Source organism: Staurois parvus, unplaced genomic scaffold (genome assembly GCF_062004578.1).
Source record: "Staurois parvus isolate SC_StPar_1 unplaced genomic scaffold, SC_StPar_1.0 ptg000017l, whole genome shotgun sequence".
Taxonomy (NCBI): Eukaryota; Metazoa; Chordata; class Amphibia; order Anura; family Ranidae; genus Staurois; species Staurois parvus.
Window position 1 is genome coordinate 21,721,047 of NW_028317813.1, and position 282,553 is coordinate 22,003,599.

A 282,553-nucleotide genomic window follows, 5' to 3' on the forward strand; every position below is an offset into this window, starting at 1 on the left:
ACCAAGCCAGACTCCATGATCCCTCTGAGAAGTGTCCATGGATTCCAATTGATCTGGGTCCGCGAAATCCTCCCAAGCTGGGCTCTGGATTCCTCCTGAGTTGGACCTGTCGGCTTCCACCTAGCTGGACCCCTGGACTAATACTAAGCTGGGCCCTTTGCATGCTGTCAAGCTAGTCCCCTGGATTGAAACCATACTGGGCTCCTAATCCCCCAAACAGGTCCCCTGTACTGATCCTAAGCAGGTCCTTTGCCTGCCATTGAGTGGGGCACCTTGCCTGTTGCTGACCTGGGCCTTTGAACTGCAACTGAGCCAGATCCTGGACTTCAATTGATCCAGGCCCCTGGGCTCATTTTGAATCAGGACACTTGCCTACCACTGAATTGTACCCCTTGCTTGGCACTAAGCCAAACCTCTGGACTGCACCCAAGCTGGGCCCCTGGACTCACCCTAAGCCATACCTCATACCCATCACTGAGCTGAGCCCCTTGTCTACCACAGAACCAGGACCCAGGACTCCTCCCAAGTCAATTGACTGAATCCTGAACATAAAGTAGAACTGTAGGCAAAACATTTTTTTTTTATTTTGGATAGAGTAAGTCAGGGTAATAACCCCTGGCAGTTTATTTTTTGCCATCTGTGTCCCATTGGACATTTACCTTTACTTCCTGTCCCATAGCCAAAATAGGAAGTGAGAAAATCTTTGAAAATTAAGGGAATTCTTTGGGGACACCCAGGTCACCAAAACTAGTGTTCCCATTGGAAAATTTCTTTGTATTACTTTTCCATTGACAACCCAAAATATGGGGTTTCTTTTACTTTCACTTTCAACCATAATAGTAAACAGAACAAAGAGAGGATGAATCTCCCTAACAAAGGGCACAGACAGCAATACAAATCTGACAGGTGTTCTAATTCCTCTCCACTCTATCCAAAACTAAAATTAAAACAAGTTTTGCATTTAGTTATACTGTAAGTAATTGGCAACAACAACTGAACTTTTAATATGGAGTGGAGTGTTGTGGGTTAAGAACCCTCTCACCCGGTCCCTCAAAGTAGCAGTGCGAAGCGATGGTCTTGCTGTTGGGGGGCCCCCATTCTCACTGTCCTCCTGGGAAGGTAGTGGTGCCATAGGTGATGTCCCATTCTGCTTGCCTGCAAGATCAATTATCCTGTCCCTCTCAGTGTGATAAATGATCTGGAAATTCCTTTCTCTGCCTTCAGGTACAGTCTGACCCAATCTGAGGCCTCCTGGATTGGCCCTTAGCTCTCACACGTGTCCTGCCTTTCTTTCAGTCTTTCTCTCCACTATCGGGCTCCCAGGGTTTTTTTTTTATGTGGTCCTACCCCTTTGCTCACTCACTTGGGATATGTAATTGTATGTCAGCTAACTGAGGAAATCCTGCTTTCAGCATACAAGTCCCAGCATTCTTAGAATTGCTGCATGACTTCCAGTGTCAACTGGACTGCAGAGCACTGCCATCTTGCGGCCATCTCACAATTTTCAATCAGTAACAATGCAGTGTGTTATATAGGTCTATCACGAACCTTGCAAATCTGTTCCAGGTGACTGCCTAGGATTTAAGACACACAGGTTAAAAAAACACTGTAAACCTGTTTCATAGGCTTTCCTAAGTGAGAGGAAGATATAATTCACACACAGGTGCAGACCTTGTCAGTTCTAACCCCACACTGACATTAGCAGTTACATACACTATATTGCCAAAAGCATTGGGACGCCTGCCTTTACACACTCATGAAATTTAATGGCATCCCAGTCTTGGTCCGTAGGGTTCAATATTGAGCTTCAACTATTCTGGGAAGGCTGTCCACAAGGTTTAGGAGTGTGTCTATGGGAATGTTTGGCCATTCTTCCAGTAGGGCATTTGTGAGGTCAGGCACTGATGTCGGATGAGAAGGCCTGACTCGCATTCTCCGCTCAAATTCAACCCAAAGTTGTTCTATTGGGTTGAGGTCCGGATTCTGTGCAGGCCAGTTAGGTTTCTCCACCCCAAACTCATCCATGTCTTTATGGACCTTGATTTGTGCACTAGTGTGCAGTGATGTTTAAACAGGAAAGGGCCATCCCAAACTGTTCCCAAAGTTGGGAGCATGAAATTGTCCAATGCTGATGCCATAATAGTTCCCTTCACTGGAACTAAGGGTCCAAGCCCAACCTCTGAAAAACATCCTCACACCATAATCCCCCCTTTCACCAAACTTTACACTTGGCACAATGCAGTTAGGCAAGTACCCTTCTCCTGGCAACTGCCAAACCCAGACACATCCATTGGATTGCCAGATGGAGGAGCGTGTTTCATCATTTCAGAGAACACGTCTCCACTGCTCTAGAGCCCAGTGACAGCGTGCTTTACACCACTGCATCCAACGGTTTGCATTGTGATGTAAGGCTTGGATGCAGCTGCTCGGCCATGGAAACTCATTCCATGAAGCTCTCTACACACTGTTGTTGTGCTAATCTGAAGGCTACATGAAGTTTGGAGGTCTTTAGCTATTGACTCAGCAGACAGTTGGCGACTTCTGCACACTGTGCGCTTCACCATGCGCTAGCCCTGCTCTTTCATTTTACATGGCCTACCACTTTGTGGACGAGCTGCTGTTGTTCCCAGTTCCTTCCAATTTATTATAATACCACTAACATATTTTTATTCAATATTCTTTTTCTCTTTCTTTATTTCTCTTTTTATTCCACTTTGCTTTTCTTTTTTCTTTTCTTCCTTCCTTGTTGTTCTCTGATATCACTGTTTTTGATACAATGGTTTTATAGGTTTTGTTACAATGTACTATTATTATTATACAGGATTTATATAGCACCAACAGTTTGTGCAGCGCTTTACAATATAAGGGAGACAGTACAATTACAATACATTTCAGTACAGAAGGAATGTGAGGGCCCTGCTCGTGGAGCTTACAATCTAAAGGAAGGGGGAGATGATACAAAAGGTGATAGCTGCGGGGGATGATCTGGTGGAGGTGATTCAAGTACAGTTCTTAGGTGGAGGTAGGGTAGCTTCCCTGAAGAAGTGCGCTTTCAAAGATTGCCTAAAGGCAGACAGGGTGGGGGCTGACCGGACATGCTGTGGTAGGGAGTTCCAGAGGATGGGAGAGGCTCTGGAGAAGTCCTGGAGGTGAGCGTGGGAGCTAGAGAGGAAGGTATCATGGGAGGAACGGAGTGGGCAATTTGGACGATATCTGTGGATGAGGTCGATGATGTAGCTAGGGGCAGTGTTGTGGATGGCTTTGTAAGCTGTGGTTAGTATTTTGAATTTTATACATTGGGTTATTGGAAGCCAGTGAAGGGACTGGCAGAGAGGAGCAGCAGATGCTGATCGGTTGGTAAGGTGTATGAGTCTAGCAGAAGCATTCATAATAGACTGAAGGGGGGATAGCCTGTGTAACAGTAGACCAGGGAGGAGGGAGTTGCATTAATCGAGGCGGGATATAACCAAGGCATGAATAAGTTGTTTTGTGGTGTCACTGGTCAGGAAGGGGCGGATTTTGGAAATGTTCCGGAGGTTGAGGTGGCAGGATTTAACCAGTGAGTGGATGTGGGGCCCAAAGGAGAGGTCAGAGTCTAGGATTACGCCTAGCACCCTGGCATGAGGGGAAGGACCAATGGTTATGCTGTTGATCTTAATGGTAAAGTCGTGAGTGGGGAATCAGGGAGGAGGAAATATTACAAGCTCAGTTTTTGAAAGATTGAGTTTGAGGTAGTGATGTGACATCCATGCTGATATGTCGCTTAGTAGATTTGTGATACATGAGGAGATTGAGGGGGTGAGCTGGGGAGTGGAGAGATAGATTTGGGTGTCATCAGCATAGAGGTGGTATTGGGAGCCATGGGAGGTTATCAGTTGGCCCAGGGAGGAGGTATAGAGAGAGAAAAGGAGGCGCCCAAGAACAGAACCTTGGGGTACCCCAACAGAAAGGGGAAGAGGAGCGGAGGAGGAGGAGTTGTATGTGACACTGATATGCACTGAGAAAGGTAAGAGGAGAACCAGGAGAGAGTCACGCAGGCCGATGGAGTGGAGTTTACTGAGGAGGAGCGGGTGGTCGACTGTGTCAAAGGCAACCGAAAGGTCAAGGAGTATGAGTATGGAGTAATGGCTGTTGGTTTTAGCAGTTAGCAGGTCATTAGTGAGTTTTAGTAGGAAAGTTTCTGTGGAATGTTGTGGGCAGAAGCCAGACTGTCGGGGATCAAGAAGGTTGTTGTTGGTGAGGTAGCAGTTCATACGGCTGTGAACAAGGCACTCGAGAAGCTTGGAGGCAAACGGGAGCAGGGAGATGGGTCTTAAGTTATTCAAACAGGTGGGGTCCAGCGAGGGTTTTTTGAGAATGGGGGTAACCAGTGCATGTTTGAGTGGGGAGGGAAAGGTGCCCATGGAGAGTGAGAGGTTGAAGATGTGGGTTAGAGAGTTTAGGATAGAGCAGGAAGGAGGCTGCAACAGTCATGCGGGGACAGGATCCAGGGGACAGGTGGTGGAGTGGGCCTTGGAAAGGAGATCAGTAACTTGCTTGGAGGTAACAGGGTCGAAGGAGGAGAGTGTTAAGTTTGGTGTTGGACCTGGTATGTTGGTTAGAGGAGGAAGCTTGACACTGGAGATCTCATCACGAATTGTGTCGATCTTCTTCTTGAAGTGACTGGCAATCTCCTGTGCAGTAAGTAAGTTGGTGGGTGGAGGCAGTGGGGGGTGGAGTAAGGAATTAAGGGTAAAGAAGAGTTGCCGAGGATTGGATGAGAGGGTCTTGATGAGAGTGTTATAGTAGGTTTGCTTAGCAGCGTGGAGGCTGGAGTTATATTTAAGAAGAGCGGATTTGTAGAGGGTAAAGTCTTTCAGGGATTTAGTTTTACGCCATGCTCGCTCAAGAGTGCGGCTGCATCTCTTGAGACTTCTGGTGTCATCTGTTTGCCAGGGTTGAGTCAGGCGAGGCATGGTTCTGCATGTAGAAAGAGGAGCAAGAGTGTCCAGGGAGGATGATAGATAGTTGTTGTAGGCAGATGTGGCCAGCTCTGGGCAGGACAGGGGTGCAATTTCATCATAGAGGTGCTCAGTAGCGGAGTGAAGAAGGTCAGGGCTGAGGTAGTGGACATTTCAACATGTGACGGTTTGCTGGTTCGAGGCATGGGAGGTAGGAGTCAGGGAGAGTGTGAAGCTAATAAAGTTGTGGTCAGAGAGAGGAAAAGGGGTGTTAGAGAGGTTACAGGGAGTGCATAGGTGGGTGAATACAAGGTCACCGGTGTTGCCATTGCAGTGGGTGGTGGATTGTGACCATTGTGTTAGGTTAAAAGAGGAAGTTAGGTTGAGTAATTGAGAGGTGGCAGGGGTGTGAGCATTGACTGGGATATTAAAGTCACCGAGGATGATGGCAGGCACCTCAGAGGAGAGAAAGTACTAGTAGGCTTATCCTCAGGATTCAGGAGTGCTGATTAGGACAGGTGTTCTTTATTAATTAACACCTATATAAGACAGCACGTTTGTTGTTTTCTTTGTTGTGATTAAGCACGAGATTTTGTGAAACACGTTAACAGTCCTGTATTCATGTCCTGGTGTTTTGTGTGTCCTATGGATCAATAAATATACACTATATTCATCAATCCTCTGGTGTGCGGCTGACCCTTCTTATTATTATCTCACATGCATAGTACCAGATAGTCTGTGCTACTGTATGTATGTAGTGGTCACCTTCCAGTATATTAGTAGGTGAACCTGTTTAGTGCAATAGAGTTTATATGCAGTTCCTGTTATTTTAGTTAACCCTGTCCCTTCTGGTCTGGTATTCTATAACTAGTTTTAGTCTAGGGTTCAATACCAAGCATAGGCTAGAGCTAGGTTAGGCATTTGATGGCCACTTCTGGTAGCTAGTAGTTAGGTTGCATGTCAGATTAGAAACTACTGTGGAGGGATTAAGATGCAAAGTGGATTGGCTGACTTCGAGTTCCAGTGCCACATCAAAGTTTCCCTATGTGAAAAGCTGCATTCCAAGCTGGTTGGACAACAGTTGGAGGCTCTCCCAATGACTGCTGATCTTGTCTTTGGCTGTCTGACACAAATATTTGACACCACATCACAATTATCCTCAGGAACCCTGCAACTGAACTTTTCTGCAACATTCATCTGGGGGTATCTCTATTAATAATCATATATACCCACGTACATGTGTACTGTTCCATTTGCTGATAATACCTGTTTGTACATTGGACGTATGTATTGTTATTAATCTCTTCTTATATAAAGCTTGTATCATTTCTGTTGTGGTGTACATCTATATACTAATGGTTAAAGGTATATGCTGGTTGCAGTTTTACTTTTGCTCCCAATTACTTTGATTAGATTACTGGTTTATTTTCCAGGAAGGGAATCCCCTCTGTTCACAGAGGCCTTGTACTGGGTGGAGGCACTGCCAACTTTATTATCATACCCATTCTCCTATTTACCTACAGGTTTAGCACACTATGCTTTTTGGGGACGGTCTTTTCTCATAACCCCCTCAAAAGAGGACTCCACAGGTTTACAGACACATTGCCCTATACAATATATAACAATTTGTAGTGTAGGGAGTCTGCCTTAGGCTGCAGTGTCCCTAGCCAATCAAGCTGTAAATATGTCATGAAACTGTTAAATATATAAATCTTGTTTAATAGTAATAATTTAAAAAAGTACAAAAATCATAAACAGATTGGGTTCCTTATGTATCAGGAAAGCTCAGAAGAAAGCATAGTAGCCAATTTTAACATGTCATTACACACAGTAACAAATGCAGTCACACATAAAAATAGCCTAAACATTACTCATAGCAAAGAAATCTGAAACACTTTATAAAGATGCTCGCTTTGGTAAGTGCTTGTTCTCCAGTCATGCATGGAGGCTGAATACAATGAGAATGTGAACACTAGCTAAGGCTTTCCCTAAAATATGGAAGAGGATTTTACTGTAGGCTTAGTCACTTTCTCATTTGTGTAATAATAATATTTAATTTAGTTTACATTACACAGAATACATTTACACAGAATGAGACACACTTTATACGGGTTCCAAACATCTGCATAAAAGAGTCATGCTGAGGGTGATTTACCAAAGGAGGAGAGAATGTTCACTTTGGAAAGATAACTCTTGTTCACTTCAGTTATCTAACACATGAAAAGCAAATTCCTGTTTATATATTTCAATATCTTTAGGAAATCGGTCCCATAGAATGTATTTTTTCTCCAGTAGTATGTTGCAAAGTCATGTTCTTCTATCTCATCCACACCTAAGCTTACATTCACAATTAAGCATCGGCATCTTTGGGTGTTTTTCATGCTTTCTGCGATTGTGCACACAAGGCTCACATCTTCAGGCTTGAGCAATTTTGTTTTAGTCAATGGAAAGGAGGGTTTGAAGCAGTCCCACTGAAGTCTATTGGGGTCAAAACATGTGATCATGCTCCAAATATACTCCTATACTTTTTAATAACATGAAATCTCATGGAAGTCCAACCTTCACTTCAAAATGCTTGTGTGAATGAGAGCTAAAATCAAACCCTCAGACCCACCTTCCCCTGAATCTGTTGCATTGCACTGCATCAGTTTAATATTGCATTGTAGACACTACAAAAAGAACAAACAGGAGGGTGCAAACACCTAGTGCATTACCAACGATTTATTGTTCAAAAAACATAAATGCCAAATGGTTACCCACAGAAGTGGAAAGTAGAATCGCATAAAAACCACAAGATGCTATGGCAAGGGGAATCTTGTGTGTTTATGTAACCCAGCTGGATTGGCTAGCTGATGCGTTTCAGAGGTACAAATTTCTGAGGAGCAACACAGTCAGGATAGGCTGAAAGTTAGGGCTAATGGCAGACAAACACAGTTGTGGACAAGCCAATGGTCATGTCAAGCAGGAAGTAAAGGTAGAAACTGAAGACAGAAAAAGTCCCAATAGGAAACAGATCCAAAAACATGAAAGCTGACAGGCAGACATTAAACACACCTGAATGTTCTTTTGAATGTTATTTCTAACCCTACGCCTAACAACCTTGAAGTTTGTAAACTTACTTAAAGGTTCCATACATTTACTTCCTTATATTCTGTTACATACAGTATATACTGTGCATACTATGCCCTGTGAGTAGGCACTGCCGTGTCACACATTTCACAGAGCCTGCCTTCTGAACTGCTGAGGTGCTGAGAGGAGGAGTTTCAGGAGGTGGAGTCAGTAAAGGAATCACTGCTTGCTGGCAGCAAGGTACCATGGGATATGTAGTTCTTAGAAATTGAAAGGAAACAGCAGAGGAGAAGCTGCAATGCTTGTAGGGAATGCAGGAAGTTTTGGAAAGAGACCAGCAGAGGAGGCAAAACTTACAACTTGAAAGGAGTTTGGGCCACTTCACACATATGCGAATTGCATTTTGAACCGCATCTAATTTTCATGACATGACATGCAGCCGGAGTGCGGATTCAGTGCAAATTGAAAAAGAGTCCTGTCAGTTTACTAAACTGTGCAATTCGGTACAGGTGCATATTCAGGCTCATTGACTTCTGTTGGAACGCTGCTGAATCTCACACAGGGCCAATGCTTCCACTAGGCAAACTAGGCGGCCTCCTAGAGTGCGCTGCCACCTAGGGGCGCCTGGGTGCAGGACAGGCCGGCACTCTCTCTGTGGAAAGCCGCTACCTCATGAATGATCCTTCAGCTGAGAGGTCGGGGCGGCAGAGGGGAGGAAGAAAGAACAGAGGAAGATGCCAGGTTTCTGAGGCCAGTGTAACAGCTGAGCTTCTTCCAGTGTTCCTCTCAGACTCAGTCCCTTACTGCAAGCCAACTGGTGGCTGCTGATCACCGTGGTTCCAGCCCTTCTCCTCCCATTCATCAGCAGAGGCAGAGCTGCGCCTGCGGAGGAAGGTAATGTCTGATTCTGATCTCTGTCTCATGTCTGTGTGAGTGTGACCCGGCAGGCCGGACATCCATCACATGTGCATTGTGTCAGTGAGTGATGACATCATCATGATCCCACAGCCTGTCTTCTAGTGCCTGCTGGATCTGCTGATCTTTGTCATTGTTGGTGGTGGTGTGTTGTGTCGGATCTGTCACGGTGTGGGATCGCTCAGTTCAGCTGCCTGCTGTCAAAGCATTTTATCTCCCCCCATTGCCTGGGGAATTCCAGCCTGGGATTTGAGTGTGAATCCATCATCCTCCATTCACAGCAACTGTCACCCTGCCTCTGCCAGCCACAGATACAGTCCTGATTTTATCTTTAATATTGGTGCTGGTGGCATTTTGGGCACTTATTTTTGCAAATTAAAAGACATTTAGAAGTTTCATGTTTTGCTGATTTAATATTTTCTGTTTTTTTAATTTTTCTTTGTAGGGGGTACAAGTAGCTGGTGTTGCCTAGGGTGCAAAATAGTCTAGCAGCGGCCCTGATCGCACATGTTATCAGTTGTGAACAGGCTTTCAGTTTCAGTATAGTTCCTCACCCCCTCCTCTTCCCTTCATCAGAGCACCTAGCAAAGTATCCTGCCTGCCTCGCATCCAAAACATAGCCAAACCAAAATGCTGAAACGCTGAACAACAAAATTTACAATGTTCTATTCACTGAACTATACTAAAGAAAAAAGAAGAAATATTGAAAAAACGGATTGCCTTATCACTATAATAGTGTTGCTGTCTAAACCATAATCAGACAGAATACAAAACCGTCGCATACAGTTGGTAAAGCTCACTCCATGTGACAAGTGGTTAATACGACAGCAAACAAGAATTGTATCAACATTTGTAGTTTTTAAAAATATATTATTTGTTCATGGCAACAATTTGCAATGCATAAAAATGATAGTGGCACACATTGCTCAATGGCCACAACACATACATGAACATACAAACAAATTAAGAACAATGTGAAAATTGAAGACGTCCGGACGTCAAATATACTGTATGTATGTATCCCCTGCTGAGCGCTTATCACAAGAGTATGTGTATGTAAATCATCTAATAGTTGTGAGGTCAGCACTGCAGGGTCATACATACATACATGCCCCAGGACATATTAGCAATAGATGGTTTCAGTACTGAAGTTACCCTAGGAGGGAAGTTAGTCTCTAGATGGTAGTATTACACTGGGACTATTCAGGGACAAACCCACATTCACCAACGACAGTCTCGGGATGAAAAACTGGTGGGATCAAAATATAACCCATAGTTTGAATAGGTGCAAAAATAATGCTTAACAAATGAAAATTGGTTGTCCCAATCCAAGTAATTAAAAAAATAAAAAAAATAAATCAGTATATGACTAGTGGGTATGTGCACACAATTACATGGCTAATTGGAGCAGATCAGCAGACACTGGGGTACCGGATGGCCCATATATTATATCAGTGAATATCCAAATGCAGCAATAAATGACACAGAACCCCCGCCTCAATGTACATCCAAAGGTGGAACAAGACCCATGGAAGAATGTAAGGTTTTCAAGCTCATCCCAAAGAGCTGAAACAATCATAGTCCACCTGGTCGGTAGTGAGCAGGTCTGTGCAGTGTTGAAAGTATTGACCATGACAGTCCTTCTGCTAATCAGGGCAATAGGATACAATCTTACCACTCCACAGCCATCTCTAGTACGTTGCCTTGTATGGCCAGGGTCTGCTGCTGTGCAGTACAATTTCAAAGCTGCAAATTGCCTGTCGTTTCTCCCTTCGCAAGGTCCATCGCCATCATGGCTTGGCTTGGGGGCGTGAGGATGTGACATCCCTTTATGTCTGGTGACATCAACGCATTTCGCTTACGTACAAGCGTAGCTTCATCAGGACAATGTGCGGATCACATAACTGCTCCTTTGATATCATGGCTTATTCTACCCCTATCCCCACAAAGTGATTTTCTTAAGGAGACATTGTATTATTTGTACCTGACCAGTTGGAAGGTATCATTTGTCAGTTAGCTAAATCCATAACATAGAATAACACATAACATTAATTTAGCCCAATTGTAGTTTCCAAACATAGATAATCACTGCCCCATCAATTGACATCATAGTAGTTAGTATTATATCTAGACACCGGAAATAGATGAGAATGAAAGAAAAAAGGAAAGAAAGAGAAGAAAAAAAGAAGAAGAAAAAAGTAGAAGAAAAGTATTTTTTTCTTTCAGTGATGCCTTTTGTATTTGTTCTACTCACTGGACTGCATATGGTGTGAACCAGCCCTCAAACAGGACCTTCCAATCTGCACCGTACCTGTGTGAATCCAACTTTCAAGTAAGTTTACACTGGATTGCAAAAAGCAACAATTGTTTTTATTAAGTGTTCTTGCATGGCAAGACCACTTACTGTTATCTCACATATATATTCTTATTATTATAGCCAAATTTACCACCCTAACTCCTCCCACAGTTTTTAAACTACATAGACAGTAATATACTGAAACATGTGGATTGTTCCCGATTGGTGTGCTATTACTTTGTGGAACGTTTCGCCGAATGGTTCACAAAATATCAGCATTTTTGTGGTGAAATTGGTCCCATAGGAATGAATGGCGGAATATTCAAAACTAGAGTAGGAGCTGACAAAAGCTAGAGTGTGAGCTGAAAAATCAGGATATGATTTCTAAACTGCCATCACTCCCTCATTTTCAAGCCCACCTACACAAATCTTATATCAAAAACGTTCAGCTATCCCTGCTGCCACTAAAAATGTCCAGGGCTAAGCCATAGTACTGATAGTTTTCACAATATGACCATTTGTTTGCAACTCACGCCGCCCATTGACATTCATTGAAACTCCACTCTAGCCACCTCACATTTGAAGGGCAATTTCTAAACTGCGACTGTGCCTTCATTTTTAATATTTCAGAGACATACTATGCATCAAAATGTAGGTCTGGGTTTTGTGATTCTCACAATATAAAGCTCTTCGGTGTAGGATTTAGAATTTTTAAACTACAGCCGTTTGAAGATGGCAACCGCCAGTGAAGTGAGCAAGTTGGAGCAGTTTGTTTTTAACCGCTCTTCTCTGCCCTTGCTGTATATTGAGTTGCCATAGGAACCCAGGTGTGTAAGCAGGCAGCAGTGACAAGCCACTCCACCCAGTTACTCTGCCCACTCCAGTTGTGGACTACTGGTGGAGGCAAGAACACTTCAAACAATTTCCCCAGGACTGGTAGCTTTTCTAGTTGCAATTACAATGCTGATGTTACAAAATGAAAGTGTGTGCTGTGACTACACAGCAGTACTGAGATTCATCCAGTAGATGGCGGAGGTTGCTTGCAAATCATTACATCTTTATTTTTCCAGTTCAGTTAAGCCGACACCTATATCTTTCAGCAATTGTTCGAAGAAGTACTGTACATCTGCAGTAGCACATTAGAATTGCATGTGTTAGAGCAGGGGTGTCCAACCTTTTGACTTTCCTGGACCAGACTGGAAGAAGAGGAATTTTCTTGGGCCACACATAAAATACTCTAACAACAAGGATAGCTAATCAGCAGAAAAAATCGGGCAGATCAAAAGTTAACGATGATTGATATAGACAATGTATCTGAGTAATAAAAATTTTTTTGCAATATATTTTATTATAAAAGTAAAAGTGGGCAACATAAAACTAGTGCAATATTTGACACTGTTTTCTATATACTAACACATCAATATCAGATTCGATGGATGTAGTAGCAATTCTCAATGAATTCTCAAGGTGCTCATCAGATATTTTGGTTCTAATTTTGCCCTTTGTTTTCTTCATCCTTAAAAATAGTTGCTCACAAATATAGGTGCTGCTGAAAACTGATGATATGAATAAGTGTAAATATGAAGAATGGGATATTTTTCTCTGGGAAGATAAAACTTATAAAAGTCCAGTAAAGAGACACTGTCAAATTGTTCTTTGGCCGCATGTGTTTGTTACGTGTAAACGCATTTATACAAAAAAGTCCACCCAAAAAAGCAACATTTTTAAGTATGTTTATGATTTTGTGTTTGGGCCTCATTCATAGCTGTCTTGGGCCACATGTGGCCCTTAGGTCATGGCCTGGAAAAGCCTGTGTTAGAACCAAAGACCCTGATATAATAGTCAAATGAGGTATCCCCTGTAATTATGCTCCCTTAAAGATCCAGTCCATTTATCTTTATTGTGTTAGGAGAAGTGACAAATCATTTAAAAGACTTATTAGCATTTACAGGGGATAACGATAGCACACTGATGCCACATTTACGGTAGTTATCTCATGCCAGTTGAGCATCATAATGCAAGCTCTGGCACATACTTAGCATTCCTGCCTGGGCCATTGGTGCAGCTAACTAAAACTAGTCTTGGATAGACTTGTCTAAGAATGGCCTACATTTTGACTGGCTAAGTCATTTCATTAGTCCCTGCATTGTAACTTGAAACTCCAGTTTAAATATCAAGATAATTAAATTTATGTTTATGGGGGCTGAGGAGGAGCTGACATTAGAAGGTTTTTTACCCTAATGCCAAGGATGTATGAACTAGTTCCCAACCGTCCAATAGCTAAAGAATGGCTACACTGCAGTTGTCTAGTTTTGGGACGACGTCCAAGCACGTCATTCCAGAACTTGTCTCCTACAGTACACACACAGCTGATCATGTGATACAGTAAACAGTCAATCACGGCAGCCTTTTACCATGTGATCAGCTGTGTCCAATGACACAGCAGTTCACTGCTAAATACAGTTGCTGGTTATCAGCTGCACTTTTCCCCAGTGCGAAGGGATCGGCACTGATTATCAGTGCCCTGATGATCAGTGTCCAGCTGTTCCGCCCACCTGTGCCACCCACCTCTGCCCATCAGTGCTGCCCACCTGTGCCCATCAGTGCCACCCACCTGTACCCTGCAGTGCCACCCACCTGTGCCCAGCAGTACCACCCATCATTGGTGCCCAGCAGTGCCGCCCATCAGTGCTGTCCAGCAGTGCCGCCTATCAGTGCAGCATCATCAGTGCCAGCTCATCAATGCCGCCTATCATTGCCCATCAGTGCTGCCTATCCATGCCACCTCATCAGTGCCCCTCAGTGCTGCCTATCAGTGCAGCCTCATCAACATACATCAGTGAAGGAGAAAAATTACCTGTTTGCAAAATTTTATAATTAAAATTTTTTTTCAAATGTTTGCTGTTTTTTTGTTTATAGCGCAAAAAATAAAACACCCGGTGGCAAGTAAATACCACCAAAAGAAAGCTCTATTTGTGTGGGAAAAATTATAAAAAATTTCATATGGGTACAGTGTATCATGACCGAACTATTGTCATTCAAAGTGCAACAATGCTGAAAGCTGAAAATTCGCCTAGACAGGAAGGGGGTATAAGTGCCCAGTAGGCAAGTGGTTAAAGTTGTTGTAAACCTCAGACATGAACTATGAACAAAGCATATCCCTGGCACTGATGATGCTGCACTGATAGGCAGCACTGATGGGTGGTACTGCTGGGCAGCACTGCTGGGCGGCACTGATGGGTGGCACTGCTGGGCACAGGTGGGTGGCACTGATGGGTACAGGTGGGCGGCGTGGCTGGGCACTGATCGTCAGGGCACTGACGATCAGTGTCCTGACGATCAGTGCCGATCACTTCTCTGACAATTGCCAGTTGTTGGCAATACTTTCCTCATGCTGTGACAGCATGAGGAAAGTGCAGCCAATAACTGGCAACTGTATTTACCTGGTGATCTGCTGTGTCATTAGACACAGCTGATCACGTGGTAAAAGGTTGCTGTGATGGCCGTTTACCGTATCACGTGATCAGTTGTGTCCATAGGACACAGCGATCACCGGCAGCGCCGGGTGCGCGCTTCTGGGGGCACGCAGGGGGCGTGTTCTGGAATGACACCCATATACATCGTCCCAGAACTAGACAACTATGCTGTAGCCATTTTTCAGGTATAGTGCAGCAGGGAAGAGGTTAAAGCATTATTAAAGCCAAAGCAAAGTTTTATTATATTACAGCTTGCCAATACTTAGATGTGACGGTTGCAGTTGTTTCCTTTTTTAGGCCTTTTCTTCCATTTCATGAGGTGATCCAGCCAGTAAATAGGTTGTTTTTCAAAAGAACATGCTTTCCAGCAGAATGTATCAGTAACAGAGCTGAAACAAACCATTTAACACTGAAAGGAGTGCTTACAATGATCAGCTTTTATTTATTTATTTTTTTTGTAATACCTTTATCCCAAAAGGAAAAAAAACTGCAACTGATTATAAAGTGTGAACTGGAGTTTGGCTTCAATTTGTTAGTACATCCAAATCTGCCGGTACATCTAACACTCCCTTCCCCCCAAGACTGACATTGCTGCTGTCCAAAGGTGCCCCCTGTGCTCAGTCATGCAGAGTGGGGGTAAAGGAGGTGTGTTACGGGCCAGATCACAGGTGAAAACAGAGGGGGGGAAGCCTAAAAAAAGAAAACTAATGCAGCCACTGCATCTAAAGATTGGTAAGCTGCAATATATTACATATTTGGTTTGTGGTTTAATGCTACTTTAAGCAATGACTTAGGTTAAATCCATATACTACAGTGTGTACTAATGGAAGTGCATTCTGCATTTTTTTTTTTTTTTTTTTGTAATGTTTTGATCATATCATATTTTCCATAGTTTCAAGAAATCATAGTAACTATTATAGTTGAATACAAACTTTCTTGCACAACAATCTTGACTAACTTCCATATAAGTGGCTTAACACTTTGTGCCCTTCTATATTATATCACATGACAGGTTTGCTAAATCAACCCAACTCATGTTCCATTGACTCATCAACTTCAATAAAGCCACAAAGAAGTATTTGAATATTTTTGTAAAGAATAAAAAACTGGTTCAATGTGAGATAGACAGATGATTTGGATATATGTTTTCCAAGAAACATGTCTTTCCATACCTGCATTGTGTTCTTATTAATGATAGTTACTTGTCGCACGAATGTAGTTTGACTTTTGGAAACCTGAGCCCATGGAAAAGGTTTGAAAAGCATGTCTCCCTAACAAATTTGTGTCCACCATGCCATACCATTGAGTGCTTACAAATATTTCTTGTTGAGGGCTTATACGTTATTCTTGAAAAAAGTGCATAAAATATACACAGTGCTAATTTAGGTTTGTACATAATATTCCACAATTTTTAGGAAACATTCTAGTATTCAGGCAAGCAGAAGCATCAAAAGACCCTGCTTACCTGATCACTATACCACTGACTGCCAAACTAAATAGACACTAACCACCAATGCAATGGGGAACTTCACCACTCTCTATCCATGTAAGGGGACACTTCACCGCTGACAATCCATGTACTAGTGGCACTACACCACTGACCATCAATGTGAAGGTGCACATCACCACTGATCAGCAATGTAAAGGTGACACTATACCACTGACCATCGATGTAAAGGTGGCACTACACCACTGACCATCAATGTAAAGGTGGCACTACACCACTGACCATCAATGTAAATGTAGTACTACACCACTGACCATCAATGTAAATGTAGTACTACACCACTGACCATCAATGTAAAGGTGGCACTACACCACTGACCATCAATGTAAATGTAGCACTACTCCACTGACCATCATTGTAAAGGTGCGCATCACCACTGACCATCAATGTAAAGGTGCGCATCACCACTGACCATAAATGTAAAGATGCGCATCACCACTGACCATCAATGTAAAGGTACACTTTGCCACTGGCCTTCAATGTAAAGGTGCACTTCACCACTGACTATCAATGTAAAGGTTTACTTCACCACTAACATTCAATGTAAAGGTGAACAACACCACTGATCATCAATGTGAAGATGCGCATCACCACTGACCATCAATTTAAAGGTGCGCATCACCACTGACCATCAATGTAAAGATGCGCATCACCACTGACCATCAATGTAAAGGTACACTTTGCCACTGGCCTTAAATGTACAGGTTTACTTCACCACTAACATTCAATGTAAAGGTGCACATCACCACTGATCATCAATGTAAAGGTAAACTTTACCACTGACCTTCAATATAAAGGTGCACTTCACTGACCATCAATGTAAATGTGCATGTCACCACTGACCATCAATGTAAAGGTACACGTCACCAGTGACCATCAATGTAAAGGTGCACATCACCACTAACCATCAATGTAAAGGTTTACTTCACTGCTAACATTCAATGTAAAGGTGAACAACACCACTGATCATCAATGTAAAGGTGCATTTCACTGACCATTAATGTAAAGGTGCACTTTATCACTGACCATCAATGTACAGCTTTACTTCACCACTAACCTTCAATGTAAAGGTGCACTTTACCACTGACCAACAATTTTATGGTGCACATCACCACTAGAAACAAGGAAATAGTCTGAACAGTCGCATTCCCAAGGCAGGACAAAATCCAGTGGGGAAGAGAAAGGTTGATGTGTTTCACGCGTATAGCGCTTATTCATAAACAGGTTGAGGTTATGAACAAGTGCTAAAAGCATGAAATCAACCTCTCTCTGCCCCACTGAATTTTGTCCTGCCTTGGATTTTACTATCAATTTTCAATAAAATGAATCATTTGAGGCTCTTTAAAAATGGCAGCAACTTTTTTTTCCCTGAGCTTGTAGCATGGTCTTGTCCATGTATAGTTTTAGGGAATTTTTTTTTACATAGCCTTCATATGCATTTTTTTGTATAGCTTCCATAGGCAGCATTATTAGTATGTAAGCTTAACATTTTATATATAATTTTTTTTCAGGTTTAGACAAATTAGGGTTATGTTGCTATATTAGGGTTCTGTTGTTTTTTTTTTTTTTTTTGTTCCATAAGTTTTATTAAGTTTTACAAGCAATAACAAAATAGGAAAAGTGTACAAGGAGGTTACACAGCAATACAAGACATGCTCAAGGACTTACGTAACAATGTAAACACTTCAAGCCGTACACAATAATCCAGGCAAAACAAAAAAAGGGAGGGACTGGAGGCGAGAACCATAAAACCAAATAAAAAAAAAAAATTAGGCGGGGTAACCCAATCGCGTAGTAGGGTGGGGAGGAGAGCCTGTCAGCTCAGGATCGACAGCTCCCACATACCATAGCAAAACCAATTCCAAAATTGAACACATTTCACCTGATCACTTACTATCTGATATTTCTTCATCTCTTTGTTTCTTTGCATGTATGCATGTTCGTGTATATGCAGGTATTTTTTGATGCACATACACTATATTGCCAAAAGTATTGGGATGCCTGCCTTTACACACACATGAACTTTAATGGCATCCCAGTCTTAGCCCGTAGGGTTCAATATTGAGTTGACCCACCATCTGCAGCTATAACAGCTTCAACTCTTCTGGGAAGGCTGTCAACAAGATTTAGAAGTGTGTCTATGGGAATGTTTGACAATTCTTCCAGAAGCACATTTATGAGGTCAGGTACTGATGTCAGACGAGAAGGCCTGGGCTCACAGTCTCCGCTCTAATTTATCCCAAAGGTGTTCTATCGGGTTGAGGTCAGGACTCTGTGCAGGCCAGTCACCCCAAACTCACTCATCCATGTCTTTATGGACCTTGCTTTGTGCACTGGTGCAGTCATGTTGGAACAGGAAGGGGTCATCCCCAAACTGTTCACACAAAGTCGAGAGCATGAAATTGTCCAAAGTGTCTTGGTATGCTGATGCCTTAAGAGTTCCCTTCACTGGAACTAAGGGACCAAGCCCAACCCCTGAAAAACAGCCCCACACCATAATCCCCCCTCCACCAAACATTACACTTGGCACAATTCAGCCAGGCAACTGCCAAACCCAAACACGTCCATCGGATTTTCAGACAGAGAAGCATGGTTTGTCACTCCAGAGAATACAGCTCCACTGCTCTAGAGTCCAGCGGTGGCTTTACACTACTGAACCCAACACTTTGCATTGCACTTGGTGATGTAAAGCATGGATGCAGTTGCTCGGCCATAGAAACCCATTCCTTGATGGTCTCTACCCACTGTTGTTGTGCTAATCTGAAGGCCATACAAAGTTTGTAGGTCTTTAGCTATTGACTCTGCCGACAGTTGATGACTTCTGCGCACTGTGCGTTTCAGAATGCTCTGACCCCGCTCTGTCATTTTACTTGGCCTACCACTTCATGGCTGAGTTGCTGTTGTTCCCAGTCACTTCCACTTTGTTATAATACCACTAACAGTCGACCTTGGAATATTTAGTAGCAAGGAAATTTCACAAATGGACTTATTGCACAGGTGGCAACCTATCACGGTACCAAGCTTAAATTCACTGAGCTCCTGAGAGCGACCCATTCTTTCACAAATGTTTGTAGAGGCAGTCTTTCATGCCTAGATGCTTGATTTTATACACCTGTGGCTATGTAGGTGGTTGGAACACCTGAATCCAATGATTTGGACACACATGTATATGTATGTCATCCATCATGTTTTATGATTATTAGGCTCATGATTTTATCAATCACAATTATATTTACATTCTATTATTATGTTTTGTTGTAGCCCTGATGAAGGGGGAGTTCCTTTGACCCCTGAAACACATTGGCTGACTTTTAACACAAGATCAATAAATTAATTTGGACTCTTATTTTTCAGCCTGATCCTCTTTCCATTTATGCACGTTGTGTTCTGGTTTAAATGTAAGGGGGGCACTGAACCCCTAACCACCATCATAAGGGCCACTAGCTTGACCACCAATATAAGGTATACTTATATATACTTATTTTCTGACCATCATTACAAGGAGGCATTTCTCCACTGACCACCATTCCAAATGGGGCATTTCTCCACTAACCACCAAAGTATGGGGCTAATACACTTACCTGATGACCAGCAGCCTAAGAGGACACTACACCACTATCAACATGAGGAGGCACTACACCCCTGACCACCATCAGAGGGACCACTAACCTGGTAACCAATATAAAGCGGTACCTTTTTAGTGATTATCAGTGCAAGGGGGCATTTCTCCACTGACCACCATTCCATTGGGCCACTTCTCCACTAACCACCAAAGTAAGGGGCTAATACACCTACCTGTCTGTGCAGTGAATACCCCGGACACACTCTTGGCTGCTGCACTCTGTATACTAAGTTGTAGATTATATATTTGTGACTTCTGCACTCTGTTTCCTGTGCTGTAGACAACATATTTCTGAGCAGTGTTAATTTTTTTTAAGATATAGATGCTAATTTTTATGAACTTTTTGAAACATGCAAGCTATTGCACAAAGCAGAATGGGCTTCTCTGTTGTGTTTTCTACATTTCAATTTCATATAAATAATCCCTGTCACAGAGTAACAGCTAAGGTAACCACAGTTTCCATATACCAAGCTAATCCCTAAAAGCCCAGAGTATGCAGTGCAAAGACTGCTGTTTTTCACATATGAATTTCTTCCAGGGTATGTAAAAATCCAGTGACATCATTGTTGTTTTATCATCAGGGAAAAAACTAAAGATCTTTGTTCTTATGTCAAAGGCTGTAACATAAAAAACAGAGAACAAGCACCCCAGCATGATGCAGTATATTATTGCAGAGAAACATGCCCATAAAAGAAGGACCAGAAGGGGCTCACAGAGCTGCTATTCAGGCAATCACGTAGAAAGTGTACAATAGCCACCTGGTCTGTCCAGTGGTGAACGTCCTTGCTTCTAAGTCCTTTTAGGTGCGCTACCTGCCAGAGTGGGAGGGATTTTATTTATTTATTACAGGTACTTATATAGCACCATCAATTTACTCAGCACTTTTACATATATATATTGTACATTCACATCAGTCCCTAACCCTCAAGGAATGTACAATCTAAGGTCCCTAACTCACATTCATACGTACACATACTAGGGCCAATTTAGACAGGAGCCATTTAACCTACCCGCATGTCTTTGGAGTGTGGGAGGAAACCAGAGTACCCAGAGAAAACCCACACAGGAACAGGGAGAACATGCAAACTCCAGGCAGGTGGTGCCGTGGTTGGGATTTGAACCAACCAAAGGAAAATCTTCCCCAAATGATCCTTCTCCTCTTATAGGCTTCTATATTTCCAGTTATGCGAGTGCAATATATACCCTTTATCAATAAATCCTGATATACTACACTGTGCTAGGGCGTTTGTTCTTGTCTTTTTATATATGCAAGGGGGCTGATTTACTAAATCTTATGCGTGTACACCACCACCTTAATCACATTCAGGCAACCACATCCTATCCTTTCACTATTTACTATTCTACTGTAGTACTCTTGGCTCCACATGCACAGGCTACCATGTAGCTGCAGTGAATATATGTAGTAGTGTGGTTTGCTATGGAGTGTACATAGCAGCTTCTAAATGAACAATGGGTAAGTGGTGGTATGTCCAAAGTAAAAATATGAATTTCTCTAAGATTTTTGAGACTGTTTAACTGCTATTAGCTATTTACATACAGTATGCATCTCATAGAGACACAGTCCTGTGTGAAATGCATACTGATATACGGTAAGTACAAGCAACTGTGAAAAAATGCTAAAAATAAAAAATGATAATGCACACCTTGCGGAAGGTATTAAAATGCACTGTGCAGATATGCCCAATGTGGCCATGGCAAAAGCAGAAACACAATTTAATACACTGTTGTCACCTGTACTGAGTTCCAATAAAAATACCTGTACACATGCCACCTTTATTCCTTCAACAGCATACAGAACTTTTTAACCTGCTATCATTATTTACATATGTTAATGCCATTCCTTCGGTAGAAATCTTGGCGCTTGTCACATCATAGTATTTTTTGTATGTTAGTGTTTTTCCTTTAGCACACCTTACCACAATAAAAGGCACAGAACTAGCATATTTTGGATGTTCAATGTGCACTGTAATCTAGATTTTCTCACACGTTAAAGAAATAATTTTAGGCATGAAGATTAGTTAAAACCCACAAAACAATTTGTAGTTGTGCTCAAAAGTTTGCATACCCTGGCAGAAATCATCAAATTTTTCCATTGATATTGAAAATATGACTGATCATGCCAAAAAACTATTTTTTATTTAAGGATAGTGTATATATGAAGCCATTTACAGTATCACATAGTTGTTTGGCCCCTTTTTAAATCATAATGATATCAGAAATCACCCAAATAGTCCTTATCAAAAGTTCACATACCCTGGAATGTTTGGCCTTGGTACAGACACACAAGGTGAAACTCACAGGTTATAATGGCAATTAAAAGGTTAAATTGCCACATCTGTGGCTTTTTAAATTGCAATCAATGTCAGTGTATAAATAGTCAATGAGTTTGTTAGCTCTTGTGTGGATGCACTGTGCAGGCTAGATACTGAGCCATGGGGAGCAGAATAGAACTGTCAAAAGACCTGCGTAACAAGGTAATTGAACTTTATAAAAATGGAAAAGGAAGTAAAAAGATATCCAAAGCCTTGAATATGCCAGTCATCATTTATTAAGAAGTGGAAAATTTGAGGATCTCTTGATACCAAGCCAAGTTCAGGTAGACCAAGTTCTCATAGACAACCATTACAAAAGACTGAACACTGTCATTGATGTTAAAGGGGCAGTACACATTATTAAGAACCAAGAGTATGCAGACTTTTGAACAGGGGTCATTTAATTTACTTGTTGCCATGTTTTGTTTTATGATTGTGCAATTCTGTTATGACCTACAGTTGATTATGACTCCCATAAGAAATAAAAGAAATGTGTTTTGCCTGCTCACCCATGTTTTCTTTAAAAATGGTACAGTACATACTGTACCAATTATCCAAGGTTATGCAAAATTTTGAACACAACTGTATATTTTCAGAAAACAGAGACCCTGGAGAATAAAATGGTGGTACTTCCAATGTTACACATTATTAGTGCAACAATTTATCAAATTTTCAGCCAAAAGAAAAAATACCAGAATTATTTTAGCGCACTTAAATGCAATATAATAACCATTTTTTTCTCAAATAATAAATATGGAGTTGTGCCTAGTAAATAGATACCCAAAATGTCAAGCCTTTAAAATTGTGCCTGCCCATGTAACAACGAAAAACTTTTTTAACGCACATTTTTGATAGATGATGCTTTAAAAGCATCAATTCAGAGTTCACTGTGAATAATGGCCCTGGAATTATTGCAGCTACCCTGATGTATGAAGTGATACATTTTTGTATGTAGGCACCTCCGACATGTGTGTTTACATGCATGTTCATACTTGAGGAGGAAGGCTAAAAAAATTTGTTTTGTGGGATTTTTTAAATGCTTTGGTGTAACTTTAATTTTGTTTTACTCTTTTTTCACTAAAACTTTGGGAGTGCAGAATGTGCCTCATTAGCTTCTCTCCCAGCCACAGCATCCAAAGAAAGTAAAAGTAGAAATGTGACACTTTGTGTCACTTCTGGTATCTTATTAGATAAGGAAGATTGGAGAATGCACATTTGCTGATCTCCCTGTCCTCTACACACTAACACTCTCCATGCAGGTCTCCAGACCACAGGTGGAACAATAGAGCCTTGGTTGCATGGCGGAGGGGATCATGCTCTTGTGGGGTGCTCTTCTAAGGATCAATAAGCAGTCAACTTGTGAGATGTACACATGGGAGTATGTGTGTAAACCCCCCCCCCCCCACTTCCATACATCGGTGGCAGCAAAAAAGTTAAAGGAGCAAAATCTAAATGAAGGAAAAGGTGATCTGAGAGGCATAAAAGTTGTTCATACTTCCCACGTGACTTCTGCATTTAGAAAAGCTAGACACAGGAGTGCCAGAATGAATGAAGCCTTAAAATTCAGCGTAAAATATCCTATAGAGTCACTCACACTCTGCCCAGACCAGCCATATGTCACTCTGTCACTGCTTTCTCACTAGCTATCACATACCAAAGGGGTCAGGAGAGCCCAAGGTATTGTCAGCATACATTTTAGGTAATCTCAGTGTTTCCTAAAAAAAAGTCTCAAAGACTCCACAGTTGCTACAATTTCAATTACCCCGATTTGTGATCTGTTTACTTTAGTAATTCCGAGACTATTAAAACACATCAGTGCCTTTGTTATGTTTACTAAATTTAAATTGCATGGAATGTTTATTATGAGATAAACTCATAGTAAGATAAGATGGATAAGAAGTGCTCACCCCTTCAAGGCATCATCATCTACTGCAGGTCCTTCCTTTAAAGCGGAGTTCCAATTAAAAGTGGAAGCTTCACTTATTTGCTTCCTCCACCCCTCCACTGCCATATTTGGCACCTTTTGGGTTGGAGGGGGGAGTGGGTATCTGGTTTTGACAGGTACTCGCTCTCACTTCTGGCTCAGTTCGCTGCGGCAAAGTGAGCCAGAAGTTTGCCCACCTCCTCCCTCCTGCAGTCTCCTGGGAACTTTCACAGCCTGCTCCAAGCTGTCACAGCCTGGCGCCCACAGTGAGATGCCAGCACCATGGAGGAGAGAAGGGAAGAAGGGACAGTGCAGGTGAGCACATTGCTGGACTCTGGGACAGGTAAGTGTGTACTTACTAAAGACAGCAGCTACAGTTTTTGTAGCTGCTGACTTTTAGTATACACAAAAATGGCTGGAACTCCTCTTTAATGTCAGATTATCCACCTCCAAGCCCACCTTCTCAGAATCCTTTTTTCACACTAATGATTCAAAGAGGGTTGATTTATTAAACTGGACAGTGCAAAATCTGGTGCAGCCCTGCACAGAAACCAGTCAGTTTCCAGGTTTTTCTGTCAAAGCTTAGCTGAACAAGCTGAAGTTAGAAGCTGATTGGCTACCATGCAAAGCTTCACCAGACTGTGCACTCTCCAGAACCATCTCCTCTCCTTTTATAAAAAATTACAAGGGCGTTCCAAATCCTACACAAGGACCCTAGTCAGTTCAGGGATGCATGTCTCATCATGCCCTTAAAACATATCCATATTACAGCAGTGGTTGGGCTCCTGCGAGGTCCTTTATAATTCTGACACTACTGCTCTACTATCTACTGCAATAAGTAGACTTCTCCATGCTCCCCTTTAGACCTGCCAATATTTTCCAAATTCACTGAGATTTTTTTTACCTTTAATAGCAAGTACTAAGCGGGATGGGTTGGGGGGGGCACTCTATCTATATACACATTAAGGTAGCTCAAACATTGCTGAAAAAAATCATCACCTTCTGTGATGCTATTTTATTAAACCCTTCATCACACCATGAACATTCATTTACCACCCTCTTAGGTAGGTGTTAGGAGGTAGATAGTATGTTTAGCATATTATGGTCTGCTTAACAGAAGATTCTTAGTCTCTCTCTTTTTCTCTCTCTGCTTAAAAGGAGAACTATAATTGTTTAGCTAGTTCATCCTGTGTGACTTACAGTGCTGCTGCATCTGGGTGCTAGGATGTAGACAGTTAAGTTTAGCAAAGTATGGTCTTCTGCTTAACAGAAGATTGTTAGGCAAATGTAGTGTCTTTTTCTCTGCTTAAAAGGAGAGCTATAATTGTTTAGATAGTTCATCCCTTTGTGACTCTGTGACAGTGCTGATGCGTTTGGGTGAAGGTATATCTCTATCTAACCAAGGAAGGTTCTGAGTGGACAGTGTGAGCCATGCAGATGAGCAGTTTTCATATGGATGCACCTCCAGCCAATTTCAGGGAGTGATCCTGTTTGGTATCATGGAGGAAGGTGACCTGCAGCAAGGACCTTATAAGTACAGACCGTTCAAAAGGGATTCCAGGACTTGTGCTGTTATACCCCTAGGGATCTATATACTGTAGTCAGCTGCTGGGTGTAAGCTAGAGGGGACATCGGCTGGTGTCCAGAAGAGCAACAATCCATTTTGTTCTGCATTACTAAAGAAGGACTTTGCTCCATTGTTTGTACATCTGCTACACAGTTCTACTAAGGAAACCCATAGATCCACTTAAAGAAAGCTGTCTTCATGTGTGAATAGTTCAACTCGGAGAATCTCACTATGTCGCTTCCCTATCCCAGTTCTAAAACAAAAAAAAACTACAACCCCTAGATTAATCACCGGAGTAACAAGTGGAAGTTGTGTGCACCTGGCTATAGGAAATACTGTGTGCTTGGCTGGGAGTGAAGATTCAGGGGAAGGTCTGGGCAAAATACCAGCGGCTCCTATGGGGATAGTGCTACATTCATATGACATTTGACTGGCACCTCTTCATGAGAATTTCTCTCAGTTTATGCTGGTGGACTCTTGAGACAGAGCATGCTTTTTTTTCTCCACAAAGAGTCGCTGGAACACTCCTACTCCCTACATGTGAAGTTTAGCTCCACTACCTAGAGCCTCTTTTACATCTTATTACTGTAATTCATATCTTCCTGGCTTACAACCCTCAGACTCTGCCCTGAGCTCTGATATGTCCTTCCCTTATCAGGGTTTTGATCTGCAAGTAGCTCAGCACTTGCTTGTATCTACAATTTACTTTGCAGAGTTTTCGAGATTTCAGTAATCTCATGGCATCTTTTATTCACTGATATCACCAGTTAGGTGTATCCCAACATCTAGGTTATTTTATATCCTCTTGCTAACACTTTTGCTCTTGCGCTTGCTGTGCACTTTTTTGGGTTTTTCCCTTAAAGATCCCTTGTACTAATAGGGTCTTATATCTCTGTTTCTCCTGGCAGTCATAGTTCTGTCTTACTTCTTGGGAGGCCCCTCCATTTCCTAAGTTACATGGGGATGAAATATCCTGGATGCCAGTTTTTCTTTTTTACCTGATGCTGTTCTTCATCACTTCTGTAGAATCCATCCCCATGTCCAGCCTGAAGGCATGTCAAACATTTTAAGATTTACCTTATGGATGGGGTCAGGACTATTATCTATGTCAACCTGACACAACTTCTCTTTCCCTAGCGGGTGATACTCCATGTATCATCTTCCACCCAGTTGAGTAGTCCTTTTACCTTTTTTCTAGGGCTTCTGCCCTCATGGAATGGGTTCTTCCTTCCCTGCCAGAGCCTGTTTTCCCAGAGATGTGTAGGTTCTTGAGCTTATCACAATATTTAGCATTTGTCCCACTCAAATGTTGCAGGCCCTCACCTGATCCTCTGCCCACTTTTTCAAAACTGCTGTCACTGTTCCAGTGTATTGACCCTCCATGTTTTTTTCTGTGGGCTTGTTGTTGCTGTTATAGCTATTTTGTTGTTTACTCTTTGAGGTATTTCTTGGGAACTTCCCAGTGTCTATCAATTTCTGTGTCCTTTACTGCTTGATAAAGATAATTTGAATTTTGATGTACCTCTATTCCATATCTTAAATTACAGTACAGGACACAGTTCCCTTCCCTATTTTTTTTTGTAAACTGCATATTGCTTGATAAAAACTAAAGCTTTATGGAGTGGGTGGGGTTATATAGATATAATGGGTGGCCGTCCAAGGTAAGCTTTTGCCTGTGTCAAATAATCTGAAGGATATAGAATTTACAGGTACTAATAGATCTGGTAGAGTGCACCTTAACAGGGAAAGGTTAACCATATCTTTCAGACTACTGGATAGAGCTCTTAACTCAGAGACCCACCTCACAGAGGTGATAGCAAAAAATAAAAAAGCCACCTTGCAAGTTGGTGGGATAAGGAAATATCACTAATGGGTGTGAAGGGAGGCCTTTAAAGGGCCAAATGTTCCCACAGTGTCACTGAGGAAGGAACAGGGGGATCAATGGATGACCCTATATTAAAGCCTTAAATAGGGAAAAAGAGGCCAACAGTCTCTGAAATGGCAAGGTGAGTATCTAGACAAGCAAAATACTGGCTACTCACTGATGGAACTCAGGGCCCACACAAAAGGTACCCTGGGGGCACCCTTTTTTCCTTGGGCCACAAGTTGGACACCAGCATTCTAGAACATTTGAAAAAGCAAAATGTAAAAAATAGGGTAACTTTACAGGATGCTCTTGCGTGTGCTGTAAAAGTGCTGGATCTGGATTCTGAAAAAAAGAAATTTTTTGTGCAGAAATTATGTCAAAGAGGATGAAAGCAGTGATTAAGACAAATGGCTGACAGACCAAATACAGAATGCTAAACAATCTTCTGGGCATATACTTTATATACAGCGAGGAACAGAAGTATTTGAACACCCTGCGATTTTGAAAGTTCTCCCACTTAGAAATCATGGAGGGGTCTGAAATTCACATAGTACGTGCATTCCCACTCTGAGAGACAGAATTAAAAAAAAATTCAGAAAATCACATTGTATGATTTTTAAAGAGTTTATTTGTCTTGCGCTGCTGAACATAAGTATTTGAACACCTGAGAAAATCAGTGTTAATATTTGGTACAGAAGCCTTTGTTTGCAATTACAGAGGTCAAACATTTCCTGTAGTTCTTGCCCAGGTTTGCACACCGCAACAGGGATTTTGGCCCACTCCTCCACACAGATCTCCTATAGATCTGTCAGGTTTCGGGGCTGTTGCTGAGCAACACAGAGTTTCAGCTCCCTCCAAAGATGTTCTATTGGATTTAGGTCTGGAGACTGGCTAGGCCACTCCAGAACCTTGATATGCTTCTTACGGAGCCACTCCTTGGTTATCCTGGCTGTGTGCTTCGGGTCGTTGTCATGTTGGAAGACCCAGCCACGACCCATCTTCAATGCTCTGACTGAGGGAAGGAGGTTGTTGCTCAAATCTCACAATAAATGGCCCCATTCATCCTCTCCTTAATACAGTGCAGTCGTCCTGTCCCCTTCGCAGAAAAGCACCCCCAAAGCATGATGTTACCACCCCCATGCTTCACAGTAGGGATGGTGTTCTTGGGATGCAACTCATCCTTTTTCCTCCAAACACGACGAGTGAAGTTTAAGCCAGAAAGTTCTACTTTTGTCTCATCTGACCACATGACTTTCTCCCATGCCTCCTCTGGATCATCCAGATGGTCATTGGCAAACTTCAGAAGGGCCTGGACATGTGATGACTTGAGCAGGGGAACCTTCCGTGCAATGCATGATTTGAAACCATGACGGCGTAGTGTTCTACCAACAGTGACCTTTGAAACTCTGGTCCCAGCTCTCTTCATGTCATTGACCAGCTCCTCCCTTGTAGTTCTGGGCTGATTCCTCACCTTTCTTATCATCAGTGATACCCCACGAGGTGAGATCTTGCATGGAGCCCCAGTCCGAGGGAGACTGACAGTCGTCTTTAGCCTCTTCCATTTTCTAACAATTGCTCCAACAGTTGATCTATTTTCACCAAGCTGCTTGGCAATTGCCCCGTAGCCCTTTCCAGCCTTGTGGAGGTCCACAATTTTGTCTCTGGTGTCTTTTTACAGCTCTTTGGTCTTGCCCATGGTAGTAGTTGGTGTCTGACTGACTGTGGGGTGGACAGGTGTCTTTAAAGAGCTCAGACAGGTGCTACTAAGTTAGATTAATGAGTGGAGTAGAGGTGGACTTTTTAAAGGCACAGTAACAGGTCTTTGAGAGCCAGAATTCTTGCTGTTTCTTAGGTGTTCAAATACTTATGTTCAGCAGTGCAAGACAAATAAATTCTTTAAAAATCATACAATGTGATTTCCTGAATTTTTTATTAAATTCTGTCTCTCAGAGTGGGAATGCACCTACAATGTGAATTTCAGACCCTCCATGACTTCTAAGTGGGAGAACTTGCAAAAAAGGTACCTACGTTTACCCCATCCCCCAAAATGGATGTCTATATAGAGAAAAAAAAGGATATATTTTTTTTAAACAGCAAAATGAGTGAAAATAGGAGCTTACGCTTTGGCAAAATAGTAATTTGTCAGCAAAATCAATATTGTTGAAATTTCTCTACTCATTTCTATCTATGACTGGACCTATAAACTCCAGTTGTTGGTTTTATCTATAACTTTTTTCCTGGACTCAGTAGTGAAATGTCGATGTTATCTTATTATCTGGCCAATGATAAACCTACCATAGAAGAGACTTGCACTCACCCATGAAGGCTGCAGTCTGCCAGTTGTCATTCTCTGTACTTTTAGAAAATATATATATGGAATGGGGAGTTCTTTACACAGCTGTTCTTTCCTGCAGTAAAGTTAGTTCAATGTGCTAGTTTTCAGATGCTGAGGTCATTTGACGCCTGTACTTTCTTTTGAAGATTACTTTTTTCAGAAAACTATGTTATTCTCCTTTAGAAACTTCTCACTTAGATCTAATTTGGATCTAAGATAGCTTTTTGGCACACAGTAGAAAGATTTAGCTTTACACCACTTCAATAAACTGTTTTGACATCATTACAAAGAACTGAAATACATTATTTTCAGTAATACTTAATGGGTCATATTAGTATATTAGTTAGGTAACTTATCATTATTAGCTGTTAATAGATCATCTCACTTCATACTGTCTATCGGGAGCATGCACCTATTACCATGTACAATAATTGTGTCTGTTTGGGACATTTGAAACAACAAAGTCCAACTGCAGCCAAAACTTTCTTTTCTAGTTTTGAACACTTTTATTATGACAGGAAAAAAAGCTATTAGATCAAATAAAGTAGGTATTTTTAAAAATGATTTGTAATGTTATTTATGATAATATTAACACAGTAAGAATCCCAGGGAGGTAGGTAATTGACCACCAGATGTCACCAAATATTTTGGCTAAATAACAGAGGTTAGTGGTTAAGCTGCAGTTAGTTAATTGACCACTAGGTGTCACCAGCTAGATTTCAGTGCACAGACAGCTCCTAATGTCAGGACTGACAAATGGCTTTTGCACTGTGACATCATCACAATTGATTTGGAGTTTTCAGTGTTGGGAAAGCACTTTGTAATGTAATAGACTGTTATTTGGCTGTATCAGATCTGCATCTTTTCCAACAATATTTTTGACTTTTTGCTATTAAACATGTCCAGTAAAAAAATGGAAAAAAAATATATTCTGCTACATGTCTTTGTTTAAAAAAAAAAATCCCAATACGTGTAAATTAATTGGTTTACGTGACAGTCATAGAGTTTGCAAATGGCGGTATAGATTCTGGAATTTTTTTTCTTTCTACTAGTAATGGCAGTGATCAGTGACTTATAGCCTGACTGCAGCAGACATTCTGACACTCTCCAGGTCTAGTAAATCAACCCCCATGTGTCTGAATTCTAGACTTTCCATAACTTGATCATTGGTGTGGAGCTTACACTCTAGGAACCACTATGCTGTCACAAATTAACTAAAGCTGAGACTTCCAAGACACAGCAGGGTAGCTAAGTAGTGTGGCAAAAATCCAATTAATTTAACCATCAGATTCCCAACACCACAACGGTGTTTGTCCCCACATTTCCTCAAATGCAGGACCTCCTTACAAGATAATATTTCCCTAAAATAAATTATGCCCAGACTGGAGGCACTTTTTTGGACAAGTTAATGTTTACCGAACTTGATGTATCAGATCTGCATCTTTTCCAACAATATTTGTGACTTTTTGCTATTAACCACTTGCCTACAGGGCACTTATACCCCCTTCCTGCCCAGGCCAGTTTCCAGCTTACAACGCTGTCACACTTTGAATGACAATTGTGCGGTGATGCAAAACTGTACCTATATGAAATGTTTATCATTTTTTTGAGACAGATAGATCTTTCTTTTGGTGGTATTTAATCACTTCTGAGATTTTTATTTTTTCGTAAACAAACCAAAAACCACTGAAAATTTTGAAAAAAAAATGTTTTCGAGCTGTCAGCATGACAGCTCGAGAGGAGAGAAATGCTGATAACCGGCATTTCCGTGTTTACATGTGATCAGCTGTGATTGGACACAGCTGATCACATGACCGAGCTGACATCTTTGGCTCTTTCCGTGATCCGCTGTGTCCGAGGGACACAGCGCACTGCCGATCGCCGCGCTGCTCGCTCCCTGAGCCGCGCATGCGCGGTGAGAATGGAAGGACATCATATGACGTCCTATCAGAACAAGAGAACCACCTTGCGCCCGTCATTGTACTATATGGCGGGCGGAAGGTGGTTAAACATGTCCAGTAAAAAAATTTAAAAAATAAAATTTCATCATAAATTTAGGCCAAAATGTATTCTGCGACATGTCTTTGCTAAAAAAAAAAACCCAATACGTGTAAATTAATTGGTTTATGTGAAAGTTATAGCGTTTACAAATGGCGGTATAGATACTGGAATTTTTTACTAGTAATGGTAGCGATCAGCGAGCCATACAAAGCAGTGGGCTGGAGCTGACAGGGGAGAGAACTGTATTGTTTACAACAGTTCTCTCCCCCGTAGGTAATATTCGGCGATCACCGGGTGCCGGCAAGTAATCACCCTGTGATTGATAGCCAAGGCCGCAAACAGCAGCATGGGTAGGGCGCATGCCCCCTACCCGGAAATTCAAAATCACGTATATATACGTGATTTTGCACACCCCTGTTGCCCTGTAGCAGTATTTCTGCTATAGAACAGCGGGAAAGCGGTTAAATGCATGTTAGGGAGATGCTTATAAGCTGTATGTTGTGTTACAGAACAAAATTATTTTCATAGACCATGTCAGTAACACTGTACTCCGGCATCACCTATTTTGGATGCCTTGAAGAGGGCTTACTTGCTCTGCTAACCTTTTAAAACAGTAAAAATGTAAAAACTCAGTTCAGGACTGTCAAAGATCTTGGGGTTGATTTACTAACACTGTAGAGTGCAAAATGTGGTGCAGCTCTGCATAGAAACCAATCAGCTTTCAGGTTTTATTGTAAACGCCTAATTGAAGAAGCTGAAGTTAGAAGCTGATTGGCTACCATGCACAGCTGCACCAGATTTTGCACTCTCCAGGTCTAGTAAATCTGTGTCTGAATTCTAGACTTTCCATAACTTGATCATTGGTTGGAGCTTACACTCTAGGACCCACTATGTGGTCACAAATTAACTAAAGCCGAGACCCTCAAGACACCGCAGGGTAGCTAAGCAGTGTGGCGAAAATCCAATTAATTTAACCATCAGATTCCCAACACCACAACAGTGTTTGTCCCCACATTTCCTCAAATGCAGGATCTCCTTACAAGATAATATTCCCTAAAATAAATGATGCCCAGACTGGAGGCACTTTCTTGAACAAGTTCATTATTACTGAATTTTATGTATCAGATCTGCATCTTTTCTGATATACAGGTTATCAACATTCATTGCTGTTCCTTTACAGGCAAAGTATCTTCACAACAGCTCCATAGGAGATATTCAGTGCCCACTGCTACTTGTGACAACAAAGTCTATTATTCTTTTTGCTCCATCTTGTCAAACTATAACTGGTCTCAGTAGAGCAAATACAATGCAATGCAACCTGCATGCTACCTTTAAAAAAATAAGTCCTAGGCCTAAACACCACCTTGTCACTATGCAAAAATAAGAAAGGCTGTCCACTTGTTCACAATGCGAGGGAAGGGGGAAGCAATAGCAAATGGATGGGGGGAATTGTACAGGCAAGGGGAAGGGCAGGCAGCAGAAACAAGTTACATGTAGAATCCTACAGCCATAGGCTGCCTTTCCTCCTGGTCAAGGCAGGCAGTCTAGATCATGACAGTAGCTGTCACAGACTGGAGGTTGTGTTCTGTTTGTGGCAATTACACCTGTATTTTTCACATTTTATTTACATTTATACACATTTTTTATTTAAATGTTTATTTTTTTTCCTTGTAAGGTTGTTCATGTACTGTAACTAAAACACTTATAAGAGATCATACCCATGGACTGTTGGGTGGATGTGAAGGATGTACCACTGGCTCGAGGTGGCCCTATATATTCCTGATGTACTAGCTTGCTCTTTTGCACATGCTTAGTCAGACTAGGCCTTCACCATAGCAGGGGGATTTGTAACCGAGTATCTGAATTTAATAATCTGGGGTGAGGGTGTGTGGTGTTTTGGTCACAGTGAGGTGCTTCAACAAAAAAGGCAGTTCTTCAATAGACTCAATAACTCCTTCACTGGGGGAGACCCCCCACCCACCCACCCAAAAGGGAGCACCCTTACAGTTATAACTCACATGATGATGCAGCAGGTGTCTCTTCTCCCAAAACTGGAGAAGTGCCTGGATTTGATGGTTCTAGACTCCTGATGGTTTATATCATTAAATCCTGCATTTTTAATCCAGCATTTAGTTTCCTGGTTGCTCTTTCCATTTGTCTGGCTTTCCAGGAGCAGTTGAGATTGGAAAATGGTTACCTGCAAGTAATATCAAAGGAGATTGTGAATGTCTTACTGTCATTTTGGTATCTGCAAATAATGTAATGCATCAGGTCAGCATACACACAAAAAATGAAAATCCATATAAATACAATTTTTTCTAGTTTTGTTGAATAAATGTGTCTTTACAAGGTATTTTGATTTTAGTTTCATACAACAACTAACCAGGGGCGGACGGGGCAGTGCCCGAGTGCCTAAATGGTCAGTCCACCCCTGCAACTAACACGTTTGCTTTTAGTAACTTCTAAAGTAAAATATTTTTTAAATATATATATTTTTTTACATTTGAATATTATCTGTATACAATAGTACATCATGTATTAACAGCTTGGTTACATAGAAACCCACCAACATTAATGACAACGTTGAATAATAATATTGCCTATAAAACTGTAACAGTTGATTATTACGCCCTCCAAGAAAGAGAAATGTACAGAACACCCACATAGCTTGTTACAAAAAAAAAATGTAAACACTTACAAAATTGTAATAACAAGGTTTAAGCTTGCTATTTGGCACCTCATTCAGTGCCCTGGGCAAAGAACAAGGTGTGGCAGGATTTTGTGAGTCCTTATACTCCAATTTATTCACTTTACCTTTTGTTTCCCATTGTGCGTTTTCCTGGGCAATGCTGATAATTAGTAAGCATTCCATTAGTGAGAGCAGGACATCTCTGCCTCATAATAAGACAATGACTAACAGCAGAGAAACATATAATTTTCTATTATAAGTGTGTATGAGGTTCATTAATTGCCTGTTACCCTTTCATTTAATCATGAGCTTCCATCTTGTAAACTTAAATAGGTTTCTATACATAATCAGAATAAATGATATCTAAGGCAACTACTGCTGGTAAAGGGAAAAAGAAATGATTCTTATATAAGGCTTTACAACAGAACAACCACTGGTAAACAATTAAAGAGGCATTGTAGATGTTTAAAGATTCATATATGCATATTCAAAATAATTGAGACAATAAATGGACAAATAGAGCATTTTCATTAGGTCCACCAACACAGCAGATATTCTAAGAGCATTGCACATAATAGGAGTTGAGTTGGGAGGCTGTAACATTGTACATGGCATCCTGCAGACATCATTAGCACAGGTTCCTTTTATAGATAGTCGCTCATCCATGTCATTGGACCTTGCTTTGTGCCCTCATGCGCAGTCATGTTGGAACATGAAGGGGCCAACCCAAACTGTTCCCACAAAGTTGGGAGCATGAAATTGTCCAATATGTCTTGGTATGCTGACACCTTAAGAATTCCCTTCACTGGAACTAAGAGGCCAAGTCCAACCCCTGAAAAACAACCCCACACCATAATCTCCCCTCCACCAAACTTTATACTTGGCACAATGCAGTCAGGCAAGTTCCCTTCTCCTGGCAACTGCCAAGCCCAAACATATCCATGGATTGCCAGACAGAGAAGTGTGATTTGTCACTCCAGACAACACGTCTCCACTGCTCTAGAGTCCAGTGGCGTCGTGCTTTAAACCACTGCATCCGACGCTTTGCATTGCACTTGATGATGTAAGGCTGCAGCTGCTCGACCATGGAAACCCATTCCATTAACCTCTCTACGCACTGTTGTTGTGCTAATCTGAAATCCACATGAAGTTTGGAGGTCTTTAGCTATTGACTCTGCAGACAGTTGGCAACTTCTGTGCACTGTGCACTCCAGCATGCGCTGACCCCGCTCTGTCATTTTGAAGGTCTTTAGCTATTGACTCTGCATTAGATTGTGTGATGGCTGTGAGTGGACACATCCATCACATGATCAGGAAGGCTGATCAGAGTGCTCATGTTTCAATCTGTGATGTGCTGTATCCAAGGGACATAGTGGTCACAGAAAGCTCCAAATGCATTTTGAGGCACATTTCTTGGATGATGTCCAGGGACACTCTCCCAGAACTGGACAGCTGCACTGTAGCCAAATATCGACTATAGTGAATTTTTAAAGATATGGTACTGTAACCATCTCTTGCCAATAGCAGAAGCAGTTCTGGGTATACGTACATGTTAACCCGTGCTTATATTTAGTGGTTTGTTTAAGTTAGGTTAATGCTATTAATGCTATATATGTTGTCCTACTAACGGTTAGCTGACAGCTAGCTAACAAATTGACAGAAGCAGCGTTGTTTCATTCCAAAACTGAATTTACGCCTGTGAATATTTCTGTAAAACTGCAATACAGTCACATAAATGTTGCTTTGGTCTGGTCTTTGAAGTTTGATGTGGAATGCCCATACTTCTATCTGGATCCATGATGTATGATTTAAAGTGGAGCATAGTCCCAAGTACAGTTTTCATTAGGACTGTTTCAATTGTAAATGAAGCTTATCTTCGCCTGTATACTTATGTCTTTTTACTGTGAAGCTTCTCTATCTTCACCTGTATACAGATGCCTTTTAACTACAGGTGAAACTCGAAAAATTAGAATATCATGCAAAAGTTCATTTATTTCAGTAATGCAATTTAAAAGGTGAAACTAGTATATGAGATAGACTCATTACATGCAAAGCAAGATAGTTCAAGCCGTGATTTGTCATAATTGTGGTGATTATGGCTTACAGCTTATGAAAACCCCAAATCCACAGTCTCAGAAAATTAGAATATTACATGCAATCAATAAAACAAGGATTGTACATAGAACAATATCAGACCTCTGAAAAGTATAAGCATGCATATGTACTCAGTACTTGGTATGGGTCCCTTTTGCAACAATTACTGCCTCAATGCGGAGTGGCATGGAAGCTATCAGCCTGTGGCACTGCTGAGGTGTTATTGAAGCATCCTGGTCTTCCCTAGCGGCCTTCAGCTCTTCTCCATTGTTCGGTCTCATTTCTCTCATCTTTCTCTTGGCAATGCCCCATAGATTCTCTATGGGGTTCAGGTCAGGCGAGTTTGCTGGCCAATCAAGCACAGTAATCCCACAGTCATTGAACCAGGTTTTGGTGCTTTTGGCAGTGTGGGCAGGTGCCAAGTCCTGCTGGAAAATGAAGTCAGCATCCCCATAAAGCTCATCTGCGGAAGGAAGCAGGAAGTGCTCCAAAATCTCCTGGTAGACGGCTGCGTTGACCCTGGACTTAATGAAGCACAGTGGACCAACACCAGCAGATGACATGGCTCCCCACACTGGACTTTCTTTCTCCATACTCTGGGTCCTTGGTTTCCAAATGAGATGCACAAGTTGCTCTCATCAGAAAAGAGGACTTTGGACCACTGAGCAACAGACCAAGTCTGTTTTTCATTAGCCCAGGTAAGACGCTTCTGACGTTGTTTGTTGTTCAGGAGCGGCTTGACAAGAGGAATACGATATTTGAAGCCCATGTCCAGGATCTGTCTGTGTGTGGTGGCTCTTGATGCACTGACTCCAGCCTCAGTCCACTCCTTGTGAAAGTCCCCAACACTTTTGAATGGCCTTTTCCTGACAATCCTGCTGCTTGTGCACCTTTTTCTTCCACACTTTTCCCTTCCTCATAACTTTCTATTAATGTGCTTTGAAACAGCACTTTGGGAACATCCAATTTCCTTTGCAATTACCTTTTGAGGCTTTTCCTCCTTATGGAGGGTGTCAATGATGGTTTTCTGCACAACTGTCAGGTCAGCAGTCTTTCCCATGATTGTGATTCCTACTGAACCAGACTGAGAGACCATTTAAAGGCTCCGGAACCCTTTGAAGGTGTTATGGCTTAATTAGCTGATTAGAGTGGGACACTTTGAGCCTAGAACATTGCACCTTTTCACAATATTCTAATTTTCTGAGATTGTAAATTTGGGGTTTTCATGAGCTATAAGCCATAATCATCACAATTATGACAAATCACGGCTTGAACTATCTTGCTTTGCATGTAATGAGTCTATCTCATATATTAGTTTCACCTTTTAAGTTGCATTACTGAAATAAATGAACTTTTGCACGATATTCTAATTTTTCAAGTTTCACCTGTATGTCCTACTAACGGTTAGCTGACAGCTAGCTACCAAAACTGACAGAAGCAGCATTGTGTTTCATTCCAAAACTGAATTGAATTCTGTGAATAGTTCTGTAAAACTCTAAAACAATCACATAAACTGAAGTTACAATATGCTTGTAAACATGTCTCTTACAAATGCATACAATGAACTCATTCCTTACCCAGCTACCTACAAATCACAATAAATATATTGAAATGTGAGCTACATATATATATGCACTGTATATGACTTTGACAAACACAATAAAATAACTTACAGGCATTTGTGTGTCAAAGGGAGAAGGGAAGCCTTCACTGGTGTGTTCTTCAGGAAGCTAAGGTGGAACTGGACTAATGTGTGAGTGAAACTTCCTGTTTCCTGTTTCAGAAAAGAATAGACTGCAATTACAGTGAATGCCCAATAGATGGCTCCCTACTCAACACAATGATGAGAATACAGAACACTCCCCACCTGGTATAAATATATACCATTACTATATACAGTCATGGCCAAAAATATCGGCACTCCTGCATTTCTGTCAGATTATTCACGACTTCGCTCAGAAGATTGTTGCAATTACAAATGTTTAGGCATTCTCGTGTGTATTTGTTTGTATTGGTTTTACACAAAAAAATGGAGAGAAAAAAGCTAAATCTGACACATTCCATGCAAAACCCTCAATTTGGTAGCACATTGTAAAAAATAACTGAAATCAATCGCTTTCTGTAACCATCAATGAGTTTCTTACACCTCTCTACTGGAATTTTGGACCACTCCTCTTTCACCAACTGCTTCCTTTTCCCAACTACTGTTTTGAGATCTCTCCACAGGTCTGCTATGGGATTGAGATCTGGACTCATTGCTGGCCAGTTCAGTACTCTCCAGCACTTTGTCTTAAACCATTTCTGGGTGTTTTTTGATGTGTGCTTTGGATAATTGTCCTACTATAAGACCCATGACCTCTGACAGAGACCAAACATTTTTACACTGGGCCCTACATTGCACCCCAGAATTCTTTGATAGTCTTCAGATTTCATAATGCCATGCACACGGTGCAGACATCCAGTGCCTGAAGCAGCAAAGCAACCCTAAAATATCAGTGAGACTCCACCATGTTTGATTGTAGGAACTGTATACTTTTCTTTAAAGGCCTCATTGCTTTTTCTAAAAAACAATAGAATGATAAGCTTTACCAAAAAGATGTAATTTTGTTTCATCTGTCCACAGCACATTCTCCAAAAATGATTTAGGCTTCCTCGTGTAAGTTTTGGCAAACTTCAAACTGTTTTTTTTATGTTTTGTGTCAGTATTGGGGTCATCCTGGGTCTCCTACCATTGTGTCCCTTTTCATTCAGACGGCGACGTATAGTGCGAGCTGACACCGTTGTACCCAGTGCCTGAAGGTCAGCTTGAATTTGCCTGGAAGTTGATCGAGGTTCTTAATCCACCATTCTAACAATCCTTTGTTGCAATCTTTGATCAATTTTTCTCTTTTATTACAAATTATAGGAGCATCATAAACTTGGAATGCAATTATTTCTTACACTTTTTTTGTGTCATACCAATACAAACAAAAGAAGTAAACATGAGAATGCCTAAACATTTGTAGTTGCAACAATTTTCTGGGTGAAGTGGTGTGGTTATCTGACAGAAATGCAGGGGTGCCAATATTTTGGCCATGATAGTATATCTTTGAATTACTGTAACATTTAACTAGGTAGCTGTTTATTCTGGAAAAGGACTATTAAAAAGGACAGGTTGGAGGTATACTTTAGCAGTCCCCTGGTTGATGATTTTAACCTTCAATAAAGACTTTATCTCTCCTAAAAACATCTCTTGTTGTAAACAATTGATAATGACCATTTCTGCTTGCAAGAAATCTGATGGGCAGCATAACTCATTGGAAAAAAGGTCAACCTTTACATATATCTTTTTGAGTGCTGCTGGATAAGGATTTTTTTATGTGAATAAGTGTTGTTATACCTCTCACCAAAGACTTCCAGCTTGAGAATCTGAGAAATCTATGTGAGGCTAACTGGTGTTCATGCACTTTAGCTGCCAAGGCTGTCACTTTAGGTCTGACCTCACTGTCAGAATTTAGTTCAGTAAGGTCAAATACCTCAGCTTCAGGTGGCTCTCTTGTATCTACATGAAGTAAAAAATCTGGGCCTGTGAACCAGTTGGTGTGTTTCAGGTCAGATGCTTGAATTAGTCTGGTACCATGATCTGCTGGGTTCTGACTAGTGGTAACATAATGCTACTGATGTGCCTCAATGGATTTCCTAATGCAGATTACCCTGTTTGAGACATACACATAAAATTGTCTCTATTCATGAAACAGTAAAGCTTTTGCTGCACATCATTAGTAACTGCAGCTTGCTCTTTGCGGAAACATAAAAGGACACCTAGCAGTATCATATTCAAATCAGGGCTGCTAAGAAGTATGTCATTCAATGAGATGCCATCATACTGAGCACTAGAATCAAAAAACTACTCTGACCTGCCCTGGTATTTGAGGGTGATGGAAGCCAAAAATTGGTAGGAACCAATTCTTTTCACCTGGTTTCAGTTGTGGGGCAGTTTCTGCCTGGTCATGGTCTGCATAAAGTTAACAAAATGTTCTTTCATTTCAGATTTTCTTGCAAAGGAGCTCTGTAGAACAAGTAGTCTCTTCTGTGCTTGCTCTCTGTTGTTTGGTAGTCTAGGGTATGGTGAGCGACATGGTAGGGGTGCTACCCAATGGTTTGCTTCCTCCACAAACATCTCCTTTTCAACTACATCAAGGAACATATGATCTCTGATGGACATAGCAGGTCTTTCATCATTTGGAGTTCTAGTGAATATGTTGTCACCTAAACTGACCACCCTATGGTTCCTGAATGGCATAATGAGGGAGTGTATGGCTGTAGTTTTGTCAGAGCTGCGCTCCTGCTACTTAAGCAGCTCTTTTCTTTCAGTGCTCAGAAGCTGCTCAGCTGTCGGTTAATTACCAGCCACTCAACTCCACATTGTCACAGCTGGATACCAATATCTGCCTCATTAGTCCAACCTACAGCCAGCCCTTTTTGCTGTTTTAGCAGCTTAGCGCATTTCCTCCTTGCCCTTGCATGGTCTATGGTCTCCAGTGTGTTCCTGCCTGTGTTCCTGCCTGTGTTCCTGTGTACAACTCGGTCTGGCGGACTTCTCTTCTGATTCCTGTTCCTGATTTTTGCTCCTGACTACACTGACTTCTGAATTCCTGACCCTGGCTTGTCTGATTACCTGCTCTGGCATCCAAACCCTGCCTTCTGTTTTTGACTACGCACCTGAACTGTTATTTTTGCTATTTCATTAAAGGTGTGATTTTATCTGCACTTTCTGTCTCCAGGTGGTTTATGATTCCTGACAAGTTCGCAAGCATATAAGGTTTCTTTTACTCTCATATAGCTGGTGCATGGGCTGAATAGAGAAGGGCACCCAATAGGCTTCAAGTTTGTCCTAAATTAGTTCACGTCTGCTGGTGTGTGAGCCCCACCTAAGCATACTTCAACTATGACCCAACCTAAATCTAAACATTGTGCATAAGGAGCATTATGAGGTCTGTTAATCTGCTCATGCACCTTGTGCACCCTGAGAATATCTCTCCATAGCAAGAGAAGTATTTGGGCTTTAGGGTCAATTGTGGGAATCTTATCTGTTAAGGAATTCAAATGAGGGAAATGCTGTGTAATTGTAACAGACCACCTGACAGCACCTCTATCAGTCCCCTGATAGAGCCTCCCCAGAGTGCGGAGTCTAAGTACCGGAGCACTTGTTCACCAGGGCCCCTGATGGTGGGGATGGACTTGGAGCGCTCCGGGACCAGGTCGCAGCTGCTGGGTATCTCTACCAGAGGTAGAGGAGTCTGCCAGAGGCTCCTGCAGGTTAAGAGTCTGATGTGAGGGAGCCCGGGGATCCCTGAGGGATGGATGGATGAGCAGAATCAGAGTCAAACAGGCCGTGTCGGTAACTAACGGGTCGGTGCGGTACAAGACAGTAGGCAAGGGATGGTCGGGTCACACGCAGGGTCAATAATGGAAGATCAGATCTAAAAGGGAATATCCAGGAGCAGAGTCAGACAAGCCAAGGGGTCAGGATAGGAGAAGGCAGCTAGGTCAGATAATCCAGATCAGAGTACTCACAACAGGCAACAGGATACGCAAGCCAATTCGGCAACAAGTGACAGCACTGGGCACTTTAAATATCGCGCCCCGCACTGTCATTGGTGCCAATCGTGCGCTCACGCCCACCAGTGCGCATGCGCGATCTCCGATGCCGCGGTGGATTGAGCCCTAGCGCCCGGATCCCCGCGCGAGGTGGTCTACTGCGCATGCGCCGGGACCAGCGCCGCGGCGATCCCTGACAGTAATCTCAGGGATTGGCATTTCTGACTTGTCATCAGGCATCACGTCACATTCAATGAGAGTCCCAGTATGGCCCAGTATAAATCTGCCCTCCAAAAATACAATTCCGGCCTCTACTTTGCCCAACAGACCTATTTTATCACTTTCATTAACACCCTCTAACGCAGTCCCCATCAACTCTTTTCTACCTTTAACTTTTTACATTCATTGTCACTGCCTCCACTAACTCACTCACTGCCCAGGGCATCAATAATCACTTCAAAAATAAGATTTATATGATTTGTGATGTGATCGCCTCTATACAGATGTCTCCCCCACCTAATATTCCTTGTCCACTCAATACTTTCCTCATTTAACACTTCTGCTATAGTGGAAATCACTAAACGTCTTTCTAATGTCCACCTAATCACCTGCCCCCTGGACACTGTTCCCTCACAAATACTACAATCACTCTCATGCTCTATCCTACAATCTCACATCTTCAATCTCTCCCACTCTACTGAGATCTTCACTAACCCTCTAAAACAGGCATTGGTCACCCCCATGCTTAAAAATCCCTTGACAACCCAAAACCCCTCTTAAAAACCCAAGACCCATATCCTTGCTGTCTTTTTCCCTTGCTTCCTTTTTTTTAAATGCTTCTGCCAGACTCATCCACCTTACAAACTGTTCAGTGTCTGCTATCCCTCTGTTCTGATCCCTCCAATAATGTCCACTCAGCCAACAAATAAAATACAAAATACTAACAACAACTCACATGCCCATGTGTCAGGGTCCTGTCCATGGCAGAAGTTCTGGAAGATCTGGCATTTCTGCCAGTACCCTGCATGGCCGCAGAAGCACACACCAGCCTCAGTTTGGTGCCAAACGGCCTTTATAAGGAGGCTTATCACTTCCTCAAGTTGCTGGATGATCTCTAGCTCCCCGTACCTTGTTCCTGTTTCCTGCGTTATTGCGACTTGTAACTTCCTGATACCGATTCGGCTTGCTCTTGGACCTGTCTACTCTGCTTTACCCCTGATCTGACCTCGGCTTGACTAATGGATACTTTCTGTCTCTCGCTCCTCTGTGTATGACCTCGGTTATCCCATCTGACTATGTCTGCTCTGATTCCCACCTGGTACCTGAACTTGGCTTAAACCTGCTATCCAGTAATCCTCTATTCCCGGAAGGGCTTGCATACCTTGCACAGGTGCCATCTGTCTGCAGACCTCATCTCCATGCATCTGCTGTGCTCCTGGGTGGACCACCAACAAGCACTCCTACAGGCGACCTGTGCCACTTTGGGCCTGACTCCCGCTGTCCCGCTCTCAGGGGAGTCTGGAACTTAGCCACAAGGGAAGCCCTCTCTCCATTGGCCTCCATCACCAGGTACCTGATAGTATCATCCAGCCAGTATGTCTGAGGCCGAGAGAGGTGCTTCCGCACTAGAAGCCCTGTGCCAACAGATGATGGCGCTTACTCAAGCAGTGAAAGATCTACAGCAAGGATACTTTTAGCTGGAAGTGTTGCTTCACTCCCTCACTACTTCTGCGAACCAGGTTCCTTCCGTCAGTTCTAACCCTATAGCCGCACCTGCCAGTCCGTCTCCTGCTACCACTCCTGCTATGGTGTTACCACCTCCAGAACCCAGGGTCCCTACTCCTGAACATTTCCTCAGGGATCGACGTAAGTTCAGAGCTTTCACAAATGCCTGTGAACTGTATTTTGCTCTACCACCCAGAACCTTTTCACTGGAAGCGGTCAAGGTCGGGTTCATCATCTCCCTCTTGTCTGAAGAACCTTAGTCTTGGGCCTATAGTCTACTGGAACAAAAAAAAACAGCACTCAACTCTGTGAGTGAGTTTTTTGAAGCCATGGCTGCCCTTTACGATGATCCCCAGAGTACCTCCACTGCTGAGTCCGCCCTCCATGCTCTACTACAAGGTCGGCAGCCTGTGGAGGACTACATAGTGGAGTTTCACAAATGGTCAGCAGATACCGGTTGGAACAACGCAGCTGTCACGGTCTGGGTCAGGTTCAGAGACCAATTGCTACAGCAGTGTAAGGCTTACCTGAAACCAGCAGGGTTGGTACACCAGCAGATCACCCTGGGAATGACGCAGGCTCACCTGAGGTGCAGGGTCTAAGTATTAATCGGTTTTCCCCAGAGCTCCTAATGGTGGAGATGGATTTGGCTGCGTGCTAATACCAGTTTGCAGATCTCAGGATCACCCCTCCGGGGAATGAGCAAGCTGGAAACCAAAAGCAGATCAAACAGATTAGGGATCAAACAGAAGCGGAGTAAGTCACAAGCCAAGGGTTGGTCACAAATGGTAGTAGATAGGATGAGGCAGAATCGTAGTCAGTAGCAAGCCAAAGGTCGGTAATGAAGATGTAGACAGCAGCAGGAACAGTAAGCGGGATAATGGCTGGGAAGGCACAATAATCTGGCAAGGAGGACGTGCATGGACATGGCTTTTATAAGGAAGTTCATGGGAGGAGCAAGGAGTTCAAGGTTCAAGAGAAATCAAGGCACAAGGCAGGATTATCCAATCTATCATGCAGAGTGTTGTCCAGCATCCCAGGTAGCTCAGTGAGAAGAAACATTACCTCTCACCGCAGAAGGCCCAGGTTCGATCCCAGGCTCTGACAGCAGCATTAAAGTACCAGTTCCGTCTAGGCCTGTCCGAATCACTCAAGGACGAGTTAGCTAGGGTGGAAGCTCCCTCCTCCTTGGTGAACCTTATTCTGCTCTCTACCCAGTTGGATCGGCATCTACGGGAAAGATGTGCTGAATGTACTCAGACCTTTCGACCCACATGGGTTCTGCCAAAGGTTCCGGGACCAATGGCTCCTGCCCCTACTTCACAACCCATCGGCATTTCTGAGGTAGAACCAATGCAAATTGACCTTCTCCGACCTGCCCTAACTATGGAAGAAACGCTACGCAGACAAGGCAATGTATGTCTCCACTGTGGGTCCACGGGCCATTTCTTCTGTAACTGCCCAGTGAGACCAAGTAAGTCCAGCCAGCCCCATCCTTCATACCTTCAGTTATCCGGAACTTTAACCGCCCATATCATTCTCCCCATATCATTGCAGGTGGCTGGAAGGGACGTCAAGTTATGGGCAGTCATTGACTCAGGAGCCTGTAGCTGTTTCTTGGATAACAAACTTGCCAAGGACTTACATATCCCTCTTCTGCCTAAGAAACAGAGACTTGACGTATTACTAGCGGACGGCACTACTCCAAGCTCAGGACCTGTTACCCAGGAAACCATTCCTATTCTAGCAACAACTGACTCCAGCCATCAGGAGTTCATTCGTTTGGACGTCATAAGATCCCCCATGTTTCCAGCCATCCTAGGAATACTCTGGTTGCAAGCCCACAATCCACAGATCAATTGGCCCAAGAAAGAAATCATCTTTTCATCAGATTATTGTCTGCAGCACTGTTGTGCCCCTACTCTCACCAATTCTTCCATATGTCTCTCAGTCCAACCTTCACCAGAGGCCAGTCAATCAGTTCCCTCTACCTACCATGACCTCCTTGATGTGTTTGATAAAAAGAAGGCTGACACATTGCCTTCTCATCGGTCTTATGATTGCCCTTTTGAGTTACTTCCAGGGGCAGAAATACCATTTGGGCAAATTTTCCCGTTGTCCGAGCTTGAAATGGAAGCCCTCCGGCATTACTTAGATGAGAACCTCACTAAGGGATTCATCCGCCCCTCTTCCTTTCCTGTCGGGGCTGGTATTTTCTTTGTTGAAAAGAAAGATCGGTCTCTCAGACCTTGCATTGACTACAGAGAGCTTAACAAAATTACCATTAAGAATCAGTCTCCTCTTCCTCTTGTGCCCGAGTTGTTTCAGAGGTTTCAAACAGCCCGAGTGTTCACTAAATTGGACTTAGGGGGGCCTACAACTTAGTCCGCATAAGAGAAGGTGATGAGTGGAAGACCGCCTTCAGAACACGCTTTGGACATTTCGAGTACCTGGTGATGCCGTTTGGGCTATGTAATGCCCCTGCTATGTTTCAACACTTTGTAAAGGACATCTTTAGAGAATACCTTGATCTCTTCTTAATTTTCTACCTGCATGATATCCTAATTCTCTCTACCTCACTGGAACTCCATCGAGATCATGTTAGGAAAGTGCTAAACACTCTAAGGATGCATGGCTTGTACGCAAAGGCGGAGAAGTGCAAGTTCGAAAAGCAGTCCATCCAGTTTCTGGGGCTTGAAATCTCCACTGAGGGAATCTCCATGGACCCTCAGAAAGTATCTGCTATTCTGGAATGGCCTGCACCTTCAGACAGGAAAGAGGTCCAAAGATTTGTAGGCTTCGCCAATTTCTATTGGAAATTTATTAAGTGCTTTTCAACCATCATTGCCCCTATTACTCAACTCACTCACCAGCATACATGTTTCTGCTGTAGCCAGGAAGCTCAAATAACGTTTGAGCAATTAAAAAATCAGTTCACTTCTGTGACGGACGCAAGATCGCTGCCACCAATATGTGACGATCTCACGATCGCTGCCACCAATATGTGACGAACACAGCGTCAGACCCCAGCCCTTCTCACCAAACTCGTGACCAAAGGACTAGCCAACCTAAAAACGCAATGTCACATGCGTAACAATGCCACACCCAGCTGCACCCTGCACAATGATTTTCCAGCTAATTGGACCACAATCTATGTACCGGCAGCCTGAGCGAATGTTACTGGGTCAGGTTAATTACGCAATTAACCCTTCACACTGCAACCACCTCCTTTTTGTACAGAGAAAGAGGAAACTCAGCAATATCAGCTCTAACACTATAATGGTTGAGATAATCGTCTGTCACCGCAAACCACACCGCAAACAAACACAGTAGCGCTCTTTTTAGAGGCAGGAATTCGTAAATTGCAATTAAGAGCTATAGAAACAGTTCAACACTTTCAGAAGGAAAGATTTATTACTAAAAGGTCAAAAAGGGTGCAATAAAAATATTTACAGAAAAAAGATGTAACCAACATATATATAAATATACAGAGAACAACAGCACAGCAAAGAGGTAACAGAAGGAGGTTAAAGGGTTAAAGTACTTGCCAATCAGCCTTGGGTTTGCAGATCAAGTTTCAGAGCGAAAGGGTACGGGTCTCCCCAGGTGGTTCTGATGTTAAAATGGGAGACTTCTTCAACTTACTCTTCTTAGGCCTGACACCCAATTTTGTAGTTCCCCAGCAGGGGGTGTCTCTGAAGTCAAAGACCAATACCCCATTTAAGGCGGGAAGGTCTGGGCATCGACCTAAACTAGAGCCAAAATCTCATGTAGTTTATATTTTGGCCCACAACTCTTCATATGCACAAGTGACACTCCATCCGCTTGTAGATTATTATGCAGACACACCTGAGGATTGATTAGATATGAATTATTAAATTCTACACTGAATGGTTCACGAGATCTACTTTTCTGCTTTCCTATGTATTCAAGACAAGGAGAGTGACCTATCAAACTGTTCGTCTCCTCTTGGCCAATCTGACGATATGCCTGATTTTTATGTAAGTCTCTCATATTCCAAGATATGAGACATAGGGGAAAAATGGATTTTTAAAAAGGTTATCTGGTCGTGCTTCTTTGGAATGTCTTTTGAACTCCTGGGAAGGCTGTGTTATCTTTTTACAAGGTGTTAAATTGCACAGGTTCTTTGGACATCGAGGCCCCAGCTCCCTTGGGGATTTTATAGCTCCTAAGCTCCTAGCCCCCTGCTGGGCTCTGGCCTCCTGTGACACTCCTAACACACACACACACTGGCCAAATATCACTGTGCCTCTCAGAGAGGGAGGGGGTGAGAATGAGGGGAGAACATGGAGAACTCTTAACAAAATGGAGGGCCATGCCTGCCTCTGGTGCGCACGTTATTACATTACATTACATTACACTGAGTTTATATAGCGCCAAAGGGTTTGCTCAGCGCTGTACAATAGAGGGGGGGACAATACATGAAACATTACAGCAGCTACGAACAGCACACGAGGGGTAAGAGGGCCCTACTCTTTCGAGCTTACAATCTGGGAGGGAGGGGGTAGTGGTACAGGAGGAAGTGGCTGTGGGGGATGGAGTGGTAGGAGGAATGAAGGAGAGCAGCAGTTAGGTGAGGGTGGGGTAGGCTTCCCTGAAGAGGTGGGTTTTCAGGGAGCGCCTGAAGGTGAGGAGGGAAGGTGACAGTCTGATGGATTGGGGTAGTGAGTTCCAGAGGATGGGGGAGGACCTGGAGAAGTCTTGCAGACGTGCGTGTGAGGAGGAGACCAGGGAGCAAGATAGAAGGAGGTCCTGTTAAGAGCGAAGGGTACGGGTAGGGTGGTACTTGGGAATCAGGTCGGTGAGGTAGTTAGGGGCAGTGTTGTGAATGGCTTTGTAGGTCAGAGTGAGTAGTTTGAATTTGATGCGTTGGGCGATAGGGAGCCAGTGGAGGGAGAGGCAGAGGGGGGTGGCAGAGGTGGAGCGGCTGGTGAGGTGGATGAGTCTGGCAGCTGAGTTCAGGATGGTCTGAAGCGGGGAGAGTTTGCACTGGGGTAGGCCGGTGAGGAGGGAGTTGCAGTAGTCAAGGCGTGAGATAATCAGGGAGTGCACAAGTAGTTTAGCGGTGTCTGGGGTAAGGAAGGTGCGTATTTTGGCGATATTGCGGAGGTGGAGCCTGCATGTGTTTGTCAGTGATTTGACATGAGGTTGGAAGGAGAGGTTAGAGTCCAGAATGACCCCAAGGACTTTGGCTTGCGGGGCGGGATTGATGGTGGTGATGTTAGTAGTGATGGATAGGATGGGGGGGGGGGCGCGGGCAGGAGGGAAGACGAGAAGCTCGGTTTTGGAGAGGTTGAGTTTGAGGAAATGGAGCGACATCCAGTCAGAGATGTCGTTTAGGAGGTGAGTGATGCGGGCGGAGAAAGTGGAGGTGAGGTGAGGGGTGGAGAGGTAAATTTGAGTGTCATCAGCATAGAGATGGTAGTTGAAGCCGTGGGAGTGTATGAGTTTGCCAAGGGAGGAGGTGTAGATGGAGAAGAGAAGGGGTCCAAGGACAGAGCCCTGGGGGACCCCAACAGAGAGGGGGAGGGAAGGGGAGGTGGCACCATTGTAGGAAACGCTGAAGGAGCGTCGGGATAGGTAAGAGGAGAACCAGGAGAGAGCGGTGTCTCTGACGCCAAGGGAGAATAGTTTATTAAGGAGGAGGGGGTGGTCAACTGTGTCGAAGGCCGCGGAGAGGTCCAGGAGGAGGAGGACAGAGTAGTCGCCTTTGGCTTTGGCGGTAAGTAGGTCGTTGGTGATTTTGAGGAGGGCGGTTTCGGTGGAGTGTAGGGGACGGAAGCCGGACTGTAGTGGATCAAGGAGGTTGTTGTCAGTTAGGTGGGCGCTTAGGCGGTTGTAGACTAAGCGCTCCAGGAGTTTGGAAGTGAGTGGCAGCAGGGAGATGGGTCTGAGGTTGTTTGGGTCAGAGGGGTCCAGGGAGGGCTTTTTGAGTATGGGGGTGATGTGCGCATGCTTTAGGGGGGAGGGGAATACGCCGGTAGAGAGGGAGAGATTGAAGATGTGGGTGAGGGAGCAGATGAGGGAAGAGGGGGGTGACTGGAGGAGTCGAGAGGGGATAGGGTCTAGGGGGCAGGTAGTGAGGCGGGCTTCAGAGAAGACCCTGGTGACTTCCTCAGTGGTAGCGGGGCTGAAGGAGTGCAGAGCTGGTGGGGTTACGGTAAGCGGGGTCTTGGGTGTGGAGGGGGGCAGTGCGGTTGCGAGGTCAGAGGAGGGAAGAGATGAGGGGGAGATAGGGGGGGGGAGGCTAGGTGGGGAGGTAGATTGCGAGTTGACTATGTCCTGACGGATAGCATCAATTTTATTGTGGAAATGAGTGGCAATCTCGTGGGCGGTGAGTGAGGTACTGAGTGGAGGAGGGGGGGGAGAGAGCAGGGAGTTGAAGGTGGAGAAGAGTCGGCGAGGGCAGGAGGAGAGGGTGTTAATCAGGTTTACGAAGTAAGCCTGCTTGGCGGCGTGGAGGGAGGAGGTGTAAGTGAGGAAGGCAGATTTGTAGAGGGAGAATGAACGGGGGGACCTGGTTTTGCGACAACTTCCGCTCCTGTGTTACAACATCCAGAACCAACACTTCCCTTCATCCTGGAGGTGGATGCATCTGAAGTGGCTACAGGAGCCGTACTCTCTCAGCACCAGGGCCAAAAGGCTCTGTTTCACCCAATAGCCTTTTGTTCGAGGAAACTGAGTCACGCTGAAAGGAACTACGATATGGGTGATAGGGAACTTCTAGCAATCAAGATAGCCTTCGAAGAATGGAGATACAGCTTGGAAGGAGCTAGTCACCCAATTATGATTTTCACAGATCATAAAAATCTGGAATATTTAAGATCCGCCAAGCGCCTAAGACCTCGGCAGGCTAGATGTGCTTTATATTTCTCCAGGTTTAATTTCCACAGAACCTACCACCCAGGATCCAAGAACGGTAAGGCAGATGCTCTTTCCCGTATGTTCCCAGACCCAGAGGAGCCTTCTCTCCCCAACACCATCTTGTCGGCCCATTTTTTTTTGCTGATTCAACCCAGCTTGATCAAGCAAGCCTCTGCACTATGTTCTGAACCCGAACAAGACTCATTAAGAAGGCAGGATGGTCTTCTTTGGCACAAGGATAAGATCTTTTTACCCCAAGAAGTAAGAATCTTTTTCAGGACCTTCCATGATCATCAACTGGCTGGACACCTTGGAGCCCGTAAAACAATGGAACTGATCCAGCAATCCTTTTGCTGGCCCAACTTGAATCAAGACTGTAGAGCCTATGTGAAATCTTGCACAGTGTGTCTGCGTAGCAAGGGAGACAAAACCAAGGTTTGGGGGTTACTGAGGCCCCTGCCCGTTCCTGATCATCCCTGGGAGATGGTCGCAATGGACTTCATTGTGGACTTGCCGCCCTCTGAGGGGTTTACTACCATTCTAGTAGTAGTGGATCGGCTATCCAAGATGGCCCACTTTACCAATGGTGGGTATTCCATCTGTGCCAGAGACTGCACTTACCTTTATCAAAGAGATCGTTAGGTTACATGGTCTGCCCAGTAATATTGTCTCAGACCGAGGGGTGCAGTTTACTTCCAGGTTCTGGAGAGCCCTCTGCAAGGCCCTGAAGGTGGAACTCTGCCTATCGTCTGCCTACCATCGTCAGAGTAACGAGCAAATGGAGTGAACGAACCGTACTTTAGAGCAATACTTACGGTGCTTCTCTGCTTTTTCCCAGGATGATTGGGCATCCCTACTCCCATTGGCGGAGTTTGCCTACAACAACTCAGTCCATTCAGCCACAGACCAGTCACCATTTTGGGCCAATTATGGATTCCACCCTTCCTGCATACAGGACACCCATTCCTGAAGCTTCAGTACCCGCAGTACAGGACAGACTCTCCATGATACAGAACAACTGTAGAGTTCTCAAAGAGTCTATACAGAAATCCCAGGCTGATTATAAGAAGCACTATGATAGGAAACGGAGAGGAAACCCTCCTCTGAAGATCAGAGACAAAATTTGGCTGTCAACTGCCAACCTAAAACTCCCTTGCCCATAACGAAAGTTGGGACCAAGGTACATTGGCCCTTTCCGGATCAAGAGGGAAATTAATCCAGTGGCGTATGAGCTGAATCATACAAGATTCATCCAGTTTTCCACATCTTACTCAAGCCAGCTGTTCCTGTTCCATTTCCAGGGAGAGTAGAACCACCTCTTCCGCTGATAACAGTTAGGGAGGAGGCGGAATATGAGGTTGAAGCAATTCTGGACTGCAGAAGGTGGGGAAGACAAATTCAGTACTTGGTCAGATGGAAGGGGTACCCACCTGAAGAAAGTTCCTGGGAACCAAAGGGCAATGTACATGCCCCCCGGGTTCTCCAAGAATTGTGTTCCAAGTATCCTGAAAAGATGGCCCAGGTGGGCATCCAGAGGCTGCCCTTTAGGGGGGTGGAGGTACTGTCAGGGTCCTGTCCACGGCAGAAATTCTGGAAGAACTGGCATTTCTGCCAGTGCCCTGCATTGCCGCAGATGCATGCATCAGCCTCAGTTTGGTGCCAGACGGCCTTTATAAGGAGGCTCATCACTTCCTCAAGTTGCTGGATGATCTCTAGCTCCCTTTACCTTGTTCCTGGTTCCTGTTTCCTGTGTTATTGCGACTTGTGACTTCCTGATACCGACTCGGCTTGCTCTTGGACCTGTCTACTCTGCTTTACACCTGATCTGACCTCTGCTTGGCTAACGGATACTCTCTGTCTCGCTCCTCTGTGTATGACTTCAGCTATCCCATCTGACTACGTCTGCTCTGATTCCCACCTGGTACCTGACCTTGGCTTGAACTGGCTATCCAGTAATCCTCTATTCCCGGAAGGGCTTGCATACCTCGCACAGGCTCCATCTGTCTGCAGACCTCATCTCCGTGCATCTGCTGTGCTCCTGAGTGGACCAACAACAGGTACTCCTACAGGCGACCTGTGCCACTTTGGGCCTGACTGCCGCTGTCCCACTCTCAGGGGAGTCTGGAACTTAGCCGCAAGGGAAGCCCTCTCTCCATTGGCCTCCATCACCAGGTACCTGATACCATGCTTGCCTCCATGACTTCACCAGAGCATCTCCCATCCTTTGGAACACCTTACATCAATCTGTCTAACTGTTTCCTACTCTATCTACCATTAGGCAATGCCTGAAAACCCACCTCCTTAGAGAAGCTATCCTACCTCCACCTAACAACTAAACTTTTATATTCTTCTTCAGCTCATCTCCCAGTTATTACATTTTGTATCGCTTGACCCTCCCCCTTAGATTGTAAGCTCTAATGAGCAGGACCCTCTGATTCCTCTTGTATTGAATTGTATTGTAACTGTTCTGTCTGCCTTCATTTTGAAAAGTGCTGCACAAACTTTTGGCACTACATAAATCCTGTATAATAATATAATAATAATTAAAAAAAAGGTTTTGACCTAGATTTAAAACATATTACTGAAAGTGAGTGTACAGGAGAAAATAATAATCCCTCCTCACTCCAGCCTCTGACTGGAGAAAAGGGTGGTATTTCACTGGAAAGCAGTTTTAAGTAGAGCTACAGTAAAACCAGGCTATGGACTGTCACATTTTTACATATTTTATGGGAAGCAGTAAATCTGTATGCCTTCATGAACCTCTGTAGCTGCAGACAATAATTACCTCCTCAAGAAAATCTGGATTCCAAATGATTGTGAATTATAGCCTTTTAGTGCTCCCCACTCTGCAAGGGTTAAATACCTAAAGATGTTAATACTCACCTGCCCAGTGGTCTCTAACTGGCAATGACATCTTCTTCTGAGTGTAGATCTTTGGACCTCTTCGTTGGCTGGTGCAGGATGATGTCACACCTGCACATGCACAGGATTCAGTTATCCTGGCACCCAGAGACTGGCATAGCATGGTAAGCTGAGCTGCGCATGCACAGTTCCGCACCAGAGAAGACAGCGAGCAGGCAGGTAGGGACATTTTATTGCAGAAGAGACATTGCAAGTCTCTTCTGCAATAAAAGTCTACCGGCTTGCTGTTTTTTACAGCAGAACATTAGTTCCACTTTAAATGCTGGTTTACTCTAGGAGATAAGGAATAAGGTGAAATACTTACCATATTCCTTGCTTCCACAGCCTTGCTTCTCTCTGTATGACTGGTCCCCAGAATAACCTCCTCTTTACGCATGACTAGTTACAGCAGTCCTGTGATGTACATGAGGACACTGGGGCCCAACCACATCCTGGGAGGGTCCAAGAACAAAGGAAAATACTGACTGTTTGGGGAACAAGGAATAGGTTAAGTATTGTGCTTATTTACTACTCCTCTAGATGAGAATTTAACCTAGTCAGTGTGGGTGGAAAAGGGAGTACTGAAAGGTGAAATTTCACAGTAGCCAGGATTTCAGCTTGAAGTTATCACTCTGCTCTCTACCCCCTTCAAGAGAACCTGTTCAATGTTTGCATATGTGATTAGATAACTAGAAAGTTGCCATGCCACTGCTAGCAAGGAAGGGGAGCCAAACAAATTTCTGAGAGATAATGAAAGTCAGCGAGGGCTCATTACTGTATAAAGCTTATTTGTAGCTTGTTAGGAATATGGCCACAGTTCCATACTTACATAATTAACTGAAATACAATATTAGTTACCATCTATGGTGAATTATGTAATTCATGATATTATTCTGATTGGACAATCCTCTCATTCTGCAGAGATCATTTGGTCACATACTTAATCTTCATATGACCAACAGTAAGAGCATGAAAATGTGTTTGGCTGGAAAGGAAAGTGGAAAGGAGAGTTCTGCCTCAAGAATTGCTGCTGTGCTGAGCCTCCACCATGTATGGGACCTTCTCCTTTCACAAATCTGTACTCAGAAAATTCTGCACTCTACCCCTGTACCAGCATTTTTCCCTTTTCAGTCATGGGCTCTGCTGTCTGCTTGCTGGGTCCCACAGCAGCTGCACTGGTTGCTATAGCTATAGGTATACTCTTTATTTTAACCCTTCTGTTAACCACTATTCATCCAATCCACCAGGACTGTTTGTTCACCTTGGGTCTATAATACAAGCATTTATAAAATATGACAGAATAACTGTTTTGTGTGTTTCTATACAGGAATAGCAAGCACATTTTGCTGGTATAATTAGTAAAGTAAAGATATATATGCAAGCTAAAGTTTTATTTATACAACTATAGTAAATGTTGGAATACAATGTTCATGTATCTTGTGTGCAACAACTACATTACTGTCAGTGTTCAGTAGAAATATTTTCCCCAGCCAGTAGATGGTGTTTATAGGTTTGTAGCTGCATCTATGACTATTATGTCTTCTTCCGGAATAAAGTTCCTTTTTTCCTGTTTGCACATAAGCAGTAGATAAACACAAGTGGACTGTGCACTGTCTGTACGGTAGGGCTGTATACAGAATCTACAACAGTAAACATAACTCTAAGTGGCTGCTCATTGGTTACTTTGCTTTACACAAAGTTTTTCGATTATGTACTGATTTACTGAATAAGCCCAGTAGCTTATGGCTCAGGCCTTAGCTGGTAACATGCCAGTCCTGCCATTTCCCAGAATGGTTCATGTGTCAGAAAGTATGTATAGGTTAGTCAGAGTTCAGCCCAAACACCCTATATTCATACAAGAGCAAAATGTACTACTTCCTACAAAACATTTTTACTTTGATGCGCATTTATCATTTTTGCCCATGTGGGTATAAATGTTGGGGTATTTTTACAACACTCATTACAACTGAGGAAGCCATTTGGTTAAGTACAAAGCCATCAATATTTCTAAACAAGTACAGTTGACTGTGAGTTAGTGCTATACCAGTCTCAATATATGGTATCCTGAACAATAAGAATGAACAATACTAGCAAATAATCCAATCACCTGAGCCAGGAACAGCATGGTTCATCTTGTAAAGCAAAATGTAATAGAAAATGCGCACATATGTATGTATTAACCAGAGTGGAAGGGGCAATGGGATACATAAACCATTAGCAAATATTCTACCTGCACACTCTACAACTGGCCACCAGGCTGAACAAAAAAAATATACCGGTATATAATAGATTTCTCTGTCCAAACAAATGAGGTAGATGGAGGAATCCCCACTGCCAGAACATTGTATTCTGACAGTAGCACCCATAGTTCCAACTCTTTTTGCTCCACCCCATGACCATGTCTTTAAAGTGATTCTACATTTTTTTTTAAATAATAAATATGTCCTACTTACCTGCTCTGTGCAATAGTTTTGCACAGAGCAGCCCCAATGCTCTTCTCGGGTCCCTCACCAGCACTCCTGGCTCCTCTCCCTTGATCAGTGCCCCCAATAGCAAGCTGATTGTTATGGGAGCATTGGTGCGTGCTGGTTCTATAAGACACATAGAGCAAAGGCTCGGCCCTATCCCCCACTCTCTCCTCATTGGCTCACTGGCTGTGATTGACAACAGTGGGAGCCAATGGCTCCTGCTGCTGTGTCTCAGCCAATGAGGAGAGAGAAAGACTAGGGACATGCAAATCGCTGGATTGAGAGGGGGCTCAGGTGAGTAATATAGGGGCTGTGCAGGGAGAAGCACACAAGGTTTTTTACCTTCATGCATTCTTTGAAAACCTTCAGTCTTTACAACCACTTTAACAGACTGGCTTCAGACAGGCGTAGTTTCCACTCCAAAATCCAGGAAGTAGGAATTTGTCCAAATTCTTCTGTGGCCCATAGGTCTGTGGGACCCCAAAGAGTATGGCCTTACATAACATGTTAGGGTAAGCAGCCTTCCAAGAAGTGTACTATATGGTTGTATTTCCTGACCATTCCAGACCATTTCAGCTAATTAATGCATCAATTTTCTTTGTTACTAATGAGGTAATTCTCTCAGCAATTTTATTAGGGTGCAATAGAACATTACATATGCTCCATTGCCTTGTACATGGTATGGGTAACTGTGCAACTTCTTAATGACTCATGAATAGCACCATTGTTGAAAGAACTTGCTTTTGAAACAGGGTTCCTGGTCTGTGGACAGCTATAAGGAAGACATATCTACTTCAACACCACCTGGGCGATCATGTTGCAGATTGGTACTGCTACAGCACATTGGTAAAATGGTCCACCATAACTAGATTGTAATGGTATCCATCTTCTGAGGTGTGAAGTGTCAATGGTCAGTACTTCCAATAGTGCAGATGTGTACCAAGGCAAAGGTAGAATCCAGACCTCTGTCCCCTTTAACAGTGTACAGTGTGTTGGCAGACTTGTTCAATCAGCTGTAACAGACCAATAAATATGGCTTGTCTCTTGAACTGGGTGAATTTTTTTATGTGGATTATCTCTACCACACACCACAGGCATGGGCATTTCACAGTACAACCTACCCGGTCACTGACAAGTTATGGGGAAACATTGTTCCAGTATACCATTTGTCAGGACAAGATGAGACCACTAACTCACCCTTGTCTTTGTTTCCAGTAGTAGCTTCTGTCTCTCTCTCTGGGACTGGGTTGCTGCCATAACCATATAAACTCTATTAGTTGGGCAACCACAGGATCCTGTCTTCTGGAGAAGCTGCATTCTATTAGGCTGTGGCCCAGCTGTCCGCTCGCAGGTTCTGACAGTGGACGGCCTCTTATCTGTCTGCAAATCACTTACCCAGCTACTTCTGCATCGTCATGTGTATCTTCTCCAAGCTGCTAAGTGAGGGAAGCTGAGGAACTTATCTTCTTTGGGAATGTCTTGTAAACCAGGTAGTGCACCTGCATCTGAGCATGGTAAGTCAACAGTAATGTTAATCTCTTCAGATATTCTCCTCCTACATGTAAAAATCAGCTTTTTTGCTATAAAACTACTTAGAAACCCCCAAATGTTATATATATATATATATATATATATATATATATATATATATATATACAGTATATATATATATATATACAGTATATAATGTTTGATTTATTTAAAAAAATGTTAGCAGAGACCCTAGAGAATAAAATGGTGGGTGTTGCAAATTTTTATGTCACACAATATTTGCGCAGCAGTTTTTTAAAAACACAATTGTCTTGGAAAAAATACACCTTTATGAATTTTAATGCACAAAAACACAATATAATACTAATTATTTGGTAAAATATAAACGATGATGTTATGCTGAGTAAATAGCTACCTAACATGTCATGATTTAAAAATGCATACGCCCATGGTCTGATCAGATGGGAGAGCCTGTAAAGGCAGCAGTGGTAGGTGGGGGCCCCCTTCTGCCGCCCATAAAAGTGATCCAGTGGCTCAATCACCACTTGGATCACTTTTACCATGTACAAAATCAACGGCTGTGAAAAATTATACCAGGATCATGGTTGTAGCCTCAACCGTGATCCTGGTATAACCATTTTAACCTTAGGCCATTTATAAATAGCCTAAGGGACAGGAATTGGTTAATAATAGTGCATAGTGAGTGTGTAATAGTAACAGACAGATCATTTACAATAACTATTCTAATATCCCTTTAGTGGATTTTTTCCTGGCCAAAGCAAAATTACAAAACAATGAATGTATGTTAAAATTCCATTGCTGGTGTAGCTGAGACAGACAGAATTTTACTATAGCTATTACAATATTCCTAATTTTATTTATTTATTTTTTTTAATGTGGGTGGTTTTCTTGGCAAAATAAAATTGCATAACAGCAATAATAACAGCAACAACAAAATAATAAAAATAACATTATTATTATTATTATTATTATTATTATTAATAATAATAATAATAATAATAATAATAATACCTGTTAGTATAGTATGAAGTTATAATACCATTTTTGAATAATAAATACATTTATATTAAACAAATTTAAATTCTGGTGATGGTGTTTGGTTACACAGCAAATTTTATAATTGTTGTATTTCTAACTTTAAAAAATGAAAATTATCAGTGGGATTTTTGCTGGCCAAAGAAAATTACATAATAGCAATAATTACAACAACAACAACTTCCATTTTGCTTGAGGTGATTGTAGCTGCATTATTGCATTTGCGGCAGAAACAATTGAATACTGTCTGTGATACTTTTTTTATTTGCACTAACAAACAATTTTATTTTATTTTAACAAACAAACAAATTTTAAAATAACAAACAATCTCTGTTCTCTTCTTTTTTTTCCCATCCCCTACATCTCTTCTTACATTCTGCTATACCTTTGTGATCAGTACTGCTTTGACCTGAAGAAGGGGACACTCCCCGAAAGCTTGTCCTCAAAATTGTTTGTTAGTGCATATAAAAGAAGTATCATGGACAGTACTCAATTGTTTCAACAACAAAATAATAATAATAATTGTAGTAGTATCAATATTCCTGAAATGTGTTGGAGTTTCTACAAGGACAACAAAGAAAAATAATAATCATCATCATAATAATAAAATAATAAAATATAAGAAGTGTAATTGTTGTATGTTTATGTTCTAGTCATGGTGTAATTGTGACATAGAGAATATTACAATAAAAACTGTTGCACTATTGAAAATCATGTTAATGGGTTTTTCCCTAGTCAGAGAAAAATGAGAAAAAGTAAAGATGAATGTGAATATTATCATGTATGCAGTCTTAATGCTCCTGTGCCTTGCCTTTTCTCTGTGCTTTTCCCATTGGAATGTGGCTCAATGAATGTGCTTCCTCCTCCCCCTCACTTTGGTGCATTCCAATCCGCATCCTACATATTATCCACTCCACATCTTCTTTCCAGCCCAAGTAACCACAGACAGCATGCTGAGAACTGAGAATCCTCTGGGTCTCCCCATCCCAACCACACACAGTGCCTAGTCTGACTGCTCAGCCTTTAACGTATTCCCAAAAAATCAGAGCAAAAGACACCAAAAGCAGGAGAATTGCTACAACTTTTTTACTGCTAAGAGACAGCAGTAGCCTGGAAGTACAGGAAAAGTTACTGCTGTAATTCCAGAGCCCAAGGAGGAGGCAGAATTCAGAGATCAGCTCACTCCTCTCCTGCTTCAGGGTGGTCCTCCTGTGAGAATGAAATATTTATAACTGCAACCAGAGGACAAAACAAGCACAAACTTTGCTGAAAACTCTCTGCATCTTAAAGGGTTAACACTGAGGGAACAAACACGATGCAAAAGTAAACATTTATTTTTTACAGTTTATTGCAGTTTTTTTCAATTTTATTTACATGCTCATGCTGGATGTTTCATTCATTTAAACTTGCACAAAAAGTGGATTTTAAAGGATCATTGGACTTCATATGAATTGGAGGAAAATCAGAGTGACACTGGAGTGAAAAATTGGAAGCCACTCTACTTCTGCAAGGTAAGATAACTTGGCAATAATTGTGCAGGACAGGGAAGAAGGGCTTTATTCTCACATGGGTTGTGTTGTTGTTTTGCAAACTGATAAGATGGGACTTTTTTGAGTTAGTAGGACACCTTCTTTTTGTTGAGATGTTCAAACTTTTATTGCTGTGAACAATGAGGTCCTAAATGTTTAATTATGAAGTCATACTGCTGGTCAGGAAGACGTGTAAACACACACACATTTGCACGTGGGTGTACACTTTATTTTGGTGCAGCGAAGTTGTTTGCACAGTGCTAAATGTGCTTAGCATTAATATAGTCTGTGTGTGTGCCACCAGCATAGTTAGTAACAGAGATTCTAAAGATAAAGGTAGTGACTACATATCTTACCAGGATATGTGAAAACATAATCAGTGTGGAGAAGAAGTTAAGTTGGCCATATCCTTTTCACATCTTTAGATGATTACGACAAGGGATCTGAGGACGCTACGTCATAATAATCACTGGAAAGGCAGTGGGGCCTATCTACAAAAACTGGGGGACAGAAAACCGCAGCATAAGCGGAGCAGTTGACCACAGTAACCAATTAGACTTCATCTTTTATTCTTTGGGTAGACAAATGAGGAAATCAGATTGGTTGCTGGTGGTGACAACACCACTTTTCTTAGCACTTTCTTTTTTCTTCTTTCCTGTTTTTATAACTCTGTCCCACTGAGTTTTGCTTAATCACAAGCAATTATTTTATTTTCTCATAATTTCCACCTTAACTTCATGCCAGTATGAAAGATTTGTTTCAGCAAGCTGGATAATTTAACAATCAATTAAAGCAATTTTTATCACTTCTGTGCTATTGTTATCATTTGTTTGTTGACTCATGCAATATCCAAATGGGGAAATTGTTGGATTGTTTGCAAAAGTCTGTTTGTTTGTCCATCCATCAATGCTGCCTTTAAAATAAGTAGGTGCCTTCATTTAGGGGTCTATATATTATTATTATTATTATTATTATTATTGTTTTTACATAATATTCACGCAACCTTCACTCAAGATTCATACATTTTGTAATCAATTGTGGGTGAAAGTTGTGTGACTCTTGTGAAAAATATTATATGTGGACATTGTATTGTGTGATTACATATATACAGTATGGTTTTATGGCTTGTCTTTAGATACTTGTGTTGTATAGTGTCCAATGCTTTTTATAACGTGGGGTGAGGTGTTCCAAAATACATTTTGTGCTAGACTAGCAAAACTGTATTTCTGAAGGAAGAAATAGAGGTTTCACTTTAACCTGATTGAGGGTTTGAATAAAAAACAGCATAACTGCACTTAAGTAAAATTTATAGGTGCTCCTTAGTAAACCATCTCTTTTTTGCTAAAGTTTATTAAACTCATCCCAGTAGTATAAACTGTTACATAGACCAACATCTGCAACAATCTTACAGTGACAGTATGTCTTCTAGGTTCTAGAAAGTGAGTATCAGATAGTCATTCTTAGTAATTGTAAAACTTCACCTGTTGTCTTTCAGGGGGGTCTGCTATGTATTATTACAGGCCTAATGATATAATCCCCTGGCCTGCTTAGCAAAGCTGTCAGAATGAATAGCGCATATGGTCAATAATCTACAGTCTCCAACAGTACTTGAAGCCCACCAAGAAATCTTTCACTTTTACAGTTTGAAGACTAGGACATTACAGTCAATGGAATGTGTTTGTGAAGGATACATACATGTGTCAGATAAACCACAGGCATTACTCTGCATCCAGAGTGTTGAGTTTTTTTGTCTTCACTAGAAAATTAAGTTTTGTCGCTTGGTTTTGGAACTTTGACTTGCTTTTATTGCTAGTTGGAATTCAATCTTAATGTTGTTTTGGTTCTGTGATATTTAAAATTCGTACTGAGGTTATGGAAATCAGCAGTGTGAAGGTTCAGTGACTGGTAAACCAGAGATGTTTAATATGCTTTCCCTTCTAAGTGCGTCACTATTATGCGAGATGTTGGAAGAGGATAAGGACCACTTGGCCAGCCTCTTTATCAGTCTATCATTCAGATTTATAGTGATACTACAGCCTTCTAGACTCTCCACTTCTCTGTTTTTAAGCTGTTTTTGCTGACTTACAAAGCCCCTTTTTAAAACAGATCCAAGGTGCCATACTGAATAGACAGTGAAGCAAAGGAGTGAAAAGGGTGCACTTCCATAAAACAAATAGAAATAACACGTTCTGCATTAAACAAGTGTCTCTGTGGTGGCTCTCGAAACAAGCTACTCACTCCTTACTCAAGACTGAAGTTGTTTAAGAGGTCTGACCTATGATTGTTTCATAAAATTAGCATGTAATGCTGATTACACCAATGTTCTACCATTCAAAACAAAAAATGGTTTTCATAGATTTGTTATTATGGTTTTTCTTCTACTACCTGTTGATAGCATGATTCTGCAATGAGTAGAACATGTGCTAATATTTGCAATTATCTCTCTATTAGTGTAATGAGATAGCTCCAACTTATTAGCAGTCAATTATTGGAACACAAATTCTGCATTTGCAAGGGATTATCTACCTATTATATAAGTACACTAAAGAAGAAGAAGCTCAGGTTTAAATGTTTTTTTATCTCGCCTGAAGATAAATCAAATTTGTAATGAAAACAAAAGATATGGTGAATATTTTGATATACCTATTTTATATATATATATATATATATATATATATATATATATATATATATCACAGGCAACTTTTACAACAAGCGTAGAATCTTTTTCATCAGTCCCTCCCCCAGAAGGAACTTACATTCTAATGAACCTACTAGAGTTATACACCCACATACACTTGGGCTAGGTAGCCTACTAGTATGTGTTTGGATTGTGGCAGGACTTCAGAGTACTGGAAGAAATCAACATGGGGTGAAATAGCATCCCTGGAGTAGATTGAACCCAAGATCCCAATGCTGAAAAGCCATGATTTTAATCAGCAAGCCAGTAAAGAAAATATACTTGCTTTCCCAGTGTGGTAGGATAACCCAGTCTTCACCCTTTAATTCTGATTTTTTTTTTACTTTCTCTTCTCTTACGACTTCCTTTTATAGAGTTATTTGCTTTGATAAGCATGCTACCCCCACTGCAGTGCTGTTTCCTTGTGTTTATAGTATGGAAATGAGAATAAACAAAGCAGGCACTGGATAAATAGAGCAACTGCATTAGTAAAATAAAGTATGAAGTCAAATGACATTTATTAACTGTGAGGTTGTAACAGTTACATGTTGCACTAATATTATAGATAGGTTGAAACAACTTGTTAGTCACTGGGTTTCTGACTTATAATACCTTCACTGGATTCAAATAGCTTGTTGTGTCATGCACTCCCGTTGCAGTCTACCGTCTATCAGCATACAATAAAAGGTTACGCTTGCCAACAAGAAGAAAATAGATTGATATGTCAATAAATAATATAGTAAAATTAGAAGACATTTATTAGCAACGTATTAGTATTTTATATATACCTGTATTTCCATGTCTACCCTTTAACTGCATTGAAAACTGTATGGATGTTCCATGACCATGTTAGAACTCAAGTCCATAGGCCAAGGGTTTCAGTTGTGGCCGCAGAGCTCCGAGGTGACCCATGTGCAGTTGTTTGCTACAATATTATTATTATTATTATACAGGATTTATATAGCGCCAACAGTTTGCGCAGCGCTTTATAAAATGAAGTACTAATTTCCAGTCAGTACTAAGTTTATGACCGCAAAATGTATCTATTATTTCTGGTACTTATATAGCACCGTCAATTTATGCAGCACTTTACATATATATTATACATGCACATGTCTAACCCTCAAGGGGTGTACAATCTAAGGTCCCTAACTTACATTCATACACGGGCCAATTTAGACAGGATCCAATTAACCTACCAGCATGTCTTTGGGAGGAAACTGGAGTACCCAGAGAAAACCCACACAGGCAGTTTCTAACCCTCAAGGGGTATACAATCTAAGGTCCCTAATGTACATTCATACATACACATACTAGGGCCAATTTAGACATCCAATTAACCTACCAGCATGTATTTGGGGTGTGGGAGGAAACTGGCATACCCAAAGAAGACCCACACAGGCAGAACATGCAAACTCCAGGGCGGTGGTGCTGTGGTTGGGATTTGAACCAACAACCCTAGTACTGCCAGGCAGAAGTGCTAACCATTTAGCCATGTGCTGCCCATATGATTGGGAATGACTGGGGAAGGGGAGTGGGGAGTCTACTTTTTAACATACATGGCTTCAAGGTCTTGAACATACTGCAGATTTGACATAACTTAGTTCATATCCAATTAGCTATTTAAAAATACCAGAGTATTTTAAATTTCATGGAGCTTTGGATTTTCAGCAATAATGGTACACTCTTAAAAAGGAAATGTGTTTGTCATTTTCAATGTGCCTTTGATTTAAAGCAGTGTGACACAACATTTGATGGCCTATCTTTTAAAGAACAGTCAGATGATTGCCTTTTACCCAGCATTACCCTATTTTGATGCAATATTTTATTCCATTTTTTTAAAAGTACAGCAGTAAAAGTTGAACGGTTAAAGTTAAGTGAAAAGGTGATAAACTGGTGAAATAAAAAATAAGAAATGATTAAGTTGCTTTGCGGAATGTTCCCTCTCCTCTTCCCTTCTGCATGAGGGGGTGTACATATTTTGACAGTAGTGATAAACAGGGAAAATTAGGGAAAAATAGCCCATAGCTGTCTTACAGACTGGTAGACAGAAAACAAGATTTCCAATGAAACAGCTACTCTGTTAAATAAGCCTCTTGATCTTGGGCAATGCCTATCTCATTTTTTGATGTACTCCTTCCTCCTTTGATTTTAAAACATAGTTAAATACAAGGTTCAAGAATCAGAAGTCATATCTGTGCTACCCTACCAGACTGCAAAAAAAGATTAAATCTTTGTTTAAGTACTAGTGGGTGAACATGCATAGTCACTGTGGCCAACTGTGTACACAGAATAGGTTTACACAGATAACCAAATATAGTGAGTCAAATATTCAGCTTGCATACAGCTGTTTTGAGTTATAAGGACTCCTCAGTACATGAAATGGAACAATAGCTTCTTTGGTGTAAAGCTTCCAGACAGTGCACCCACTCAAAACTGCCATTAAAGGGAACCTGCCACCAAGGAAGATATCTGCATTAAATAGCATGATTGAATCAATCATTCCCAGTTGCTCTATACTAATTCCAGTCCAGTCACTGCCCCTAAACTTACTGTAATCTTTAATGAAGAAATAATGGCTTATCTCATAGCTTTATATTTTGGCTCAAACAGAATCTGTTTATTTTTTACAGCAGGGCCAGTGCTAGACTATTTTGCACCATAAGCAAAACCACCTACTTGTGCCACCCACCCCCCCCCCCCCAAAAAAAATGTTAAAAACAGTAGAAATATTAACTCAATAAAACATGAAATTGCTACATTTCTTTTAATTTGCAAAAATAAGTGCCATAAGATGCCACCAGCACCAATATTAAAGACAAAATCAGTGTCATGGATGGTCTCTATCTGTGTCTGGCAGTGGCAGGGTGACAGTTGCAGTGAATGGAAGATGATAGATCCACACTCTGACAGATCCCAGGATGGAATTCCCCAGGCAATGGGGGAAGATAAAATGCTGTGATAGCAGGCAGCCCAGCCCACACACACACACACAGAGAACACCTGAACTGAGTGATCCCACACAGTGACAGAGCCTACACAACACACCACCAACACTGACACAGATCAGCAGGCCCAGCAGGCACTAGAAGAGCAGGCTGTGGGATCATGACGATGTCATCACCAGGGGCAGACTGACAACTCATGGGGCCCCCGGGAAATAGGGGATCATGGGGCCCCTGTGTCCTTGCCCACACTCAAATCACACCCAAAAAAGCCTACGAAAGGTACCAGGGACATCTCATGGGGCCCCCTACTGACCCCGGGCCCTCGGGCAGTGCCTGATTTCCCCAATGGTCAGTCCACCCCTAGTCATCACTCACTGGCACATTGCATGTGATGAATGGATGGCCGGCCGGGTCACACTCACACAGACAGCAGACATTACTTTCCTCCATATACGCAGCTCTGCCTCCACTGATGAATGGGAAGTGAAGGCCTGGAACTCCACAGTGATCAGCAGCTGCCAACTGGCTTGCACTAAGGGACTGCGTCTGACAAGAACACTGGAAGGAGTGGCAGCTCATCTGCTACACTGGCCCCAGACACCCGGCATCTTTCTCTGTCCATTCTTCCTCAACTCTGCTGCCCCTCCCCTCAACTGAATAATCATTTGTGATGTGGCGGCATCCCACACAGGGAAAGTGCTGGCCTGTGTTGTGCCCAGGTGCCCCTAGGTGGCAATGTGCCCTAGGCGGCTGCCTAGTTTTCCTAGTGCAGGGGTGTCAAACTGGCGGCCCTCCAGCTGTTGCAAAACTACAAGCCCCATCATGCCTCTGCCTTTGGGAGGCATGCTTGTAACTGTCAATCTTGCAATGCCTCATGGGACTTGTAGTTTGGCAACAGCTGGAGGGCTACCAGTTTGAAACACATGACCTAGTGGAAGCACAAGCCTTGTTTTACAGGTACTTATATAGCGCTGTCAATTTACACAGCACTTTACATACAGTATATTTTTTACATTGGCACCAGTCCCTAATCCTCAAGGAGAGTACAATCTAAGGTCCTTAACTCACATTCATACACATACTAGGGCCAATTCACCTACCAGCGTGTCTTTGGAGTGGGGGAGGAAACTGGAGTACCTAGAGGAAACCCACACAAGCACAGGAAGAACATGCAAACTCCAGGCAGGTAGTGCCACGGTTGAGATTAAAACCGATGACCCTAGTGCTGCCAGGTGGAAATGCTAACCATTTACCACTGTGCATTTGCAAGGGATCTGCAACATTGCCCCGACTTGGCTATGACTGCCTACAACAATGCGCTGTCAACAGCCCTTGACTCACTAGCACCTTTAACCACACACAACCTCAGACCCCGACCACTCCAGCCCTGGCAGACTGATCACACCAAAACCCTCAAACGACACAGTCGTGCCCTGGAGCGACTATGGCGCAAAACCAAATCCCTTCACCCGCTACAAATCTGCCTTCCACACCTACACCTCCTCCCTCCACGCAGCCAAACAAGCCTACTTCCTGACCCTCATCAAGGCCCTGTCCTCCAATACTCGCCGACTCTTCTCCACCTTCAACTCTCTACTCTCGCCACCCCCACCTCCACCCAGCACCTCACTCACCGCCCTTGAGATTGCAAATCACCTCAAAAACAAGATTGACACAATTCGCAAGGACATCGCCGCAACTCACACGCCCTCTCAACCCGTCCCCTCTCACACACCTCACCACCTCAGTCTCCGCCCGAATCACACACCTACTGAGCGACATATCAGACTGGATGTCGCTCCACTTCCTTAACTGAACCTCTCCAAAACCGAGTTTCTTGTCTTCCCCCCAGCCCGGACACCACCCCCCATTGACTTCTCCATCACATCCAACAATGCCACCATCAAACCCGCCCCGCAGGCCAGAGTATTTGGTGTCATTCTGGACTCCAACCTATCCTTCCAGTCCCAAGTCCAATCTTTAACAAGCTCGTGCAGACTCCACATCCGCAACATCGCCAAAATACGCACATTCCTAACTCCAGAAACCAATAAACAGCTCATCCACTCCCTCATCATATCACGACTTGATTACTGCAACTCCCTCCTTACTGGCCTGCCTGGCCACAGGCTATCCCCGCTTCAGTCGATCCTGAATACGGCTGCCAGACTCATTCACCTTTCCAACTGCTCCATTTCTACCACCCTCCTCTGCCAATCCATCCACTGGCTCCTGATTGCGCAACGGATCAAATTCAAAATCCTAACACTGACGTACAAAGCCGTCCACCATACTTCCCCGAACTACATCACTGACCTAATATCCAAGTACCACCCAGCACGCACACTCCGCTCCTCACAAGACCTCCTTTTCTCTAGTTCCCTGGTCTCCTCCTCCCATGCCCGCCTCCAGGACTTCTCCAGGGTGTCACCCATCCTCTGGAACTCCCTGCCCCAACCCATCAGATTATCACCTACTCTCCTCTCCTTTAGGCGCACCCTGAAAACCCACCTCTTCAGGGAAGCCTACCCCACCCCCTGCTAATTTGCCAACCTCCTCCACTCTTCCTACCAACCCATCCCCCACAGCTATCTCCTCCTGTGCCACAATTCCCTCCCCATTCCTATAATAATAATAATAAAAAAAAATTGTTTTCTTATACATGCATGTGAAGTTTGCAATATATACAATATATAACATCTCTATACATAGTCAGCAAGAAGAGTATAAAAGTATGAAGGAATAAACATCCAGAGGCTGCAGTACCAACATGAAAATACATGCTTGCATGTTGGATCAACACATTATTACATTAGTGCTGCAACCTCTGTATATATATATATATATATATATATATATATATATATATATATATATACACACATATATATATATATACACATATATATATATATATATATATGTATATGTATATATATATATATATATATATATATAATGATTATTATTATACAGGATTTATATAGCGCCAACAGTTTACGCAGCGCTTTACAACATAAGGGCAGACAGTACAATTACAATACAAATTAATACAGGAGGATTCAGAGGGCCCTGCTCATTTTTATATATATATATATATATATATATATATATATATATATTTATTAATATTGTAAGTGGTTTCATTGCACATATTGTAATAGGTTCCCACTTATTTTCCCTATGTCGATTTTTTTAGTATTTGTCATCTGAATAATAACATCTCAGATTAGTTCCCTTAAAAATTTGCAGTCAAACTGTCAGATGGTTAAAATCCACATTTATTTTTAGTGACACAGAGAGTTTTTTATCTATTGAAAAAATGTTAATAAAGTAAATATTAGCAGGTTTCTGGACAATGCTGTTTGTTCTGTCAACATTTACGTGGAGTGTGTTTGTAAGACACTTATAGTATGCTGTATGTAAATACTTGAACAGGAAACAGTAGATAAAAGCATTGATCTAAAGCAGATAGCTGACACTTCATCTAATACTGATCACCAATCATTCCTGCTTCTGTTTATTGAGGATATAAAAGCTGTGCATCGGAGAGCCCCTACAATGACAACAATTTAGTTTATAAATTCAACTTTCAGAAATACGTATGCTGTATGAGACAAAAAAGCACTTGTCACCATTTAAATGAGTTAGTAACAGCATATAGAAGTGTCCACTATTGCCTTCTCTGCAGTAGCTCTGAGACCCCACAGCTCACAGATACAACTTATGTTGTATCAGTAAAATCATTTATTTAAGTTATTTTGGTTCAAAATGTTACATATGAAGCTTCAAAAGAGTCATAAGCATTTGCATCTATTCACTCAGTAATACACATCTGTGCACATAGCAGAAGGGCATACGTTTGAAGTATTTTTGCCTTTTATTTCAATACTGAATTGGATTTACCTGCAGACATGTAAATAGCTGTACTTTGCATTCAGCTACTACAACCAATCAGAATCATGCTTTCATTAACTCACTTGTGATAGACAGAGAAATGCTATTTGGTGATTGGTTACACATTAGAGCAACACATCTGTTCACTCCTGCATTTTATGATTGTTACAGTTGCCGAACATTTTTCTTTTCTGTATGTGTTGTTCAGCTTTAAATAATCCTGTTCTTGCCAACAGCACAGGGTTAAAGCCGAACCTTTCTTTTTTACCATTGCAGGAAATATGCCTAAATTCCAAGCATAAACAAACACAAACTGCGTCACGCTGAGTGCACGCGGCTGGCGTGGAATTAATTCTAGAAGGAAAATGGCAGCAGCTTTAAAGGAGTAGGCTTGGTGGCCTTGTGGTTAGACCGTTCACTTGTGAAGTGGTAGATTCTGAGCTCTGTTACACCACAACCAATGTCATTTCATTTTTGTAAACCCCGTCTGGACTTAAAAATGTGCCCATAGCATTTGTTGGAGAACACCATCTCTTAGTGATATATTAACCATACATATAAGTAGCAGTTTAAGCAATGTGCCAGAGACTGCACAGAGAGAGCTTGCAAAGCATTTACTTTAAATTATCTATACAATTATTATGGAAATAGGAAAATATGGAACATGACTTTTTGACTGCACATATTGAAATGAGTTGAATGGATATATATATATATATATATATATACAAAGTATATTTAAGTGAAAGGAATGTTTGTTTTAGTTTAACATTTGCTTGCTTAACTAAAAATGATGTGCATTATTATTATTAGTATACAGGATTTATATAACGCCAACAGTTTGCTCAGCGCTTTACAATATAAAGGGAGACAATACAGCAACAATACAGTTCAATACAAGAGGAATAGGAGGGCCCTGCTCCTTGGAGCTTACAATCTAAGAGGGAGGGGCTGGTTGAACAAAAGGTAATAACTGTGGGGGATGAACTAATAGAAGATTCCGTTATTAGCTGAAGGCAGGATAGGCTTCCCTGAAGAGATAGGTTTTCAGAGATCGCCTAAAAGTGGGCAGATAGTCAGATAGATTGGGGTAGAGAGTTCCAGAGGATGGGGGAGGCTCTGGAGAAGTCCTGGAGAAAATCATGGGAGGAGTCGACAAGGGAGCTAGAGAGCAGGAGGTCATGGGAGGAGCAGAAAGGACGGTTTGGGTGATATTTGGAGACAAGATTGGTCATTGGTGATGTAATTTGGAGCAGAGTTTAAAATGGCTTTATATGTTATTGTTAATGTTTTGAATTTTATTCGTTGGGCAATAGGAAGCCAGTGGAGGGATTGGCAGAGAGGGGTGGCAGTAAAATTATACCGGATTTATAAAGCGCCAACAGTTTGCGCAGCACTATACAATATAAAGGGATATAGTACAGCTACAAAACAATCAAAACAAGAGGATTAACAGGGCCCTACTCATAAGAGCTTACAATCTAATAGGGTGGGGCAAGTGGTACAAAAAGGTTATAATTGTGGGGGATGAGCAGATGGAAGTGATAAATGTCTATTCGGAGGCGTGATAGGCTTCCCTGAAGAAAAATAAAAATTACTTTTTTTTTTTAATTTGCAAATAATGAACTAGTGTTAATGCAAAAAATGCTCTGTTCCTTAATTTATGCACAGGTACCACTAGAGCTTACATGGTTAAGGAAAATGGTGCAGCCCTTAAATAGACTGTTGCCTGTGTGGCTTCTTCATAAGTATGGTCCTAATGATTCCAAGCCATTCTAAAATAGGGAAACACCTTGTTTTTTTTTTTTACTTGTTATACTGGTAAAGTTGAAATAAATGTGTTTTTAAATGCAGACAGTGTATGTACCTGAATGGTGCCTGATATCAGCCTCTTGCAGTCCCTGTATAACAGAGGAAGACATGAGCTGAAAAAGCAGAACAAGGAGCCAATCAATTCATGTGCTGACAAGAAGCATGCTGACAGGAAGGGGGAGCAGAGTGACAGAGAGATGGACTAATTTTTGTGCTGTTTTTCCTTTCACTTCACTGTCCAGTCACATACTAGACAGGTCCAATACAACCTAGTCTTCGTGGAAGTGGGTTGAATGATGCTGGCCATCAAACTGTAAACTTTTTTGTTTTTGTTGTTCTTTTATATTCTTAAGCTTATTTCATGATAGAAGATGAAAGCCGCAATCCTGATAAATTATTACACTAATTCTAAACAAAACAATAAGTAATTTTAGGATGTAGGTTTCTCTAGGACTGATCTAGTAGTCTAGAAACTTAGGCATTTGTCAAAAGGCTGATATTCATGACTACAGGGTACTTAGCTGTAATAAATTCTGCTGTAATACTGAACAAACATTATCTGTAACCCATATCCTTTTTAAAATTGGTGTCTAATAGTGTATATTGTGTTGGGCATAAAAAATAGTAGTAATAATAATAAATGCTTAATTATGTTTAATAATCTTTGAACATGTACAGAAATGTAGGCTGTTGCATTTGTTTTAACCAAAACTACAGTTTAGGTGTCCGTTTGTGAACCAGAGAATAGCTGCGATTCAACGGATCTCAGCTATTCTCTGGTCATTCACAGTTTATAACACTCAGGAGATCCTGTCAGCCCTTCTCTGGAGATCTGTGTTCTCCGTCCAGATTCTCCAGCCCAGAGCTGGAGAATCAGAGGGACCGCAAACTAAGCAGAGATAATTTACCTCTGCTTAGTAAACTGGATTTTACTATAATCTGGAGAGATTATAGTAAAATGAGCCGTTTTTCACAGTTTGTAGACCGTTATCCAGCGTTTGGAAACCGTTCTCCCTTCGTTCGGAGAACTGCTTCATAAACTGCATTCACAGGAGAACTTTGTTCTCCGAGAATGCCGGAGAACTGAGCAGCGATCTATTACCTCTGGTTCACAAACGGACACCTTAGTCCCCAACAAAACAATGGAGAATTATAAAGTGACTAGTTTGTCAAAACTAAGCGTATCCCCCATCTACCTTTTAAAACTCTCTCTCCCCCATGAACTCAACCTAAAGCTGACCATACAATATTCAATTTTCTTATTTAATTTCCTTTAGATTTACATTCAACTATGTAGTGCAAGGGCCTGCCTGACTGCATACAAATTGAAAGTGTTTATGTTTGACCTCATGTTATATGGTCTTGGTAAATCTAAAGGAAAATTGTATAATGTATGGCCAGCCTTACTCAGGTGTTGCACATAAGACCAGCACAAGAATATAGGCACAAAGATCCCTGAACTACCAGTATCTCTAAGCATAAACTAGGTAACACTTTCACCCAATTTTGAAGTATAGGTTTATTTGAAATTTACGATGCACCCAGTGAGATACAGACATTCAGATGCTCTGATTTAGCCACAAGAGTTTTGTTTGAACTCAATATCTCATGCTAAATGTAATTGACAGTGACATATGTTAAGTTTATACTGTACCATTTCTACTTGCCCACCCTCCTTTTATTTCTTCATTCTGGATCCTTGAATCATATGAAAAGTCTTCAGTAAACTCAGATTGAATAAAAATGGCTTAATTCTGCCCATATGAGATACTGAAGAACGAGAGGGGATGAAGATAGCTGATGGGCATGCTTCAACAATGGAGGGGCAATCGAGAAAAATTTAAGTTTGTATTATGACTTATATTAAATGTTAAATTATTTTTTGTCTTCTGCCTGAAAATGGATACCTTTAGGTTGTGTGCTTTTGTAAAAGTTGTTCATCAGGTCTGTGCCTGAAAATGCTGAACGTGCTAAGCACATCCAGATGTTTATATATCACTATGGGAGAAAATATCTAGAGATACAGACAAGACCGCCTCCAAATCCACCATACTTGGCTAATGGTATGGGAAGACATCTAAGCGTCCATAAACTGCTAACATGTTTCGAGGATCAAATCCACTTCTTCAGAGACAATTAATTGTACCCTGTTCCAAAAAAAAAATTGTAACATTGCTCATCATGTATGTGCCACACCCTATCAACCTGTTGGCCAATTCTGGCTGAATATTGTGGTGGGTTATGGCTGCTCCTGATAAAACATGTACTTGTATATATTATATCATACTTGGATAGGCAGACCTGCTCTAATGTTCTAAATGGTACCATGTACTATTAAAGTTTCACAGTTTTTTCTGGTAAGACGTTCATTGGTTTCAGAAATTTTCCCACAAGCTTCAAAGTCTCTGAAAGTGATAGCAAACACTGCTGTTCTTTAAGAATGCTTCTTATTGCTCAGATGCTTAAATAGATCACATCATTTGACAAAAAAGTGGATGCTGTAGAAGAGTAGGGCACTGGGGAAAGTGTAATTTAGAACTTAAAGATGGTAAAACCAACAAAGTTTTGAAAAATCATAATGTCACAATGGAAAGTCATGGGCTATCATCATACCACAGTTTTCTAGCAGAGCCAGATTTAGTTACAGTGTTCTAACCTATATGCATCACTAGACCTTTCCACTGGGAAGGAGGCACAGAAATTGGAGAAGGTGTGTGTTTGGGGAAGGGGGGGGGGGTTACTTGGTTACTTTCATGTTAACATTAACACAAGCTTCCCATTTATTGACAATAAGTTTTTCCTACTCCTGTTGCAGATCTACTGTTTCCCAAACTTTGGGAATTCCCTAAGGTAACCCTATTGGTAAGAGAAACCAATTTCAGTTTCACAATTGGAACACAGACCTATATATTTCTATAGGAGTCTGTTACATAAAAGATGAAAATAATAGTTTAACGTAAACATATACAGAAAAATATTGTCACCCACTCCAGTTATTAAAATGTCTGTTGCGTGTCCAACATATATTAATTTTTTTTCTCACATTGTACAGGAAAATCTGTAGTTGTACATTTTTCAATTTGGTGATTTTTTTTCTCATTGTTACTGCTATTATTTGTTGCAGCAATGGACATGTCATGTGTGAATTGGACAATTTAGGTCATAGGTTAAATGAAGGCCAGTATTTATGCAAAGATTAGGGTGTTTATTGTCACATTAGACATTCCACACCTAAGCTAAAATATTCAGCACCCAACCTAATCTGTTTAATAACCAATCTACCTGGCACAGCCTGGAGAATCAATGAAGTAATCTTATTTAAAGACATCATCATGCATTGCCTCATGCCATGTCATTTTTATGTAAAAAATGAAATGGCCCCAATATTATTCCTACATGTGGCTAGCTTTTTAATGATCGATATTGAACACGGAACCTTGAAAGCTTCTCTCATGAATTAAAATTACATGCTTATACCCCAAATTCGCAGAAACACTGACCTGAAACTGAACCCTTTTTTGCCTATTTATCATCAAATAACTTCACAAGAGTGCACTGCCAAGATGCTCAGTTATTCACTTCTTATTGCTGTGTAATTTAATTCATCATGTTAAATTGGTTTACATGTATCAAATGATCATGGATAAGTTGCACCACACTGGAAATAACCCATGTAGCCTAGCATTTTAACATTATCCAGCCCATAGTTACAGCAATAAAATGTAGCTTGAACACCTGATCTGTCATCATCAATCTTTGTTTTAAGAAAATACATACTATGTCTAGGATCAAGCTATCATGAATTGAAGTAACTTCCCAAATTGTATTGGTGAATTCGGAAAGGAAGTAGGGGTTAGTTTACAAATCTGTTGGGTATTTGCATGTGACTTTCTCCCTATTCCACATATTTAGGAAGTCGGCATTAAAACTTTAAATCTTATGTGTACTGGCCAGGCACTCCATGTTGCTCCACACCTGGAGTCATTTGTACACCTATTGACATGCAATGAATGTCTTGCCTTAGGGGTCTATTGTGTTCTAATGTCCATCAGTTGTATGACAAAAGACTACATTAGGAAGCTTGCTGCTGTAAATTAATGACTATCCCTCCCACCACATTCCAGCATTAAAACCATTTTTGTACCACTTGCATGTTATCCCTTCAGAGAAGTTGTCAAGGAATTAATTGAGATGAAAAGTCATTGTAGTAAGTGATGGGAGGTAGCAGAATATGGATAGACATCATGGATAGCATTAGACAGGATGGCCTCTGCCCAGGGGAGCACCAGGAATTCCTAAGATGGCTAGACTATGCTGGGAAAGGTTGGGGCAAGGTCACTTACAGGTTACTAAGTGTTCAGGAAATGACCTACATGGGGATAAAATTAGAGACATGTATTAGTGGTGAAAAAGGTCTTCATTTTTAACGGACAACATTCAAACTCATCATATTGACTTGTACTGTTCAGGCTAAGCTACAAGGTGTACATTTTATACTTTAAAACTTTTACCTCACCTTTAGCTGATCACAGTTAAAAGATAATGTAGCTGCATCATACTAAACACTTGGAGTTTATATGTTCTCCTGTTATTTTATTTATTTATTACAGGTACTTATATAGCTCCGTAAATTTACATATATATTGTACAATCACGTTGCTCCCTGCCCTCAAGGAGCTTACAATCTAAGGTCCCTAACTCATATTCATACACATACTAGGACCAATTTAGACAGGAGCCAATTAGCCTACCAGCATGCCTTTGGAGTGTGGGAGGAAACCAGAGTACCCAGAGGAAACTTACACAGGCAGGACATGCAAACTCTAGGCAGATAGTGTATTGGTTGGGAATGGGATTCAAACCAATGACCCTAGTGGTGTTAGGCAGAAGTGCTAACCACTTAGCAACTGTGCTGCTCAGTTGGAGTATGTATTGCAATCCAAAAACCTATGTGAGTACTAGTTTGACAGGTGAAAAGCTATATTCTTTTTTAAAATAAACATGTATAGGAATTGCTCAAATTACCCTGCAACCTGTAATGCATATTAGTATGGCACGCAATAAACATGTTGTAAATGCATTGCTAACTGTACAGAACATAAAATTAAACAAAAGAAAAAGCGGCATTGATCATAGAGCTTAGGTTGGTAGGCAAATGTTGTGGTTTTTGTTGGTGCTTAGAATGTGAATACTCACCTTGTAATGGTTGTAAAAAGTACTCAAGTATATATTATATGCATTTCACAATTTTCAGACTGTTAAATCTTTATAATACCTTCCCATTTTTTTTAAACAATCCTGATGTCAGGTAACAATTTTGTTACATCGCTATAAAGCTTAGAACACACAATATGCCAAACAGGTGCCAAAAGTGACAGTGTCAGGGGTTGTGAGAAAAGATTAAACAGCAAAGGTGCATGAGCAGTTGCAGCAAACACTAAAAAAATTAAAATAAGCCATGAGTATAAAGTTAACTGTTTTACGGACTCCATGGAAGCATTTGCTTGACAACTTTACTCCCCTGTAGAGCATATGGAGACCCCCTAAAACCTTTAATTATTGACTAAACCTTCTTGGTGCTGGTTCTAATTTGCCCCTCTTATATATATGTCTGTCTATTGGTTAATAGGAATACCCATCATAGCGAAGAACAAAAAAAAAACAAAATACACTGCTCAAACAAATTTAAGGAACACTTTTTAATCAGAGTATAGCATCAAGTCAATTAAACTCCTGGGATATTGATCTGGTCAGTTAAGTAGCAGAGGAGGTTGTTAATCAGTTTCAGCTGCTTTGGTGGTAATGAAATTAAGAACAGGTGCACTAGATGGGCAACAATAAGATGACCCCCAAAACAGGAATGGTTTTACAGGTGAAAACCACTGACATTTTTTCTCTACTCATATTTTCTGACTGTTTTTCACTAGTTTTGCATTTGGCTAGGGTTAGTACCACTACTGGTAGCATGAGGAGATACCTGGACCCTACAGAGGTTGCACAGGCAGTCCAACTCCTCCAGGATGGCACATCAATACGTGCCATTGCCAGAAGGTTTGCTGTGTCTCCCAGTCTCAGTTACATATTGAAAAAAGATAAACGTCCATCCAGTTCAACCATTAAAAGAAAAAAAAAAGTTATAATCCTACACCCACAGTTGATCCAGAGCAAGGCCAAAAAAAACCCAGCAAAGCATGATCCAATTTGTTCCTCCAGGGGAAAAAATTCCTTCCTGATCCCCCGTAAGGCAATCGGATATTTCATTTATCAACTTTACCTGTAAATGTTAGTATCTAGTTATATTCTGTGCATCCAAGAAAGAATCCAGGCCTTTTTTAAAGTAGTCCACTGAGCTGGCCAGAACCAACTCTCGAGGGAGTCCATTCTACATTTTCACAGCTCTAACTATGAAGAAACCTTCCCGTGTTTGGAGATTACATTTCTTTTCCTCCAGATGTAAAGAGTGCCCCCTTGTCCTCTGTGATGACATCAGGGTGAATAACACTACACCAAGTTCACTATATGAGCCACTGATGTATTTATACATGTTCATCATATCCACCCCTTAATCTCCGCTTTTCAAGAAAGAATAAATTCAGTTTCTCTAATCTTTCATCATAGCTGAGCTCCTCCATGCCTCTTATCAGTTTGGTTGCCCTTCTCTGTACTTTCTCCAGTTCCCCAATGTTCTTTTTGTGAATTGGTGCCCAAAACTGAACTGCATGTTCCAGATGAGGTCTTACTAATGATTTGTACAGGGGTAAAATGATATCTCTCTATGGAGTCTATACCTCTTTTAATACAAGAGAGGATTTTGCTCGCTTTAGAAACAGCAGCTTGGCATTGCATGCCATTATTAGGCTTGTGATCTACCAGAACTCCCAGATCCTTCTCCACCATTGATTCCCCCAGTTGTATCCCCCCTAGTATGTATGATGCATGCATATTCTTACCCCCAAGTGCACAACATTACATTTATTAACATTAAACCTCATTTGCCACATAGTTGCCCAATTAAACAGTGCATTGAGGTCAGCTTGTAAATTGGAGACATCCTGTAAGGACGTTATTCCACTGCACAGCTTGGTGTCATCTGTAAAGACTGAAATGGGATTTATAATCCCAGACCCTATATCATTTATAAATATATTAAAAAGTAAAGGTCCCAGCACTGAACCTTGGGGTACACCACTGACAACCCTAGACCATTCAGAGTATGAATCATTAACCACTACGCTCTGAATATGATCTTTTAGCCAGTTTTCTTTTAGCCTTGATATAAACTATTGAGGACCATTTTGAGTTGTTGCAATGAAGTTTCAGCAAAGTGGACTAGCCTGCTGCATCATTTTTTCACTTTGATTTCCAGGGTGTCTTTGAATTCAGTCCTCTGTAGGCTGACAAATTTCATTTCCATTAAACAATGGGTATATACAGTATATATGAGGTAGAAAGGAGTGGGATCAGCATCAAGCAAACATCATTGTTAATTATAGAACACCTGGATTTAGGGGTCCCTGGGCACATTTTAGGGATACAGAGGTTGTGTGCAGGCAACCGGTGGTACCGGCTATTTACAGTAAGTGCCAATTTAGACACTCTCTCTCCAAGACTGAATACTTCTATTTTTTCATACACCCAGCCATGAGAAGAATGTATCCTATAGGAACACAAGAGTTGTGTGACCATGCAAAATGAATAAATATAGTAAATAGGCCTCAGGCAGATTGCTTAAATATTACCACTTGCCTACTGGCCACTTTTACCCCCTTCCTGCCCAGGCCAATTTTCAGCTTTAAGTGCTGTCGCACTTTTAATGACAATTGCGCGGTCATGCAACACTGTACCCATATGAACTTGGGCAGCACTGACTGGCAGCACTGATGGGCACAGATTGGCAGCACTGATGGGCACTTTTGGGGCTGCACTGATAATCAGGGCACTGATAATAAGTGCCATGATTATCAGTGTAGATGTTATTTGACACAGCTGATCACATGGTAAAAGGCTGCTGTGATTGCTCCTTTACTGTGTCATTTTATCAGCTATGTCCAAAGGACACGGCAATCACAGGCACGGTTGGGGGCATATGACACCCTCCCAGAACTGTACGACTGCGCTGTAGCCATTATTCAGCTATAGCGTGGTCGGGAAGTGGTTAAATACCATGGAACTCAGAGCTTTATTAGTACTAACAAAATTTAGCTCTGTGTTTCTGGGGTGATTCTACACTCTGCTCCTAAGGTACAGCTTACAGGTCTTGTTTTCTCTGCTTCCAGATGGGAGCACAGGTGTATTTATACAGTAATTATTCACAGTTTAATGAACACCCAGTCATTATTTCCTTATTAGTCTGTGACATTCCCAACCTGCTGTTTTTTTTTTCTTTGTCACACCAGTTTTTTCTATGCTATATTTTTTACTTAGTGACTCCTATACTGATATAAACTGTGCAATGCAACTTTTTTTTACCAGCTGCTAATGATTAGAAATAATGATAATACCCAAAGGAGGCAAACAATATACAGTGTGTACTCAGCTGTTGCTTAGTACTCAATTGTTTCTTAGTATATGACACTGAGAGAAGAATCCCCCTATACAAGTGTGTGGGATCTCTCCATCTTCCTATTATGTTAATGAGGTGTATTGTTCTTAAGTGATTCTGCCTTCCTCCCAGTAAAGTAATGCATTGTCCTTTCTCTCCTTTCTCACCTACCCCTACAAATTCCCATCACAAGTGGAAGCAGGTCGGGTTCCTCTAATCTATCCATGGGAAGATACAGTAGCTTCATTTGTAGGCTTCTTAAACACTGTTTGCAGTGAGCACCTTGCCTTTCTTTTAATGAAGTGTCAATGAAGGGTGGCAGGGTGGGACATCATTATTTATTTGCAGATAGATAAATAGATATTGATTTAGTGGTACAGAGATATTGAAGTTGTAATGTAGGTATATGACAAGCATTGCTCAGTAGATCTTTTTTTTCTTAACACATGTATTCCATATTATTTAAAAGCTTATGAGCTTAATATGTGTAATGACCAGTAGCACAGATACATGAAGATTCTTTTCTTAAGCCAGGTACATACATTCGGACCATGTGGACAGTTGTACGTCTAACAGAAGCAGGTCATATACTGTAAATTGCAGTTTACCAGTTCTCAGATGTAATGGCTGCAATACCTTTTTCTTTTTCAGTCTTTTTTGCTTTTTTACCTGTTAATACTGCAATTAACATACTTTATGTCCTAGAGAAACAACACTCCTATCTATGATACAGTATATATATACCTGTGGAACAGTAGTGTTGTCACCCTAGAACAAGAAATATGTTGGAAATTTAGAACAAGATGGACTATAGAGGATTGTTAACACTGCTAAGTGATAGCAGTCAGGAAGCAGTGTAGTGAGTGATCTAATCACAAGATTTTTTGCAGTATTCAATAGGTATTTTATTGCACTTATTGCACAGATGTAGCAAAACAAAGTTAGGCGAAAAGGAGAAGTTCATTGTTAGGGTTTACATACACTTTAATCAGTTATTTAATTCAGGATTTAAAAAACAAACAAACATCCATACTCACCTGGGCCTGATCCATGCTGCATCTGTCCCTAGCCTCCTCCAAGACCGCTGATCGCTCATTTCTCTGTCTTGATTCTGATCATTGGCTCTCTGCTCTGCCCCTTCAGCACTCACTGGAGTGCCAGGCTGTGCAAGGGGCGAGAGCAGCTGGCTTAGTCTCTCAAGAGGCTGAGCCAGCTGCCAGTTAGGCTTCTGGGCAGATCCCAACAATATGGTTGGGATCCTTGCAGAACCTGGACTCACTTTGTGACATCAGCCAATAGCAGGCTTTAGCTCACTGTCAGCTGAAAACAGGTCATAGGACTTCAGAACTAAGTGTGATCCATTGGATTTAAAGTAAGCAAGCATACTTTCCTTTCAGAGATTTAACACATAAGATCCATTATCACGTACATGAAAATATAAAGATATTTTAGTCAACTGTCAACTTCAATGTATTATTCTAATAACTGAACAGTATTTATGGTAAGACTAAACTGTGTCTGTGAAAATATGTAAAACAGGCAATCAGTGAAGTTATGCAACACAAAACAAAAAAAAATATTTTATGTGTGATGATTGCTACTAAATCATCACCCAGTGCTTTCCACCACACCTCTGAAATCATAAAGTATACATATAGATGCAGATCAATCAAAATAAAAACATGGAATGAATAAACTAAATCAAATAAACAGTCCCATCATTATAATATTGTCTCAAATGTCCATAAAACTCTTCCACCAGTATATAAATCCCATCCAGGTGAAGGATACATGTATCCACTATGCTCACCTTCTTTCATGGACTTGAATGTGAAACAAGGTCTCATCACACTTGTTGCCCCACCTTGGGCTATTTGGCATCTGCTACAGCAGGCCATATATCTTCTATTCTATTTTTAACTTATACTCTCCATTGGCTCTCCTCCACCTCAGGAAGACATGCATGCAAACATAGAATGGGGCCACAAATAGAGCTCTCTGTATAGTAATAATTTATTAAAACACCCCAACAAAAAAAAAAACACAAAAAAGCACCCAAAGGTTTACTAAACCTGGTTAACTCAGAATCTGGTGCACCTGTGCATTATAGCCAATCGACTTCTAACCTCAGCTTGTTCTAGTAAGCGTTGGCAATAAATCTTGGAATCTGGAATTTCTCTGCAGAAGTGCACCTGATTTTGCACTCTCCAGCTTTAGTAAATAAACCCCAATGTGCTATGTAAAACAGCATATAAAGACATTGGTCTTGGCATCCACAGCAAGTACAGCTCACCTGCACCGCTCCTGATCCTATATGCATTATGCTCACAAGAGCTTCATCAGTAGGCTTGTGTCTCAGAAACGCCATAATGAATATTGATCTTAGAGATTGGGTATGTTGGACTGTTCACCTCTATGAGTTTAAAGATACACATGGCACCATATATTCATAAGGTATTTTGTCTTTAATCAGATTATTTAAACACATGATTGAAACTTGCCATGTGTCTACTTTTAGCTCTGTTGCAAATAAAACTCTTGATAACCGTTATCTGAAACAAGCAGGTAAATAAATAATACCTTGTTGACAAAGTCCGGAAGTGACGAAACGCGTCCAGGGCACATGACGTATTGATGTTCCCGAAGTGCCGTGGCGGCCATTTTGGATTCTGGAGCGCTTGTGTTTGGCGTTCCTGGGACTCGCGGTGTACTCCTGGCGCTCCCCCAGAGCTGAAGTGACAGTGGTGGGCAGGAGTGTGATGGTGTGACTCCCTGGAGATCATTTGATATCACAATGGTGGTACTCAGTTGTCGCTAGGAGCAGGAAGCCGGTTTTACTAGATTTTAATGTAAGTGGCTACAATAAAAATTTATATATCATTTTTTCATATACTGATTCCTGGTCTGTTTGTGAGGTCCAAAGGAACAAGAGGATGCCAGCTTGGGAAATTTTCCATGCACACTGGTTGATCACATGCTGATATTTTTTTGAGTTAGGATTTTTTTGAGGTATATGAAGAACGTCTGAGTTTTATCTTCATCTTCATTTTGGAGTAATGAGCACTTATCCATCAAGATTTGGATATCACGTTGGACTTTTTTTGAGTTTTTATGTGAAATTTTGTACTTTTTATTTTTGGGACTTTAAGTTTGTTTATTTAAGTCGGTTGATATATTGTATACTGGTACTTCAGGGGAAGGATAATGATACGACTTTAAGGGATATTATTTGTTATGTGTTTGTGTGTGCTGACTTACAGTTATTTCATTTAAATAAATAATACTGTTTTGTAAAAACATTAATAGGGCTAAGTCAAAGGAGACATTTTCAATCTACACTTTTTTAAATTGAAAATTCACCTCTTGGCTGATGAATGCTCCATCATTTCATTGAGGAAGTTGGTAAGAAAAACTTATTGATCCTGTTAGACATGCATCTTGTTTTGGGAGAAGACCTTCCAGGATCTCATTGGATTTTAAGCATGAAATCGTAGGAGTAGAAGCAATCATGTAACTTTAGCCAATTATAGTCTAAGCTGGGCAGACTCATGAATGCTAATTCCTGACTGGTTGCTATTGTTTACTACATACATTTGATATTTATTTGCTGTTAATTAGTAAGTCCAGCTTTCACGACATGACGTTTTGTAAAGAAAATTATACTCCAGCTCCATGTATTGTAGATGTCTTTTAAAATATCCGCTCTTCCTCTTTGTGCCCTCAGCTGTAGTCTTCACAGCAGAAGACTCGTGTGAGAGGTTATTTTAGAGGAAACTTTCACTTCTATGAGTGCTGTGTTTGTGTTTGTATTGCAAGCACTAAGAGCTAAGTCCTTCAACAAACACTCAGTACCAACAAGGGAAGCAGCTTTCTCTTCTGCTCTTTGTTGACCTGCTTTCTTATATACTTTTGCAGTAAAGTTATCGCTTTTTAAAGGCAAGTGATTAAGTGGCACTTTGCCAGAGTTCCTCTCTGCTGACCTGTGTGCAGAGGAACTCATCCTTTTCTTATATACAGTGACATTCCATTATGACAGTCATCTTACTTTTAACGAGACTGTACAATTTTACCAAAAAGTTACTTGGTATATTTACTGATACAATTTGAGCATTTCTTTTCCCGTATGCCACTAACAGAAAAATTTATTGAAATGAGCAAATCATATTAAAATATATTTTTAAAAAGTTATTTAATGAGAAAAAGAGAGTTGAAGATGGCAGAATAAATAATATATATCACTGTCTAAAATAAAGTGAGTTGCTTTTCCTTTAGAGCCTTTTAATATTAGAGGCCCATTGATATGTATAAATTAGAAACCAGAAGATTTGTAGTCCAGAATGTTTTGTCATTTTGCCTTGCACATTTACGTCCTCTAGCACCTTTATGCATTTTGCCTTAAAACTAGAAGTCTTCATATAACATACATTGAGCTTATGCTTGTGTGTCAAATTGCACCTAAAAATCAGCAATGTGCCTCCCATCTTTGATGATATTCCTGTTGTGATATTGTGCTCAAGCATGGACCCCTCTCTTTCTCCCACATTGTTTTCCTGCCTATATCTTTCTCATGTGTCTCTTCCTACCACTTTTTTACTAGATTCCATTGATTTATATTTTAAAGGACTTTGTGAGGCTCCAACATGACTCCTAGTGCTCATGTTTATTTCAGGTACTTATATAGTGCTATCAATTTACGCAGCACTTTACAAACATATTGTACATTCACAAAAGTCCTTAACCCTCAAGGGGGGTACAGTCTAAGGTCCCTAACTTACATTCACACATACACATTCTAGGGTCAATTTAGACAGGATCCAATTAACCTACCAGCATGTCTTTGGAGTGTGGGAGGAAACCCACGCAGGCACAGGGGGAACATTCAAACTCCAGACAGGTGGTGCAGTGGCTGGGATTCAAACCAACGACCCTAGCACTGCCAGGTGGAAGTGCTAACTATTTAGCCACTGTGCTGTTCATGCTTTAGCAATATATCTTTCTCTAAGACAGATGATGGGAGTTCCCTCTCTTTTCTTCTGGTCTCAAGACTTCAGTTGTGTGTTAAATAACTGCTTTGTTACTTTTACTATCACCATCCTGATCAGTTCAGCTGTATACCATATTGCTTATGACTATGTGAGCCTTCTACTTGTCTATAAACATATTATGTTCCACCTATTTTTTCCAATAAAAATATATTCAACTTTAAAAATCAGGAATTGGCCCATTGTTTTTCATTCTTTTAATTAAATAACCTGGTGGATGAAATTGGAATTGTTCAATTTTTTGCAAAAGTTGACACAAAATTGGGCTGAATTATTTCAGTTCATGTGGTGGTGACATATTACAGAAATATCTTGAAAAAATAGTAACATGCACAGTTAAAGTTGTAGATAAAATCTGAACTCAATGAACCTAGGCCTTTGCAATAGTATTTCCCATGTATAAAACAATACAGTTGGGAAAACAAAATATTTGGGAGTGCTGGCTAAGCAGCAATTCTCAGTGTCAAGCAACTCCCTCAAATGCAAGCCAAAACCAATGTATAAATGGGGGTTAAAACATGTAATGTATGTTCTCCTTTGACATAAAGTCTGATTCTTTAAAGCTAGTAGAGCAAATATAATGTGATCTGTTTGGTTGTTATCTGACAGCACAGGTAGGTCCTTCTTCTGCCACTTTCATACACTTGGCCAACAAGATTGGCCTTGGTTGTCAAAAAGAGTACAAAAAGTGTAGTATGCCACACTGAATGCATCCTAAGGCCTGGTGTAGACAAAATGTATTGAGTTGATTTGCAGTTTGCCTGAGTATTCAGCTTCACTTTAACTCTGTGGTATTAAAATAAACACAAAGAGCATCAGCTGTTGGTTCCAATACTACATTCCTCTTTCATTTGCATTGTTCCCAAGGAATGAACCTTTTCCCATAAACTCAGTGTTTGAAGGCAGCACCACCATTTTCATCCTGGTGCTAAATGTGCTTCTACATCCAGCATCGCAGTGTAAATAGCCCAAGTTTGGTCAAGTGTGTTATAGGAGTCCAAACAAGTTTAAAGCTCACCAGAGAACTCTGGTAGGTTTAATAGCCAGCCGATGATGAGAAACAATGGCTGTTCTTGTCATATTTAGCTTGAAATACCTGTGATGAGTGGTTCTGTTCTTTATATAACCTTGTACAGAGATCATATACCTACCCTAATAGCTGTATGCACATTAGTTCTTTGCCTTTCTTGATGTTTTTATTTGTATATTCTTTTGGGTCTGTAGATTGTCTGTAAACAGCCTGGAGCAGAGCTCATTCATCAGGCTCCACCGTTATGACATGTGAGTTTCCACAGCTCATTGAGAATTCTTTGCTCACAACTTCCAGTCTTTGAACAAGCAGGAAACATGTTTTTTTCAGCTATGGAACTAACATGATATTGTAAAGAATATGTCCACCTCCCACACCTGAAAAAAACACAACCACTAAGATTCATGTAAGACTATAAAACATTCTAATGTCCAGACAACACAATCTACTCTTTGGCATTCACTGCATTCACCATGCTATTCAGATTTGGGCAACTATGAAGTATATTATTATTATTATTCAGGACTTATATAGCACCAACAGTTTGTGCAGCACTTTACAATATAAAGGGAGATGGTACAGCTACAATACAATCAAAACAAGAGGATTAAGAGGGCCCTACTGATAAGAGTTTACATCTAATAGAGTATAGCATTCCTTTCAGCATTTCTTTCCGATCATCAAAAGTATTTATATGTCATTACCATTATAAGAAAACATGTTTTATTCAACATTTACTTTCTATATACTGTATCCTTGTGGCCAAGTGGCCATCCAGGATTACTGGTTTATAGCAGAGATCTAGCATAATATACAGGGCCAGTCTGATCATACCACAGTAATGTGATTATCATCAACATGTCCTGAAAAGCCAGTGCCTTCAAGTGGATGCCCTAAATTTTGTCCTCCCTTGTTGAACTACTGGTTACAATTTCTATTAAGAAAAAAATTATATTTCAGTTACCTAAGTGGAACTGCACTGCATCTGAGCACCACAAACCAAAATGCTGTTTAATCCATTTTTAATATTCAAAGCAAACTCACCCATCCATACCTCCATGCTTTATTTAGCTGAGAAATCATTTTGAAAAACACCCCCTGGTATTCCTGGCAGTGGCCATCTTGAGTAAGGGCAGATGATTCATGTATCCTTTACTTCCTGGAATCCATCTGCGCTTAGCTCAGGCATAGGCTGAGCTGAGAACCCTCCCTCCCCTCCTGACGACTGGTGGGATGTATAAAATCATTTGCCTAGGCATGGAAACCATAAAGAAATTTAAAAAAAAAAGTTTAAAACAAGTAAATAGGGTATACTTTCTAATCTTTTTACTAATGCCAGCAGCATAAGGATTAGGAATAGTTCATATTGGACGATATAGTTTTTCTGTTACATATATATTCTCTAGCCTTCCTAATAGTGTTCAATAATACATGGATACCATTGGTCGTTGCCATTCCATGTATTATTGTAAAGTCATGATGTGTCCACAGTGCTTGCCATCTTATAGTTTGTTTTTTTCTGAAGGTGATCGCTGCTAATTTTCTTTCCTGAAAATAGGACACAGAGCATTGTTGTTGTTTGGTCATATAATTTCACAAGTAAACCAATTTGTCCTGTAAACTGGCCTAAAATATGAAGTTTAGCAGATTATGCCAGTTTTCAAACCAACTTGCTGATTCTTAGTTAGGGCCCATTCACAGCAGCGGTTGCATCCTACCATGACAATGGCATGTCATTAATTTTATTAATAACAGAGCATTGCAATGTGGGTGAAGCGTGTGGCAACACCCTGCGGTGAAAAACAGTAATGTGTCTTGCGCCTTTCAGTGCACAGCCTAGTAAGGTAGGAATTTAAACTTAACACATTGGACACAAGGAAATTTGCCTTATCTATGCATTAGGACTGCACTGTGCAAGGCTGCCCAGCGCACCCTAATGAATATTGCATGAATGGGCCAAAACAAGCACAATATGTTTTTGAAAATTAACCTATGCAGTTAATATACTACATAAAGTTAGAATTTAGTATATTAATCATTTCTTTTCCAACTATAACATTGTCATTCTTTGCAATTACCATTTATTCACAATGTTAAAATCTTATATTAAAACTAATTGCTGCAACTGATCAAGCACCCCTGGCAGTGTTATAGTTTGTCCCACCCTTGTCACTTTTATTGAACAACCAGGTCTTCATGTAAATGTGGGGAAAAATTAAATAAAGGAATATAAAATGTCATGCACTACATATTAGTGTTAAAATGCAGTCACCCCTTATGGTTTCAGAATGCAATATTTAATTTTTTTTTATACAAGTAAATAAAGAATTTGCAACATTGCTTCAGAGAAACCAGTCAGATTCATGCTTAATTTCTTTAGCTGTTATTTTACAGTACTCAATTGAATCTGCTTGGTTGCTGAGAGACAATAAAGACAGTTTTTGTTGTTTTCCATAAAGAGTTTATTGACAGAAAATTCAGTACAGTCATAACAGAATACATTCAAACATCATTTGTATACAGATACCCTGACACAAGGATATTTAGGTGAATATGCCATACACAAAAGAATGTTCAAAAACCTACAACTTGTTGATAGGAAAATGGTAATAACTGGAGATGAGATACCAGAACAGCTACACTGTGATCGATGTCCCAACAGAGCCCTGCTTAAACCATCGCTAATACTTGGGTGTATCTCTGGGCCACTGGTAGGACAAAGGCCTGACATCAGAACACTTGTGGAGTAAAGAGAAAAAACAGAGAAAAAGAGAAGGAAAGTGGGGACAAAAAAGAAAGTTATAAGTGGGGAGTAGAGGCTGTAGAAACAAGGATTCTCCTATCCTTTGTAGGTATGGGCGGAAAATAATAGAGAAGAAAACTCTATGAGGCATTGCGAGATGCGTCTGGAGGCAGAAGAAGACAGTTTTTTTTAATTTGTCAATTAAGACCCTATTAGGTCCTAAAGTGCTAATAACCCATTCACTTCTATTTACTTAAGCAAGTGCCCACAGTAGATACAACTTTTTCTGTTTTTAACAATAGGCCTTTATTTTGTCTAAATGTTAGAATGAGTGTATTCAATAATCCTGAACAATCCTAGTAATAAAGTAATACTAGGCTAGCAGTGTTCTGCAGGACTAGAACTGGACCCCCTGAAAAGATTCTTAGGCAAGAATCCCTTAGAAAATCTAAATGATCCCTCACCAATGAGCTGTATACACCTAGATAAGTAATTGTGTGGCACACACCTTCCAAACTGATCTGGATGGAAACCCTCTATTATAAACTCTTAAATCCTTTTGTCAACTTATTAGAGAAGGCGTGAACAACTGGTGTGATCCTGCCCTTCCCTGAGGAAGTTATGGAGTTGCTGTGTGGTTTATAACGGGAGGCTAATTTGATGGGAAGTGAACTCTCAGGTTGCAGCTCAGCTAGCTGTTATAATGATGTTACATTTGCACTAGATAGAAAGCCAATTTGTAAAACCACATTGTTAACATTTGCTTGTCTGAAAGCTGATCAGGGTTATATGTTACATAGGTTCCTTGGCTTATTACATCTTGTCAGTGCCTTATGTGTGTCTAATCAACCACAGAACTTTAAAAAAACACTCTTTATCTAGCTATGTTTGACATTAGACAACTACAGTATGTGTATTTTAAATATTGTTACAAAGTTTACAATGTAGCACATAGACGGGTGTAACGTATTTGTGGCTTTACCCAGAGCAGCAGGTGAAGCACCAAAACACAAAATTAAAAAGTACTGTTGTCACTTATTTTACAATTTACAGACACACATGTGGCTAATAAGGACAAGAATCTCATGGGGAGTCATAAGATTCAAGTAGTTGTGCAACCATTTTGTCATGTTCTCTGCATGTTAAGCAGATTGAATGTCACCTTCACTTCAAATTGCTAGGGGCGAAGACCTGTATATTACAGTTCTAGATAAGACTTTCATGTTCTACACAGTTATTTTCACTCTCCCCATAAATAAATTGTAGAATTAGCTTTTAGCTCTATGGGATAGGCACTGTGATGGCTTGGTGCACAGGCTCCTGGTACAAGAAAAGGCAACTATGTGAGTGCATCAATGCATCATCCTTTCCTCCACTCCACAGGCTCACCCAAACCAAAGATAAAGAAGAAAATCCCTGAAGAATATCTACCTTCAACTCTCTATTCTACTTCGCCCTCCACTTCCTCCACTCACTACCTCAAACATTGACCATGACATTGACAATCACTTCAAAAATAAGATTGATACAATTTGTGATGAAATCTCCACTGTACAGATATCTCCTCCACTTATACTCCATGTCCACAGGTACAGGCATTACTTCCCTCATTCAAGTCCTCTAGACAAGGTTGCTAGACATTTTTCTAACACCCACTTAACCACCTGCCATTGAGCGTCTAGTCTACAACCACCTGAGCAACTATGTCACTGAAAATAACCTTCACTCTGCATTTTGCTGTCCACACTCCACAGAACCTGCTTTCCTAAAACTCACAAATGATCTACTAGTGGCTAAATCCAATAGACACTATTCAGTATTCCTACTCCACCCCCTCCTCCTCAAAAAACGTCACTCCTTTGATCTCCGTGACTGTACTCTTCACTGGTTCTCATCCTACTTATCCCACCTCATCTTCAGCATTAATTACAGTTTTACTATCTGCTCTCTTATTCCTTTCTCTGTCAAGGTCCTCCAAGGTACTGTTCTAGGACCTCTTCTCTTCTTGTTCTACACCTCCTCCCTGGGTCAGTTGATAGCCTTCCATGGCTTCCAATACCATTTCTATGCTGATGACACACCCCCCAGCTCACTCCATCAGTCTCCACACACATCACTAAATTTACCAACAAACATATTAACCTGGATGTCACACCTCTTCCTCAAACTCCATCTTTGTAAAACAAACCTCATAATATTTGCTACCCCACATGCCTCTTCCTCTGACTTCGCTGTCAGACGGTGCTCGGTGTAATTCTGGACTCTGAACTATCCTTTCAGTCCTACATCCAATCACTGTTAAAATCTTGCTGCCTCAACCTACGCAACATCTCCAAAACAGTGGCTAAATGGTTAGCACTTTCACCTGGCAGTACTAGGGTTATTGGTTTGAATCCCAACCACGGCCCTACCTGCCTGGACTTTGCAAGTTCTCCCTTGCGTGGGTTTCCTCTGGGTACTGTTTTTTCTTTCCACACTCCAAAGACATGCTGGTAGGTTAATTGGATCCTGTCTAAATTGGCCCTAGTATGTGTATGTATGAATGTGAGTTAGGGACTTTAGATTGTACACTCCTTGAGGGTTAGGGACTGACGTGAATGTACAATATTTATTTAAAGTGCTGCATAAATTGATGCACTTTATAAGTACCTGTAATAAATAATATAGAAATAAATATGCCACTTCCTAACCAATGACACCACAAAGCTTCTATTTCACTCCCTGGTCATCTCCCACCTTGACTAGTGCAACTCCATCCTCATTGGCTTACCTCTACATAGACTATCTCCTCTTCAGTCCATCATGAATGCTGCTGCCAGACTCATCCTCCTTTCCAACCATTCGGTGTCTGCTACTCCTCTCTGCCAGTCCCTCCACAGGCTTATATTCACCCAACAAATTAAATTCAAAATGCTAACAACAACTTACAAAGCCATCCACAACTCATCCCCCAGCTACATCACTAACCTGGTCTCAAAATACCAATCAAATCGTTCTCTTCGTTCCCCCCAAGATCTCCTACTCTCTAGCTCCTTTGTCACTTCCTCCCATGCTCGCCTCAGGGCTTTTCCCAAATCTCTCCCAACCTATGGAATTCCCTACCCCAATCTCTCCGACTATCTCCTACTGTGTCCACTTTTAGACGATCCCTGAAAATCCAACTCTTAAGAGAAGCCTATCCTGCCCCCACCTAATAACTATACTTTTTTTTCTCCATCAGCTCATCCCCCACAGTTATTATCTTTTGTATCACTTGACGTTCCATTTTAAATTGTAAGCTCTAACGAGCAGGGCCCTCTGATTCCTCCTGTATTGTATTGTAACTGTACTGTTTGCCCTCACGTTGTAAAGCACTGTGAAAACTGTTGGCACTATATAAATCCTGCATAATAATAACAATAGTGTAATTTCAGAAAACCACCTCTTTAATGAAAAATAAAAAGCCACTCACAAGTGACAAAGAATGATCAGCACGTCAGAAATTCCCATCCATATAGTAATTGTGTTGTATGCCCATTACCCCGGGTCTGATGGATGAATGATGGATTGATTCACTTGGATAACAGCAGATCTACCAATAGTTACAAGCGCTACATGCCAATAATGTGAATGAGAGGCAAAGAGTTTCCAGTGAGTCCCAGTCTATAGAGAGAGGTGTATTACTAAAACACGTGGTGACAACACTATTGTTTTGTTGGTGCACAGTAACCAAAAGCTATGTGGATTTTTGCATCACAGTTTTTGGACTATATATAATTTCTGTGGACTTTATTTCAGTTTTTTACAGATAGACTCTTGTGTGTCAAATCACATCTCTACTTTAAAATTTGGGTGTCTGTTTCTTCATCTAATTTGTATTGATAGTTCATATTTAGCTGACAAAAAAATAAAAAGTATCGAAGGATTAGGGTGAGGGTTAAGGGTTAAGTGTTGAGGGAGGGCTTATGGGTTTATTTTAGAGACTTGGTTAGGTGCTATGTCATTGGGTAGTAGGAGGGATAAGTGTTACAGACATTTACATGTTAAGTGACACTTCGAGAAGCTTGGTGACTTTACGTCAGCCTGATGCAGAAATCTAGTATTGTCAGGCTCCCAACGCTGAAAACTAACTTACTAAAGTTGTATCCCTGTCTGTAAACATAAGAAATAATACATGGGGCCATCTGCCTTATTAGTAACACAAACTTTATGTTTTCAATCTTCCTGTATTAAATAAGTGCCTTGCTGAAAGATGAGACTGAAAGACATCTATGTGTGTGATTTGAGGTTACCTTGATGTGGTGTATAAGCTTATCATTCGCTGCGAAAACTATGTAAACGAAACCTCATGTTAAACTAAATGCTATGTTGTGTACAGTACACTGTCTATATGAATTAACAGATGACAATGTGCAAAAACCCTGATTTCAATTTTGCAATGCTAATCCTGTTTTTTATGGAAGGAATAGAGTGACTACTGTTAGCTGATACGTCTGAACGTCTACTGTTATCAGATGCTGTAAATCTTTAGATGAACATTGATCAGCATCCATACAATTACTTTTAAAATAAAAAAAAACATACACTCATATACAGTTCTCATACTGCATGCTTAAGCATAACATATCGAGAGGCAGATATATACATGCATAACCTTCCCTGTTTTCTTCTGCATTTTTTTCTCTCTTTGGACCACCCTGAATACTCGCTGGCTCTGTGCCCCTTTACTCTACAGGATCAAATTCCTTACAGACTCCCTGAACCATACACAATCTGCTTTCAGGCAGCTGTCCATCCTGCAGAGATTAGTAGCTCAGGAGAGCTCTTATGAGGGGCACAGAGGAAAAAAAAATGGTGAGGGTAGGTCATCTTCCAAACTTCCAGGAAAGTTCACAAGGCAGCTTGTGTTTTGACAGGAAAAGAGATAAAAAATTGGAATCATCAGAGACAAATGCATTGTCATTCCCAGCCATGCATGACGTACCAACTGAATACCTGCAAAGAGAATTTCCAAAGTTATTTAATAACAAATTGGAAAATGTTACATCATGCTTTGTGAGTGGCAATGTCTCAAATCGTGGTAGTTTTTTGTTGAATTTTTGTAGGCTTCTTGCATGTGGCTGAAAAAAGACATTTGTAGCCATGTAGCCTTTCTTTTTTTTTTTTATTGGCACGACAATGCCCACAGCTGCATAAAGATGTCAACAGCTTTGAGGCTAGAAGAGGATGAAAAAGCATTTTAAGCATGTATATGCATATGTACATTTACGCACCTATACAAATGTATATGCAAGGTCTTTAAGGACCATAACTTGTGTTTTTTACTCAGGATCTCAGCTAGCGAGATCCTGCAAGATCTACATGTATGAACTTTGTATGCATAATACTTGAAAGGTTGAGGCTACATGATTCTTGTGCCTCTTCTTTTCAATAATAGGTATTAGAGAATATCTGATTTCAGATGTACAGCCACCCTAAATTCGACGAATTGGACCTAAAGAAACATGTTTTTATAAAGCAACTAGTCAAGTCAAACCCACATTTTGCCAACTGTTACATGCTGTACAGGGGCGGGCTGAGCAGGGGGGCAAAGGCTGCACCTCTTCTGCTGCATATATGTCTAAAGGCTTCCTGGTGAAGAGGAGTAAAAGGTCCCCACCGGTATCCTGCCGAGTGCGAGATGAGTACGAGGACAGAGCGCAGGCCCCTCCCTCCGGCATGGATGGGCAGAGTCTGGCTCCGTGCCTCACCAGAGGCTCTCCTCCCCTGGCCAGCCCCGACTGAGCCACCCCGGCTCACCCCTTGAACCAACCGGCAGCCTTCTTCTGGCCAGTTTAGGAACCCAGAGTCAGTGCAGCAGGCGCTGTCCAGCCCGACCCACCTGCTAAGCAGAGAGTACCTGGAGCAGAGCTTCAGCTTGGATGGGGGTTAGGAGGAGGAAGGGAAAATGGAGAGCGGAAAGTGGGGCCGAGTCTCTGCACCATGGGCCACTGGGTTGTACTTGCCCCCTGGGACAAAAGTTGCCAGTCAGCCCCTGATGCTGTATAATTTTCATTACTGAACCTATGTTTTATATTTCTGTTTCATTATATTAGGTTTTATTCACAAAGCTAGGGCAAGGCTCTTTAATTTAACCACGTGTTATTTTCTAAGGTTATTGGACTCAGCTTTTTAACATAAGTACTAATATTCTGGTGTGTTAGCTTTGTGAATTGATCCTATTGCATTTAAATAGTATGATATCCAACTGTTCTTTTTTATAGTGATTTCCTACATTGAGAAAGGTAGACACAGTGTAGAGATTTTCAGTCTTTCAGTCCTTATATTAGCAGCATTATAATGTCACTAGTCAACTAACCCAGTCATGCTGGACTGATAACAGGCCATGGAAATAGGGCAATGTTATTCCTAGGACACCTAAGGTCAAATCAATCAGACTTGACCTCAAGGGGTTTGTTAGAATAGCAGAGGTCATGGCTAGAATCTGTCTGTTTGGGGGAAGCAGGGCAGTATAACTGGTTGGACCTTTTATAAGGCCTGAACTAGGCAACACAAAAGACCCTGCTAGTAAAATAGTTTGTAGCTAAACCAAACATTTAGTATTGGGGTTATTAAGATTTTTACTCAAGCACAATAAACATCTATAAATAGTTAAAAAGTAAATAAAAACAATTGGAAATTGTTAATCACTTCAAAAATAAGATTGATACAATTTGTGATGTCTACTCCACTGTACAGATATCTCCCTCACCCTACACTCCTTGTCCACCTGCACAATCAATACTTCCCTTGTTTAACCCAGCTACTATAGAGGAAGTTGGTAAACGTTTTTCTAAAGCCCACCTAGCCACCTGTCCCCTGGACCCTGTTCCCTTGCAAATACTAAGGTCATCCTCTGGCTCTATCCTTCACTCTAACTGATATCTTCAATCTATCCATTTCTACTGGCATCTTCCCCAACCCTCTAAACCATGCGCTAATCACCCTCATACTTAAAAAGGCCTCACTTGACCCCACCAATCTTAGCAACCTAAGACCCATCTCCTTACTCCCTTTTGCCTCCAAACTCCTTGAATGTCTAGTCTACAACCGGCTGAGCTGCCACCTCATTGAGAATAACCTTCTCAATCCCCTTCAGTCTTGATTTCTCCTTCAACACTCCACAGAAACTGCTCTCCTAAACCTTACAAACAACTTACTAACAGCTAAAACCAATGGTCACTATTCTGTACTCTTGCTCTTGGACCTCTCTGCTGCTTTTGACACAGTTGACCACCCCCTCCTCCTCAAAAAACTATATTTACTTGGCCTCCATGACTGTACTCTCCGTTGAATCTTACCTATCTCACGGCACCTTCATTGTTACTTACCTTCTCTCCTATTCCTCCTAATGTCGGGGTCCCCCAAGTTTCTGTCTTTGGACCTCTCCTATTCTCCATCTACACTTCTTCCTTGGGTCAGCTGTTAGCTTCCCATGGTTTCCAATTCCATTTTTATGCTGATGATACACAAAGCTATCTCTCTACTCCTCAGCTCACCCCATCAGTTTCCTCACGTATCACTGTTTTACTAACATACATATCAGAATGGATGTCACACCACTTCCTAAAACTCAATCTGTTCAAAACTGAGCTCATAATATTTCCTATCCCACATGCCTCTTCCCCTGATTTATCGGTCAAGATCAATAGCACAACTATCAACCCATCCCCGCATGCCAGGGTGCTAGGGGTAACCCTGGATTCTGAACTATCCTTTCAGGCCCACATCCAATCCCTGTCCTAATCATGCCACCTCAACCTCTGCAACATCTCCAGAATACAACCTTTTTTAACCAATGATACCACAAAGCTTCTAATTCACTCCCTGGTTATCTTTCGCCTCGACTACTTCAGCTCCCTCCTTATTGGCTTATCTTTACATAGTATATCCCTCTTGAGTCCATTATGAATGCTGCTGCCAGGCTCATCCACCTTACCAACCATTCAGTGTCTAGTACCCCTTTCTGCCAATCCCTCCACTGGCTTCAACTGAAATTCAAAATACTGACAACAACTTACTAAGCTATCCACAACTCTGCCCCCAGCTACATCACCTATCTGGTCTTGAAATATCAACCAAACCACTCTCTGCGATCCTCCCAAGACCTTCTGCTCTCTAGTTCGCATGCCCCCTCCTCCCATGCTTGCCTCCAGGACTTCTCCCGAGCTTCTCCCATCCTATGGAACTCCCCACCCCAATCTGTGAAACTATCTCCTAATCTATCAACCTTTAGACGATCCCTGAAAACCCTTCTCTTTATAGAAGCCTATCCCGTTTATAACTAGTAGTAAATTGATTTTTACTTCCTCCATCAGCTCATCCCCCACAGATATTACCTTTTGTATCACTCAACCCTTCCTCTTAGATTGTAAGCTCTAATGAGCAGGACCCTCTGTTTCCTCTTGTACCAAATTGTATTGTAACTGTAATGTCTACCTTCATTTTGTAAAACTGTTGGCGCTATATAAATCCTGTATTAGAATAATAATAAAAAATAAATAAATTGACATTCATGATGAAAGAAGGCAAAATTACTGTAGAAAAAACACCTTTCCGTCTTATGCTGTTGGACAGTGGTTGCCAGTGGGTTCATGGCCAGCAAACAATCTTAGAAGTACCCAAAACTTGTGCTGGATAGACTGGGGAAGGGTTGAAGTCCCTGTACGTTTTTTATTACTATCCAGTCCCCGTAGGGAAGATATTGTATCTTCGCTTTGAGTTCAGGTCCACTTTAAATGTCATGGCTGACCGCTACATAGCCAACTTGGCATTTAACCTCTCAAACTCATTTTAACATGCTAACATTTTGGCATTAACTGGGACTATGGAATAGTGAAAAAAAGGTAAATTCCCCATAACATTTAATCAAACTTCAGCCACTTGAAACAATGAACTGAACTGAATTTCACTGACTCATCAGTGGTTAGTTAATAAAATAAAGCAATATTTTTCAGCACAAGCCTGAACTGAGCACCTGACATTTAGCTGCTGACTTTCAATGACACGCCAGTGCTAAGCAGTTGCTTTGTCACTCTACCGCAAAACCTCTGATCTTTTGCTCAGCCTTCTTATCATTTTAGCTTGTAGGAGACAATACACACCATACAGTAGATACTTGGCACCTTGATCCATCATTGACCTATACTGGATATAAAGTGTTCACTAAGAAATAGTTACAGCCAAGCTATGGGATTTGTAAATATAATATATACAGTAAGTAAAGACAAGTGTTTAATTTGCATTCATTTTATAAGAAACTTGTAATGTGGAAGTACAGTGGCTAACACAGCAGACTGTCTACCTGAAAATAGATGTTCTTTGGCCCTCATGTCGATCCAATGGCTTCAGTATGTTCTGTTGTATGTCCTTGACTGAGGATTAGGAGTTTTGACTTTACTCTGACTTTTCTGTTCTGGATGTTTGTTGTAGGTAAATGTCTCAAAGAATGAAAACCAGAGAAATCTAGACACCTGGAAGTAGGGAGACAATTATATTTTTATCAGTACAGGTTTCCTTTAACTCTCAAAAAAAACTGAAACATAAAGTTGTTGATTATTTAGTCTACTTCCACAGTGTTGGGTAATAGGTAATATGATAAACTGTATTACATTTTTGAACAGCTTAGGTCCCACTGAATACTGCAGGGAGCCCCTTATGACATCATCCAAGGTGGTGTTGCCTAGCACCTGGTCCCTGTAAAGGAGAGACACTGAGGGTGATTTACTAAAACTGGTGCACACCAAATCTTGTGCAGCTGTGCTTAGTAACCAATCAGTTTCTAACCCCAACTTGTTCAATTAAGCTCTGACAATAAAACCTAGAAGCTGATTGCTACTATGTATTATTATTATTATTATTATACAGTATTTATAAAGCGCCAATAGTTCGCTCAGCGCTGTACATTACAAAGGGGGACAGAACATGTGACAGAACAATACCAATACAATGCAAAACATGAGGGGATCGAGGGCCCTGCTCTTTCAAGCTTACAATCTAGGAGGGAGGGGATGGTGGCACAGGAGGAGATAGCTGTGGGGGATGGAGTGGTAGGAAGAGTGGAGGAGGTCGGCAAGTTAACAGGGGGCGGGGTAGGCTTCCCTGAAGAGATGGGTTTTCAGGGTGCGCCTAAAGGAGAGGAGAGTAGGTGATAATCTGATGGGTTGGGGCAGGGAGTTCCAGAGGATGGGTGACACCCTGGAGAAGTCCTGGAGGCGGGCATGGGAGGAGGAGACCAGGGAACTAGAGAGAAGGAGGTCTTGTGAGGAGCGGAGTGTGCGTGCTGGGCGGTACTTGGATATTAGGTCAGTGATGTAGTTCGGGGCAGTATGGTGGACAGCTTTGTACGTCAGCGTTAGGATTTTGAATTTGATCCGTTGCGCAATCGGAAGTGGAGGGATTGGCAGAGGGGGGTGGCGGAAACGGAGCGGTTGGAAAGGGGAATGAGTCTGGCAGCTGTATTCAGGATGGACTGAAGCGGGGATAGCCAGCGGCGAGGCAGGCCAGTGAGGAGGGAGTTGCAGTAGTCGAGTCGCGATATGATGAGGGAGTGGATGAGCTGTTTAGTGGTTTCTGGAGTTAGGAACGTGCGGATTTTGGCGATGTTGCGGAGGTGGAGTCTGCACAAGTTTGTTAAAGAGTGGACTTGGGGCTGGAAGGATAGGTTGGAGTCCAAAATGACACCAAGTACTCTGGCCTGCGGGGCGGGTTTGATGGTGGCGTTGTTGGACATGATGGAGAAGTCAATGGGGGGTGGTGTCCGGGCTGGAGGGAAGACAAGAAACTCGGTTTTGGAGAGGTTCAGTTTAAGGAAGTGGAGCGACATCCAGTCTGATATGTCGCTCAACAGGTGTGTGATTCGGGCGGAGACCGAGGGGGTGAGGTGGGGGGTTGAGAGATAGATTTGTGTGTCGTCGGCATAGAGGTGGTAGTTGAAGCCGTGAGAGTGTATGAGTTGGCCAAGGGAGGAGGTGTAGATGGAGAAGAGAAGGGGCCCGAGGACAGAGCCTTGAGGGACCCCAACAGAGAGGGGGAGTGAGAGGGAGGTGGTGGCATTATAGGTAACGCTGAAAGAGCGTTGTGACAGGTAGGATGAGAGCCAGGAGAGAGCAGAATCTCTGAGGCCGAGGGAGTGTAGTTTTTTGAGGAGGAGGGGGTGGTCGACTGTGTCAAAGGCCGCAGAGAGGTCAAGGAGTAGGAGCACTGAATAGTGGCCATTAGCTTTGGCGGTTAGCAGGTCGTTGGAGAGTTTGAGTAAGGCAGTTTCGGTGGAGTGTAGGGGACGGAAGCCGGACTGTAGGGGATCGAGGAGGTTGTTGTCGTTGAGGTGAGAGCATAGGCGGGCGTAGACTAGGCGCTTGAGGAGTTTAGATGTAAATGGGAGCAGGGAGATGGGTCTGAGGTTGTTCGGGTCATTGGGGTCCAGGGAGGGCTTTTTAAGTATGGGGGTGATGTGTGCATGTTTCAGAGGGGAAGGGAAAGTGCCGGAGGAGAGGGAGAGATTGAAGATGTGGGTGAGGGAGCATAGGATGGAGGGGGAGGGAGGTTGTAGGAGTTGTGTGGGGATAGGGTCAAGGGGGCAGGTGGTGAGGCGGGCATCAGAGAGGATCTTGGAGACTTCTTCGATGGTAGTAAGGTCAAAGGTGCGGAGTGTTGGGGGAGCTTCAGTATGAGGAATGTAGGGTGGGGTGGGAGAGGAGGTCAGAGCAGTGGTGGGGCTGTGGGAGAGGGGTGTAGAGGGGGTAGCTGAGTGAGGGGGAAGGGGGTTGGAGGGAGTTTGAGCAGCGACGAAGTCCCTGTGGGTTATGTCGAGGGGGAGGGGGGATGAGGGGGTAGCTGTGTGAGAGGGGACGGGTTGAGAAGGCGTGTGAGTTGCGGCAATGTCCTTGCGAATTGTGTCAATCTTGTTTTTGAAGTGATTGGCAATCTCAAGGGCAGTGAGTGAGGTGCTGGGTGGAGGTGGGGGTGGCGAGAGTAGAGAGTTGAAGGTGGAGAAGAGTCGGCGAGGATTGGAGGAGAGGGCCTTGATGAGGGTCAGGAAGTAGGCTTGTTTGGCAGTATGGAGGGAGGAGGTGTAGGTGTGGAAGGCAGATTTGTATCGGGTGAAGGCTTGTTGGGATTTGGTTTTGCGCCATAGGCGCTCCAGGGCACGACTGTGTTGTTTGAGGGTTTTGGTGTGATCAGTCTGCCAGGGCTGGAGCGGTCGGGGTCTGATGTTGCGTGTGGTTAAAGGCGCTAGTGAGTCAAGGGCGGTTGACAGCGCATTGTTGTAGGCGGTCATAGCCAAGTCGGGGCAGGACAGGGGGAGGATGCGGTCATGGAGTTGATCAACTGCGGAGTGGAGGGAGGCAGGGTTAAGGTTGCGGAGGTTACGGCTGGTAATAGTGTGACATTTGGAAGGGTAGGCGTTGGAGGAAGAGGAGATAGAGAAAGTAATCAGGTTGTGGTCAGAGAGAGGGAAGGGGGTGTTAGTGAGGTTGTGGGGAGCGCAGCGGTTGGAGAAGACAAGATCAAGGATATTCCCGTCGGAGTGGGTGGTGGATTGTATGCACTGTGCAAGTGCAAAGGAGGAGGTTAAGTGGAGGAGACGGGCTGTGTCCGGGTTGTCGAGGTTGACAGGGATGTTGAAATCCCCAAGGATGATAGTGGGTAGCTCAGAGGAGAGGAAGAAGGGTAGCCAGGAGGAGAAGTCTTCCAGGAAGCGGGGTATGGATCCAGGAGGCCGGTATATCACAGCAATCTTCAGGAGGGTTGGGGAGAATAGTCGGACGCAGTGGGCCTCGAAGGAGGAGAAGGATAGGGAGGGGGGGTTTGGGAGGACTCGGAAGGTGCTCAGCGGTGACAGGAGCAGGCCAACCCCACCACCTTTACGACCGTTGGGCCTGGGTGAGTGGGTCCAGGTGAGACCGCCGTAGGAGAGTGCAGCAGGGGAGGTAGAGTCAGTGGGCTGGATCCAGGTTTCCGTAATCGCCAGGAGGTTGAGGGAGCGGGAAACAAAGAGGTCGTGGATGGCGGTAAGCTTGTTGCACACTGATCGGGCGTTCAGGAGTGCACATGAAACCGGGGGGGAGATTTTAGGGAGCAGGGGGACAGATACTAAGTTGCGGGGGTTGCGGCAGGACGTGGAGGCGGGAGGGTTTTGTGCGGGTGGTGGAGGGCCAGGATTCGGGGAGATGTCCCCCGCGGTTATGAGGAGGAGAAGGGTGAGAAAGGTGGCATGGGAGTGGGATGTGCAGGAGCGTGAGAAACTACTAGTGGAGGTGTTGGGGTCAGTTGGAGAGTGGAGTAATAGGAGGAGGTGGTGGGTGCCATAGAGGGGTGAGGGAAGCAGTGAGGGCACAATATACAAATGTTTGGGAGGAGCAGAGGGATATAGTGAATGGATTTTGGGAACAGAGGAGAGGAAAATGAGAAGGAGGAGTGGAAGAGGCATTTTGGGGAGGTGATGAAAGCAATAGTAGGGAGATGATAGCAATGAGGGGGAGATGTACAAGTTTTGGGGTGGAGCAGAGGGGTAAAGAAATGAGATTTGTGAACAGAGGATAGTAATATGAAGAGCAGAAGAGGGGTGTATTATATAAAAAGGTACACGGAGTGGGACTCAGGTATGTAAGAGATGTTTCCCAGGGTGTTTCCTTGCAGTCTGTCCAGCATGCAGTAGAGTTTCTTGCTGTTGATGTGTCTTCCTGCTGCTTAAGTTCTCCTGCTTTAGTTCAACTGCTGTGTTTAACTGCTCTGCACTCATTCAAAGCCGCACTCTGCTGTGTTTAACTGCTCTGCACTCATTCAAAGCCGCACTCTGCTGTGTTTAACTGCTCTGCACTCATTCAAAGCCGCACTCTGCTGTGTTTAACTGCTCTGCACTCATTCAAAGCCGCACTCTGCTGTGTTTAACTGCTCTGCACTCATTCAAAGCCGCACTCTGCTGTGTTTAACTGCTCTGCACTCATTCAAAGCAGCACCCCCATCAGAGACTGTGCCCCCCATCAGAGATCTCCCCCATGAGCTGAACTAAATTTATAGGGAGATGCTCAAATGAGCATTCAACTCCGCCCCAATTAGAAGCTGATAAGGCTCACATGAATAGGGGGGGATGATTCTTAGGAACCAGGCCACAGTCATAAACCTGAGTGCGCCTAGAGGTGAGGACAAGTCAACAGATACACAGATATAATTACAACATTTGGTGAGAATTTAACAGGAGTCAATGCGTTTGTCTGGTTAAGAGTGGAGGTAGCAGATAAATGCAGTTACCCAGAGAAGAACAGCAGGAGTCAATGCGTTTGTCTGGTTAAGAGTGGAGGTAGCAGATAAATGCAGTTACCCAGAGAAGAACAGCAGGAGTCAATGCGTTTGTCTGGTTAAGAGTGGAGGTAGCAGATAAATGCAGTTACCCAGAGAAGAACAGCAGGAGTCAATGCGTTTGTCTGGTTAAGAGTGGAGGTAGCAGATAAATGCAGTTACCCAGAGAAGAACAGCAGGAGTCAATGCGTTTGTCTGGTTAAGAGTGGAGGTAGCAGATAAATGCAGTTACCTGTGAAAGTAGAGAAGGCATAATTAAGCTGCTGTGTTTAACTGCTCTGCACTCATTCAAAGCCGCACTCCATCATAAGCAGCACCCCCATCAGAGACTGTGCCCCCCACACTGTACCAGATTCTGTGTGCGCCGGTTTTAGTAAATCACCCCCACTTGTCAGCTATAATGCTACATTGTGCTTTTAAATTTTATTTTTAAATGGTCTTTGTGCCTTTTCTTTTTAATATTATTATTTTTTTATAAATATATGTGAATCGCATCTGCTTAAACCAACACATGCTTCCTAGTTAGTAATACAGCAGTGGTTGTTTTTTTCTGTTCTTGTTTCTTTATGAATGTCATTTATTCTGTTCATGCACTCTAATACACCCTCTAAGTGGCTTGGTCAGTAAATTTTTATCTCAGGACTTTGTCAGAAAGGGTAGTCACATCTAAAGGTGGCTATACAATACATGTAGCTAATTTTGTCTAGTTCCTGATGAACCAGCCACAATTTGAGTTGTGGATGGCTGTGAGAAAGCCTCCCATCTGACCATTGAAGGAGTTGGGCAGAAAATTGTTGGAGGAACAGCAGCTGCATCCAGTCAGTTCCAGCCAAATTTCAGGTCTTGACAGATGTGGGTTACCAGCTGTCAGGATACAACCAACGGTAGAGCAGATTCTTCCCTCTATGTTGCCAGGCCCATTCACATCATAAGAAGATTAGGAAAAGCGGTGTTTTGTGAGCATTTTCCGCACCATGTTCAATATGCATTGGGTGAGAGATCCACTTTGGGTGTCAATGTAATCTTACCAACTACTTTTGGTGCAATCCACTGCGAGGAAAGAACCCTCGCACAGATGTATCCTTTAAGAGGTAGTAAAGTCCACTTTTTTGTTTATACCTACAGGTAAGCCTGTGTACCATTAGGAGATATTTACTTTGGTAGCAGCTGGTGATGTCACAAGTGCATGTGCACTGCACTCTCAATGGAGAGCCAATCATTGAGAGAGCTGTGCGCTGGCAATGCACAGGATTGACGTCATTGCATCTCAACCATTCAAATGGCCAGAGCGTGTGAACCCGGAAGGAAGACTAGGTGAAGATGGAAGCCCTGTTATTGGAGACAGATTGCCACTGGATGGGTTCGTTTTAAGGTAAGGTATGTGATGCATGCTAGCACATTATGACATTATTCTGCAGGGGCCCAGTTTTTTCTTTTTTTAAGTACACCTGTGTGAACAAGGCCTAACAACTTGCAATTTATTCTCACTGAAAAAAAACACTCCAGCTTACCGTTAAGATTTTTGGGTCATAATAAATAGTGTTCTACTCTCGTACTCTCGTCAGGCCACACATGTAGAGACAACTGTATGATCTCACTCAATGTGATCATATCACAAATGGAAAACATTCATTCTTATGCAGGTAACTTTATATTCTGTCAATAGACTATGATAACATTTGCCCACATACCAATGAAGACCAATGCAGGTGCTTTCACTTTGTATCTAGTAACATGCTGCCAGGACCTATAGGCTGATCCCCGATATATCTGACTGCCATGGCAATTTGTGAAGGTACATTCTTACATTCTTCTCTTAACACTAAAAGAATGATTCATTCGCCGTGTGTGGAAAAAAAAAATCTTTTCTTTCTCATCCTGGGAAAGCTCTATGAACAATGCTGTTATGGGTTTGGGTAATATTTTTAATCATTTATCAGATCCAAAGCTGCCAGCTCCTTTCAAGGAAAAAAAATAAAAAAATTGTTGATTACTGAGCAACATGGCACATGAAAATTTGAAACATAGAAGAGGTTTATATGCTAATTCTACAATACTGCGATCTAGTTGTGTGATTTATTTGAATTGAAATTACTAATGCTAAAAAAGAGCATATGTTAAAAATGTGTGTTTTAAATATATATATATATATATATATATATAAATAAACATACACACACCCATTTCCATTTGCAAGCAGCGTAGCAAAGGCAAGGCTGTAACTTGTACATTCTCAGCTTTTGACTTCATGTTGCAGAGCAGGCCACACAAGTTGAAAGCCTATGGGCATAAATCTAAGAGCAGTTCTGAGGCCTTCAGATGCAAGCAAGCTCTTCCCCTGCCTGTTCCCCAGCCAAGAATCCAAAATGAGACACACTCTCTCCTCAGCTTGCCTGCCAAGAAGGGGGATGTACCTCCACCTCCAGGAATACCAGGCTATGAGCAGTAAGGGAGGACAGGCAGACTGACAGACAAAAACAAAATATACTTATGGAGTTTGTGCCAGCATTGGTTTTTTTAAGTATGTGAGTAGTTTGTGGTTTATCATACAGATTGGTTCAACGAAGCCCTTCACTGAACAGTGCTGAAACTTTCTATTGTCGTGATCATTTTTATACACTAGTGTGGTCAAAGTACGATGAAAAAATCTAAGGAGTCTATTTTTACTCTATTTCCTCAAACGTCACTATTGGAGTTTTGTAAGCCAGATGTTTTCTGCTACACTTATAAAGGATCAAATATCTATCTGACTTAATGAAAAAGGTAGTGTAGATAATTTTGAGAAAAGTATCACGTTTAGGGAAAAAAGTGCAGTACTTTTGGTTTAATAAAGGGGCACAAACACTTGCTGAACAGGAACAACCTTGCTGAAATTAGAGGATGTGGGAGAGGCTGTAAGTAAGTAATTATGTCCACCCTTGTCATAATGCCCTACTAAACCCAGGGAAATTCAGTAAAGCATTTGCGCACTTTTGGCAGTTTTCTGGCAGTAGGTCCCTTTAAAACTACCTGTGCCTAGTTAAGGCAAGCATTTGCAACTGTTTCGGTAACAGTAGCGACATATGCAACTAATTCAGATGGTTGTTTAGACTGTGTGTGAAGCTTAATGGCGCCGCTCTGAAGCCAGATTCAAGGAAAAGAATCACCCCACCAGCATAAGAATAAAGGGAGCAGCGTCCTTGATCCATTCCAGTGTCTAGAGTGAGGTGAGGGAGAGTGGACGCTGCTCAGAACCAAACCCAGGAGTCTGGTGTGTTAGGTGTATGGAGTGGCCTCAGCACCATGCTAGCCATGCCCTCTGATGTATTTTGCCCTTCCCATCTGGACTTGGTCAAACGGCTCTGTGACCAAGCCCCGATGGATGGGGGGAAACGCGCCAGTGAACGTGGATAGCGTGGTGCTGAGGCCACTCCATACACGTAACATGCCGGACTCCTGGGTTTGGTTCTGAGTGGTGTCCACTCTCCCTTACCTCACTCTAGACACTGGAACGGACCAAGGACACTGCTCCCTTTATTCCTGTGCCAGTGGGGTGATTATTTTCCTTGAATCCGGCTTCAGAGCAGCGCCATTAAGCTCCACACACAGTCTACACTATCTGAATTAGTTGGAAGGAGCTCAGAAATTCTGACCTGCACTTAGGATTGAGTTTCTGGTATGAACATTTTGAAATATCAAAAATCAGGGAAAAGGGAATTGGGAAACGCTAGGGAATCCATGCACAGTATCTGAAAGTGGAGGTGCCACCAGAATATCTGGAAGGGTGCTACCTAATCAATAGTCAAAAACAAAAAAGGGGGAGGTAAAAAGGCTGTACACCTAAAAGGCTATCCTCAAAGTAATTTTATTATGCATCATGGACAATAATAAGACATCGGAGATATGACAGTCCTATATGACAGAGGACTCTACCCCCCCCCAGTGAGAATCAAGAGTGGACCCTCAAGAATGGACCAAGGATGAAAAAGGTCCACTGGGGCTTCCCTAACCCAACACTCCAACACCCAACCCCATACAAAACCCACCCCACCAGCCCTATCACCCCCCAATACCCCCACAGGGACCTACAAGACACCCCTCCCCTAGATGGAGAACCCACCCATCGCACCACCCCCCTCACAAGGGAGAGAGAGGAGTTGAGGGAGATATTACCAACCCACTGTCACCCCCAACACCAACTAGATGTAATACGAGCCTGCTACATACACGGGAGGCTACTGGATGTACCAACCACACAAATATTAGACACAACTAAACGGCAGACATATATGCATAAACATATGGCATTAGTATGTATAGCAATAAACAGAGACCAGTATGGCCATGGCCACTGGCCAGAGAGGATAACAAGGTATAAAGTCACTGTACAGGGCAAAAGCCTCAAAGTCCATTCAAGACGTGGTATAAATGACGTCTTATATGGCCAGAGCCAGATGGATGAAGGCAATAATATGGGTGAGGCAATGAAACGCAATTTATGCAAAAGCTGTGAGAAAGTAGATTACACTGGTGCAGCCTGCTGAAATCAATCATCTGATAGCCAGAGAAGGTATGACAACCATGGAGCGAGGATGGCCAGCTGGTAACTACAAGTCCAGTACTGTAGCACAAGGTAGCCAGCCTGTGTGATGGGAGATGCTGAAGGAGTAAATCACCGACATAAACATGTATGACCAGTCCAGCCTGTGACCTGCACAGCTGATATGACTAAGGTAGCATCACAAAATCGCTAGTACTCACAGTCCGATGGGACCCCTGGGTCCTGTAATGATAAAGGCTGAAATATCAGTGGGACCTCCAAGGCCAGCAAAGAATCTGCCTACACTCCCATGGAAGGCTGCCAATCCTCAGATTCAAGCCTAGCAAATGGCCCAAAGATGGATGTATGGCTGTGAAAGTTAAGTTTAGGACCTAAAATTTTCTTTAGCCTATCATCCAACAATAATATATGCCAATGTCTCTTCAATAGAGATCACAACCGCTCTCAATGGGTTCCATATGTGGTAACTATACCAATTTTTTTCTACATCTTTCTGTATAGATTTTGAGCATGCACCTTGCTTATTCAGGATATCCTCCTTACTTCGATGCCATGCCTTATATTTACTTTCCTAATCACAGAGTTAGGGTACCCTTTAGCTTTGAATCTCTTACTGAGATGGATGGCTTCCTCATGAAATTCCCTAGGACTCGAGCAATTCCTCCTAATCCTAAGGAACGGTCCCATGGGAATCCCTCTAATCAAATTCCAGGGGTGATGACTGGTGGCATGAAGAAGGGTATTGCCCAGTGTGGGCTTTCTAAAGCTTTGTCGTAGTCAAAGTAGATGTGGATTTGCTAATTAGCAAGTCCAAAAACTCAATCTGGTATGGATCTACTTTGTATGTAAGGAAGATATTTCTTTCATTCCTATGAGTTCAAGAATAAAATTCTCAAACTGTTCCACAGTACCCATCCATACCACTAACACATCATCGATGTACCGAACCCATAACTGTACATGTAGACCAAAGGTTGCTTTAGTATAGACATCCTCTCTCTCCTACCATCCTAAATGTAGACATGCGTATGATGGTGCACATGCGGCCCCCATTGCGACACCTCTAATTTGACGGAAATACCTCTTATCAAAAGTAAAAAAAGTTGTTAGTAAGTATCAATTCAAGTAATTCAACAAGAAACTCATTATGCAGACCAGCTAATGGGTGGCAAATATCAAGACACTGTGTCAGGGCTCCGGGTATGACCAGAGGTGTGTGGACCGACACAGGGAAACACAGACTTCAGGTATAGCGTGTAAAACAATATAATTTATTAAGGGCAACACAAACATAAACGCAGTGCAACAAACCAAACCCAAAACTAACACAAATACGTACAACAAGGTGCAACAAACCCAAACCTTAACTGAGTCAGGATCAGGCAGGAAGCAGACAGGATGCAGGTACAGGGGCTCATGGGAACAATACACCAAGGCCCTGACTGCAGGCCTGGCCATTCCTTAAATACACCTCCTGCAATCAGCCTCAGGTGATGGCTTGATTGCAGGAGTGAGCTTCTGGCTGCTGAGAGCACCCTCTGGAAGCCCTGGTACTGCAGCCCACAAGGCAGGTGAGTCCCACCACCATTGGCGAGTCCATTCCTGACACACTGGGTAACCGCATGTATCCCAGTCGCATGGGGGATGGATGAATAGAGGGGTTCAACATCCACTCCAGCCAGAATACAGTCCTCAGGAATAGATAAATCAGAAAGTCTACATAAAATATCAGTCGAGTCAAGGACAAAGGAAGGGAGTTCCTTAACAAGATGTTTAATTCGCTGATCAACATATTTACCTAATCATTTCAAGGGGCTACCCACCCCAGAAACGATCGGTCTTCCCGGCGGTTTGTTGATGTTCTTATGTACTTTAGGGGTAACATAGAAGGTAGGGATATTATATTCCTCCACATGGTCATTTGAAATACAATAAAAGAAAAGCGGGCACTAATTAAACTCAAAATCTACAGGGTGTCCCAGAAGTCTCCATACATAGGAAAAATGAACAATCTCATGTTATGAGTGGGGGAGAAAGCTTTGTGTGTGTGTAGAAGGAAGCTACCAATGCAAAGGGAATATTTTGCAAATATTTTTTAAAATTGTGTGATGAATATTTTTTAAATAAAGGTACATCTAGCTACCATTTCCTATTTTCCCTATGTATGGCAACTATTGGGACACCCTGTATTTAAGGTACCACTTCCTAAACAATCAATTACACATAAACTTGCTATCCGAAAAAACGTACAGGACTTTTTAGGTACCAAACCATCCATTAATCTCTTTTAAAAATCACAGTTTTTATTTCTCATTTTGCAACTTAATAAAAATAAAATAAATATAAAAAAATATATATTATCTTCATTATTTAAATATGTTAAATATACATCAGTTTTACATCTCCAATCTCCCAATACATATACAGATCATTCTATACATATTTCCATAATAGATGCATATCAGGAAATCAAACTTCAATGCATTCTTGGGTCAATTACCACTTCTCCAGGAAGTAGGAGAATTAATGTTTCAAGAGCAACAATCACATATTCAATACACAATTAAAAAAACAGGATGGTGTTCCTGACCAGTAGCAACATCCAGCTCTGCAGTATACTGACCATGAGGAAATGGCTCCATATGCCAGTCAGTCAGGGGGTGAGATCAACCGGGTCAACCAATCCCACATATGGATACCATCTCATTAAGTCTGATGTTACCACAAAGCCATCAAAGGAGGAAAAGTAAATCCATCTTTTGGTGAGTTTTTGGTAACAGCAGACTTGATGTTTCATCAGAGGAAACTGGAGTACCCAGAGAAAACCCACACAGGCACAGGGAGAACATGTGAATTCCAGGCAGGGGGTACTGTGGATGGGATTTGAACCAACAACCCAAGTACTGCCAGGTGGAAGTGCTGACCATTTAGCCACTGTGCTGGACACATATTTGTCAGGGTGTCACATTCTTAGCTGCATATTAGCTTTTCTCCAAGCAATGGCTGGATTTCTAGAAATCTCTAACAAATTAAAAACAAGGTTTTGATGAACACATACCGATTACCGTTTAGATACAAAGCTGACCTACAGCAGTCTAATACAAGTAGTAAGTTGCACAAATCCATCCGTGAACAAGATGACTCAGCTCATAATAATGTTTCCAGAGTTTAGGAGGAAACACAAAGTCCCAGGCTTTATTGTTTTTGTTTTTTTTTCTATTTGACTCTTACACCTCAAAGAGAAGGCAAAGGCAAGCTGTCAATCACAGCCCATATGTCAAAGACACCTCTGCCCTTCCCCTGACAGTCGTGAGTCACTATTGCAAGCAGTAGGCATATGTTTGTAGCCAGGTGGCCTAGTTACAGATGGAGAAGAGGCTTAGCTATTGACTTTTGACAAAAGTATAAATAGTTTTGTTAAGTGTACTTTATGGAAAAAGAAGGAGGAACTCTCAGTTCATGTGCTGACAAAGAGCATGTTGATAGAGGAAGAGAGCAGAGTGACAGAGAGACAGAGATTAGCTCATCACTTTACTGCTTCTTCTTTCATTTTAAAGAAACAGGCTGGGGCATGGCCAGGATAACCTTGGCCCAGAGGATGCAAGTTGAATGATGCTGGATGTCAGACTGAAGACATCTAGTGATAGAAAAGGAAGGGGAGCTTTGGATTGCAGGTGAATTTGGCAAGAAAAAGTTTTTTTAATTTATCTTTTAATGGGTTATTAATTTAATTTTGGTTGAAGTTAACCATGTGAATAAAATGTGAGTGGTGCAGTGTAGCCATGCCCAGTTTTTGCTGACACGGGTGTCCTGGAGTTTTGTCCTGGAGTACCTACACCACTTTTCTGACAATAAAGCCATATCTATATACAGGTGAAACTTGAAAAATTAGAATATCGTACAAAAGTTCATTTATTTCAATAATGCAACTTAAAAGGTGAAACTAATATATGAGATAGACTCATGTTTGTTATAAAAAAATAATAGGTTTATAATCACTTTAAGTCTAAAGAAATTAATGCCACATGTGGACGTACTATATCTCTTATTTACATCTGCAATTTTATGGCACTCTCCCTTCTGCTGTTCATTCATAGTTACATACAGGTAAAACTCGAAAAATTAGAATATCGTGCAAAAGTTCATTTATTTCAGTAATGCAACTTAAAAGGTGAAACTAATATATGAGATGGACTCATTACATGCAAAGCAAGATAGTTCAAGCCGTGATTTGTCATAATTGTGATGATTATGGCTTACAGCTCATGAAAACCCCAAATCCACAATCTCAGAAAATTAGAATATTACATGCAAGCAATAAAACAAGGATTGTACATAGAACAATATCGGACCTCTGAAAAGTATTAGCATGCATATGTACTCAGTACTTGGTTTGGGCCCCTTTTGCAGCAATTACTGCCTCAATGCGGCGTGGCATGGAAGCTATCAGCCTGTGGTACTGCTGAGGTGTTATGGAAGACCAGGATGCTTCAATAGCGGCCTTCAGCTCTTCGTCATTGTTCGGTCTCATGTCTCTCATCTTTCTCTTGGCAATGCCCCATAGTTTCTGTATGGGGTTCAGGTCAGGCGAGTTTGCTGGCCAATCAAACACAGTAATCCCACGATCATTGAACCAGGTTTTGGTGCTTTTGGCAGTGTGGGCAGGTGCCAAGTCCTGCTGGAAAATGAAGTCAGCATCCCCATAAAGCTCGTCTGCGGAAGGAAGTATGAAGTGCACCAAAATCTCCTGGTAGACGGCTGCGTTGACCCTGGACTTAATGAAGCGCAGTGGACCAACACCAGCAGACGACATGGCTCCCCAAATCAACACAGACTGTGGAAACTTCACACTGGACTTCAAGCATCTTGCAGTGTGTGCCTCTCCATTCTTCCTCCATACTCTGGGTCCTTGGTTTCCAAATGAGATGCAAAAGTTGCTCTCATCAGAAAAGAGGACTTTGGACCACTGAGCAACAGACCAGGTCTGTTTTTCTTTAGCCCAGGTAAGACCCTTCTGACGTTGTTTGTTGTTCAGGAACGGCTTGTCAAGAGGAATACGACATTTGAAACCCATGTACAGCCTCAGTCCACTCCTTGTGAAAGTCCCCAACACTTTTGAATGGCCTTTTCCTGACAATCCTCTCCAGGCTGCAGTCATCCCTGCTGCTTGTGCACCTTTTTCTTCCACACTTTTCCCTTCCACATACCTTTCTATTAATGTGCTTTGATACAGCACTTTGGGAACATCAAACTTCTTTTGCAATTACCTTTTGAGGCTTTCCCTCCTTATGGAGGGTGTCAATGATGGTTTTCTGCACAACTGTCAGGTCAGCAGCCTTTCCCATGATTGTGATTCCTACTGAACCAGACTTAGAGACCATTTAAAGGCTCAGGAATCCTTTGCAGGTGTTATGGCTTAATTAGCTGATTAGAGTGGGACACTGAGCCTAGAATATTGCACCTTTTCACAATATTCTAATTTTCTGAGATTGTGGATTTGGGGTTTTCATGAGCTGTAACCCATAATCATCACAATTATGACAAATCACAACTTGAACTATCTTGCTTTGCATGTCATGAGTCTATCTCATATATTAGTTTCACCTTTTAAGTTGCATTACTGAAATAAATGAACTTTTGCACGATATTCTAATTTTTCGAGTTTCAGCTGTATATACAAAACCTCATTAAAGCTACACTATATGACTACTCTTCTTTTTTTCTTCATATCCACCTTTAGTTATTATTATCATATAGGATTTATATAGCACCAACATTTTGCTCAGACCTTTACAATATGACGGGAGACAATACAGCAACAATACAGTTCAATACAAGAGGGTTAGGGGGGCCCTGCTCCTTGGGCCCTGCTCCTTACAATCTAAGAATTACAAAACAAAGAAAATACTCCAGTGTTCCATTAAAACCATTGAAGTAGAATGAATGCTACAAATAAACATGATTGTTAAGAGGTTATATCAATATTATATATTTATTTTACATTACAGCAGAAGGAACAACTGCTAGGAGTTTACGGTATAAAGCACGAGTTACCCTGTTACAGACCCCAGCTATACAGGAATATAACATATTTACCATAGCCTGCTTTCAGTCTAAACATTGCTGTCCACAGATGTCCTCTGGGGCCTTTATCCTAACAACGTGGTTTCACCCTTTCCCTTCAAAAGGTTTTCATTACAAGTTTTTCTGTGCCACATGAGACTCCGCAAATCATTGTTATTTGTCCTTTCCTCATAAGATCACTAGGAACCAATAAAAAATAGTACCTTTATAATAAAGGGGCAGAATGGCATTTGTGCCAAACCTACAAAGAGGGCTATAAGGATATGTGTTAAAATCCAATTAAAAATCTCCCTAAGAGTTCCCTATCTCTTATCTTCATCTCAAATCTTCATCTCAAAAACAAATGCTCTAGTGATAGAGAATATTAATTACTTTCTTAGAAATTATTTAGAGATTACTAAAAATCAAATGTATTTGCTAAATGCTAATACAACCTACATACAATATTGTGACAGCTTTTGTGCTTCTTAGCCTTTAAATGGTCTGCTATGCATTAAGATTTGTCATTGACCACAAGAATAGGGGTCCCACCGAGAGATTGCCAATATTAATATTTGTGCTCTGGGATTTTAAATTACCTTATATTTCATTGTTATGGTGCCATAGGTTGGTAGTGGAGGAATGCAGTATTCAAAAGAGACCAACGCAATTCTAAATATACTCACCAGCCAATTTATTATTATTATAATAATAAAACAGGATTTATATAGCGCCAACAGTTTGCTCAGCACTTTACAATATAAAGGGAGACAATACAGCAATGATACAGTTCAATACAAGAGGGATAGGAGGGCCCTGCTCCTTGGAGCTTACAATCTAAGAGATGTTATTAGGTACACTTGTTCAATTGTTTGGTAACACAAATTGCCAAATCACATGGAAGCAACTCAATGCATTTAGCCACCTAGATGTGGTGAAGACGACTTGCTAAAGTTCAAACTGAGCATTAGAATGGGGAAGAAAGGGGATATAAGTGACTTTGAGCATGGCATGGTTGTTGGTGCCAGATGGGCTGGTCTGAATATTTCAAAAATTGATGATCTACTGGGATTTTCACATGCAACCATCTCTAGAATTTACAGATAATGGTCCAAAAAAGAGAAGATATCCAGTGAGTGGTAGTTGTGTGAATGAAAATGCCTTGTTGATGTCAGAGGTCAGCGGAGAATGGGCAGACTGGTTTGAGATGATAGAAAGGCAACAATAACTCGCATCAATCCTGACCAAAATCTATAAGGAAAGTTTCCAACACCTTGTTGAACCTGTACCACGAAGAATTAAGGCAGTTATGAGGAAAAAGGGGGTCCAACCCTGTACTAGCAAGGTGTTCCTAACAAAGTGGCCGGTGAGTGTATATTCTTGGTTCAAATAAATATACAGTATATCCATGATAAATGTTTAGCCCCAATCTGTTTAGATCTTCTCATTAATCCAAACAACTTCTAGCATGTTAATATGTCCAAAAGGAGTCCTCCAAAAGGATGGAAACTATTAGATATCCTTATTAGGTGGCATTTGTTTTACATGCAAAAGAGAAATCCTTCATTGCAAAGGCAACAATGGCCTTCAAGAGTAGTCTTTAGGAAGGGTCATTTTACAGTATGTCTTAATAAACATCTAAAGCCAACCTTTTTCCACTTTGAGTAGAGCAACCATTCTCAACCTAGGGTTCCTACAGAGGTTGCTAGGAGTTTCTTAAGCTATGGCTTATTAACCTCCCATTTGGTGGTGCCTGCATATTTTTGGGGCCAGCGCCACTTGGCAGAGCCAGCAACATGACACCAATGATCTGTCTGTCTATAAGGGGGCATTCTGACTGTAAGTTGTAAAGGGTGGGAGTGTCTTCCCGCTAGCCACCAAATAAGGGACATTTTTTCCCACTGACTACCAGTGAACTGGTTTCAGCAAGGGTTCCCCAGGGTCTAAACATTATTTGCAAGAGTTCCTCTAGGGTAAAAACTATGAGAAAGGCTGGAGTAGAGATTAGCTGAAACCCCAGCATTTGTCCTGTTCAAGAATTTTTCCTTTGCTTCTTCTTCTGGAACAGAAAGTGAGGAAATTGGCTCTTAGACAGATGTCACTGCAACAAGTGAACAAGTGTCTCCATTAAAAAATGTCCCCTTCATTTCTGTTACAGTGCTCACTCAAATTTTAAATTTCCTCTGAAGGCTGGTACACGCTGGCCAAATATCGGCCGGTTCAACAGAAACTGGCTGACATTCGGCTAGTGTGTACAGTAACCTGTTTGACAGAAGTCAGCCTAATGTCCAGCTTCTGTCGAACAGGCATGCTAGAAAACAAGCAGCCCACCGGCATACAATCAGAGCTCACAGTCAATGGCTGTCATAGCACAATAGCTCAGCGGGGGAGATTGCTGTACTAATATAACATTAACAATAACATTTAAAGCCATTTGTAACTCTTCCCCAAATTACATCACCAATCTTGTCTCCAAATAACACCCAAATCGTCCTCTCCACTTCTCACATGACCTCCTGCTCTCTAGCTCCTTGTCTCCTCCTCCCATGCTCGTCTCCAGGACTTCTCCAGAGCCCCCCCCCCCCATCCTCTGGAACGCTCTATCCCAATCTATCCGACTATCACCGACGCTGCCCACTTTTAGGCGATCTCTGAAAACCTATCTCTTCAGGGAAGCTTATCCCGCCTTCAGCGAATAACCGAATCTTCTATTCCTCCTACCAGTCCATCCCCCACAGTTTTTACCTCTTGTACCACCAGCCCCTCCCTCTTAGGTTGTAAGCTTCAAGGAGCAGGGCCCTCCTAACCCTCTTGTATTGAACTGTATTGTTGCTGTATTGTCTCCCTTTATATTGTAAAGCGCTGAGCAAACTGTTGGCGCTATATAAATCCTGTAAAATAATAATATCACTTGTTAGTACAGCGATCTGTCAGTTTCTTTTAAAACTTATAGAGCATACCCTGCATTATTTGCAGTACTAGAGACAATAAGGCCTAGCATGGGCAAAGACAGCAAAGTAAAACCTAACTGGTGATTGAATCCGTTACCGCTCTGTCCAAAACCAAAAATAAAGTTTTGCGTTCAGTTAAAGTTTCCTTTGTTTTCAGTAGAACATGGAGGGATTGGATGGGGAAGACCAGCTCTACTGACTTGTATTTGGTGCTAAAGCCAAGTGGACATGCAGCTGCACACCACATAGAGATGGTTAGATGGCAATACAGACAACCTTTAGCATGACATTGTAGAGTTTAAACTCCGTTGTCTAAGGCAAGAGAATTTTTATTGAATTTTTGAGTTAATGTGAGAGGCATTGTATTATGTTATTTTTACATGCACTGCGTGAAGACTTATTCTAATTAAGTCATAAAATTTGCACAATACTGTTTTGTATGCATTGAACTTCATGTATGTACTTTGAAATGTGTCAAATATTTTTTCAGTGCTCCTGTTTTCTTAACACATTTCTAAATATAAAACATTAACCAACTGATGTGAATTTGGTCATGTTCATATTTTTGAAAAATTAAAATCTATCTCATATCTAAACAAGGACTAATAGCACTGTGGAGCTATTCATACCTGTAAATTGGCTGCAAAGCAAAGGCAACTAGCACAAGATTTACCAAGTAAAGGAACGCAAGAAGACTTACTGAGAGAGTAATGCATTCAGTGCATTTTATTTGCACTAGTGTTTGCCCTGGGCTACTGCCAATGAATACCCATAAATGAACCTAGAGGCACAAAGCAAGGTCTGTCGTATGTTTACAAATGTTTCCCACTTCCAAATATCTGCCGTGAAATACATTTTGCCTGTCATTTTTTTCATAGTGTCCAAGATTTGTTTTATTCTGTAACGTGATTAAAGGTGTTCATATTTATGACGTACAAAACAGTGTGCTTACAGTGTGTTTACAGTATAAAGCACACACACAGCACATAGTAAAACAGTACACAGCACACAGTTAACCCTTTGATCGGCATACATGTTAACCCCTTCCTGCCCAGTGCCATTAGTGCAGTGTCAGTGCTTTTTATTAGCATTGATCACTGTATTGGTGTCACTGGGAATGTCAGTGACACCAAATCACTTCCCCAAAGTGTCAGAATGCCCGCCACTGTCCCATAGTCCCACTATAAGTTGCTGATTACTATTAAAAAAAAAATTCCAGTATATATACCGCCATTTGTAATCGCTATAAACTTCACGTAAACCAATTATTTTACACATATTGGGATTTTTTTTTAGCAAAGACATGTAGCAGAATATATTTTTCTTTAAATTTATGATGAAATTAGATTTTTTTTATATTTTTACTGAACGTGTTTAATAGCAAAAAAGAGGCGATCAGATAGCACCAAAAGAAAATTCTATTCGTGGGGAAAGAAAGTAATTACATTTCATTTGGGTGCAGCGTTGCATGACTGCGCAATTCTCAGTTAAAGTAACGCAGCGCCATATTGCAAAAAAATTGCCTGGTCAGGAAGGGGGGTAAATCCTCTGGAGGGCAAGTGGTTAAACAGATGTTTTATAATTATATATATAATATTTTTTAGTAAATTATTAATATAACTATGTTATAATTATTAATATGTAGTATTTAATTTTTTGCCCAACTAGACATAAAGAAAAATACTTGTTACATTATTTGTTTAGTCTTAACCATAAGAAAAAAATAAAGAAGGAACATTGTTTAGTCTCGCTAGTAGATGGTAAAGGCTCATATGCTTGTACGTTGAACGTTACTGCAGTTCTAGGCAACTTACCCATTCTATGTGTAGTGCGTTGCGGTGACATAATTATTATACAGGATTTATGTAGCGCCAACAGTTTGCGGAGTGCTTTACAATATTAAGGGAGACAGTACAATTGCAATACAATTCAGTACAGAAGGAATAGGAGGGCCCTGCTCATAGAACTTACAATATAAAGGAAGGGGGAGGTGGTACAAAAGGTAATAGCTACAGGGGATGATCTGACGGAGGTGACTCAAGTACATTCATTGTGAATAGCACCCCAACTCACTGTACAAATCCACCATTACAGTATAAGTTAAATTACACTAAATTGTTTATCACTAAAAATAAAAGTTGTGGATTACACTTAGTAACATTACTCTTTTTTTGTTATAAAATAAGTTCACCCTTATCATGGAGCAGAAAGAAGAGGCCAGACAGAGGTAAATGTCTTTTTTTCACCTACGGTATCAGTCAAGACAAGCCTTACATATAAAACCCTGTGGTTAGTAATACATCTGTTGCAGGTCTCTTCTTATTGCAGAAACAGCATCAGACATTGTTGAAATCTTTATGTTGAAAAGTCATAAATACGAATTGTATACCATATTGGCTGCACAGGTTTGTTAGGGCACATTGTTACCAGCAGACATCTTCATTGACATTTTGATTTCACTATCCATACCCAGTTTAGGAATGATAGTACCTTCTTTTGCTCTCAGCCTCTTTGAAATCCCCCAGATTCCTTTTTTGTTTGTTTCTGTGACCCAACTTCCTGTTAGATAATGGCTATGTTCATTCTCTATGACCCCACTGTATATAGGAATGTAACCACTCTCGCTTGCTCACTCCCAAGATGAACAATGACTATAGCAGTGGTCTCAAAACTGTGGACCAGGTGCCAGATGTGGTCCTTTACTTGCCTCTATCTGACCCTTGGGACACTATTCTTCCAACTGAAACCAATGCTGAGGAACCATACCTCCAACTGGCACCATTAATGGGGCATTCTTCTTCCCACTGACACCATTGATGGGGCACTATTCCACCATTCCTCTTGCTAAGACCAATGATGGGGCGCTTTTTCTCCCACTGTCACCATTGATGGGGCACTATGCTTCCCATTGATAACAACCATGGTTCACTATTCCTCCTGCTAAAACCAACAATGGGACACTATTCCTCCTGTTAATACCAACAATGGGACATTATTCCTCCTGTTAAAAACAATGGTGGGGCAGTGTTTACTCCCACTGATGCTGGGACACAGTCCGCCCCCTCCCCCTAAAGTCTGAAGGATAGTAAACTGGCCCCTTGTTTAAAAATTTTGGAGACCCCTAGACTATAGGATTTGTAGTGTGTTTAGAGCAGTGCACATGACCACAAATAATGAGTACTGCTCATTCCAAACAAACAAGGAGATGTTTGGAAACTAACAGAGGATATTACAAGGAGGCAGAACAACACAGTTAGAAACAATTTCATGAAAAATAGATTAAAGAGCCATTATGTAGTGGATGCTTATGGATTATTTTTGAAGAGTAAGATTATTTAGTGTCACTTTAAAGGTGCAAACTTCCAGGATGACTCAAATCCCTTCATCAGGCTTTATATATTTTTTTATATGTACATTCCGAAATAAAAAAGCATGATGAACTCAAGATGGCCAGTTAAGGGCATCACTCAATCTCCAAACTTTCAGCATTGCCCCTAGAATCCTGTTCTTCATTTCTTTTGTAAACCTTGCAGTAGAGAGAAAAGGTTGTATCTGATTGGTTGTTGAAACAACAGACACTTTCCTTTTAAATTTTCATTCCGATCAACAGCATGTGGTCAGATTTATAGGTGGAAAGGTAACATATGTCCATTTTGAGCAGACTCTTGCACTTGCCTCAAGTTTCATTGTCCTGTACAGAGGACAGCGGCTGTTTAGCAGCCCATCTCTCACCTGGGAGATTTAAAGGATGGTGACAAAACACACAGAAACCCAGCCGCCACCTGGCCTGTTAGATGTCAGGGAGGTGATCCACACATACGTGAACAGGTGGGGCTAGCTTTTGTCCTAGTCAAAATAACAAGAGACATAGCCTGTGTACATGTGAACATCCCTTGCTCCTCTCACTCCTTTGATTTTTTTTTTCTGTTAATGTTTTACACATATAACAGTGTTAATAAGGCTAAATCAAAGAATGCAGATGCCAAAAACCTGTTACAATTTATATTTCTAATGTTATTTATTAAAAGAAGCATTTACTCATTTATTGATCATATGTACAAGAAATGCATGTGGATGCATATACCAAAGAAAGGTCTGCTTGTCAGATTACTATATATGGTTGTTTGCCATCAGATTAGTGTAATTAAGGCACTTAACGAGGTTCTTTAGAAATAGTAGAGATTTGCTTGCTATTTCGTGTGACTCACTGGCCCAACATTATGTACTTACTGATTATACTGGAGGTTAATTTGTGCTATCTTACTTTTTTTTGTTAGCTTTGTTTACTTAGGAAAACCATGTGTTCCCTTTTGGCCTCCTCTTAAGAGCCTTTAGTCTCTCTATGTATGTCTCTCTCTCTCTTTTCCTTCTCTAGGCACACGGGACTGATAACACTCCATCTCTGTTTCCATCTTTTTAATCTCCCACCATATTTTGTTTATATTTATGATGATGATCATTATTATTATAAGACTTCCCATTTAAATGCAGCATCATATCTGCTTTATATAAAGAGCAAATGTTGAACTAAACAACCCTCCAGTCAAGAACATAGACAAAGAAGACATAGGAAGCACAGTGGCTAAATGGTTAGCACTTCCGCCTGGTTAGAATCTCAACTATGGCACCACTTGCTTGGCGTTTGCATGTTGTGCCTGTGTGGGTTTCCTCTGGATACTCCGGTTTCTTCCTACACTCCAAAGACATGCTGGTAGGTTAATAGGATCCTGTCTAAATTGGCCCATGTATGTATGAATGTAAGTTAGGGACCTTAGATTGTATGCCCTTCGAGGGTTAAGGACTGATGTGAATGTACAATATATATGTAAAGCGCTGCGTAAATTGACAGTGCTATATAAGTACCTGAAATAAAATATTCACATGTAACTTGAGCTATTAGGAGTCTTGTGTCTCTGTACAACATACCTTTCTTCCACTGGAATTTAGATGTATATAGGCAGTCCTCGGGTTGCGAACAAGGTTCTGTAGGTTTGTTCTTAAGTTGAATTTATATGTGAGCTGGAACAGGTATATTTTTTAAGTGTAATTCCAGCCAAAAAAATATTTTTAAGTTTCAGATAGCATGGAGAAGGGTTAACTGGCCATGAAGTGATGTGGGATTGTTGACAGGTGCTGACAGTCACTGGCAGCATGCAGTGAGCAGCAAGATGGTGCCTGGCGGTTTCTGGGACTAGTTGTATGTAAGTCAGATGTTTGTAACTTGTGGACTGGCTGCATTTAAAAACAAAAAAAATAGTCTAAAATACACTTTTGTGGTACCTTGCATATGTAACATCAGGTATTGAATCATATACAGTATGTTGATGCCATACTGTATATACAATGCACCTCAACAGTAACATTTAGGTTATTATTTTCTGTGCATGGCAACTTACAAGGGACACTAGTACCTCCCCTTCCCAGATATCAAAATGTTTGTACTAATAAAAACAAAACATAAAATATTAAGTAAATGTTGTTCTTTGATACTGCCCTTTTTACCCAATTTCTTTGGCACATTTCTCAAACAATTCCATTGCCTGTCCTTAAGCTGGCCATAGTTGGACCGAAATTTAGTCTGTTCAGCAGGGACTGACCAAATTTTGATCTACGGTATCTATGGCAGTTCCTGTTTGAGAGCAATCGATCTAAGAACTAAATGCTCCTAAACAGGCATATTGGATAATGGCTGCAGCACTGACCAGTGTATTCTGACAGTGGAAGGAGTCCTGCAGTACTGTCAGAATACAATGACACAAAGGGGAGGATTCCCCCATCCCCACATTTTGACTGATCAAAAAAAAACTGATACGTGTATGGCCAGTTTTAACAATATAACAATAACAATTGAAAGGCCCGACTTTGTGTTTTATATTTTGTTATTATAATAGAGTGGTGAAAACTTGCGCAATAGCACCAAAAGCCCAACCATATTGCTATGGTAGCCTTAAAAGGAATCCATCAGGACAAGAATACGGGAGCTGGAATTTCTACCTTGTTTTGAAAATGCTATTGCAAGGTGAAAGTGCTTATTCTTCCGTCATTATTTAGTAAATGAATGGATTGTAATGGACACTTAATTGGCTCATGCTGGATCGGGTCAGTAAAGTATCCAAGCTAGGATCGCCATGACAGCCCTGGAATTTCCATCTTCAAAGAGATACAGTATAATATAATTATTAGCAAAGTGCTTCTTCTGCTAGTCTCTCAAAATAAATCTAAAAGAGATTCTGCATTGCCTGAGCTGCTGGTGCTTACCCATCAACTTCCAGGACAAATACAAGACTGGGAAACTTGAAAATAAAGATAAAGCACAAAAGCTGTGAGGTGCAGCTACATCTTTTAAAACTCAACTCCAGTCAAAACATTTTGTTTTAGATAGGACAGAGAAGGGTCGAAACTTATGACTAAAGCCATGTAGGCTGAAACGCATCAACTTATTGTATTAACAATTTGTACACTGTGGTTTCTACAAAAAAAAATCAAGATTTTAAAGAGTAGCAACAGTGGCGCAGATCACTTCTCTGGAAAATTGTCTACAGCTGAGCGAATGCAGATTGAGCACCCATGAGCTCTGCTAATGCTGATTTGGATGGGTCGTAGCACTATTTTTTCTTGATTTCAGAAAAGGGTCGAGATCCACTGTCATATTTGAACTGCTAACTGTTTACTTATTGTTGAGATTTCCCCTCACTTCCTGTCAGAGCACGAAATAATGGGTAAAATCTCCAATGGAGACACAGGCAGAAAAAAATTCATTTTCAGTAGAGTGAGGGAAAGGTTAGAACCTCTGACAATCATTTATTGCTGTCTGTACCTTCCTGTTCCAGTGACAACTGCTTCCTTATTTCTTCTTCATGTGCCATGTCACAGGAAGTAAGGGAAAATCTCCCCCAAAAACTCTAGCATTAAGCACCAATTGGCAAGACCTTTGGAAGGTAATTGGATAAACTAGAAAACCTTTTAATAAGGTACTCAGCAAAGTGCAAAGCTTAGTAAGCCATTGTTTGTGATGGTTTTAGGAAGTACACACAACCCATGTTTCTGCAGTCATCAAAACATAACAGCAAGTAGCAGCAACAAATTCAACAGAAATACACCACTTACAAATCTATCAAAACCATCAATCAATCACTCAATCATTTAATCAAATGAAGTCTAATTTTCTGCTGTGCCTTACTAGATATTCGTAATATTTGCATGCCATCTCTAATCCAGAAAGTGAATTCAGGGGTTCTTCTCTCTTTTCTATTGTATTTTGTTTGATTCAGCCAGGCTGTAAATGGCTCTGCCCACACAAGCGTGCTATCCAAGTATCATCTGCCTCCACTACAGAGGGACACGTAGTTCTCAAATTGCACAAGTGTGGTGATGTTACCGCACTCTCAGTCCACTGATTACTTCCTGCAGCTTCATATCTCAAGGTCCATACCTACATATGGATCTGGTGCTGGAAGAATAGTCTTCAGGAACCTCTGCAATACACCTACAGTGCATTGACCATGGTTGCAATTTTTGCCAAAAGGTAATAAATGCACGATTTTTCTTTAGCAATATGGCTGCATTTATTTTTTTATTTTTTATGGCATGGAATATGCCTTTAAGTAACACTTTTTTTGTAGCTAACATGATGCAGGCACTGGCTCCAAAACACACACGTAGCAGAGAAACTTTCAAGTAAATTAATCCCTGATTATTGTATTGTAATAGTGCTAAAGCACACAGACTTTATCAGTGATTTCTCCTCAGTGCTAAAAGGCTACCTTCTGTCCTCTACTTATGTGCCATAGCAAAGAAAAATGGACAGAAGGTGTGGTCTAAAAGATTAACATTTCTCCCAGCCATTTAAAATGCTCTAAGTCGAAGATCAAAGACGATAATGCTGAGACCCTTCCTTGTAGTGAACAATTCCTCAGCGGCCTCGTCCATTCACTGGCTACCCCAGGCTTAGCAGTATTATATTCTACTCCATCATACATTACGGCAACCTGCTTCTCCCCATGGTTAGCCTATTCTTCCACATGCTAAATCTTTTCATATGGGTTTAATCAAACCAGAGGAAAGTATAATTCCCTGGCTCTAATGAAAAATCCACTTGAAGATAAAACTTTTCATTGAAATTACACTTCACCTTCTGTTTTTGTATTATGTCTGTATATACTGTACTCACTGTAGTCAGTTTTAAAACAAGGGCTTTGTGCTATTGCTTATGCTGCAGCTTTTTTCACCAATATATTTCTCTGGGGATTCAATCAAATTACACCTTCAATGCACACAACTTGCTGTTTAGAGAAACTCACAAATTAATTATAATCTTAAATTGTCCTTGAAATTATTATTACATAGTATATTCAATAAAAAAAGTAAAAAATACATTAAAAAAATTAAAATATCTTCATAAATTTAAATTTATTCTGCTATAAATTTTGGGAAAAAAAATCTCAATAAGTGTATATTGTGTGCCCCCTACCGGGAAGAGCTGGATCACGTACTAGGTCTGTGATCATGCATCGGAGATGCACCTTGCCACCACACATGTAAGTGATGCGGTCGGCAAGCCAATATACACTTTAGGCGTGCAGTTCATACTGAGTCTACAGTAGTCCTGACAGTAGCTTCCCAGGATGGGTAATTCCACCAACATGAAATGTAAAACCTTGCTCTGGGAGTTAGCTGTGTGCGCACAATCACAACTTTGCTTGTGCACACACAAGCACTGCTTGCCCTATTTTCCTAGAGATACTTTAGGTATTTAAGGGTCTGTTCACAACCAGCAAGCCATACTGAAAGTGGAACTGCTGATGTAGACTGGAAGGAACAGCACCAATAGGCCAATCCCAGTCCTTTACACTGTTTACTTTTTATGTTCAAGCTCTATTGAAATTTTACAAAATTACAATTAAGTGTTACTAAATCCACAACAGTAAAAACAGTCTGTATATGCAGTAAAGCATGCTTGTCATACTCACTGTGGAACCTAAGGGGTTAATCCTTTGCATTGTGTAAAAACACTGTTTGATCCTGACTTCTCCTGAATTTCCCTTCTATCAGTGTCCCCCTCTTATTTCCTGTTTAGACATATCGTTTGGAGTCACTCTGTGCATGCTCAGTTTGGTGTGTATTGCTAGAGAGGATTTTTTTTTTCCTTGGAGAGTGCATGTGGTCAGCACAGAGCCAATCAGCACTGTCACACAGAAAGAGGTCAGGGTTCCTGCATCCTCCTAAATCAGAATGGAAACTCCTCCTATAAATTTAACCAGTGCTCTGCTTGACACTGATAGAAGTCACAAGATCGCTCTAACTGCTGATGAGAAAAGGTATTTAACAGTTTATATTTACTAAAATAATTGCATTTCCATGTTCTGTGTACTGTGGGAGACCAGATATAGTGAATGCCGGGTCTGGGGTCTAGTACCACTTTAAGTTCTATTGGCCGCAGTGGAATATGTTGCACCACACTGTGCTGACAAAAAGTGCTGACATGTATGACGTAACTATATTTTTAATGAGAAAAAACATTCTGTGCGGTACAATTAGCCTTTTTTAGTTGTAATAAGAGGTTTAGAAAAGCTTGAAAAATTCGGAGATAGTACAGGCGCTTGCTAAAGTGATATTAAAGATTTTTTTTTTTCTTGCTCTTTCTACTGTTGGTGTGAACACTATTCTCTGCTGCTTCTCAATGTTCACTTCACAGGTTTCCTTGAATCACTGGTACCCAGAGCACTGTCTTCACTTTCTGGTATAAGGGTGGCTCCTTGGCTTGCAGGGTTCTGTGGAGCCAGTTGTTCCTGGCGCTCCTGTGAGAAACTATAGGGTGTAAGATGGCGTAAGGGCTGTACCTGGATAGACAGGCCTGACAGCCTGAGAGCATTAGATACATAAAACTTAAAACCTCAAAATTAAGTGATTGAAAAAAGCTTGCAAGCACTCCCCATACACAATGGTGCTATGAATTATGAGACATGTCCCGAGGAAGGGGATCAGGTGGTTGTTACTTAAGTAATAATTGCGCACTCCCCAACAGGATGTTCAGGGAAGCTGCGCACAGTAGCTTAAGGCTGCAGCTGTAATAAAATATAAAAGTAAGTGTTTTGTAGACCCTTTACAAAATAATCTATAGTGGGTGACTGGGGACAAAGAGAAGGCAAATTTATTAAATACCTTCTTCAGCTGTGTGTATACAAAGGAGCATGGGGGAGCTCTTGTCCATAATGGGCATGGTATTGACACAGCTCCAGATGATCCAAATTGGCTCACAATTGATATGATCCAGAAATATTTAGACAGAATAAAGGTGAATAAAGCATCTGGATTGGATGGCATACACCCACGGGTCCTTAAAGAATTGAGCTCTGTCATTTCAAAGTCATTGTTTCTAGTTTTTAGGGACTCTTTAATGACTGGCATAGTACCACTGGATTGGGGAAAAGCCAATGTGGTGCAATATTTAAAATGGGGTCAAAATCTTTACCAAGTAATTATAGACATGTTAGTTTAACTTCTATAGTTGGGAAGATACTGGAGAGTTTAATAAAAGACCACATAGATGAGTTCTTGCTGGAAAAAAATATTTTAAGCAACAGACAGCATGGATTCATGAAAGACAGAAGTTGTCAAACAAATCTGATTTTTTTATGAGGAAGTAAGCAAACCTTGGACAGAGGGGTGGCAGTGTACGTGGTATACTTGGATTTTGCAAAAGCGTTTGACACAGTTTCCCACACATGGCTAATATGTAAGGTAAAGTCTACAGGCTTGGAAAAATCTGTATGTAAATGGATAGAAAACTGGCTAAAGGATCGTATTCAGAGAGTAGTGGTTAATGATTCATACACTGAATGGTCTAGGGTTGTCAGTGGTGTATGCCAGGGTTCAGTGTTGGGACCCTTACTTTGTAATATATTTGTAAACGATTTAGGGTCTGAGAGTATAAATACCAGTTTAGTCTTTGCAGATGACACCAAGCTGTGCAGTGGAATAACGTCCTTACAGGATGTCTTCAATTTACAAGCCAACCTCAAATGCACTTTTTAATTGGGCACCTATGTGGCAAATGAGGTTTAATGTTAATAAATGTAAGGTTCTGCACTTGGGAGCTAAGAATATGCATGCATCATACATACTAGGGGGGGTACAACTGGGGAATCAATGGTGGAGAAGGATCTGGGAGTTCTGGTAGATCACAAGCTTAATAATGGCATGCAATGCAAAGCTGCAGTTTCTACAGCAAGCAAAATCCTCTCTTGTATTAAAAGAGGTATAGACTCCAGAGAGAGAGAGATATCATATTACCCCTGTACAAATCATTAGTAAGACCTCATCTGGAATATGCAGTTCAGTTTTGGGCACCAATTCACAAAAAGAACATTGAGGAACTTGAGAAAGTACAGAGAAGGGCAACCAAACTGATAAGAGGCATGGAGGAGCTCAGCTATGAGGAAAGATTAGAGGAACTAAATTTATTCTCTCTTGAGAAGAGGAGATTAAGGGGGGATATGATCAACATGTATAAATACATCAGTGGTTCATATAGTGAGCTTTTACCCCTGCAGAAGCAAATTGGATCATTATTTGCTGTTTTTTTTTTTATGGTTGAACTAGATGGACTTTTGTCTTTTTTCAGCCAGTCTTATTATGTAACTATGTGTTTAACCTTCAACAAATAGCAAAAGAGCAAGAGGCACCATAAGTTTATTGTATCGCTGAACATATATCATCTGCCAAGTAACCAAAAACCAAGCATTCCAAAAATTATGCTTTATTCCAAAATTTGCATATATAGATAATTGTCTATATATGCAAATTTTGGAATAAAGCATAATTTTTGGAACTTTTTGGGCATCGCTTTCTGTTCATGATGTAACCGCTTTTCTTGTAAATCCCTTTTCACATCCCCCCTTATTTTGATACGTGTTTAACCTCCCTGGGTAGCTCGGGGTTAATTAACAGTACCAAAAGCGGTAACCCCAAACTGCACTTGGGATTACCCTGCAGCGTTGCTCTGGGATTCCCAGTTTCACTTACTTTGTCCTGCGCTCCCGCGATGTGTCCTTCAGCATCCCTGGCCATCTCCTCCAGCCGATGCCGGCATCCGTCTTCCGGTCCCTGTGAGCGTTGGGGCGTACGGCGAGAAATTAAAAAATTTTTCAAAGTGACATTCACAAAATACACAAAAATCACATAGTAAAACATTACTGTTTCAAAGCATTTCACATACATTTTGTCCCTAGTGCTTTGTCCTGTGCCCTGCCTGCATTTTTACTGTTCTTTCTGTCTTGAAACTGAGAAAAGTCCATGGCGTCCAAAAAGCCACCAAAAACCACTTGCAGAATTGAGTGATAATGATTCGTAGGGAAATTCATCAGCAGACACTGAAAATAATTTTGTGACTAAGCTCAGTGATGTGCGAACTTATATTTACACTATATTTCAAATTTCAGTGTTTTTGGTTTGATTATATTATTATAATATTTATTATTATTATAATGTTTATTATTATTATATTATTATTTTTTATGATTATTTATTATATTATAATTTATGATTTCATGTTTCAAATTGTGAATTATTCCTAAAAATTACAGGCCTACAATAAAAAAACAACATATTTCCATGCAAAAAAAGTACTGCTTTGAGCACAGAAATACTGACATAATCATACCGCTAGGGAGGTTAAGGATTTGTTTTTATCAAAACATGTCTTGTGTTGTGTTGAGTTTTTAGTACTACTTTAACCGCTTCCCGTCCACCCTATAGCAGAAGTACTGCTACAGGGTGGCACGGGTGCGCAAAATCATATATATATATATATATATATATATATATATACATGATTTTGCGTTTCCGGGTGTGTGCAGGGCGTCCCAGCTTGTGATTACTCACTGGCGCCTGATGATTGCTGAGCATGTCTGATGAGGGGGGGAGAACTGTTTGTAAACAAAACAGTTCTCTCTTCTGTCAGCTCCTTCACACTGCTTTGCATGGCTCTGCATAGCACAGCCATGCCAAACAGTGTAAGTGAAGCACACACACAGCCCCACAGTAAAATACACACAGCACAGTTAACCCTTTCATTGCTCAACATGTTAACACCTTCCTGCCCAGTGCCATTAGTACAGTATCAGTGCTTTTTGTTAGCACTGATCACTGTATTGGTATCACTGGGGATGTCAGTGACACCACGTCAGTTCCCCCCAGTGTCTGAATGCCCGCCGCAGTCCCGCAGTCACCGCCATTACTAGTAAAAATAAAATAAAACATCCTAGTATATATACCGCCATTTGTAATCGCTATAAATTTAATGTAAACCAATTAATTTACATGTATTGGGATTTTTCTTAGCAAAGACATGGAGCAGAATATATTTTGGCCTAAATTTATGAAGAACTTTTTTTTTTTTTTTTTTTTTAATGGACATGTTTAATAGCAAAAATTCAAAAAAATTGTCAGTCTTTTTTTTTTTTAATAGCTAAAAAAATAAAAACCACACAGGCGATCACATACTACCAAAAGAAAGCTCTATTCGTGGGGAAAAAAGGACGTAAATTTCATTTGGGTGCAGTGTTGCATAACCGTGCAATTGTCAGTTAAAGTAATGCAGTGCCATAACGCAAAAAATGGCCTAGTCATGAAGGGGGGTAAATCCTCAGGAGGGCAAGTGGTTAAATATGGAATTGGTTGCATTGCTTGTTAGAAATTCCTGCCTCACCATAAATTTGGTATAGCATCCATCTGCTTAAGGGATACATGTGGTACTAATTTGGAGAGGACACACAGTAAGGGTCATGAACCCATGGCTCCTAAAATTTTACTGTTGTCTGGTGTTTAGATATTTCACATCCATACTATTTTAGAGATGAGCCATACTGATGGATCATCAAGAAAGGATGTCTGGCAGTTTCTATTTTTTCCCTCTTCTAAAATTCACATAACTCATAGTATTGACTTTGGTGGCCAAATGATATCTCCCGAGTCAAAAATTATTTTCTGACCTTCTGTAAAGTACATGTATAGCCCAGCCTTTTTTCTAGGGATGGACCAAACGCCGGTCACCTTTTTAGTGCTGGCTAGGTAGATTCACCCCCTGGTGACTATCATCCCTGAGACAGAAAGTGACAGCAAAGACACTATTTTACATTTGTCACCAGAGGGCACAGTGGGCCCCCTGTTCTTGTAACAACTATTTTACAGGGAAATTTATTTCACTTTGTTTAGACTTCCTCTAACTTTCTATTACATCTCTGCAACAAAACGTGAAGTAAAATGTCCCTAATCGCACAAAAATGGCAAAAAATAAACTTACATTACCAAAACTAAAAAAAAAGTTTGGGTTATACACACACTTTAAAGTGGTTGTAAAGCCACTTATTGCAAAATCCTCTGAGAGACAGGGTTTTTATAACAGAAAAGGCCCTAGAGGTCTCTTCTGTCATAAATGCCCTTCTGGCAGCGGTTAATGTGATCTGAGCCGCACATGTGCAGCTCAGACCACCTTTACGGCCTGCTCTGTGTGCCGCGGCAATGTAACTCCCGTGCGCACGCGCAGCAGTGGCGTCACCGCGGTCCAACTACTCAAGCAGCATAAGATAGGTAAACCAGAAGGAAGACCGGAGGAGAGGATGGAAGCCTCAGGGAAAGCTGTGACAGCGTAGCCCTGGAGGGATCAGTTTGTAGGTAAGCCTGTCATAATGTACTAATATACAGTGCATACCAGTACATTATGACATAAACCTGCCAGGGGACCCATTTTTTCCCATTACAGAAAAGACTTTACCACCACTTTAAGTGACCTATAGGAAATATGAAGCATTAATGTATAAGTAAATGCAAAATATTTTGTGTAGTTTTGGATAAAATATTTGAACCTGCTGTAAATTGCACGCATTACCGCACCTGCAGGCACCCACAGCTAAAACGTGCTTCCCTTTGGCAGACACACGGGGGTCAGGGGCGGCCTGACAACTCATGGGGCCCCCCCCCGGGCAATAGGGGATCATGGGGCCCCTGTGTCCTTGCCTAAACTCAAAAAAGCCTATGAAAAAGGTACCAGGGACATCTCATAGGGCCCCCTACTGACCCCGGGCCCTCGGGCAGCGCCTGAGTTTCCAAATGGTCAGTCCGCCCCTGGCGGGGGTGCTATTCATTCTCAATGGCACCCCCACACATCTGAAAGTTCTCTGCAGTTGTGCTGCAGGTGTGTTTTGAAGAAAGGTTTGGGAACCTTTTTCCTGCATTTCCAGTAGGTACAGCAGTTCATTCAAATGAATAAGCTGCTGTACCTGTGCAAATGCACCCACACATAGCCATGATAGTGTGAACCTAGCCAAAGTCAGGATACATTTTGCTAAAAGGGGTAACAGCTTTTTTTTTTCTTTTTTTTTAGCAGAGTGGGGTAATGCCGGAAACTCCAGTTTTTATTGCTATCTCCCTATTGGAGGTTTAAAAAAGCTAAGCACTATTTACATCTAAACTGACAAAACAATATACTGTAACTTGAGAAAAATCATCCTTTTTGTGAAAAAACATGCTGTTTCTTCAAGCGATTCCTATGCCTCATACAGTGGAAGAATGTAAAAAATGAGGCTGTGTGTGGCCATTCTGTCTCGTCAGCTGTCAGAGGTAGGGGAGGGCCACAGACATTTCACGTCACCCACTGACTCACAATGATCTTAAACCGGAACATGCACAGGCAGCATATTATTCTGCCTGTCTGGTGTAGGGGATCAGTAGATTTGCATATTAGATACCCTCCATGTTTCAGAAATAGGAACAAAATTGCTAATGGGTTATATTTAGAGATCTAAACCATTAGAAACTATAGAAAAGTTTTTGTTTAGGCTCTAGTCTGTAACTACTGTCTGGATAGACTTCTCAGTCCTATTAACAGTGTGTGGAAGCAATCAGCTTCCACTGGTATCAAAACAATTCAAGCTGGGGCACTTAATGACATTGTGGCGTGTCTTTAAAGAAGACTTATGTTTTCCATATGCTGGCAGGTCATTTGCTCTATATATAACGTAAGATCAAATATTTTTTTCCATTATAAAAAATCTTTTGTTTTCCAGATAGACATATTTTCAATCTTCTCTGTTTTTATTTAACTGCAAATAAGTGTTCTGTAGCTTGCTGCCGAAAGCCTCAAGCATCTTGTAAATGTATGCTACCCAAGAGTCTGGGAGTCCAAGAATACTGATAATCCACATACAGTGGAGTCATTGAGATGATATTTTCTAACAATTAATTAAAAGGAAACAATAATGTGAAAAATACAAAGACTGCCATTGCTGACCTCCTACTGAAGATGTTAGAGAAGTATGACATTTGTAACTAATGTCCATGGTGGAGAGCCTGGAGGCACTTACTTCTTATGTCGTACTGTTGGCTAGTGAAAGAAACCTTTACAAATGGGCTAGCTTACCGAAATCCATTATTATGCTATATAAAAAACAATACTGACTCATTTAGTACATACCTTGGAAGTTTCCATACACAAGTTGATAACAAAAGTCATCCCAGCACATTCACGCATCAATCTAGTTGTGATAATGAACATTTTCAAGCATCTAAAGCAGGGGTGTCAAACTGATGGCCCTCCAGCTGTTGCCAAACTACAAGTCCCATGAGGCATTGCAAGGTTGACAGTTACAAACATGACACCCAAAGGCAGAGGCATGATGGGACTTGTAGTTTTGCAACAGCTGGAGGACCCCCAGTTTGACACACCTGATCTAAAGCCTCATTGTGCCCAATTTACTAAATGCAAACAGGTTGTTGACTTGGAAAGGGAATTTTCACATTACTAAGGGAATTTTATCTTAGATTAATAAATGTGGTGAAAATTCACCTTGAAAATACTACACAAATATACGCACTTGGCACATTTTACGTAATTTTACATCTCCATCATTTTGCATTATATTGGTTGAATTCATAGTGTTGCAATCTCTTATCACATATGCTATTTGAAGGTTACAGGTTCCTTTTTGGTACAATTTTGCTGCTGTACGATTTTTAAGCGCTCGCTGATCTTTTTTACATATGCAAGGGAAAAAAAAGACACTAATTTTGCTTACATATAACTGGATGATAAAAGTCAACAGGTCTTCACCTGTCTCACTAAGTTGAGGGAAATTTCCTTGAAAAGTGAAACCTCTATTTGCCTTTGGTAAATCAACCCAAACAGAGGTTTCCAATGTGGGAGATATTGTTCTTAACCTAGTGAACATGGCACAAGTGTTAAAAAGCTTCCAATGAGTATAGGAATACTGAAATGCTGGGTAGATCTCTCACCAACCATTGTTCTAAGGCGGTGATCTGCCTGTCCCTGGCCTTTCTCATTATCTTACACACAGTTTTCTAAAATGTTGGAACCTCTGTAATCACTCAGCGATTGGTCTTATGTGTAAAGACTATGTAAACCCAACATTTCATATTCCTGATATGTTCTTGCCGTACCATGTACTTGTATGAAAAAGTACCCTGTTCTCTTTGTATTGCTTCCTTTGTGTGAAATCCCTGGTGTGCCTGCCAGTCCCTCTGCTTTTCTATTAAAAACTGACCACATTATTATTATTATTATTATTATTATAATACAGGATTTATATAGCACCAACAGTTTGCTCAGCACTTTACAATATAACAGGAAACAATTGGGTGGCACAGTGGCTTAGTGGTTAGCATGTCTGCCTTGCAAAAATGGGTCATGGGTTCAATTCCAAACCATGGCACCTCCTGCATGGAGTTTACATGTTCTCCCTGTGCTTGTGTGGGTTTCCTCCAGGTGCTCCAGTTTCCTCCCACACTCCAAAGACATGCTGGTAGGTTAATTGGATCTTGTCTAAATTGGCCCTAATATATGTATGAATGTGAGTTAGGGACCTTAGATTGTACACCCCTTGAGGGTTAGGGACTGATGTGAATGTTCTATATATATGTGTAAAGTGCTGTGTAAACTGACAGTGCTATATAAGTACCTGAAATAAATAAATACAATACAGTTCAATATAAGAGGGTTAGGAGGGCCCTGCTCCTTGGAGCTTACAATCTAGGAGGTACAAAAGCACAGTGTGGTCAGGTCCCTAGGTGTGCTGAGAACTCTGCCCACTCTAATGATGATGCTTGTCCCTACACCCCCTGGCACAGCTTTTCACTGGGAAGATCAGTGTGCTGCTTTTACTCCTCCAGCCCTTATGCAGCTGAGAACAGAGGGAATGTGAATACTTATAAAAAAGGGGAAAACAGGTATTTATAATGTTTTTTATATCTGTATGCAAATGTTTTGCCTTTCATTTCTGTTTTGAATAGAATGGGTTGGTTTACAAGGTGAGGGTTTACAATCACTTTAAAGCCAAATTAAAGTCTCTTCTGTAATAACATAAACCTACCTGCAGTCTTCTTTGGAATGCAAACTAAGTTACAGAAGCACAGCTCAGTTTACATTCTGGCTCAGACTTGCACGCATAGGAGTGATGTCATCTTGCGCTGGCCAATGAAGCTGCCCACAGCTTGGCATCCAGAAGAAGCAAGGTAGAAGATACCAGATTTTATTGATGTCTGCATCAACACTAGCAAGGTTCACCCTCTCTGTAGGGTTAATTTACTGAGGCAAATAGGTTGTCCATTTTATTTTTTATTTTATTACAGCTACTTATATAGCACCGTCAATTTACGCAGCGCTTTACATATATATTGTACATTCATATCAGTCCCTAACCCTCAAGGGGCATACAATCCGTAACTTACATTCATACATACATATACTAGGGCCAATTTAGACAGGAGCCAATTCACCTACTAGCATGTCTTTGGAGTGTGGGAGGAAACTGGAGAACCTGGAGGAAACCCACACAGGCACAGGGAGAACATGTAAACTGCAGGCAGGTAGTGTCGTGATCACAATTCAAACCAACAACCCAAGTCCTGCAATTTTGCAAGGGAAGTTGCACTTAGTATGGGAACTTTCCCCGAGCATAGTGAATGTGGTCACATTTTACATTGCAAACAATACCCACAGAAAGCATTAAAAAAATGAATTTTTGCTTGCACATGATTGGATGAGACAGTCATCAGAGCTTCACCTCATTCACTAAGCTCTGGGAAAAATTCCTTTGCAAAGTGAAGTTTCCTTTTAGTAAATCAACTCCTATTTATCTAGATGTCTAAAGTAATAGCAAATCTAAAATCTTTCCATAGGGACACCTGTTCTGGTGACAACTGTCTAAAAGGGGATTTCCTCTTACTTTGGAGTGATTTCCTATGGTGTCTCCTGAGAGAGGTTTTCATTTTCATCTCCTCTATCTAAGACTTAAAAAAGACTTTGGGAAATACTTCAGAATTGTTTTCCAGTGATCATCACACTTTAAAGTGTAGCTAAATTCAAAACCAAAAATGTAATATATTGCAGCTTACTGGTCCTTGGTGTGGTGGATACATTTGTTTTCTTTTCTAAGCTTCTTTTGATTTATTTTCTCATGGTAATCCTGCAAATAACACACTTCCTGTCCCTGGGTGGCTACATCGCTCTATGGAGGGAGCCATGGTTGTCACTCTGGGCTGCTCTCCTGATGTGGACTACAAACATGTCTGTATCTCTTCACCTCTATTACATTGGAACAAGGCAATTGGCGGTTTACAGATGATAGCTAGGAAGGAAGATATTCTTCAGGGCAGCTCACAGGAAGTGTCAAGAACACTGCATTATTGGCAGGATCAACAGACTTTTTCTGTATTTGCTAAAAAAAAAAAAAAAAGTTCTTAGCTTGAAAAATAAAGGGAAAACAAATTCAGCCACCACATCAAAGGACTGTAAGCTGCAACATATTACATTATTGCTCTTGGGTTCAGCCATCCTTTAACATCTCAAATTCAGACCTGCTGAATGCTTCTGTAACAGTAAGTAAGCTTGTAAAAAAATTCAGGAAATATCTTCTGCATCTGTTTATTCAGACATCCTGACTGCGCTTCTTAAATGAAAACAGTGTGTACATGGTAAAGTAGATGCAGCTGCCTGAAATAAAGTTACTCACTTAAAAATAAACAAGCGTATTTTGTCACGGGCATACGGGATTTTAGTAAATATGGTGGTGTTGCTGTGAGGCCAATTAACGTTTTATTAAAAAAAAAAAAAATGACTGTGACTTTTAAAGCACCAAACGAGTTAAGAATTACTAGTACCTCATAAAGAGAGAGGGGGGAAAAAAAAACAGCTTCCAATGGTCTGGAAGAGAAATGTCACCACCTGGAATAACACAGCAAACCACCCTGAATGTATGGCACAGCAACAGGCAGAACAGCTAGCCTACCTCTGCAAACAAATGAAACCACCCTTCATCTGCTTCCCATGAAACCTATTTCAAATCTAATGTAAGAGTTGGGGAGTTACTAGTAAGTTATTTATATACCCATATTTACATTTTTCAGCCTAAATCTGACATCTGACAAGTCTCGGGAAATTTAAGGCTGCCATACATGTAAAGGCGTGAGAAATAAGAAATCCGTAGATTCCTCCATCAACACTAAACAGCGTGAAGGGATGAATCTTCAGCTGCTGGCTATTGTAGTCTGACAGCCGGCACTCCCAAGTGTCAAAATACCCAAATAGTGGCTGCAGCTGATTGGCTTCGGTCACTGTTTGGCCAACGTTTTCTGCCCTGTTCCTTTGATTTCCCAGTCGAAATTTGTCAAGTCAGCTGATGTCAGCAGGTCCACGTAGGCTAGGTTCACATCTGTGTGGGTGGTGCTGCTGCGGATCCACATGAAAATCCGTGCAACCGCACCACCCGCACAGAGAAATGCGGACCCGTGGGAGGGTGCAATTAGTTCTAATGACACGCCGCCCGCACTGGGAACCATCCCCTAGGGCTGCGTTTTCGTAAGAAGTGGAGAAACAGAAAAAGGAAGCACCGACCTAGTGCATTATCGTTTAAAATAATTTATTAAAGAAACAAAAATAGGTATCATACTCACAATGGATATAATAACACAGGTATGTCAAACTGAACAAGATGTATAATCCGAACAACATCTGAGTCCATACAATGGAACCCTGCATGACCAACTGTCTAATGCGTTTCGAGGACACAACCTCTTCCTCAGAGCCAACCAGTTGGTCATCCAGGGTTCCATCGTATGGACTCAGATGTTGTTCGTATTATACACCTTGTTCAGTTTGACATGCCTGTGTTATTATATCCATTGTGAGTATGATACCTATTTTTGTTTCTTTAATAAATTATTTTAAACGATAATGCACTAGGTCGGTGCGCCCTTTTTCTGTTTTTCCATTTGTATCCAGTGTATTCAGACCACCCCGGTCTGTTGAGGGCAGCAAGCAGTGCATATTCCAGAAAATTCCAGAACATTCCTATTGGGTCTACTGAGTCCTTTCCTAGCGCAGGAGTAAAGTGTTTGTTGTGTTTGTTTTCGTAAGAAGTGCAGGGACGTCTTCTCTGCGTTTCACGGGACACGGGAGTCCATTCAAATGAATGGGCTACCGTGCCTGCACAAAACATGGCCTGCACGGCCGCATATATGTGAACGGGGGCTTAAAGTGTCAAAACCCACAACAGTAAAATCAATCTGTATTTGTAGTAAAGCATGTTTTTTATACTCACTGTGGAACATTAGGGGTTAATCCTCCGATTTGTGCAAAAAAGGCTGTTTGATCCTGTCTTCTCTGATCCTCCCTTTCTACTGTCCCCAATCCATCTGCTGATAGAACAGAGCCTTGGGGTCAAGCTGCACATGTTCAGTTTGTTGTGTATTGCTAGAGTTTTTTTTCTTGGGAGAATGCATGTGATCAGCACAGGGCCAATCAGCACTGTCCAGACAGAAGGTCAGGGGTTATGCAGCCTAATAGGACAATCAGGGGAGAATGAAAACTCCTCCTACAAGCTTTAACCAGTGCTCTGCTGGACACTGACAGAAGTCACAAGACTGCTCTAACTGCTGATGAGAAAATGTATTTAGCAGGTTAAGTTTACTAAAATAATTGCGTTTCCATGTTTTGTGTACTGTGGGAGACCAGATAGAGTGAATGCAGTCACGGGTCAGGGGTTTAGTAACACTTTAAAGCTCAAAATTCAAGCCACTTATGGCCAACTTAAAGTTGATCCTCAAAAGTTCTGTGGGGTTTTATTAAAAACAGCCATATGATCCAGTACACTATAATCAGGGATTTGTTCTTTAGCTGGAATGCAGGGCGGCGACACCTCCAACACTGAATGCACTGTATATAATGGCAAAAGGTGCTGAAGTGTGCTAGATGGGTCTATTGATGCTAGCAGATGGTGGGATCTCTTGCTGCTGGGGAAATCTGTAGTTGCTGGGGAGGTCGATTGTTGCTGGTGGGGGATCTTTTGTTGCTGGGGGATCTGTTGTTGCTGGTGGGAGATCTATTGTTGCTGGGCGTCATTTTTTTCTGGGAAGGGGTCTACTATTGAGGAAGAGGTCTAATGTTGCTGATGGGCAGAACCTCTTGAGGTGTATTTTTGCTTGGGTGGATCTATTGTTGCTTGTTGGCATTTTGTTGAGGGGCATCTATTGTTGTCTGGGGATCTATTGTTGCTGGGGTATATATTGTTGCTGGGAAGGCCTATTGTTGCTGGTGGGGGAGATCTATTGTTGCAGGCTGCTGGTAATCTATTTGACTTCTTTTCTTGTTATCATTATTCATTTATCATCAAATTTCATACAAATTACTTAGCACCACAAAATGATACTTAATTCTTAATTAATTTTGAAAAAGGGGCGATACTGGGAGGTGGGTAGGGGGTGGAACCAAGGGATGGTGCTCAGAGGTGGGTATGGGGGAGGCGGAGACAAGGGGTGACTCAGAAGGGAAGAGTACCTGCACACATATTATCTTGAAAAAAAAAGCCCTGACTATAATAAATGCAATCAGATATATACTGGCGTTTATTTTGTATTTCATAAAACAAAAAAGGGTGTGGAATCAGGGTTCTGCTTGCAATTAACAATGCAAAGATATGTTGAGCACTTTTTTTCAAAAGTGTGAAAGTTGGGTCCCACACTTTTATTCTGTGAATGCAGCCTAAAAGGAATCCAAGCCAGACATCGAATTGTGGGTGATACATCTTGTATGTGAAATTGTATGGCAGGGGTTTTAAAGCTGTTAGTATTGATACATTGCTTTGTTACTGTATGCTAACCATAAGCAGGCATTATTTCTAAAAAATTACAATGAAAACTAAACTAAAAGTAAAAATGAAACTAAATGTAACAAAAAAAAGTGAACAGGCAGTCTTTCTATTACAGAAGGGACATGCAACGTCTCATCAGCAATAAAGTACACTTACCTGCATATTTGCAATCCTCTGCAGAATTTCACTGAGCTGTGCATGAGCAGCTCAATTTACATTCCACGCCTTAGGTTCTGCTTTAAATCAGTTTAGACATTAAATTAGTTATCGGACAAACATTTATATTGTTCCTTGCATGAGGCTGTAGGTGCTGAATTTGTAGATTGTTTTAACCTTAAGCATGTATGGCAAAAAATCTGTTAAATGGTGGGCCATCATAGTCTAAGTTCAAAGTAGATTACGTAGTTACTGTATATATATATATATATAGAGAGAGAGAGAGAGAGGGAAGAGAGAGAGGGGGGAAGAGAGAGGGGGGGAGAGAGATGGAGAGAGAGGGGGGGGAAGAGAGATAGAGAGAGAGGGGGGAGAGGGAAGAGAGAGGGGGGGGGAGGGAAGAGAGAGGGGGGAGAGGGAAGAGAGAGGGGGGGGAGAGAGGGGGGGGGAGAGAGAGGAAGAGATGGAAGAGAGAGGGGGGAGAGGGGGGAGGGAAGAGAGAGAGGGGGGGAGGAGAGAGGGGGGAGAGAGGGAGAGATGGAAGAGAGAGCGGGGAGAGAGAGAGGGGGGGGGATAGAGAGGGGGAAGAGAGAGGGAGAGAGGGAAGAGAGAGAGGGAAGAGAGAGGGAAGAGAGAGGGAGAGAGAGAGGAGAGAGAGAGGGGGGGGGATAGAGAGGGGGAAGAGAGAGGGAGAGAGGGAAGAGAGAGGGAAGAGAGAGGGAGAGAGAGAGGAGAGAGAGAGAAAGAGACTCAAATAACAAACACAGGATAACCCGTGGCACCATACAGAAAAAATACAAGCAAGCCCTTAAAAAGAAAAAACATCTCCGACAATCTGCAACAATTAGAAGAGGCACTTCAGGAAAACACTTCCTGGGCGATATGGAAGAATAGTGTTTCTTGCTAGTTATGCATATTAATGTGGGGGTCTTTGTTAAAGTGAAACATCAGAAAACAGCTGAATACACAAAACAAAACATACAGTATAACACAGCCTGCCTTGCCAAAGGATTTGTATTTCTGCCTATCCATTCCTTCGATTTACACAGCTCTTTAACACAACACAGACCTGCCTGTCAGGGAAAAAGTGGGAGTGAGCTTTCCCTGCTGCATTTTCACTTTCACTTACAGATCTCGCTTTATGGCTGGACAGTGAAAAAAAAGGAAACACATATATGAGCTCATCTCTCTGTCACTCTGCCTTCTCCTCCTATCAGGACGCTTCTTGCACAGCACCACACCCGGTTGGCTCTTTGTGCGGCTTATCCCTCCCCTTCTCAGAGCTCTGCCATTTAGTAGACACATCATGAGGCCGAGACCATTAAATTCAGGTATTTACACTGCTTCCATTAAAAAAAATACAGTCAATGAGCATTGCATTCATTTGTAACTTTTGTATCTACGGAGAATTCACTTTTAAGTACATGTACACTGACACAGGATATAAGCACACTATATAAAGAATAAGGATAAAGAAGATTTTGATCTCGAAACACTTTGATGAAGTGACATAATGTTTACTTTATACACAGTTTAATGAAGCTGTAACCATTGCTTACAACCTAAAAGTGTTACTAAACCCACAACAGTAAAATCAGTCTGTATATGCAGTAAAGCATGCTTATTATACTCAATGTGGAAGCTAAGGGGCCAATCCCCCACATTGTGTAAAAAGGATGTTTGATTCTGACTTCTGTGATCCTCCCCTTCTTCCAGTGTCCCCATTTTATCTTCTGATAAGACATATCGTGTGGAGTCACTCTGCACATGCACAGTTTGGTGTGTATTGCTACAGAGGCGGGGGGTTTGGGATTTTTTTGGGAGAGTGCATGTGATCAGCACAGGGCCAATCAGCACTGTCCAGACAGAGGTCAGGGGTCCTGCATCTTCCTAGAGCAGAATGAAAATTCCTCCTACAAGCTTTAACATGTGCTCAGCTGGACGCTGATAGAAGTCACACGACTGCTGTAACTGTTGATGAGAAAAGGTATTTAGCAGTTTGTATTTACTAAAATAATTGCACTTGCATGTTCTGTGTACTGTGGGAGAACAGATAAAGTGAATGTAGGGTCCTGGGTTTAGTAACACTTTAAAGCGACTTCATAGCACCAAGAGCAATATGGTTCGCTTTACACTGCAGCGATCCCAAAAACTTACAACATGCTTGCAATTTCCTTGTGACTACTTGCAACTTGAGTGCAAATTTTGTGATTTAACATTGCAGTGTATGGCAATCAAGTTGCACCATAGTCACAGAAAAGTAGTGCAGGAACCTTTTTTTTTTGTTGCTCTGACTTGATTGAGATAGCACTGAAATGCCATTGAAATGAATGTGTTTGCCATGCAACTTTATGTGTTGCAAGTCGTATTATAAATTGCAGCAATATGAACTGGGTTTTAATGCTCCTTTATTAAATACCCCCCACCCCTGCTGTCAGTCTGGCCTTATTGCTGTCACTGTTAGAGATGGAAGCTTTTGGTTCTCTTGTCAAGGAAACATTTACAACTTGATAAAGATAAACTTTGAGTTGTACTCTCCAGAATTCAAGGTACACAAAAGTATGAACTAATCTGATGGTTCTAGACAACTACAAATGTAAACAAAATATATGTTCAAAGGTTTGCTTATTTGAAATATATACATAATAAAAATATCAAGGAGTCTACAAGGTATCTGATCTGTGCGTAGACATTTCTAGGAGTCTGTTATGCATGGCTACCTGCAGTTTAGGTGGGTTATGGTAAACACAGGTTACCTTTAATCCAGCCATACATAACATTTTCTTTAGTAGCATTGCATAATCAGAGAACAATATCCATATCAAACCTGTGAGTTCTTATCAGAAGTCTTATTTTTCTCCTTCTGCTGTTTCTCTGAATGAATTGCACACACAATTTCAAGCATGCTGAAAAATTTCTTTAGAGGTACCTAAAAATTGACTAAAAATTGTACACAAGCCAGCGGGTGGATCAAGTCTGCCTTTCAATTACATAAACCCACAGGTTTGCATCATTACAACCTTCCAATTGCAGGCGTCCTAACCGATGGCGTCATTGGTTGATAAAGAGGATGTTGGGCACCTGCACAGCATCCTTGTTTCCCCCTCAACCCATCTATCAGTACTGGGGTCACATTAGCTAAGTGAGGGAGAGAAATTAAGGGAGAAGGGAAACACTGGAATACTAGTCAGTACCAGTGTGCAAAGGTGTATTTGCTTTGGAAGAATAAATCATCTCTAATGTTGGTTCCGTACGTGTGTGGATATTGCTGTGTTCTATTAAAACTATTAGTTTAGATTTTTACATTTTAGAATGGGGTGAAGAATTTTAAAGGGTGCCACAACTGAACAAAGGTTGTGAAATACTGGTTTAGGTCACATGTACAGTAGGCTTTTAGCCTGTTGTGGCCTTGGTGGTAGTAGAGGGGAGAGGGGCACAGCTGCCGGTTCTAGCCCTACTGCCCACAGCCTGTCAAAGTTAATGAGTGCTGAAAGCTGCTGGGGCTGGAAACTATACTGAGTGGTACTAATGCTAGGGTCAAATGCGCTCAGGGTTCTCTTGCGTTCCAGACATTCATCCCTTGGCGCATAACTCGGTATAGCATCCAGCCCATCCAGCTGCAGCAGCTTTCAGCACGTCATAGACTTTGTCAGGCTGTGGGCAGCAGGGCTAGATGTGGCAACTGTGCCTCCTGGATGTACTAGAACACCGGGACTGGCTCCACAAACAGCTAATGAGTACATGGATTTACATTATTATGGTGGGTAGCCCACTCATTTTTAGCTGTAAATGTACAAACAAAATGTGCCTCTGCACCATTTTCCCAATACAGTCCACCATCTGTGCTTTGTGTTCCACTATAATGTAGGTGCATTGTGGTGTGTTGTATATGTGCATCGGGGTGTTACTCAAAATGAACAGCAGTGAAATATGCAGTAAAGTAAGGTGGCATGTAGGCATGTAGCTGTTAACGTTTTTTCCAAGTGGGTAAAAATGTCCATACACGGCTCAGATTTTAGCTGATTCCTATGAATAAGCAGAAATTCGAGCTGCCAGTTGCCCAACAAATACCACCTAGTTCAACAAACTTTGACTGAGAAATTGAAGCAGCTGGATAGAAAAAAGTTAGCTGAATAGTGACTGCAGCCAATTCAGGTATTCTGGCAGCCACAGGTGACAGCTGTCAGAATGCTATAGCCAGCAGAAGGAGATTTGTCCATCTATGTTGTTTTGTATACATTGGGGGAATATCTGTATAGCATCCCCCTGACCCCCAGCAGCAGGGAGAGCTGAAATTTCAAAATTTCACCTCAGGGTGCTGGTTGCTAGCAATGGTGGGCATGTCAGTTTAAAAACAATGGGCACCAGTCAATTTTAAGCTGAACAAAAATGAGTTTATTGCTCATGATGACAAAATGCAGGCAGAGAAGGTTAGAACACCCTAGGACAGTAGGCAAACAGACCAGCAGACTCATTTGACAGAACAGCAAGGTAGGCAACAGTACAGAAAGGGGCCTTTGACCTGCAACCATATTCTGTACCTCCGTAGCAAAAGCTGTCTCCTATAGCAACCAAAAACTCATAGTACCATGCAGGGATTCTTTGAAGGGGTCCAGCTTGATTCTTTACCAGGCTCTGGTACTTCATCTCAGAAATTCCTCCCTTTCCTCATGCCTCCAGGCAACATACAGGCTCTCTCTTGCAGCACCTAGAGCACATGGCTAGGCCATAGGTTTCAGGCCTACCCAATGCAGTTGTTCTTCACAAACCCACACAAGACCAAGGTCTGGGTAGGAGGACCCGGATCACTGACCTCCCCAAATATATATATATATATATATATATATATATACTCTCCTAGCATGCATTAGTGACCAGACAAACATATGTTGATTGGTTGAGAAAAGTATGTAAATGTATAATCCAGCTTCACTATAACTCACCATACTAATGCCAAAGGTACCAGTGACACCTACTGCCAAAGGAACCTAAGTCTAGCATAACTGCAGGAACCACAGTTATGCTAGACTTAAGGGTGAACCCAAAAGACCAAAACATTACAAATCAGCCAGATTAACTACAATTTAACACAGCTAGATTTACTGGTAGCCCCTATTAGAGACAAGGGGGCTACATTTGGATTGCATGTGTCACTGAGACAGGCAATGTAAATTTGGCAACACCTTTCCCCACTCTACTGAATACATGTGCTTTTGCTACTGCCTCAGCCCACTGCTTTCCTATATGGGAGATATTCTATCATTTCCTGTCATCTGACACACTATTACTGGGAGGGACGTGAGGGTAAATCTCCTCAATGTGGACAATGAGAGTAGTAAAAATCAACAGATGTTCTAACCCATCCCCACTTTATTATATTCAGACCAAAAGTTTCGACTGGAGTTAAGCTTCAAGTGGCGAAAAGTTGACAACAGTAGTTTGGATAACTTTTATTAGTACATATGGTTCTCAGACATTGCAGACCTCATATGGAAAACACATGAGTAAACAGATAAGGAAAACGCCGGCCAAGTATATTGTAACCATCCTGTAATTTATGAATCTTACAAATACAAAACTAAGAAGAATATAATCAACTGTCTATAATTGAGGTGTCCAACCCTGGATTACAATCCAAAATTAGTTGTTTGTGGTTACTAGATAATTATAGCATTTATGTTGTTCGGAACCATGTCCATTTCCCACATAAAAACAGCAAGGTGGACCTTAGGGCCCCTATGACTGCAAAGGTTTTGAGCGCCTCTTATTTAAGGGATTCCTCATTTGTATTATTTTTTTTTTCAATGAGTCTCAAGGTTTGTGAGTTCCCTCAAAGCATTTAGTATGAGCCCCATACGAATGAGATTCAAATGAAGAGGCCACAGAGAATTATGAGAACAACAAAAGCACAGCAAGTGGAATGAAGGCTTCGAGAACTTACACTCTCAACCATCTATTCTTATGCACACAAGATTGCCCACTTAAGGCCAAACAGCACATAGACCAGCATCTTGAAGTTTTATTTACAGAGAGATACATTGAAATTGTGTGGAAATGAATGGCAAGTAGGAAAGCCAAAGTGGCAACAGAACATAGGCTGACATCCTCATACAGATTTTGATTTGCTTGACAAGGTTTTCAAAACATTGAAAACCAATTAGGTTACGTTTATTATTGAGTAGAAACTAAGTAATTCATTTAAGTGGCAGGTAGGGTTGAAAGAAACTAAAAGAATTGGGTTAAAAAGTGAAGTAAATGGTAATCAATGTCCTCTATATTTACAATTACCGGTAATTGAAAATCTTGTAAGAATGCAGAGCTTATTAGCACTCCCTTTACCGCACACTGAGAACATGGGCTGAAATTCTTTACGTGAAAGAAACCATTTAGGAGCAACCAGTGAGAAACAGTATAAACACATCCCTTTTATTTATAAAATGCATTATCTTCCCATCATATAGCAAAGAGAAAATGGTACACAGCTCATCAGTTTGTAACGCAAAGGGTCCAGCATCCAGCTCTGCTCTACAGTAGAGGGACCTAATTAAAACCTGCTTTTGACTAGGATGAGGTTCAAGCAGTGTCGGGACAAGGTTGTTTATTGCCCAGGGCAAAGATGCAAACTGCGCCCCTCCCCCAATTAATGATATGCAAGCTTAAGGGATCCTGTGCCCAGCAGTCACTCGCTTGTCAAAATCACTGCCACTGTCACTACTCCTGTCAGCCTTGTAACAGAAGGAAGGTGCCCCATCCCTACAGTAAACCACTGCAGCCACGGCAGCTTCCACTCCCACCCACCCCTTGTCCCAGCCCTGGGTTCAAGTTTGTGGTGGCTGACTGTGTCTTAGCAACCAATCACATCCTAGCAACTAATGGCATCATTAGTTGCAAGGGCATCAGCCGCCACTCAGTCATTAGTTGTAAGGTACGGTAACAAGCATGCAGCCTGTCTGGTCAGAAAAAAAATGGGGGAGTCTGCAAGCATGTACCCTTTCCCCTGAACCATTCCAGGTCACCTGCCTGAAATTTCATAGAAGACATGCATTTCTAGATGTGCCATCCAAGCTGTGTTGCAGAAGCACAAAACACAGAAACAACATTGAAGAACAAAAACAAAGTGGTTGGCCAAGGCACCATGCTGACTTCCGTTTGCAATTGGAAGATGTCCAATGGTACCATGAACTTAGATCTAACAGTAACCAATGGGACCAAGGTACACCCATAAACAGTTCAGGAAAGTCTGATACAAATGGTCTTTCTGAAAGGTTTGAGGCTGAAAAGCCATATATCTGACATAGAAAGGCAGAGCGACTCGCCTTTACCAGAAAAGAGCAATACATGGTATCCAGAAAAATAACAGGTGCTCTGGACTGTATAAATCTAAAATATTTGACTGTAACAAAAGGATGTATGTTCACCAAAGTTTTGGAGAGCAGAAATGGATGAGTGTCTTCAGGCAACAGTGAACCATGGTGGAGATTACTTTGCGGTTACATTTCTGCACACGGGGATTATTATTATTATTTCAGGTACCTATATAGCGCCGTCAATTTACGCAGCGCTTTACATATATATTGCACATTCACATCAATCCCTAACCCTCAAGTGGTGTACAATCTAAGGTACCTAACTTACATTCATGTATACACATACTAGGACCAATTTAGACAGGAACCAATTAACCTACCAGCATGTCTTTGGAGTGTGGGAGGAAACCAGAGTACCTGAAGGAAACCTATACAGGCACAGGGAGAACATGCAAACTCCAGGCAGGTGGTGCCGTGGCTGGGATTCGAACCAACGACCCTAGTACTGCCAGGCAAAAGTGCTAACCATTTAGTCACTGTGCTGCCCATGGGATAGAGTTTTGGTCAGAATTTATGGTCTCTTCAGTACTGAAATATAAGCAGATACTCGTCCATCATTTAATACTATTAGGGAGGTGTCTGATTGTCATACAATTGTCAGTAAGACAATACATTAAGCTGGCCATACATTATACAAGTTTCTTGATCAATTTCCTTTAGATTTACCTTCAACTATGAAGTACAAGGAGCTGCCTGATTGCATACAAACTGAAAGTGTTTAGGTCTGACCTCTTATTATATGGTTTTGTTAAATCTATAAGGAACATTGTATAAGAAAATTGTATAATGTATGGCCAGTCTTAGGGGAAATATTTCTCATGAAGCCTAAGAAATAAAAGCCAGAAAGGTCCTAATCCTTTCCCAATCTAAAACAAAAAAATACGTTTCTATTGACATACACTTAAAAACCCACATCCTCAAAACTGCAAACCCGCAACTGATTTGGAGAAAGACAAAAAACCTTTGTAACTTATAATACAATTCCTTACTGATCCCCAAAGGCAATTAGATACTCCCTCAGAAAAAATTTCTACAATGTTATTTCTTAAAAATATTATTAGCCAGTCATGTTTTGTGCATTTAGAAATGCGTCTAGCCTTTTTTTTTTTTTTAGCAATCTACTTAGTTGGCTAGAACTACCTGCAGTGTAAGTTTATTCTTTACAGCTTTTACTGTAAAGAATTATTTCCATATGCAGAGGTTAAACTTCTTTTCTTCCAGTTTTCCATGCTTAGCAATAAGCTGGGCTAGATCCACACCTATGCGCTGCTTTGCAAGTACATTGATGCATGTTTTTATGCACATATAAATGTGTTGTTGTAAGGCAGCCCATTCTTTTAAAAGAGCTGCATAGCACATCAAAATGTACCTTTTTATGTAATACAGTGCACCCCAACACATGGTAATAAATTACCATGTATTCTTGTGCTCTGCAATGAACTTGCATTTACATTTCATTAAAAATGAAAGACACTGTAGTGCACTAACAAGAAACACACTAATTTACATGTGCTGCATTCCCACAGTGCATGGATATGAATAGATGGATATGAAAAACTTTGCACCACATTTACTATGTGGATCATTTATGTGTTTATACAAGGTGATAATGTCCACACTTGTCTTTGCTTGAGAGAATACATTCAGTTTATTTAATAAGCTGAAGTCCTCCTTGCCAGTTATTAACGTATTTGCCATTTCATGCACTTTCCAATTCTAAAGCATTCATTTGTGAATGTTGCTTCCTCCATGTTTTTTCATGACAGGTTACCTTTAAATTCATAGAAGCATTTCTGGTAATCTGGTGCTTTTATTTCCATAGTTCTACAAATCATTTCCACATGTCATACAATTTGGCAGTGCCTGTCTACACATATCAAGCATAAACCTCACTATAAAAGTGTCACCCAGCCCACAGAGGTTATACACAAGGAATCTTTTTAGCTCCACAGTCTCAAGACAACTGCCCTGAGCATTCACATCTAAAAAGAATGTGACTGTTCATCTGCAAACACCTATGGGCATGAGATTGAGCCTTGGATGGTTACTAACCCCTTATCTAAAACATGTACAGTATATGAACAGCACTCTATAGGCAAGAATAGAACACATACAGTGAAGACGCAGCAGTGGATGATAGAAAGTTATGGCATGTTATTGGAATACTGGGGACAAGGGGTGGACTGACAACTCATGGGGCCCCCGGGAAATAGGAGATCATGGGGCCCCTGTGTCCTTGGCCAAACTCAAAAAAGCCTATGAAAAAGGTACCAGGGGAATCTCATGGGGCCCCCTACTGACCCCGGACCCTCGGGCAGTGCCCGAGTTTCCAAATGGTCAGTCTGCCCCTGCTGGGGACTCAGTAACAAAATTAAATAAATGCCTCCATTGTAATAAGAATTCTGTGTTCTGAGCATCTGTCCTTGAATGCATACAGCCCCTCTAATGGGGTACCCCTCAGTATAGCGTCCAATCATTGTGTGCTGGCAGCGGGGCTAAATACTGCACCTGTGCCTCCCGAGCACCCAAAAATCCTAACAGCCTAATCATTAAAAGTGCATGTAGCCTTAAAGTGGCACTAAACAATATAATTATCTCCAAAAATAATTCATAGATATCTACTACTTAATTGCCCTGTAATCTATTTTTCACGAAATTGTCTCTTACTGTGTTTTATCTGCCTCCTTGAAATGTCCTGTGTGAGCTCCTTTTTCCTCTCACATCTATTTGATTAAATTGAGTAGTGCACATTAGTTGCAGTCATGTGTTCTGCTCTATGCACACTACACATCATAGAAGTGAGCAAGAGAGGGTGCCTATGTATCTACATACAGTGGGACCATGAAGAACAAAGGTAGCCACCACCTAACAGGAAGTCAGATCACAATAGCAAGAAAAAGGAACTTGGAGTAGGTTAAAAACAATAGGATAAAAGGTATTTTATGGGTGTGTGTGTATATATATATATATATATAAATATATGTATATTCATTTCTTTTTTGGTGCAAGCCGTGAGCATTCACACAAGGGTGGCCACATGCGGCACAAAGCAAAGACGCTACCCGAAATCGGAACATCATAACCAGTTTTGTGAGGACCATCTAATTCACATACAAAGGAAAATGTAACAAGAGGATTATACTCTGTAAAATAATTCAGCAGCATTTAAAATGGAGTTAAAACATATAATTTAAAGTGGTTGTAAAGGCTGAAGGATTTTTTTACTATGTATGAAGATAAAAAAACATTCTGCGTGCTACTCCTCCCACAGCCCCCCCAATACTTACCGGAGCCCAATCCAGCGATGTGCATGGGAACCTTGGCTCTCAAGGGGTCTCTCTCTCCTCATTGGCAGAGACACAGCAGCATTGGTGTTCACTGCTGTCAATCACAGCCAGTGAGGAGGGGGCAGGGCTGAGCAGTGGTCTGTGCATCTTATGGACACACAAGGGTTGACTTACTAAAACTGGAGAGTACAAAATCTGGTGCAGCTGTGCATAGTAGCCAATCAACTTGTTCAATTAAGCTTTGACAAAAAAAATGGAAGCTGATTGGCTTCTATGCACAGCTGCACCTGATTTTGCACTCTCCAGTTTTAGTAAATCAACCCCATTGAATGGAGCTCAGGACTGCCCCCAGAGCAAGCAGATTGCTGTGGCGACAATCAGTAGGGGGGAGAAACCACTGCACAGAGCAAGTATGACATTTTTGTTCTTTAAAAATATTATTTAATATCACTTTAATGATTTAAAGGAACATTTAATATCTGACTGACAAAAAATGTACCTTAACACCTGACTCCAAATTACTGGATATTAGTAAGGCTGAACAGCTACATTGGTAGTCATGATATAAAAATCATTGTAGTGATTGATGCTCATTCATTCTAGTCAATTTTTATTTAAACTGCAATGTTTTGAGAACTAATATATAAAACATCATTTAATATGCCATGTTTGATCTTTAGAGGAGTAATCCCTCACTTATTGTTACAGTGAAACATTTGTTATTCACGGGGCATGGTATGCATGTGGTTCCCTTGTGGTTAATACTCGCTGTCAAGCCTCAAGAGGATATAGTTGTGTCACCAAAGGCTAGGTGTCAAGTGTTCACAAAAGTGACAAGTACAAAACCTTTGTACAAACAGTGGGGCTTCAATCAAAAAGATATCTGTTACATTTTATCTTTACAAAGCATTCTGCTTGCCTATAAGCAAGACCTCAACTGCTACAACAAACTGGCTGAAACAGATCTGTGGTTCATGATATGATTTAATAAATACTTAATCTTCAAACTAATTTATTTAAAAGAAAAACTGGGTGTTTTGTGTATATTAGATTCATAGTTTTATGTACACTAGAAAAATAAAATGAAACATTTGCTGAATACTGTAGACCTCTTCATATATACCAGACTTAAAATGGTATTAAACCCAAAAGCAAGGTGTATTCATTTTCTTTCTTTTATTTTCACCTGGTGATCTGGCCAGTACGTCTGCTGTTTTTCAACAGAACAAGCAATTCTGCAGTTAGAGGGATGGGACAAACTACCAATTTACCACTGACAGGGGTACTTATAATGATCAGCTTTTATTTGTTCATGTAACATCTTTATCCCTAAAGGAAAAAAACTGTTTGCTGTAACTGCTTGTGTAACTGCAGTGTGAGCTGGAGTTAGGTGTGAATTTGTTAGTTTATCTAAATCTGCTAGTCCATCTATTACTCTCCTCCTCCCAGACTGACAATACTGCTGTCCAAAGGTGCCCCCTGTGCTCCTTCATCCAGAGTGGGAACACTCTAACACAGGAGATGTGTTACTGGCCAGATCATCAGGTGAAAACAGAGGGGGAAAGGCCTAAAAAAGAAAACAAATGCAGCCACCATGTCTAAAATATGCTAAACTGTAATATATAGCATTTCTGGTTGTGGTTTAATACTTATTTAAAGAGTTGGCGTACCTCTAAAATGCTATAGCCTAGCAACTGTGTATGTATAAGGTTTGGACCCTTTAGTAGCAATATCAGCATCATCAAGTGCCCCACCAATTGAAATTCCTTTATGTCTAGATAACATCATTTACAAAGGCAGGAACCAGTTATATATAGTTAATAAAAAAAATACAGGCTTCTGTTTAGATGAGCAGGTACCCAGGACTCACCACTGACCTGCAAGCATGAGCAAGATGCATGCTTATTTAAAGGGATATCTTCTATACTACATGTGTCAAACACAAGGCCCCAGGGCCGAATATGGCCAGCCAGGCCATTTCATGTGGTCCTCGCACCTCTCCTGCACCTGCTGCACCTCTCTTCTCTTTGCCCCCACCTTGTCTCAACAGTCAGCAGTAAAGAGGAAGTCAGAACTCCTCAACCAGATCCTGCACGTCTCTATGCAGCCACAGCAGCCCCTCGTCTCCACCTCCCTTGGTCTCAGCATTCAGCAGACTCCAGCAGCTGACTCCAGCCCTCCTCTGGTCCTCCTCCAGACCCTGCACTTTCTGCTTCCCAGCTCCACCCCCACCTACTTCTAGGCAGTAGCACAAGGTAAGGGGGGTGCATTGTGGAAGGGTGGAGGACTCTTGACTTCTGATGGTGGAGGACCCGTGACATCTGGTGTAAAGGGGCGTGCGGTGCTTTGTGCATCTAGTCTTACAGATGCAACCAGCCCTTTGAGGGCAACCATACTGCTGATGCGGCCTCCAACAAAATTTAGTTTGACAGCCCTGTTCTATACCTTCTAACACTGGAAACACTTCTTATTTCTTCATTCCTTACCCTCAATATATACTTCCAGAGACATAATGGAAGACATGTCACCTCTAAGATAATAGTTATGGCTTGAATTCATACTCAGGGTGTAAAAGAACAGATTATTTTTACAATCATCACAAAGGTGCACTTTCTCTCAAATATTTCTTTGGAAAGAAAAAATAGTCCCCACAATTATTTTTATTTTGTAGAGTTGAATTTTAGCAACTAGAAAGACTGACATTTTTATTAAAAGCAGCATTAATTGCAATAAACTAGCTGTGTCAGCTAATACACCTGTGATCCTATCAGGGTTTTTCTATCACTGTGGCAACAGGCCTACAGAACAGCACTTACCAATGAAAGGCTCTTCAGAGGTCACCAGACAATAATTGCTTAGAAAAAAAAGTGCTGTGTCAAAGGTCACATTCTAAACATGGAAGGTAGACATGAACGGATCGGCCAACATATGATACCCTGAGCAGCCAAGACCTTTTGAGCATATAACCTTAACATTGCAAAACACTGCTTCCCTGTCTTGCTATCAGTCAAGTTCCTTCCCCAATAAAAAACAAAAATAAAAGGATTACGGTAAATATTCATGTAAAAAAGTGTTATGTTAAGAAGCAAAAATCTGAAAATAGACACCAAGACAAGCGATAGGAATATGAAATATCTGAAATGAAACAAGTGCTAGCAGAAGAATCAGTTTGGCAGTTGGCAGACAATGTAAAGCAGTTGTCCAGTTTCCTTTGAAAAAAATAAAAGTCAGCAGCTACAAAAACTGTAGCTGCTGACTTTTAAAAAACAGTCACTCACCTGTTCCACAATCCAGTGGTGTGCTCACCTCAGCCAGGTTCACCGATGTCCTCTGTCCCCGGTGCCCGCATCTTAAGTGTGGGCACACGGCTGTGACAGCTTGCGGCTTCACACCCAGGTGCCCATTGCGCATGCCTGAGCAGTGCTGCACATTGTGAATGGTCCCACAGTCTTCTGGGACCTGTCACACACCCCAGAAAAGTGCAGGGATGTGGGGGGGGGGAGGAGAACTTCCACTTCCAATGGCCTAGGCAGTCGAAGTGGAAGCAGGTACCTGTCAAAATCGTGTACCCGCTCCCCAAAAGTGCCAATTCTTCATGGGGAGCAGGGGACCAGTCCTTACAGCGGAACTTATCCTTTTGGAGACTTCTTTAACAAACTTCACTCATGAAGAATGCTATAGACTGACCTAAAGTGGAAGAAACACCTAAGCCTAATTATTCTTAAAAATATTCCCTCCCCCCCTCCTCCCACCGATTCTGCCTAACCTGTATAAAAAAGATGTGTGTACGTGCCTAATTTTAATCTGCTCCGGTTTAGTCACATGATCCTGCAATTCTGGCTCAGGCTCTGGCATTTGACAATGGCTGGCAATACTCAGAGCCATGACGTCACCCATAGGGTCCCATGGCCCAGCCATTGCCGATGCTCCTTCCTCTGTCCTGCAGGAGCCGCTTAAAAAAGTAGGTAAGTCTACAGACTTATACTGTAACCCATAACAACCAATAGCCTGCTTCTGGCAGTCTAGTATAGTCACTGTACATATTTTTATTTAATGGAACAGCAGTGATGTCCAATGGCCAAACAAGTTGAGAACATGTGGTGTCAGGCAGGTTTTATAGCATAAAAACACATTAGCCCTTAGCGCTTCATTTATTCCTCTTACTTATTTGTCATTTATTTGGCGCTGCTCATTCCAAGGTATAGTTCTAAAATGCAAGTTTCTTGCTGTCAGCTAGGGATGACTACATGTTAGTGCAGAATGTCAAAAATACTTAAAGCAGAGATCCACCCAAAAGAGGAAGCTCTGCTTGATTGCACTCCCCCCCACCACTCTAAAGTGCCACATTTGGCATTTTTTTGGGGGGGAGCGGGTACCTGGTTTTGACAGGTACCCGCTCCCACTTCCAGTTTGGTTCGCCGCGGCAAACTGAGATGGACGTTCAGCCCCCTCCTTTCCCCCCAGTCTTGTGGGACCTGTGAAGTGAAGACTATGGGACCGAACACAAGGCACAGTGCGGCTCGTGCTTCTGTAGTAGGAAACCGGCTGTGAAGCCACAAGGCTTCACTTCTGACTTCGCTTACTTGCAATACTGGGGCCGGGAACTGGATACTAGTGAAGAACTAGCCTGGGTAACGATGGCGCTGCACTCGTGGACAGGTAACTGTCCTTATATTAAAAATCAGCAGCTACAGTAATTGTAGCGCCTGACGTTTACATTTTTGGGGGTTCAGTTAAAAATAGAAATGAAAGGCAAAACAATGTATCTTTTTCTATAAGTGACCACATTATCTGCTTAAAGAGCTGTGGGTGGAGGCTGCGGGGGAAGGGGTTGTCAGCAGGAGGCAGAGAAACAGCGATACACTGATCTGCCCAGTGAAAGCTGGGCGGGGGGTGTTAACAGAAGTCTGATTATTTGAGGACAGACAGGCTGTTCTCCCAGCACAGCAAGAAAACTGACCACTCTGGGATGGATGTGCTATCATGCCTAGTGTGGTCAGTTTGAAACAGGAAAGCAAGTGGACTGGCAGGATCACCAGGTATTTCACACAATGGGAGCAATGCAAAGAGAACAGGATACCTTTTAACACAAGTACATGGTACAAGAAAATATCAGGAATATGAAATGTTGGGGTAACATACTCTTTAAAGTGTATCAAGGAAAAAAAATTACTATATTTCAGCTTACCTGTCCTTAAATTTGGTGGCTGAATTATTTTTGTTTTTTTGGCCTTTTTCCCTTTTTTAACCTGGTAATTCTCTCAGTAGCTCTCTTTCTGTCTTATGATGACAATACTCACTGCACTGTATCTATAGAGAAGCCTTTCTCAATCTTTTTAACATGGAGGAACCCTTAAATTAACTTTCTTTCAAGCTAAGAAAACCTCTGCTTATAATTGCAGTACTATATCTACAGCTCTTGGAACTGTGGAGAATGCTCCTTACATTTGTGGCCATTGGGAAGAATACACCCCTACAGATAGCTCAAAATGTAATTGCTGCCAGTGGTAATGCATTTGGGAGTGAGAAGTTGCTTATTGTCAAAGGAACCCCTATCAACCACTGGAGGAACCCTGTTACTCCACAGAACACTGGTTGAGAAGGCTGCTATAAAGGAACAACATTAAGTCCATAAGACAGGACTATGGAACACCTTTCTCCTTTTCTGTAATCCACAACAATTGGGAACAATGATAACTGATAAAAGTCTCAAACAGTAAGAAAATAAAACACATAGCACTTCCAAAGACCATGAAGTTTATTACTATGACGTAATACACATCATCCGCAATCCCAGAATGCATTTTAGCATTCTCCACTGAAGTGCTTAGTAATGAGGCGTACAGAGGAAGTTATCAGCTTACAAGATTTCTGGAAGGATCAACAGGTATTTTTGCACTTATCAAACAAATATAACAAAATGATTTCAGTGGTATTTGGAGCAAATGTTTTTTATTTTCTGATTTTAAAGATTCATACACACTTTAAGGTATTTTTTCCCACTGTATTGGAACTCATTTTAATCATAGGATATGATATTACAGGAAAATTGTGATCACTATATTTGCTGTTAGTAACCACAGTAATCAGGGATGTGAAATCCATCTAACAGTGAACTCTTTATAACTATGTACCAAAACAGTGATATAATTTTCTGTATCAGACATAAAGTAAACAGGGTTAGGCTTCTGTTTTTGGAATCCCCACTGTAGGTCTGTTGTGAAGGGTTATGAGGACCATATGACTTAGGACAAAGGACTTAAGGGAGTTTATTTCATAAAAACAATTATCTCGCTCAGATGTTAATAAGAAAACTGGGTCACTAATTTTAACTAGCTGTTTTTTTTGTTTTGTTAACCTGTGGCTATAGAGTGGCCTAGCTTGCTGTGGCATTACATTGGTGAATCAAAGCAAACATGTTCTGCGAACACATTGACTAATTGGTGAACACAATCACATGTATTAAATAATAATGTAATCAGTCTCTTTTTACTGGTAAGCAAAGAGGAACGGCATGGAGGTACCTCCATCAATATATTAATTTTAGTGGTGTTGTAATGACAAAGAATGACAAAGAATCCAAAAAACCCCTATACAAGGTCACTTTTCATCAGAAGTGAAAACAAATCCCATGGATGCTGAGAAATATGCACATGTAAACAGTCTAAAGGGAAAAATGAATACAAAAATGCAAAGATTACCTTCAACTTTGAAAATGAAATTTCTCCACAATGCTTATGGATACAGAGAATAATTATGGATTGCTTTAAGCTGCTATTACTTGTTATTTAGAAAATATAAATACTTTAGTGTGTAAGATCTGGGTACAGGTTCACTTTAATAGTAACATAATAACCATTGATAATATACTGAAGAGCCAAGTTCACAAAAAATGTGGTAAAATGGCATAGATTACCACTTTGCAGTTTTATGAATAAGTCCTTTACTGTTCATCTCTCTTATACAACCTTTTTTATCCAGTGCCTGCCTATACTTCATGTTTTGCTTTTGTTATATAACACTTTCTCCTATTTATCCTATCCTGTTATTTGCCACTTGAATCAGTATTCAAATTGAAGAAGACCTTCACTTTAGTCATTCTAAAACAGAGACGTGTTGATGTTTGTTGTGGAATGCGCCACTAGGATTCTTTTGTCATCATTTCAATAAGAAATTTTTGCTATGTGGCCCACCCCTTGACATTACTCCAAAAGTCTCAAGTTGCTGATAAATGATTGTATTTTATATAATATTGAACTTATGTCTTTACCTTGGTAGTTGCATACAATGCACTGAACTGTAAACACTAAAAATTATTTTTTGGTTTTATCTATTGATCCATCTAAACTAGAGGGAAACTTTGCAACAGAGATCACCCCTCCTTTGTTGGCATATTTTTTCTGTCATTGTGATTCAGCCCACGACCACTGGCTGCACAGTCCTGTGTTAAAAAAAAAAGTTGCAAAGGTTTAGCCTTAAATCACACAGCTAATAAAACCGACCCTTAGCCCGTCCAATTACAAGATACAGAAGAGCCCGACCATTGTCATGCAGAGAGTTGTTTGGCATGGTTATATGTCTGTGCAGAATGCTGTCCAGTGGATAAAAAGGAGGGTATTCAAGACAACGCCAGGAAAGATAGGGAGGAGAAAGTTGGAAGAAAAGAGTAAACAATTTACTCAATTACAAGACAAACTTTCTAAGTGGCCCTGCAAACTCTTTGGAGGATCTTGGAGTGCCTTGGGTTTAACTGTATGATTTTAAGGCTTTGGCCTCTGCCGTCTTGACTTCTAAAGCAGTCTTTTACTGGCACCCACTTTGCCGCTGAAAAGATTTGCTCTTCAAATATCCCAACAGAATTGTAACCCTTTAAGATTACGTTTATGGAAATCTACAAAGCTGAGGTTGTGATGGATCATGTACCACTTACTAATGATTGGTCAAGATGTTCTGATTCCATATGCTGATACTTTCAAACTTTTTATATATGAACCTTTTTAAACCGTGTCTGCCTGTTTCTCATTGATATTGAAATGCCAGGCGATGAGGAACTCTTCTTTGTATCTATATCACTGTTTAGTGCATGTTCAGGCTTGTGAATTATCCATTGTTATCCCTGAAAGAGAATGAAACATTACTGCTCGCACATTAACCAAGATACAGCTTCCTTTATTATCTGCAATTATCTGCCAAATGTTTCTATGGATCCAGCATTCTTTATGAAGATATCAATTTAAAAAAAGAATTAACACATCTGATTGGGTGTAATGGATACTTTACGCCTGTAGAAAAAGAAAGTTATTAATATTAATGTCAAACTCTTTTTTTCTCAGTTACAGTATTACATTCAACTGCAATGTGCTGCAATGTTTAAGTAACTTCCTCAACTATACTGGGAAGGAGCATTTCATTAAAATGAATGTGCTTCAAATTTTAAATACAGCTAAAGAATGTTTCTCCTCTTTTGTTTGCCAAGCAGTAAAAATATCTATCACTTTTTCCATAACAGCAAGCCAATTATTATTATTGTGATCATTAATATTAATTACATTTAGAGTGCCAAAGTTTAAAACTTTGTAGAAAGCTATAATAACACAATTTAACACAAATTAGGGGTTGATTTACTAAAGATAATTAGACTGTGTAATTTGCAAAGTTCAATTGCACCCTGCAAGTTCAGTTGCTCCAGAGCTTAGTAAATGAGCCGAAGCTCTGCTGACTTCCATCATCCAATAATGTGCAAGCAAAAATGCTTTTTTTATTTTCCTTGCATGTGACTGGGTATTCTTGGCAAAGGGAAGCTTTACCTCATTTACTAAGCCCTGGAGCAACTGCACTTGTAGAATGCAACTGCACTTTGCAAAGTGCACAGTCTAATTGCCTTTAGTAAATCAACCCCTTAGTGTCATTCAGAATTTAAAGTGCATCCAGAGAGTATTCACAGCGCTTTACTTTTACCACATTTTGTTATGTTACCAACCGCTCCGTTTCCACCACCTCCCTCTGCCAATCCCTCCACTGGCTTCCGATTGCACAACGGATCAAATTCAAAATCCTAACACTGACGTACAAAGCTGTCCATCATACTGCCCCAAATTACATCATCGACCTAATATCCAAGTACGACCCAAAACGCACACTCCGTTCCTCACAAGACCTCCTTCTCTCTAGTTCCCTGGTCTCCTCCTCCCATGCACCCCAATCCATCAGACTATCGCCTACTCTCCTCTCCTTTTAGGTGCACCCTGAAAACCCACCTCTTCAGGGAAGCCTACCCCACCCCCTACTAATTGCCAACCTCCTCCTCTCCTCCTATCACCCCATCCCCCACAGCTATCTCCTCCTGTACCACTATCCCCTCCCTCATAGATTGTAAGTTCGAAGGAGCAGGGCCCTTGAACCCCTCATGTATCACAGTGTATTGTTATTGTACTGTCGCATGTTCTGTCTCCCTTTGTAATGTACAGCGCTGAGCGAACTGTTGCCGCTTTATAAATACTGTATAATAATAATAATAATAATGTTACAGCCTTATTCCAAAATGGATTAAATTAATTTTTTTCCTCAACATTCTACAAACAATACCCCATAAAGACAACATGAAAGAAGTTTGTTTTGAAATCTTTCCAATTTATTAAAAATAAAAAATGAAAAAAAAAACACATGTAAATAAGTATTCACAGCCTTTGCTAAATACTTTGTTGAAGCACCTTTAGCACCAATTACAGCTTCTAGTTGCTTTGAGTATGATGCTACAAGCTTGGCACACCTATTTTGGGGCAATTTCTCCCACTCCTCTTTGCAGTACCTCTCAAGCTCCATCAGGTTGGATGGGGAGTGTCGGTGCACAGCCATTTTTAGATCTCTCCAGAGATGTTCAATCGGGTTCAAGTCTGTGCTCTGGCTGGGCCACTCCAGGATATTCACAGAGTTGGCCCGTAGCCACTCCTTTGTTATGCGGGCTGTGTGCTTATGGTCGTTGTCCTGTTGAAAGATGAACCGTCACCCCAGTCTAAGGTCCAGAACAGGAGCGGACTGACAACTCATGGGGCCCCCAGGCAATAGGAAATCATGGGATCCCTGTGTCCTTGCCCATACTCAAACCACACCCAAAAAAGCCTATGAAAGGTACCAGAGGCATCTCATGGGGCCCCCTACTGACCCCAGGCCCTCAGGCAGTGCCCGAGTGTCTAAATGGTCAGTCCGCCCCTGGTCCAGAGCACTCTGGAACAGGTTTTCATCAAGGATGTCTCTGTACACTGCTGCATTCATCTTTCCTTTGATCCCGAATAGTCTCTCAGTTCCTGCTGCTGAAAAACATCCCCACAGCATGATGCTGCCACCACCATACTTCACTGTAGAGATGGTACTGGTCAGGTGGTGAGTGGTGCCTTGGTTCCTCCAGACATAACGCTTGGCATTCAGGCCAAAGAGTTCAATCTTTGTTTCATCAGACCAGAGAGTTTTGTTTCTCATTGTCTGAGAGTCCCTCAGGTGCCTTTTGGCAAACTCCAGGAGGGCTGCCATTTGCCTTTTACTGAGGAGTGGCTTCCGTCTGGTCACTCTACCATACAGGCCTAATTGGTGGAGTGCTGCAGAGATGGTTTTTCTTCTGGAAGGTTCTACTCTCTCAACAGAGAAATGCTGGAGCTCTTTCAGAGTGACCATCGAATGCTTGGCTACCTCCCTGGCTAAGGCCCTTCTCCCTCGATCGCTCATTTTGGTCGGGCGGCCCACTCTGGGAAGATTCCTGGTGGTTCCAAACTTCTTCCATTTATGGATGATGGAGGCCACTGTGCTTATTGGAACCTGCAATGCTGCAGAAATTTTTCAGTACCCTTCCCCAGATCTGTGCCTTGATACTATCCTGTCTCAGAGGTCTACGGACAATTCTTTGGTCTTCATGGCTTGGTTTGTGGTCTGACATTCACTGATAACTGTGGGACCTTATATAGACAGATTTATGCCTTTCCTAAACAAGTCCAAGCAACTGAATTTCCCACAGGTGGACTCCAATCAAGTTGTGGAAACATCTCAAGGATGATCAGTGGGAACAGGATGCACCAGAGCTCAATTTTGAGTGTCATGGCAAAGGCTATGAATATTTATGTACATGTGTATTTTTTTTTGTTTTTTAATTTTTAATAAATTGCAAAGATTTCAAAACAAACTTCTTTCACGTTTCCATTATGGGGTATTGTTTGTAGAATGTTGAGGAGAGAAATGAATTTAATCCATTTTGGAATAAGGCTGTAACATAACAGAATGTGGCAAAAGTTAAGTGCTGTGAAAACTTTCTGGATGCACTGTATATATATATATATATATATATATATATATATATATATATATATATAGCATTGTGGTACATTGCCATTAATTCTGAATGACACCCCAATGCACATTTACAGTGTACAAAAGCTTATCTACTGTTCAGTAAACCACAGTGCACAGACGTGAATGCTCTGGGATTTGTAGTTGCGCTGTATAGACCAGGGGCGGACTGACAACTCATGGGGCCGCTGGGTAATAGGGGATCATGGGGCCCCTGTGTCCTTGCCCAAACTCAGAAAAGCCTATGAAAAAGGTACCAGGGGCATCTCATGGGGCCCCCTATTGACCGTGGGCCCTCGGGCAGTGCCCGAGTTTCCAAATGGTCAGTCCGCCCCTGGTATAGACCAAACATTGTACACTTTTCCTGTGCGTTCAGGCTCATTAAGGGCCCCTTCAAAGTGAATGAGCTGCCTTAATGCAACACGCATCAATACAATAAATGCACTATGCCCACATGTGTAAATTAAGTCTTAGACCCCCTTCACACTAGTGTGTTACGTCACACACCTAATTGTGCTTTATTTTGCGTGTTAACATGCATTGCATTAAGGAAATATATTTATTTAGGGTGAGCTGGAAATGCACAGCAACAGAGAAAAACGACCTGCACTGCACCACGCTCCAGTTGATTTATAGAGGTAATGGGGTTGATTTACTAAAACGGAAGATTGCAGATGTATATGCTAGCCAATCAGCTTCTAAGTTCAGCTTGTTCAATTACATGTTGACAAAAAAAAACCTGGAAGCTGATTGGTTTCTATGCAGAACTGTACCAGATTTTGCACTCTCCAGCTTTAGTAGACCAACCACAGTGCCACTTTCCATACTTACTGGTTGAAACAAATATAAAATTTCAAAATCAACACATTGAACCTGGGTTCACATTAATGAGGTGTGGAATTTGCAGCGGTTTCTGTGCGATTTCCACACCACAATCGCACCCTGTTCATGCGAACCGCTGCGGGTGCGTATATTAAGTTAACAACACCCCGAAATCGGTCCACAAAATGCTGTGCAATGTGAAGAATCGGATTGCATAGGTGTGAATACCCATGTGATCCAATTCTAGTGCAAACCAAAAAAGGGTCCTGCACCTTTTTGGTGCAGATGCGGTGCAATTTGAGCCATACAAAATGTATGGCTCAAATCGCACCGCACAGAATTCACATGTGATTTGCACAGGAATATGGGGCGGTTCCTGTGTGAATCACATGCGATATGCCACATCGCACAAGTGTGAACCCAGGCTCAAAGCATTAACACATATTAAAAGGAAACGATTAAAAAAATGTAAGGGTGGACAAACGCTATACACCTTCCCCACCCCCCAGTTTCTGCTGTACTTACGTCTGTCTGAGGATGCTGAGCTGTCAGTGCCCATGCAGCTGCTACAGTGATCTGGGGATTTGAAAGCCTTGCTGTTCTCCCTCCTATCTGCCCAGCACTTTCGAAATGGACCACAACCATTCACTGTGCAAGTTCTGACCAGTCAGAATCACTCTGGTCTGTCCCAGTCACGCTGCACAGAGAAGGGGGAAAAGAGCAGAGATTTAAAATCCTTGGACCACTGGTCACTGACAGCTCAGCATCAAAGGAGGTAAGTACAGCGGGAACCAGGGATGTGGGGGGTGTACAGTGTTAGTTCACCTTTACATTTTTTCTGTAAACTGTAGAGGATATGTAAACCCTAGCAGCATTTTTGTCTTACTTGCTTCCTTTTGGTCTGGTAAATATACTATTAAGCCCTGGTTCAGACTGATGCAGTGCAGAATTTGCAGCGGTTTCTGTACAAATTCCGCACCGCATCACAGTTGCATCCCGTTCATGCGAACCGCTGAGGGTGTGTATGTTAAGTCAACAACTCAAAATCAGAATCGGATCGCAGGGGTGTGAGTACCCATGCAATTCATTTCTAGTGTAGACCAAAAAAAGGGTCCTGCACCTTTTTGTTGCGGATGCGGTGCGATTTGAGCCATACAAAATGTATGGCTAAAATCACACTGCACAGAATTCGCATGTGATCTGTGCAGGAATGCAGTGCAGTTCCTGTGCGAATCACACGCAATATGCCTCACCGCACAAGTGTGAACCCATGCTGAAAGTGCTTTGTTATATCTGTTTGATATCTTGTCAACTGATAACTTCCTGTGTTCTCTGCCTTTGTTGCACTCTTCTCAGTTACATTGTTCCCAGATGTCTCTGGACTACAGAGCACCTCACCTCTATGTTATGGGGGGGGGTATTTGTAGTTCAAATGGGGAGAGTAGCCTGGGGTTACAACATTGCTCATCCACTGAGTAATGCAGGCCATACATGGGTTGAATACTGAATGATTTTTCGTCCGAAAATCGAAAACGTTGTTCGCTCGGTAATCCGATGGTGCCATCAATGATTTCGAAAATCGGCCAACCAAGTCATAAAGTTTACCCCATATAACAGGCAAAACTTCTGTTCCTACCAGGTCACGGCTCATACTCATATTCATTTCGGAAAAACAATCGTACAATTTGACCATCATTGAGTCGAAAATCGGTAGTTTTTCATGAATTTTCCAACATGCCCAATCACCGAAAAGGGGAGGAACAATGAAAATCGTCCGGTGCCATTGACCCACTAACAGAGCGAAAATCATCTGGTGCCATTGACCCACTAACAGAGCGAAAATCATCCGGTGCCATTGACCCACTAACAGAGTGAAAATCATCCGGTGCCATTGACCCACTAACAGAGTGAAAATCGGCCGATTATTCTTAGGTCCGATTTTCAGACGAAAAATTGGTTGAATTTCGACCCATGTATGCCTGTAATTAGTGTTGTCACCCTAGGTTAGGATCACTAATTGAAAACCAAGGGGAAAATGCATGAAAAAAAACAAACGAATGCAGACTACACCTCTACAGACTGATAAGCTGCAATATATACCATGTTTATTCTTGGGTCTAGGTACACTTTAGGCCAGGCCTACATTCTTTTTTTAGGCCTGAAATCACCAGCAGAAAATGTAATCTTTTTCCTGTATTGTGTGTAAGATTTTGTTAAACTCTTTCTCCAGACATCCCCTAGCTCCCGTTACACCAGATTGTATAAGCACAGCATAAATAACATCTGACAATATTTTCTTTTCTGGCCACGAGGTTTAGCATCATCAATCCTCTAATTCGGTATAATTGCTAATATAGTGACCACTGTCAGTTTTAAGGATATTTAGTGGCGTGTACAAACAGAATCATTCAAGTAGTAGTTAGTGAGTAAAAAAAGCCAAGTGTGTGCGGACAGCTGCTTCCCGGAGTGTGAGGAGTGATACTTCCTTTTTAATGATGTATAAATAAGGCTATATACAGCATCCATTTCTAATTAGTGAAAATTTGCAATTCAAACAAAAAGGACATGTACACATTCTGCACGACAAAAGGCTTACCTACCCAATCCTCTTACTGGGAATTATCTTTCACTTTCCCTCTCACCAGGTTCATCCACTTCCATTACCATAAAACAATGTGCAGCTGTACAGACATTCAAACAGTCCACCACATGAAGTAAACAGGAGTCAGCACACAGGCCTTGCATAGTAGAGTATGATAGGCTTTCAATGAAATCTATCCCTTCTCGTGTAATGTATACATATCCGAAAACCAACATCCATAATATGCTAGCAAGACACCAAGCGCAATATTCAGTTTGGGGCCTATTATTCCTTCATATTAAAGTTCAGGACAACCAAACACCCATTTTTCATGTATGGGTTGATGCTTGGGGGGTTAAATTACCTTCAGATGTCTTATAGCTCTCAAAGCAACAAGATTTTCCTGATATCATGATTCAATATGTGTGGGGTTTTTTTTACACGTGTTTGCATAGTTTCAGGCACTCCCATTGAAATCTGAGGCCAAAAACACTTGAAGCTTAAAATAATCTTATGTATTTTTCAAGCAACGCTACACTTAGGTGTGAACGGGCACAACTGAAAACCATGGGATTTTGGATGTTGAACCTTTTGGAGCTTCAAGCTTTGAGCTACAAAACACTCAGTTGTGAATGGGGCCCAAGTCAAACTAGACTTTGCCCCCTCATATATCCAGGAGGGAGCTATTCCATTAGGGCAAGTGGTTCCATGACTGGTCAGTTCTGCTGCTGGCAGCACATTACTCCTCTGACTTGGCCCTTATTGTTCAATTTTTATATATTTTTTTTTGTTTCACAACAAATAGTTACCAAGCACCCAAGTAGGTCTTCTCTGGTAAATCTAAAGAACAGGAGGGCCCCATTCACACTGCTGTTGTACATAATGGTGCATTTTTTGAGGATGTGTGGGTGGCCCGCTATGTGCAATAAACGTGCAAAAGAAGCTCCTGTGATTTTTTTTGTGGGTGTAAAGCTTGGCGCACATTTAACTGTGCATGAAAACGTGTTTACTGGGTGTGTTAACAACTAATGGCACTGCAATTGCAACACATATTTTTTGTGTGTTCCATGAACATGCACATTGACAGGTGCTACATATAAAATATACAGTATATGTCAAGCACTGCATAAAATTGATGGTGTTATATAAGTACATGTAATAAATAAATAAAGCATGTTTTGGATTGAAATACACCTAAGGGTATTGTTCTGTACTTGATCAACGCTAGTCAGTACAAGGGCATATATATAAAAAAAAAAAGAAATTCCCCACACATACTGCAAAGCTGTTTTCAGTTGGGTTACATAGTTAATCTGGCTGCAAAAAAGACAAAAGTCCATCCATTTCAACCATTAAAAAAAAACTTATAATCCTACACCCACAGTTGATCCAGAGGAAGGAAAAAAAACACTGCAAAGCATGATCCAATTTGCTCCTGAAGGGAAACAAAATTCCGTCCTGATCCCCCGAGAGGCAATTCGATATTCCCTGGATCAACTTTACCTATAAATGTTAGTATCCAGTTATATTTTGTGTATCCAAGAAAGAATCCAGGCCTTTTTTAAAGCAATCCACTGAGCTGGCCAAAACCAACTCTTGAGGGAGTCTATTCCACATTTTCACAGCTCTCACTGTGAAGATACCTCTCCGTGTTTGGAGATTACATTTCTGTTCCTTCAGACATAAAGAGTGCCCTCTTGTCCTCTGTGATGACCTCAGGGTGAATAGCTCTACACCGAGTTCACTATATGAACCACTGATGTATTTATACATGTTGATCATATCCCCCCTTAATCTTCTCTTTCCAAGAGAGAATAAATTCAGTTCCTCTAATCTTTCCTCATAGATGATCTCCTCCATGCCTCTTTTCAGTTTGGTTGCTCTTCTCTGTGCTTTCTCCAGTTCCCCAATGTTCTTTTTGTGAATTGGTGCCCAAAACTGAACTGCATATTCCAGATGAGGTCTTACTAATGACGTTGCAGTGTATTACGGAAAAATGCAGATGTATTGAAGTCACCAGCAATTTCCACACCATAGTTCTGCTGAGGTGTATAGAAAAGAATGAAATATCACATTAACATAGCAATACAGTTAAAGCTGAACTCCAGGTGTGATCTTAATTCCATCATTACATTGCTACAAACCCATGGAAACATGCATATCCAATACTTGCTGAGGAAATTGACAGTTAGTGTAGTAGTCAGCAATACTATAGCGACTGCAGCTATCTTTGCCATTCACAGAAAACCTTGTATTTTTTAAATTGTATTCAAGACGAGGTGGAGATCATGACACTACTGCTCCACCTCTCCACTTTGTACAGTAAGAGAATGCTTTGTATTAATTGCAAAAAATAAAAGGTGTCCTGTGAATGGCAGCAGTGCACAGGACAGCATCTGGACAGCACTGTGGTAGTGACAGCTACTACAGCGATTGTCAGCTTCACCAGTGGCCCATCAAGTATGAAATACGCATACTTACTTTGGTGTAATCCATCACCTGCACATACTGAACATGCCACTAGGTTAAAGGAGTGCAGGAATTAAAAAAAAATAAACATACATACTTACCTACCTGCTCCAGCATCAGTCCAATGCTACAAACTTTCTAAGCCTATGACCCAGAAAAGAAGTATGGCCAAAAAAACCCTTTATGCCACTTTCACATGATCCATATGATAGGGTAGCCTATTCATTTTTCAGGCGAAACCAAATAGACCTTCCATTCTCCGCTATTCGATCTTATGCAGGAATAAAAAAAAAATAAACATGCATACTTACCTACCCGCTGCAGCCTCAGTCCAATGCTACAAACTTTCTAAGCCTATGACGCAGAAAAGAAGTTTGGCCACAAAAACCCTTTATGCCCCTTTCACATGATCCGTACGATAGGGTAGCCTGTTCATTTTTCAGGCAAACCCAAATAGACTTTCCATTCTCCTCTATCCGATCTGATCCGCTAAAAACAACAGGAAGGCGATCCATTCCCCTCCATCTTGGCGGATTGGATCGGAGGGCAGTTGAGTGTGAACAGACAGTCAGTCCACCCATAGAGCAGAGCAGGCTGTGTCCGTGACCACTCTGCATAAGCAGAGCAGACACTGACATCTCATCCGCCCAGTCTGCTGAGCAAGTGGATTGCGCCTCGTGTGAAAGGGGCCTTAGCCATATTTCTCATTTAACATGTCCTTAAATTTTCAAGGTTAGTATACTGGATTTAAAGGGTCTGTAAAGGCTCAAGGTTTTTTACCATCATGCATTGTATACATGAAGGTTAAAAAATGTTCTGTGTGCGGTTCTCCCCTCAGACCCCTAATACCTACCCGGGCCCCATCATGATCCAGCAATGTGCACGAGAGCCTCAGCTGTCTGGTTACTCTCCATCCTCATTGGCTGAGAGAGCAGTGGGAGCCAATGGCACAGCCAGTGAGCCAAAGAGGAGAAAGAGGGGGGACGGGGCAAGAGGTGGCTGTGTGTGTGTGAATGGACCAGCAGAGCAGCAGCTCGGGAGTGAGTCCGATTGGGTGCCCCCAGAGTTGCTTGCTCTGGAGGTACTTGGCAGGAGGAAGGAGCCAGGAACGCTGGCAGGGGACCGGAGAAGAGGAAGATCGGGTGTTGCTCTGTGCAAAACCACTGAACAGAGCAAGCGAGTATGACGTTTGTTATTTTTTTTTATTGACTTTAATTTGCATATATATATATCCATTGAACCAGTCACATTAACTTTTGAAAGTCCAACAGTAACCAGAAACCGGCGCTCAAATCTCTCTTGCTGCACTCAAAATGGAATACTGCACTGGCTGAGGTGCCGCCCTTGATAGATTGGGGCATCTTGATACTAGCAGAAAAAAACAAAACAGGGCACACTCTCCACGTGCATTAACGCAAAAACCAAAAATGTATTAAAAAGATGCAAAAACATACTCACAAGCCATAAAGGTCATAAAAACAGAGACAAGAATTCAAAGGTGCCAATCGTGGACAACGTGCATCCTCGGATAAAGTGCTGTCCACGATTGGCACCTTTGACTTCTTGTCTCTGTTTTTATGACCTTTATGGCTTGTGAGTATGTTTTTGCATCTTTTTAATACATTTTTGGTTTTTGCGTTAATGCACAAGGAGAGTGCGCCCTGTTTTGTTTTTTTTTTGCTAACTTTTGAAAGGGCACAAGTCCTGTATTATGGAATTCAGATTTGTATCTTGTACGTAGAGTAGTGACGGTCTTGTTTTTTTTTTTTTTCTATCCGAAGTGATGAAAGTGTGATGCAGGGTGCAACAAAGTCACGTATTTGCCTAAATAATTGGTTGTAAAGTTATCCTTCTCTCCCGACACACAAAGTTGGAAAGCATGCTCATTCCAATCTGAAGGCAGATCCGTCCCTTTTAAGCCAGCTCTCAGCTTTGACCCCGTCTTTGAGCAGTTCAGCAGTTGAAGTGTTAAGCACCCCCACTTCCCATTCTAATATTATTCAGCTTCATTTTCCTTCTTGCCCCTAACCTTTAAAGTTGCCCCTTCTCCTCTCTAGCTTTATCCCCCATTCACTCAGCACAATCACAATGGTACCAGGCCGCCTCTGAAAGGGAGATACCAGGCATAAAAACACCCTGAAAACCTCTTTTCTTTTGGTCCTTTTCTCCCTGTCTCTCCTCACTGCAGAGCTTGGCCCTTTTCCCTCTCCCCCTCTCTCTCTCTCACTCTCCCACTACGTTTTATATTTCTTTTACGCTTTCTTTTTCCAGGCTTGCGGCAGGGGTGGGGTGGGGGGAGGGAGGGCAGCCAGTGAATCATTGAGGTCTTGCAATGCCACACACAGACTTTCTCCCTTCCCCCACCTCACAGATTTTTCCAATTTGCTTTTACATGCAGCTGCAGCTCGCTGTATGCTTGGAGATTAATTGGAGACAAATGTAATCAGATGGAAGTTGCCTTCCAACCCCCCCCAAAAAAATGAATGTGTGTTTTTTAAAAACAATGCACCATTTTTCACAAGTTTGTTTAGCCTTTTCCCTCACCTCCGGCCTCCTTATATATTAGCCTGAAGTAGCCGACAGTTGGATGTAAAATGTTCTTACCTGCCGCTGACTCTATGTGTTGCAGGTTAAATAGTTTGGCCTGTTGAATGAAACCGTCAGCATTCAGAATGAGAATTAGCTCTTGGGCACCGCTAAGATTCACACTATTAGAAAGAGTCTGGATCTGATTGGTAGCTGTGAGAAAATAACTTTCTTTAATGGTGGCCATACACGCATCGATAAATGGTCATTTTCTTTTTCCGATCACTGTCTTCCAATAGAAATAAATATTGATCAATAGTCAATAACAAAATTGATCAATTTTAATTAAAGTGTTACTAAACCCACAACAGTAAAATCATTCTCTATATGCAGTAAAGCATGCTTGTTATACTCACTGTGGAACCTAATTGGTTAATCCTCTGCATTGTGTAAAAAGTCTGTTTGATCCTGTCTTTTCTGTTCCTCCCCTTTCTCAAGTGGCCACCTCTTATCTCCAAACTGAACTGTAGGCATGCACATGCTCAGTTTGCTGTGTATTGCTAGAGAGGTTTGTTTTTTTTTCTTGGGAGTGTGCATGTGTTCAGCACAGGGCCAATCCGCACAGTCCAGACAGAGGTCAGGGGTTTTGCATCCTCCTAGAGCAGAAAGAAAACTCCTCCTACAAGCTTTAACCAGTGCTATGCTGAAGTCACAAGACTGCTGTAACTGCTGATGAGAAAAGGTATTTCATATTTACTAAAATAATTGCACTTCCATGTTCAGTGTACTGTGAGAGACCAGATATAGTGAATGAAGGGTCCTGGGTTTAGTAGCACTTTAATAGTTGGAAGATACAATAGTAAGTTATCCATCGTACCTCTGTTTCCACTGGGCAGCCTCATAATCTGATTAATCAAAGTACAATCAAATCTCAGTGCTGCTGGTTGATGCAAAACAATTGATAATTGTTCGATTAATTTGATTGAATTCAGTTTACTCCAAGTCCCAATCGAGTAGAAGGGAAGTTATAGCTACTTGATTGGTTTCTAATTTGATCATTTTGTTTGAATCACACATCAATCATATAAAAGAGATTGAAGTGTTCATGGTCACCATTAGGCTGCATTCACACTTGAGCGTTTTGTAGCTTGAAGCTCAAATTGATGCTCCAAAAATGCTCAAACTTAAAAAATCAATTGTTCTCTAAGGTGCCTGTGCACACCTGATAATGTGAACAGGCACCATAGAGAACAACTGATTTTTTAAGTTTGAGCGGTTTTGGAGCTTCAAGCTACAAAACGCTCAAGTGTGAATCCAGCCTTAGGCCTCATTCACACAAGCATTACATAGAGTACGCCTGTGCAACGGGTCATGTTTGCCCACACAGGGATGCATAGGTGTTCCCTGCAGGCAGTTCCAATCATTTCATTTGGGATGCAGCGACTGCACGGACACTGCTCCCAATTTGACAGCTGTGTGGGTACAGGTGCATGGCCCCGAATTCACACTGTTTGTGTTTCGGGCCCTGCGCTGCACTCGCATAGCTGTCAAATTGGAAGCAGCAACATTGTCCTTTCAAATGAAATGAATGGGACGCCTGCAGGCATGGACTGGCCATAGGGCACACCGGGCATTTAGCTGGGGCTGCATGGATAAGAGGAGAGGCAGGGGTGGCATATAGAGGAACCGATCCATCCAGTTCCCTCCTGCCATTGCTGAATGCCTGCTTCTCCTCCTCTCCATCCTGCAGGCATTCTGTGGCTTTAGGAAAGAAATAGATGGATCGGTTCCTCCATATGCCTCCCCGCCACTCCTATCCATCTTCCTCTATATGCCACCCTTGTCCTCTCTCCTGGTCCCCCTGTGCTCTCTCCGGGCCCCTGTGTGCTCTCTCCCGGCCCCCCTCCTCCCCCACAGTGCTGCCGGATTCCCTCCTCCACTCTCCCTCCAGCTGCTGTGGGGAATCTGTCAGAATGGAAAGTGGGGAAGGGACCGGTAAATGTCCTTGTCTGAATGGACAGTCAGTGCTCGGTACTTTATGACTTTGTCCATTCATAACTGAGGCATAGTAAACTGTGTTTGCTATACTTCAATTTATGAATAAATGAGAAGGTCTGTACAGAGCTATACCTGTCCATTCATTCTATGCTGCTGAGTCCTCAGTCTCCTTTCTCTGTCTCAAAGGTGAGATGTCAGGAGTCTGTTTAGACCCCTGATATCTCACCAAAGCCCCCATAATGGGGCTCCTAAAAAATAAAAAAAATTAAATGGTAAAAAATAATAAAAATCCCGACACCAGTGGCAGAGCTACCAGAGTAGCAAAGGTTGCACTTGTGACCGGGACCTGGCACTCCACCACTAGGCTCCAAGGGAAGAGCCCCTGGGCTCGAGGCTGCTCAGTCTAAAATACCTGGGCCTAATTTTTGTCCCAGTTTGGGCCTGCATGCATGGAACACCTGTGCATCCCCGTGCAGGCAAACGCAACCCTTACATGGGCATACGCCATAGTACATCTGTGTGAACAAGATCTTAGTCCTGATGCTTTTGTTAAAGTGGGATCATGACGTACTGCACTCACAGTATATCCTCAGACTTCCAGGTTAACTGAGCCACACTGTGAACATCAAGTGGCAGATTGTGCTTACTGCGATTCTGTCTTTAACAAAGTTGATTGAAAAAGGTCAAGGTGGATAGTGCCATCAGGGAACCAACCCCTTTACTGTCAGCTGTTTCAGCAGCAATTTGTCAAAATTTGAGCCATGTATGGCCTGCTTTACTTTGGAGTCGCCTCTTCACTGTTGGAACCAGTTTTGTGTTCCCTTGTTGGTGCTCCCTCTCCAGAAGTTGAGCTTCAGCAGCCCTTGATGCAGGCATGGAAAGACATCCACTAAAAATAGTTCAAGCTGAGTTTCAATGATTCAGCAACCCATTTGACATGCCTCTTAGAAATATTCATGGGGTAGGACTATTAAGCAACAAGCAAAAATTGCATATGTTATAAGCAGATGTGACTGTCCATAATTAAAAATGATACATGTTGTTGCAAACTGTATATTACATACATACAGTATATAATTACAAGCTAAACATAGTAACTAAGTTTTTACTACATTAAAGTTGACCCAAACCTAAAAAAATGAAGATTTTATAGAGAACATCTACAATATGTAATAGTGTTAATTGTGCTTAAAGTAGTACCAGGAAAAATGCACCTTTTGTCATAGAATGCCTCTGGAAAAATAGCAATACGTTTCCTGTGCCTTGAGTGTCATAGCTGTATATCTGCAGTGTGAGCTCCTCCAGGACACTGTACCTCTAACTTCTAGTCTTATGAGATTTGGAGTGCACTGATGTGCTGCTCGCTGTTCTCCTTGGTACACCTGGTTCACAATCCTGCACCCACAATCATGCTGCAGGATGAGATGCGTTCATTCTGAGTGGCGCCCCTGCGCCTCACAAGAGAAAAGCGATGGGGCTGCAAATGGTTGTGGATGTGGGAATCGTAGTGTAAACCTAGCCTTAGAAGGAAAGTTGTACCTGCATAACTGCAGTGCAAGGATCTCCCTGCTACTCCTTCATTCATTCTACAGATCTGTGCTTCCTCCACTTCTCCTGCTGGTTCTTCATGATTACCCCATCAGTCATTAGACCAACAGTCATCACCTCACCAGTCGTCAGAGACATGAGGAACCAAAGCCCTGCCTCTATGAAGATGGTTGCCTTCAGGAAGAGACATAGTGCAGAATAAGGCATGGGGAAAAGTTAATCTATAGGGAGCTTAAAGGCAATATTAGCAACAATGTCTTTTCCCTCTGTCTGCCTTTTTCTGGGGCCCAGCTTCTAAAGTTTCAGGTCCTCTCTAACATACATTGATAGGATTGAACTAAGCTGGACATATTTTCATGTCTATATAAAAAAAAGACTATGGTTTCCCTTTAAAGTGAACCTATTTGTTACCTTTCAGTAATAAATTGCCAACAAGTCACAAAATACAGTATCATTTTTTTGAAACCTCCAAAAAAAAGTTGTTGAGGCTTTGATCAGGTCATTTTTCCTGAGCTGAGATTTTGCAATCTGTTTGCTGCAGGCAAGAGGGCAGCATTTCCTCAGTCTCCTCTCCCCCAGGGATCATACTGTACACTCATGACAATGTACACTATACATTAATGGTTAATGTTGAGTTATTTTGAGGGGACATCAAATTTACACTGTTATACAAGCTGTACACTCACTACGTCACATTGTGGCAAAGTGTCATTTCTTCAGTGTTGTCACATGAAAAGATGTAATAAAATATTTACAAAAATCTGAGGGGTGTACTCACTTCTGTGAGATACTGTATGCACTATGGTTGGGCGGGAAGTGTTTAAAAGTGAATCTCAAAATAACCAAATATTGTATACAAACAAGAGCCATTGTTGTGGAATTCAGTCAGACCACACTCTTCCAGTGAACAAAGGAAGTGTTTATTCACACCATACATGTGCATGGACCAGTTCTCCAGGAGAGAACTGGCCAACAGTTGCTCTTTAATGTATTCCTACTTGAATCTTGATGAGCTTTGTGTATTTCTTCTAAATATGTACAGTAATCCAGCGTGAAATGTTGTCTTTATGCATGGGCTTCCTGTAATAAAGACTAATCCCTGCTACTCTCTCTCATTATGCAGGGTGGCTGGTCTTGTCTCCGCCCCCCAGTCTGTAGTGGGTGGAGCTGCTGGGTCCCTCCTTTAGCTCCACTCTCTGCACATGCTTTCTGCAGCACAGTGATGACAAAAGTTTTTGTGTACCTTTCATATGAAGGAATATATCTGATGCTAGGTTCACTTTAAAATTGCAATAATTAATGTTTTATATTCAGTGATTTTGGCAACTCACTTAAAGTAACATCTGGCTTTCTAATTAGGCCACAGTACTTCTTGAAAGTATTCAGAAGTTATTTGTAGAGACAAATAAGTGCAGTGTATTCAAACAATCCATTTCTAAATTCATACGTACTGACTATTAAATTGCATGCTGTACAAAAAGAGAAAGACCCAGGTATTACATATACTCTTCTGAAAGTCAGAGAGGTTTTACTTGAATGTGTGTGTCACGCAAGGCATTCTGGAAGCAAAAGTAATCCGATCTAAAAATACGTCTTCAGTTTTTATTTAACAACAAAACATCTGTTTTAACCTATCTTTTGACCACCCTTGAGATTGCCACTGATGTAACAGTAATTTGCAAATGATGGAATGCATATAATCACAAGAAAAGCAACGTTAATGACTTTTGCAAAGCCAAAAGATTTATGTGAGCAATTTTCCTAACAATTTGTAGGGGTGCAAAAAAAGGCAAATATATTCATCTCTTCTGTGGCACCCTCCTTGATATGACTTTTACTACATGAGTGTGTTTTTGGAGACCCACTATTCAAACTCACAATAAATCAAAGTTTCTCATACATCTTATACAGAGGTCAGATTTTCCTTAAAACATAAGTAAATGCAAAACTTTTTTTCATTTTGGATTGAGAAAGCAAGGGGTATAACCCCTGTAAGGTTTATTTTTTGCCAGCTGTGTCTGATTCGAGTGATCTCCTTTCACATTTTTTCCAATAGAAAAAACAGGAGGTGAGAAAAAATTCCTCTAAACTGAATCCCTTGTCGTCATCAGAACTAGCATCCCTATTGGAGGATATTAGCATTGTTACTATTCTGGGGACAGCCCAAAATTTGGGATGTTCTTTTACTTTCACTTTCGTTGATAATGAAAAACAGGACTAATAGAGAGGGTGAATATCCCTAATAGGGGCACAGACACCAATAAAAACCTGACAAGTGTTCTAATCCCAGTGCCACTCCACTTTGCCTTTAGTTTTATTTTAAGTAATGTTAAACTCTCAGCATTTTTAGCCCAACACATTGGGTACAATAAAAATAATTCTCAATAACCTATTTGGTAAAAATCGAACCCCAACACTTGCAGGTTACAACTTTCAATATTGTTGGCTCCTGCTCTCTTAGTGCTGCTTCCCTGAAGGAATCACGTCTTTTTGGCAGCCTCTGAAATCTAGAAGACACTTGGGAGTTCAGTGTGAAATAGGTATAGTATTTCTGGTATGTCAATCAGATGTAACCTCCTATTACGCTCTGCAGTGTGATACACTCATGGCACAGTTATGGGCACAGTATTTTTTAGGAAGAACTGAAATCTGTCCAATATTGTTTACTTTTTAATGTACAAATACAGCTAAAAATTTAATTAGTGCAAAGGCATTGAAAGACACATAATCAACAATATCATATTTAGTGTCAGAACAGTACATGCTCACTGACCGCTGAACGTTCTTGGCAACATTTTGGAAATCATGGCCGTAAGCAGAAGATGCTCCTTTACTTTTTCTGATATAGATTAAATAAACTGAGATTTATGCCTGTGTATCCATGCCAACATCCCTAAGATTATCAAAATACAAATATTTTTAGGGTATATGTGGGACTTGAAAGAAACATATAAAATGAAACCAAATATGTGTAAAAAGCAATCTATTATTACTACAGTAATAATATATATATAACATAAAATAATTGGCTGACATAACATGATTGCACTCATCCCTTTCATGGAGATTCTCCATGTTTCACACTTGGTTTGTGTGAAACACTTGGTTGTGCACAACTTGCATATGTGGAAAGTGTCCAACACTTTTCAACTAATCTTCTCCAGGGACAGGTGTAAACTCAAATTGAATTAAAAAAATGAATATATTTATTAGCCAAACAACATTAAAAAAATCCCCAGCTTTTGGGCCCAAACACATCTGGACAGATGTATGGGTGCCAAAGTTTTTCCATTCCCTCCGGGACCGGTACATCCAGTCTGAAATACCCTTAAACACTCTACATTTGTACCTTGATTGTCTTTAAGGCAGCAACTTCATATTTGCATCAGTTTTCATGAACCAGGAGTCAGTTGTTTGAAAATGTCAGACAAGGCTTACATGTCACAGTAGTAGGATGGTTAGCATTATTTCCTTGCAATTATGGAGTTATGTGGTCAATTCCTTTCAGAGTACTCTCTGATGGGAGTTGATACTATCTCATCTTTCAGGGTATTTTCTCTGGGTGCAGAAGTTTCATCCCACATTGGATGACATGCACTGAAGTTTGGTGCCTACAGGCTGTGTGTATGCCTGTATGGCAGAATAACTATGGTAGGTAAATTTTGACAGGGCCTGATCTTAATCGTTGTGGAGATGTAAAGCACTATATAACATGTCAGAACTGTACACACAAAGCCTACTAGTTTGCAGTTAAATCAAACCACTTGGTGGTTCCAGTGTGGTTTACATGTATGTAAAGTCAAAACGTTTTAGTTTTGGATAAAGCAGGGAATGGCTAACATTCCTGTCCACTTTGGGGAGAATTTCCTTCACTTTCAGTCCCAGAGACACACCAGAAAGTAGAGGAGATCACTCCAAAGCAAAGGAATACTGTTACTGGGACAAATTAAAATTTTTGGCTTTCCCATCAATTTCTGTACTGGGCTGGACATGGAGTACCAGTCCTTGTTTTTATGGTGTACCATATTTTACCAAAGGTAATTTCTAGCTAATATTCAGTATACTCAACACAGGCCTCAATATACTATATATTAGTGTTTTGTAACAACTTATTAGATGTGTTGTTTTGACGATGGTCTAAGGGTACTTTTTAACTTGTTGCTAGTTTTTATAACATAAGATCTTCAGTAACCGGCATGTGTGTTCTTGGGCTTGCACATAATCTCTTTAGGGAATATTGTGCCGTATTGGTTAAGTACTTCTGAAATAATTACTAGTCCTCAGTTACTGGCTTGGCTTCTTCCCAAAGCAAACCAAACTTGTGCTATGTCATAACAGGACTGCAGCTACGAGCAGCCCATGGCTGTCTGTATAACATCTGCTTCCAAACCAAAACTAGCATTGAACACCCACCTCGCATGTAACAGAATTAGTACAAGAGCACCACCCTGCCCCATTTACTTTACTTCTTATACTATCAAAGCTTATCTACTGTACTGGCAGTAATAAGAAAAGTATATCCTGAAAATTGGAGCCAATCAGATCCAAACTTTCATTTTAGAACTATAGTAGGGAGTTTATTTTGAGGGAAAGAGTACCATTAGTCTATTTTTAGATACACATGTAAAATAGATTGTTTTTATGTATAAAAACCTAATATGTGGTAAAATAAAAAAAATCTTTGTTATTTTATGTAGTTCAATATATAACAATTATATATACTATAAATTGCCAAAAGTATTGGGACACCCCTCCAAATCATTGGATTCAGATGTTCTAATCACCTCCATGGCCGCAAGTGTATAAAATGAAGCACCTAGGCATGCAGACTGCTTCTACAAACATTTGTAAAAGAATGGATCGCTCTCAAGATCTCAGTAAATTCAAGCGTGGTACTGTGATAGGTTGCCACCTGTGCAATAAGTCCATTCATGAATTTTCCTTGCTAATAAATATTCCACAGTCAACTGTTAGTGGTATTATAACAAATTGGAAGCAACTGAGAACAACAGCAACTCAGTGACGAAGAGCGGGGTGAGTGCATGCTGAAGCGCACAGTACGCAGGAGTCATCGACTGTCTGCAGGGTCAAAAGCTGAAGATCTCCAAACTTTGTGTGGCCTTCAAATTAGCACATCAGTAGTGCATAGAGAGCTTCAAGGAATGGGTTTCCATGGCCAAGCAGCTGCATCCAAGCCTTACATCACCAAGTGCAATGCAAAGCGTCAGATGCAGTGGTGTAAAGCATGCCACCACTGGACTCTAGAGCAATAGAGACTTGTGCTATGGAGTAATGAATCACTCTTCTCTGTCTGCTATTCCAATAGAGGTGTCTGCTTTTGGAGGTTGCCAGGAGAACAGTACTTGCCTGACTGCATTGTGCCAAGTGTAAAGTTTGGTGGAGGGGGATTATGGTGTGTGGTCGTTCTCCAGGGGTTGGGCTTGGCCCCTTATTTCCAGTGAAGGGAACTCTTAAGTCATCAGCATACCAAGACATTTTGGACAATTTCATGCTTGCAGCTTTGTGGGAACAGTTTGGGGATGGCCCCTTCCTGTTCCAACATGACTGCACACCAGTGCACAAAGCAAGGTCCATAAAGACATGGATGAGCGAGTTTGGGGTGGAGGAATTTTACTGGCCTGCAAAGAGTCCTGTCCTCAACCCGATAGAAAACTTTTGGGATGAATTAGAGCGGAGACTGAGAGCCAGGCCTTCTCATCCGACATCAGTGCCTGACCTCACAAATGCGCTTCTAGAAGAAAGGTCAAACATTCCCATAGACACACTCCTAAACCTTGTGGACAGCCTTCCCAGAAGAGTTGAAGCTGTTATAGCTGCAAAGGGTGGGCCAACTCTATATTGAACCCTACGGACTAAGACTGGGATGCCATTGAAGTTCATGTGCGTGTAAAGACAGACGTCTCAATACTTTTAGCAATATAGTGTATATATATATACAGTCATGGCCGAAATTGTTGGCACCCTTGATATTTCTCCAGGAAATCATGTATTTCTCACGAAACGTATTGCATTAACACATGTTTTGCTATACACATGTTTATTCCCTTTGTGTGTATTGGGACAAAACAAAAAAAGGGAGGAAAGAAAGCAAATTCGACATAATGTCACACAAACCTCCAAAAATGGGCTGGACAAAAGTATTGGCACCCTTTCACAACTGCGGATAAATAAGAATGTTACAAGCATGTGATGCTCCTGTAAACTCACCTGGGGCAAGTAACAGGTGTGGGCAATATAGAAATCACACCTGAAAGCAGATAAAAAGGAGAGACGTTCACTTAACCTTTGCATTGTGTGTCTGTCTGTGCCACACTAAGCATGGACAACAGAAAGAGGAGACGAGAACTGTCTGAGGACCTGAGAACCAAAATTGTGGCAAAATATCAACAATCTCAAGGTTACAAGTCCATCTCCAGAGAACTAGATTTGCCTTTGTCCACAGTGCGCAACATTATCAAGAAGTTTGCAACCCATGGCACTGTAGCTAATCTCCCTGGTCGTGGACGGATGAGGAAAATTGATGAAAGATTGCAACGCAGAATAGTCCGGATGGTGGATAAGCAGCCCCAAACATGTTCCAAAGACATTCAAGCTGTCCTGCAGGCTCAGGGAGCATCAGTGTCAGCGCGAACTATCCGTCGACATTTAAATGAAATGAAACGCTATGGCAGGAGACCCAGGAGGACCCCACTGCTGACACAGAGACATAAAAAAGCAAGACTACAGTTTGCCAAAATGTACTTGAGTAAGCCAAAAGCCTTCTGGGAAAACGTCTTGTGGACAGATGAGACCAAGATAGAGCTTTTCGGTAAAGCACATCATTCTACTGTTTACCGAAAACGGAATGAGGCCTACAAAGAACAAAACACAGTACCTACGGTAAAATATGGTGGAGGTTCAATGATGTTTTGGGGTTGTTTTGCTGCCTCTGGCACTGGGTGCCTTGACTGTGTGCAAGGCATCATGAAATCTGAGGATTACCAAAGGATTTTGGGTCGCACTGTAGGGCCCAGTGTCAGAAAGCTGGGTTTGCGTCCAAGATCCTGGGTCTTCCAGCAGGACAATGACCCCAAACATACGTCAAAAAGCACTCAGAAATGGATGGCAAAGAAGCGCTGGAGAGTTCTGAAGTGGCCAGCAATGAGCCCAGATCTAAATCCCATTGAACACCTGTGGAGAGATCTTAAAATTGCTGTTGGGAAAAGGTGTCCTTCCAATAAGAGAGACCTGGAGCTGTTTGCAAAGGAAGAGTGGTCCAAAATTCCGGGTGAGAGGTGTCAGAAGCTTATTGATGGTTATAGGAAGCGACTGATTTCAGTTATGTTTTCCAAAGGGTGTGCAACCAAATATTAAGTTAAGGGTGCCAATACTTTTGTCCAGCCCATTTTTGGGGTTTTGTGTGACATTATGTCATATTTGCTTTTCTGCCTCTGTTTTATATTTGTTCCAATACATACAAAGGGAATAAACATGTGTATAGCAAAACATGTGTTAATGCAATACCTTTTTTGTGTGAAATACTTGATTTTCAGGAAAAATATCAAGGGTGCCAACAATTTCGGCCATGACTGTATATATATATATATATATAAAAATATATATGTATATGTATATATATATATATATATATATATATATATATATACACACCGTATATAGGCACAGCCATACTTACATATGCACTGAAACCATTGGTTCAGCATGACAGTAATAAAGGAGAGGACACCAGTGGCAAACCTGATATTTTTATTGTTGTAAAGTGGAACTTTTGTTTTCTCAGTTACCAATGAATATTGTTTACCCTTATGCTGCAAGTCTTAGTAAATAGATAGGAAGGTATATTGTATTTTCTTGTTTTAACTGTTTTTTTTTACAGTTGCCTCCTGGTTTCTGGCCTAGGCCAAAATGATTTCATACATCATAGTTACATAGTTAGTCTGGCTGAAAAAAGACAAATGTCCATCCAGTTCAACCACATCTCACAAGTCTTCATGGGCACTTCTTTTTCTTTCATCTAGAGGAGAGGAGGAGGGGTTTTCTCAGCTAAGCACACCCTCATGTCTGTATTACTGAGCTAAGGGCAGATGGATTCCAGAAAGTAAATGATACATGAATCATCTCCCTGCCCTCAACAACATAAAGTAAGGAGACATGAATGGGTGAGTTTGCTTTAACCTTTCACTGCCAGGTCCATAGGTTATACAGACCTGACAGAAGGAAGTTTACACACAATTTTTACTGAGGGTTTGCATTTTCTAGACCTTTGCAGTAATATCGCGTGACATTTAAAATTGGAACTACTATTATTTTATTCTCTAGGGTTTCTGCTTTCAGAAATATATAATGTTTTGGGTTTTGTATAATCTTCAGGCCTAATATGATTGTTCAAACATGTGTGCAACAAAATGTAAAAACGACTCGGTCAGCGAAAGGGTTAAATATGAAAAAAGAATTATGTAGAGTTTTCAGTTTGTGGTGCACACAAACAGTTAAAATATATATTTAATACAATAATAAAACAAGGAAGAACAAGTATATCTAAAAAAGTGTTACACCAAGGTAAAAAATGGTTTGTTACATTATAAATTGCAATACCTTTAAATCTTTAGCCTGGTCCAAACCTATATAAAGTAGCATTAAGAATCTCTTATCTCTCTCTAGTACAGAGTTAGTATTTATTTGCTTATTAGCATATATCACACTTTTTAATGTAATCTATTTCGTAATTGATTTATATTGTTGATATTTATTGTACTACTGAACTTGAATATGATTCTATAACATAGTTACATGCACATACAAATAGAAAATATCTATGTACATAATCCTATACCCACAGTTGATCTAGAGCAGTGGTTCTCAACCTTCCTAATGCCGTGACCCTTTAATACAGTTCCTCATGTTGTGGTGACCCCCAACCATAAAATTATTTACCCAGTAATTATTATTCATGAGTGTCGTTTTACCTCCAATACTGCTGCTTTCAACACAGTAGCTGCTTTTAACAGAGTAGCTGCTTTCAACACAGTAGCTGCTTTCAACACAGTAGCTACTTTTAACAGAGTAGCTGCTTTCAACACAGCAGCTGCTTTCTACACAGTAGCTGCTCTTTACACATCGGAAATATGTGTTTTCTGATGGTCTTAGGAGACCCCTGTGAAAGGGTCGTTCGACCCCCAAAGGGGTCGTGACCCACAGGTTGAGAACCACTGATCTAGAGGAAGGCAAAAAAAGCATGATCCAACAAATCCTGTATTATAATAATAATAATAATTTGCTCCAACGCAGGAAAAAAATCCTTCCTGATCCCCAAAAGGCTATAGATATTCCCTGGATCAACTTTACCTATAAATGTTAGTATCCAGTTATATTATGCTCATTTAGAAAAGAATCCAGGACTTTTTTAAATCAAAGTTATATGTGCATACAGTGTACATGAGATGTAACTTAATAAAGAATATGTAAACCCAACATATTCCTGACATGTGCCTGCTGTGCAATGTATTTGTATGAAAATGTATCCTGTTCTCTTTGTATTGCTTCCTTTGTGTGAATTATTTGGTGTTCCTGTCAGTCCCTCTGCTTTCCTATTAAAAACTGACCACACTAAGCATGAGAACACAGTGTGGTCAATTGTCTACCTAAGCTGGGAACTCAGCCTGCTCTCCTCCAACGATCAGACTTGTTCTGACACCCCCCCCCTGCCCCCGCACAGCCTTTCATTGGGAAGATCAGTGGTCTGCTGTTTCTCCTCCCCCAGCATATGCAGCTGAGAACAGTGAGAATGTGATCACTTATAGATAAAAATGTGTTTTTACTTTTTTTTATGTCAATAAACAAATGTTTTGCCTTTTATTTTTATTTTAAACTGAATAGGTTGCTTTAAAAGGTGAGGGTTTACATGTACTTTAAGACTGAACTTTAGTGAGATGTACACAACACAAATTAATGCAGCTTTGTAATTATTAATACATCAATAAATGCCTTTCTTATATGCAAGCAATGTAAATGTCTGAATTTGAGCTGGTATCATAAGAGGAAGAAGCAGTACAAGGAGATGAGTTTATGTGCTGATAGGAAAGAAGAGAAAGAGATGAGCTCATCATTGTGCTGCTTCTCCTTTCATTGTCCAGTCACAGGCTGGGGCTGTTACAGGATGACCTAGGCTCAGAGGAAGTGGGTTGAATGATGCTGGCTATCTGATTGAGGATATCTAGTGGTAGAAAAAAAGTACTGCGAGGGGAAACCTCTGTATTGAAGACTGAAAATTGCTGAAAAAGGTAATTTTGTTAGGTAATAATGGACCATCTATTTTTATCTTGTTATTTTTCGACTGGAATTCTGCTTTAAGTAAACAGAGGGGTGCCATTACCCATAATAATCAGTAATCAGCTTTGCATTATAGAAAAAATAATGTGAATTCAGATTGGTGGCTGTGATTACTGCACTTCATACATCATCATTGTTCTTTGTTCTGTCCTGTTTAAAAAGCCTGTTAATTGACTCTGTTTTTCTATCCATTTTTTAAACTATAAATATTGTAAAGTAAGTGACAGTATCTGGTTACTGTGAGGGCCAGTTAACATCGGGATTGTACAGGAATGTGCGCTTTCCTGTGCGATTCCCACGCATTTCCGTGTTGTGTATGTTGACCGTCAATTCATTTGAATGGGCTGCAAAACACACAGGACCGCACAAAAAGTAGTGCTTGCCATACATTTCAAGTGCACTGCACCAAACCGCATAGTACTGTGGTACCAGGGGCGAACTGACCATTTGGAAACTTGGGCACTGCCCGAGGGCCCGGGGTCAGTAGGGGGCCCCATGAGATGCCTCTGGTACCTTTTTCATAGGCTTTTTTGAGTTTGGGCAAGGACACAGGGGCCCCATGATCCCCTATTGCCCAGGGGCCCCATGAGTTGTCAGTCCGCCCCTGTGTGGTATCATGCGATTTGGTGCCCTCAGACATATTGTGTTTGCAATCTGCATTTGTGGTGCCATTAACAACACATTGGCAGCTGCATGCAGATCGCAAGGGCAGCACGTTTACCTGTGGTGTAGAAAACACGCACGGAACACGTGGATTGCTGGTGGCAGAGTTGCCTGTCAGCCTAAGTGACACAGGTCTCAAGTTCAGGTTTTATAAATAAATCTGTCCATTTCCTACCTGCAGAACTACATAAAATTCTGTTTATCTATTGGCACAAAACTTTGATTATGTTTTCACGTTTTGCAATCCACTCATTCCTGTGTTTCTATCCAATCTGTTTTGCTCAACTCCTTAAATGATCTTCATTTTCTTTTCCCTTCACGTTCTAACGGAACAGGCTGGTATCTGCATCAATTGTCCCTTTTCTGACTACATCCCTGTATTGAAGTGCGTCTTGAGCCGACCATTCTCGCGGCCTGTCCCTGTCTTCACGCTGGGTGGCTGAGCAGGAATGCAGAGGCAGGGTGTCAGCGTCCTCTCTCGCAGCTCTGAGGCCTCTTCCTTTCCTGCCTCAGTCCATTAAGCGGTTTTTAGGAATGTCATCTCAGCACATTTATTACCATAGCAACGTTTCATGCGCCTACCTTCTTCTTTATTTAATGTTACTTAAGCGTGTATTTGGGTAAAATAAATATATTTTTTGGAATTGTCATGGGCCAGGCAATAGCTAGTCTAAACATATTTTTGCACACCCATTCAGTCCACATAGAAAAAACTCCAGCCAACAAGAACGGGTTTTCCAGGCCTGGGCTCTCCAGCTCTCATCCTGTGGCATGAGGTGGCCATGGCTGAGGAATTTTCTAGGCCCATATCTGCTACTACAGATTTACTGTGAGATATCGTCTTATTTCTTTGGCTACAAACTAGAGAAATTTCATGTTTTATAATATTTGTATTCCTAAATCTTGGATCCCCCTCTCTTCATCATTCTCAATAGTTAAGCATATATATTTTTTAAATGGATTTTTCACAGTGAACAGTGACAAGAGAACTTGACAAAATAGCAGCTGAATGGCAGATGAGGTTCAATATTGAGAAGTTATGCAGGTTACCAAAAATACACATGCAAGTTATACATTCAAAAGGCCTCCTCCGGGAGAGTCAGCGATGGAAAAGAATCTGGGGGTGCTTGCAGATCAAAACTGAGCAATAGCATTCAATGCCAAGCCACAGCTAACAAAGCTATCAACATACTGTCATGCATTAAAAAGGGCACATGTTCAAGAGTTAAATCAGTAATTCTACCCCTTTACAAAACACTAGTTCAGCCCCACGTTAAAGCGGAGCTCCACCCAAAGGGGGAAGTTCCGCTTTAAGCGTTTGCTTTGTCCCCCGCTTCCTATTAAGGATTGACACCTTTGGGGAGCAGGGGGAGGTAGCGGGTACCCAAATTTGACAGGTACTCGCTCCCACTTCCGCTGCGATCGCCTAAGGCAGGGGTCTCCAAACTTTTTAAATAAAGGGCCAGTTGACTTTCCTTAAAGCTTTAGGGGGGCCGAACTGTGGCCATTGTGAGTAGAAAATGTCCCAGCATCAGTGGGAGTAAACACTGCTCCACCATTGGTTTTAACATGAGGAATAGTGCCCCATTGTTGGCTTTAGAAGGAGGAATAGTGAACCATGGTTGGTATCAATTAGAAGCATAGTGTCCCCATCGATGGTGTCAGTGGGAGAAATAGTGCCCCATCATTGGTCTTAGTAGGAAGAATAGTGACCCATTGATGGTATCAGTGGGAAGAAGGGTGTCCCATTAATGGTGGAAGTGGGAGGAATGGTGCCTCATCATTGGTGTCAGTTGGAACAATAGTGTCCCAAGGGCCGAATACAGGCAAGCAAAGGGCCGCATCTGGCCCCTGGGCCGCAGTTTGGAGACCACTGGCCTAAGGCAAATGAAAGCGGAAGTTGTCCTCCCCCCTCCCTCCTAGTAATCTTCTGGGACACATGACAGGTCCAAGAAGACTACGGGACCATTCACAAAGTGCAGCGCTACTCGCGCATGCGCAGTGGGGACCCAGATGTGAAGCCACAAGCTGTCACAACCGGGTGCCCACACTGAAGATGCCGGAACCAGGGAGAGAAGACCGCCGGTGAAACCATGCATGGTGTGGACACTGCTGGACCAAGGGATAGGTAAGTGTATGTATTTTAAAAGTCAGCAGTTACAGTTTTTGTAGCTGATGACTTTTTTTTTCCAACTGGAACTCCGCTTTAAGTACGCAGTTCAGTTTTGGTCACCAATCCTCAGAAAAGACTGAATTCAAAAGAGTTCAGTGAAGGGCAACAAAATTAACAAGGGGGATGGAGGACCTCAGCTGTGAAGATCGATTACACAGATTACAGTTATTCACTCTGGAGAAGAGGCGCTTAAGAGGGGATATGATTACACTGTACAAATATTTCAAAGGTGACTCCATTAAATGTGATAAACTGTTTACTCTAAGGTCCCTGATGAAGACATGCATCCAAAATTTGAGGTTAGAAGTGTAGCACTACCCCTGGAAGAGACCCTTGGTTATTTGGGTTTTGTGTTCTGTGCCTGAACTCCAAGAACAACTTCAGCCCCTCTGACACACCTGCTTGAGTGAAAGTTACTGCACGCACCTATAGGAGCACAGGTGTGGATACCTCTAACTTGATTGCGAATTAGTATCAGGAAATAGACACAAGACTGGTTTAGACACAGTCTGCTAGACAGTATAATCCCAGGGCTTTATTTCAGCAGGAACCTGGGGGAACGCAGTTCCGGCACCTCCAGCACTAAATGTATGTAATGCAAGGGGTGCTAGGGAGTGCTGGAAGGTCTATTGGTGTTGGCTGATGGGGTATCTATTGTCACATGAGGGAATCTCTTTTTGCATCGCGGTCGTCTGTTGCCGGGAGGGGGTCTATTGCTTTTGGGGTTTAATTGTTGTTGAAAGGGATCTACTGTTTAGGGAGGGGTCTATTGTTGTTGGGTGCTGGAAAGTCTATTGATGCTGGCTGTTGGGAGATCTGTTGTTGAGGCCGGGATTTATTGCTGCTGGGGGGTCTTTCACTGCTCACTGTGAGGGAACTCTACTGATTTTCTTGTTGTTATTAACAAATTCCATACAAATTAGCACTACAAAATGATACTTGGCTGTATTCTCCTAAAAGGAGTGGTACTGGGAGGTGGGTAGGGGGTGTGACCAAGGGATGGTGCTCAGAGGTGGGTGGGGAGGGCAGAGACAAGAAGTGACTCAGAAGGGGGGAGTTCCTACACCTATTCTTTGAGAAAAAAAAGCCCTGATGATCACTATGCCAAAGTAACCTAGAATACAGTTCTGTACCACTAGACTAGAGTGCAATCTATGAGAATGTCTAGAATATAATACAGTGTTCCCTGAGAGGTATCTCCTAGCATAGATAATAAGTAAAGGTCTCTGTGTAGCAGCTGTAGAGGGCAGTCCTTAGTCCAAACTCTTCAGCCAGCTAGTGTTGGGGCCCAATTGTACCATTGGTGCGATATAGAACAGTCCCAGTCACACTTGCAGGCAGCAAATAAGGCTATTAGATGACTGTGTGGTCAGTTGCTAAATGGCTCAGTCTCTTTTTCTAGCAGCAGATAAAGAATCCCTACAGCAGCAGCTCCCCAGTCCCAGCAATATTGCAGCCCACCATCAAGTCACACACAGTAATTAGTCTGCTCTGCATTCAGATGACTTCCGCTCAGGTCACCAATAAGCAACAGTGGTGGAGCACACTGAACAGCGGGGCTGGAAGTAAAGCACCATCTATACTTCCAACAGGAGCTTAAAAGTGATTATTTCATGCTTATCTGATTATTATCATTATTATACAGGATTTATATAGCTCCAACAGTTTTTGCAATGCTTTACAACATAAAGGTAGACAGTACAGCAACAATACAATTCAATACAAGAGGGTTAGGTGGCTTCTTACAATCTTAATTGGAAGGGGCAAGTGGAACAAAAGGTAATAATTGTGAGGGAGGAACTGATGGGAGAAATAAAAGAATCAGTTGTTAGGTGAAGGTGAGATAGACTTCCTTGAAGAGATGGGTTTTCAGGGATCGTCCAAAAGTGGACAGAGTAGGAGATAGCAGACAGATTGGGGTAGGAAGTTCCATTGGATGGGAGAGGCTCTGGAGAAGTCCTGGAGGTGAGCATGGGAGGAGGAGATAAGGGAGCTAGAGAGCAGGAAGTCATGGGAGGAGAGGGGAGAACAATTTTGGTGTATATCAGATGAAAGGAACCTAATAAAACCATGGTGAAGTAGTAAGTGAAAAATATCTGAGCCAAAGATCTTCAAAATGTTCTGTCCAGAGTTCAGCTATAACCAGTGAACTGTGGTATACAGTAAAAATAAGATTCAAATTTAATGCCGGACCTCTATGTACGGAAAGTGATATGTGATAAGTCTGAGGGCTCTCTTTTTCAGCAAGAAAAACCTGTCTAGCCCCTACTTACACTATGGACTGGATGTTTCCTCTCTTACAATAACACGATCTCATTGAAAATTCTTCACTCTTGTTATTTACTTTTTTTCTAGAAAATGTATACACATTAATAATAGAATAGTTTGTTCTTTTGTATTTCTACATGCTCCTGGGTTAAACAATAGACAATAGTGCAAAAAATGTGTGCATGTGAAAGGTTTATCCCACAACCCTTCCTCATAATGTTTGATCTGGCATAAAAAGAAGAGTAATACTTTAAAGTGCATGAGAATTCTTATCTTGTAAAACAACCCATTTAATTTAAAATAGAAATAAAAAGCAAAAAGTTTGTGTATATGTATAAAAAGAAATTATATATAAAATTATAAATACTTTTTTTTATTTTTATACAGTAAGTGATCACATAATCTCTGTTCTCAGCTGCATAAGGGGCTTAGAGAGGGGGGGGGGTTGGAAGAACAGCAGTGAATGGCTGTGCGGGGGGGGGGGGGGTGTCAGCACGAATCTGTTAATTGGAGGACAAGCAGGCTGTTCTCCCAGCACAGCAAGAAAACTGACCACGCTAAGATGGATGTGCTCTCATGCCTAGTGCAGTCAGTTTGAAATAGGAAAGCAGAGGTACGGGCTAAATCACTAGGTAATTCACACAAAAGACGAAGAAGAAATACTACAAGAAAAACTGGATACTTTTTTAACAGAAGTACATAGTACAACAGACATTAGGAATATGAAATGATCAGGTAAAGTATTCTTTAAGCTGTTTTTTCTTTTATAGTGATGACCGAAAGACCATTTGCATGCCTGATCAACATGTAACCATTGTGGGAAATTAACTGAAAGAGGAATTCCAGCCATGACTATATTATACATAGTTACAATGGCTCAGCTTGGACTAATGTAACTATGCATGTACTGTACCACACTGGGTTTATTTTAGAAACTGAAAATCACCAAAGTAGACACCACTACTCCAGTGATCTCCACTTGCTTCCAGGTTCCATGCTGAACGGCTGGGCTGCTGCATTCTGAACACAGAAGGTCGGCCACTTGGCACCAGTGCCATTCAGAGAATGCTTTGCATTTTCTGAATGAATGCAAAGTGTTCTCTGATTGGATGAGGTGGAGAGGCGGGGTGGCGATATCACGCTGTCTGCATGATCCAATCAGTGAATGCAGAGCACACAAGCGGTCATGCGGTCGACCTCCTGTATTCAGAATTCAGCAGGTAATGCAGCATGGAACCCAGAAGAAAGTGGAGATCACTGGAGTAGCAGTGTCTACTTGAGTGATTTCCATCTTCCAGGGGCATCAGCCACATATGGTATAGCCATAGTTGCATTAGTCCAAGCTGAACCAATGTAACTTTGTATAAAATGTCCATAACTAGAAGTCTTCTTCAAGACTAGAAATACAGTCAGGTCCATAAATATTGGGACATCAACACAATTCTAACATTTTTGGCTCTATACACCACCACAAATGATAAAACGAACAAGATGTGCTTTAACTGCAGACTGTCAGCTTTAATTTGAGGGTATTTACATCCAAATCAGGTGAACGTGTAGGAATTACAACAGTTTGCATATGTGCCTCCCACTTATTAAGGGACCAAAAGTAATGGGACAATTGGCTTCTCAGCTGTTCAATGGCCAGGTGTGTGTTATTCCCTCATTATCCCAATTACAATGAGCAGATAAAAGGTCCAGAGTTCATTTCAAGTGTGCTATTTGCATTTGGAATCTGTTGCTGTCAACTCTCAAGATGAGATCCAAAGAGCTGTCACTATCAGTGAAGCAAGCCATCATTAGGCTGAAAAAACAAAACAAACCCATCAGAGAGATAGCAAAAACATTAGGCGTGGCCAAAACAACTGTTTGGAACATTCTTAAAAAGAAGGAACGCACTGGTGAGCTCAGCAACACCAAAAGACCCGGAAGACCACGGAAAATAACTGTGGTGGATGACCAAAGAATTCTTTCCCTGGTGAAGAAAACACCCTTCACAACAGTTGGCCAGATCAAGAACACTCTCCATGAGGTAGGTGTATGTGTGTAAAAGTCAACAATCAAGAGAAGACTTCACCAGAGTGAATACAGAGGGTTCACCACAAGATGGAAACCATTGGTGAGCCTGAAAAACAGGAAGGCCAGATTAGAGTTTGCCAAACGACATCTAAAAAAGCCTTCACAGTTCTGAAACAACATCCCATGGACAGATGAGACCAAGATCAACTTGTACCAGAGTGATGGGAAGAGAAGAGTATGGAGAAGGAAAGGAACTGCTCATGATCCTAAGCATACCACCTCACCAGTGAAGCATGGTGGTGGTAGTGTCATGGTGTGGGCATGTATGGCTGCCAATGGAACTGGTTCTCTTGTATTTATGGATGATGTGACTGCTGACAAAAGCAGCAGGATGAATTCTGAAGTGTTTCGGGCAATATTATCTGCTCATATTCAGCCAAATGCTTCAGAACTCATTGGACGCCGCTGCACAGTGCAGATGGACAATGACCCAAAGCATACTGCAAAAGCAACCAAAGAGTTTTTTAAGGGAAAGAAGTGGAATGTTATGCAATGGCCAAGTCAATCACCTGACCTGAATCCGATTGAGCATGCATTTCACTTGCTGAAGACAAAACTGAAGGAAAAATGCCCCAAGAACAAGCAGGAACTGAAGACAGGTGCAGTAGAGGCCTGGCAGAGCATCACCAGGGATGAAACCCAGCGTCTGATGATGTCTATACGTTCCAGACTTCAGGCTGTAATTGACTGCAAAAGATTTGCAACCAAGTATTAAAAAGTGAAAGTTTGATTCATGATTATTATTCTGTCCCATTACTTTTGGTCCCTTAACAAGTGGGAGGCACATATGCAAACTGTTGTAATTCCTACACCGTTCACCTGATTTGGATGTAAATACCCTCAAATTAAAGCTGACAGTCTCCAGTTAAAGCATTCTTGTTCGTTTCATTTCAAATCCATTGTGGTGGTGTATAGAGCCAAAAATGTTAGAATTGTGTTGATGTCTCAATATTTATGGACCTGACTGTATACTTTCTACACCCAGGTCAACTTTCTTTTGCCAACACACTTCTAACCCAATTAACTGTCTAGCCTTAGGGCTCTTATACATGGACATTTAGTCTGGATCCACATGTCTGTTTTTCAGAAGGATCTAGACTGAACCATAATGTACATTCACCGGCCACCTTATTGGGTACACTTTGCAAGTGTCAAGAAAAAAGTCACCAACAAAAGAGAACCCATACAGACAGATGACACTGTTAGGCAGAGCAGCAGTCAGGAACCTTTATTATACAATGTAGCCCTGGCGGTATCATAATGTGTGTTTGGATGTGTGCTGTCAGTGTGGTTGAGTTACCGGTTTAGATTGACACTTTACACCTAAAGATTTGCAACCAAGTATTAAAAAGTGAAAGTTTGATTCATGATTATTATTCTGTCCCATTACTTTTGGTCCCTTAACAAGTGGGAGGCACATATGCAAACTGTTGTAATTCCTACACCGTTCACCTGATTTGGATGTAAATACCCTCAAATTAAAGCTGACAGTCTCCAGTTAAAGCACATCTTGTTCGTTTCATTTCAAATCCATTGTGGTGGTGTATAGAGCCAAAAATGTTAGAATTGTGTCCCCTCTGAATCTCACTTCTACGTTTTCAGTCTGGGGAGGAGTGTAAATTGCTGAATGATATTTTTCAACCAGGTACGTTCAAATGATGTATTTGTAAGAAAGTGACACAATATGTTTACAAAGTCTTCTAAGAAAAAACATTTGTGAGGTGGAGGAAATCTTGCGGTAATTTCCATACTGGAATGGCATCACGGCTCCACCTCATCAGGACAGTAAATTTTCAGATGACAATCTGTGATGCCCAAGCGCCAGTTCCTAAGACTTCGCTCATTTGTTTATGTGTTCCGAATCCGAGGATTGTAAATGGCCTGGTCTGCAGTCTTGTAATGGAGCTGGTTACTGGCTTCTGTCACACATACAGATTTATAAAGTTTATACAACAGGAAAATGGCACCACAGTGTCTGTTATAAACCATACACATGGCTAAAGCTGGGTCCAGATTTTAAATAGGTTGCAAGCACTTTTCCTGTAACTGAGGTCAGCAGTTGTAAAGGTAAAGCTGACTGATCCATAGCATTCTTCTCTTTTACGAAAGTGAATGAAAGCCACTTTTATATATCTAAACCCAATCTCTAAACTCTCATATAACTAGAACATATTCATATCATTCCAAAAGTTGTTTTCATTCTGTTTAAAATCTGCTGCTTTTATTAAAAGAAAGTCTGGTATCACCATGAAGGTCTTTTTCAGGCACTTACTGTTATGGGGTGACATCTGTTTCGCAGTTGTCTTTCTGTATTGTCACTCTTGTCACGTGTCCCTGTTAAAAAAAAAGTGGCTTTTCTGCACCCCATTCTAGTGTGAAAGACCCTAAAACTGTGAAGAAGTCCTATGCAGCCTAGGTTAGTGGAGCAGGGAACTCTCTTATGGCCTGTTCACATTGGTACGTGGTGCGGGAAACCCATGTTCCATGCACGTTTCGCACACTGCATTACAAACGCACTGCCCGTGCGATCTGCAGTGGGTGTGAATGCAAAGTTCAGGACACCCCAAACGCAGGTTAGAATTGAAGTGCATATGACCGAACCAGATCTCATGGTACAGAAGTTCCATGCAGTCCAGTTGCAGTGCATTTTTAAAAGTAGTGCATACACTACTTTTGGTATGGTGCGGTATAATTTTAGCCCATTTGAAATGAAAAGGCTGAAATCGAAGTGCACTCAATCAAATGTGAATCGTACAGGAACAGGTTCCTGTGTGATTCATAGTGTGAATGGGCCCTCAAGCTGTGAAAAATAAAGAGCCCAGTTCAAAAATAGCCAAAAAACAAAAACTATAAGGCACTCACAAATGGAGAAGTGATCATTTATTAAACAAGATGACACAGAGCCGGCTGGAGCAGAGAGAGAGAGGGAATATACCACCACTTGGAGCTGAGATGCTGGATTCTTCATGCTACAGCGGCCGCTGTCAAACAAGGTCCCACCTCTGGGAACGGCTCCTATGATGGATAGCACACTGGTCCAGTCCTGGACAAGTGTGACGTCTATCATGGATGGCAGTCCAGAAGGCGGGACCCTGTTTGATAGCAGTTGGTGTTTCAGCTCCAAGCTGTGTGACAGCGGGAGATCCTCTCTCTGTCTGCTCCGGCTGGCACTCTTCCCCATTAAGACTGTGATTGGATACACTGTGTCATCTTCCCCACAGTTTTGAATAATGACTGATCGCTTCTCTGCATGTCTGCACCAGAAGCGGTGCAGATTTTCAGGGGACATCAGAACGGCCCAGGGGGGTAATTGGCCCAGTCTGCCCCTGGTGTCACCTCTTTGGTGGGTGTCACCCGGGTGCGGTCCACACCCCTCTAGCGATCCCACTGAGTAACCGTCTTAACACCCATTTAAATATAGATATGTAGTGACTGAAAGGGACTGGAGTGGACTGTTAGGCAAATTTAGCTTTTGGGCTCCTGCTATAATCACAGGAGCTGGGATTGCTTAGTTTGTTCTGATTAGGGCTTCATAGGCTGAGCGTTTGATTGTGTTCTTTTGTCTCTAGAAGAAGCTTCTAGAGCTTACGGAGGAAGAATTCAAATGCCCAGTCTGAATATTTAGTAGATCCTAACCAATCCCTGGAGAAGTGTGCCCAGAAGGTGGCTGGGTTACTGTTAAATAGTCTGGAGCTCTGGGTGGATGAGCTTTTTTCCCCCTTATGGGGATGGATCTGCACGCTAAGAGAAGGGGACTGCTTATCCTTGGAGACCCCCTTTTCTGGACCAGAGACTGGACTACTTTGCTGGAGGCTGCATCTCTGGACTGACCATTGCCACAAACTCATGAGTAGAGCCTCTTTATCTTCGCTAAGGCTGATTCATGGTCTCCAGCCATAAATTATATTCTACTCAAGTTTATCTTCAAGTTTATTCTGCTCATGGTCCTCAGCTGTGAACTGTGGACTATTTGGGGTTTATTTACTAAAGCTGGCGAGTCCAAAATCAGACTCCCTTCTGCATAGAAACCAATCAGCTTCCAGGTTTCATTGCTAAAGCTTCATTGAACAAGCTGAGGTTAGAAGCTGATTGGTTTCTATGCAGAAGGGAGTCTGATTTTGGACTCTCCAGCTTTAGTAAATAAACCCCTTTATATCTTCCTATACTATTGCAGCTATTGCTGCTTAGAGCAATTTGTCCTCTACCTACAGTATATCTCATTGGAGTATCTCACATCACCCCAGATCCCCACTCCCATGTTCTGCTATCCAATACACTTCCAAAAAGACAAACTCCTAGACTGTTTATTAACTCAGAGTGGATGGACTGCTGCTGTGTGTCTAGTTGCCTTGCACTGTCTTGGGAAGGAACCTGTAAATCTACAGTGGCTGTTTCATGAAAAAGAAAAACACAGCAATTGTTTATGAAGCACAATGCTTTTCAGCAAATAAAATATCCAGTTAAGGTTGAGATCTACTTTAATAGCTAGTAAATATATTATTACTATAGGTGTCTGTACACTTAGCAACATTGCATCCACCATGTTACCAAGATATATATTTGAATATTATTCCAGCAGTGCTTTATAGGAATTTGAACATTTGAACATCCCCTAAAAGGGAGTATCCAGAAACAATAGAAAATCCCTGTATGAAGGCTGCTTCCATGTTATGATCATCCATACCTCTTTTGTCAAATAACAGCACGGCACTCCTTTTGCTGCTTAATACATTATTTTGCTAATAGGTCCTGTCAGTGAGTTCCATAGAAAACAATTGTATTTGGTAACACACAAACAGAGAACTTCAAAGCAAACAATATAGTGGCCTATGCCAATATATTTTAACATTTATTCTAAAAAATTTAAATTTAAATATATTTTCTAAAGGCATATATTTAAAAATATATATTTTTTAAATATATTCTTCAGATTTTTTTTGTAACATATAAAAAAGTCATTTTAACATGTATTTTTACATATATTTGTAAATGCATTTTAAAAAATGTAGATTAAATATATTTTCAAAGACATATATTTGAAAATGTACTTTTAAAAATATTTCTCATATATTTTTCAATATATAAAAAAATGCATTTCAAAATACAGTATGTGTGTATATATATATATATATATATATATATATATATATATACATACATACATACATACATACACACACATATATATATATATATATATATATATATATATATATAAATATATTATTTCAAATATATGTCAATATATTTGGGAGTAATATTTTTAATATATATTTCAAATATATTTTTCATGGGAGTCCACTGTCCAAAAATCCTGATGAGGGGGGATGGCAGGGAACCTTTGTTGCTATACAGAGGAAGCCTGAAATATAACTGGATCACCAGTGTCCCTGGAATCCCTGTAAAACGATGTTTGGGAAAATATGATGTGTGTGTGTAAACGCAAGTACAGCCTTTACATATGTATACCTGTGTAATGTACAGTGTATTTTAGCATTCATTCCATGGGCAGAGTTACGCAGCAGCTGGGTCTCCCAGGCGCTTCAATTACAGGCATAATTTACACTGAACAGCAATGCGCCTGTAAATACTTCTGTGTGCAGGAGCTCATAGCTGTTGTTGTATCATGATTTTCTATATCATCTACAAGTACAGCCAGGACAACTGTTTCCCTCATTCAAATGGAATAAACATTTTCTTCATCTAGCTTTGTGTTTAGTTGTCTGAGATGGCATTCAATGCTAATAGCTGTCAGACAGCTGAGACAACCAAGCAAAAAATAGTTATGAAAGGAAGCATAGTAATGGTAAAAGTGGCATCCATTTGCTCTATAGAAAGAGCTATAAACGGTTTGATTGTACAGGTACAAGAGCTAAAAAAAACTGCAGATGGGAAGAGAAACTCTCATAATTTGCAGTCAGATATGGTAAGAGGAAGGAGCTCTGTTGCAGTAGGCTGGATTGCATTAACATATGTATTTTCATGTGTTTCCATTGTGTATTACATTAAGGCAGTCCTTCCAAATGAATGGGCTGGCAATGCACCAAAAGGTCCAAAAAGAGGATGTGCATCACTTTTGGCAACACAGCACACCACAATGCATGGTAGTGGGTTATCAGGCATTGTGGTGCTTAACACATTGCCTCAGTGTGTTAGGACAGGGATCTCAAACTTTCTGAGCAAAGGGCCAGTTTTCTGTCATTCAGGCTTTAGGGGGGGGCGTAAAAAAAATACCCCAGCATCAGTGCCCATCATTGATTTTATTGGGAGGAATAGTGCACCACTGTTGATATCAATGTGAAGAATAGTGCTCCAGTAGAGGGAAGGGTGCTCCATCATTGGCATCAATTGGTGGAATAGTGCCCAAGGGCCAGATAAAGGCAAGCAAAGGGCCACATCCGGCCCCCAGGCCGCAGTTTGGAGACCACTGTGTTAGCGTCTCATTCAATATGCCTGGTAAGGCAGCACTCTAATGCACGTAACGTGGCATGTTACTGCAACACACAGGAGCAGCAAAGTGTGCGGCCAGCTTTTACTTTCCACTTACTTTCCCAATGCCCAGTTTACCAGCTGCAACCCTTGGTACTTTCGGGTATGGAGGAAAATGTGAACGTCTCCTTTTCTCCCACTATGCAGTACACAGAGCCTGGCTGATCAGTTGCCTGGCCCAAGTACTGTCACGTGTAGACAGGGAAAGGTCCTTCCGCTTACACCTTACAGGCTCTTTGTCAGTCTCCTGTACAGAGGGAATCATGCAGAAGGCAATTATAAGTAGTATATGCAGTCAGCTATGTAGAGAAGCCAGTTTGTCACCCTTAGGCTAGGTTCATATGTGTGCTAATGCATTGTCATGCATTTGTTTTTTCCTTTTTTTTTGCTATATATGCTAACTGAGCTATATGAACCAGTTATTCTAACTGGGCTTTATGGACCAGCTATTCTAACTAAGCTATATGGACCAACTACTTTAACTGAGCCAAAAGGACTAGCTATTCTAAATTAGCTATATGGACCAGCTATACAAACTGAGTTTTAGGGACTAGCTATGCTAAATGAGCTATAGGATTCAGCTATTCTGACTGAGGTATATATACTAGCTATGCTGAGATATAGGAACCAGCTGTGTTAATTGAGCTATATGGACCAGCTATTCTAATTGAGCAATTGAGATCAGCTATGCTAACTGAGCTATAGGAACCAGCTTTGCTAACTGAGCTATAGGGACCAGCTTTGCTAACTGAGCAATAGGAACCAGCTGTGTTAATTTAGGTATAGGGACCAGCTATTCTAACTGAACTATATGGACTAGCTATTCTAGCTGAGCTATTGGGACCAGCTATGCTAACTGAGCTATAGGGACCAGCTTTGCTAAAAAAAAAAGGTATATTGGCTAGCTGTGCTAAGTGAGTTATAGGGACTAAATATGCTAACTGAGTTTTAGGGACAAGCTTTGCTAATTCAGCTTTAGGAACTAGCTATATTAACTGAGCTATAGGGGCCAGATATTCTAACTGAGCTATGTGGACCAGCTATGCTAACTGAGCTTTAGGGACTAGCTATTATAACTGAGCTATATGGACCATCTATGCTAACTGAGCTATTGGGACCAGCTATGCTAACTGAGCTATAGGGACCAGCTTTGCTAACTGAGCTTTAGGGACTAGCTATACTAAATAATCTATAGGGACCAGCTATTCTGACTGAGCTATAAGAACCAAATATTCTAACTGAGCTACAGGATCCGTTTTGCTAACTAAGCTATTGGGACCAGCTATGCTAACTGAGCTATTGGGACCAGCTATGCTAACTGAGCTATAGGGACCAGCTGTGCTAACTGAGCTATAGAGACCAACTATGCTAACTGAGCTATAGGGACCAACTATGGCAACTGACTTGTCAGTTTGTCAGGTGGATCTAAACAGAAGCTCATTGTTAGTCCATGGGCAGGCAGATATAAACAGACATGCGTCCATTTACGTACACTTCCCTCTGAGTTGGTCTAGGTGCCAAAAAAAGTGGAGAACATGTGTATCTGTTCTGTTTTTGTTTCTGACCTAAACATGGATCCTTTGAGCTCTATTTTTTACTCAATCAAAACTGAACAGATATGGAAGTCACAAAAGTGACATTGTTCTGCTTTGATTCAGCAGGGGATCTGTTCATATATAGACATGGCCTTTATGAAAGGACCATACAGTAAAAAGACTTGCAGAGATGAGATGTAAACAATGTGGTATGGGCTGATGGGAATGTCTATACCAGGTAGGCAGACTATAGAGGAGCATTACTCCTAGAGGGAATGTCTATACCAGGCCGGCAGACTATAGAGGAGCACTGCTCCCAGAGGGAATGTCTGTTCCGGGCAGTCAGACTATAGAGGAGCACTGCTCTCAGTGGGAATGTCTGTACCAGGCAGGCAGACTATAGAGGAGCACTGCTCCCAGAGGGAATGTCTATACCAGGCAGGCAGACTATAGAGGAGCACTGCTCCCAGAGGGAATGTCTATACCAGGCCGGCAGACTATAGAGGAGCACTGCTCCCAGAGGGAATGTCTGTTCCGGGCAGTCAGACTATAGAGGAGCACTGCTCTCAGAGGGAATGTCTGTACCAGGCAGGCAGACTATAGAGGAGCACTGCTCCCAGAGGGAATGTCTGTACCAGGCAGGCAGACTATAGAGGAGCACTGCTCCCAGAGGGAATGTCTATACCAGGCAGACAGACTATAGAGGAGCACTGCTCCCAGAGGGAATGTCTGTACCGGGCAGGCAGACTATAGAGGAGCGCTGCTCCCGGAGGGAATGACTGTACCGGGCAGGCAGACTATAGAGGAGCACTGCTCTCAGAGGGAATGTCTATACCAGGCAGGCAGACTACAGAGGAGCACTGCTCTCAGAGGGAATGTCTGTACCAGGCAGGCGGACTACAGAGGAGCACTGCTTTCAGAGGGAATGTCTGTACCGGGCAGGCAGACTATAAAGGAGCACTGCTCCCAGAGGGAATGTCTGTACCGGGCAGGCCAACTATAGAGGAGCACTGCTTTCAGAGGGAATGTCTGTACCGGGCAGGCAGACTATAGAGGAGCGCTGCTCCCGGAGGGAATGACTGTACCGGGCAGGCAGACTATAGAGGAGCACTGCTCTCAGAGGGAATGTCTATACCAGGCAGGCAGACTACAGAGGAGCACTGCTCTCAGAGGGAATGTCTGTACCGGGCAGGCAGACTACAGAGGAGCACTGCTTTCAGAGGGAATGTCTGTACCGGGCAGGCCAACTATAGAGGAGCACTGCTTTCAGAGGGAATGTCTGTACCGGGCAGGCCAACTATAGAGGAGCACTGCTTTCAGAGGGAATGTCTGTACCGGGCAGGCCAACTATAGAGGAGCACTGCTTTCAGAGGGAATGTCTGTACCGGGCAGGCCAACTATAGAGGAGCACTGCTCCCAGAGGGAATGTCTGTACCGGGCAGACAGACGATAGAGGAGCACTGCTCCCAGAGGGAATGTCTGTACCGGGTAGGCCAACTATAGAGGAGCTCTGCTCCCAGAGGGAATGTCTGTACCGGGCAGGCAGACTATAGAGGAGCGCTGCTCCCGGAGGGAATGACTGTACCGGGCAGGCAGACTATAGAGGAGCGCTGCTCCCGGAGGGAATGTCTGTACCGGGCAGGCAGACTATAGAGGAGCGCTGCTCCCGAAGGGAATGTCTGTACTGGGCAGGCCGACTATAGAGGAGTGCCGCTCCCGGAGGGAACGTCTGTACCGGGCAGACGGACCACAGAGGAGCACTGCTCTTGCAGGGAACGTCTGTACAAGGCAGACGGACCACAGAGGAGCGCTGCTCCCGGAGGGAACGTCTGTACCAGGTAGACGTACCACAGAGGAGCGCTGCTCCCGGAGGGAATGTCTGTACTAGGTAGACGGACCACAGAGGAGCGCTGCTCCCGGAGGGAACGTCTGTACCAGGTAGACGGACCACAGAGGAGCGCTGCTCCCGGAGGGAACGTCTGTACCAGGTAGACGGACCACAGAGGAGCGCTGCTCCCAGAGGGAACATCTGTACCAGGTAGACGGACCATAGAGGAGCACTGCTCCCGGAGGGAACATCTATACCAGGTAGACAGACTATAGAGGAGCATTGCTCCTATACTGAGGGAATCATAGAACAAGTAGTATAACATCATTTAGGTCTCGCTCCTTCTCCAGCTTGTCAGGAAGTAAGATCCCTTCAGGGAGCTGCTGAATGCAGCTTGTCCATTGTTATACTGACTGACTGGGATGCCTGGCTTGTCTCAGGCTTCCCTTATACCACCCAAGTAGAAGGAGGAGCGTAGTCACAGCGTCAGATGACCTGCTCCTCATTATGAAGCATCTCAGCTGTTAAACAGCTCAGCCTGAAACATGAATGTCTCTGGGTGACCTCCCTTGACCCTAGGCAGATAGTTCCTGTAAATACTGTAATCGTCCCTCCAATGATGTGTGCTGCGCAGGGTTAAACCGTCAGTGAAAGGTAAAAGTAGAAGAAATGTCGCAGACTACGTCTCACAGAGCACGGCATCTCCACTATTAATTGGTCCCTGACTTTCCATTCTTTCTAGACCTGGTGTTTTCAATAAGAGTATAATGTAATAAACAAGACTAAATTGAATGGACTGCTTTTAACGGCTTACAACACCCAATAAAAATGCAGGGAAAGTACAGTTTTAGGTTTTTGTAGCAGCTTGTTCCATTTCAGAGCATTAGTTGGCTGACGTACTTGTAGGCAGCTATGGTACTCTCATGTTACTCTTCTGGTATTTCAGTCATTGTCTGTAATAGCCAATCATAGTCTAGCTCTGCAGGTTAGTAAATGAAAGCTGGCACATAAATGATAATTGTATCGGAAGCAGCGCTATTCGTTTCTATTGTCAGCATTTCCAAAGCAAAGAAAAGTGCAAACTGGCTGCATACAGGGCATAAAGCCGGTCATACATTATACAATTTTTGTATACAATTTTGTACAATCTCCTTTAGGCTCCATGCACACTGGGTGTTTTAATAAGGCTGGTAGCGTTAGCTGTGTAAATGAGTTTTTCAGCGTTTTTACGTTAGCATTTAGCTGCGTTTTTACGTGATTGCGGTTTTAGAGGTTTTATTTTTTTTACTGCAGTTTGTTGCGTTTTTCAATGTTAGAGCATCTTTACAGCTCAAAAACTGCTCTACAAACCCACTAGTTCTTGTTTTTTTTTCCAGCCAAAAAATGCCCCTGCCAAAAAACGCTGATTGAGGGCCAGTTCACACCACATGCATTTCAGTTGCTTTTTTTCTGCATCCAAAATGCACAGAAAGTAGGTTTTTATGGTTGTGAATGTCATAGTTCACATCAATGCTTGCAGTTTTAGTTGCAGAAAAAAAGTAGAACATGCTGCATTTTTTCTGCACAAAACTGCACTGGTACACGATAAAACGCATAAAAAATGCACCGGAACGCACCAAAAATGCACTGGAATGCACATGTCCCTATTTAAATTGAAGAAAAAGAGAGGAAAAAATGAACTGGAATGAATAAAAACGCACTGGAACGCATAAAAAATGCACCAAAGCATGCCAAAAACGTGTACAAAATGCACATGCAAAAACGCATCCGGAACGCATCTGGACTGCGTTTCTATAGCGTGAACTGGCCCTGAAGCCTATGTGTGAATGGACACATAGGATAGCATGCTGGGGAGTTTACTGCCTGTAGAAAAACACGCCAAAATCCAAGAACAGCAGCTGTAAAAACATTCATTGTGCATGAGGAATTCAACTATGTAGTGCAAGGGCCTGCCTGATTTGATGCAAATTGAAAGTGTTGCTTAGGTTTGGCCTCATGTTATATGGTTTTTGGTAAATCTAAAGGGAAATTGCATGTACTTACCCAAGCACCAGTTCATGCATGCATACCGTTGCCTCTTGCAATTGCTGTCAATGGGCAGCCATATGCCACAGCTGTTAGCCCCAGGGAAGGTTTTTGGAGTTTCTGAATTCTCATGCACCCTGCACGGCCTTCTTTAGGCTATGTACATGAACCCTTATACATTGCAGCTTACCAGTTTTTAGGTTGAATTCACACTATGCGCAGTGACCGGTGTTTAAATGCATTGCAAAATGCCAGACACCACAGGGACACACAGAAAACAATTGTTTTCTGTGTGTCCCATTCACACTTTTATGCAGGCCAGAGCTGCCCTGCAGTGAGCTGCAATAAATGCAGACATGTTGTATTTTATCGCAGCACACCATATACCCTGCGTATATGGTGTGCTGCGATAAAATACAACATGTCTGCATTTATTGCAGCTCAGGTTGTTGTCATTTATTGCAGCTGCAGGTGTTAAACTGACAGACCTCTAGCTGCTGCGAAACTACAAGTCCCATCATGCCTCTGCCTTTGGGAGTCATGCTTGTAACTGTCAATGTTGCAATGCCTCATGGGACTTGTAGTTTGGCAACAGCTGGAGGGCTGCCAGTTTGACACCCATGCCATATAGGATAGCATGCAATACTGTGATAAATAATGCTGCGCTGCTATTAATGATATTTGAAACCCTTATTGTGTAAAACTTGTATATAACTAAATTATCATAAAAAATAAATAAATAAGCAAATCAATAGTGCGTTCCAACATGTGTGTAAATATATAAGCTCAATAATGCATCAGTTCATAAAGTCCACATTATGTGCGTGATTATCCAACACCAAAATTATACATGTTGTTACATGTATACATGTTGGAATGCACTAGACATTTATTGATTTGCTTATTTATTTATTTTTTTATGATAATTTAGTTACTGTATGTACATGTGTTTTACGCAATAAGGGTTTCAAATATCAATAATAGCAGCACAGCATCGTTTATCACAGTACTGCATTTCATTTAGTGTGTGAACACATTTTGATGGTAGCAGCAGCAATAGACATTTAAAGAGACACTTACCCTGTGCACCTGTATTTCATGTCACATTAATTGAATAGCACAATCACAGTTTTAGGTAGTGCAGGAGTTTTGTTATTTAATATAGGATGTTACTGTACTGCAGCACGCTGCTATACAGTGAGATAAATCAAGTATACTTTTGTACGCTTCAAATAAAGTTCATTAAACAAAAAAAAGAAGATGTGTGATGTGTGCCACACTGCCCCCTACCGCTGCTGGAATGGACAGCAGCAGGAGAGGAAACTGCTGCAGTTTACCTCTCCGACAGCCGTCTGTTCTTTGTAAATTAGCCTTAGGCCCCATGTACACGATACGTTTCTGAACGATGGAAACTGACTGCTGGAAAACGTAGGTGAAAAAACATCTGTTTAGCTGCGTTTGCATATGTTTATGCGCATTTATGCGCCTTTGCATTTAGAAGCGTTTTTTAAAGATAAGCGCAGGTGAACTTCCCGAATGCCCAGAATGCACTGAAAAGTGGTAAATTATTAACTATTTCAGAGAAATACACACAGTAGAAGCAGAGACAGCAGTATGTGTTGAGATAATTAGGTGTGAGTTGCTCATTAACATTTCTTTTGTTTCCAAGGGCAGGAAGGTGTCTGGTGGAGTGAGTCATTAAGACCACCTGGCAGGGGGTCTTCATGAGGAGTTTGGGGTGTGAATGGTCAATAACATATCTTTTGTTTCCAAGGGTGGGAGAGGTCTGAGGTGTGAATTGGTCATTACAATGTGTGACAAGCTCCATAGGAACATCCTGTGTTCAGTGTTTTGTCCATCTGAGAACCTTGAAAACTCTTTGCATGCATTTTTCATGATGAAAAAAGGCTCTGGACAGCAGTGGGAACTGGAAGAGTTAAAAAAAAATGTCAAAAGCGAACGCTTATAAACATGATTTGCCGCGTTTAGATGCGGTTAGCCGCATTTACAAGCATTTTGCGTTTGAAACGCTGATAAAATCGATGTCGGAACGCAAGTTTGTTGTGTTAAAAAAAAACGACTGTAAACTCAACTGCCTGTAAACGACTGTAAACTCCAAAGACATGCTGGTAGGTTAATTGGATCCTGTCTAAATTGGCCCTTTGTATATGAAAGTGAGTGTACAATATACTGTATATGTAAAGCCCTGTGTAAATTGACGGCGCTATATAAGTACCTGAAATAAATTTATTAAAATAAACAAAGATGTGTACATGGACACATAGGAAAACATTAGGGTGAGTTTAGGGGCTGCTGAAAAAAACGCTGAACAGCTCCTAAACGTGAGTTTATCAGCTGCAGTGTACATGAGCCCTTAGATGTGGTGGATACATTAATTTTCTTTTTTCATATTCTGCAAGTACAGGAAGATACTTGTTGATCCCATCAGAATTCCAGTATATTTTTAACTTCCTATGTGCCAAAATGATATCTCAAATGCTGTTTATCTATCTATCTATTTATCTATCTATCTATCTGCCTATCTGTCCTACAGAACACCTCCCTCCTATGTAAAGGACAGGAGAAGGTGTTTGTATTATAAATCAGAAAAGCAGCCTAGGGTGATGCATCTCCCCCATAAATACAGTACAGTGAGTGAGTGCTTTCACCATAGGACAGGAAGGGTGTTAGTGGCAGGATCTACAGGTGAAATTCAAGGAAAAGGGTCTGATAAAAAGTAAACTAATGCAACCACCACATCTAATAAGTTGAAATATATTCAGTCTTTGGTTTTGAGCTTAGATATGCCTTAAACATATCACTAAGATAAACATGAACCCACCTTTAAAGTAGAACTAAAGGGAAAACCTTTTTTTCTCCTTTTTAATATAGTAAGTTAGGGTTATGACCCCTGTCGGGTTTTTTTTGTGCTATTTGTCTCCCATTGGGGAAATTTGTCTGATAGCCAAAAAGGAAGTAAGAGATAATCCCTCCAAAATAAGAGAATCCCTGGTTGTCTTCAGATCTAATGTCGCTTTTGGAAGATTTCCCCTTTATTATTGTTCTGGTGACCTCCCAAAATTTGGGATTTTCTTTCGCTTTTGGTAACAATGGTAAACAGGACAAACGAAGAGGGTGAATCTTCCTAATGGGGACACAGACAGCAATAAAAAAACATGACAGGTTCTAATCCCTCTCCACTCTATCCAAAAATGTTTTTCCTTTAATAACTCTGCTGTGAACCTATATTTTACCCATGCAGGGCAATACAGCAGGTTTGCTTTTGAGGTGACCCCAACAGTAACACATACTGACCTTAACTTATGTAGCATAGGAAACGTGTGGCTCTCTACCCTTCCCTATGCATGACAGCACTGGTGCTTGGCCAGTGCTCTTCAGCCCTGCATAAGCTCCAAACCGCAATAGGAGATATGCTGAAATAAAGATAGGCGCTTGCTAGATTCCTAATAATACATCAATAATACATAAATAAAAATTTGTGCAGAGTAGAAAACAAAAAAATGAGAAATAAAATAAAAGTAAAAGTCTGTCAGAGTGTATAACCCAACACCACATAATGAAGTAAGTCCTTCAATAGATGTGGGATCAACCCAATTTCCCAATTCTTTATCACTTGTGTCCCCCAAAAAAATGCGCACTCACCAGAGGGTTTTGGCCCCTTTTTACAGGTAGGATCTCAAAAGGGTGCTTTAGGTCAAGGAGTGGATTTCATGTGCTTCCTCAAACGATCAGCTTAATATGGCATACTCAGTAATGAAGCAAGAACATCCATTAACCCCTTCACACCAGCACCTCCTGACCCTTTAGGGGGTTTCAGACGCCGGAAGACAGGGCGGGGTTTAGGGTCATGTGACCACCATGATTGGCTGTCATGTCAATGACATGATCGGAAAGGTCCTGAGAGATCGGGACCTTTCCGTGGGACGCTGACACATGTGTAGGGCGCACACTGTCAGCATGTTTGTTTACAAATGGTACGCAAATATGCGGCCACTCAGCGTCAAGGCCCAGCTGCTGAGAGACCGCATGTTTGCATGCTGTCGGCGTGAAGAGGTTAAAATCATCCAAGTGTAGTATTTATTTAAGGTATTGCACATAAAAAAGTAAAAAAATGCACTCATATTACAAGGTTCCCTTATATTACTGGCACCAGTGTATACAGCCTATAATGGATGTTAATCACTGCACCGCCTCCATTGGCTGGTGTATGTTCAAAGCGTCCGTTCTGTGGGCTAGACGTGATGTCATACGAGACCCGGAAGTGACGGTCCCAGCCCTTCTACGTACATTTCACCAGAGTGGTGTCTTCAGGAAGATGAAAAATGAAAGAAAGAACCCAGTGGATATTAAAGAAGAAGTATGGCCAAAGCACTTGTGGACATACTTCTCTAGGGGATCACAGGAGTGCCCTTAGTTCTGCACTCCAGTGTCCCAGATTCAGCTGACAGTTGGCTAAGGTCTGCTGTCAGCTGATGTCACAGAGCCAGTCCAGGCTCTGTAGGGATCCTGACAATAATGTCGAAATCTGCCCAGATTCCTGACCAGCAGCCATCTCAGCCTCTTAGTGCACCACTAAGAGCCTGCGCCAGCTGTTGCCACCCCCTCTACAGCCTGGCGCTCCAGTGTGTGTTTAGGGTCATGCACCCTCTCTCTAATGGATGTCATATTGGGAAAAGCGGCTGTGTTCGTGCAGCTAGACAGCAATGGGATTCCCGGCATGGAAAACACTTGTGCATCATCTTGCAGGTAAATATGGCCCTGCTCGGGGCACAGATTAAAAGGTCCTGTGTGAATGAGGACTTAGCCCTTGCTCATGGGTGCTGACACCCATACTTTGTGAATGAGTCATTTGTTTTTACCCCTGCATCCACCCCTGAGATGTGAGCAGGCAGCTTATGGAAGTGACTGCATACGCAGTACCAACATGGACACAGCCTTATTTCAGTATTTGACAGGTGTGCAAGTATGGGTACATGACCCCGCAACACAGACAGTGTACCACTAATAACGGGTGAGTAGTATCATTTCCAATGTAGGCTGAAACTCTCACGTACTCTGTCATCAGATCCCACAAAACTTTATATCATTAGGATAATTATGATAATATTTTCATTTTAAATGTGTTTGTTTTATTTCATTGCATCTGGGGCAGATGATTTAAGTTAACTACTCGTATCCCCAGTCACTTTCTGATTTTACACAGGCCACCTACAGACAGTGAAGGAATTTAGGCATCATTAAAGAAGTGTGGAACAGACCCATGTTGTTACAGATGTTACATCAGCTGAACCTTTCCCACACTACACACTGTTATAGCACCACCTACTGTTCAATGTGTACATTGCTCTGGCTGGCTGTTAAAAGAAAGGACACTCATTTAATTTTTATTTATTTATTTCAGGTACTTATGTAGCTCTGTCAATTTATACAGTGCTTTACATATATATTGTACATTCACATCAGTCCCTAACCCTTAAGGGGTGTACAATTTAAGGTCCCTAACTCACATTCATACTAAGACCAATTTAGACAGGATCCAATTAACCTACCAACATGTCTTTGGCGTGTGGGAGAAAACCAATGCAGGCACAGGGAGAAAATGCAAACTCCAGGCAGTTGGTGCTGTAATTGGGATTCAAACCAACAACCCTGGTACTGCCAGGTGGAAGTGCTAACCATTTAGCCACTGTGCTGCTTGACACTTTTTTTGTTAAAAGGTCTACATGGAAGTCACCAAGAATGAAAAGTGGATGATGCTAGAAATATTTTAGATAATAGATGTCTGAGTACTAAATAATGGATGTTAAAGAAAAATGTGACAGCGTCTCTTTAAAATGGATCTAAACCCTAACTGGATGATATTTTGTTTGCTAAAGCACTGTGTTCCATAAACCATTGCCACAATTTCACTTCTATAAATACTCTTTTTAATTTTTTCTTCATTTGGTATCTCATTGCTGCTGATCTCTTTCAGTGTTTTATTTTCAGCAATTCCCTCTCTACATTCACTTGTTCCAGAGTTGACTGCACACCATTGCTTTGTACCAGCTTTCTCTTAGCCTCAGTTCACATATAGGCATTTTGAATTGCGGGCGGAATCGCTATGATTCTGCCCATGATTTCAAAATCCTGACCAGTGTCATCCAAAAAAGGTTCCCTTCTTTTGGGTGACATGTGTCCTATGATTTGGTTTGCGTGATTGCTGCTTGATTTGTCCCTAGACATGCGCAACAGAATCACACCAAAATTGACCATTGAAATCACACCAACCATTGAAATGAATGGCACCTGAACAAGCTGATGTGAATTTGACATTTTAATAGTGCATTTTGAAATTGCGGCACTTCCATCCATGATTCAAAATGGTGGCCCATGCCTGTGCAAAATATGTCAGCATGTACACTTATAGTAGTTGATTTACTAAAGAGAACTAGGCTGTTCACTTTGCAAGTGTATTTCTCAATAGCTTAGTGAATGAGATGAAGCTCTGCTAATTTCCATCATCCAATTAAGTGGAAGCAAACTGTTTTATTTTATTTAATTTGCACGTGATTGGATATTCTTTGCAAAGCAAATTTCCACCACTGCTGACCTACGGGAAAAGTTCCTTGCAAAGTGAACAGCCTATTTGTCTTTAGTAAATCAACCCCTTAGTCTCAATTAGGAAAATACAGTCAGGTCCATAAATATTGGGACATCGACACAATTCTAACATTTTTGGCTCTATACACCACCACAATGGATTTGAAATGAAACGAACAAGATGTGCTTTAACTGCAGACTGTCAGCTTTAATTTGAGGGTATTTACATCCAACAGTGTAGGAATTACAACAGTTTGTATATGTGCCTCCCACTTGTTAAGGGACCAAAAGTAATGGGACAGAATAATAACCATAAATCAAACTTTCACTTTTTAATACTTGGTTGCAAATCCTTTGCAGTCAATTACAGCCTGAAGTCTGGAACGCATAGACATCACCAGATGCTGGGTTTCATCCCTGGTGATGCTCTGCCAGGTCTCTACTGTAACTGTCTTCAGTTCCTGCTTGTTCTTGGGGCATTTTCCCTTCAGTTTTGTCTTCAGCAAATGAAATGCATGCTCAATCGGATTCAGGTCAGGTGATTGACTTGGCCATTGCATAACATTCCACTTCTTTCCCTTAAAAAACTCTTTGGTTGCTTTTGCAGTATGCTTTGGGTCATTGTCCATCTGCACTGTGAAGTGGCGTCCAATGAGTTCTGAAGCATTTGGTTGAATATGATCAGATAATATTGCCCGAAACACTCAGAATTCATCCTGCTGCTTTTGTCAGCATCATCAATAAATACAAGAGAACCAGTTCCATTGGCAGCCATACATGCCCACGTCATGACACTACCACCACCATGCTTCACTGATGAGGTGGTATGCTTAGGATCATGAGCAGTTTCTTTCCTTCTCCATACTCTTCTCTTCCCATCACTCTGGTACAAGTTGATCTTTGTCTCATCTGTCCATAGGATGTTGTTCCAGAACTGTGAAGGCTTTTTTAGATGTCGTTTGGCAAACTCTAATCTGGCCTTCCTGTTTTTGAGGCTCACCAATGGTTTACATCTTGTGGTGAACCCTCTGTATTCACTCTGGTGAAGTCTTCTCTTGATTGTTGACTTTGACACACATATACCTACCTCCTGGAGAGTGTTCTTGATCTGGCCAACTGTTGTGTTTTCTTCACCAGGGAAAGAATTCTTCGGTCATCCACCACAGTTGTTTTCCGTGGTCTTCCGGGTCTTTTGGTGTTGCTGAGCTCACCGGTGCGTTCCTTCTTTTTAAGAATGTTCCAAACAGTTGTTTTGGCCACGCCTAATGTTTTTGCTATCTCTCTGATGGGTTTGTTTTGTTTTTTCAGCCTAATGATGGCTTGCTTCACTGATAGTGACAGCTCTTTGGATCTCATCTTGAGAGTTGACAGCAACAGATTCCAAATACAAATAGCACACTTGAAATGAACTCTGGACCTTTTATCTGCTCATTGTAATTGGGATAATGAGGGAATAACACACACCTGGCCATGGAACAGCTGAGAAGCCAATTGTCCCATTATTTTTGGTCCCTTAACAAGTGGGAGGCACATATGCAAACTGTTGTAATTCCTACACCGTTCACCTGATTTGGATGTAAATACCCTCAAATTAAAGCTGACAGTCTGCAGTTAAAGCACATCTTGTTCGTTTCATTTCAAATCCATTATGGTGGTGTATAGAGCCAAAAATGTTAGAATTGTGTCGATGTCCCAATATTTATGGACCTGACTGTATGTGCCAAGTTGTCACCCCATATCCACGTTTTTTCATGAAAGCTGCAGTTTCACAAAAGGTTGAACACAGCTTTTGAAAATGCATTACCATGTTAAGACTTATATGGGATGGTAGTGATAGGGTTTAGATCTATTTTAATACCCAAAAGCAAACATTTATTATATTACAGCTTACCAGTTCATAGATGTGATGGCTGTATTAGTTTTCTTTTTTAGGCTTTTTATTTTATTTTCCCCTGGTGATCAAGCCAGTGTTTCTGTTGTTTTTCAAGAGAACAAGCTGTCCTGCATATGTGTCAGCTAAAGGTTTGAAAAGAACCATTTACCACTGACAGGGATGCTTGCAATGATCATCTTTAATTGATTTATGTAAAACTTTTATCCCAAAAGAAAAAAAACTGTTGCTGTAACTGCTTAATTGTGTTGCCTGGAGTTTGGCCTCAATGTATTAGTGTATTTAAATCTGCTACTCCATCTAACACTCCCCTCCCCCCAGACTGGCAATACTGCTATCTGTTGCTTTTTAATCCAGACTGGGGCCACTCTAATACAGGAGGTGTGTTACAGGCCAGATCACAAGGTAAAAGCATATGGAAAAAGAAATGTAAGGCAGCCACCACATCTAATTATTGATAAGCTGCAATATATTCCATTTTTGGGTTTATGTACCTCTTTAAGTATATAGATCTTGAATTTCAACAAGCTGAAAAACAGCAGAATTATTACAATTTAAAAAATTATTTAAGAATAATGAAAGCAATGAAAAATCAATAATAAATAAGCTATAAGAATAGTCACCTACTGTTTGGCAGAATGCGAATTGACACACATTAGACTGTGGCTTACAAGGGCCTCCAATGGCTACCTGTGACACAAAGGTTTCTGTGTGTACTCAGATTAACACTACCCATTGCAGGCAGTATGATCTGAGTCAAAAGCAGATTCTATAATCCAAATGTATTTCACTTTTTATTTCTATATTCATGCGGTATGATTTAATACTTATATGTTACATTTAAAATATACTTGTATGCTGTATAAGGGTTTAAGTATTTGTGGGGAAGTTAATTCTAAAATATTCTCTTGCAGGAGTTCTAAAAAAGTCTAAACAGATGTGCCAATGACTAAGGATTGTCCATAATGGCATCCCGCCAGTGCCCTCCTGCTATGTTCAACTCCATGAATCCTCCTATGAACAGCTATGTAGAGCATTGCTATCTGAGGTCCCCCAATGTCATGGCTGAAGGTTAGTTTACAGAATGATTGATAATTAAACAGTAACTCTGTTTTTCAACAAATATAATGTAGAATTAATGTTCCCCCCCCTTTTTCTTTTCAAAACTTTCTTTACTTTACATTCCTCTTTTTCCCTTTTCCAGTTACCTCTTCATTTCACTTACTGTTACATTGTAATTGGTTCAGGATCGCCGTGGTATGGCTTACTGTTGTCCATTTCTCCACTGGCCTCCATGGAGGTTAGAGAACTGGACTCTGTATATCTCCTTTTCCTGAATGATCGTAAAGGTGTATATAGCTTGACATTACATCTATGGTGGGATCCCACTGGATCCACTTCATATTAATTATATATTTCAGACTGTCTACATTATCATGATGTGTAACATCTTTTGATCTGTTCCTATTCGATCTGTTATGTGATCCCCCACAACCCTTTCCTTGTTTGTGGGTTTACGATTATTGTTTTACCTGGTACCTTTTGGTCTACTGTGTTTCTATTTGTAAAATCTAAATAAAATTATATTCAACCATAAATAGAATTAAGGTAAAATCGTTATTTTTTTTTTGGATAGAGTAAGGGAGGGTTATGATATTTTATATATATTTTTTACACCTGTGTCCAATTGGGGAGGTTTCCCTTCACTTATTGTCCCATAACTACAACAGTGAGAGGAAATCCCTCAGTAGTGAGAGACCAGATCTTTTGAAAATTTCCCCTCTATTCCTGATTTGTTGACTCAACTCAAAATTTGGGATTTTCTTTTACTTTCTACTATCAGTGACATTGGTTACCAGAACAAATACAAAGGGTGAATCTCCCCAGGTGGGACACAGGAAGCAATAAAATCCTGACCGATGTTCTCCACTCTATTCTAAACTAAAACAAAATTTTGGCTTTAGTTCTATTTTAAAAGAGAGGTATGGTCAAAGAACTTACTTGTGCACTCCTGTGACCCAGAATCAGATGACAGTTGGCTAAAGCCCGCTGCTGGCTGACATCATGGAGCCACTCCAGACTCTGGAGGGATCCCAACATTAATGTCAGGATCAGGGGTGGACTGACAACGCATGGGGCCCCCGGGCAATAGGGGATCATGGGGTCCCTGTGTCCTTGCCCAAACTCAAAAAAGCCTATGAAAAAGGTACCAGGGGCATCTCATGGGGCCCCCTACTGACCCTGGGCCCTCGGGCAGTGCCCGAGTTTCCAAATGGTCAGTCCGCCCCTGGTCAGGATCGACTGTGATGCATTACAGGCAGTTAGCTCAGCTTCTCAGCTCGCCGCCCCCTCTCCAATTTGTGCTGCAGTGAGAACTGAAGGGACAGAGCACGGAGCAGGGGCGGACTGACCATTTGGAAACTCGGGCACTGCCCGAGGGCCTGGGGTCAGTAGGGGGCCCCATGAGATGCCCCTGGTACATTTTTCATAGGCATTTTTGAGTTTGGGCAAGGACACAGGGGCTCTATGGTCCCCTATTGCTCAGGGGTCCCATGAGTTGTCAATTCGCCCCTGGCACGGAGCGATGACAGACAGTCACCGCTCTCTGCTCAGAGCAGACCGGAGAACTGAGCGATCAACGGTCATGTGATCGCTCAATTGTCAAGCTTAGAGCAGGTGGGGGACAGCTGTAGCATGTAGGAAAGTATGTATGTTTGATTTTTTAACATTCCCACACTTTGTCTTTAACATTTCTCTTTACTGCACCTTGTTAACACACTACAGTTTGTAGGAAGCATTCTTTTCCGCTGGATGCTCATCCCTATGCTTCTGTACAGGACTCACTAAATGTCTCACAATGCTAGGAAGTGGCATCTTTTTAAATGTTCCTAAGGGCTCCTGTAGAAAGGCAAAGCAAAACACAGTCCTTCCATTTGAATGCAGCTCTGCTCAACGTCATGCATTCTAATGCAAAATGCAACACTTGACAAGAAAGTGTGGATTTGAACTACTCTGCCTGCAATCATAAGATACCCCAGTGGAACCTTCAGCATCCAAAGATAAGCAACACCAACAGGTCACATGCAGATTGTGAATGCTTGATGTGTTTCAAAGGCATGACAAACACAGGAAATCAACTCCTATGTAGTACCAATAGTATCAATCTTTCTAACAAACTGGTCAAGAAGAAATATCTGGAAATAAAGTATGAAAATGTATATAATTAACATTTTAACATAATTCTGGAATTTCACATAAATACGTCTAAAAGAACTGTCTTCATTAGCCAAAGCAATCATTCTTATTACATAGTTAGAGTGTTAGGTCAAGAGTAAGACACAACAAAATCCTTTGAGTAAACGTTTGCCACTTTTACCATATGGAGGAAAACAGCTTCTTCCTGAAGCCTAGACAATTGCCTGAACAAAATCGTGTTGTGCCAACCTTTTGTACTTCAAATTTTAGCTAATATTCACTGCAAGAAATAATCTAGTCTTTTTGCTTTCAGATTTGTCACAAGCTGATTGTTTGCTTTGAGCAATAAGTTCTTATTTCAGACACTACCCTTAAGTAATTTGTGTAAACATTATGAGTAGAGATGAGCGAATCGAACATGACGAAGTGGAATTCGTTTCGAAGATTAGGAAAAATTCGATTCGCGCCGAATCCGAAAATTAGCAAACTTCGGATGCACGAATCGAATTTTCCCAAAAATGGCGGCGACATGTGTGGCGACGGAGCGGGGATCTCTGGGAAGGCGCGCAGACAAGGCGCGCTGACCCATAATGCATTCATTCATGACATGTGATCGCATTAGCCAATCAGCAGCCAGCCAGCCAGCACTGTGTAATGGTGGAGCTATAAATCGCGGCCATCTTAGAATTCTCCATTAGCCTCCGGTCATTCAAGAGAGACAGACCTGTCTGTATTAGGGACAGAGTTAGGGCCACAGAGACTTTAGGGCCACAGAATCGTTACTCAGGGACACAGAATCGTTACTCAGGGACACAGAATTGTTACTCAGGGACACAGAATTGTTACTCAGGGACACAGAATCGTTACTCAGGGACAGACACAGAATTGTTACTCAGGGACACAGAATTGTTACTCAGGGACACAGAATCGTTACTCAGGGACACAAAATCGTTACTCAGGGACACAGAATTGTTACTCAGGGACACAGAATTGTTACTCAGGGACACAGAATCGTTACTCAGGGACACAGAATTGTTACTCAGGGACACAGAATCGTTACTCAGGGACACAGAATTGTTACTCAGGGACACAGAATTGTTACTCAGGGACACAGAATCGTTACTCAGGGACACAGAATCGTTACTCAGGGACACAGAATTGTTACTCAGGGACACAGAATCGTTACTCAGGGACACAGAATCGTTACTCAGGGACAGACACAGAATTGTTACTCAGGGACACAGAATCGTTACTCGGGGACACAGAATCGTTACTCAGGGACACAGAATCGTTACTCAGGGACACAGAATTGTTACTGAGGGACACAGAATCATTACTGAGGGACACAGAATTGTTACTCAGGGACACAGAATTGTTACTCAGGGACACAGAATTGTTACTCAGGGACACAGAATCGTTACTCAGGGACACAGAATCGTTACTCAGGGACACAGAATTGTTACTCAGGGACACAGAATCGTTACTCGGACAGACACAGAATCGTTACTCAGGGACACAGAATCGTTACTCAGGGACACAGAATTGTTACTCAGGGACACAGAATCGTTACTCAGGGACACAGAATCGTTACTCAGGGACACAGAATTGTTACTGAGGGACACAGAATCGTTACTCGGACAGACACAGAATTGTTACTCAGGGACACAGAATCGTTACTCAGGGACACAGAATTGTTACTGAGGGACACAGAATCGTTACTCAGGGACACAGAATCGTTACTCAGGGACACAGAATTGTTACTCAGGGACACAGAATCGTTACTTTCTGCTTCACAACCACTATTGTACGTTCAAAGAGTTAAATCCTGTTTTATGTTTGGGGTGCTTATTGAATTAAAGAGTATGTCAGACAACACGCAGAGGAGTGGCAGAGGAGGCAATGTTTCAGGAGCAAGCAGACGTGGCAGCAGAGGAAGGGGTCGAGGCAGCACTAGTCGCAGCCAGAGGCCAGTGCTCCCGGTGTCATCCAGCGGTCGTGTCTGCACCGACAACCCTGCCGTCATCGATTGGTTGACTCGGTCATCTTCCTCTTCCCAGGTCACCTCTGACACCTACAGCCAACGGTCGGTGGGTACGTCAGACACAACCGTTAGTTGGCAAGGCCCGGGAGCAAGCCCACTGAAATCACGTGTCCTCGACCTGCCCCTGTCCTTTGGTGTTCCCTCACCAAGCGAAGTATCGCATGCTGTGGGCTCAGCCCCACTGTACAGTGAGGAAGAGCTAACAGAGGGCGGTCAGGAACGTGGGGAGACATCCGCCTCTTCAGCAGCCAGGCGAAGAAGTACTGGCGAGGAGAGTGGCTCGGTAGCCGGTCTAGAGACAGGTCTGTCTCCTGACCCACACGCAGCCGAGGGGGCTAGTAGTGACGCGGAGACCCTAATTGATGATGATGAGGCTGATCGCACTTGGCAGCCTCGTCGTCATCAGGCTATTGCTTCCGCATCATCAGGAGAAGAGGGTGGCAGCTTGGCAGCGAGCAAAACAGTCGGTGGGTTGCCCAGGAGGCAGCAGGGTCGCAGCAGTGTCAGTGGAGGCAAACGGCCACGGAGTAGAGCACCAGCTCCACTGCAGCCTACCACCACGGCCAGTAGTGGTGCCGGTGTGCACGGAGGAAGTAGCAGTCAGCCAGTGAGGAGTAGCGGGGGCAAAGTTTCCTACTCGGCGGTGTGGCAATTTTTCGTCAAGCCGCCCGAGGAAGTAATCGTAGCCGTATGTCGACTATGTGGCCAGAAAGTCAAGCGTGGCCAGGGGGCCCATGTTGGGACTACAGCGTTGCGTCAGCATATGCAGCGTCGCCATTCGGTGGCCTGGGAAAACCGTGATAAAGATACGGCGGTTCTGCCTGCCCCAGCCCCCGCTCCATCACCCGCTCCGTTACTTGCTCCGTCACCCGACGTCAATCGCCCTCTATCAGCCAGTCAAGGCTCCAACACGTCTGCTGAGGGGAGTTGTCGCTCGTTGGCATCTTCCGCTCGTTCAGATGCTCCTTCTCCTGCTACTCCTCTTCACGGATTCCGTCAGCAGTCTTTCTTGGAATCCGTTTCCAAGAGACAACAGTTTGCGAGCACGCACCCGACGGTGCAGAAGCTGAACGTCCTCCTGTCCAAGTTGCTGGTGCTGCAGTCCCTCCCTGTCCAAGTGGTGGACTCAGCACCTTTCCGAGAAATGATGGCTTGTGCCGAGCCACGGTGGAGAGTGCCAAGCCGGCATTTCTTCGCCAAAAAGGCAGTGCCAGCCCTGCATTCACATGTAGAAGAGATGGTGGGCCAGTCTTTGAGCATGTCGGTCTCTGCCAAAGTGCACGGCAGCGCCGACGTGTGGAGCTGTAACTACGGTCAGGGACAGTACATGTCATTTATGGCCCACTGGGTGAACGTGGTGCCGGCACAGCCGCACCAGCAACTTGGACAGGTCACGCCGCTTTTGCCTCCACGTTTGCACGTCCTTGGTCCAGCAAAGATGTCCACCTCTACCACCTCTTCTTCCGCCGTGTCCTCAGCCGCCACCCCCGTGCCAAGTCCCATTACCCAACCGGCATATCACATGTGCAGGGCGCAACGGTGTCACGCTGTGCTGCACCTGGTATGCCTTGGTGAACGTAGTCACACAGGGGAGGAACTTCTGAGTGTAATGAACAGAGAAATCGACAGATGGCTGTCTCCGCGCAAACTGAAAATCGGAACCATGTTGACCGACAACGGAAAGAACATGGTGTCTGCTCTGCGTCAAGGAAGGTTGTGCCATGCGCCATGCATGGCTCACGTGTTCAATCTGGTTGTCAAGCGGTTCCTAAAATCCACCATCCCACTGCAAGACATCCTTAAAATGTCACGTAAACTTTGCATGCATTTCAGCCATTCCTACACCGCAAAGCACACCCTCCTTGAGCTGCAGCGGCAGAACGGAATTCCACAGCATCGCCTGATCTGCGACGTTGCAACAAGGTGGAATTCAACCCTACATATGTTAGACCGCCTTTACGAACAGCGAAAGGCCATCACCGATTTCCTGATGTTACAAGCGGATAAAGGTACTCCCCTGTGTAACTTAGATGTCAGCCATTGGCAGCTCATGCGTGACACCTGCCGCTTGCTCAGGCCCTTTGAGGAGGCCACGCTATTCGTGAGTCGGCAGGACTATGGGATGAACGACGTCATTCCTCTGTTGCACGTCCTGGAACAAATGCTGTTAACAATGGCTGGTCAGGGTGCGGTAGACGTGGCGCACAGATCTCAACGCCACATGACCCCTGTGGGGGCAGGACAGGAAGAAGAGGAGGAGGTAGAGGAGGACATTGGTGCTCAGGAATTATTGAGTGAAATGGGTGGTTTTTCCACTCAGCGGACAGGAGTGGAGGAGCAGGAGCATCTGGTAGAGGAGGAGGAGACAGAGGACCCAGACGCACCGTGGCAGTATGCTGTGGAGATGGAGGCAGGGAGTCCCTCGCATTCCTTGGCACAAATGGCCCATAGCATGCTCGGTTGCTTGCGTAGCGACAGCCGAATAATAACCATCAGACAGAGGGATGACTTTTGGCTGTCCACCTTGTTGGACCCTCGCTACCGTTCACAAATGGTGGCCTTTTTTACACCTGCTGAGAGGGAGGCCAAAATAAAGTACTATAAAAACCACCTATGTAGTCAGTTGGTCTCTGCCTTTCTGCGCCAACGTCCATCCTCAGACACTGTGGGCCCTGTGCGCTCGCGTTCCGCTGCCATGGAGCAGTGGCAGCTCCACCAGCAGCGGCTGCCTCAGTCTGCAGTCGATGATGAGTAGCTTTCTTCACCAGCGCAGTGAGGAAACTACTAACCAGCCGCAGCAGCAGCAGCATCAGGTGGACCTGGAGCAGGACCTCAAACAACAGGCTCGGGCCTACTTGGACAGCACCCTGCCAACCGAGGTAGACAATCCCCTTGACTACTGGGCAACGAAACTTGACCTTTGGCCCCAACTAGCTGAATTTGCCCTTGAAAGGCTGTCATGCCCGGCCAGTAGCGTGGCATCGGAGCGCGTGTTTAGTGCGGCAGGAGGTATTGTAACTCCGCAGAGGACACGACTGTCCACCCAAAGTGTGGAGAGACTCACGTTTGTGAAAATGAATCAGGCGTGGATTAGTCTGGATTTCAAACCACCAGTTCCTGACACAACTGACTAAATCCGCCATGAATCATGCCCCAAACATGTTATTATTTTTAACATAGGCCTCTGTATGGCCTTCAATTTAAGCTGCTTACGCTTCGCCACTCTGCCATGGGCCCCTGTACCGCCTCCTCTTGCTGCTGCCAGGTCCAGAGTGTGTCATGGGTCCCTGTACGGCCTCCCATTGCTGCTGACTTCATCGCCAGACTCTTTCAGGTCTCCTTACACTGTTGGTGGGTTCCATTTTGTGATAGGGTGCTGTATGGCCTTCCATTGCTGCTGCCTCCACCGCCACCCTGCGCCATGTGCCTCTGTCGTCTGCTCACGCTGCTGATGGCTTCCGCTTTTTAACCGAGGCCTGTGTTTGGCTTCCGAATACTGCTGCATCCACCGCCACCCTGCGCCATGTGTCTCTGTCGTCTGCTCACACTGCTGACGGCTTCCGCTTTTTAACCTAGGCCTGTGTATGGCTTCAGAAGAGGAGGAGGTAGAGGAGGACATTGGTGCTCAGGAATTATTGAGTGAAATGGGTGGTTTCTGCTTCTGCTCCGCCACTCTGCCATTGGACTCTTGATAGTCGACGACTATCAAGAGTCCAATGGCAGAGTGGCGGAGCAGAAGCAGCTTCAATTGAAGGCCATACACAGGCCTAGGTTTAAAAGTCCCTCACAGTTAATTCCAATAACGAACTCTACTCCTCCGTGCAATCTACTTACGAGACCCTGGGCAGGTCTGGGTCCAATTTGTGGTAGAGACTGGTTTTGTTCAGCTATGCTTGAGCGAGTAATAACAGGTCTGTGCTGCCCTTTGGTGTCTGGCTTAATGCGCACAACACTGAACGTCCCAGCGTTTGTCAACGATTTGCCGTTAAGTGATGCAAACCCGCTGAACCACGTTCATGAGGAGCCGGTACAGGGGGCCATGAATCAGTATGGACCTGGCAGCAGCGTGAGCAGACGACAGAGGCACATGGCGCAGGGTGGCGGTGTAGGCTGCATTATTCTGAAGCCATACACAGGCCTAGGTTAAAAAGCGGAAGCCGTCAGCAGCATGAGCAGACGACAGAGACACATGGCGCAGGGTGGCGGTGGATGCAGCAGTATTCGGAAGCCAAATACAGGCCTCGGTTAAAAAGCGGAAGCCGTCAGCAGCATGAGCAGACGACAGAGGCACATGGCGCAGGGTGGCGGTGGAGGCAGCAGCAATGGAAGGCCATACAGCACCCTATCACAAAATGGAACCCACCAACAGTGTAAGGAGACCTGAAAGTGGCACATGGCAGAGTCTGGCGATGAAGTCAGCAGCAATGGGAGGCCGTACAGGGACCCATGACACACTCTGGACCTGGCAGCAGCAAGAGGAGGCGGTACAGGGGCCCATGGCAGAGTGGCGAAGCGTAAGCAGCTTAAATTGAAGGCCATACAGAGGCCTATGTTAAAAAGTCCCCCCAGCAGCAGCGTGGGGAGACGACTATTAGTCGTCTCCCCACGCTGCTGCTGGGGGGACTTTTTAACATAGGCCTCTGTATGGCCTTCAATTTTAGCTGCTTACGCTCCGCCACTCTGCCATGGGCCCCTGTACCGCCTCCTCATGCTGCTGCCAGGCCCGTAATCTGCCATGGGCCCCCGTACCGACTCCTCATGCTGCTGCCAGGCCCGTAATCTGTCATGGGCCCCTGTACCGCCTCCTCATGCTGCTGCCAGGTCCAGAGTGTGTCATGGGTCCCTGTACGGCCTCCCATTGCTGCTGTCTCCATCGCCACACTCTGCCATGTGCCACTTTCAGGTCTCCTCACACTGCTGGTGGGTTCCATTTTGTCATAGGGTGCTGTATGGCCTCCCATTGCTGCTGCCTCCACCGCCACCCTGCGCCATGTGCCTGTCGTCTGCTCACACTGCTGACGGCTTCCGCTTTTTAACCGAGGCCTGTGTTTGGCTTCCGAATACTGCTGCATCCACCGCCACCCTGCGCCATGTGCCTCTGTCGTCTGCTCACGCTGCTGACGGCTTCCGCTTTTTAACCTAGTCCTGTGTATGTCTTCCGAATACTGCTGCCTCCACCGCCACCCTGCGCCATGTGCCTCTGTCGTCTGCTCACGCTGCTGACGGCTTCCGCTTTTTAACCGAGGCCTGTGTTTGGCTTCCAAATACTGCTGCATCCACCGCCACCCTGCGCCATGTGTCTCTGTCGTCTGCTCACGCTGCTGATGGCTTCCGCTTTTTAACCTAGGCCTGTGTATGGCTTCCGAATACTGCTGCCTCCACCGCCACCCTGCGCCATGTGCCTCTGTCGTCTGCTCACGCTGCTGACGGCTTCCGCTTTTTAACCGAGGCCTGTGTTTGGCTTCCGAATACTGCTGCATCCACCGCCACCCTGCGCCATGTGTCTCTGTCGTCTGCTCACGCTGCTGACGGCTTCCGCTTTTTAACCTAGACCTGTGTATGGCTTCCGAATACTGCTGCCTCCACCGCCACCCTGCGCCATGTGCCACTTTCAGGTCTCCTTACACTGTTGGTGGGTTCCATTTTGTGATAGGGTGCTGTATGGGCTTCCATTGCTGCTGCCTCCACCGCCACCCTGCGCCATGTGCCTCTGTCATCTGCTCACGCTGCTGACGGCTTCCGCTTTTTAACCGAGGCCTGTGTTTGGCTTCCGAATACTGCTGCATCCACCGCCACCCTGCGCCATGTGTCTCTGTCGTCTGCTCACGCTGCTGACGGCTTCCGCTTTTTAACCTAGGCCTGTGTATGGCTTCCGAATACTGCTGCCTCCACCGCCACCCTGCGCCATGTGTCTCTGTCATCTGCTCACACTGCTGACGGCTTCCGCTTTTTAACCTAGGCCTGTGTATGGCTTCCGAATACTGCTGCCTCCACCGCCACCCTGCGCCATGTGCCTCTGTCGTCTGCTCACGCTGCTGATGGCTTCCGCTTTTTAACCGAGGCCTGTGTTTGGCTTCCGAATACTGCTGCATCCACCGCCCGCCCACTGCTGCTGCCAGGCCCGTAACCTGTCATGGGCCCCTGTACCGCCTCCTCATGCTGCTGCCAGGTCCAGAGTGTGTCATGGGTCCCTGTACGGCCTCCCATTGCTGCTGTCTCCATCGCCACATTCTGCCATGTGCCACTTTCAGGTCTCCTCACACTGCTGGTGGGTTCCATTTTGTCATAGGGTGCTGTATGGCCTCCCATTGCTGCTGCCTCCACCGCCACACTGTGGCTCCACACTCTGGTTTTGGCCCCGTGACTGCCCAAATGAGTGAAGTGTGCGGTGATTCTAAGATCGACGGCACTCATCTGCATGTCATACTGACTGACAGTATTAGTTCTCTTCCCCAGCAGACTCCAAGGGCATTTAAATTAAAGGTACAGTGTTCTGCACTAATATAAAGGCTCTCTGAAGCCTAGAAACACCCTTTTTATAAGTTAAATTCGCAGCGAATATATTCGCCTCGAATCGAATTTATTCCGCGAATTCGGCGAATCAGCCGAATCGAATTTTTGAATAATTCGCTCATCTCTAATTATGAGGTCTTGGTACTCCCACTTCTCAGCATCAATGTTAAAACAGTCAATGTGAAATCATTTTGTAAATACACTTGGCTTTAAGCCCCATATACTTTCTAATCTCTTTTTTCTGTGTTTTTTTAATATGTTAAACAGCAACATAGCATTTGTGTCTTATTTTTATCATTCTGTATGTTTTACCTTCTGCTTAGATACATGCTGTGAGTACGAATAATATCATTGAGCTACATTACCATGATGATGCAGTATTTTTATATCTATTTGATATGTGCAGGCATGAATGAGATGCCCTATTGCCATCAGAACAACCTCATGACCAGCCACCATAGCTTTGGACTGGCACAAACCAATGAGCACATGGCTGGTGCAGATGGTAAGCATTTCAGATCTGGCGTAAAGAGTGGGAAGCAGTGTGTTCTGTTGCAGCCAACATAATATAATATGTTAGGATATAATATTCTTCAACAAAGAGGCTTTCACCAAGCAGGATACAAGCTAGATGTTTGTAGACACATCATCAAATTTTACAAATATGCATGTCCTAGTTTTTATATAAATTATTGTACTCATTTATAGAGTACATTTAACCATCCACATCAGGCCCTACCTCACTAAAAATAACACAAGCTAATGTCCATACTGCAGCCTATACAAGACAAACCAAACTCATGCACTCCCTGTGGACAGTTCTCAGTGGGAATTATGCTCAGGAGCTTAGAGATATCAGGCAAGAGTTCATACATACAAAAGACAATGATATGTGTTTGTATATCCAATTTGTCTCCCAACTAGGACTGCCACAGCATTCATAGGGTTGACCAAGAAAGGTCTTATCTAAGAAAATGTACAATATTTTATATATTTAATATAGTAATAAAGTAGTGCCAGCTGCCTCACATCATGTAATGACCATTACCTGTTTTTCTCTGCTAAGGGTCTCGTTTTTCCACTCCACGAAGTTCAGTGAAGCTAAGCAAGAAGAGAGCCATGTCTATTTCCCCTTTATCAGATGCCAGTATCGATCTTCAGACCATGATACGAACATCTCCTAATTCCCTGGTAGCATTCATCAACTCCAGATGTTCCTCAGCCAATGGTTCCTATGGACACTTGTCAATCGGGACTATAAGGTATATATAGAAACACTTGCTGTGACTGTATGTGTCACCCAACTCAGAATGTGACATCACCTACTAAATAGTTAAATAGTTTGTTTGAAGTAAGTGACATTCGTAAAGCCATGGCTAGATTTTCAATACAACATTCTCTCAGACGTTTTAATTGATTATCCCACAGTGATGACAGTTTATTATGGCATTTCCATTTCTTTGATATGATATAAATATATGTATAAAAATAATTAAATCCCCAGAGAGATGAAGAAACATGGTACGATAATAAAACAATCTGCAGTTCAGCACCCAATAAAAAGACACCATCCCACCAACTGACCCCTCAAAAAGTATGGCGCTATAACATTAATATAATATTTTTGGATATTACTAATTTGGAATTTTGAAATGTAAACTTTGTTGATCACTTCACATTTTACACCATGTTGCTTTTGCTTTCAGCCCCTCACTTGGGTATCAGAATTGCCTTAACCATCAGAGGCCTCAGGGCTCCTCTTATGGATCAAACAGCCATATGTCTTACAACTCACATGAGCACTTGTCCAGCAGAGGAATGAGCACCCTTCAATCTCGCACCTCTATCAAGCACTGCCAGGTGGGTTCAGGTCGTCCAATCATGCCAGATAACCTAAATATAGAAATGTCAGCATTGACAAAATTGTGCATATCAGCTATAATGCTCGCTCCATGTCAATGACTCAAAAATAACTGAAAGAGTTGAAAAAAACGATATAGGAATGATAGTTCTGGAACAAACACCTTCAAAGGCATGTAAACAGTGGCAGCTTCTAAAGTTTTAGGCTGACCAGTTCTTATTAAGGGCTACATTGTCTGCCTAAAACTGACATTTCAGTTCTCTTACAGCATAACAAATAATAGCATATTTGTTTTAAAAAAAAAATACATATGAAATTTGTGTTCTTAAATGTCATTGAACCGCCCGTTTTGTCACTTTATTTAATAACACTGGACATGGTCATCCTCACAGATGAAATCTGAGCCATTATCCAGCACAAGCTTAGACACTATGAATACCAAACGACTGGAAGACGGATCAGAGGGGGATATATCAAGTCCAGCTTCTGCTGGCACACAGGTATAGTGGAACATGAGCTTATAATTATTGTATTACCATTAACATTTCCAGAATCTATTCCTAAATCATCACTGTAGCTTAACCAATGCCATTAAATGTCCCCACAAAGATAGGTCATTTGTATCCAGATATTAAGGATAGAAGTTTAGACCCATATGCCCCCCAACCTGATAATCATCATTGATAAGCCACTCTGGGGCTTCCACCTCTAGGCTTTTTTCAGCACATTGCTTTGCCTTGGATCCCTGACATACTTAAAAGCACTGGTTTGTCTGTAATGCTACTTTAGTTATTATTTGAGATATTTCATTATTTTAGGTTTATATATATCTTTATTTTAAAATAATTAAGGTAATCAGGAATTGTCCTTATAAAACAAACAAACAAAACCATGCACATTAGGTGCTTTATCATCAGCACTGTATTTAATTAGACATTTGCTATTTGAGTTTATTTTTCCTTGGAAAAAGACTCTATGTGGGACTAATAACTTAAAGCCATTTTCTCATACTCTATGCTTTTCATCAGTGGAAAGTAACTAATAACTGCAGTACATATCAAAGTTGGATATTTGATATACACACTGCTCATCTCAATAATAACATTGAAAGGCAGGCAATAATTATGTCAGGGATCTCTACTACAGTATACATAAATTTTGTATGTAAATAAAAGGAGCACTGTATAAATGCTTAGATTTTAGAAGGTCATACAACATGCAGATAAAAGCAGGCATCTTCCAGCCATCAACCTTGCATGTAGTTACATGTTTTCTTGGACACCCCTTAATTCTTTCCTCATTTAAAATCCTTAAATGTGTGTCAGCCAATTCACTCCCCCCTAGTATATGTCTGTACAATCTTTCCCTGGTAAAATCAATTCACCATAGCATGTCAAAATATTTCTTAAAGCAAACCTGTTGCTTTGTACAGAAATGCCCCTTAGCCCCAGCAGCACATATTCACTTTTTTTTGCTCCCCCACAACTTTGCTCAGCTATCTTCCATTGAATATTCAGATTTATTTTTTCTTATTAATAATAATAATAATAATAATACTCATGATAGAAGGGGAAAAGCCTATTAGACATGACATCACTATTCTCTGCCTGATTAATGGAAAGAAATCAAACTACTACTAGACAGTCCATAACCTGGAAAACTGTTATACTTATTCACACCAGCAGGGCCGCCAAATGCAGCCCCATTGCAAAAACAAGGCAATTTGTTAGGCCTTATGTCCTGTGACTTTGGTTCAAACTAATTTGCTGCATTGGTCTGCACTGGTAATAAAAATTGGACATATTGCATTTTAAGCAGCACAGCAAATTCCAACATGATGTGACACATCACAATGTGTGGCAGTGTATGAAATTAAACAGAAGTTTAAATAAATATGGAGAAATAAGAAGAGGAGAAGGAGAAGAGCAAGCACTGCAAGACATTTTAACAACACATTGTAGTGCACACATTTTATATGCATAATTACACACGTTGTGTGGTGTGAACGAGCCCTTACCCCTGGTTCACATCTGTGTGGGTGGTGCCACTGCGGGACCCACACAAATACCTGCAGCCGCACCACCAATTCTAATGGCACACTGCCCGCACTCACTCTAAAAAATAATGTTTTGGCTCAACAAAAAAAATTAACGCAACAGTTTGCATCAAGCTTTTTAAGTTATGACAATGTCTGGTGAAATTAAGTTGAAGCAACAAACTACATTGCATTGAGGTAATTAGCTTTTCTGATAGAAATGAATGCATTTTTATTTACCGCCAACTTAATTACTGGCATTATAAACACATGTTTTTAAGTTGAGTGCTTAAACATATTAAGTTAATTCAAATCGTTTTTCCAGTTTTTATAAGAAACCTTCAAGCCACGTGTACTTAATTGCTACAATTATGAGCAAGTTTTTTAAAGTTAAAAAGCAGTTAAAAATCAAGTTGATCCAAATTGATTTTCTGTATTAGTTTTTAGCTTTGTTTTTTTTTATACTAGCTTTCAAAAATGAATTAATCAGTTTAGGCTTACACTAGATGTGTTGCAGAAACCCCGCAATCTGTGTGCATTTCGCGCACCGCATTCAAATCGCACTACCCTTGCAGTCTGCAGTGGATGTCAGTGTTGCAAACACAGTGCATTTGCCGGCACCAGATTGCATGGTACAAAACAAAACATGCAATCTGGTTGCACTGTGGTTCAAAAATTGGTGCATGCATGTCTTTGGTGCGATGTGGTGTGATTTGAGCTCATTCAAAATGAATGGGCTCAAATTGCATTACACTGAACCACATGTGAATTGCACAGGAATGTGTTGCAGTTCCTTTGTGATTCACATGCACTTCATTGTGTGAACCAAGGCCCAACAATCCAATTGTTAAACAATTGACATTTTTTGCACACCAAAATCAAATCCTTAAAGTTGTACTGATGAATGAGTAAGCACTTTGCATTAAGATTTTTTTAATATTGTCTGTCTGGTGCAGAAACTGTTTCTCTACAAGACCTTTGCTATATTGTGCAACAAATTGTGGCAATATAGTAAAGCTATTGGAGGATATTGAAAGTTGATATTTTGTGAGCTTTCTTACAATTTGCTATATTCTTTCCGCATTACCCTGCGACAACCATTTTGTGAACTGAAATAAAAGTGAAAAATGTCATCTGAGTATGACTGTGCTATGGAACACATACGTTCTTCAGAGAATACTGTACTTGAGACCCATTACTTTAGCACTGGCTTTCAGTCCATCAGGTTCAAGGAACAGTTTTTGAAACAACTGAGACTTGATTTGTGTTAAGTGAATGGGGGTGGAGACTTGCAATGCAGCTCTCAATGTAGAGCAAAATTAATTTACCAAGTCAAATTTATTAAGGTACCTTAACTTAAATTTCATTGTACAACAATGAATGCAGAAATGTAACTGTTCATGACACACAATATTAAGTTGATGTAATTTCCAACATTATCATTTCAACACAACTCATGAAAGTAGGTTTTTAAATGAAAAAGTTTATTTAAACCAATAAATTAGGATTTTTATCTTGGAAATACACATTTAATTAAGTGGTGGTAACAGGTCGCTTGAGTTATTTTTTAGAGTGCTGGAAATTGCAACCGTACTGGGAACCTCGGTTCCCATGCGGGCAGCGATTTCCAAAGTAGTGCAGGGACTTCTTCCCTGCGTGTCCCGGGGCACGGGAGTACATGCAAATGAATGGGCTCTGGTGCGTGCGCAAATCGCGGCCCGCATGACCGCACAGATGTGAACCAGAACTTATAGATATTTTCTCTACCTATAGATTTCTGATTAAGGCAGCGTAGCTTCTATATACATATCTGGGTGTGACTTATTCAGTTCTAAAAGTAGTACAGAAGGATTATGAATATCAGAAAAATGTTGGCAACAGAATAGGCAAGTTATGCTGGAAAGTTGATCATTTATAATTTCTCTTTCAAATAGGATCCACTGTTAGGGTTGCTCGATGGCCGAGATGACTTGGAGAAAGAAGATGGGAAACATGAACCAGAAACTGTGTATGAGACCAACTGTCATTGGGAAAACTGTACTAAAGAGTTTGATACCCAGGAACACCTTGTGCACGTAAGACTCATGTTTCATTGTAGCTCTACCATATCCGCATGCTTTTCGGCTGCTCCAGTCTACTGCAAGGCCTCTAAATATTACCAACATTTACAGGGCCAGAAAACAAATTCTAAGTGTGTTTTAATTTACATTAGTTGTTTAGTAACTGTTTTTTTATTTAAATGACTCTACCACAGCACATTAACAATGAACACATCCATGGGGAGAAGAAAGAGTTTGTGTGTCACTGGCAAGAATGCTCCAGGGAACTCAGACCATTCAAGGCCCAGTATATGCTTGTTGTCCACATGAGAAGACACACTGGAGAGAAGCCCCACAAGTGCACAGTGAGTTCATATTAAAGAAAGCCTGCTGCTTATAGATCGTGTTCATCATCAGCAAATTCAATTAAAATTATAGTTTTATTATTTAAATTCCTGACAACAAGTAATCACACTTTCTACTTTGTAGACTACTGTTTCTAGAAATACAGAAAATTATGTAGCTTACATATGTGTATTACCACAATAGTATAGACTTTTATATGAGAATATGAGAACCAAAAATCATTTATATTATTTTTACCCAGTGCCTCCTCCTTTCCATTCTTCTTCAAAGTAAGAATCGATAATTACAAATTGCATATATCATTATAAATATATTGTGAGAAGAAGGAAGGAGGTGTCCGGGATCTACCATGTCAAATAGTTTTCTGTTTTACAGTGTTGTCATGTTAAATGCTGAAATCACAATGTTGAATCAGAGAATGGCATACCTGTACCACAAGAAGCTGTGGAGGACAGTCTAAAGGCAGGCTCAGAGTGTAAACTGCACCTAACAACAAAGAAAGACCTCAGATTATGTAACTATGTAATTTATCAGACAGCACTATGCACAACATTCCAGCAGTGGCAATTGATGAGGAAATATGCTATTACAACATTCCACACAAACAACTTTGGAGATCATTTATTTTTTTAATGTAAAAATTGCAGTATTTGGAATGTAGACATCCTACCCTAGAACTATTGCAGTTCATACTTTCATCCATAATGGTTTTGCAGGCAGTGGCCCCCATTACATCCCTAGGCAGGGCATAGCAATGCCAACTTTTGCCCCATCCTATGCAAACCTGTACCTGGAAGGAGAAACATTTTTTCAGAGGAACATATTTCTATGTTCTCCTACCACGGTTATATAGCTTTGATAAGGATCAGTGGAAATGTTGGAGGAATTTGTAAAATAACTCGATAGAAATACATTTAATCTACAGTTTTCAATGGCACAGAATGTGCAAAGCATTCCCATTCATAGATGTTAAGACCTACAAAAGATTCAACAATGCAATTTGGGTAAATTTGTAACTAAAACCCACAGCAGGAAACATCATCCTACATGCTAATAATACACATCTTGGTCCTCTGAATAAAAGCATACCTTCTAAACAATTTTGTACGTATTAAAAGAATATTAGATTTGAGGGGACTTGGTAAAAATATGATCAGTGGTGCCATACAACTTGTAAAAAGACCCTTTTGTTTTTAACACAGACTTTTAATCTAGAAAATAAAATAAAAATTATATAATTTCGAGTACCTAAAAAGTCCTAATATTGGCAAAAAAACAAAAAGTATTCATAAAAATAGCTGACCTGAAATTGGAAGGCAAGAGTTATCCATTAGTTCTCAAGCCTTGTACACGGGCTTAAAATCGGTCAACTTTCGACAGCTGTGTATTCTACAGAAGTCGGTCTCACGACTGGCTTCTGTTGAACAGGCATGCTGGAAACTCAGCATCTGATCAGCACTGGCAGCCAATGCCTGCCAGTACTGGTCAGTGTGTTGTGGCAGGGAGAGAGTCCCCTTCTCAAAACACAAAGGCACAGCAGGGGAGATCACCGCACTAACATCGCTTCTGGTAGTACAACGATCTCTTATTTTTGTTCGTTCAGCCCGCTGAGTTTAACAACAAAAAAAAAACTTATAGTGTGTACCCAACTTCATAGGTATCTGTTCATTATCAGTCTTCCTAAGCACTAATACGAACAACAGGCACCTGGTTCGACTTTTGTTTTTCTACCATTCACAGCAAATCATATAACCTGACTGTAAGCTCTTGGCAGACGCAGCAACTTTTATTTAAATAAGGAAGGAAGGTAGAGCTCCTTTCCTCCTCTTTATTACACTTTTCTCCTCAACATCCAGTTCAGTAAATAAGGTGAGCGATAACAGGTAAGGGCAACAGAGGCAGCACTAATCATGGCCATTTTGCTAAAATAAGGTGCATTAAAACATTTTATGAATTATATCATATCTTACTGATGCGCAAAGTCCCATTACATCCTTAATACTGTATATGTATATTTAAATTAATTTTATCTTTGTTCTGTACTTTTCTTTTTTTAGTTTGAGGGTTGTAACAAAGCATACTCACGTCTAGAAAATCTGAAGACCCACCTGCGCTCCCACACAGGAGAGAAGCCATATGTGTGTGAACATGAAGGCTGTAACAAAGCCTTCTCTAATGCTTCTGACCGGGCCAAGCACCAGAATCGCACTCATTCCAATGAGGTAGGAGAGTTTTGTTGGTACTAGTGCAAATACAAGGTCAATACAGTAGTAAAAAAAAAGCCATATAATGTACTAAGGCTGAAGTATTGGAAAGCAGTAGTGTAATAAAGTAGTGTAACGCAGCTATAACTTGCAGTTTCCTGCTGTAGGCATTTATCAAAAAGTCCAAAAACAGCACTATAGAACAATAAGGTTCAGAGTATTTATCATCAATCCTTCACCCAGAACAAATTATTGCATAAGTTCAAACACATGTACTATGGAAAACACAGCTCTGTTTACTTAGATGCCAAAAAGTCTCAAACCACCACTCTGCTAGATAAGTATTATCATATGGACAGTCTCATTGTACCCGATGTTCCTAATAAATCATAGGAATACAAGTTTTAACAAAGTTCTACACAGTTGGCCATTATTCTCCATTGCTCTGAAAGAGGGACACCTGTAAAGTCCTCATTAGAAAGAATTGACAAGTTGTTGGTAAACAAGACAATTAATGGAGCTGCTAATTCATTGAGAGATCATACCAACAGAAACTTTGTATTGTCTGCTGTGGGCAGCCCAAGGTGCAGTTGATATGGCCACTTACAGTAAACTACATGTACAAAATATATATAGTGTATATATATACCCCAGCGCCCAAATACACAAACTCAGTGATTATGCAGCTGTGCAACAGTGAAAAACACCAATCAATAACATCAAAATAACAGCGCAAGATCAAGATCTCCAAATAAATATATTATAAGTGCATAAATACAAAATCAAATGTCCAAGTGAAAAAAAGTCCTTATTTTCATTGAATTTCAGTGTATAACTTATTCAACATATGCTGCCACCTTCCACCACGTGCAAAATAATATCAACCGCTCTCACCAGATGCAGGTGAGTAATGAGCCTTATAGGATATAAGGGATCCTAAGCCCTCAAGACTTGGTCTTGATAACGCCCTGTGGGAGGGGCGAAACGCGTTGACGTACTTCCGGTCTGCCGTCATTTGGGTCTACGTCACTTCCAGTGTTTGGAACGCAAGCCGAGTGCGTTCCAAGTGGCCATCTTTAGAGGGGGTAGGCTGATCATCCTCTGATATCCAACTGAAGCGTGAGATCCCTACGTATCTTTCTGATTGTGGAACCTGGATGCTTTTAAGTCATACAGGCGATTAAACAAGGCTTTTTTATTATATTTGACCATGTGAGTGGCCTGAGTTTATCCTTTTATTTATGAGTATTTGGCAGTATTACACTATGTGGTTTCTTTTTTCTCTGCAATATTGAGGAATTCATGGAGGAATAAAGTGGAGGCGTTTTATCCCCATTAATGGTGAATAAGAAATGTTGATCTTACCTAGAGGGCTTAGGATCCCTTATATCCTATAAGGCTCATTACTCATCTGCATCTGGCGAGTGCGGTTGATATTATTTTGCACGTGGTGGAAGGTGGCAGCATATGCTGAATAAGTTATACACTGAAATTCAATGAAAATAAGGAATTTTTTTCACTTGGACATTTGATTTTGTATTTATGCACTTATAATATATTTATTTGGAGATCTTGATCTTGCGCTGTTATTTTGATGTTAGTAAACTACATGTGACCAGTTTAGGCACTCATTACCTACTGCATATATCTAGTTAGTGCTGGAAAAATAGCTGTATACATACATATACTATCTTATCTCACATCCGGCTGTTCAGTATAAAATGTCAGAATTTACCTGATTATTAGAAAAAATGGTCTGTACCAATGTCAATTAGCTCATGTATTGGCATTTAACTAATACGGCATGGTGCATTCATTTAACTGTGCAATCTATTTAGTTGAACAATATTTTTATCTCCTCCAGAAACCATATGTGTGCAAAATCCCAGGCTGCACAAAGAGGTATACAGACCCCAGCTCTCTAAGGAAACATGTGAAGACAGTCCATGGTCCTGAAGCACACATCACTAAGAAACACCGTGGGGATGGCCTGCCTAGAAGTCAGGGCACACATGAGGGTACTGGATCTCAAGGAATTAAGAGTGACATTCAGCAGGACTTAGAACCAAACTCTGCCCTGGCACGAAAGGAGGAGGGAAGACTAACTGTGCCAGATATGGCTATGGTGAGAACTGATTGAGATACACATAAAAAATGTTTTGCTTTTTATATTAAGCCATTATTAGCTAAAAGCAACTACAAAGAAACCAAACACAACACATACATAATAAGCACCTCTATTGCTGTTACAACTCTATGCATTAGATGATTACATACTAAAAGCCCTGTATATGAAGATAACGTAAAATCTATTTAATTATGAAGCCTCTAAATCCCTCTATTACTTTTTTCTTACTATTGCGATACAGAAATCTCAGCCCAGCCCTGGAGGACAGTCATCCTGCAGCAGTGAAAGATCTCCATTGGGTAGCACAAACAACAATGACAGTGGTGTAGAAATGAATGCCAATGCTGGTGGTAGCTTTGAGGACTTATCCACATTAGAAGATATTCCTTCGGTAGAGTCTATCGGAACTGCAGGAGCTTCTGCCCTCAGGAAGCTGGAGAACCTCAGAATTGACAAGTTAAATCAGATGAGAAAGGCACCAACCTCAGGAAAGTCTGTAAAACTGCCTGCCATACACAATACAGGTGAGTCATACTTGGAGATTGAAAATGGAAATTTTATTTATGTATCTTCCTCATTTATATGGTGATGACACTTTTCTGCAATGCTGTTCACAGAACATACAACCAATCCCTGTTCCAAAACCAACTAATTTAAAGCTAACCTTCAGGAAGATGTAAAACAGTATGCGCCATGTATTTTTTAAATGCAGCTTGTGTAAATATGTGGGTTTGTATTAATATCTGCCTTCAGACTGGGAGAGGAAGGGACATCTCTTGGACCTAATCAGTTTGCTGCATACACATGTGCAGACAAGGACCATGCCGATAGGAAGTGAAAGCAGGTCAGGGAGGTGACTTGGGTTTTTTTTATTAATTGCAGCAGAGAAATGTCAGGTCACCACAATGTCTGTGTTGTTTGGTAGAGCTGTGTACATATTAGGACTAAATGGATAGAAACATTAATCCTTTGGCAGGTAAAACATCTTCCTTGGTATTTATTTCAAGTATGAATTTAATTCTTTCATTCAGCTTTAAGGCTTAATTTACTAAGCTATTGCAATAATCTTCTGCCATAACAGCCATTATTTTCAGCAATGAAAACTAGTGAGAGCTATACAGTTACATGGCTGAAACCTACAAAAAATATGCACGGTAGCTTAGTCAATGCTTAGTCAAAGATTTTAGCAACATTAAACAATACAAACTATAATAGACAGGTTCCAGATTTGTTAGCATGGTCATAAACGGAACAATATTTTATACGTTTTATGAACTACTACATTATATTGTTCATTGTATGATATCAATTAACTGGAATATTTTCAAAGTGACATGATGGAAAATTATTTTCAGCAGATGGTAACTTTCGAGAAATATTAGCAATGTAAACCTGTGGTTAGTGGAATTGCTGTGACATCTGTGTGATATCTGCTGCAGCACAGAGCATGTACCATTTAATCATTATCGGTTTCCAGGAAATCTTTAAATAACTTTGATTTGTGTTCTCTCCTATTTGTTATGAATTATACAACCATCAGCAGCTCAAATGGTCAGTCAAGTCTTTGCTGGAAATAATTCCATGTTTGGATTGCTTTTGTTAGCTAAGCTTCGTATATAGTGAAGAGTGTATGAAGAAAATGCTTGGCGATATTATAGAAGGTTTACCGGTTAAATAAAGGTTTTTAATTTCTATTTAGTTAACTTGTAAATTACTTTTAAAGTAGTTAGACATTCTTGACAGATTCTTTTACAGATAATATCTTTACTTAAAAATGTTAGTACCATTTCCCATTTAGAAAGCATATAAAAAATACAACTGCTCTTCATGCAGGTTATTACCCCAACACAACCATATTGTGCAACCAAAAGACTTAAAGTGTATTTAAACCCAAAAGCAAACATTTTATGTTTTTAAATTACATTTTTATTTTCAGGTTAAGATTTCATGTAAAGTGTATGTAAGCCCTAACAATGAACTTCTCTTATTTGCATCCTTTTGGTTTGTTAAATGCAACATTAAAAACCTTTTGTTTTATCTGTTCAATAAATGCAAAACAATACTCACTGATCTTGCCAGAAATCCATTGCTTTCCTGTGCTCTCTGCAGTGTTATTTCCAACAATCTTTAAAAAAAACTGTGTTGAGACCACAGAACACCTCCCTCTATGTTATGGAGGAGAGGGGAGGTGTTCTTTAGTCCTGACACACCTCTTGTCTAGGGTTACAGTGCAGCTTCCCTATAGACACAGTACAGCAAGGAAGCATTTTCACCGTAAGAGAGAAAGTGTGTTACTGCCAGGGACATCCAGGGAAAAATAAAGAATCCGGAAAATAAATTAAAGCAGCTACATATGCTAAAAACTAGCAAGCTGCAACATACTGTATTACAATTTTCCTTGTGTTTAGATAACTTTAGATGTAAAAAAAATATTACTGGTATAGTAATGTAACAACTTTCCAACTTTAGATGGTGTAAATCTTGTTTGCAGTTTTTGATTTAGTATCTTTTTTTCGTTCTAACCTACAGCTTCTCAGGGAGAATTGCAAGGAATGTGCAGTCCACTTGGCATCCCCCACAGCAATCACCTAATGGAATTGTCTTCTAATGATCATTTAAATCCACTAAATGACAGACGCAACAGCACCACAAGCACAATGAGTTCAGCTTATACAGTCAGCCGTAGATCTTCTGTTGTGTCACCATATCTATCCAACCAGCGACCTGGTGATGTTGGGAACATGGTAGATACATATGACCAAATGACTTCAGATCCTTCAAGACATTCCAATGCCATGGGGCTTCCAGGCCTAACTCCAGCACAGCAATACAGACTGAAAGCAAAATATGCTGCAGCTACTGGTGGTCCACCACCTACACCGCTTCCCAACATGGAGAGATTGAATTCTAATAATCGGATAGCTTACCCTGTTGGTGACTGCCGAGGGCCATCAATTAGTTCATTTTCAGGCAGCAACACTCAAAGAAGACATAGTAATAATGAATATCATAGTTATGGCACAGGTATAATTCACCCAGCCCAAGCTCCAGGGGCTGGAATACGAAGAGCTAGTGACCCTGCTAGACCTGGCGTTGATCCTCAGGTAATACCTAAAGTACAGCGGTTCAAGAGTATGTCCAACATGAATACAGCCATTATGGGAAGACACACTATTGGCCAACAACCACATTATGGAGGCTCTGATGCAAATATACAGAGACATATCTTTTCACCCAGACCACCTAGCATCAGTGAGAATGTGTTTATGGAGGTAAGCAGTACAGATGGACAGTCTCACAATAAGGAACACAATATTATGACCCCGAATGAAATGCAGCACTATATGAACTATCAGGGATCTCAAATGAGTAGCCAGATGAACCCAAGTCTTCAACTTCATGGGTTAGATATTCAAACTCAAAATGCTTACCCAAGCTCTCAGAGAGCAATGGCTGGAATGCACATAAATTCACACAATCATTCTGGCCAGGACAATGTTTTAGGTCATCCTGAATTCAACCAGTGCCAAATCACAGCTCAGAGTGAGCCTTACCAGAATCAGAGACAAATAACCAATAACTCCAATTTACCTATTCAATGGCATGAAGTAAGCTCTGCATCAATGGATATGGCTGCAGGTCAAAGCCCAAACCATCAGGTGTTGCAGACAAATCTATCACCAGGAAATCAGTGCCATAGCCAGTACTCTAATCCAGCATCAGAGTCAGCCAAGCAAGTTTCCCTTGGGAACAACAATTCTTGTCAACAGAGCATGCATATAAATAATCCAAGATACAACCACTTAGGTCAGGTGCATATCAAACCAGAACAACAGTTTCATCAATCCATGTCATCTATGATGTCCTGCCAGAACATGAAACATCATGCAGCTCAGCAAAATGTTTTCAATCAGCCAAATACAGTACCCGTGTCCCCAGGAAACACTATCTGTGATTACCAAGGTCAGCAAGACAATCAGCAAAACACATGCTACAATGTTGGCCTAAACCCCAGTATGTTAAGCCCTCAGGGGCGAAGGTCACAAACTCCCATGATGCAAGTGAAAGAAATGATGGTAAGAAATTATGTTCAATCTCAACAAGCACTAATGTGGGAGCAACAGCCCAAGCATATTCCCATGATGAATAACTCTGGGGAGGATGTTGATACTGGTCAGAATCAGCAAAGGAATACACCTCATACCCAGGCATACATGAGCCCTAAATATATGAATTATCAGAGCAAACAGACACAGAGCAATTTGCTGAGTCCAACTTCACAGGATAGCCAGTCAAGCCAATCTAAAACAATGAGAAGTCCTGGAAATCAGTGTTACAGTCTAGATATGGTTCCTCATCCACCCAGTGGCCCAAAACCATTAAGCCGGCAGCAGAGTATAGCAAGCCAGTCAACATACATGGGTAGTCCACCTCAACTCAGTCCAACTTACCATTCAGCTGAATCTAGTCCTAGAAGAATGGTTACTCTGCCTCCCATCCATTCTCAGTCAGACAATAATGACACCACTAGCATGATGTTTTACTCAGGGCAAGGTGAAATGCATCATATAAAAACAGGAACCCAAAAGTTTGTGCCACCACTAAACCATCAAAGCAGCTGTGATGGACATCAGCATGGGCAGTACAATTCTAACATGAATTTCATGAAGACTGATTCCATTCCGTACAGCAGTTCGTGTCCAGCGTCCAATCCATTGGATAGTCTGGACTTGGAGAACACTCAACTTGATTTTACTGCCATCATAGATGAACCTGACCACACACCTCTAATGTCAGATAATATAACTCCAGCTGGCATGGCAGGACCATCTCAACCTTCTTCACATTTGAGCACACCACGGAATCCATCATCCATAGTTCCAAACATGGCTGTGGCAGACCTGAACTCCATGCTGTCTTCTTTAGCTGGCGAAAATAAGTTCCTCAACAATATTTCTTGAGCAGCTCAGAACTTAATTCATAGGGACATAAACGACAGCTGCCCAGATCTAAATGATCATCTATGGTGCAGGGCCTGCTCATTATTGCTCTTTCTGTTCACAGTATGCTGGGTCATTTTATATAGCGTATTACAGAGAATGCAAGATTGTAGTTTTGATGGTACTGAAAAGTGCTCTCTTTCCAATAAATCTCTATCATTATGCCTTGTCTTTTTGTCATGGACTTACTAATTTTGACAAAAAATTGCACATTTGCCCTATATCCTTATATTTGTAAGATGACTGTACGATATAGGATAGTGTTTGAGTATTTGTTGACTAAGAATGGATCACAATACATTTCTGTCTAGGATTGCAGATAAGATTCACTAAATAGTAAACTTGACCTATTTTATTTAATGTACAGCATACAGGTATTTTTTTAGATACTACAATTCTGTTACACAATGGCATGGTAACATATTGTAGCTTAGTGATAGCATATCACCGGCTGCCTTAGAAAACACCAGTTTGTTACATGTAGGCATCTCTGGTATACATAAGGGTTTATTTACTAAGGCTTGGCAAGCATGCAAAATACAGTAACTATTTAGCAACTATATTTCATTTTTAATGTGCTTACATATTGGAAGGTGAAAGTTTACTGGTTGCTTTGTGTTATTTAATTGCACACATTGTGATTGCTATTTACACTGCCTTATTTAATAAGCTACTATGTGTATGTTGGTAGATGCTAGGGGATAATTTCTCAGGAATATTGATAAAATCTACAAAATGGCATTTTCTACTGCTTATAGGTCGGGTAAAGGTAACCTTGTTATGCAAACTTTTCAACATTCCTAGGTCAAATACAGAAAGAGCATTTAAATTGTCTCATACTGAAATGCATATTTTGGGGCTGTTGGTGACTTGAAACTACTTTTTCAGTCTTTTTTTTCATCCTATTTTAATATTTTTCTATTGAAAGATATAACTTCTTGCTGGCAGTCACCTCATAAGGCTAGAGCTACACATGAAATAATTTATAGTAGCTCAACTGTGCTGCTTATATGTGTTCCATCTTGTTAGCAATCAATTGCTACACCTAATGATTTATTTTATTTAGTTTTAGAAGCATGACTGGGCTACTAAAACTCTCCCATGTAGCTTTCACCCTATAAGGTACTTATATGGGCTTATTTACACCACTATGCTTTGGTAAAATGCTTGTGAATGCACATGTTACTGCAATGTGCAGTAACGCACTTTACAAGTGTTGGTGTGTTGCAGTGCCGTGCATTGTGGTGTGCTGCTCTACAGAAAATACTGGCTGAACCATTTTTGGCCAGTTGTGGCATTTAAAGCAGCCCATTCAAAAAAAGACATAACATGTGTTAACTGCACAACAACAGTCTGCCCTTTTGCACATGGACCCTAAGCAAGCAGGTAAATCTTTCAATAATAAGTGATTAAAATTGACTGTGTTCTTTAGCACTTAGGCTAAACCTATGGTTTTAAAACTTTAGTTAACACAGGAGAGCAATGCAGATCAAGAAAGTCAGAGAAAGGTCATTACTCCCTATTTGTTCTTGTTATTGTCCTTTAGCTTGTTGAAGTAAGAGCATCAGCATTCCAGCCAGACATTTCAGGAGAGGTCAGCATTGGCAGCTTCCTTATTGCTTCCATGTTGCCCATAAAACTGGTTTTGTTAAACCTAGTTTCTGAATCAGTATGAAAATGAAGCCTGTCAATTTACAATGAGATCATCATTAAAACATAAGCTGTTCTTCTTCAACAATATTGATGGTAAAGTAATCACTGTATGAAGGATCTCACCATTACCCATTCTGCTAATGAAATACATAGAAGCTAAATCCATGATCTGAATACGTTAACCATTATAATCCATGATCAGTTCCATTAATCCATGAGCAACTATTCAGACACATTAGAAGCTCATCATCTATTGGACATTATTCTATTTACTACATTATAGCAGTTATTGCAGGCAACTTTTTCACACTGGTTCTAGTCTATCATTAACTTATTCATAATCCAGAATGTTGTTTCTTTCATAAAATAAAATACCTGTGTGTGAAGATACCGATCACTATTGTGGTGGAAGAATGCAGTCTTGGTGTCAAAGAGTGAAAGCTTCTATTTGAGGCTTCTCCCAGGCTTATTCCTGTCTGGTCTGGTTTAAGAAAAAACAAAAAAAAAATTGCAGAACAGTTTGTAAATTGGCAAGTAGAATTCTGATCACTTGCTGTATATTGTTTAATGACACAAAAAATGTGTCCAAAATCTTGGCAGGCTGAGAGTCAAGGTTAAGGCTGTTACCTAGGCTTTTATCTCCTTTTCCAACTTGAATTCAAACACAAATAGTCATGTTTAAAGGGAAGCTGTCACAAAAAAGTGCAAAAGTATGTTGCCATTCCTAGCCAAGTTCCATGGCTGTCATAATCAGATCTGATTCACTTATCAGTACGTAATGACATGCTGAATGCCTGTCCTTTGCCAGTGACATATTAACTATCACCCAGCTACAGGACAACCTTGCAGGCAGAAAACTAGCAGCATTTAAAGTAGATCAACAGTTTAAGAACTAGGATTTCTGTCAGGGTAGGTTCCTTTAGAAGAAATACCAAAGCACATCAGTCATCGATGAAACACACTTTTTTCTTTCTATTACTGTATATTTCGTGTTTACTGTTTTTATTAAAGAACTATATCAGTAAAATGTAGAGAATGAGAATATTTTTGAGATTGACATAACCTTATTTCTGATCTACATTCAAAGGTTTTAAGAATGTTTTATGTAAAAAAAATAATAATAAAACAGTGAAAGTGTTTATTTTTAACAGCTTGAAGGAAGCTTGTAAATCCTTTTAATGTTTTGTACAGTGTGTATTTTTATATGTGTAAATTCCTTTTTTGCTAGCCTTTTTTCATAAGACAATAAAATATGTCTCATTTGACAGTATTACTTTATTTAAGATGTTGTGTGTGTTTTATTTGGTTGTAATAAACACTACCCTAGATTTACATAGACTAGAGGAGGAAAAAGTGTGCCTGCACAGACCTCCAAAGATAGCATATTGGCAGCCTTGCCGAGGTGCATAAAATAAAGATGCTTATCTGTATAAGGTTTTCACATGGGAAAGGGCTGATCAGTGCTGATAGTGTAACAGGAAATTCTAAAAATTGTGCTGGTGATACCAGTGAAGGATTAGCTGTAGGGAATAGGGTAGGGATGGTGGGATGTGGCAGTAGCAGAGTAACCTGGACCTCTGCCTCTGTAGAAATAACATACTGTTTCTTACATATAGTTACATAGTTAAGTTGAAAAAAGACAGTCCATTTACAATATTTCAACAAATAGAAAAAAGTAGAAATAAGTACAAAACCATTGTATACAGAACCCTATACCCACAGTTGAAAGAAAAGACAAAGAAAGACAAAAAAGACCTCCAACGGGGGGAAAAATGCTTTGCCGGTCCCCCAAAGACATTCCCTGAATGAACACTTTGTTTTTATTACCAATAAATGTTAATATCCATTTATATTTTGTGCATTTAGGAATACATTCAGCTCTTGTTTAAAACAATCTACTGAGCTAGCCAGAACTAGTTAATGAGGGAGTCCACATTTTAACAGCTTTTATTGTGGGGAAGCCTTTCCATATGTGGAGGTTAAATCTCTTTTCCTCCAGATGTAAAAAGTGTCCCTTGTCCTTTGTAATGACCTTAAAGTGAACACCTCTACATCGAGTTTATGATATGGACCACTTACTGTATATATTTATACATGGTTAACATATTCCCCCTTTTTCTCCTCTTCTCAAGAGAGAATAAATTCAGTTCAGTCAATCTTTCCTCAAAACTGAGCTTATAGAAACATAGAAAAGAGATGGCAGAAAAAGACCGAGTGGTCCATCGAGTCTGCCCTTTTTTTTGTGCGTGGTTTTTTTTTTGGCAATATAGTATATGTATTACTTTATTATCTTGCATAATGACAATGTTATTGCTGAATAAGCAGACCCTTTGCTTAAAGGATAAGTTCACCTTTTGGATAAAAATAATAAATGCATATTTTTGTGCAGATAAAAAAAATGTGTATTTATTATTTTTGTCCATTGGAGCCTGGAAAGCATTGCACCAGCGACCAGTAGATCACTGATGCCATGCAGGTCTCCTGCAGACCTGTCAGAATATTTGCTTGCCTTATGGGATGTATGGCCAAGCAGATATTCTGACAGAAAGCTTGAAGGCTAAAGCTGTCGGGACTTGCAATTCATTAATTCACAGAAATCTGTGAATGAACGACTCGGCCGTATGGGCTGAGCCCCGCACGGCTGCACTGTTTTTAAATCTGACAGAGAGTATGGGGAGACTTCTCCCCGTATTATCTGTCAGGGGGGGGGGGGGGGGTGCGGCGGGAACATGTTACATGTTCCAAATCAAAAAACGGGTGGAACATGGAAAACTAAATTTCTGAGAGGAGCTAGCTACTGGGTGGGGGCATATAGATACAGAAGCCTAGGAACACAGAGGACAGAAAGTGAGCAGTGGGAGCTGGAGTGGAAAGCTGTCTAAGACGCCGGAGGTCAAGGCTGGGCCAGAACCTGAGAGAGCAAAGAGGTGAGGAACGCTGGCAAGTTGCACTAACAGCTTTGCGAACAGGGGGACTGGAGGACTTTTATCTGGATTGATATGTGTCAGAGGAATCCGGAGAACACAGGGGGCCCCCATCTTCAGAGAGAAACTAACCGCTACCAGACAGCAGTCACGGATTGGGTGAGAAAGTTCCATACCTCAATTTATCTAAGTTACAAAGGACATTGCTAAACTCAGTTATGCTTTTCTCAGCCTAGTATTCTGTATTCTACATGTGTATATACATGTGTTACGGTCTAGATTGTTTGGCCCACCTTGGCCTACTGACCATTACACTCTCTCCATATACTAAATCACAAGAGCCTGCTGCAATATCAGCATTCTGCTGGTCAAGCTGCCTTGGTGACTCAGTTTCAGTTTGGACTACTCACCAAGGAACCTCTCTAGCCTTGCAAATTGGTGCCCTTTCCAAAAGTAGGAATCTTCCCGTTCTTCTACAGAAGTATATTCTGTCCCCCCCTTTTTTTTTTACTTCCCTTACTTTATGTTTATCTTCTTTGGAGAACTCCTACGCTTGCATGAAAGATTTAAATCTGTGCACCAACTAGGGCCCCATCAAGCACACAGAATATTGAACATGGCAGTTTAAAAGGACATTGACCTATTCTGATTTGCAGAGCTCTTCCTCCTTCAGAATTAGACCTAGCCACCGGTACCTTAGGGCCCAATGTGAGTTAGTCCATCAATCTGGTTGCTTTCCATCCTACTCACTTGGGAGAAAACATCTCAGGACTGAGTTATATATATAAATTAGTGTAGCGCTAAACATTCATTAAAAAAAAAAGGCCAATATAATAAATCATATATAATACATAAACTTTGTGATTGGTGCTGTGATCCTCTCAGTGCTCTTATATGCCACTTAATACACTCACATATATTCCTCTATTTCCAAAAAAAAAAACAAAAAAAAAAAACAATAAACTCATATTCCATAAATTATATATAGGTATTGTGATAGTGCCACTTTAAAAAATAATAAATAAATAAATAAATAGATAAATAAATCAATATCATGTGATAGTGCCACTTCAACTTAATTCACCGTCCAATGTTCAAATCCAAATCCGTATATTCCAAGTGATCTTTATATACATGCAATGTGTCTTTATATATATAGTGCCACTCGTGAACAAACACACTCCTTTCCACTTCGGATGCAATGCCTGCTCACCTCCTTCCAGCGACCCCTAGGGGCCCACAAGCCTTTAGGACCACTCTGGATCCTCAAGAATCCTGGTTTGGTACCTCTCTGATACTCCTCCTATCAGGCCTCCTCCACACCTTCACTGCTGTGCCTCATAGGATCCTCACCAGCATTTTTCTGCAAACTCTCTCTCACATATTATTGAGTGAAAAAAAGATCCTCCATAGTGTAGTATTTCCAATATGTCAGAGTTTAATTTAAAACATAGCCAAAAGGTAACTCACATTTGTTTGTACAGCGATATTCCGTCCCTATATGGGCAAACTGCACACCTTTGTTTTTGCTTCCTGATAACCAGGAAAATGGCGTCCCGCACCGGAAGTGCGTCACTTCGGATACCGGAAGTTGCGTCTTAGCGTGCCTACGCGTTACGTCACGTGGTCTCGTGACTCAGCGACCCTCAAGGGGGTAGTGCTACAGGTATATTATGTGGCATCTAAGATCTGATGAAACTACAGCACAGGTATGCATGGAATTGTTCCTAGACAAGACTGGATGGAGCCCAAGCTGTCACATAAACTACAATGAGCTTAAAGGTGCACAAAATGATTTGTCACAAGTGTAACACCCTTCCTGTAATGTCAGCTGCATGATGTTAAAAGCAACACAAGATGGCAGTGTCCTGAAAACTCAGTGCACTTACATTCTGCAGAGCAGCCCCATGGACTTTGTATGCTGAATTGCAAAACTTTGCTTGGGAGCAGTGTATCAGAGGGCTACCTTTCCCAGAAGTGCTGGCATGTGGGCAGGAGCAGATATGTGTTGACTGTCTTTTGCCCTGCTTGTTGCAACCATTTGAACAATAAAGACTTTGGACTCCCAATGGGTTTTCATTTGGTGTTCTCTTTGACCTATTACAAATGAATAAGTCATAGTATTTGTGTCTTTCTGTATTTTTAAGGAGGGTGGGGCTACCTCCTAGGCATGTCTGCTCTCAGTGTTTGCATTGAGTTAGACTAGAGTTAGGGAACACACTATGCAGGGGTGCCTTGGCCTGACAGTATGGCTTCACGTATATTTGCAAATATATACAAAACAATTCTCTGCTTTTAACACAAATTGTTTATACAGTTCAGACTTCCCTTTTGTGTGAACTAGCTGGGGATTATGCTTCCAATTTTTTTTATTGTTCTGTGTACTATTCTGCCCTTGTGCAGATTTATTTAGTTATATATTTATGTAAGCAGCTGCCAACTTTACTTTGTTTTTTAAAACTGAATTGAAGATCAGCTCATGTCTGGCCAGCCTATCTTTCAGGAATCAGCAGCAGAGATGGCAAAATCTGTGTAGCTATACTCAGGAGACTGAGACCAGACTACAGTGTACATATTTAAAGAAAAATTTGCTTACAGTAAACAAAAATCCATCCAAACAGCAGCACACAGCAAACATAACCCAGTGACAGAATACCTAACTAATTAACCTAACAAACAGAAAGCCTAACACCTAGCTATATGCAATATATACAAAATGGGGAACACAGAAAGCAGAGGACAATTGGAGGTGCAGGGAGCAGATGGAAAATGGGAACCAAAACTGGGATCAGGAACAAGGGAGAACAGATACAAGGCAGCAGGGTACAGGTTACAGAATACAGAGCAAGATCAGGATAAATGGAAAACATTATTTGGCAGCAGCAAAACACTGGACCGAGAGGCACTAGTGAGGGAGAACCTAAATACCCTGCCAGTAGCCAGCCTCAGTTGAAAACTGATTACTGGGACCTGCTGACTGCACGGAGACACTGGAATTACAACCATGCGCACTGGGAAGCACAGCACTACCAGCAGGTGATCCAGGTCCTGACACTATCACACATCAGCGCTCAATATTGTTTATTCTTTTTCAGCGCCTGATTGTCAATAAGGCACATGCCAATAATCACCTGCCCTGTGTTGCAGGAGCAATGACAGCTCTCCTGTACAAAGATGCCTCTGGCTTTGTTTACCTTTGCACAAGAGCAATACTGTCAACATTCTGATATAAGTGTAAACAAAGATGCAGATTTATTCGTACAGGAGTATATTTGCTCTTGTTGCAGCATACACAAACTTGTACGTGTTTATGACCCTTGAGCCTGGTTTGCTTATGGGGTTTGTTTATACACTAGGTGCTGTTAGTGCTTTTTATAACATGAATACTTTGTAGCAATGGAATTGTTACAATTGTTTTAGATCTTTTATTTGAAAATCAAAGCAGTTTCCACTGATTTGCACATAATGCCAGTTAAAGCAACTGTTATAGTTGGTGGCATGGCTTAGGCGAACATTTTCCAACAGGCTGGCTGTACAGAAGTTGATCAACAGATCAACTTCTGTACAACCAGTCTGCCCATAAATACAGTATCTCACAGAAGTGAGTACACCCCTCACATTTTTGTAACTATTTTATTACATCTTTTTATGTGACAACACTGAAGAAATGACAGTTTGCTACAATGTAAAGTAGTGAGTGTACAGCTTGTATAACAGTGTAAATTTGCTGTCCCCTCAAAATAACTCAACACACAGCCATTAATGTCTAAACCTCTGGCAACAAAAGTGAGTACACCCCTATGTGAAAATGTCCAAATTGGGCCCAAAGTGCCAATATTGTGTGTGGCCAGCATTATTTTCCAGCACTGCCTTAACCCTCTTGGGCATGGAGAGCTTCACAGGTTGCCACTGGAGTACTCTTCCACTTCTCCATGATGACATCACAGAGCTGGTGGATGTTAGAGACCTTGCGCTCCTTCACCTTCCGTTGAGGATGCCCCACAGATGCTCAATAGGGTTTATGTCTGGAGGCATGCTTGGACAGTCCATCACCTTTACCCTCAGCTTCTTTAGCAAGGCAGTGGTTGTCTTGGAGGTGTGTTTGGGGTCATGATCATGTTGGAATTCTGCCCTGTGGCCCAGTCTCCGAAGGGAGGGGCTCAATCTCTGCTTCAGTATGTCACAGTACATGTTGGCATTCATGGTTCCCTCAATGAACTGTAGCTCCCCTGTGCCGGCAGCACTCATGCAACCCCAGACCATGACACTCCTACCACCATGCTTGACTGTAAGCAAGATACACTTGTCTTTGTACTCCTCACCTGGTTGCCGCCACAGACGCTTGACACCATCTGAACCAAATAAGTTTATCTTGGTCTCATCAGACCACAGCACATGGTTCCAGTAGCCTATGTCCTTAGTCTGCTTGTGTTCAGCAAACTGTTTACGGGTTTTCTTGTGCATCATATTTAGAAGAGGCCAAATTGATGCAGTGTGCGGCGTATAGTCTGAGCTCTGACAGGCTGACCCCCTTCAACCTCTGCAGCAATGCTGGCAGCACTCATATGTCTATTTCCCAAAGACAACCTTTGGATATGATGCTGAGCACGAACACTCAACTTAACACCAAATTTAACACACCTGCTCCCCATTCACACCTGAGACCCTATAACACTAACGAGTCACATGACACCAGGGAGGGAAAATGACTAACTGGGCCCAATTTTGACATTTTCACTTAGGGGTGTACTCACTTTTGTTGCCAGCGGTTTAGACATTAATGGCTGTGTGTTGAGTTATTTTGAGGGGATAGCAAATTTACATTGTTATACAAACTGTACACTCACTACTTTACATTGTAGCAAAGTGTCATTTCTTCAGCGTTATCACATGAAAAAATATAATAAAATATTTACAAAAATGTGAGGGGTGTACTCACTTCTGCGAGATACTGTAGATTAAATTTGGTTGGTCCCTCCTGTACCGGTCAAATTTCAATGTATCTATGCCTGCCTTTTGTCAGCTCTAAAGAACTTTCTTTTCTTCACCTATGAGCTATTATTTCCTTGTCTTACAATTTTTTTTTCATTTTGTTCATTCACTAGATATTTTATTTTTGCTCATTTTGTTTGTTTGCTCTTTATCGATGTATTGAAATGCGCACACACTGTACATGCAGGTGGGATGTCTATCTCATTTTGTTCAGTTATGGCAGTTTAACATATATCCGTGGTTCTCGATTTAATATTTGATACAATTTTGTATTGTTGTAACAATTGCTTTACTGTGCAACTTGACTGTACTTAAGTCGACTCCTGTTTAGTAGGCATTCCACTGCTTTTGTACTTAACAAAAATTCTTGTTATAAATAAAAAATGTTAAAAAAAAATGCACACACACATACACACACGTATTTCTTTTTGTATGTTTCAGATAGAGGCAAATAAGGAGTAACAAGCTATATAGAATTGTACACATAGGATGAAGTAGGCTAAAAAGGCTACAGTGGCACACCACATATACTGTATGTCATCCATGAAAGGTCAATGCAACATCAGTCATACAAAGAAAGTAAACAGTCATGAAAAAAGATACACTGCTCAAAAAAATTAAAGGAACACTTTGAAAACACATCAGATCTCAATGGGGAAAAATATCATGCAAGATATATAAACTGATATGGACTGGGTAATGTGTTAGGAATGTAAGGATGCTCCATCGTTTGATGGAAATGAAAATTATCAACTTACAGAGAACTGAATTCAAAGACACCCTGAAAATCAAAGTGAAAAAAATGATGCAGCAGGCTAGACCATTTTGCTGAAATTTCATTGCAACTCAAAATGGTACTCAGTAGTTTGTATGGCCCCCACGTGCTTGCATGCTTGCCTGACAACATCGGGGCATGCTCCTAATGAGACGATGGATGGTGTCCTGTGGTATTTCCTCCCAGATATGAACCAGGGCATCACTGAGCTCCTGGACAGTCTGAGGTGCAAACTGGCAGTGTCAAATGGACCGAAACATGATATCCCAGAGGTGGTCTATTGGATTTAGGTCAGGCGAGCATGGGGGCCATTCAATGGTATCAATTCCTTCATCCTCCAGGAACTGCCTGCATACTCTCGCCGCATTGTCGTGCACCAGGAGGAACCCAGGACCCATGCCCCAGCGTAGGGTCTGACAATGGGTCTGGCAGTCAGGGTGCCATTGTCTAGCCTGTAGACGCTTGTGCGTCCCTCCATGGATATGCCTCCCCAGACCATCACTGACCCACCACCAAAACGATCAAGCTGAACTGTTACAGACAGCACAACTTTCTCCTTGGCTTCTCCAGACCCTTTCACGTCTGTCACATGTGCTCAGGGTGAATCTGCTCTCATTTGTGAAAAGCACAGGGCATCAGTGGCAGACCTTCCAATTCTGGTGTTCAATGGCAAATGCCAATCAAGCTCTATGGTGCTGGGCAGTGAGCACAGGGCCCACTAGAGTATGTCAGGCCCTCAGGCCACCCTCATGAAGTCTCCTTCTGATTATTTGGTTAGAGACATTCATACCAATGCTTTGTATTGCTCTGCTGCAATGCACTTTTACATGCCTCTAGTGCACATCCTGAACCCCTTATGCACAGCATTCCTTATGTGCAATACCTTAGATTACGTAGAAACTTCACAGATGAGAGTGCTTTTCATCAACAGGTGGTTGCCCTGTTTGAACGCCTCTTGTTAAGAGGCTACTCAAAGACCACCCTCAGGAAGGCCTTCAACAAGGCCTGGAGACTTGACAGAACCTCCTTGTTGTATGATCCACCTCACAGAACACAATAAACTATGATCAAAGTAGTAACTAAATTTTCTGCTCATCATGGTCAGCTCTGTACTATTCTTTCTATTCATTGGCATCTCCTTACAGACCATCATATTCTCAAAAATATGTAAGATCAAGTCTTCTTTGGAAGATCGTTTGATGAGTAGTCATTATCTATATGAACCACGGGTCTCTCCTGGCCCCCCCTGGGGCACTTTGCATTGTGGCTGTTGTCCACATGGCCCCTGGATCCAGGAGGGTACTAAAACTAAACTTCCTAAGGGTGAATTATTTTCACCACGCACTTTTGCGGATTGTGGTACCAGAGGGGTAATTTATTTGATGACTTGTATCTGCCGTGCATTTTATGTTGGCAAAACTGTCACAGAACTTTGCCAATGTATAGGTGATCACCTTTAGTATTCATCTAATGGTAAACCCACTGCTGTGGGATGTGATATAGGTTTTTTCCATAGGTTTGACTGTATAGTGGTTAAGTTCATGGTGTTATAGGTAATCTTTGAAAATCCACATGGTGGCAACAGGGATTGTCTAATTCTACAACGTGAAACCCTGTCGTCCAAGAGGCAAACATGATTTCCTGTGCTGGCTTTTCTAATTGGCCATTGTAGTTTTTGTTTATTTATATTGAGTATTTGGGTTAGATTCCCTTTTTTTCTCCCTCACTGTATTGTTTTGTATAATTGTTCCTAAATTGATGTGATTGACTATACTGTACATTGGTGCCTATTTGGTCACTGGTTGGCGCCTTTGCGCTTCCCCGCAGCAGTCACATGACCCTCTGTGAGAGAGCAGATACTTCTCCTTCTTTGGCTGGGCTCTGCTTCCTTCTGAGCCTACTTACGGTTCCAAGATGGCCGCGATGGTGGATACTGCGCATGGGGGATCTGGTCCGGTGACGTCAGACGCACAGCAGCAGCCGGCGTGTTCACATGCGCCAGATTGGGGGTACAAATGGTAGCTGGTTAGGCCCCCTGTTGCAGATGTTGCCAAGAGGGGAAGTTTACTCTCGATTCATCCAAGGTAAACCACAATTGAATATTGTCTTATTTACTGGTACATAACCTTATTTGACTCCATACATGGGAGACTGATTACAAACACTATACTATTTAAACTTTATTGCATATGGGAGATTATATGTAGTAGAGACTCCCTTGTTTATCTTCAATTATTGGCCATTTTTAGACTCATTTATTTGGGCTGGATATATACCTCCTTAGAACCATTTTCTATATGTTTATAGGCTTTCGTTTATGGGGTCTTGTCTGTTGCTATACTTGGTTGAAATGGACATCTTTAACCCCTTGCTCCTGGGCTCCTTATATCTCGGGTCATGACCTGATACCAACCTTTTGGGTATTTATAATTCCCTCCTGGCTGAGATATTGTTATCTTGTTTTTAAGGTTAGCATATAGTTGAGTTTTTTTTCTTTTTTTTTTCTTTCTAACATGGTTATTTTGATGTTTTCTAGGGTATTATACCTGTCACTGTGCCCATTATTTTGCCCCCCCCCTGTGTCCGCCATGGGGGAGGTATGGTGGTGCCCCTTTCGGGCCCCTTCGTTTTCGCATGAGTTCACTTTAGTAAGCAACTGTGGATTTTGAGATATTATTGTGTAATATGGTTTATATGCATTTCATGCTGGGCAGCACAGTGGCTAAATGGTTAGCACTTCCGCCTGGCAGTACTAGGGTCGTTGGTTCGAACCCCAGCCACGGCACCTCCTGCCTGGAGTTTGCATGTTCTCCCTGTGCCTCTGTGGGTTTCCTCCGGGTACTCTGGTTTCCTGTAACACTCCAAAAACATGCTGGTAGGTTAACCTGTCTAAATTGGCCCCTGTATATGAATGTGAGTTAGGGACCTTAGATTGTACACCCCTTGGGGGTTAAGGACTGATGTGAATATACAATATATATATGTAAAGCACTGTGTAAATTGACAGTGCTATATAAGTACCTGAAATAACAGTAATAATTTCTGTGAGATGTTGTACTTTGATTGTTATGATTCTATTTCAAGTATTTTTTTTACTTTTCTTCCTGAAGAAATGGATTAACTCTGCGAAACATGTAAAGGAGTCAACATTATCCCCCAACAGGGGTTGAGTTGTGATAATTATGACCTTTGTGAACTATGAGATCATGGTGTTAAATCTATGTGATTTTAGAACAAATTCATGTACATGTTCCATCAAACAAATGTCCGTGTATTAACAAAACAAACTGTTTTTATGATTGTGTTGTCTCTTGGGGGCTGAGATAGTCCATTTATCTTTTGGGGGTTTTCCCTTTAATTTTTCCTTAGTCATTTGGGATGATGGCACCCCCACCTTGTAATGATGTTTAATAATATGAGGCTTGTCATATAATCAGGAAAGTTATGATGAAGTTAGAATTCCCAGTCCTCATGCTGAGTCAGTGAATTGATTTGCTGGGTTATCTTTAAAACACATATTCACCCATACAATAAATCCAGCTCTGTCCCACTGCAATAGCCTGGGTCTCATGCCTCCATCTTGGACCTTTCCAATTGACTGTCCCTTCTGGATTCAGATGACTAGCTACCAATGATGCACTGGGCCTGTCCTGTGTGCCTGGTCCTGCTAGCTACTGAGAGACATTAGTATCCCAGGAGGAGGAAGCTTTTGTAATTGTGGAGGAGGAGGGATTTAGAGGCTAAGTTCACCTTCTGAACATGTTACACGTTACACCTATATTTAGGGTGTAACATGTAACTTGTTTAGCACCCCCCATCTGTGAATGAATGAACTACAAGTCCCATCTGCCACCGTAGCAATGAACTATGAGGACATAGATCATTCCCCTTGTAGTTCATTGACTCTTGCAGCTTAGTAATTGTCAGGCAGTACAGAAGGTACAAGAAGAGAGTTGTACTGAGTATCTGCAGGAGTCTGACATTGCACCTGTGATCCACTAATCATGGTACAATGCTTTGCAGGCTCCACTGTAATAATAAATGCACATTTTTTTACTTGCAAATCATGTGCATTTTTAATTTTTTTGTTTTTTAAATAAAGGTGAACTTAGCCTTTAACCACTTGCCCTTTGAAAGATTTTACCCACTTCTTGAACAGGCCATATTTGCTATTTGGCACTGCCCTACTTTAACTGACAATTGCTTGGTCATGCAACACTGTGCCCACAATCACACAAATAGAGCTTTGTTTTGGTGGTATTTGATCACTACTGTTTTTTTTATTATATAAATGGAAAAAAGCCCAAACATTTAGAAAAAAAATTTTTTTTACGTTCTGCAATAAAATATATACAATAAAAAAATTAAAAATCAAATTTCTTCATAAATTTAGGGCAAAATGTTTTCTACTACACTACATAGTTGTGGTTAAAAAAATCCCAATAAAAGTATATTAATTGGTTTGCATGAAAGTTATAGCGTCTATAAAATATGGTATGTATACTGGAATTTTTATTTATTCATTTTTTTAATACTAGTAATGGTGATGATCAGCAGCTTATAGCAGGAATGTGACACTTTTTGGGAACTTATTAACTGACACTGACATCTCCAGTGACACTAATACAGTGATCGCTGATAATAATATACACTGACTGTACTAATGACACTGGCTGGGATTGGGTTAACATCTAGGGACAATGAAAGGGTTAACTGTGTACCTAACAATGCTTGGTGTGTTTACCGTGTGCTGATTTTATCAAGGGATGTGCTGCTTTTTATTCCCTGCTTTTCAGGGAAACAAAAAACAGCATGTCCCCTCTGTCAGGACAGAACCCTGTGTGTACAATGTGTGTGTGTACAATTACAGAGCTCTGTCCTGTCATCCGCTTTGCTGATCGACTTAATCACAGCACAGCCGGGGCAATAGGTGCGCATGCCCCGTACCCATAGGAGATGGATCATGGGTCAGATACTAAATTCTAAGTGAGGCAGTCAGCAAGGGGTGTAACAGAACAAACTACCTTTTAACCTACCTGGAGGTATTCCCGAGTGTAGCTCGGGGTAAAGCTTCAGCACCACAAGCGGTAACCCCAAGCTACACTCGGGAATACCTTGCAGCGTTGTTCCGGGATCTCTTCTTCACTTACCATGTCCTGCGCTCCCGCAATCTCCCTCCTGCAGTGTCCCCGGCAATGTTCTCCGGCCGATGCTGGCATCTGTCATCTGGGTTCCATTCCCTGTGACGTCAGGTTGTACGGGGGACGGAACGGCAGGAAAATTAAAAATGTGAAAAAGTGACATTCACTAAATACACTAAAATCACATAGTAAAACATTACTGCATCAAACAATTTCACATACATTTTGTCCCAAGTGCTTTGTCCTGTGCCCTGCCTACATTTCTACTCAGAACTGAGTGATAATGATTCGTGGGGAAATTCGTCATCAGACACTGAAAACGATTTTGCGACTTTGCTCAGTGATGTGCGAACTTGGCGCTATATTTCAGATTTCAGTGTTTTTGGTTTTATTATATTATTGAATTCAATTTATTATTATATTATTATTTTTTATGATTATTTATTAAATTTATAATTTGTGTTTCAAATTTTAACATACCCAGGATGTTTACTAGACTCTTGTTCGGACAGATATCAGTGAGTTATTCCTAAAAATTACAGGCGTACAATAAAAAAACGACATATTTCCATGCAAAAAAATTTACCGCTTTCAGCACAGAAATACTGACCCAATCAGACTGTTAGGGAGGTTAAGAGCTGAGTTCCACTTAGGAGCTTTTTTTTCCCCATTACAAATGTTTATCAATATGACCACCAGATGGCGACTAGACACCATACAATTTTCCTAATGTCTATAAATAAGGGCAGGACAGCTGAAACGTGGTAGTAATAAAGCTAAAAGATTCTTTATAATACTGAGATTTAGCCTGGGTTCACACTGATGCGAATTCCGCACCGCATCACAATCGCACCCCATTCATGGGAACCGCTGCGGGTGTTTATGTTAACAACACCCTGAAATCGATTAGCAAAATGCAGTGCGATGTGCAGAATCAGATCACATGAGTATGAATATCCATGCAATCTGATTCTAGTGCAGACCATAAAATAGGGTCTTGCACCTTTTTAGTGCGGATGCAGTGCAATTTGAATCATACAAAATGGATGGGTCAAATCGCACCGCACACAATTCGCATGTGATTGCGGTGCGTTCCTGTGCTAATCACATGCGATATGCCGCACCTCATCAGTGTGAACCCAGGCTTAGTGGCTTTGTTGAAAACATAATTTAACATTTTGAGGAAAGTTTACAGAACGGTTTATTACTGTGATGATATAGCAGAAAAGGAAACCTGATCACAAGCTTCCTTCACACAGAGTTTGCAAGGGTTGCATGTGTGTCACATTTGGAGCACTGAATGTGGATGTCAAACACCGAAGGTATTTATACAAACAAGGACAGTCAGGGACCATTCACACCTATGTAGTTGTGATGGAGCACAGATGCGTGTTTCCACGTGTTACATTTAAGGCAACCCATTCCTTTCAATGAAAAATGCACTAAAGAAGTACATGATTCTTTTGAATTGCACCCTGCACCAAAACGCACGGTACTTTATAAAAACTGACATGTAGACTGATTAGGTTCACCTAGTGGTGTATTTAGGTTTTGTGCTGCCCTAGGCAACGCAAAAATCATAAAGCCCCCCCCCCCCCGTCAGAGAAAGCCTGACACCGACCAACGTCGGACCCCCCCACCCCCATGAAGAGAGCCTGACAGTGACCAACAACACCCCTGCTCCCCCCCACCTGAGAGAGCCTTCCACTAACACCCACCCACCCCCTTCCCTGACAACAGAGAGAAAGACACTCACCTTCACAGCTACGGGCTTCCCCAAGAACAAGAGTCAAGCTCTGCATACACCGATAAGCAGCCCGCAGCCTCTGTCAGATCCCACCTGGTCCCCATGCCACATATGTCCCTTCTTCCTGGGAGGGTGCTGCCCCCCTGAAAAATGCCGCCCTAGGCAAATGCCTTGTTTGCCTTGTGGTAAATACACCTCTGGGTCCACCTATTAGATTTTGGGCAGGCCTGATCAGAAGCTCCATGCAGCTCTGTGGGAAGGCTGATGTAAATGGACTTGTACCCGTTTACATTCACCTACCTCTGAGACCATCCAGGTCAAGAAAAAAACAAAAAAACAAAAGGACTGCTATTTTCCATTTTTTCTGCATTCTGCCATCCCTGAAGAGTGTGGAAACCAGATGCATGGAAAGGAGTATTACACTGCAACATGGGGTGTTGTCTTCATCTTTGGGTGTGGGGACTGTGCCATACCCCACAGCTAGGGAGCATTACAAGGTAAGATCACAGGCAAAATTAATAGAGCCAGTCAGAGTGGCTCTATGCCTTGTGATCACTCTGAATCAGGGGTGTATTTACCACAAGGCATTTGCCTAGGGTGGCATTTTTCAGGGGGGGGCAGCACTGCCCCTTGGAAGAAGGCACAAGCGTGGAATGGGGACCTGGTGGGTTCCAAGAGAGGCTGCGGGTTTCATGACGGTGAATGCTTAGCCCGACTCTCGTTCCTGGGGATGTCCAGAGCTGTGAAGGTTAGTCTCTCTCTCTCGCCATGGGGGGCAGTGGTAGTGAAAGGCTCTCTTGGGTGGGGGGCTGAGGTGTTGTTGGTCAATGTCAGTCTCTCTGGGGAGGGGGGGGGGCACATTTTGTGTTGCCTAGGGCATCACAAAACCTTAATACACCACTGCTCTGAATCAATCACATTGATCACAAGTGTAAACATTGGCTGTACTCAAACACAGGACATAGACAGTGTGGAAATAATTGATTAATAAAACAAGAATAATGTGTTAGTAGTCCATCAGGTGAACAAACACGGGATCTTGTACAGTTAAAGACTGATTCAGCTGCTAGGTCCCTTGTGTTTCCTAATCTCTATGTCAAGGTTGCTGTTCAAGAGTGGCAGAGTACAATTTAAATTAGTATGTAAACACATATATACATAATTATATTAATATACCATAAAATGGATAACATTTCTTTATTAGCAGGAATGAATACCCATTCCAGGGAGTGAACTAAGCTTCCTGCACCATTATAAGGGAACAGGTAACTGTTAGGAGTGGCTTACACCACAATGACTAATCAGATAGACCTGTTTCAGAGTGAAATTGAAACTAATGCAGGCTCTGCCCCTCAACAGAGGGAATGCATCCATTTTCCATATAGGAAATGGTCTCAGATCTCCACCAGTTTCCAGTTGGTATATGTGATTTGAGCTATCCGTAGACAGCTCACACGCCCTCTCTGCCCATGCAGTAAATGCTTTACACAAACAGAGCCTGCAGGGTTGCCAACCTACCTCCTCCTTCCCGTTCTCAGCTGAGTGGGGGGTGAGGACAGGCAGGGAGGTCTCATGTTCTCTGTGCTTCCTGTCATGGACACGGCAGAACAGAGAACTGATCACTCCAAGTTGGAGGTTGCACCCCTAATGTTAATTAGGAGTAGCATTTGCTCCTTTTTGTATATTTAGAAGCAAGCATCAGTTCATGAGCCGATAGGAAGCATGCTCGTAGAAGGGGAGAGCAGAGTGACAGAGAGATGAGCTCATCATTGTGCTGGCAAAAGTGTTGTCTGAAGGGAATAACCTTAGGGCGCTCAAAAGCATAGGAATGCTCCTAGCTAACCAAAGTGGGTTCCTGCCCCTACTTATCCAAACTGGATGGAATATACTTGCACTATTCATATCCAGTGTACACCCAAAGCAGTTTCTCTGGTGTATTTTCACTACAAAATAACAGAAGATATATATTTTGTAATATACAAGGTGTGAGGATTTAATTCCCGGAATGCCCACGGCTTCACACTATGGTGATGAGTCACACAGCCATTCGTACTTGAGCATGTTCTGACATGTTCTAATTAGCACTCACCTGGGTTGCAGGCCAGTTGACTCAGTCTTTGTGGAGTCATAGAACAAAATAACACATCTGTGCATTGCACTGTTGGCAGAAAATGAGCAACAGGAATCTGGAGCAGCGAATTAACATCAAATTTTGCTTGAAAACTGGAAAAAAGTGCAAGTGAAACCTTAGCTCTGTTACAACAGGTTTATGGTGAACACTCCAGGAAGAAATCAAATGTTTTTGAATGGCACAGGCGAATTAGAAGAGACGCAGGAAGATGTCCACGATGATGTAAGAAGCGAGCAGCCAAAAATGCAATGGAAAGATGCAAATGTAAACAAAGGTTACGGGAATCTGTTTGGAGGAAAAGACTGGAACTCTGGCCTGACAAGTGGATTCTCCACCATGACAATGCTCCTGCACATAATGCATAGTTTTCAAGAGTTCCTGGCCTAGAAATCCATTCCAAATCTTGACCAATCCCGTCATTCTCCTGATTTAGCACCCTGCAACTTTTGGGTTTTTCCAAAATTAAAAAATGCCTTAAAAGGACACAGATTTGATGGCATTCCAGAGAACCTGCACACCATGACAAAGATACCGAGCAGTATTTCGGAAAATGGATTCCAGGAATGTTTCCAGCAGTGGCACAGTCGTAATCACTTCACAAGGGGACTACTTCACAAAGGGACTACTTTGAAGGTGTATAGTGTATAGGTAAGCAAACTTTTTTTCTATTCCGGGATTTAAATTGTCATGCCTTGTATACTGTAAGAGGGGCAAGCTCAACTAGTAGTGGCAGTGATAAACCACACATGAGACAGGGACATCCAAAGGCAGCAAACACACTTTCAGTGCAGGAGGTTCACACTAATGCAATGCAATCTTCACACAATCTCCAATGCGACTATGTTGTGCGACTTGCTTGCAACTTTCATCTGAATTCAATGCAAATTTATTCTGATTTCAATGCGAGTTTACTCTCAAAAGTTGCATCAGCATTAGATAAGAAGCAATTCCTATGAGATTTTGATGAGATCAGTGTTTTCCTCCCTCCCAGGTCATCCTTGCTGCCTAAAAACTCTCCATTCAAGCATATTCCATTCACACCTGAGCACAGTGAAAAATGCGCATTCCTGCTAGTGTTTTTCATGCATAAACGCATGTTGCACATAGGGCAGCGCATTCACTTAAATGGGTTCCATTATGCGCAACAAATGCCCCAAAGTAGCTCAAGAACTTTTTTGGTCATGGCGCATCCCACATTTTGTTCAGTGAAATGCATAGATGTGAAAGCAGCCTAATTGTTAATGACACCCCGATCACATTTAGCAGATGCGTGTTTTGCCACTGGACAAAATGCGCTACAAGCCTACATTGAAAAAAAACATGACACTCCACAATTGAAAAGGTTCTTGAGCTACTTTGAGGGGGCGTTTGTCAGGTGTAGGTCGTACCTATGCATGATGCATGTTTATATGTGAAAAACACATTAAAAAAAGAAGCGGGAATGTGCAGACTTCCTTCTCTATGTACAAAAAAAGCAGATCTTGTACTCCCTCAGTCTCCAGAATAATCCGTCTCCAGATGATCAGTAGTAAAGGTTCCTCTTTTAGTAGCTCTATGTCTCCTGAATGAGACTCACAAAGTCCCAACACTTTGTAAGAAAATAGCAGCCCACCTGGCTGTTTTCTAAAGTGTTCCAGAGCAAGGGATTCAGATTAGCTGTGACACTGTCCCTGTGAAAGCATGCTGGATATTGCATCTGGCAGCCTTTTATCTTGCAGGCCCTGGGAGTGTACAGGTACTCACACTGTTCCTTGTATCCTGCTGCTTTGGATGAAACAGCTTGTCCAGGCCTTTTACCGTGCTAGTCTTCCATGCTGGGCAGGGTGTCTTCTAGATAGGACTTGTACAATAGTGTAGTCCCCTCTCTCCTACTTCTCTCCTTCTGCCTGGAGGTAAATCCCTCTTTCCCATGGTCCCCTCCCAGGACTTACAATCCTCAGCATTCCATCTTCTACTCAATCACCAGATTCCCCTGTTGGCTAGGCTCTGTCGTATTTATAGGCCCACCCTATCACACTGACAGGCCTCCTGCCTGGGACTGGTCAGACTCCCATAAATATTCAGATCCTTGCCTCTGCTCCTCCGCTCACTAACTTCTGTAGGTTTCCTTGGACCTCCAGAACCAGGGGGAGGTTATACTGGCCAGAGCCCCCCCCCCCCCCCCCCCCCCCACACACACACACAAACTCACTATAGCTACTCTGTGAGCCAAAACAGTAGCATGCTGAACCATCACCCCTTGGAAGTTGTCATTTTTTTTTGGTGGTGCATGCTTCTATTTCTGTTGCTATGTATCCAAATAAACATAGATATGTACAATATACTAGAATGGACTCTTTGTTACATATTCATATCTAATAAATTTGCAAGCATCTCCTTTTTTGTATTCAGAACATCCTGAATTATTTGTGGCTAGGAACATTCCCTGAGGACTTTGATTAGTGCTGCTTTGATAGCACTGTGCAGCTCCTGAAGGTTTGTTAGGCACATTATTATACTGAGAACCTCCAATTACATTACTTGTATTACAAAATTACGCAGTTGGATTGTCATTCACCAAATATAAAGTCACTGGCATGTCCATTGAACCAGATTGATATGCTTCGTGCTGATATTAAAGCAGATCATGCGATGTCTCTTCTGTAACAAAATACACATTCCTGCTTGTTTGCAGTGTTCTCCAGCATGCAGCAGAGCTTACATCACTAGTATCAGCCTGCTCCAGCCAAAGCCCCGCACCCAGAAGAAGATGCCAGCAATGGCAAAGGATGGGGACCACTGAAGGAAAGATAGTTTAGCTGTGCTTTAAGGGCTACAGTGTTAAGAAAACAGTTCCCAGAGTAATACACCACCAGAACTTTGATGCAAGGCAAGATTGATATATGAACTCAAACTGTGCTTACTTAATCTTGCAACAGCAAAAAGCAATGCTCTCTTTGGGATCCCATGTGAAAGCTGAGAAAAACCGGTGCCCAGGCTGACTGTGTCCCAGTATCACTCATACAACTAGAAGCAAAATAGGATACAACTGGTGACTTAGTAATATCTACTTGAAGTTACTGTAAATGTATTTAGCTTGATGGTGGCGAAGTACTTCAAGCTAAATAAAAATAATCACAGCTGGATGTTGCTGAGTTGCTGGTTGTATCCTATTTGGCATCTATGTGTTTATGTGTTTATTAGATTGTAAGCTCCAAGGAGCATGGCCCTCCTAACCCTCATGTATTAAACTGTATGGTTGCTGTATTGTCTCCCGTTATATTGTAAAGCGCTGAGCAAACTGTTGGCGCTATATAAATCCTATATAATAATAATAATATTTAAACTACAGTCATTCAGGTTTGATGATCCTGAGTCTGATTTGGTATCATAGTCTTAGTTAACACACTTTACAGTTGATTTACCAAAACTGGAGAGTGCAAAATCCAGTACAGCTCTACATAGAAGCCAATCAACTTCCAGGTTTTTTTTTGTCAAAGCTTAACCCCTTGACGCCGATCGCACACAAATATGTGGCCTCTTGGCGTCTGGGCCTTGATGCCCACATATTTGCGTGCAATTAGAAAATACATATGTGCTGAGAGTACACGCCCTGCGCGCTCCCAGAACATATGTCCATGACTCCCGGAAAAGTCCCAATCTCCCCTTTCGATCGGGACCTTTTCTGATCATGTGACCGCTGTGACTGCGAATCATGGCAGTCACATGACCCTAAAACCCTGCACCACCTCCCGGCTTCTGAAACTCTTAAAGGACCAGGAGGCGCTATAGCCAAGAGGTAAAGGGCCAATTCACACCGACTTGTGCTTAAATGTACAGAAGAGGGATGTACATTTCCATCCATTTTAGTCACAAGCTGACATCCGTTGACATACGTTTTGACGTCTGTTACATAGTTAGTCTAGTTGAAAAAAAGACAAAAGTCCATCCAGTTCAATCATTAAAAAAAAAAGTTATAATCCTATACCCACAGTTGATCCAGAGGAAGGCAAAAAAACCCAGCAAAGCATAATCCAATTTTCTCCTGCAGGGGAAAAATTCCTTCCTGATCCCCCAAGAGGCAATCAGATATTCCCTGGATCAACTTTACCTATAAATGTTAGTATCCAGTTATATTCTGTATATCTAAGAAATAATCCAGGCCTTTTTTAAAGCAATCCACTGAGCTGGCCAGAACCAACTCTTGAGGGAGTCTATTCCACATTTTCACAGCTCTCACTGTTGACATGCATTTTAGCACTTGTTAAAGAGTACCACATTTTCACAGGATATTATTTATTTCAGGTACTTATATAGCGCCATCAATTTACGCAGCACTTTACATATATATTGTACATTCACATCAGTCCCTAACCCTCAAGGGGTGTACAATCTAAGGTCCCTAACTTACATTCATACATACACAGGCCAATTTAGACAGGATCCAATTAACCTACCAGCATGTCTTTAGAGTGTGGGAGGAAACTGGAATACCCAGAGGAAACCCACACAGGCACAGGGAGAACATGCAAACTCCAGGCAGGTGGTGCCATGGCTGGGATTCGAACCAACGACCCTAGTACAGCCAGGTGGAAGCGCTAACCATTTAGCCACTGTGCTGCTCATATCCTGTGCATTGCATTGCTCTCTAGCTTCCTTGTCTCCTCCTCCCATGCTCACATCCAGGAATTCTCAAGAGCCTCCCCATCCTCTGGAATTCACTACCCCAATCTATCCAACTATTGCCTACTTTAAGGCAATCTCTGAAAACTTATCTCTTCAGGGAAGCCTTTCCTGCCTTCACCTAATAATGGAATCTTCTATTTCTCCTATCATTTAATCCCACATAGTTATTACCTTTTGTACCACCAGCCCCTCCCTCTTAGATTGTAAGCTCCAAGGATCAGGGCGCTACTAACCCTCTTGTATTGAACTGTATTGTTGCTGTGTTGTCTCCCTTTATATTGTAAAGCCCTGAGCAAACTGTTGGCACTATATTAATCCTGTATAATAATAATAATATCCAATTACATCCGCTTGCATCCACGTACATCTACTAAAATGCATGCATGCAGGTCGACGCAGCATTATGGTGTGAATAGGAAACATTGGCAATGACTGTTTTTCAGATGTCCTTACGTTGATATGCTTTTTTCAGCTGCGCTAAAATGCAGATCAATGCACTGGTGTGAATTGACCCTAACTGAACAAGCTGAACTTAGAAGCTGATTGGCTACCATGCACAGCTGCACCAGATTTGGCATTCTCAAGTTTTAACTCCAATGTATCCCAATCTGCTCTTGTAGCCTGACCTTTTCAGTGTTCAATGTATTCTTCTAGAGATGCCCTTTTGCATACTGGTGCAGATGTCTAAAAATGTGTGGTGCAAAATCCCAGGAGGACAACTTTTTCTGAGGGACTACAACTGCCACTTGTGCTATCAACACTCAAAAGTGCCTCGTCAGAGGGACCAGCTGCACTGAATGCAGGGACTCACCTACTGGAGAGAGTCTGCGGAGTCCCAGGGACGGTCGGAGCCGGCGGAGTGTCGGGAGGGTGCTGGGAGAGAGACACCTCGGGGTCTTCCCTTCTACGGCGGCTGCTGAAGAGGAGTGGGGTTGCCTGGGAGACGACCGGGCGGCCTGGAACTGGGGGAGATCCGGGAGAGAGACGCCTCGTGGCTTCAGCTGGTGTCTGGCGTCTTGCGGCGGCGGCTTCGGAGGAGGAGCAGGGTCGCCAGGGAGACGTCAGTGAGTCAGCTGGGACACTGGAGAGACGCTGACACTGACTCCGACACGTGAGGAGCTCTGGGAGCTCCAAGAAAGAGAGGGAAGGCCCGGCATCTCAACAAGTGGGTGAAGCGGCTGAGGGTAAAGGACATACTGTCCCCACATTAGATATATCATTCATATAAATATATCATCTCCTTGCCTCCTACACCCAACCTAACTCCGCCCTAACTCCACACCATTCCCATATCATCTCCATATCATCTCTAATTCTACAGCTCCACAAGTATATACTATCATGCTCATTCTTATAAAACGGCTAAACATCCTAACTCCCACTCTACTCCTTTCTCTATTTAACTATTAACTTGCATATCAACTTTAATCGAAGGGGGCCTGTAATGGGAGGATAAGCTACATGAGCTACGAGAGACCCCTGGGAATCCCTTCAAGAGGAGACAAGCGGATTCAAACACAGAGGAGGACTGTTTCTGAAGTGAAGTTCCAACGCAGTGGGTGAGTGAGGACCGTGGGTTCTTCCTGCAGGTCCTCTTTTACACTGCATATACTTTGGTTTTGTTTATTAGACTTTTATATATTCTGAGTCCCTGCACTAGATGTGAGGTGCCTGGAAAAAGGACTGTGACTTAAATACTCAACCAAAAAATAAAAGAAATAGGGGATTCCTAGGACAAGTCTGAAGATTGGAGGAGTAAAAGATCAGGAGTTTCAGGAAATAAGAGTTAAAAATTTCCAAACTACAGCATGAAAGGTAAAAATATCAAAGGGAGCGGATCTAAGAACACCCAAACGGGTACGATTAAGAAGTATGTGTCACAAGGAAATGTTACCCCAGAAAGAACTCAGGGAATAAGTGAAAAAAGTGAATCGGAAATAAGCCTGGATAACAGCCCAAGACTTTCCCTGGGCCCAGTTTACAATAGTCAAATGGAAGGTATGGAACCAAGAGAGTTGGAAAGAGATATGCAATTACCTAACAAAAAAGAAATGGCGGAGATGTTTAAAGGATTGGAAAATTCAATAAAGCAGGAGATGGGGATAATTCGGGAAGATCTGGGACAATTGTTAACTAGGGTGGAGGAAATGGAGGAGAAGGTACAAGCCCAAGCTCAGACCATCCCAAAACTAGAGAAATGGATAATTGAAGATAGAAAAGAACATAAGAGATTGCTTTATAGGATGGAAGAACAAGAAAATAGAGAAAGGAGAAATAATATCAGAGTAAGAGGAGTACCGGAATTGACACAGGGGGAAGATCTAAAAGAGCTATCTGGTAAAATCTTGAACTTTATAATGGATAAATCGGATGAGGAGATGTTTAAACTGGATGAAGTATACAGGATTGGGAAGTATCAACAAGGAAATGAGGTAGAAAAACCAAGAGACATAATTGTTAAATTTCACAACTATGGAGATAGAGAAGAGATATGGAAAAAGATTAAAGGAAGATCAAATATTACATATGATGGGAAAAATATCCAAATTTTTGCAGATTTGACAGCAGAAACTCTGAGAAGGAAGAGAGCACTGAAACCCCTATTGGAAGCGATGAAAAAACAAGGAGTGAAATACAGATGGGGCCGTGACTTAAGCTTAATTGGGTGGAGGGATGGAACTACAGCTATCTTAAGATTCTCGGAGGATATGGAAGAATTATGTGATAAATTTGGACTGCAGAGACAAGTGATATCTGGTTGGGTAGGGGAGGAGGGAGAGTTGGATATTTGTGGGAGAGGAAAGTGGCAGCTGGTTAAAAGAGGAAATAGAGAATCAATAGATAAGGGGATATTGGGGAGGAGGGGGGGACGGTAAGCGGTCATGGGTAGAGTCGAACCCCTATAGAGGGATCAAAAGTGGAATATGATCCAAAGGCATAGGAGGCCTGGGCGGGGTGGGGAGGTGGGAGGGAGGGGGGGAGGAGATGGCAGGGGGGGAGGGAGAGGGAGGGGGGGGTCGGGGGGAGGTAAGGGTGGGAGGGAAAGGGATAATAAGGGTAATAATCTGCAGGATAGAGAGAGGTATAAAAAGCAAGCGTAAAGAGAAGGAGGATAGTTGAGATCTCCAGTTAGAAGGGAAAAAAAGAAGGATATAAAAAGGATGGAAGATTTACAAGTTATTACTTATAATGTGAAGGGGTTGAACTGTCCTGGGAAAAGATTTAGATTATTTAAGGAATTACATCACCAAGCAGCTTCAGTGGTTTTTTTGCAGGAGACACATCTCGAGATAGAATCTAAGGTGAGGCTGAAATCTAGAGAGTACCCAACTTGGTATTATGCAGATTCCCCGATTAAGAGAGCTAAAGGAGTGGCAATAGGGTTCAGAAAAAATATAAGATTTGAACTGAAGGACAGAAAAGTGGACCCAGAGGGGAGATATTTGTTTTTGAAGGGTAAAATACAAGAGGTGGAGTGTACAGTAGCTAATATTTATTGTCCAAATAAAAAACCAGAGGAGTACTTGAAGGGTGTGTTAAAAAAGTTGATGGATTTTAAAGAGGGCTGTATAATAGTGGCGGGAGATTTTAATTTTTGTATGGATCCACAAAGTGATACAACTTCTGACGTGCAGCGAGAGGGGAGTAGATCTTTGAGACTATTAAAGAAGGTGATCCATGAATGCCAATTGGTAGACGCATGGAGAATCTTGCATATGAAAGATAGAGATTATACATTCTTCTCTAATGCACATCAGATGTATTCAAGGTTAGACTATGTATTGATAGAACATCACTTTATAGATTCAATGGTTAAAGTAGATATAGGAGTAATGACGCTCTCGGACCATGCCCCGGTCGTATTGAGGATGGGATGGGGAAAGAGGAGAACAGAAGGGGTAGTTTGGAGGCTGAACGAGGCACTTCTCATGGACAAGGATACTGTACAAAGGATTGGGAAAGAAATTGAGAGATTCTTTAGAGAGAATGAGACAGAGGATGTGTCTAAGGCAACAGTATGGGAGTCTCACAAGTCATATATAAGAGGAATTCTGATTGCATTAGGGGCAAGAAAAAAAAGAGAAAGAAGAGAAAAAATTAGTGGACTCTTAAAGGATATATCGGAGTTAGAACAGACTCATAAAAATAGAATGGTAAAAGAAATTAAGCAGAAGATAATAAAAAAAAAAGAGGAACTGGAAACTCTGATGGAAGAGGAGAGAAGGAGAGTGTATAACAAAGTATTAAGTGAAAATTATAAATGGGGAGATAGGCCAGGAAAATATCTAATGAGATCCTTAAGGAAAAAAAAAAATAGGAATTATATAGACAAAATAAAGAGCCCCAAGGGAGAATTGGTCCACTCAAATAAAGAGATCGCAAAGATGTTTGTGGATTATTATAGGAAGTTGTATAATATTATCCCATACGAGGAAATAAATAATAGGGAAGAGGAAAAAAAAAAGGAAAAAAGGAAGATTTATTTAAAAAATGCGGGATAACCAAAAATAAAAGAGGATCAACTAAATTCCCTAGAAGCAGAGATCACACAAGAAGAGATAAAGGTAGTAGTAAAAAATATGGAGATGGGGAAGAGCCCAGGACCAGATGGGTATACAGCAGGGTACTATAAAAAATTTAGTGAAATATTAAATCCCAAATTAGAAAAATATATGAATGCCCTGGGAGGGGAGATGGATATGAGGGGAGAATCTTTACAGGCTCATGTAGTTCTGTTACATAAAGAAGGGAAAGACTCCTCACAGTGTTCGAGTTATAGGCCCATTCCACTGTTGAACTTAGACACTAAGATATATGCAAAAGTCCTAGCGAACAGGTTGAAGGAGTTTATGCCTGAATGGATACATGGAGACCAGGTGGGCTTTGTCCCGGGAAGAGAGGGCAGGGACAATGGGTTGAGATCCCTGATGCTGATACAGAGAGGTAAAAAGGGGGAGGTACCGGTAGTGGCCCTTTCAGTTGACGCAGAAAAGGCCTCGATAGAGTAGACTGGGGCTTCATGATGGACACCTTAGAAGCCTTGGGAATTGGAGGCAGAATGAGGGAATGGATTGGAAAACTGTACAGTAAACCCTCAGCAGTGGTAATAGTAAATGGGGAAAAAACAGAGCCCATCGGGATGTCAAACGGAACAAGGCAGGCTGCCCTTTGTCCCCCTTATTATATGTTTTGTCAATAGAGCCTCTCTTATCAACAATAAGGAAAAATGGAGATATAAGGGGAATTCAGATAGGAAGTGTAGAACATAAAGTGGCAGCTTTTGCTGACTATCTGCTGTTTTATGTGGGGAATCCCAGGATAACACTCCCAAACCTAATGAAACTGCTAAAGGAATATGGTGAATTATCAAATTTAAAAATTAATCCAACAAAAACGGAGATCTTAAACATAAATATCCCAAAGAGTGAACAAGAGAAAATACAAGAAGAATTTCCCTTTATTTGGAAAGAAAGAGATATAAAATACTTGGGAGTAAGGCTTAGCGCGTCGTATAAACCCTTGTATAAGCTAAACTATATTTCATTACTAAATGAAGTAAAGGGCGAATTAAATGCATTAGAGAGAGGAACTCCATCGTGGATAGGACGTATAAACCGGGTAAAAATGATAATTGTACCAAAAATTTTATATAGATTTCAAATGATACCAATTAAACTCCCGGAAGCTTTTTTCAAAGTAATAAAAAGAATGATAACGGGATATATTTGGAGGAAGAAAAAACCGAGGGTGTCCCACGAAATATTAAGTAGAGATAAAAAGAAGGGAGGTTTGGGAGTTCCAGATATAAAGAGATATTATAAAGCAGTAATATTAGGGAGAATCTTTGATTGGACATTTAATTTAGAAAGGAAGAGTTGGGTAAAAATTGAGAATACACTTAGTGGAACTAATTTGAATAGAATAATATGGATACCGACACCATATAGAGGATTAAGGGAGGATTTGAGTTTGTACACTGTAGCTGTATTAAGGGAATGGGATAAAATACACAAAAATATGAAATGGGAATTTAATTCTATACTTATGCCACTAAGAAATACAGAATTTTTTACACCAGGTAGAGAAGAGAAAACAGGTAGATGGTTTATAAAGGAGGATGTCCAACTCAGAGATATAATGGGGGATGGGAAATTGAAGACCTTTAAAGAGTTGGAAAAGGAAAAGGGAAACATCTTCACTAGGTTAGATGAGTGGCGTTATTATCAATTAAAATGTTTTTGGGGAAACCTCCCAAAACCCCTGAGACCCAAAAAGGATTGGAATTTGTTTGAAAGGTTGTTAGATGCACGGGGTGATGGGAAACACGGAATAGCTAAAGTATATGGAATTCTCACAGATTTGTACACAAACACTAAACCATTGCACATTGTGAATTGGGAAAGAGATATGGGGTTGGTATTATATGAAGGAAAACAAAGAAATAAATAGATTAGTTCACGAAAATGTAAGCTTGAGGGATGTGGAATTAAATTATAAATGTTTGACAAGATGGCACATTGTTCCGAGTGTGGAGGGTAAGATAAGTGCGGAGAGATCACAGTGGTGTTGGCGAGAGTGTGGGGAAGTGGGGACAGTTTATCACATTTGGTGGGAATGTCCAATGATTCAAATATTCTGGAAAAAAATAATATACTTAATAGAGGACATAACTGAAATGAACATCGGGTTAGATCCTGGGATGTGCCTGTTACACAGCTCAGAGCTATCAGTTAGTAAATATAAGAAATTAGGTTTGGGGTACTACTTGAACGCAGCAAAAAACCTGAGTATTGGAGGAAAAAAGAAATACCAAAAGAGGAGGAGTGGATAGAGAGAGTAAACTGGACTAAGGAGAGGGAGAAGACATACTATACTCAGGAAGATAAGATGGAATTATATCTCGCGAAATGGGAAAAATTTTGTAATAAGTATGAGAAAGCGATAAGTAGAACGTCATAGAGAAACAACTGGGAAGGATATGCTTGCTTTAGATACAAGACAAGGAAATGCAGAGTGGAGGGGGGGGTTAAGGTTTTAAGAGGGGGGTAAAGGAAGAAATAAGAAATAATTGTATATTTATGATGTTTGAGATGTAATTGTCTATTGTTATTTTTCTATTGTTATTTCTGTGAAAATGATTAATAAATATTTAAATAAAAAAAACACTCAAAAGTGCTGAAAGAGAAACTACACTTTTGGTTCAATTGTCCTTTAACCATTTAAGATCCACCCTATAGCAGGTTTACTGCTACAGGGCAGACTCCCTGCACAAAATCAAGTATATAAACGTGATTCGCGCTCCCACCGTGTTCACAGGTAGGAGTTTTGATTCAGTGCAGCACCGATCAGTCAGCAGTTTCAGGCCAGTGATGTTTGACCTGGATCTGCTGAATGATCACTGCCCTATCACAGATCTTCATGTGCCAGTGTTTACATTACACAGGTACAGGAAATGATGAAATATTCTCTCCCTGGAGCATATTCCATTCCAGAGAGAGAAAAAAGCAGATCCACATGAGTCAATGCACTGCACTTTTACAGTAAAAGCACTGACAGGTCACATTTAACCCCCCGATCGACCCCAGTTAACCCCTTCACTGCCCTGCCGCCAGTGTCATTAGTACAGTGTACAGAATTTTTTACTGATCACTGTATTAGTGTCACAGGTGACTTCAGATATTGTTAGCATCAGTTAGTGTCCCTGCCAGATAACGTCAGATTGCCCGCCACTAAATCAGTCCTCACATTTAATCCTTTGATTGCCAGGAACATGTTCACATACACAATAAATCTCGATTGATACTTTAGTGTCTGAACGGATCAATATCTTTGATCAGATCAGCACTATACCAGCATTCACAATAGTATAGTGTCCCCAAAAATGCAGCATTAGCGGAATCAGCTCCGGCACCAGCCTGTACCTGCGTTTATATTCCCAACGCTTGCATGACGATTCTCGGATGCAACAGATTGCCAGTACGAGTGCCACTCTACCTTTGGTGAACTGGTGAGCACCAGCAGCCTAGTACATCCTTGTCTTTTTCATACAAAGCACTGCAGTATCATTTGGTGGCATGGCGAGTCCCATAAGTGCAGATCAAGCTGGTGCGATGACTAGCACAAGTAGCGTCCACCAAGAATTTACACACAAGCCCATAGAGCCCATAGTGTCCTTCCAAAAGTGCTTACAAACCCTGATTAGCAGCCCACAAATTCTGCAGCACTCCTACTTCCCCTATCGACTGCCCAACCCGGAATTCAGGTGAAAACAGCAATTTTAACTACTCCCCTTGACTTTTGGGAGCTGTTTTTCATGGAAGGTCTGTATGGATTGATTGTGGATCAAAGCAATTTATACACACAACAATTTATCGGCGCCAACCCAAATTCAAACCTTGCCAGACCATTTGCATAAAAATCTATTCGTTACTGAATTTAACATTTTTTCGGGCCTAACCCTCAACATGGTCATTACTAAAAAAATTAATTGCGGTTGTATTGGTCCATAGACCCAATTCATCATATGCCCATGTTCTCTGCTGCCATGGCCAGGCATAGATATGAAAATATAATTTTTTTTATGAATTTCAATGACAACACACTCTGTTGTCCTTGGGGTGACCTTGAATTTGGCCGCCTCCATAAAAGTTGACTCCTTGTAAATCACCTTAACCAGCAACTTGCAGATGTGTATATATTCCCCAGAAAAACATCTGCATTGATGAGCCCCTGATTAATTTTTCTGGCCACCTTGCATTCAAACAATTTCTCCCCAGCAAGTGTGTCAGATATGGGGTCAAAATGTATAAGACCTGTGAGAGGGCAACAAGCTATACATGTAATTTTCAGATTTACAAGGGAAAAGATAGTCACGTGGATCCTCCCGGATGCCCAGACTACATGGGGAGCAGTGGCAAGACAGTTTGGGACTTGGTGTCACCCTTTTTCTATATGGGGTACCACTTATACGTGGTCAGTTTTTATACAAGCTATTTAGACATTTGTACAATTTTGTGTATGTGGCACCTAATCGCTGGGGCTTCCCCTAATGGCTTGTAAATACCCTTCTGAGAAAGGGGGAGAAAGCCTGCTTGAAAAATGATGAATTACTCGCAGTGAAGGATAAACGGGATGTTTTCGTCCTGTCTTCCAATCACACAAATATGACCATCCAAATTTCCACGGCAGCTGGTGTTGCTGAGAAGCCCCTCTGTGTCCATGACTATAACCTTAACATGGGAGGGGCAGACTTCAACGACCAGATGATGAAGCCATACTAAAAAGTGTCTGTTTATTTATTTCAATTGGCTATGTACAATGCTTTTGTGCTTTACAAAGCAACCGAAGAAATGGATCCTTCCTAAAATTCCAGGAAGAGATCATCATGGCCCTTTTGTACTCAGAGGAGGTTGTGGCCCAAACCCCCAACCCATATGCAGTGAGCCAGCTGCATAAGAGGCATTATCCTGATGCCATTGCTGGTACCCCAACGCAAAAAAGATGTGTCTGTAGCAGACATGGAATTAGGTGTAACACCTACTTTTATTGTCCCTCCTGTCCTGGCCAACCTGGTCCCTGCCTCAAGAACTGCTTCCATCGCTACCATACACTAGTGGAACATTAGTATAAGGTACAGCACATCACAGTCCAGGGCACATATATACACAGGGTTTCAAAAGATGTTAGGTAGTCAGGAAACTGGCTATCACATTTTGATAGACCTTAATTCCTTAATATAAAAAAAAGTAAAAAAAATATTCAAAATAAAAAAGTAAAATAAAAAATAAAAAAACAAAAATAGCTGTTGTTTTATTGAGTTACTGTTTTATTGTTAACCATTGATGTTTTCTTTGCAGGAATGCCATTCAGCTGCAGCACTAATCTGTTTATTCTGACAGCCAGAGGATCTTGCTCTCAGAATATACGTGTGTGCAGTGCTGTTGCATGAGATTTTTCATCCGCAGTTAAAAAAGAGCATATATGCACAAGCATGGGGGACTGGGGTGGTCAGTGGGTGGATCACCTCTATGCTTTGGCATATATTTTTAAAAATTTTTTTGGCAGAGATTTCTTCATCCACATTGATCGATGTGAATAGAGGAATCAGTTCACGGTTCACGGGCTGAATGGAAAAACTTTTGATTTATGCCCACCATTAGAAGTGGGTGGATGCAGGGTGGTATACTCTAATGGTGGGCATACTACACACTTTTTCTGGCATAGATTTCTTCTCTTTTGTCAGGAATGGACTTGCCAATAGTGGTGGGACTCACCTGCCTTGTGGGCTGCAGTACCAGGGCTGGCCAGCGGGTGCTCTCAACAACCAGAGGTTCACTTCGGCAATTAGACATCACCTGGGGCTGATTGCAGGTGGTGTATTTAAGGGATGGCCAGACCTGCAGTCTGTGCCTTGGTGTGTGTTTTTCCATGGGCCCCTGTACCTTGTAACCTGCATTCCTGTTCCTGCCTGACTTGTTGCCGAACCTGCCTGATCCTGACCTCTGCTGACTTCTCCTGTTTGATCCCTGGCTTGTGACCCTGACCATTCTCTCCGCCTGCTCCTCCTGTTCCTACCTGCCCGATAGTTATCGACCCGGCCTGCCTGACTACGTTGTGCTCTATATGTGTATGTACCTGTGTATCTTTATCAATTTAGGTTTGGGTTTGTTTCACCTTGTTGTATGTATTTGTGTTAGCTTGGGGTTTGGTGCACTTTGTTTATGCTTGTATTGTTAGTCTTAATAAATTGTCTTATTTATACCATATCTGAAGCTTGCGTTTCCCTGTGTCAGTCCACACACTTCTGGTCACACCCGCATCCCTGACATCTTTTTTCATTCAGCCCACAGGCTGCATAAAAAAAAGAACATAACATATATGCCCAACAAGGACCAGCGATGTATTGGTACATCACTGGACATTGAGTGGTTATACCAGGATGATGCCTACAGCCACAGGCATCATCATGGTATAATTGTTTTTCATCTGGTGATTGGCTTTCATGTGAACACAATCCTAGTTAGCCGCAGAATTGCTTTTACAAGCAGTGAGAAGAGATTCCCCCCTGCTGCTGCCTTCCATGACTTTCTTCATTTTCACTGGCTATAAACAGAGACATTTTTAAATTTACATTGATCTTGGTGAAATCAGATGATTTAGGGGCAGAGGAGATATCTAGAGTCTAAGAAACCCCAGATTTCTCAAAAAAGTATAGATGTCACTACCTATTGCTATCTCAGGGGAAATGTACATTCCCTGTGATAATAATTAAAGTGATAAAAAAAAATAAAAGGGACAGTGTAAAAATAATTTAAAAAAATAAGAATAAAATATAAGAAAAAAATCACCCTTGTCCCCATGCACGTGCACGCAACAACGGATGCAAGCTTTGGCCCTGTGTCGGTATGTAAACAGCTGTTGCACCATGCATGTGAGGCATCGCCACAAACATCAGATCAAGGACAGTAATTCTAGAACAAGACCTCCTGTGTAAATCCAAAATGGTAGCCTGTAAAAGGCTATTGAAATGACGCCTATGGATATTAAAAATGTATGTAGTTTGTCGCCGTTGCATGGGGCTTGCACAGTTTTGCAACATGTCATGTTTGGTATCTATTTACTCAGCATAATATCATCTTATATATTTTACCAAACAATTGGCCAATATATTGTGTTTTTGTGCATTAACATTTTAAAAAGTGCATTTTTTTTTAAATTTGTATTTGAAAAATCGCTGTGCAAGTACTATGTGACATAAAAAAATGCAGCGCCCACCATTTTATTCTCTAGGGCATCTGCTTTAAATATATATATATAATGTCTGGGGGTTTAAAGTAATTTTCTTGAAAAAAATACTGACTTTTTCATGTGAACAAAAAGTGTCAGAAAAGACTTGGTCTTCAAGTGGTTAGAAAAGTGAGTGATGTACGGCATAATCTTCTAATGCTGGGCATAAAAGATAAGATAGCAACCCTGAAATTACCCCTTTTTGGAAAGTAGACACTCCAAGGGATTTGTTAAGAGGCATGATGAGTATTTTGCAGATCTCATTTGTTGCCACTAGTTTTTTGAAAATGAAGAAAGAAAACGAAAACATATTTTTTCTTTTCTTTTTTTCTTTTTCAAAACCTTGTGAGAAAATATGAGATCTGCAAAATGTTCATCATGTCTCTTATTAAATTTCCTTGGGGTGTCTACTTCTAAAAAAGGGTAATTTGGGGGTGGGAGGTGTGGCAAGCGTACCCACAGAGATGGACGTGGTTCAACCATTTTGTTAAGAATTCTCCATGTTGTCCCATCATTCACCCTCCCTCACTGTTCATCCACAATGACATGTGGAGCTCCGAGCTATAAAACCTCACGAGCTAGGTGCCGTGCCGTCTAAGAAACTGTGCAATCAGGCACATCGTAAAAGTATAAGCCAAGTCCCTCACTGAACTTCAAAAGACCTTCCAAGGGGTCGTAAAAGCAGACTTACGTTTACAAACTCACTTTTCATATAAGTTGATATCTTCACGTAGGACATAACTACCTAAACATGGAGCCTAGTTTGAGGCCATTCTCCTGGTATGTGACACCCCTTAGCTGGCATACATAGGAAAGCAGAAAAGTATATCTCTTGAACCATTCAAGTGCATATTTAATGTTTCATCTCTAACCATTCCGCAGATGCAGCTGAGTATTAATATACTAGTGCCCAAGCCGGAAAATGTACAGTGGGGCAAAAAAGTATTTAGTCAGCCACCAATTGTGCAAGTTCTCCCACTTAAAAAGATGACAGAGGCCTGTAATTGGCATCATAGGTAGACCTCAACTATGAGAGACAAAATGAGAAAAAAAATCCAGACAATCACATTGGCTCATTTGGAAAGAATTTATTTGCAAATTATGGTGGAAAATAAGTATTTGGTCAATATCAAAAGTTCATCTCAATACTTTGTTATATATCCTTTATTGGCAATGACAGAGGTCAAACGTTTCCTGTAAGTCTTCACAAGGTTGGCACACACTGTTGCTGGTATGTTGGCCCATTCCTCCATGCAGATCTCCTCTAGAGCAGTGATGTTTTGGGGCTGTCGCTTTGCCCCACTGTACCTAGAAAAAGTTATGAACCAAAATATAAGCTAGGAGAGATTCTGGTTGTACTTAGGTCTCCTCTCAACACCCCCTCCCCAAATAAGGCAATTGGTTCTTTGTTGTAAGGAGCCACCCCGCTGAGATTGTTGAAAAAGGGCTATTATACTTTGTGTGGGTGAGAGAGAAAGCAGAGTCTCCTGCGTTTAACATCGAAACTAGCAGTAGAGACAAGAAATCCTTTTTGGCTCATGAGACTTGAAGCTGCTTAACCCAAGGCTTTTTGGCAAGTACTTATCTACCTAAACTTCTTTCTGTTATCTTTTTGCTGTGCTATTGCTCTCTGTATACTGTATTTATATATATATTGGTTACATCTTTTTTCTGTAAATATTTTTTATTGCACCCTTTTGACCTTTTAGTAATAAATCTTTCCTTCTGAAAGTGTTGAACTGTTTCAAAAGCTTCTTAATGCAACTTACGAATTCCTGCCGCTGAAGAGCGCTACTATGTGTGTTTAACCCTCTGTATCACCTGTCTGCAGTGACAGTGGTATACAGACAATTTGTAAGGGACCGCCCGGCGGTACCACTAGCACTCCACTGATCGGATGTTCCCAGCACACAGAGTCTAAGCCCCAGAGTACTTGTTCACCAGGGCCCCTGATGGTGGGGATGGACTTGGAGTACCCCAGGACCAGGTCGTGACTACTGAGGACACCCGTCAGTGGTAGGGGTATTCGCCAGGGGCTCCCACGGGAGAGAGCCAGGTATGAGGAGGTCTGGAGACCCCGTTGAGAGGGACGGATGGATGGATGGATGGCTGAGCAGGTGCAGGGTCATACAAGCCGGGTCGGTAACTATGGGGACGGTGCGGTGCAGAGCAGCGGGCAAAAAATAGTCGGGTCACACGCCAGGTCAGCAACAGCAGGTCAGATCCAATAGGGGGCATTCAGGAGAGAGGTCAGGCAAGCAAGGGTCAAGAACAGGAGAAAACAGCAAGGTCAGGGCACAATCCGGGTCAGCAACTTACTACAACAGGTTCACAGGTTCACAGGATACAAGGAGACCAAAAGGCACTGAATGACAGCTCAGGACCATTTAAATATCCCGCCCTGCGCTGTCATTGGTGCCAGGCGCGCGCCCGTGGTCACTACTGCGCATGCGCGAACCTGATTGCCGCGGTCTGCCAAGTCCCGGCGCTCGCGTACAGGGAGGTGTACTGCGCCTGCGCTGAGCCCAGCGGCGCGGCGATCTTCGACACAATTATTTCAACCATTCTAGTGTTATTGCTGATATTGCCGAGTTTCCTCTTTCTCTGTACAAAAAGGAGGTGGTGGCAGTGTGAAGGGTTAATTGTGTAATTAACCTGACCCAGTAACAATCGCGCTTAGGCTGCCGGTACATCGATTTGTGGTCCAGTGAGCTGGAAAATCATTGTGCAGGGTACAGCTGGGCGTGGCATTGTTACACACGTGACATCGCGGTTTTAGATTGGCTAGTCCTTTGGTCAAGAGTTTGTTGAGAAAGGCAGGGATCTGACGTCACGATCGTCACAGGAGGGTGTTATCCTGGCATTTCAGGGCCTCTAAAACTGTAATAGGTAGTGAGGTTTTCAAAGTGGTTATTGAATTTCAGACTCCTGTATGTGTCTAGGCTCCCAAAAAGTCTCACACGTGTGGTATCTCCATACTTGGTAAAAGAAGCAGAATGTATTTTGGGGTGTAAATCCACATATACCCATGGTATGTGTGAGCAATATATAATTTAAGTGAAAACTTTGTGTAAAAAAAACAAACAATATTTTTTGGGTAATTTTACATTATATTTGCTACATACAATGTTAGAACCCAAAATAATTTAATTATCCCCTTGGTGTCGACCACCTCCCAGCCCTTTAAGGGTTCTAAAAGCCGGGAGGTGGGCCGTTGGTCATGTGGCACTGCCCGAGGGCCCGGGGTCAGTAGGGGGCTCCATGAGATGACCCTGGTACCTTTTTCATAGGCTTTTTTGAGTTTGGACAAGGACACAGGGGCCCCATGATTCCCTATTGCCCGGTGGCAACATGAGTTGTCAGTCCGCCCCTGGTCACATGATCGAAACGCTCCCAATTGCAAGTAAGCACTGTACATAGTTTTAACGGGGCTGCATATATGCGTTAAGGCCCACATGCTGAGTGGCCAGATATATGCGTGCGGCCAGCGTCAACAGGTTAATATAACTCAGAGATGCTACACTTATAATTACCTATTGCATATCTCTAAATACCATAACAAATGTGACAAAACTACAAAAAGATAAATATACCACAATTAGCAATACATCAAAAATGTTCAAAATATTAATCTTCCTCCACCAAAATTCTAACAACTTCTAAAGTGTCCTTCTCACTCATTTAACATTATCAGAGGAAGTGTAAACTGTTACAATTAACAAACCATAAATATATAATGTGTCAAATGCCCTGTGAAAACTCCTGTGAAAATGACTTCCATCAAAGTGCAAACAACTTATGCAATATCATTTTTAGACTTTTGACCTGCTGCTTCTTACTGACACTGTGAAGCACCTCAGCCTACAACTGAAAGTACACCAACCCTCTCTTTTTGCCTCTCTGAATAAGACAGGCAAAAGCACTCTAAACATAGACAATTTCTGATCCAATGGGTAAACCTTCAGTACTGTTCAAATTACCTCCAAGAGGTCCAGTCAGTCAATTACCATTTCACATCACCTCCATGGATTGGAAGAATAGAAGTTCTCACAGAGCATAAAATCATTTAAGAACGTTATATACAGATGAATAAATTCACACTCATGTAGAAAGAGTGTTCCTGATCGCAGCCACACCAGTCCCACCAGACCAGTGTAAGCCATCAACAGTGTTTCGGATCACTGCCACACCAATCCCAGTGCCACTAAACCAGTGTAAGCTAGCAACAGTGTTTCTGATAACCGCCTCACCAGTCCCAACATCACCATATCAGTGTAAGCCAGCAACAGTGTTTCTGATAACCTTCACATCAGTGCTAGTGTCATCAGACCTTTACAAACCAGCAAATGTGTTCCTAATCACTGCCACACCTGTAAAGTGTCACAAGAACAGTGTAAACCAACAAGAGTGTTCCTGATTGCCACCGCACAATTTCTAATGCCACCATATCAGTGCAGCCAGCAACAGTGTTCCTGATCACTGCCACACTAGTCTCAGTTTCACCAGACCAGAGTAAGTCAGCAACAGTGTTCTTGATCAATAGCCACACCAGTCACAGTGCTGCTAGGTGCAAAAAAGCCAACAACAGTGTTCTTGATCATCAGCACACTAGTCGCAGTGTCAGCAGACTAGTGTAAGCCACCAACAGTGTTCCTGATTGCTGCCACACCAGTCCCAGTGTCACCAGACCAGTGTACGACAGCAAAAGTGTTCCTATTTGCCACCACACCAGTCTTAATGTTACCAGACCAGTGTAAGTCAACAACAGTGTTCAAGAGTTAGCCACACAGTCCCACCAGTTCAAGTGTCACCAGACCACTGTGAGACACAATCCCAGCCATCCCCTGTGGACATCTGCACTTCTGTAACCACATAAACTCTTCTGCTCTCCCTTTGCTCTAGGGCAGTGGTTCTCAACCTGTGGGTCGTGACCCCTTTGGGGGTCAAACAACCCTTTCACAGGGGTCACCTAAGACCATCGGACAACACATATTTCCAATGTGTAAAGAGCAGCTACTGTGTAGAAAGCAGCTACTGCGTAGAAAGCAGCTACTGTGTAGAAAGCAACAGTATTGGAGGTAAAATGACACTTCATGAATTATAATTACTGGGTAAATAATTTTATGGTTGGGGGTCACCACAACATGAGGAACTGTATTAAGGGGTCACGGCATTAGGAAGGTTGAGAACCACTGCTCTAGGGAATACTTGTACCTCCTGGGCAGTAAACATGGTATTCCAGGAGGAAGCCACTTACCACTAGGCTAGGCTTGCTTAGCTTATAGGAACAGGAACTGCTATAGGTGATGCTACACTAACCTATATTCCATGACGGCTCATACAGATGCAAGAATTACCGTACACTGTTTTTGATACAATGATGGTTAATTTTTGTGATAAGCAAGAAACAATGTCCAGTGCATATTCAATCTACCAAAATATTACTCACCAAAATATGGTTGTTTTGTGATGGTTTCTATTGTCCTGGCATTTCAGGGCCTCCAAATACATGATAACGAGTCAGGAAATGAGATATGTAATTTATTCCCATTGAAAGCTTGAAAGTGCTCCTTGGATTTTGGGACCCATCATGTGTTCAGGACAGAGCCCTCTTAAGGAATGGGCACACTTGGGCACTACCCAGGAGCCCCAGGTGCCTGGAACCCCACAATCAGGGTCAGGACATGGGGGGGAGGTGCTGTGTTGGGGGTGCGCTGGATCTAGCCACCCGTGCCTCTCCTCTTTGACAGGAGTAACTTTTTGTTTGGAGGAACAGTGATGAGCGACACCTGAAGTATAAGGACACTTTGATAGGGGAAACTAAAGTAAGGGGACACTGTGATGGGAACACCTGATGCAGGCTGGTAGGGGCCCAAGTGCATTACTTTGCGCAGGGGGCCATGATACAATCAAGATGCCACTGGCCAGGCTCAAAAAGTCTTAAATGTGTGGTATCACCATACTCAGAAGGAATAGCAGAGTGTTTGGGGGTGTATTTCTAAGTATGCCCGTTTTGTTTATGAGAAATATTAAAAAAAACACATTTTTATCTTATTTCTTCATTTTCTAAAAACGTGTGGCAAAATGTGTAATGTTCAAAAGACTTACTATGCCTCTAATTAAATACATTGGGTGGTCTACTTTGCAAAATGTGATAATTTTGTGGGTGTTTCTAGCTCTTTTCCTTGCACTTTAGGGCCTCAAGAAATGTGAAATTTAGTCAGGAAATCAGATGTATCAATTATGCCCCTTGACAACCTAAAGGTGCTCATTGAACCTTGGGCCCTTCTGTGTGTTTGGGCAGTAAACAAAATCTCATATGTGTGTTATTTCCATACTTGAAAGGAGTAGAAGCATTTCTGTTGGGGTGTAATTATAGGTATGCTCATGTTGTGTGTGAGAAATAACTTGTTAAAATCACAAATCTGTGAATTATATTGCAGTCTCTATACCTTTGACACATGATTTATTTGCAAAGCTTTATAGCAGAAACTAAGGAAAAAAGTTTTTTATTTGTCTTTTTTCTTTTATATAGTAAAAAACACAGTGGGGATATACCACCATGACTAAGTAATTGTTAATCAAAATATGACTGGAAACTGAAAAATGGCCTGGTCTTTAAGTGGTTAAAGAGGGTTTTCATTAGTTCTGCAGCTACAGAGATACTGGAAATTGCATCAAATACTGACCTTAATTTTCCTTTCCATGGCTGTACCAATCCATGGCAGCATACATGTGGTAGTATCTCCACCGCCTTCTGCCCACAGAACCAGTGCAAAGTTATAAAGGATTGACATCCACACAACAGCCCATTCCCTGTACAATAATGCTGCCACTGATTGGTGCCAGGAAAGAAAAATTATGCTAAGTTTTTGACACAATTTTCCATTTCCTGGCATCAACGTGGCAGCAAACATGTTATACACCAATGACTAGCTACTAGGATGGGAAGTATAAAGTAACTGTAAAGGTTGGTATACCTATCTGATCTGTGAAATAGTTTTGCACAGAGCAGCCCCAAAACTCCTCTTCTGGGGCCCCCCCCCAGTGGTACTCCTAGCCCCTCCTCCCACTGAGTGCCCCCATAGCAAGCTGTTGTGTAAGTGTCAACACTTTATAACTTTACATTGGTCCTGTGAGTGGGCGGAAGTAGGCAGGAATATTACCATGTATGCTGCCATGTTGGTGCCAGGAAAAATGGTTACTTGAAAAACAGACATATTGTTTCAGATAAAGTGTTCCAGTATAAAAATAAGGGTAATGAGATTGAGTACTTAGAAGGTATCTTCAAAGTATTAGGATTTACAATAGAAAAGGAAATCAAAACATGGTGCAATATGTCACTTTAGAAAAATACTTGAAGGAAGC

General features: G+C 41.7%; 1 protein-coding gene across 1 annotated transcript; it reads left to right on the forward strand.

Annotated features, from left to right (window-relative positions):
• Positions 1-59,753: 59,753 nt before the first annotated feature.
• On the forward strand, positions 59,754-242,301 carry GLI1 (GLI family zinc finger 1). Its single transcript, XM_089681275.1, has 12 exons — positions 59,754-60,252; positions 212,903-213,059; positions 224,144-224,242; positions 224,804-224,999; positions 225,444-225,597; positions 225,991-226,098; positions 229,568-229,708; positions 229,888-230,037; positions 232,096-232,260; positions 234,107-234,367; positions 234,612-234,894; positions 236,900-242,301. Exons 2-12 carry the CDS (start codon positions 212,954-212,956, stop codon positions 239,329-239,331), a joined length of 4,095 nt encoding a protein of 1,364 aa, XP_089537401.1. The 5' UTR covers positions 59,754-60,252; positions 212,903-212,953; the 3' UTR covers positions 239,332-242,301.
• The last annotated feature ends 40,252 nt before the right edge of the window (positions 242,302-282,553 follow it).

Coding starts and splice junctions, on each gene's coding strand:
- GLI1 (XM_089681275.1), top strand. CDS start 212,954: ATGGCATCCCGCCAGTGCCCTCCTGCTATGTTCAACTCCATGAATCCT. Junction 230,038..232,095: donor AGAAGCCCCACAAGTGCACA/GTGAGTTCATAT, acceptor TTCTTTTTTTAG/TTTGAGGGTTGTAACAAAGC. Junction 234,895..236,899: donor GCCTGCCATACACAATACAG/GTGAGTCATACT, acceptor TCTAACCTACAG/CTTCTCAGGGAGAATTGCAA.